We start from the raw sequence: 285,486 nt of genomic DNA on the forward strand, positions 1-285,486 counted from the left end.
AAAACAGGTTTTGAGCTGTTTGAGGATATGTACTGGCATATTCAATTCTACCTGATTATATCCAATTTTTATATAAGTATTGGGAATCATTTTACACCATTATTGCCGAGTTGTCTTCTGGCCTTTTATTTTTTTATAAGTTATTCTAGTCATTTTACACCCTTATTTCTTGATCTCCTCCCGAGAGTATTTTTTTTAAAAGGTGAAGACTTTAATGCAGACCCAAGCAAAGTGACATGTAATACAAACACACTCAAATTTCTCCAGTGTATGATTATGATTCTTCTACCGTGCCTCTATACGTACAGTGTGATTAAATATGGTTCATGAGATTATAACTACACCAATACAAATTGTATCACACTAGCCCTTATTGCTTATAAACTTATAAAATCAATCTGCATAGCTTAATATTGTCTTTAAGCACACCAATGACATTTAATGAAAATACACCACAGTTCCCAAACCTTTGTAACAAGAATTGTTGGAAGTTTGGTCATAGTTTTTTTGTATGTAGGAGTAATCTTGCCACATGTGGTAAATGTGGGGAAAACGAATGTGAAGGAGACTGTGAGAACGATCCAGAGTGTCTTCTTTGTGAAGGGTATCATGCATCATGTGAGGTTAACTGTCCTAAGAGAGGAAGGAAGGCAGAAATAATCAGGGTTAGATCTAATCAAGAGACTTAAGCATGAGGAAGTAGGTAAGAAATATTGTGATGTGAGACAAGAAGCTAAGGAGGACAAATCATCCAGAAAACATGATGAGTTTTGTTTTTGTAAGGATCAGGTGATCCTTTGGGCCTTTTTTGGTAATGAGAAAATTTACATAACTGTAGATGCAGCAAGGAGATTTCTGGGTGTTGTGGGAGTTTTCTGGAGAAGGTGTCCAACAGCTGTTGAGAGAAGATTTTAGTTTCTCTCAAACACCTGAAAAATAGAGAGGTTGTAGCAGAGGGAGAAATAGATGGGAAGGGATTATTATTTTATTTAGTCAGTGGATATTTTAGCATAAATCCAGTAGATGGCGGTAATGCGATATTTTGGACGCCAACCGCCACTAAAAACCAAGAAGAAGAAGAAGTTTTTTTCCTATCAGAGCGACCCCGGAAGTGTTCCCCGCCGGAAGTTGACCCCTGGCCCGACGGACAGCAGAAAGCGATGGCGGGGGACACTTCAACGGAGCTTCTTTTTCTAGATACGTTCAAGCATCAGAGTGCAGAGGTAATAATCCTGACGCCTCAACACACGCTTGTATATTAACTTCAGAGCTACCTGCATCCAAAACTCACATCGATTATATTCAAGAGTTTTGGAGAATGATGCGCAACTTCCGAGCTAACTATGCTAACTTGGTTAACGGTTATAACGATAACGGAGCCTTTTTTCCCACCGCACACTTGCCAAGTTATGCACCAAATCATAGCAAATACACCACTTTAACGTAATTTTGTTAACTTAATCATATAGTTGCATGCTGGCATTTTTTGATGCCTCCCCGTGCAGTTTGTTTGCTAGTTAGCCAGCTGGCTAATGCTAACTTTAAAGTCTGAAGTTGTTTACATCTGACCGAGAAGCAAAAGTGATCGTGCTGGTCTGAAGTGTTAGTTATGATTAAGTTAAAATGTTGTGTTGTCTAAATATCTGGCGTACTCTGCCTCTTGTGTTAATACCTATGTTCAATGCACCAACAGTTAACCAACGTGGATGTAGTGCGTTTTCCCTGCGCGGTGCTGATCACAGAGGTGCGGGTCATTCCTCCAGGAATCAAAGCACACAGCAACTTACCTGACAGCAGAGCATTTGGGTAAGAGCTTTAATGCACTCAAAAATCACTCAGTGACACACAAACACAAAGTGGCCAGTTCATGAAGTGCATTTAAACAAGTTCCTGAGACCTGTAGTAACACTTATGTGCATAAAGGTTAAACTGTTGAAGCTGTTTTATCGACTTGTTGATTCAACTTGATGGTCATTTAATTTGGTGCTGTTGAATTCTATGATGTTTCTTGTCCAACTTATTTATGCTAAGTATAATAACTGTTAGGTAGAGGAAAAAATTATGCTGACGTTTCAGTTCATATGTACCTAATAAACTTCACTAAACTACACATACATTCTTCAAGCTCAAGTTCTAATTAGAGCATTTAATAAAATATTTACAATTATAATATAAAAAAATCACTTACATTCATTCAGTCACTGGGGGCCACGACTCAGTTTTACATTTAAATGATTTCAATAACATGACACAGATGGTATACAGATTTTTAATTTGGAAAACCCGAGTGCTGGCACTGGATTGGTAATCAGCATCAACAGATATCCTGAGTTTTGGGGTACTGGAAACATATTGGGATAGATAAAGTTGGATTGGTGCATCCCTAATTGCAGGAAATCCTTATCTTCATTGCTGGTGATATATAACCTCTGGAAATGTTAGTGTGCTACAGATACCTCTGATGAATGTGCCTTTAGGAAATAGAGAGGCCCACTGTGTGAGTGAGTGCGACACCTGAGCTCCATTGTTGAGCAGGTCCTGATTCCCATTGAACCTGTTGGATAATGTGTGATGTAATTTAACTGACTGGATGTTCTCAGTGGCTACGTTTACATGCAAACTTATATTCCACTATTATTCTGACTATTACAGTATTCCGAATTTGATACAGGTCATGTAAACAGCATTTTCCGTTTGAATATTAGGTCTTATTCCGACAGTAGCATTTTCCAGTCAAGACATGTGGGATATGTCGATATTATTCAGGTTTTAGGAGCATTCTTTGGTCATGCATACAGAGCATTTGGAATGTGCGTCTCAGTTGGGGTTTTTACTGCCATTTGCGACACATGTCCCTCTTGCCTGTTTACCCCTGCGCAGGCAAAATGACACATGCTGTAGCAGGAAGGCAGACAGAGGAGAGGAATGAGAGGAGAGTGGAGAGCTGTTCAGGACAGGCTGGAAAAACAGAGCATGCCTTCTCCACGACACGGACAGAGGGGATTGGTTATTATCCTGACTGACGGTGACGACTTGGTGTGACGCACCAAAAACACACAGCAGTGTTGTGGCCTAAACATAATGGGACAACTAATGTACTGGATGTACCTGTTACTATAAATTTATAATATCAGTCATATCAATATCGTTTATAAATATCAGGCAGCAGCTCACTAATGTTTTTCACCTCGCTGGTTTACTTCACTGCCTGCAGAGGTCTTGTGATTCCCGTTTCCACTAGAGCAGTGGGAAACCCTGAAAACCATCTGCATGTAAACGGGAATACTGGTGGAATATTCATTTTCATTAGCCATGTAAACAGCTTAGTAGGAATAGTCTTGGAATAAGGGCAAAACCTGGAATATTTTATGCATGTAAACGCAGTCAGTGATCAACACTGCACTAACCTGAGCACATCAGGCCTTTGTGTTGTGTTGATTTAGGGGTGGCCAATATGGAGCCATCAGTGGTCAATAACTGTCAGCCATCGGCGATGGATGATGGCATCGCCCATTAGCCCAACCCTAATTGTGATACACTAAACTATATGAAAAATCAATCAAGAAATTGTTAATGAACAAAACAACCAGATAGGTATTTCGTTCTCGGATTATTCTGCAAATTACTTTGACAAATCAAAGTACTTTTGTCAAATTGATGCAGAAAACATGTGAAAATGTCCATAAAACAGTCCTCCTCAGTGATTGTAACATTGTCCACAATGGCCTCACACACCCAGAGATGTTAAAGGGTTAGCTACCACAGTTGACAAATCTATGTGGCTCCTTTATGTTGATGTGAAACTCAATCCCAGTGAAGCCTGTTGCGGAACTGACAGTCAACTGACTCATTATTAAGTGCGTCTTTCTGTTTCTGTTTCCAGGGAGACATCTCCTCATGCTTTCCAGTTGGAGCTGTTCTTCAATAATGTCCCCAAACCCAACAGCCCCACCTTCCACAGACTGGGCAGGTCAGAATGCATTTTTGCTCTTCTCTTCCCCCCTTCTCATTTTTGTTTCTGTATCCCTCTGAGCCTCCCCTCATTCTCCATTTCTGTATTTCCTGCCCACATCTCCAAAGTGTTTAAGATGTAGACATCTGTCTGACCTGTAGAACCAGTCATGGTAGCATCTGAGGCCTTTTCAGAGGCCGGTGGGGTGTGTGAGTGCACCCACCCATATTCAGGTGTCTTTGTTCCTATACCGGCTAACTGGTCTCTCCAGAAACTCAACCTCACCCACACTGTAGCTGAGAGTGACACAAAAACTTATAGGTCCCAGTGAAAAAGATGAGTAGAGGAATGTTTGAGTCAAGCATTTTTATACTTACCTCATAATAACAGAGGTGTGCACAGCAGAACAGTAGCACCAGGGCGTAAACTTGTATTTAGAAGTGTCCATTGTGTAAGAGTGGTTGAAAACTGTAAATATGACACACCCCAGTTATTATCTCTGCTGGGAACGTTGACAGGAGTTTGTTTTACCTTAGTCATTGCTGGCACAATATCTTCCCAATGTTAAACACAAATTTGACCCATTTTCTTTCTTTTTTCAAGGCAGTTTTTCCTTTTTACTAAGGGCCCTGTCTAAATTGGAATCCAGAATATCACAGTTACATGTGTACCTTAGACTGCAAGGCCAGCCAGGATACTAGCATGTTTTTCGAGGGGGGGTTTATGGGTTTATTAGACAGTAGAGAGTGATGGAGAGTGGAGGGAAGAGAGAGATGGGTTATGATAAGACAGTGCTTTTTAGACATAATTACACTGCAATTATGTGCTGGTAGAAAAGAGGGATATCTAGGACTGAAAAGATAACTATTAAACATCATTTACATGCTATGTTTTCAATATAAATCTTGTAAGACTAATTATGAAAAAAAATAGGCTAGTTAGTGGATATTTGCTTTCTAACTGCACCTTCTAGTTAGTGTTCTGGCAGTGTTGTTTTAATCTGCCCTGTCTCGCTTTCTATCCTCAGTCTGGAATATGATGAGAACAAGTCCATCGTCTTCAGACCCAGTGGAAAGGTAAGCAGACGTTTTGTCCTCAAACAAGATGATTTATATATGTTTTGTTGACTTGTTTGTAACTAGAGGGGTTTATATTTGTGCAGGTAAACACAGATGGCCTGGTGCTGCGTGGCTGGTACACCAGTCTGACTGTAGCTGTGTACGGTACAGCAGAGCGCTCACACGGACATGACCAAGACTCGCCCCCTCCTCCACCACCCCCACCCCCCCAACAGCCAAGCGGGCCCAAAAGGATTGTTAAACAAGGTGGCCATTGTTAAACTGAAACTATTCAGTGCTCTCACTTTCACACCCAACTTCCTGAAACTATTTTTCCTAAACAGTTTTTTCTGCTGATTTGTTTGTTGTACCCTAAATCTATTGTGCTGTTTGTCTTTTTAAGAGTGGGAAAAAGACGACCAATACAATGGCAGCCCACCCAGACCAGCACCCAGAGGGCCTCGGACTCCACCTGGGCCTCCACCTCCGGATGATGATGATGAGGAGCAGGTCCAAGTGACAGGTTAGAACTGTATATTAGCTCTGTGCTATCACATTATATCAGCCACTGTTAGATCTTGATTGATCAACAATGACAGAGATGCTGCTTTCGTTAGATTAATATTTCTAATAATTACATGTAGCATCAATTGTTCTTTTCAATTAAATCTGAAAGTTATATTTAGAGAAAATCCCACATGGGTTACCTCACAGTTACTTTGTCAGCGCCATAAAAAAATTAATTGTTTTTACGATCAGTTGCATTTATTCAGTCACATTGTTTGTAGCGCTATATTATATAGTGTCATAGTATTGTTTTTCATGTTTAAAGTTTAACATTGTTGGGGTTGGTACCCATTTGTTTTCATTTATTTCAATACAAAATGAATATAAACCTGCAGATTTAATCTTTGCTTGAATAATGTAGGACATCACAGTGAGCGTCACATTGCAGATTGTTCCGTCAGTTACATTATTTTTGGATGGTAATTTGTTTGAAAGTGAAGATTAACTGTATTTGGACAGTCTGCTGCTGTGTTCTTGCACAGGTAAAAGGCAGCATGATGATGATGATGATGATCATGATAATGATGGGTTATATATATCGAGCATGTTGGTTTTCACAGTTTACTGAAATTAATGGAAACCAGTGGCTGCCTGCCACATACGGAACATATAAAAATACAGAAAAAGCGTTATGCTCTGGAGAACAGTTGACATTAAGGTACATTGTGTTGTAAATTGGTTAATATAAAAGCTGTTTTGGATATGTATACCTTTTCTTTTGTAGATGAGTGCTTGGTTTTTGCATGTGTGTATGTGCCCTGTGTGGATATTTTGGCTAAATGTTGTGCCCCCCGGACTGTGTTGTGACATCTACAGTGGGCGTAGTCAAAGATGAGCCATGCGAGGGTCGTGACGACTACCTGGAGGCCGTGTCACCTGAGAGGTCGCTGCCTGCTGATGAAACGTACTCAGACGCCGAACAAGAGGAAGAAGTCGAGGAGGAGGAGGAAGAAGAGGAGCAGGAGGAGGAAGAAGACGCACGGACCGAGGGCAGTGCTCCGGAGGAAGAGGAGGAGGAAGAAGAGGAGGAAGATGAGGGTGAGGACGAGGAAGAGGAAATGGAGGAAGGTAGGGGAGTTCTTTTGTGAGAGTAGGATAGTCTACAATCCCAAATGGACGTGCAGCCCTAAACCCCTTTGGTACCACAAAGTCAACACTACATGCAGTCATCAGACTTCCCAGCAGGCCACGGGAGCAGGGTCCATTTGGGATTGAGTGACAGTTGGAGAGAGAGTGTGTGCTCTGGCATGCTACCGCCATCTATGATCGCTGGATGCTCCAAACTCTCAGCTAGCCCGCCTGGGCTTCTCTGAAGGCTTATGATCAACGTTCATAAGCTGTTAGGTGCAGGTCTACCTCACACATCCTCACAGCCACGGCTGATGCTTGTGCTGTAATCACATCCTGCATGTCAAACTAACCCTGCATGTGTGGAGTGATGCTGCCATGTGTGAGTAGATTTGTCAGTGTATGCATTTGAATGAATAAGCAAGGGAGTATATAGTAGTCGCTGGCCTCCTCATTCTCGCACATTTTTTTTAATATCTCAAATAATATCTCTAATCATTTTATTTACAGTAGATAAACTTTGTAAAATTTTCCTCTCATTTTTGTCTCTCCCGCCCTGCTAGGTGATGACGGCTATGAGCAGATTTCCAGCGACGAGGATGACCTGGATAATGGCAGCTTCAAGTTGCCCACTTTTGACATGGACTACACTCCTGAGGACCTGGCATCTGTTCCACCAGTCCAGTATGACCCCTATGAGCGAGAACTCAGACCACTTCTCTACTTCACCCCTCCATACAAAACTCGCTTTGATACCCAGTTTGAGAAGGCCAGTGTGGAGGAGCCCAGGGACCCCAGCGGCCCAGAGGGACCAGCAGTCGGAGAGGAAGCTGAGGCCGTTTCCCAGCTGAAAGAGCTGCTCACCAGCATTGGAGAGGACAGAGACGCACGCTGGGTCACGGCTCTGGAAGAAGCACCTGGACTACTAGCCAAAGGGTTGGCTTACATGATTAAACAGGGAGACGGGGAGGTTGAGGATCCTGTTGGAGTACTAGTCCAGTGGGCTCTCCAAGCTCTGAGTATGGAGATTGCTCTCACACAACCAATTGCTCTTAACCTCAGACAATTGAAAGCTGGTGCCAAGCTAGCATCATACCTGGCAGAGTGTCCGCAGGGCCTCACCTTGCTGCTGCGTGATGGGGCTCTGGGTGTCCTGCTGGAACTGCTCCACAGGGACCATGTCTCCTCCACACTAAAGCTGAGTATCCTGAGAGCTCTGGATGCCCTGACTAGTGCTCCTGCTGGGGTGGAGGCCTTCCTACACGCTGGAGAGTCAGACAAGAGTGGCTATCAGGTTAGGGGCACAAAGTATACAGTCTTGTCTTGTTTGTCGCTTTTTTTTTAATGTACGCATTAACAAGCATTTCCTTGATCTGCTATTACTGCGCACACTGTAAAATACAATTGCAAAGTGCACCCAGCTACCACTTGAGATGATGCCTTAAATACAACACATATTGAACTGATTGTGAAGTGTTTTTGCCTCATGAATATCTGTCACTAAACTATTTGTTCTCTACAGCATTTAGTCCAGCTGTACCTGCGTGAAGAAACAGTGAGGGTCATAACAGCTGGCAACGCCATATTACAGAAAAGCCACATGTATGAGGTGCTGGTTGACCTGCAGCGAACAGCAGCAGCGTGGAGTGAACCACAGCAGGTACACACACACACACACACACATACGTCTGTAACTTTAAAGACTAAGAATATTTTTCACAAAGCTCTTGACTGACTATCATCCTCAGGAGGAGATGGAGGATGCTGAGAGCCCCATGGAAGAAGAGCCATCACTAAGTCCCTCCCCTGTGAGCGAGGCAGAGCTTGATAGGCTGGCAGGGGTTTTGGAGGAGTTACATCACCTGCTAGAGACCGCCAGTCACTGCATGGTGCAGCCACCTGGAAAAGCCTTCCCCACTACTGCAAGAATAACAGGACCACAGGAGAGGGATGACCCATACCCAGCGCTGTACAGGTACACATTCAGACACACGTGGCCCTGAAGCTCAAAACTGACACAATGCAGAAACTCAGACAGTTTAGAAAGTCAGTCTAAAAGTTATAAAACTGGTTGTAAATCAATGATTGTATTTATAATGTTGTACTTGCCCTCTTTCAGGTATATGCATGCATGCCATTTCCTGGAGAGCACGACAGTGGTGTTGTCAGCAGCTGCAGCAGCCGGGCACTTAGGTGTCACCCAAGCCATTAAAGAGCTCCTACGCTTCCTGTCGCTCACCCAGTCAGGTCTGCTCTTCCTTCTCGCCCAGCCCACTCCCACCAGCCTGCTGCTGCGTCTCCTCGCATCTGTGGCCGAGGCTGAGGGCGAGGAGACCACCTTTACAGGAGGAGAGGGAAGTCTCACGGGGCCCGGGTTCGGTGAAGAGGGCTTCGGTGTGTGGCTGATGCAGGCGCTGCATGCTCTGCAGGGTGTGTCAGAGCTCATGAGCCATGTAGCCACAGGAGGAGACGGGGGAGCAGGGCTAGAAGAAGGTGACAATGCAGAGGTACTGGGCATGCTCCATGCTCTCTACCTGATGACCTTCACCCAGACTGGCCGCAGCGCCGTGGCCCACGTCCTCAGCCTGGAAAACAACCTGTCCTGTCTGATCACTCTGCTTCAGCACCACAGCAAGGATGGACAGGGGTGAGAACGTCTTCTTCTCCTTGTGTCTCTGTCTGTAGTTTCCTGGTTTTGTTAAAGCACTAAACCAGAAATCTTAAGTTGATTTGTGAGCATATTTTCACTTTTTTGTCTTTTTCTCTTGCAGTGAAGCCAAGGCTCGCAAAGCAGTGACGTATAACTATGCCTGTATGCTGGTGTTACTGGTGGCGCAGAGCTCTAATGAACTGCGGATGATGGAACAGTATGCCGCTCCACTGCTCTCTTTAGCCAAGGCAGATGACACCAATGCCAAGTTACAGGGTAAGTATTACTTATCTACCATTCACATATCATCCCTTATAAGACAGTTTATGATATGAGTGTATGTCTTCTTTTGATGACTGGTGTTTTGATCTTTCTTTGTACTTCAGAGCTCAGTAAATGGCTGGAGCCTTTGGAGAAATTACGCTTTGAGATCGGCAGCATTCCCACCCTCATAGATTACATCAAACAGGTACAGATCTCCCACTCAATATATACTGCTGAAGTAAAGCAACATTCATTCATTTTCCATAACTGTCTGAGCTTTCATCCTCCTCTATTACCTGCAGACAGTCCTAATAACTCCTGAGTGCTAATAATTCAGTTAGAAGTGGGTGGATGCCAATGATTTGTCTATAGCCTTTAATTCAGGGAGTATGGTAACTCTTTCAGTGAAGCAATAAAGGTGTCTCATCCTAACTTTCCCAGAGTAACCTACATAGGCATACAAACAACTTAAACAACACTGACATAAACAAAAACTGTTACTAGTAGGAAGTATTTCTTCAAGTCACAAACTCAGCTGTCTGTATATTATCATCTATTACTGTACCTCAAAGCCACCATATATATCTCTCCTTGGAATGCAGGGCTTCTCTGACAAGTCTAAACGGCTCAAACCTATTCCTGCTCTGTAGCATATTTGAGTCAAGGCTATATGCAAATTAGAGTGCTACATGTCATTTTTAACATTTGTTTCCTCTTGACTTTAGAATGTGGAAAATGTGTTGACTGCTGAGGGAACTGGGCTCGTCACTGCTCTCAGGGTCCTCTGTCATGTCGCCTGCCCCCCACCTGCTGTTGAGGGTAAAAACTAAATGTTTCTTCAGTTGTCAAATTGTCTTATTTTTTTGCAAGGTTTTACATGTAGTTAAAAAATTGTGTAATATCAAGTTATTTAACTGGATTCTGTGTTTACAGAAGAAAAGGCTGTTGTAGTTTTATTATTCTACACATTTTTCATCATCGTTTTCTTTATTTCTGCAGGTCAGCAGAGGGATCTCAAGTGGAGTCTTGCAGGGGTCCAGCTGTTCTCTGGCGAGGGTCTGGATACATGTGTGCGTGTCCTGCAGAAGCTGTGCAGCGTACTGCTGCAGCCGTGGCGCGTGCACGGACACATGGGCCCCACGCCACAGCGCTGCATGATCCTCAGTATATGTATCAGCACACTCCGGTTGTTGCGCACCATGCTGACAGAGCTGCTCCGCGGGGGAGCTTTTCAATTCAGGGACACTCGCGTGGCCAGTGTGTTGGTGACGCTCCACATGATTGTGTGCTCCATCCCTGCGTCTGGACGTCTAGACGGGGAGGAAACCAGAGTGCAGGCGCTTATTGTCGATGTACTGCTCACTTTTACGCAGGGTGTCAATGAAGAGGTGTGTGAACAAGCGAGAATACAGACATGTTTGTTTCAGTAAGAAATATGGTACAGAAAGTGTCATGCTGAGACATTTTATATGTTTGCTGCAGGTCACTCATACAGAGGAGACTCTGGCCAGCAACACGTGGTCTCTGATGCTAAAGGAGGTCTTAGGATCCCTGCTGAAAGCTCCTGAAGGCCTGTTCTCCGGCCTTACGCTGTTGTCTGAGCTCCTGCCTCTTCCACTGCCAATGCAAAGCACTCAGGTACCTTAACTCTTTGTATGTCACCTAGTTATTCTGTACTTCCTTTCTTCTTTGGATGATTATTTTTATTTAAAGAACTTTGAATTGCTTTGTTGTTGAAAAGTGCTATACAAATAAACTTGCTTTGCCTTAGGTGTACATGTTTATATTGATATTCTTGGCTCCATAGGTGATATCAGTCCAAGATGTGGCTGTAGCCTTAAACACGAGGAAGCTGTGGAGCATGCACATACGGGCACAGTGGAAAGTGTTTTCCGAGGCTTTGAGGTGTGTGTGTGCCACCAGCTGCCCTCCCCTCCTGGCCATGCTCAGGAGAGTGTGTGTTCAGCTGGCAGACCTGTCTTCACCCACCGCAACACTCATCATGAAGACCCTACTGGAGCTGCTGCTGGAGGAGCTGCAGCTGTGAGTGAAGGACACATATACACACTCGGATATTGGTGTTTCTGCTGTAAATTGTTATTGTAAGTGTACATAATGTGTGCCAACTGCAGGGCGGAGGGGAAAGGTGTGTGCTGGGGCCAGGTCCTGCGTCTGCTTTCTTTGACTGATGCACTGGTGTCACAGAGAGCTTGTAAGAGCGCTGCGTTACACCTGCTGTCTGGGTCTGTGTCTGGAGACGAACAACTGGCAGATCTGTTCCCCTTGCTGCTGTCTCTGCTGGTTCCTCCCACTGTCCACTCCTTACAACAGCAGCAATGCAGCGAACTAGTGGGGACAATATTACAGTCACTGTGTGACCAGGTAAACAAAGTAATGCACATAGAACCAAACAAAGTGCAAACAAATCTGTACAGGGAAAACAATAAAGAATAAATATTCTTCACTTTCTTCACCAGGACATTTCTCTGGTGGTGTCTCCACCCGGTGAAAGCTGTTTGTCAGAGGCTGAACAGTTGGCCAATGCACTACCAGGACGAGAGATCATGTCATCAGTGTGCAATGCCTTGTTGGAGGTTTTGGGAAATGCAGAGAGCAGTGTCCCACTTCTTCTCACCTGTATCAGGACTTTGACATTCCTCACAGAGCACGACTATGGACTGTACCACCTCAAAGTGTAAGTGGCAATATTCTGTCTCCATTTATTATCCCTTCGCTTTCTACTTGTGACTGTGCCCTTTTCTTGATCTAAGAAGACTGAAGTCAAATGTTTAACCTTGTTTCAGAGCTCTGAAGAAGCACAGTGCAGAGCTGTACTCGCTGTTGAAGAGACTGGTGTCATTTAACAAGGACTCAGCAGACCTGCTCTCAGCTCTGCTGGACTTCCTCAGACAGATCCTCAACACAGAATCAATGGTGAGTGTAGCTTAGATGTGTGTAATTCTTTAACTGTGTTCTAACTATTTAATTAACAACATTCAAGCTGCTTTTAAATCTGGTTTAAGCTTCACGCAGAAGTAAACACAAATGAACATGCTTTAGAAGTAACTGTGTAATAATATTGGTAAAATGCTCAGTAGGGAGCAGTTAGAAACATGTGGGATGTGCAAATAAATCACTAATAAATAAAAAATTGAAAGTTTGTATCTCTTGCAGAGTTGCATACAGTATGTGATAGTTGGATCTATGTCATGAGTCTGTCTGTGTCCTAATCCAGTGTGGTGAGGAGGGTCAGGGGTCCGGTGAGGAATCTGCCTTCGCTCCTCCTCCACGGTTGCTGACCGCCTCTGAGATGAAATCTCTGCTGCAGTGGGAAGAGTCGGAGTCACATCCGCTACCGACTTTGGAGAAACAGATTACGGTACAAATGATGCACTCATAACATTTTTACAAAGTAGGGATTGATGCCGCCTTTGAATGTAACTAACTGTGTGTGTGTGTGTCTGTAGAAACTATGTAAAGAAGATGATTCACTGGAGACGATGTTGGAGAATGTGATTGTTCTGAGGCAGACACTGGAGACAGCCACAGACACGCCTCCTGCAGCTGATACTGAGCCCACTCTGCCAGCACCTGAGACACTTGGGGCCCAGTTTAATCACAGGTACGGCCTCTGATGATACAAAATAACTTTTTTCTATAATTTTTTTCTTTGTCTTTATTTATTTCCTGTCATTAATCACAGGGTGGAAGTTACCATCCTGCACAGGGAACGTCAATTCAAAATGACAGAATATTATATTCAGATATTCATAACAAAGTGGTGTAAACATGACTTTTATGTGCTTCGGTTCTCCCTGAAAATACAACTAAACCAGATACAGATGTTTAAATATACTGATGCATCACCTCTGTACAAAATAAGAAGAATCGCTGGAGGTAGTATTAAGTATTTCCTGTTTGTATAATTTTTTTATTTTTTTTTTAATCTGTAGGACGGTGTTCATTCTGTCAGAAGCTCTGGATGAGCAGCTGAAGGCTCTGTGGTTCTCTCCCTTCCAAACTGACGACATAGAACAGGACCTTGACATGGTAAGGGTGTATCTGGGATCCCTAGGGTCCTTGAAATCCTTGAAAGTTTGTGAATTTGATTTTTTTTTAAAATAAAAAAAAAAATAAAATCAAGGCCTTGAAAGTTCTTTAAAGTAGACATAAAATAGACATGGGTCATTGAAAGTGCTTGAATTTACATATTTTGTTACAAGAGACCTCATAGTCTGTGAGGTTATGGAAAGCCTGCTACCTCTCATTATAAATATTCTGTGTTGTAACAGTAATTAACCTTGATCTGTGCCTATGAACTATGCCGTGTTGGGTCCCTGAATTTGAGGGAATTGGGCCCTCAAAGTCCTTGAAAAGTCCCTGAATTTGATGTTTAAGAATGTGTGGGAACCCTGGTGGATGCAGGAATCACAAAGCTGGATATATTTAGGACTTCACAATTATGGCAAAAAAATCATTAATCATCATCATTAATCTTGGGTTTTTCAGTCTTTTGTAGAACATGTTTATTTTGCGTTTTTGCAAACTTTTACAGTGCATTATTCTTCAAAGTACCAGCTGCAAGAATGTCTCTCATTCTGTGCTACTACTTTCTCATGAAATTCAACCCTAAGGCAAGCGTCGTGTTCTGCTCTTGTGTAAAAAATAAATATATAACAGCTTCAACTTAATTTATGTCCAAATAAAACATTTTCACGTTCAGACTTGGCCTCCCAAGCTCTCAAGATTCCTCTGACATTGATTCAGTTGTGTTTTAAAACTTTGTTCGTTTCTACATTTTTCTCAATAGTTTGCATAGGAGTTTAAGGGGACTTTAACTGAACAGATAAATGATTCAATGTTAATGGGCTCATTTTGGAAACATAAAATATTTATACGTTTGTCATAGGTGAAGGTGGATCTGGTGGGTTTGGCTCAGGAGTGTTGTCCAGAACTGGACCTGAAGGCAGAGCTGGAGCGCTCCTTCCTGTCTGAGCCCTCATCTCCTGGTCACACTAAGGCTACGAAAGGCTTCCGACTCGGCAAACACAAGCACGAGACGTTTATTACATCAAGGTACCAAACTCCCATCCATGCAGTTTCATATCTGCTCTGTGTGCCTTTCACTCAATTAACATTGTCAATAAAGTTTCAGCTTCTTTTAATCAACTTACTGAATAACGACTCCCTTGTTGTCCCTGCAGTGGTAAATCAGACTACGTTGAGCCTGCTAAGAGAGCCCACATCATGGCTGCTCCGCGCGGCCGTGGAGGTCGAGGAGGTTTTGGACAGAATGTCTCTCGACCCCATGATATCTTCCGTCAGCGCAAACAGAACACTTCCCGTCCTCCCAGTATGCATGTGGATGACTTTGTGGCAGCTGAGTTTAAAGATATTACAACACCTCTTGGGCTTTTGCCACCTAAACGGCCACCCAAGAGCTCCCCCAAACCCCCCACCAGAGGACTGTTCACTGGTAACAGAGGCAGAGCCACCTTTCACAGCCAGACTCGCTTTTTCACTCCACCACAACCTAAAGGTGTACTACTATCTGGTAAGTACACACACACACACACACACACACACATATACTGTTTCAGCCACATACAATCCTTCCTGCCATGATCATGTTATAAAAAAATGTTCTTGTGTCAGTAAGACCTGATCTTACAAGTTAGTTCAGCCTCAGCTATGTCCACACATTAGTCACGTGTCACTTACACTTTCATTGTGTTGTTGAAGGACACAGTTCTTGTGTGACAACACCAGGAATGCAACTAACAACTGTTTTTCATTATTGATTAATCTGTCAAGTATTTTCTCAATTAATCAATTTGGTCATTTGGTCCAGAAAATGACAGAAAATGTCGATTATGGTTTCCCAAAGCCCAAGGTGACGTCCTCACGTCTTATTTTGGCCCAATCAAATGGTCCACAACCCAAAGATAATTAGTTTACTGTCATAGAAGACTCAAGAAACCAGAAAATATTCATATTTGAGAAGCTGGAATCAGAGAATTTGGAATTTTTTTTCTTTAAAAAAGTAACTCAAAATTATTCATCGTTTATCAAAATAGTGGGGATAAATTTTCTGTAGATTGACTAATCGCTGCAGCTCTAGACAGTGCAGGTAAGAGCAGAGGAAACAAAAAATGACTTGATAAGTTCTTTGTACAAGCTGTTAGTGAACTTTAAAGATTTATGGTTGTTTTCAGAATTTGCAGTTTTATCACTTTCTGGTAGCACTTGCCTTTCACATTACACATCATTTCACGTTATTACTAAATGTTGCAGTTTAATTCTAGCCAAAATAGTATATTATAAAGATAGTACATAGCGTATACTTAATACTATTAGTATTCTTCAGCATGAAAGGCCCACTCACTATTTTTAAATTCACTAGCAGTGAGAGCTTTCAGCTGCATCTCAAAGTCTTCATCAGCAGATAGAATTTGCTCAGTTGTCATCATGCGACCTTCAAATGGAACAGTCTGGTAATAACAGGTGGTCAGACATACAAAGTGACGACAACTGATCAAACTCCAGACCAAGAAAGCTAGTAAGTGGACCTCGAGTTAAGTCAAAGTAATAGAATACTTTATATCATAGTAGTCTGGGTTTTGGGCACACTGCAGGTCTGAACCACAGGTTGGCCAGCAGAGGGTGATAAAGCCTTTTACGGTCTTGTAGGTAATTACACTCGCAGAGAAGGAGGCCGAGGTTCATCGTGGAGCGGCCAAGTCCCAGCTGTCACTCACAGAGGAACCTACAGTGAACCTCGCGGAGGCCAGAGCAACTTCACACGAGGACCTCTGCCCTCCCGACAACCGCCCGCAAGTAAGCGCGTACACACACACACACACACACACACTTACAGTTTTTACTTGATTTTGTAATATGAACCTCTAATCACTGAACTAAAAATATGGCGTTTTTGCCTCCATTTCCCAGGTGCATATCGTCTGGCTCCACGGGATCGTGCTCCGCGGGGCAGAGGAGGCACCGGGCTGTCGTGGCTCAGCGGGGGAGGAGGCGGCGGCAGTGCTGGAGGAGGAGGTGGGGGAGGTGGAGGAGGAGGCAGAGGATCTCAGGGGAGCAAGTTCAGTGGCGGGGGAGGGAGCGGAGGTGGGAGGGGTAGACACGTTCGCTCCTTCACCAGGTAAAGTCACCTGGGCAATGACTGCAGCCTTTCACGGCAACAAACGGACCAATCAGGATATTCTATGTACTGTCTCCATGGAAACGTGTCCATGGTGGGATGATGTTGTCACAATGACGTACAGACTTTGTGTTGATGTTTTGTTTTGTTATCATGAGTTATATTCAGAGAATAAAATCATAGAAATTGAGTTTACACTCGTGTTTTTAAACAATCAACAGATGGAACAATGAACCACAACAGACGGAGAACATTTTGTCCTTATTGACAGTTTCATTCTTTAAAAAAGTCAAACTTGAACTAACTTTGAGCATTAAAACAACACAGGGAAAAAGATTATTGACTCTTTCTGGGTGCATGAAAAGAATTAATGGTGTGAAAAGACAAAACAAGTCATGGTGAACAACTGACAAAGCTTTAACATTAAAATAATGTGCATTTAGGCTGCAGAGGTTTCAACATGGATGTAGGACGAGATGCATAGTCACCAATAAATGTTTGAGTTTTTTATTTTAAAAATGGATTGTAAAGGATTTGAGCCTTGTGCTCCCCCCTACATTGATAGCTGCCCAAGGTGGCCTTTTTTTCTCAGAGATGCTTTTTTAGATTTTTTTTTTCTTTGTACTTAATGAGTAAAAGTAGTAGTTAGGAGGGATTGTGAAATAGAGAGGTGGATTGTGCACAACAAAGATTGAATCCAGGATGTCACAGTCATGCACATGTTAATCAAGGTAACTGCTCTGATGTAACAGTTTGGATTGTTGGTGTTAAATACGGTAATTTTAATCTAAATGGAAACAAAACACAAAGATTATATATATGGTTTTTCCAGTTCTAATGTCAATTGGCATATATCTTGCATTTCATAACTTACACTGACACAAATACTGTATGATGGAATTCCCAATGTGACTTCAATACTTAAAAAAAATATAGGTCAAGTTCTTGCAGACAATCAGAAATCATTTAAACATTTTCGAAGCAGAAACTACTGCATCAGAGGAACAGTTTTTAATGGATACCTGTTGGATACAAAATCTAAGGGACATTAAATGATTAAGGGGGAGCTCATCATTAACAAACCTCAACAAACCTTTCTATTCACTTTCAAATAAGCCTACAGTCAAATGATCTCTTTCTTAGTAAAGTAGAAGAATTACACAAAAAGTTCTGCCTTCCAAACAACATATGGCTAATTCCATGTATTGAATTTTTTCTTTTGCATATTAATAACAAAGTCATGATGCCAGAAGCTGTAGCTGCACCTTTGCTCTAATCTGATGACTAAATGGCAGAAATACTTTGCCAAATATTAAAAAAATATAGATTTCATCTATTCTGGTTCAGCTAATTTTCCCGTCCAGTCCATTTTACTCATATGACCGTGACCTCCCGGCTCTTCCTCTTGATACAGTCCAGGGTTAGACTCCGGGTTCCACCTTTGCGCGTCCCCTCACTCAGCTGAGGAGACGGAGGTGGACCTGATGCATTTATAGCCTGAGACGAATGAAGCGATATACTGGAGGCATGTAAGGAAGCCTCCCTCTGTTGGTGTCTCGTCGGCTCGGTGTGGAGCTCCCATCCTGGTGTCTGCTGGTCTTCCTGATGCTGGTCTCTGGCTGCCTGCTCGACTGGATGCTGACTCCTGGTGGGCTGCAGGTCTCTGAGGAGCTCCAGCAGTTCCCTCTTCTCCAGCTCTGCTTCTGCCAGCTCCTGTCTCCTCAGACGCTCTGCTCCCAACAGGGCGCGCATGTCACACATCACACGGGACAACTGACCCTGGGTGGAGGAAAAAAATACTTGATGTTGAAGTAAAGAGAGTAAAACAACCTTTTCTGGTCGTTGTTGCTTTTTAAAACATTAGAGCTTTTAACTGGTTACCTTGAGCTCCTCAACCTCGTTCTTCAGCTGTGACTCTTTCTGCACCATGTGTCTCCTCTGTGAATCCAAGCGAGACTCCATCTCCCGTCTCACCTCCTCCACCTTGCACAGCATCTCTGCCCTACAGTAGACATTTAATAAGACCAAATCTATAGTCTAAAAAAAAACAAACAGTAGAAATTAACTTTATATTCAGGATTACATACAGCACATACCTTAGCATCTCCACTTCAGTGCGCAGCTCTGCTACACAGTTATGTTGTGATTGTTCAATGGAGAGAAGAGTGTGGCCGCAGCCGTTTGGACACTCTCTGCTGCGGAAGTTACATTCTGACAGGTGAGCCTCCAAACCTCGCCTCTCTACCTGCACGGGACAACCTGAGAGGACGGAGCCACAGTGATGTATGAAGTAACAAACATGTACTGGCTAAATATGTACTTCACATGTTGATTTTTACAAAAGGAAATTTGATTTGCAGACAGATTTAAAAGTAATTACACAACAGTGTACACACAATACTTAGTATAACTTGAATTCAATATTACTCATAGAGAACAACTATTTTGGAAATGATTTAAGTAAAACTAAAAAATGTCTTTATTCGTGGTTAGACATGGTCACTTTTTATGAAAGTTCTCACAGATTACAAAGAGAAAAAGGTCTAACTTAATTTCAAATGTATATTCACTATAATATGCTGCTGATTTTGTCACATCAGCTACTATGTTATTCTTTCAAGGCTAAATTATCAATCAACTTTCTTTTTTGTGCAAGTGAAAGTGGAATTACTAATTTTACAATGTACTCAGAACAGTAAAAGTACAGTAAAGAGTACTCAGTTGCAGTATAAAGGCAATATTTTTCCAACCCTTAACATATAGACAATTATATAACATTATACCTCATCTTTGACAATTTTAAGACACTCTTTGCAGCACAGCAGTCACAGACAGCAAGAAATATCATCAAAACTTTAAGCAGGATTCAACACTGCAAAAAAGCCAAGCTGCATGCACACACTCTGTCACTATACCTACCACAGCGGTAACATATGTACTCTCCACCTGCCAATGACAGGTCACAATCACACTGTGAGAACAAGAGCACATGCTTGTACATACATACACACTTTTGAGATGCTCATTAAAGAATGATGGAAAGTCGACCCTGAATGCACCCTGTGTGAGGTCTGTGGGAGCTCCAGAACAAGTCCCATAGGTGCACTAGTTTGTGAGGTAGCCATGACAACAAAATAGCCACCTGCTGCTCTCAGGCACAGAGGTGTCTCATTACCTTGGTATCACACACATCCACATGGATAACCATTTATGGTCACAATTAATACCAAAAAAACTTAATCAGAACAAATAAAACATCAATAAATGTGAGGTTTCATGTACCTGTGTTAGAGCAGGATATGAAGGCAAACTCGCACTCATCCTCATGCGTGTGCAGGCTCTCTAGTGAGCAGACCACCTCACATCCCTGCCCTGCATTCACACAACGGATCTGCAGACGGTTCAGGTCATTACGCATGTACCTGTCATCACAAACAGAAATAATATTAGACAGAAATAAAGGTGTGTGTGAAGGATTTTATTAATTTCTATTAGTATAAATTTAGTATAAATTAACTGCTGAAAAAAACTGAACTGATGCAATGAAAAGATCATCAGAAACAAGGAGACACACAGATGTAGACAGACCTGTATAGTGGTTTGAGACTGCCCACGTCCAGTGGCAGTCTGTCCTCAGGACAGGAGTGGTGATGGACCAGCCAGCTGCTGATGCAGGCGCTGCAGTAGGCGTGTTCACAGGGTGCCTGCAGGGGGCGCTCCAATACATCTCGACATACACAGCACAGGAGACCCTCATTAACATAGCCCACAAACCTCTCCAGATCATACCCCATCCTGCAAAAAAACATCAATAATATACATGAGAAGTGGGAAAAAACAAAAAGTCAAAGTGCAAATTTGCTACAGAGCACGCTCATTTGTATTATTTAACTCGCCAGTTGACAGTTCCTACCTGACAAGTTCACTTTCACTTCATCCAACTCTTCTTCTCTCCTTTCTTCTTCTGCTGATTTCCGCTTGTTCTCCACATGCACACAGGTGACCTCCCCTCTTATCACTCTGCTATGCTCTTTCCTTCTTCTTTCTCACTCTTTCTTTGTTGCTCCATCAAGGTGAGGGTCTCCTCTCTCTTAAAGCCCTCCCCTACCTTTGGGAGTGCGTCTCCATGGAGAGGTATCCCTGACAACGAGGGTTCAGGACATAGGCAGGCAGCTGTCAGACGACATCAGATCAGATCAGAGAGACAGACAGTATTACAGGAAAGGAAGAACTGACACTCAAATACAGACAGATTCCTCAGTATTTTGCTCTCACCAGTAAAGCTGGGTTGTGATGTAGCCGTCAGAGATTACTGCTGTCCTTCAACTGTTTCTGTCTCGCTTAATGACCCACCCATTCCTCTCTCTCTCTCTCTCTCTCTCTCTTTCTCTCTCTGGATGTGGGATTAACATGGATTACACTCTCTCCCTGCCTGATTGGATTACAGACTGCACAACATCAGATGACCATGAAAATCAAAGAGCAACCCAAACGCCTGGAATCATCCCAGTCTCTTTATAATATTCTGTTAACTTCTGTTAGGTCAAACTCAGTGATAGATGAGGTATTCAGATCCTTACTTTAGTAAAACTAGGAATACCACAGTATAGAAAACCCTCTATTGCAAGTAAAAGTTATGTATTCAAAATCAGCAAAAGTCTGATCAGCAAAATGTACTTCAAGTATAAAAGTAACATTATACTGTATTACAGTATATACATTATTATATAGGGGAAGCTGTTAGATTATTATATATTATCAGTAACTGTTGTATCAAATTGTTGCAGAAAAAGGTACCAGAGCAAAAAACTCTCTTTTGAAAATAAAAAGGGAGTCAGAGGTCCAAGCAGCAAAGAGTTCTTTAATGCCCGCAAAAAAGGGGAGCAATCAGCACTTTTTCAACGAACCAAATCGCTCCAAAGGTCTTTTCTTTGAGGCATTGTTTTTATGCCCTTGGGTCGGCTTAGTTCACACCTTATCATCCACCCTCCCTAATTTTTGACCAATTATTATGTTACTTTTATCTCCGTCACTCGTTGTTGGTCAAAACTCTTCAAAACAGGTTTTGAGGTGTTTGAGGATATGTACTGGCATATTCAATTCTACCTGATTATATCCAATTTTTATATAAGTATTGGGAATCATTTTACACCATTATTGCCAAGTTGTCTTCTGGCCTTTTATTTTTTATAAGTTATTCTAGTCATTTTACACCCTTATTTCTTGATCTCCTCCAGAGAGTATTTTTTAAAAGGTGAGGACTTTAGCAGACCCAAGCAATGATTGTGATTATGATTCTTCTACCATGCCTCTATACATACAGTGTGATTAAATATGGTTCATGAGATTATAACTACACCAATACAAATTGTATTACACTAGCCCTTATTGCTTATAAACTTATAAAATCAATCTGCATAGCTTAATATTGTCTTTAAGCACACCAATGACTTTTAATGAAAATACACCACATAACACTTTAATGCCTCGTATGTAGCATTCATAAGCAGTATATAAACATTTAATAAATGGTTCATTACACATTTTACATATTAATGTATAGTATTTGTCAGCAATTATAACTTCTATGAAGACATGTTTTATATTATTAAAATTGTGTTTCACTATATTGTGATTCATTATCTGTTTACACACCAGAATGGATGTCCACAAGAAGAGTTATAGTTGTTGACAAACACATTAATAAACACCTAACTCTGCTAATAACTATGTTATAGTGTGTTTTAAACCATTTATTGAATGTCTGTATACTGCTTATAAATGCTACATAAGGAGACTTAAAGTAAACTGTTGCCATATTATCTGAATATGTTTACTGATACATCAGAGCGGAAGCAACATTTTAATGTTGCAATTCATGATGGAGTTCATTTAAACAATTTTATTTTAAAAAAAAGCATCTTCACCCATATACACATATAACTATAGCTACACTTACCAGAACTATTGTACATATTTTGCAAGTCCTTAGTTTTACATCCACAAGTCAGGTCATGTATATAGTAATGTAATGTTTTATGTATGTAGTATTGTAATGTTCATAATGTATAGAGATTGAGTTCTATTTACTTGACTTATTATTTTGTTTGCATTCATTACTCCTAGTTTTTATCTGTTTCCTTGTTTCCTGCACTACTGTGACATGAGAATTTCCCCTCTGGATATCAATAAAGTCTTACCTTATATGGTTGTAATAGGTTTTAAAACATGTTAATCTGCAAAATTAGTAACAATAGCTGTCAAAAATAAATGTAGCATTGTAAAAACAAAACTCGAAATACTAGGAATAATAATAAAAATAAATAATCACAAGTGCTTGAGAACTGTACTAAAGTACAGTATTTTCTACCAAGACTGTTCAATGTGATTCGTTCTAATCAATTGGCATTCAGTCAGTTTACAGTACCAAAACACCAGAACACAATCAACTGTAAAGCGGTGGGTTTGGGGATAAAACAAACTATAGGAGAGTTTAGTACCATATAATAAAGTATAAATGTAGTATTAAAAGTATCAGCAAACAATCATATCAGAAGCCAAAATAACTGCGGATCCCTCCATACATGTACACACAAACCCAGGAGAGAGTTTAGGTGAGCTCGATTTATACCTCAGTGATCGACGGCCTGTAGAAATCCATGAAGGGCGGAACCTGTAATCTGCACTGACGCTATAAACCAAACGCAACTCAGTCAGGTTGACCCCGCCCACTACCGGGATTGCAGCCAATCATGTTGCAGAGATCATCTAGCGGGAGAAACAGAAAATAGAGTTAAAAGAAAGTAAGACAAGACGAGTCTGTTCGTTTGTTGAGTGACATTTTGTGATTTTTTTGATATTTCCATCACGCCTGTAGTTCCTTTGGGTATGTATGACATGTTGTCACAGTTATCAAACATTACAGCCGACTTTAGATCGTGACAATACTGGTTAGCGAAGTTTGTTGCTAGCGAGTTAAGCTAACTTTGTGCTTCATGGTAAACTAACGTCCCATCTTTCCTCCATGGCAAATACTCTCAAATATGTTCAAAAGGGTATTTAATTTAGACGATTGGCCACTGGATCAGAGTTCTGGGAATTAATTGATTGTTTTGGTTTTTCATTAATCATCGTCAGAGCTGCTATTATCATTGTTGTCACAATAAATCATTTTTAAGGATTGAACATGTTGTGTCCGCTACGACGCTGAAGTTAACTTCCTATTTGGGGGTTAAGAGAAACATAAATGATGATATTACGCGACTGAACCCACTTTCAGATTCGTGAAACCTCTATTATGGTTATGAAAACAGAAGAAAGGGCGATTTCACTGCTTTCCCCCATCCACATCACATTAGACCAGGTCCACATCAAAAACCACCATATTTACACCTGTCAAATCTGGACTAGATTAACAAGGAGACTCCAGACACTCAGTAAAACACAGTTTCAGATTTGTGAAACCTTTATTCTATTTGTGAAAACAGAAAAAAGGGCGATTTCACTGCTTTTTTCCCCATGCAGACCACATTAGAGGCTAAATATACAGTGAGCTTAGTATTGGTTTCACTGATTTTGAGCAGTGAAATCGCCCTTTTTTCTTCTTTCACAAAGTGTGCAAGTGTGTTTTAATGAGTCTCTGGAGGCTCCTTGTTAATCTAGTCCAGATTTGACAAGTCTTAAGTATAGTGGTTTTTGATCTGGTGTAATGTGGTCTGGAGTGAGAAATATCAGTGAAATCACCCTTTTTTCTGTTTTCTTAAGCAAAATAAAGGTTTCACAAATCTGAAAGTGGGTTTAAACAGCATTAAGGCTTTTGCTACGATGTCTAACACCTTTTCATAAGTTCATTAGTATCACCTGCTGAATATCATTATTTATGTTTCCCTTAACCCCAAATTGTACTGTATACTGTAGATGTTGATAATAACATGAAACATTGATCACAAGATATAATTCACAGTGAAGAGTTCTGTCCTCAAATACCTTGTATGAAGATATGAAAGAGCAGCTAACAAGTTGTATTTGAGAATTTATAACATGTTTGATATGTGTATTTGATAAGGGGTTAAAATAGTAATTTTTTATCAAATAATAATGAATTAATTCCTGATGGAATATTTAAACTTCTCAACTGTTACACACTAAATCTGAGCATTGTAAGGACTGTAAGCTCTGTGGTCTCTCAGGGGAAAACTAAAAAATCACTAATGTAAGAAACATTAAATTACTAGGGGATGAACATTTTGGTGAAACCCACCAGTCTCCTCAGTACTGATTGATTAGTGAATGGAGATTCTGGCAAAATTGTTTTCTTTTTCATTTTGTCAGGGTGTTTCTGGACTACTGACATGATGATAATTGGGTCCTAATTACCTACTAGTATCAACAGTTGCTGAGTTGATGTTGATTGTAATATTTGTTGCTTTCTGTCTTTAGGAGATACATTATTGTGGTAAAGCCAGTAACAGAATGCGACGCTCAGGAGCTCCCAGTCAGCTCTTGGGTAATGCTGTGAAAAAGCCTCGGTTTGTGCCGCCTGGAGCGTCTACTTCACATCTTGTGGCTGCATCCACACCCCTTACCCCTAAACCTGGTTTAGGCAATGCACTGGATAAGGTAAACACAGGTCCCCATCATCCCTCCTTGTCATCCACTGATGTTCAAACTTTCTCAGATTATAAATTCTCCTCTCACCACTTCTTGTACTTCAGGTTCAGAGAAGTCTAGCAGCACCAGCTCCCAGTAAAACAGGGTGTGATGTCCAACCCAAAGCTGCCCATGCTGCACCAGCCTTGTCCAGAGCTCTGTCTCGAGTCCTCAATGCAACAGACAGTAAAGAAAATGAGGATGAGACAGAATATCCTAACACTGCCACAGAAGACACCAGACCAGCAGGTAAGACATTAAAAGCTGTGGTTGGAGCAATACTCATTGTGGTAATAAGCATGATGTTATAAGGAACTCTGTGTGAGGGATGTTTATATGTAGCCCACATTGGGCATCCAGAAACTGGAAAGTTCACAGATAGAAAAGAGTCTTGCAGATCCCACAGGTGTCGGCAGTGTAAAGATGCCTTATGTTTGTCCGGTTTTCATTCCACAGAGTAACAGTTCATCTATTCTTAGTAAAAAGCTGTTATTTGCCTCCCGTGATAACTGCTGACGGCCCAAATACCTACATGCTCTTGGAGTTAAAGGTTCTCTTAATTAGCTCAATTAAATGCAGGTGGACAAGGAAGATCAACCAATTAAGCCTAGACAGTGAAAGCATCTGCTGTAAGAGATATACAGCAGAAAAAAATCACATTTAAGAGGCTGGAATCAGAGAATTTGGACTTTTTTTTCTTAAAAAAATGACTCAAAATAGTTGGCGATTAATTTAATAGTTGGCAACTAACTGATTAATCAACTAATCATTGCAGCTCTAAAATTAGGTCTAGATAATTTAGTCACTAACATTTTTCAGTTCATGTATGTGTATTTCTTATTTTCTAATTTCACTATTTACAATTTGAGTATTCACAATTAATTTACACTTAAATTTGCTTAGAAAATAACTAAAAATACAGGATGATTGAAAGTGTTTGACAGACACTTTATCTCTTCTCAGTGAGGTTTTTAGTAACTTACATTTATGTATTTCATCCTTCTTCTTCATTGTTGGAGAAAACGTCATAAAGTAGGAATATGTAACAGGATACTTTAAATACATGTTTTCTCTGTTGTGTTAATGCTGATAAACTCCATATAGTACTTACTTAAAAAACACTGACTTAGATGGATAGATAGATAGATAGATAGATAGATAGATAGATAGAGTACTTCATTAACCCCAAAGGGAAATTAAAGTGTTACAGCAGCCACTTGACATAAATCAAAACACAAAAACAATGAGGAAGGTAAAACAAATACAATTAAAGGCTAAATTATATACAATAAATAGATTACTATTGCTAATATGCTATTGTATAGTACACTGTGCATTAGGGCAAGGTGAATATTTCTAAGGTAGTAAAGTACATGATGCACATATGTAACAGAAACATCAGGTTGTTTCACTACAGTACTGTAAGACATCTTTTAAGTTGCATGTATTAAATAACATTAAACCTCCCATGCAGAAGTAAAAACAGTGAGAAGCACACAAGTCTTACTGGAAACCTGCAAGTCACTGCACACATTATTAGGAAAACAGAGCATTCAAAAACATGGCTTCATAATAAATACCGTACTTGTACATTAGCTGATCAATGATGAACAATATCAGATGAATTTAGAAAAATTCACCTGTTCAGCCTCCAATTATTACAACTCATTTATCTGTTACTCCTCCCTGCACAGGTATAATGTTTGATTGAAAAGGATGTTTTCTCAGCCAGAATAGAAGATGCTTAATCTTGTCCTCCCGGCTGTTGATCTAGTTGCCATTTTTAGAGGCAGCAGGGAGTCTGCTCCGTGTAAACATATAAAGCTCCTGCCCTGCTCACTTCACTTCATATTTTACCCGCATATTGCGATTCATTGATAAAAAAAAAAATACGCACACCGCCACAACAACACATGGTCGATGTTGTTTTCACGCAATGAAAATGCACGATCATGATGAAACAGCGTGCAAGTATTTAAACACAAGTATTTCCATCAAATCGTATGTTTATTACCATTTTTGACATGAATAACCGTGTGTGTGTGTGTGTCGCCGGCAAGTCAAACGAAGCGGCAGCGCTCTTTCATTTCAGTGTCTCGTCTCTATGTCTAATAATAACAACACACACACACACACACACTGAAGATGGATGTTAAACCAGGCGGACTGAGGCTGAGTGACAGCAGGTCCAGCATTATGCAAATGAGCGGGGTTGTGCAGCGGCAGCGCCGTGCAGATCAGGACTGTGCTCGGGATCAGTGAGCCATCGCTCCGTCTCCTGCAGGAGCAACTAGTGCCTCTGCTTTTCCTCCCTGAAAACACGCTGCTCAAACACTCTCTGCGTTTGGTTCAGGACGGTCTCCAACCGCACCCTGAACGCCTGTTTTTGGATGATATGAATTAACATTGCTGATGCAGAGTTGTGATTTTAGTGTGTGCGTTCACTACAGGCTGCTGTTCTCACGGGCATGCGCAGCGCGCTCGCAAGCCCCTCCCCCCACTCAGTTAGTTAAGCCAGTGCTATTTCCAAGCGTCACTCACTTTAGGAAACTCTGACCCCTAATAACCTGTAAGACACTGTTTGAATACTGCCCCCCCTCTTCATTTGTGCATGCACACCCCTCCTGCAGCCGTCCTTGTGTTGTATTGTAGAGGCAGGGTGGCTGTGCTCTGCTCTGCTCTGTGCTGTGCTTGGTTTGGGGTTTAGAGAGACCGAGCTGTAAGTAGGTCGGGCTGGGTTTAAGCAGCTTAGCTACGTCAGCCTAAGCTGGGAGGAATTCATCCAAAGCCCTCCGCGGTAGGCGGGGGCCTAAACGAGGCTGGCCTAGTTAAGCCTGATTCTTATTGTGTGCAGCACAGCCTGTTTTTGTTGTGCAACGTAGCTGAGAGGGAACCAAGGAGTAGTGTGAATCCATGCACATGTTAGACATAGCTTATGTTTGATTTAGGGAGGAAGAAGAGAGGAAGAAATGAGAGATGTATGGGAGTTAGACCAGTGTTAGCTTTATCACCGTGGACCAAGAGAAGCCAGCAGCAGGGACACAAACAGACAGATGTGAAGAGTGAGGAGCCACAGTCCTGATTGTGGCTACTGAAGGGTGACAGCTTTAGGCCCGACTTGGTCTGTGAGGGTCCGCTATGCTATAAGATGGCGTCCAGCTCTGTGTTTCTGTCCAGTATGGTGGGTAAAGCTCGCTCCTCCAACTTCACCCTCTCTGAGAAGCTGGACCTGTTGAAGCTGGTCCGTCCTCACATCCGCATCCTGGAGGAGCACACAAACAAACATGCCGTCATCGTGGACAAGAACAAGTGCTGGGACACTGTGGCTGAGCAGTACAACGCATTAGGAGGGGACAGACCCCACCGGACCGCTCAGGGCCTCAGGACCCTCTACAAGAGGCTGAAGGAATCAGCCAAACAGGAAGTGATGCAGCGGAGACACGCCCAGCCAGAGTACAGAGCGAGCATCTCCGAGCCAACCAGGAGAATTATGGAGATGATCCCTCACCTGTTTCACCATGTGCCCATTCACGAAAAGGACCAGGCACTACGCAGGTAAAGTGTGACATACGAGCACAGACACACATTTCACTGCAGAACTGAAGGGATGAGAAAACAGTCAGATGAGAATTTAACAAGCACAGACGACAAGACTGTGTATCCTCAGCTCCAAAACAGCATGTAGTCACAGTACAGTTCAACCCTTAGAGGAGGAGGAGGAGGAGGAGGAGTGAGGGGAGGGGCTGCTCTCAGTTTCCAAACCCAATCAGACTACACACTAACTACGCATGATGATCTGGCTCAACAGGAAAACACTATATGTTCTCCCAGTGTTTGTTGGCTGCTTATTGGTAGTTTGTGTTTTTTTTTGTTTGATATTGTTTAGTCTGTAAGTCAGGTTTCAGGTGAATCACTTAGTGTTTTTGTTGTTGTTTTTTTGACAAATACCTATCACAGATCGGACTCCAAAATAATGTTTTGAACTTGGCTCGAGCTCCACACGCTGCAGAAAGTAAAGAAAATGAGACTGAAGCAGAATATCCTGACATTGGCTCGGGAGAGTATGCAGAAGACAAACCATTGAATAATTTAGTGTAAATTCTTTTTTTGTTTGTTTTTTAAGACAGAAATTAGACCCAAAAATTTGACATAATCTTTGTCATGTATTTATGCCATAATTACGTAAGACAGGGAATGTGATATGACATCTGTGAGGTTGTAACCAGCAAAAGTTTGTTATTTTTATTTTGGTAAATTATTTAATTTCCCTTCAATCTGCTCTAATTACTAAACTAATCCTTTTATTAGTGTGCATTATCACCTACAGGTCTCCACACACTTCAATAAACAAGATGTAGACACTCAATAAGTGCTGTTTAAGCTCTCTATCCTCACTTATTTTTATCCTTCATTCCATCCTCAGATTAATATACAGCAAGCACAATTCTCCCATCGAACCTCCTGGCAGCAGCTCATCTCTGGCTGGACTCCAGGACTACTCAGCAGCTGTCCCAAATATTCCACATGAGGTGGTCCAGCTGGACCCTGAAGATGATGTCAAACCGCCGCCAGATCTTCCCATCCTCTCCACGCATGTAGGGCCAGGGCTGGAGGCGGGCCAGGAGGAGGAGGGGGAGCAGGACTTGGGCAGTGTCCACAATTACGAAGCATCCCTATCGCCCGCCCCTTCCTCTGTTAACATCCCTCTCTCCACCTCGCCGCTGCCGTTACGCCACGACCTCTACCCTAACGACATCTACCCTCACCACCAGCCCGACAGGTATCGCCCTCTGCACCTGGCCAAAGAGGAGCACGAGTTGGTGCTAGCCAATCACAGAAAAGTTGCCATATACTTGGAGGAGAAGAGGGAGGGGCTGAAGAGGAAGCAGGAACTGGAGGAGGAACTTCTGAGAGCCAAGATCAAAGTGGAGAAACTAAAGGCTGCCCGACTCAGACACGGACTGCCAATTCCTCTATAACAAGCGTGAACACGCAGATCTGTGGCCAGCGCTGGAGGGTCTGAAAAGTTTGGAGATATGACTGAAGGGCGACTCACACTCATCAGTTCCATGTTTTTGAGAGATGTTTCAGAGCTTGGATTTCTTTTGACAACATAGTGCCTCATACAGATGCTGATAGCCTGATTGCATATCGCAAAGTCCAGCTGCCATCAGTCTCTGTTTATGCTCATCAGTGTTAAAAATCTGTCATCATTCTCGCACTTATCGACAGAAACGGCAACAAAACTCATAAACACTCACATTGCTAACACTGACAGGCCAAAATAGGTAAAACAAATGTGAAAGTCCAGATTCTTTTCGTAAGGGAATATTTGTTGTAGTGAATGACGTGCATCTCACTGGTGCTTCTTCTGCCTAGATCTGCCACCATTATGTACTACGGGAATGTTAGCATAGTGTTGATGATCTTAATTATCCAAGATTGGTAGAAAATGTATAGTAACAGCATTTAGGAGATACTGGAGTGTCAGGAGTGTAGCAGTCAGCTCAGTTCATATCATTATTTCATGCTCTGTTGATTCTTTGTAAAGAAAAATTCCACTTAATCTGACATCTGTAGAAATCAGATGTGATAAACTAAAGAGGCATTTCCTTTTAGCACTTTTAGGAAGCCAAACAAGGTGCCCTTTTTCAAAATTCTGTAGGTCAGAAAAGACAAAAGATGCACAAAGTTACGCTTCTTTTTTAGAACTGAGAAATGATCAGAGATACCTCAGATTACAGCACAAGTTGAACTGTCGAAGGCCTTAATGCGTGATGCTAATGATGGCAAATCCTGTTAAGCGAGTCGCAGAATTCAACTGAAGAAGAGTCAAAAACATTCAAGTCAAAAATTCTCTCTGGTTGCTGTATTGACGGCCAGTCCAGCGATTGAAAGAAGGGAGGAAATGGTTTTGTGATGTTATTGTTATTTAATGTACGTGACTACATCATTGATTGTATTGTAATGTTGGTATATGATTGTTGTCCATTTCTTCTACAGTTTGTTCATATGTTCACTTATTTCTATTAAAACAGTAAGATTGATATTCTATTGTTTTTGTGTTTATTACATACCAGAAGACAAAGATCTTTTTTTCTTAATTTCATGTATTTTATCATTGTTACAGACATTTAAAATAAGGTTTCTTGCAGTTCATTCTAACAATGCACGATGAACGCTCCGGGTTTCAAATGTGTGAATATGAAGGTGTAGTATGACGTGCAGATTTGGTGCAACAGCGACCTCTGCTGAGGAGTAGTGTGTCCAAGATGTTGGTTTTTCACTGCGTTTTTCAGCCACTGAATTAAATCTCTCCCTTCTACAGGATTGATGAGTTCTCCTCAATTGAGTCCCAGATCTCCTCATACCCCTCAACCACCTGCAGGGTCAGCCTCAGACTCTGGTTGCAGTCAGGACGGAGTGCGTTACTTCAGCGTGATGTGGTGTAAGGCCAGTAAGAAGAAACACAAGCGCTGGGAGGGCGATGCAGTCCTGGTGACAAGAGGACGCACGGCCACACTGAAAGACATGGAGGGCAAGGACATTGGAAAGGGTGAGGCAGAGTGTTGATTTCAGTTTGATTAGTGAAGGAGCAGTGTGGCTGCAGCCTACATTGCTTGTGACAGTTAAGCTTTAACATAAATAACTTTTTAAATTGTGATAATCAAGTCTGTGTCTCCTCTGAGCTCTCTGTTGCACCTCTAACCGCAACCAGCAGTGATGTTGGGGTGTAGTAACCAAGGTGAGCAACGTCAGAAGAACTTCAAACAAGAGTTTTAGTTGATGTTCAGTTGCTTTTTAAGGCCCTGAAAACATATTTTGTCAATCAGCTTCTTACCACGAGCATTAGTGTCCTACATGAACACAGCTTTTATTATTTCACATGAGACATTTCTGTCTCTTGAAGTTGGGGGAGCTCAGATAGAAAAGGGTAATCTCACTATTCAGGATTTAGCAACATTTCAATCCGAATCTGATGACAGTTAGTGATTTGTCAATACATGTTGGCAGCCACTGTCAATCAAATCTGATCGAACCAAAGCGTAGTTGAGTTTTGGAATATTGAACTCGTGATAAATTGTACCTTTGTTTTTTTCTGAATGTTAACATAGATTTTTTGAATATTTAGTGATAAATATTTAACATTTTAGAGAAATACTAAAAGATCCCCCCCAGACATGTATTAAGACATAAAAATACTATGTTTGGAATAGGGATGGGCCTGAGTACTCAAGTACTCGATTTAGACGTCAGTATTCGTTCAACATATAAAGTAATCGCATTTTCTTCCCCCTGTAAAAAACATATGTAATAAATATAAATTGACCCTGTTCTATATTAAAAGTTTACATTTTTTGGACGAGACACAGTGATGTAACTGCTCTCTATGAATATCTGTACAGATCTATATAGCAAAAATGATAGATCTGCGCAGCCGCAAATAACGTTTTTTTAAGTAAAAAGAACATTTTCAGTTGGACATCACTCAATCTAATGTTACAGGCAGAATGGCGACCAGGCATAAGAGTGATGTTTGGAAATATTTGGACAAAATAAATGAAATGAATGTGCAGTGCAAGCTAATGTTAGGGTGTTCATTTTGGACCCTATTCTTATATTAGATTTTTTTTTTGTGAGTACTCAAATATTGAAATGACTTAAAAATCCCATCCCTAGTTAGGAACAATTACATGTGTCATATGTGGTTTTTCCACAAAAAAGGTAGAATTACCATAAATATGCAAATTTATTTAATTTGATCAGTTAAACTGTTGGACACAAGGTGTTCATTGTTAAATCCATTCTCAGTGTTTGTGCACTGGATGCTTCAAGTTTCCACATCACACTTTTGTAAGTTGAATATTGGACCAGAATTGGTTCCAAACTAGTTGTGACGTCACAAATCATGCTCGTAGGCCCACATTTTGACAGAGAAACTTTCCCTCTTCAGCAGATGAAAGTGAAAACAGCCTTCTAGTGTCAAACTCTGCACAGTGAAGCTCAAACATACAACTGTAGGAAGAAGAAGAAAAACATATTTTTGGGTGGAGGGGAACTTAAAAATCCTTCAAAAGTAGCTGATGGATCAAATTCTTTCAAATCTGGCTTGTACTCAATGAATTTATCATAGTTTTATTTTGGTATGCTATTCACAGTATGTGTTTTCTATTATTATTTTATAATGTTAATTAATTTAAATTTGACATTTCCATGTTTTTCATGTGTGTTTTTGTCATATTCATAGAAATACTGCCTCTGCCTAATGATAGCACCACCATAAGAGTGGAAAAATGTTTGGACCCCTTTGTGTCACTTTTGATAACTTAATGGCGCTCTGTTTTTATGAGTTTGCTCTTACGACTCATGCATGAGGAACATTTCAATTATTACCACAATACGAGATCATTTCTCCCAGTACACTGTCATAAACTTAGTGAGTATCATGTTTTTGCATGTTTACATGTAGGTAGTGGCTACAAAGTGTCAGAGCTGGCTTCTCTGTCCGAGGGAGAGACTTTGATGATCGGAGGGAAGGAGGTGGAGGTGATGGGCGTCATTTCTGCCGGGGACTTCGCCAAGGGACGTTGTTTCCAAGAGGTCCAAGTAGAAAAAGAGGAGCCGCATACAAAGACAGCTCCACCTCCTCCTCGTCGCTTTGTGTCCAAACCTTTCTGCCCCCCAACACTGACAGGGAGAGCAGAACATCCAGGATCCACATCGGAGGAGGAACAGACCTGCAGACCTCGTCATGACCCGCTAGCACCAGGTATGTAGACTGAATCAGAACTTTATTTATTGGAAAGGTTGTTACTCTGGACAATCGTGGAATCCTTATCCACAATTTTGCATGACAGTTTCTTTGTGCAAAAGACCATCCCGTCTGGAAATCAGATAAAATAGTTTACAGCAATCAAATACGTGTCACCACTTTTTGCTTATTGTCATATTTTGGTTTGAATCTTTGTTTTCAGGTGCACTGGTGATGCCTCGTCCCTCTCCTAACCATCAGTGGTCTAATAACAAATCAGGGCTTCCTGTTGTAGATGTTGTGGTTGATCCGTACCTGACCACTCACCTGCGACCCCACCAGAGAGATGGCCTGCTTTTTCTCTATGAGTGTGTCATGGGCATGAGGTGATGGAGCTGTTCCTGTAAAATGTGTAGTCAAAAGTTAAAAGACAGTATATCTGAGGAGCTAATTTCCTGCCAAAACTTAACAAACACACAAAACATGTTTTACAAATACCCTAAGATTGACTAACAAACAGTGTGGTTTGCAAATACAAAACATCATTAACAAACTAATGTATGTTGTTTTGCAAATAGAAAACATACCATATGTCTAAAACATCATGCTTGAGAAACAAAGATAGCATGTCTTACAAGTACAAAAAAATATATCCTACGAAGGCAAAAAATATTATGTGACTTCTTCTGCTCTTCTTCTCAACCTCCTGGCTCATTTAAATGGACTCTTCCTGCCACCTGCTGTTACGGGTGGTGAACTACTCAGGACATTTGTGAGGAAATCCTCGGCACAATCACAGCGGAAAGATTGTGCCAAAAGTTATGTGATATTTTTTTGTCTTTGTAGGATATATTTATTATACTCGTAAGACATACTGTCTTTGTTTCTGAAGCATGATATATTAGAAATATGTTGTGTATTTGTTTGATAGGCAAGTTTTGTATTTGCAAACCACACTGTTTGTTAGTCAATCGTAGAGCATTTTTAAAACATGTTTTGGATATTTGTTAAGTTTTGGCAAGAATTAGCTCCATACATATCACAGTGATCACGCCCTATTTAGGATTTATAATGGATCTTATTGATGTGTTCGGTGTGTTTGTGTATGTGTGCTTCAGAGCTGTGGGTCGCTATGGTGCTATCCTAGCTGATGAGATGGGTCTGGGGAAGACCCTCCAGAGTGTGGCTCTGTCCTGGACGTTGCTTAAGCAGGGACCATATGGTGGGAAACCCGTCGCTAAACGTGTCCTTGTGGTCACTCCTGGTAGCCTTGTACAGAACTGGGGTGCAGAGTTTAACAAGTGGCTGGGCCGTGAGAGGATCAATGTTTTCACTGTGGATCAGGTAAGGAGGAAAGGAGGAAGTCTTTCTTTTGCATTTACAAGGTGGCATAAGGAGTAGAGAGATTGCCATTAGATCAAAGGTTGTGCAGGTGAAAACCATCGTGATGCTGCACTGTCCCTGATACTCACACTACAGCGTACATTGAACTCTAAGCTCGCTAGCTGGAACAAGCTAGCTATTTATCTTCAGATAAATGTCACAAAAAACACATTATTTTAAACATGTCTTTTCCCTAAATTGTTTTATATTCAGTTTGTACTTTTGCTGCACTCTCACTCTTAATTTCATGTGATATTTTGTTCATATCTTATTTCACTCAATGTCTTTTTGTACTTCGTAATTTGTTTCTAAAAAGTTCTACAGTATATAAGTAAAGTTAGTGTTGTTACTAAGTGAAAAGATAATTTACCTAATGGGATAAAAATCAGAATCACTCATTTACATTAATTTGCTGTGTATTCACTTATTAATGTGCTGTTTTGTTGACGTGTGTAGGACCACAGGATAGAGCAGTTTGTCTTATCTCCTCTGCACAGTGTTCTTGTGATCAGCTACGAGATGCTGCTGCGCTGCCTGGAGCAGGTACGATCACCTTGAGTCTAGCCTTTTGTGAGTGGGAATGTTACAAATACATCCGCTGATTGACGTCTTGTGTTTTTTAGGTACAGAAAGTGGAGTTTGGTCTTGTAATTTGTGATGAGGGTCACAGATTGAAGAACAGCAGCATCAAAACATCCTCTGCTCTCAGCAGCCTCAGCTGCAATCGCAGGGTCATACTTACAGGTACATACTGATGCTGAGATACAGAGATGCAAAACTTTGACTGAGTCTTTTTAGGAGTCTCTGACTGACAGCCACAATCTCTTACTTCAAAGGCACCCCAGTGCAGAATGACCTGCAGGAGTTCTACGCTATCATAGAGTTTGTTAATCCGGGGATTCTTGGCTCGTCAACTGCTTATAGGAAAGTGTATGAAGAGCCTATTCTTCGCTCCAGACAGCCTTCCTGCTCAGAGGTAATGCTGTCTCTTTTGCTTTCTCTGGTCACCTCATATATACTGTATATACATAACCTAATTTGGCATTAAACCACGCACCATATCTGTCTCTGCCAATAGGAGGAGAGAGATTTGGGAGAGGAGCGAGCAGCTGAGCTCTCTCGTCTGACTGGCATGTTCATCCTGAGGAGGACACAGGAGATAATCAACCGCTACCTGCCGCCACGTCTCGACTGGACATTGTTCTGCGAACCGTCCCCGCTGCAGCAAGAGCTGTACAAGCATCTCCTCTGTCATCGAGTCTTCAGAGCTTGTCTGCAGAGCTCCACGCAAACTCACACACACCTGGCCTGCATCACTGCACTGAAGAAGCTCTGCAACCACCCCGGTCTGCTTCACTCCACTGTCAAGGTTACGCTGTTTTGTTGGTCTGTAGAGGAAGGGACATGGAATATTTCTCAAGCTGTAATCATTGCAGTCATTTATTGAACTCTGAGTGTTGATATTGGCAATCAGTTCTGTAGATTAAATATTGAGTCTGTATTTGTGTGTGTTTGGGGATTTGGCTGAATCATTTTCCTAACTGCGAGTCTTGTTCTGTTTTCAGGAGAGAACCAACTGTGGATCAGTGGAGACCTCTTTATATGATGGTCTGGCAGATCTCTTCCCAGAGTCCTACTCCTCAGGTGGATTGAGCACTGCTGACTCTGGAAAACTACTGGTTCTGTCAGACCTGCTGGCCGCCATCAGACACCTCAGCCCTTCAGACAGGTGAGTGTGAGACTGTCAAGTCGTTGCACTTGCATGAGTGCACTTTGGTCTGTGTGTACTGTATATTTGTAGATATGACAATGTATGTGTTGCCTGCAGGGTGGTCGTAGTGTCCAACTATACTCAGACACTTGACCTTCTCCAGGACCTGTGCGTACACATGAGATACACCTTCTGTCGACTCGACGGACACACACCGACCAACCAGAGACAGCGGCTGGTAGACGGCTTTAACAGCCCCTATTCTCAGAACTTCCTGTTTCTGTTGAGCTCCAAAGCCGGTGGGGTGGGGCTTAATCTGATTGGCGCTTCCCACTTGGTACTATATGACATTGACTGGAACCCTGCCAATGACATTCAGGTAAAATATACACACACTAACAGATATGCCCGCAAAGGTTAAAGTCTGGAACAATGTTTTACAGTTTGGTCTTGCACACACACCCACACATACTCTGACTACACACAATGGCCACTTTATTAGGTACACCTGTGCAATCTAATGCAATCCAGTACAACGGCTCTGCCATACATTTATGAAGCTTACACATTTTCAGTTTTTATTGACATTGTCAGAAAGGTGAAAATTCTACTTTATGTTTATTATTGAGGTTGTAGTAGGTGGTGGTGTACTGGAGTGCATTATATTGAAAAGTGTTCCTAATATTTTGCCCCCTTCACATATGTTAATGGAGTGGACAAAATATTAGGAACACCATTCAATTGCATGAGATTGCGCAGGTGTACCTAATGAAGTGGCCGGTGAGTGTATAACACGTTCATATACATTCATGTCCACCAGATGGTGCTGTGTACATGCTTGTCACTCTCCCCTGCAACACTGCCTTCTTCTCTGTGTTTAGGCCATGGCTCGAGTGTGGAGAGATGGACAGAGGAAGACTGTGCACATCTACCGTCTCCTCACTGCAGGTCAGAATACACAAATACACAGTGAGCCAGAACATTCAGCATACAATGAACTAGACTGATTTGAAGTTTTATGCGTTGTGTGTTATTCCCTCTCAGGGACCATTGAAGAGCGAATATTCCAGCGTCAGGTGTCCAAACAGGGGCTTTCTGGGACGGTTGTCGACCTGGGCAAAGGGGCGGATCACACCAGCTTCTCCACCAACGATCTGCGAGATCTTTTCAGCCTGACGGACACACCTTGCTTGACTCATGACCTGCTGAACTGCAGCTGCAACATGGACGGATCAGTCACTGGTAGGTTCATAGAAATACTCCACATGACTTGACTGAGACTCTCAGATCTCCACATGCATGTGCTCACTTTTTCCTCCATTCTCAGCCGTCGCAGAGGAGGAGGACCAGGTTTCCGATCGGCCGTGCCAACTCGGCCGTCAAGGTGACCGCAGTGGGGCGGCACAGAAGCATCTCAGCATGTCCGAGCTGATGCAGTGGAGACATTTTTCTGGTGACACAAACACCTTCTCAGACCCCTACCTCGACCATGCACGAAACCACATCACCTTTGCCTTCCAGACCACCATCAGTAGCACAGCTCAGTAGACAAACATTACGCACCAGACTCAAATGTCTCCAAAACAGTAGTACCTTCACACACACAAGCGTGTCTGCTAAATGTTTGTCTTGAGCCTCTCTGGGTTTTGTCTGCAGCCTAGCTACAACATACGACTAAACACTCAACAATGGCTGCATGTTTAACCTCAACCTGCAACAGTACAGTCATCAACAGTTCTGTATTCTGTATCTTTTTTTGAGCATTTTTGTATTTTCTTTATTTATTTGGAGAAATTTACTGTAAAATTTCATGAAATAAATGAAACTTAGAAAGAATTTGTGTAATAAACAGGCTTTTAAGCAGTTGGACATTTGTTATTGACTGAAGAATTCTTGCTGGGGAAACAGAGCATAGAAGACGCATGTATGTATGCGACAGATTGGAAGTGTTTGCGTGCCAGGTATATTTTATAATCCACATAGTGTAGATTAGAGCGTGGAAGACGGTTACTTCTGTGTCCATCTAGAGTAATATTTACTGTGTCATGTAGAGGATTTATGTTGTTCTGAGGCATGTTTAGGTGACACTGAACCTGGGTGGTATGGGGAGAATGTGTGTATACAACCACCTATTGAAGAATCTAGTTCATAGGTGGCTCCATAGTGAGTGTACCATCCTGAACTACATCTTTTCATTGGGAGAATGAGAGTTTTTTGCATAGGCAGGTGTTTTGTTTTTTTGTTTTTTTGGTGCTACAGTGTCAGTTTATGTATCTGTTGTAGTGACCTTACACATTACTGTCTAGGGAATCTGCAGGATTTTCGATGTGGGCCATACTCTGATCTGTTCAGTCTGTTGTTTTGGATAACACTAGTCTGTTCACGCTTTTCAACACAAAGCTGCTGCGTGGGAGTTACGTAGTTGTGTCTGTGTGTTTCTCTGTGGTAGTGTGTGTGGGTGTGCGTGCGTGCCCTGAATTCAAATATGATTTGTGTTCGGTTCTGTCAGCTAGACTGAGCTCCAGTAAATTGTGTGTCTTTACATAAAAGGGTAATTATTATTTATTTGATGATCGTCACTCTGCGTGATTGTTAAGCAACTTTGTTGTGTAATAACTGGGTCTCTGGGATGTCAAGCTTCTCCTTTTATATGTATGACAGATCTCGCTCTGCGGCCTGTTTGGCGTGTGGTACTTCAGATGCAGCGATTATGCAGACACCTGCTGTTTCACTGTGGTCGTAGCGTGAATTTAAACTGTCGGTGCCTGTCCTCCGGCACAAGTCTTCAGCCTCATATGAACCTTACATATTTCATGGATTTATTTAATATTTTTCTCACTAGAATCCAGAAGCTCATCAGTCTGGGAGAGTGAGAACTGACTGTATCTTAACCACAATACAAAGTCCATGAGTCAAGACGAGGAAAGACACCATATTGAGCCTCAGAGGGAGACCAGAGCTGTCATAGCAACTGTCACCAAGCAACTTACCGCTACTGCCCTGGCCTGGCTTTGGCCATGTAAAGATACTGTTTGTTGTTTCAGAGCAATCACATTTTGTGTCACAGCGCTTCGGTATTGCTATTGGACACGTGTCCAGCAGACGAGTGTCACTTGTCCAAGTGGGATATTGATCCAAATCACGTCTCTAATAGTCTCAGAGGCCATGTGCTGGTGGCTGCATGAAGTGGAATTTGTCTGTCTTTCTGTGTAAAGCTCTTACTAGCCGCTCACTGGCTGCATTGCCAATCCCTCTTTTTAAGCCCCACATTCCAGCCTGACAGCTCAAAGACCTGGCGTATGGATTGAATGAATGACTTTCCACTGCTGAAGGGGGAGAAAGGGATACAGTTGTTTTGATGGAGAGACTGAATCACTGATTGGATATTTATTCCCTGTGATCCCAGGACTTCTGTGGAAGATCTGAATGAAGACTCTGGTTGGCCAAGCCTCTGGTATTTACCGTCACTGAGGTCACAAGTCTTACATTTCATTCAATGTCAGTCCAAGAATCATTGACATTTAAGCTGCATGCAGTTTTAGTGCAGATAAGACACGTGTATCAGACCTGGCAGTAGATACACTACACACTTTTCAGGCCTTGATCAGGCCTGTTGTTTCTGAAATGTAGGACTCCAAGTTACAGTTCCCAGGTTTAACAGCACCAAATCAGAAGCACTGGAGTTTCAGAGGACTAATCTAACCATTTATTAGAGTGGTAAAGTTGCAAAATTGATTCAGGCTCAGTTTGCTGAACTCTTCTCCCCTCAGGAGAGTTGGAGAGTGACATTGATTACCCTACTTATACTTTGTTGTTCTTTTACTCTCATGGACTGTTCCCCTCATAGATTACTTTTTCCTGATCATATGAGGTTGCAACCTCTGTGGCTCACTGGTGAAGGTCATAGAAGACATACAGAAGGTGCACAGTGAGTCTTTCTTGCCAAATGCAGTTAGAGTGCTGAACGCATGACCTGAATTTCGTGAAAACCTGTCTCCTGTTTTATTTTATTGTACCGTATTTATGTATTTTAAATGATGGCGTCTGTTGATGCGATGTCCTGTATTGTCAGTAGTCTTGTTTTGTGTTGTTTTTCTGTGCTGTGTGATGAAACCAAAGATAATTTTAAACTGTGTGGACAATAAAGTATGGACTAAAATTCTCTGTAAAGCTCTTAAAGTCAATTTGATTTAAAAAAAAAAAAAAAAATCAAAGTTAAGTTCTATGTTCTCATCCAAAATAAGCAAATTGGATTAAAATATAATGTATAAAGTCCTTATGATATTGGCACATCTGTATATGGACAAATACAACCACCCACCTCCTCAATGCGGAAATATTTATATTACAGCGTTCTATAGAAATAAGTTCTAGACCAAGGAAGCATGCTTTGCCCATTCCTTTGGCATTTTTGTGCTCAGTGCATCCTTTATGGTGCAAAGATGGGAGGAGTGATGCAAAGCTCCATGCAGATGGGGCAGCACAACACTACGTTTTGGCATTTTAGTGAAGATCGCATAATTGCACAAAGAAAAGATATCTGAGCTGGTCTGCTTCTGTACACCAACATTTAGTTGGTAAATTGGTCGTCTGTTTGCACAATCCGTTCCCTGAAATATGCAGTAACTATAGAATGATGCAGACTAAAGTAAATTAACATTCATGTATACGCTCTCCAGCCAGCAGGTACATTTAGAGCCACATCAGAAGTACACATGTCACACACCTATAGCAAGAAAAAGCTCATAAAGCCTTAAATACTGAGCCAAACACTGAAGCCAGAAGTAGTATAGATCATATAATATAGGTGTACTGGGATATGTCCTCCTTGACCTTGCTCTCCAGTGGTCTCTGCACTTGTATTGTTAAAATAGACCCCCGAGGCTTTGATTGTGTAATTATCTCCTTGGCCCAAATCTGAGCCAAAAGAAGTGAAAGACATATGAAATGAGGTCAGTGCCGTTAAAACCTCAAGACCAAGACATGACGTTCTTCTGCTTTCTCTCAGCCTACAACGACCTTCACTTTACTTTCCACAAACCTGCAAACATGCTCATGAATTTTACAGTTTCTGAGCAAAATATGAATCTGAGGCAAAGGTACAGACTGTTGGGTATAGTTTATTATCATATATTCATTTACTATTAAAATGTATTTAAGAAAGGACGCACAGTATTGACAAAAAAATATCAAGTAATTTAAGAGTTTGAATGTAGCCTTACATTGTTACTTGCATTACAATCCATCTTAATGGCATTTTAACTATTGGATGGGTCTCACTGGAAGCTATACAGTGACATGAAAGTTGTAGATTTCTGCATTGTGTTCTTAAATACTGGCTGGGCTGTTTAAAGTTGGCGTGTCTGCTGTCCTCATAGTTATTTGGCAGTAATTTGATTTGATTTGTTAGACTGTAAATCGTTGAGCTGTTTGAAGCCACGCAGCTTTCTAGTTAGCCACTACTCTGAAGTTGTATCGGATTCAGAAAACAAGGTTCTTTTTGAATTGATCCAGTGTATCCACTGATTTTTGTGTGCAATCTTATGCAAGTATAAATGTTTGTTTCTCTTGTTTGCTATTCTTTCCACGTCTAAACTGTCTGAGTGACCTTATGAGACAGAGAGACAGAGTATGCTTTACTTTAAGTGGAATGAAGAAGGAAAAACAGACAAAAAGAGGTCACTTTACACTCAGTTACCATCTATAGCCATCATCACTGCCCTGCAGATCTGCAGCCAGCCAGACTCTGTTCCCTCCAACGCCTCCTCCTGACCCTGGTCCCGTTCCAGCACTTAACAAGGATTTAATGTCGCCCAATCATCTGTCAGGCAGATCAGATCAGAGCTGTAATACACAGCAGCAGGTCCCACGGATGAGGCCACAACCCGATACAGAAGTCCTGAAAAACAACAGACGAAAAAGCAGCATAATCCCACAATTACTGTAATAACTCTCCCTGCGTGCTCTCAGTCACTCTTTCAAATGAAAATCTGATATTGACGAGTTGAGAGAGTAAGTATGTGATGCAGGGTCTCTTTGAACAATTGTATACATTGTTAGGTGGGTCATTCACAAAATACCAACTGGTGGTTTCCAACCCATTAACAATATGCTGGTGCTGCTGACAGTAGATATCAGGCTTAAATGCTAAAAGCCTCTTATCAAAGCTTTTATTCAGTAGCTCCTGATGGGAGATGTGAGTTATGTTTAGATGTTCTCTGACACTAAAGAGACACTAACAGGAGGTTATATGAATGTCAAGTATGCTAGATATCACTGTCTTCACTCCCTACTGTTATAGCTAATAAATCTGCAATATAACAATCCCAGAGTACGTCGAGCAGATTGATATAAAGCTCCGTTATCAGTTCTGAGCCACACCTTGTGTGTGTACTTCAGGGCTCTGACGTCTAGTGAGACAGGAACATGTCTGTATAAAGATTACATGAGAAAGAAAACATGAGCATTTGTTTGCCAAATACTACTCTCTAAAATGTAATCTTTATCATCTATGTGTCATTGAAGAGTTCAAGATTGGAGAGAACAATGATTTTAGGATAATTTATTCTGTACTTATTGCCACATGTTGTGATCTAGCATGTCTGTTAATCATCTCTCAGATCAGATAGACAGCGGAGGAGGGCTGGATCAGTTCTTCTCATAAGCTCCTGTGCAGAAGTCTGCCAGCATTTATTAAATTTACAAATAACCTAAGACATAAATTATTGAATAAATCTTATACAAACTAAATCAGCCTGTAATGTAGCCTTTATTGAAGTCTACTACAGATTTAAGGGCATGATAAGTAAATGGAGATTGCTCATCTTGTACTGAAATTGAAATATTAAAGGAAAATTTCACTTTAAAAAATCTTCAACCACAATATCCGCAGCCTGTGGTGTTCAGTACATCCCAAGAGTTTATTGTGATGAAGATTTGTAGTTGTTTTTTTATCCATATATGAAGTTGTTTTATTTTTTTGTGCCTAAAAACAAACCAAACCTAAACCATAGCAGTGCCAGATCAGAAAACAGCTTTGTTTTTGCAACCAGTGACTCCTTACAGTGTTGGAAGGCATGGACAAACAATGTTATCTGTCAATGCAGATGTCAGATTAATAAAACACTTGTATGTTTTTGTCTGAAACCAATTATAAATGGTGTATTTTGTTGTTTTTTGAAGGACATGTTGATCACTTTACTTCAAACGGTTGTTTTTTTCCAGTTTATTGATTCCTCACGTTCAGAGTTTCTCTTGACAGCCGCCTGTTGCATTCAGTGGAAAGAACAATACTTGTGGTGAGACAATAGATAGCCACAAAATATTGAGTCTATGACATTTGCAGCTGCAGTGTCAGACAGCTAAAGATATTTCTGCAAACTAAGCTGCATAAGAAACGTCTCACTTGTAGAGTTCCTGTTGTCCACATTTGGCTAATTGTCTGTAGAAATATATGGAATTGGGAAAGAACCTTTGACACAGTGTCTTGCTGCGGCATGACAGCTTAAAAAAATGTGCAGGAAGAAATTGTTTTACAAGCCAGCCTGTACAGACTTGATGTTTTTCCCGCTGATACGATGAGGCTGCCTTTTCAGTGTATAGAAAAGCAGATACAACATGTCAAGGATCCCACACTCTCTCTCTCTTCTCCCTTTTTCTTTTTCACTCTCTGTAGCTGCCTCTCTTCTACACTTTCTCTTTCAGTTTTCATCCAGAATGCAGTGCAAACATGTTTAGATGTTAAAAAGTCCAAAAATAAAAAATGTATATAATCTTGACCTTCATGTTTACAACAAAATTCATAAATTACTGATGTAATGATGCTGTTATAATCAACATAAAATCTTGATTTTCCAAGCTATTGAGACTTAAACGCATCAAAATTGAACAAATACTCCACTTTTTGATCATCTGTACTCCAGAATATGTCAGGATTTCTTATGAAAAATTGACACTTAAAACATTGAAGTTTGTACAAATCACACGGCTCACACAATCTATTTTCTTTTTGAATAATGTTAAATCTGCCAAACTCAATAAATGGAGGAAGAACAATGGTTTTGCGAAGGGAAGATGATTTTAGTTTCTAGATATAATGTACCAAATAATTCATGGTCTTACTTTTGTTTAATAGACTTAAATGTGCTTAATTTAGATTTTGATATGGTATTTCTTACCATTTTTCCTCAAACATGATGAAAAAAATCTTACTTTTATACTGTTAATATTACACCATAAGTTGATTTACGGCAAATTGATTATATCAGCCTCTTCAAATAGTGAGTAATGCTGTTTAGCCCACTGAGAACTGTGTAAAATGCTCCAAATAACCAACTCTTGGTTTATTCTACCCTCTGTTATTTTAAACAGGCAATCCAACAGTGTAATTATTTCACATTTCTGTTGCACTGACAAGGGTGAGTCAAACGTTTAATAATAATAACTTAATGTGTTTGGCCGCATTCTGAATCTACTGTAATGAGTTGCAGTAATCTAAGCAGCATCATTCATAGTTAAAAATGGTCTAATTTTGGTGATTCTCTAAGATGACCTTAGAGCATCACCATTCCATTCATTTATTGTGGGAATGGGAAAAAGAATAAAATTTAGCTCAGAGTCTAAAATCACTCCCTGATCTGTAACATGTCGTAATTTGTTTGGACAGACCAGTAAACACTGACTGCTTTTGATCCTACAAGTACAATCTCTGTTTTCTGCTCATTTCCTTTTAAAGAATGTTTACTCATCCAAATACTGATATTGGTGAGACATGTAAAAAGACCATTCAAGGAACTGGTGTTGTGTGATGAGAGACAGTTGTGTATCATCTGCATAACATTGATATTTGACATTATGGTGACTAATTATGTTGCCCAGAGGCAGCATGTATAAAGAAGAAGAATAGGACCTAGAATGCTTCCTTGAGGAACACCGTATTTAATATCAAATGTCTGAATGAACGAAACCAATCAAGCACTACACCAGAGACCCACCTATTTCTCAAATGTATTGATTAAAATGCCATGATCAATTGTATCAAACCCAGCGCTCAGATGTAACAGAATGAGCACAGCCACATTGTTTGAATCAGTCATTTACTATCTTTAATAATGCTGACTGCAGACTGGAATTTTTCAAATATATTGTTAGTATTCAGATTATCATGTCAGTCAAATATAATCTTCCAGAAGTAAGACAGTATCAATAAAATATAATTAAAGTATCATAAACCATTTATGCAGCAGAATGTCCCCTGTCAATGTTATATTAATACACATTATTTGATGATTATTACTGATACATCAATATTTAAACAACATGTTAATGTTGCAGCTGTTTTACTTAATTTGCTGTTTATACATCTGGGTAGTTAATCTGTAACAACAGATCACATTTTATAAACCAGTGACATGATTAAAATGTAAAATCTGAATTAGGGCCCATCCCATACTGGATTTTTGGGACCAATACTGATATTAGGAGGTAAAAAAAATCAGCCGATAATCTTATACATACAGAATATATACATAAACACACTTTTTTTTTTTTTGCAGTGATCCCTCAAATGTGGTTATCATACACTTGTGACAAAAATATGTAATGGAGGCAGGATATTTTACAATTTAACAGTAAACTTTATTGTAGCCTATAAAATGACATCAGTGCACTGAAACAGCTAACTTCACAGGGAATTTAATAATTATAAATAACTATAAATAAAACGAACAGAGAGCAAAAAAACATATGAACATATATCTTAAACTTGAATTAAGAAAAATGATCAAAAATACATAAAATGCTGCCTATGTAACTTTAAATTAAAAAAATATATATATCAGCGCAATATCGGACAACATATATGCCAATACCGATATATCTGTCAAAAGTGTAGTTAACTAGAAATTTAAAGCAATTACCTCAAAATTGTAAAATACAATTGTACACAGCTTATATCTCCTTTAATTTACAATATACTATAAAAGCAAATCCATTAATCCCCTGTAAACACCACATAGCTCTATATATTCTGAAAATAATTATTTTAGTCTTTAAAGCCTTATATCCCTGTTGCACAATTCAGTACCTCTTTGGTGTAAATATAATCCGAGTCCATTCCCTGACCGTGTGAGAATGAATAAAAACAGTAAAAAAAAACACCACATCAGGGTAAACATTCATGCTCCACTTGTGTGACCCTCCCCTCCCTTCTCTTTATATAAAGCAGGGAAACTCCATCAGAGCATTTAGAGACTCTCAGCTGGAGATTAGTGAGACAGACGGCAGCACATCAAGAAGATACCGGCCAGGATTTACCAATCAGATGTTTCTGCAATGCCCGAATTAACTTAGTTTTTAATACTGCGGGATCTTTGCATCTCTCTGTCGTAGAAAGACTTTCATCTGGCTTTTATCTGCGTCTCTTACGCATTGATGAGTTGTGATTGCAGCGGGGATGTAGAGCACAAAGTCAGACTTACTTTCCTGACCTTTTTATCATTTCTGGGACAGTTTACGCATCTTTGTTGGGGTGCTTGTGTGATAAAAGAGGTAAAAGCACCACCTTGCAAACCGCTCTAATCCCACCGCTGTCGGTTAATCCAGTTCCTCTTCATTTTGTTATCGACACCATGCTGTCCAGTGTGCGTCGGCACAGCCTCCGCCTGCAGACCGAGCTCCACCGCTGGAGCATCTGCGACCCGGGCAGCCACCTGCTCCCGGACAATTTCCTGGCCCGGGTCCCCGCTTGCATCGCCCGCTCCAAGTCTTGCACCAGTTCCGCCGGGGAGTCGGACGGGAGCCGTGGGAGCTGGTCGTCCTCAGACTCGGTCATCTCCACCGACTCCGCCGGGGAGCCAGCGGGACCCGGGAGTCCATACCGGGTGGTGCTGATAGGAGCCAGTGGAGTCGGTAAGACGGCATTCGCCAGTATCTTCGCTGGTGCAGCGGACAGCATGGACAGTGATGACTGCGAGCTGTGTGGAGGTGAGAAAGAGATAACTCTCATATATAACAACCATACTGAAACTTATTGTGCTGTCATCATCAACCAACACACCTAAAATTATACATAATACTACTATACTGTACTATAAATAATATATCAATACATAGTACAAATGTCAAAAACTGCATATTATTATGACAACATACAGAAAAAATGAGTTAAATACCATAAAGTTTGATCAGATCACAATATAATCAATGTTAAGCACCACACACTTGTTAATTGAATCTAATAAAACCATAATACTGTAATTATTTTAATATGTGCATTACACTGGTGTCAATAACAGGACTGTAAGTCTCTGATTTCATTGATGTAAAGATGTTTTTGTGTTTGTTTGTGTGTAATTTCAGATGAAGTGTGTGAAAAGGAAATTGAAGTTGATGGAGAGCCTGCAGTGATAACTCTGTTGGACAGATGGGATGCAGAGGTGAGATAAAAATAAAAAAAAAACAGACTTGTGTGAATCAGAGGAGCCTGTATGCCAGCATGTGTACCCTACTGAACATCCTTTCTCTAACTCAGTGTTTGTTTTCTTTGCAGACGGACAACGAATGGGCTCAGGAGCGCCACATACAGACAGGTGATGCCTACCTGTTGCTGTACTCTATAACTGACCGGGCCTCGTTCCTACGAGCCTCTGAGCTCCGGATAACCCTGCGGCGCTTTCGTCCTGCCCAGCACACACCGATCATCCTGGTGGGGAACAAGTGTGACCTGGTGCGACGCAGAGAGGTGTCCGTCAGTGGTAAGGGCACACAGTCCCTCTCTGTTTGTGTCATTTTTCTTCTACATGCATATAAAGATCTCTAACTCACTGATATTCTTCCTGTTTCAGAGGGACGTGCCTGTGCTGCCGTGTTTGACTGCAAGTTTATTGAAACCTCAGCCGCCATGCAGCACAACGTGTGGGAGGCCTTCCACGGCATAGTGCGACAACTGCGTCTACGCCGAGACTCGAAGGAAGCCAACAGGCGCCGCAAGCACATAAAATACAGCTCACGCCGTGAGAGCCTTCCTATGAAGGCCAGGCGTTTCCTCGACAAGATGGTGGCTAAGAACAATCCCAGTGTGGCGTTCTGGCTGAAGTCCAAGTCCTGCCATGATCTCTCCGTGCTGTAGGAACCTGACAGACACTCATACGCTAAACTCCTGAGCAGGTGAACAAGTTTCAGCCTGGCAGACAAACTATGTGGACGTTGGCTGGATGGAAGCCTCCTTCTAAAGGGCTCAAAAATCAGCACAGTGTACACGAGAGGTGTTTAAAACATTTCTGCGCTGCTGTTCACATATTTCAGTCGAAACTAGACTGATGGACTGAGCTCAGTCTCTGAGCCTTTGTGATGGACCGGACAGTCAGCCGATGGGGTGACATTCTCCGAGGTTGGAGGTCAGAGGTCAGCTGATGGAAGCTGAGAGAAGAATGTTACGTGTTTGCTCATTTCACATGTTTCTCTCTGATCTTCTCTTTCCTTGTCTGTGTCTCTATTACTGTTTTGCTCTCATTCCTGCCAAATTTTGTCATCTTTTGAGCCCTAAGTGCTAAGATTACCAGTCGTAAGCTACTGATGATGAAGTGTGGTCTTGATTTATTTTGTATAATGATTAATTAGTCTTTATCTTCAGTTAATTTATAAACTGTTGTATTTTGCACTTTCTGTAAATAAATACTAGACTGATAATGTGCCGTATTTTGCTACTTTGAAGTCGTTTCAGTGTTGCTTATTGAAATAAAGTGACATCATCCCCTTTGTGGGGGAAAAAACTGTCTCTTTTGTCTGTCTGAACCTCACTAATGAGATATTACGATGGATGACACAGATTTTACACAAAAGAGACACTCAAACATTAACACAACTGAGCTGATAAAAGATAAGTAAGGTGGTGACATTAAAGCTGAACGTCCAGAAACTAAATCAGTCTCCCGTGTGTGTGTGTGTGTGTTTGTGTGTGTGTGTGTGTGTGTGTGTGTGTGTGTGTGTGTGTTTGTCCATGCCAGCTGATCGGGAACAGTGATTTGACTGCTCAGAGACTGATCAGACATTTGGGTCACAGTGTGACATCGAACGTCCTGCTCAGAAACCCGGCTGCTCAGATCCCAAACTCAGCTTTGTAGGAAAAAAAAGCTGTAAAATTCAAGAGAATATGTTGCCAAGGTAACATTCAGAGGAAGTGTTTGTGTATTTTTTTGTATGTTCAGTCCAGGGAGCGCCAGGCAGATGGTGTTGGAGCTTCTTGGCCTGAATATCTATCAGGTTCCCAGGCTTTACATAATGGAGCAGCTTCCATCTGAATTAATGGCTTCATCCGCTGAACCGTCAACGCTGCAGTCTCAGGTTCTGGTTTAAATACCGGTCTTGTGAAACAGTGACTCACTCGCAGCCTGTTTCCCTGCAGTTGCAAATTCACACAGATCTCTTGCCTTGTTTCCAAGCAGCTCTCTATAGCTCACTGCTCTCAGTCTAGGATGGTGGTAGCATGTGTGTCAGGATGTATGCAAAATAATCCCTGCTTTATGTGAGGTTGGGTCATAAAGATAAGGACAAAACATCTGGCTGACATCCTATCTTTAGAGCATTTTAAGGACATTTTTGATATATACGCATTTTAGTGTTGGGAGAGTTTAAAGAGACAAGGTCATGAACTGGAATCAAACCTGCTGTTTAACAATTTCACGTTATGTTCCTTGACCTGCTGAATCAGCCCAGATGACCACATAGCTTTGCATTCTTTTGAGGCAATGGATTGTCAGTGCAATCTGTTAGTCCCATTGTCTATGCACAGCTGCTTATCAGGTGCTGCTACTAATGGAAAATCTAACAGGAAACAGTCCATAGGTCAAAGTCTGAAGGGAAGTGAGAAACTTCAGCTGAACAGCAGATTTCAGGAGGAATTTTTCAGATTATTCGCGTTGTGTTTCTGTTGTTATTTTTCTCTTTTTATTCACAATTCAAACATGGCCAAAAGATTACAAAATCTGGCAAAATTAAGTTTGTTTTTCCTGACAATAACACACAAACTAAGATCATCTGAGGCTTTATGGAAGATCAGTGAAGCAATATTTAGTGATATTGGCTTTTTGTTGTACAGTACTATACATATCATGGTTCTATTCTTGTCGTCTTCTTCTCTCTTGACAGCTTCTTCTCTATTGGCTAGCGATACATGAGGGCAGGGTGATTAGACAATCATTAGATCCAATAAAACATTGCTGGTTAACACTTGGTTAAAGTTTGACCAGACAGTGTAGGGCTGCTCAGATCACTCCGAAGTCAGAGGAGTGACTCATTCGATCTCTTCAGTAAGGTAAGTCACCTCAATCTCCTGTCTCCTGGTTTTGGAATAGTTGAGTATTTGGAGTGGGTTTTTTTTGGGGTTGTGAGTAGGACAAAAACAAGGCTGCATCTCTTGGTTTTTATAGATTGTGTTTTGAGTTTGTGATACGTTGAGTTTGTTGAAGGAGTGCTGTGATCTTGACTTGACTTTGGCAGGGCCTTAGTGTCAGATGTTGGCATATCTGACAACTAACTGCTCTGTCTTTGTGGGTTCCTGGGTTGTTCTTGGTGCCTCGCTTTGGGGGGAAATTACCTGTATGGGACACTGGATTTGGTATCATAAAAGCTGAAATCTAGGCTGTCAAAGGTCATCTAGTCATTGCGCTGAAAGAAGAGAGAGAAAGAGAGGGCCTGCAACGTCCAAATCACTGTGTCCCACAGCGTTGCCACTTGATTCATACAGTAAATAATTCAATTTATACATATTTCCCTCACTGTAAGTCAATGTAGGTGAGTGTCTGTACATCAGTAATGTCAATATATGGCTTTTTAGTTTAACATTCACCAGTCAGCAGGTTTAAGATGGGACAAGAAATACTAACAAATTACAGAAAAAAAGTTGGAAACTTCAAGTAAAATTTGTGTTCTGTTAAAAAGGAGTGTATCAGGTAAGTGACATTTGAAGTATGCAGTGCTACAAAAAGGTCATTAGTCACCACTCAATGTCACCTTCACTTTTCTGTGGTAGCTAACTTCACCCTTCTTTCTTTCTTTGCAGCGCAGTACAAAAGAACGACTCTCAAAAAGAGTCCAGGAATCATAAACATCAAAACATTAATGGGAAATTGGTTAAAAAACAGTAATTTAATGCATGTTATGTCAGTTTTGTTTGACATTAATGAAAACTAGTCATGTTTTTTTCTGTGGTTATGCAAAATGCTGGAATATGAAATTTTATTTAAAAATACTGTAAATATTCTACAGTCATCTTGAAGATACTGTAAAACTGAGATTATAATTTGTTTGCTGAAGATACTGCTGCTAAGCAACATCAAAGTCAATGACACATAAAATTATGATTTAATCTTCTACAGAGAGAGTTGTTGTTTTTAAACACAAAATCTATATGTGAAGAGACAATGTTATTGTAGACTCTGAGATTCATTGGGGTTACAAACACTATTCATTGACCTTTTGGTACCTGCGTCATTGTGAAAAGAAATCAAGTCTTTCACTGCATTTAAACGCTGACTTTCAGTTTCTCCCTGTGAACTGAGGTGTGTGGTTCACCTGGTTGTGTAGGCGGAGCCACACATATGAGGACTTTAAGTTCCTATTCAGCCCAAAGCATGAGGCAGAGAGCAATGCCGTGTACATGCATGGACTGTCAAGGACAAAGGATGGATTTTCTTTGTGAATCAATAAAACATCGCACTGGGTTTAACTGTTTCTAAAAGGATTATGCAATAATATTTCACTATTTCTACAAGCATGAGATATGAAATTAGCAGCAAATGAAGTGGAAAAAATGAAATTTAAATGTGTAATTTAAATCCTCCTCTTCATGTCACCTCTCTGCCTCCGCAACCACCTATCCCCCATATCTCCTCCTCCTCCTCCTCTTCCTCTTCCTTCCCAGACTGTGATCATGACACCCATGGTGCATCTGTTGTTGCTCCCACTCCTGTTCAGCATTGTGAGTACATAGCACTGCTGCTGCTGTCATGCAATACATATTCATAGTAAACACTTGAACCTGTGAAACAGTCAATGTAGATTAACGCTTAGATTTATTAACATATCATCTCTGGAGCAGTTTTGGTACATAGGAACTGCAAGAGTGCTTATTTATTCTGTACAAATTATAGTCAGTATGTGTGCAAGAAAATCTTTGGTCACTTATTTAAATCGCTGTGTAAAATGTGACTAAACTGAATGTCAGTGCTTTGTGAGTGGCGGTCTGTAGACTTTGCTCTCCTGTCCCCCAGTGGAATATAAGAAATCCCCAACTTGCCCAGTAATTTTGGTTCAATAAATAACTGGGCTGTAAAACCCTGCCCTCAATGTCTGACTACATTTGGTTACTGCACAGAGCTGGAGTGGAAAAAGGGCAAATGTGGGCGTGAGTTTGAGAGGTTTCATTCCACCTGAGCATGTGTACTGTATTTGATGACCCTTGACCTGTGTGTGTGTGCTCTGATAGGCTGGTGGGACGAGTCTGGAGGAGAGGAAGGGCCCATTGGCAGAGTTGGTGCAGTCAGTGCCAGAAGGGACACCCGTGCCCTATGCCATCTATCAGGTATTACACACATGCCAGCCAAGCCAAGTCTTGTCAAAACTCGCTGTCATGTGCAAAACATTTTTCTATATTTTCAGGTTTTAAGCATTTCAAGATGTTTGGTCACTTAACCTCTATTTTTTAATAAAAGGCATGTTTAGTTTCTCTTTTGTGTTCCTCATCAGATCTGTGATCAAATCAAGTCTCAAAATGCTATAAAATAATGATTTTTTTTCTCTTCTGTTGTCATTTTTCATCACTCCATAGTTTCAGGCGACCCATGCAGGTGTGAACAGTTTCAGGCTGACTGGAGACGGCAGTGATGCCATTAAGATCTCAAAAGATGGGTGGCTTTACCTGGAGAAGCCTCTAGAGTGGTCTCATGATGCCAGTTACAAGATGACGGTAACGTGGTCTTCTGTCTTCATATAAACAAACCTAAAACTATACTCTTTGTAGAATTATAGTATAAATATAAACATGTATTTATATACATTTCTGTGTGTTTGTGTGACTTTATGCAGGTGGAGGCATTGGCAGATGATACAGTAGTGGAGGGTCCAGTTTCTGTGACCATTAATGTGCTTGACATCAACAACCACGCTCCACAATTCAACCAGAGTGGCTATTCAGCTTTGGTCAGAGAAAACAATCCAGCAGGTGTGTGTGTGTGTCAGGAGTCCTCAAATAAGAGGAAAAGAAGCACTCCTAATGCAAAAAGCCACTTTTTTTCCTGCTAACAGCAGCCCTAGGCACAATTTATACAGCTGTATTGTATGTGCACATTTAAGGCAACGAGTACACAGTGGCAACAAAAATGGTTGCTCCTCTCGTGAAGCGATTCCTTTCCCCCAACTTTTCTAGTTTGCCTTTTTAGGAACTCCTTTATTTATTTATTTTATTGTGCATGTTTGAGCCCATAACCCTAACTGCAAAACACATACTTACTGGAAAGGATTTTTATATTCATTTCCCTCTCGTTCACTCTCTAGTTTCTGTTCATTTCAGTATATCATAAATATCAACTTGCAGAAAAATTAGTTAGATCACATATAAGATCAGATATCACATCACAGTGAACATTTAGTCTTTATATTTAGTCAAAGTTACAGTTGTGTGATAATTTGGGCTTTGAAAACGGATCCCTGTTGTTACATTCAAAGACTCTCAGCCTGCTGCCAAAATAACATTGCATTTAGAAAGTATGAACGGTGTGAAAAGTAAATCATGACTTTGGCAGGTTCTTGGGTTAAACTCCACCACCTGTAGGTCAGTCTTTACAAATTTCATGCTATGCAGGCAAACTTTGTTCAATCCAACAAAATATCAGGCTGCACTTTGGGGAAATGTGTATAAAATAATGAATAAGACATCTAGAATATCTCCATTTGATGGAAAGGTGCAGCCTGGAAAAATATTTCACTCAGTGTAAACAGCATATAACTTTGATGGACAGTTGATACAACACATTAATACGTTACTGTCAGACAGTGTGAAATGAGATTATTTTTCCAGCCTTAAAGGTACTTAAGGGGAAATAAAATGGGAGGACTGTCTTGTAAGGGGTTAAAAAGTGTCTGTTTGGCAGCAGGCTCTGATTTTTTGGACGTGGGTGCTTTCTTGAATGCACCACTGCAACAGTTTCTCAAACAGTCCCTTGTTCCAGCTGCAATGATGACATATCTTCGGCAAAAAGTCAAGCAGCTCAAGCAAGTTTACAGTCTCTGCAAACCGATTTTCATACTGTACTGTCCAAAAAAACTCAAAACTACTGTTCTTTGGAATATGTTTAGCAGGGAGGCTAGTAGACTGCGGTTCTTTAAGGCTATATTATTAATAGTTTCTGTCTGTTTGGGTCAAACAGTTTTCTATTCCAATCATGTAGCCTCTATATTTCTGTTTGTACTGATGTGAACCAGCCAGCACAGCATCTCACTGTGGTAAGAATTTAACATCCATTTTGTCTGTTGTTCCAGGTGTCCCGTTTACCCGCGTGTTTGCAATGGATCAGGATGACCCCACAACTCCCAACGCTGATCTGAGATATAGCCTGGTCAGCCAGATCCCCAACAAAGGCAACACTGCCCTGTTCCAGATAAACCCCAACACTGGAGAGATCTCCACCACGAAAGAAGGTGATACATACATGCCTGTGCACACACACAGATACACAAATATAAACACAGATGCACAGAACTAGGTGCACTCTCCGTGGGAATGTCTATAATCTGTCCATCTCTGCCTGTAATCTGGCAGTATAGTGCCACTGTAAATCCAGATTACACAGCTCATCTTGTGCGCTCAAGATTAACACTGATTGGAGGCAGATTGCCTAAATGTGTCGCGTGATGTTGATCACTGATTACTTTGAGTCTGTTTGTGGGTCTGAGGGAAAGTTTTTATCACATTTCTCAGACAGCAGACCCTTATGAGAGCAGAGAAATTTTCCTTGTAGGCCACTGGTCTATATGAAAACATGTTTGTAATTTGATGTATGTGTTTTCTTCAACAGGGGAAAAGATGCTGAAGGCCAGAGAGGCTGTCCAGTATGGCAGAGGAGAGGAGCGGAGCATTGATGATCTGAAGACAAAGTTTGAAGAATACTGTCCCGCTCCAACGATCCCCTTTGAGCAAAACCCCTTCTTCTCCTGTGTGGAGAGAGCAGGTTTGTGTGCAGATGGGTCTAGACCAGTGTTTTTCAATACTAGTCCTGGGGCAACCCTGCCCTGCATATTTTAGATGTTTCCCCGCTCCAACACATTTGATTCAACTGAGTGGGTCGATATCAGGCTTCTGAAGAGCTTGATGATGAGATGATTATTTGAATCAGGTGTGTTTGAAGAGGGAAACATGTAAAACATGCAGGGCAGGGCTGGTCTAGAGTAGAGCTACAACATTTAATTGTCAATTAGAATATCGATTGAAAATTAATCAACATCTGTCTTCACATTATATTAATTGTTTGAGTCATTTTTAAAGCAAAAATGTCAAGAAAATCACTGATTCCATCTTCAGTAGTGTAAATATTTCCTGGTTTGCTTAGTTTTCTGTGATAGTAAACTGATTTTTTTTGAAAAGCTGGTTGGACAAAACAAGACGTCACATTGGGTTCTGGGAATCTGTGAAAGGCATTTTTTGAAATAAAATAGAAATAGTCACAACTTGCAGTCTAACGCAGCCTCTTGGATGGTGAAGCCTGAAAACTATGTAGAACTTTACAAGAAAAGTTTAAAGAAGAATTTAAAAAAAAATCATGATAATAAAATGATAAAATCTCACAAAGAGTTGAGAACCACTGATCTAGAGTGTGACGCACAACTGCATACTCACACTTAAATTCATTTTGGTGTGTGTTTCTAAAATCTCCAAAGTCATGAGTGATCCCACTCACAGGTTTTTTGTCTTCCACTTAAAAGCTGGAGCTCATGATGACACAGGGTGATAGATGGTGTCAGTGAAGATAAACAGAAGGAATGATTGTCAGCGATTAGTGCGGGTCGTGTGACTTATTGGGTGTTGAGTCGATGAGTTCAACCAGGGAGAGCGGTTAAGCCATCACTAATTTCTATGATAGGATCAAGAAGAAAAGCCTCAAACACTGCGGCTGAAGTAAACTCAGTGTGAAAATTAGAGATCTACTGAAATGTTCTTGTGGTTTCATCCCTTTCCACTTTCTTTTTGTTGCTTATACAATGTCTCTAATTGCAACCTTCAACTTCCTCTGTGTGTGGTGACAGAGATGAGGAGGCAGAATGTGGACCCCATGGAGGACCCAGACTACACTCTATTTGTGCGCGTGCAGGACCTGGGAGGAGAGGCAGAGACTGCACTGAGTGGAAACACCAGAGTTCAGATCGTTGTACAGCAAAACCTTTGGGTCAATCCTGGACCCATAACTATTAAAGAGAACTTAAAGGAAGCTTACCCTATGGTCATCGCAAAGGTGTGGCAGGGCAGATAAAACAATTCTACACAAATCTCACAAATGCACTTGTTAAAGTACTTTCACTACATAATACATTCACTACAGCTGCTCTAATGTCCATTAACTGACTCACTTCCCCTTTCACTCTGGATCCAGGTCCAGTCTAATGAGCCCAGCGCCATCTACAAGTTAATGCAGAAAGAGCGAGAGCTGAAATTCCCCTTCCAGATCAGAGAAAATGGAGAAATCTTGCTGACAGAGGAGCTGGACAGAGAAGACAAAGACATGGTAAACAACGAAGGAAAAAAAACGTATCTCATGTAGAAATAAAGATTACCTTTTAGAGAGTAATCTTGAACTTCTGTTGGTTCTGTTTCAGTACATCCTGGTGGTGTTTGCAGAGGATGACAATCAGAAAGAGTTGGATCCACCCATGGAGATTCAAGTTATTGTGGAGGATGTGAATGACAACGAACCAGTGTGTGAGGAGAATGTGTTTGAGGTGCAGGAGGATGAGCCTGCAGGTAAGATGTGTGTATGATTATCACTGATAACCTCTTCATGGTGAAGAATGTGCCACATATCCTGGAACATCCAGCCAGTATTTCTCTCACCATTTGCTTTGCGTTCTGTTTCTTGTGTTTCTGGTGCCGTTTTTCAAACTTCCAAGAATTACACTTAAGAATGATTTAAGGAGCCAATTTAGGAATAAAACAGTTCTTTTTTTGAATTCATTCAATATTCATTATATTTTAAATTTATATTCATAATATCTCCAGTAGCAAAAACCATGTGACATTAATAGCAAATAATATGAATTAAATAATAGAAAATTGGCTAAAATGGAAACATAATGAAAGTTAAACTGGAGCATGAAAGACATTCTGCTGCCAGTAGAGTTCATTAAAGAAATTATATAATAAGGAGAAGTTTGTATTACATTGACAAGTGCAATGAGGATGCATAGAAAGTTATTGCAAATGAAATAAATGCCAGCTTTATTCTTATTTGCACCCCTGATAAATACAAAAAAAAACAACAAAAAAGAAAAAGTGGTGTAACATTTCATCAAATGCTCAAATCAAATGCAAATAATAGGCTAAACTCTTCTACTCTTAACCAACTAAGAACATCTTTATAGCTCTCTTAAATTTAAGAAAAGATAAATATTCTTAAGGTCACAAGTAATAAAATGATTGATTCTTAATTTGATCTTTCATATAAGTTTGATAGATACAGGCCCTCATCACTTCCTGGTTCTTGTGTTTCCAGGCAGCCTTGTCAACAAGCTGTTGGCTCATGACGCCGATCAAGAAGGGACACTGAATTCTCTGCTGACTTACACCATCATATCCCAGGAGCCACCCACACCTGCAGCCTTCTCCATCGATGCCGCTTCTGGACAAATTCAGACGTTGCGCATGCTGCGGCGTAAAGAACACCAGATATATAGCCTCAATGTGAAAGTCAACGACAAAGGTAACACACACGCTGTGTGATGAAACACACCTGTGAGTAAAAGTTTTCACTGCAAGCTGAAGTACTCATGACTTATGTCTCGCAGATTACAGCACAAACTGTAAGGTCATCATCAAGGTCATCGACGTCAACAACGAGCTGCCTCTGTTTGAGAAGAATGATGTAAGTATGTTAACAGCATGTGGTGAGCCAGATGTGGCGTGATGCTTGTTTCTGATGCTGTCTGTGTGTGTGTTGGTGTGCAGTATGGCAGCCACACTCTAGAGGAGGACACACCATTGGGACACACAGTGCTGACCATCAGAGCCACAGATGCTGATGACCCAGACAGCGGCAGCTCCCGTATTGAGTTCCACATCTCTGCTGGCAACGATGATGGCGTTTTTGCTGTGCAAACAGATGGCAACGGCGTCGGCCAACTGGTCATAGCTAAGGTATGGTATCTCCATTTTCTAAATCTCCTACACAAACATACACAGATGATTTCATGCAATACACTGATCTTTAACTTTCATAAGCCATCTGAAATATTTGGGGTCCCTTGTACCTTGAAAAAGTTCCCAATAAACCTCATACAGTTTATGTTTTGTATTTGTTTATATACCCTTGTGAAGGGATACAACGAGAGATTATTTGACTACAGATTGATTCATTTCTTGTTTGATTAAGACATTTATTTTATAAAAAAACAGAAAACCTGAGTCTGAGTTTACTTGCTTATGTCTAACCAACAGTCCAAAAGACCCAAAGATATTAGACTTATATTGATAAAACCTGCAAATTTTCACATTTAAGAAGCTGAAACAAGTGAGCATTTGACATGTTTGCTTGATAAATGAGTTAAACAATTAATTGACTATCAAAAAAGCAATTGCAGTTCATGTTTTGTCAATAGAATAATCAATTAATCAACTGTTTCCGCACTACTTTTATATATGTCACTCTTGGGATGGGAGTGTTCACCCAAAAACCTAAGAGCAGCCCAGTAACTTTATGTCCCGATGTTATGGATCAAGATGCATATCACACAGACGTTAGAAATGAAATATTCATCATTTCATACATTACTCGGCAGTACTCGTCGCTATTGTATTACAGCTGTTGGTCCAAGTTCTCTATTATCTGTTATATAAAATGCCTGCTGTGTTGGATAAGTATATGTTACCTAACAAATAAATTCATAAGAAGATAGTACAGAATATTTCATGGCAACATAAACCTCTGAATCACAACTGTTCTGTGATCTTTAGAGGACTCTGCAGTGACCTTCAACGCGCTCTCTGCCTCCCTTATTCCTGGTCCCTCTAACCAGCCCATCTCTCTCCTCACAGCCTTTGGACTTCGAGTCCACTCCCGCCTATAAGCTCCAGATTGATGCTCGCAACCCTGAGCCTCTGATGAAAGGTCTGGAGTACGGCAGAGAGTCCACAGCCTTCGTCTCCGTGTCTGTCAATGATGTGGATGAGGCCCCAGAATTCAGCCTGGACATCCTGCACGTGACTGTGCCTGAAAACACCACCAAGGGAACCGTGCTGCTCACTGTGGAGGCAAAGGACCCAGAGGGCAAAGAGATCGGGTAAAAACACACACCAACGGCCGCTCAGCATCGCAGTTAGAACTGATTCAAGTACAACAGCTATACAGGGGGTTTGACCTGGTAAAAGTGTGTAATACAGTTAATATACACAGTAGAACATACTTTAAGTACTTTAAGTTTTAGCAGCAATGTTCCAACACAGATACCCAGGTGGATCTATATCTGTATGTACTCTGATAAGAGTGTGTATGGTAACAGATACTTTACTCAATTTACCTACACAGAATCTTGAGTGTGTTCATACCATTAGGAATATTTTACACTTAACATGTTTTTAATATCTCTAGTGGTCCAGCTGGCCTCTAGCACTTTATTACATGTCAGAGGAAGACCATCGCTAATAAAACACAACGAAGGGAACTCTGATTCCAGGGTGCAGATACTTTTCTGTTGTATGATTCATGAACCTTCAGGGTTTTTTTCTGAGGTTTTGTGGATGCACACATTATTCTACTAAATATTCTAGGTAAATACCAAGCGGTAACCTCGCAGTGCCTTAAGCTGCACTTCCTCTAACAGCCACTAGCTCCGAGAAAACTTTTATGGAATTGAAGTGACTGAGAAAACTACCAACTTTACTTTTCAAATACAGAACTCAAATTTTTTACGTCCTCTGTTGTGTGCTTCGGAGGCAATTAAAAAAAAGCAAAAAAAGAAATGTAAGGTCTAACTGTAGGTAGGTTTGGGTTTGTCTGAGAGTCTGTTACATTTAACTGTGGTCGCCTCATGTTTCCTCTTCAGCACCCCTCTCCCTCCCCCACACCTTTGTTCAAATTTGGATTTTTTTGGCTATGCAACCAAAAACAAACTTCAAAACACCCTCTTAGAAATCCACAGGAGACAACACTGACACCATGTTCATGTTCGTCTGCAGTTTAGGAGCCAGACCCTTACTAGATGTTCTGCATGATAGTAGCCTGAACATAAACACACCACATGTGTTTATGCTCTCATAGCTTCAAAATAGTTACATTAGATCAGCTTTGATTTACTATCACTGCTTTCCTACTGGCTACTAGTTTGTGGTTTCATTTGTTACGACCATCACATGTGCAAAAAACAGACTATTGATTTGTTTTGGCTACCAGTTCAATGTCTGAAGTGTCACAGGCACTTTCTGATATCGTCTGTGTGGATTTGTGTGTAATTGCTCTACTGTGTTGTGCAGTTTTAAGTTGGACGGTGACGCTAAAGGATGGCTGGTGATCGATTCTGCCACTGGAGAGATCAGGACTAAAGACAAGCTTGACAGAGAAACCCAGGAGGAGTTTGAAGTCACTATCACTGCCTTTGAGAAGGGTAAGATAATACAGTTCAGTCACTTATTATAAATTCCACACAGTTTTAAAGTTAATTCTGGTTTAAAATACTTTTCTGGTTTTATGCTGGTTAATTAAAGAGTAAAAACTGTGTTAACAAGGAAACTAAGAACATTTCTGTCTAAACAAGAGCACCATATGGAAGTTTATCCATTAAAGGATATAGTTCTTATTTGTTGATGTTATAATTTTCACTCTTCGATTCCCCTCTACAGAGCATCCGGAGAAGGCAACTGATCGCGTCATGTCTGTGAGGCTGCTGGATGTGAATGACAACGTTCCCAAACTGACGGAGTCCCAGGCCTTCATCTGCGTGAAGAAGCCCGAACCTGTCATCCTCAAGGCCCAAGACGCAGACAGCGCCCCCTTCTCTCAGCCTTTCACCTTCACCTTGGCCCACGGCAAGAAATCCCCCAACTGGGACCTGCGCACTATTGACGGTAACACATATAACATATAAAAAAAACTCACATATTAGAAGATGTTAGAGAAGTGGATTTTTGTATTTTTAGATGTGATCACAGTCTTGTTTCTCTGTGTGCAGATACAACGGCGAAACTGACTCTGAAGAAAATACCAACTGAGGATAAAACCTTCACACTCCCCATTAACATTAAAGACAATGCAGGCATGGGTGTCACACATGCATTTGAGGGTGAGTCTTTAAATTAAACTTAAAGGGTTAAGCTGGCAATATTTTGCAGTTTTTTTTACATCAAAAAATCCCATGAAAGAATAAAGCCAGCGGTGAATTGATCCTACTAACAAGTATTATCTGATTTAGTTTTTTGCCCTGAGCCATAGAGCTCCATAATTGTGCAAAAACACATCAATCAGCCATGTTGTTACACTGGGTGACATGTTCCTTCAGTATGATGAACATGGGCTCTGTAGTTTATTTTGGGTCAATCCCACAAACATCATAGTGCTGCTGTAAGTACTCACTAGCCCAAACAAACGTGTATCAATCCACCACTGAAAATAGTCCCTAACAAATGCAGTATTTTCTCCTATTTGAGTAACTATTGCGAAAAACTACAGTGCCCAGCTGTTTTAAGAGACTACTGAGCTGTTTTTGAAATGAAAAAAATATTTTTATGAGCAGTTTTTTAAAGTTATATCTTCAGGAGGAAAAAGCGGCTCGTGGTTGAGAGCTACTGAGGGGGTAGGGAAATCAAGAACTATTAAGAGACGAATAATGTGTTGTCAGTTTTGGTATTTTTGTGGGATTTGACGACAACAAGAAAAACATAGAAAAAGCCAGCCATATCCGATCAAATGACACTTTACATCATTGTTTCTGATGATGGTTAAATGCATGTGTGTGTTGCTCTCTACTCTCTATACTCCAGTGAGAGTATGTAACTGCACAGAGCTGGGCTACTGCTACGTCGCACCAGGTGAGCACAGCTTCAAATACGGGATGGGAACCACCATCGGGATCCTGGCTGGCACTCTCGGATTCTGCAGTGAGTTTGACAAACATCCTCTAATGTTTTTTGTTCTGTCCACAGAAGAGCGTCACACTGTACAATAATGTTATTGCCTTGTGTTGCTATAACTCACCGCTGTTTTTCCGTCTTGTTGCAGTTCTTATCTTCATCATAGTGATCAAACGTGTAAATAAAGGAGGCAAGAAAACAGCTCTGACTGAAGAGGGGGATCCCATGATGTAGAGACTACACACACACACACACACACACACACACATATTTGTATTTCTTTACTTGTGAGGACTCTCAATGGCATAACACACTCCCTATTGCCTAACTTGAACATCTAAATGCTTAACCGCAACCCTTTTTCTAAACTTAGCCTAAACCTTATTCTAATCTGAGTCTTTTTTTCTATTTTAAGAGAGTCTTTTCAACATTTGACAAGTGAAAACAGATCATTCTTGTTCATTTATAGTGTTTTTTTCTTTTAATCGATGTGAAAAAAAAAACAATAAATACATGCATAACCCTCAAACAGCCCTTTTAGTACGTGACCTCCACCTCAAGGCCTAAAACTCAAAAAGGTCCCAACAAAGACTTATGTTTTGTGTGCACACACACATTTACTTTAGCTTATTTTATTTTATTTACAAGAGAGAGTTGAGCTTGATTAATAGGTGCTGTGTCTACTTAATTAACTGTTAGTTCCCATCCTAATCGCTCATTTATGCTGCTTGTTGACTTAATTTATTAAAAATGTGACTCCCAGACTCAGATTGTTTCATTAGCAGTTTCATCATCTCAAGTGATTCAGTTTGTCAATGTGCCCCTGAGCTTGTTTTTGTTATTCACTTCTGCTTGAATGTAACAACCAAATGTTGAATATTGTGGATAGCTGGAAACATCTTTAGTGTAATGTTAAGAGACGTCTTACACCCTGAATGTCGCTTAACAGAGTGATGAACAGTAACTAATCTGTTTTGTAATAAGCAGTTGCTGCTCTGTTTTCCAATAAACAAAAAACTGGGAACTCATTATCATTGTTTCTGTCTGTGTGGGTGCGTGAACATGTCAGGCAGACGCGTGGTGCTGCAGGTGATCGGTGACATAAGACATGAATATCTCAGCTTTCTCTTCGCTCTCTTTCATCAGGTAGCCTTCTGTTCAGATTTCTACTCTATTCTTCCAGTCATTACTATTGCTTCTGTCTTTCTCCCCCCCCCCCCCTTTCCTCCTCCTCCTCCTCCTCCTCCTCCTCCTCCTCCTCCTCCTCCTCCCTGCCTGCCGGTCTGTCGCTGAGTAGTCAAGGCCGGGTTACTGCAGAGAGTGGTGATGCTCTGACTCATCTCTTTAGACAGCGGGAGAACAGGCTGCAGATTGTTAGTGGCGCTGAAAGGAGGATGGCATGATTGTGGGCTTTTGTGCCACACAAAGAGGCCGCAACACACAAACAATACACGCAGAGTGGCAACACAAAACACACACATGTGAGAGTTGAATGTGGATGCCACATGTGCTACCACGGCCATGCATCCCCTCCAATCCATGTGCCACGTTTGTGAGTTGCATCATTACGTATGTGTGTGTGTGTGTGTTTGGGATGAGTCATTGAAAGTCCTGCTTCAGCTTCCAAAAGCCAGAGTGGAGTGAGCTATAGCCTTATAATGACAAACTCAACATGGAACATCTCCAGTGTTTATGTCTGTGCTCTCTCTTCACCTGTATCCCAGCAACAAACACACACACACACACACAGTCCTGGGTAGCTGGTGGCAGAAGTTTAAAGATTGAGGGCCAGAAAAGAAGAGGTGGAGGAAAGACATGTAGAGTAAACTGTGATGGATGACCCGACTCTGGATATGAAACCTCACAATCACCACGCAGACACACATGACTTTGTTTTTGGTCTTTACACGTTCACCCTCGCTGTGTTGGGGAACCTTTTTATTCTAATATAGAAATACTAACGGCGTATTTTGGCCTTTCACCATCATCATCAACAGTGATCGCTTGATTTAACACCAGCTAAGATTACAAATTTAAAGGCCAAGTCAAAAATATGTCAGATTTATTACATTTGTTACATGTCTATGTTTTCAGAGTGGGGAATTTGTCAGCCTTTTGATTGTAAATAATATTCACCCAAAAGATGAACACATGATGTGATTCTATTGCTGTTTTCAACCTCTGAAGTATCACCTTTTTTCTTTTCTTTTTCAATTTTTGCAATTTTTTTAAGGCCTGAGCACCCAACTGAGTTCAGTGCAGGAGACATGCACCTGTTCCCTCTTATAGATTAATTACATTCTGCAGATCTATATGTGTTTTCAGCTTCCAATGATACAGTAAACTGATTCTGTACTCTGTAAAATGTAATAATTGACACAAATTTGTCTCTTTTTGAGTGATAGTTGTCAAACTGGGGAAGAAATATCATAGTATCTCTGAATATTGGGAGCCTGACAGATTGTGACTGTCCCAAGTGATGGATAACACTGCCTGAATTAGGTGTTGAGCTCCTCTCTGCTGTAATATTGTATATAAGAAAGTCAGTTTGATTACGTGTTTTATCACACATCACGCATCTTAGTTCCACAGAACTATACAAGTGTGTTAATAAATGCCGTAAGCAAATGTGACTCTTTTATAAACTAGTCATGGAATAACGTCTGTGCTGAAGCGGAAATGAGGCGTGTAACAAAAACCAAATGACTGAAAATGTTTTGTGGAAGTGTTTAATTTCCAGTAAGATGACTAAATGTTATCTGTTACGTAAACACAATATGTGTTTTGTACGCTTACAGTAAATGGTGATGATCAAAAAAACACGTCACAAAGTTTTAAAACGAGAAAAGAGTAAAACTCATTTCTTCTCTTTGTAACAATCTGTCATACAAGAGAATAAATTAGGTCACATATTCAACTACAAATAATCCCTACATACAAATATACAAGTTATTTCATTTAGACTTAAATATTTCCCTGTGAAATGTGTTCGTTTATAACAAATAAATGTGTTCTTTGTTGGATAATATCAATAATTTTATGTCAGTGTTTGATTCCAGGCATTAGTTCCCCCACAATACTATTTAAAGACTACAATATATGGGACTTAGTGAATTGTTACCTGGAACCGTGTGAGGATATTTTTGATCACAGTTACCTAGAAAAAATTCTAGGTCATTGTCTCTGCCAGAATGACTCATTCCATGTTTCATTTCTACCACTATAAAACAGACAAAACTGTCACTACAATAGTTTTTACTCTTTATGGGTGCCTGTAAATATTGTCTATTTTGGAGACGTTGCCATGGTAAACAGCTGTTGACTTGTATTAGTAATGATACTGGCCAATTGGCAAGAAGTTGCACCTTGTTGGAAAACTAGATTTTTTTTGCCACAATTAAGTGCCAAAACAAACAAGTATGTGTCTCATTGAAAGTCCTTGCTTTTCTTTGTCTTTAGAAGTTTGAAACCTTTATTAAAAGAGTGGCAACTCTTTACTTTAAATCCCCTTATTTAACATATATAAGTAGTCTATAAACAGTTATTTAAGGGTTTAGCACGCACTTATGTGGTGGAAAAGCTGTAGACCATGTCGAGGTGTCTTTGAGCAAAACACTGAATAACAAACGGCTGCTGATGAGTGAGACAAGTGTCTCCCAAATGAATGCAGCGCAAAAGTAAAACTAGACCATGTTTCCAGGTTTGGTTATATAACATCTAGCATGCACATAAATAAAATTCATGGAAGATATTTTAATTTTAGGTTTTTGTTTAATTCGCATATAAACTCATTTCATTGCACAATTGCAGAGCACAGCTGTTACACAAAATGTCCATCAGTGGATGGAAGTATTTTACGTCACCTGGTAGCATGTGTCATTTTAAAAGTGACAAAATTAAGTCTACTCATAGTTAGTATGCATACTTAAACAACATGATTTTTGACTGAGCTGTTCAGATAAGATATATTTTATTGTCCTCTTAAACAGAGAATTTATCTCCAGACGTACTTAGATAACATCCTCATAATCACACACTCCCAATAAGATAAATGAAAAACCAGTAAAATAATATTGCACTTGTATTGCTCATTGCACACTCACCATAAAACCATGAAATATTTCATGTCAGTGTAGACTCTACTATAAAGTGCTCTGTGAACATGTAACTTTCCAGTAATAAAACATTTAACTGCTGCTATTTAAAATCTTAATGGAAGATGGAGCAAAAGGAATTGAAGAACTTAACTGCTGCAAAAAATATAATTAATTGAGATTGGTGGTGAAACAGTTCCAGGAGAACAAAAAATACCTGTTATAAAATTTTTAGAAAAACATTTTGCTCTTTGTGAAGCTGTAAAATGACACAAGTCATGTATCATTTTCTGTGTGTAAGTATGTTGATTTCTTGTATACTAATTGCAAAAAGCATATAGTGTAAGGATTAGTATAGTATATACTGTGTGCAGTAGTATGTATACATATGTAGTATGTAATAAGAGCATAGCATAGCAACAGTTTCATCTCATGTATGACACCGTCTGGTACTACAGCATCATCTAGTGGCGATGAACAGACCGCTGTCACAATGTTAGTATGTAACTATCCTGACATCTCATGAAAATAACGTGTCACTGTCATATGTCCTTTTTTTAGCGACTGCCTTGCCAGTCAAGGCTGTGCTGACTGTCACACTTGCAACCCGATACACATTGACCTTCCAGGTGTTTGTAGGTTAGTGGGACGGTCCTGCTGCAGTCCAGGGGTGTTTCAGTCAATGTCAACTAAAACACACAAGACCACCAGGCGGTGTGTATAGTTTTATTAAACCATTCCATATACAAAACTTAACCCACATAAGTTACAATTTATACATACAACTGTAGATTAAGACGTGTAACATAATGCTAAAGCTGAATAAATAATTGTTAATACTCAAAAACAGCTTCTTTCAAATTTACATTCTGCTCATTTGTGTGAGTTAAAATACAGCAAACGCACAGCCGCGACCCTGTGATTAGTGTTTTACTGGAAGAGTCTCAGTAGAGTGGTCTGCTCCTGCTTTCACCATCACAGAAAGTAACAACCTGAACTGCTAACCACACAGCTAATAACCTGCCACAAAGAACAGAAGATGACAAGTTTTAAAATGCGTCCCTTTAAACCCACAAGCCTCTGAAAAGAACCACCAAACTCTAATGTCATGATGGCGACATGCGTTTAGTTAGTGTGTTTGCTTAGAGATTCACTTGCAGACTTTGAATCCACCACCGTCGCTCTAACCAAAGTAGTCTTGTACAGGAAATGGAACAATTCACTTTATCATTACACGAGAGAGAAGCCAGGTATGTGTCATTCAACCTGTAGTGGTGCATAGTAAAAGACCTGTTAAAAATACAGTGCCGTCGTTAAATATTCGGACAGTTTTGTTTTTGCTCTGTCCTCCAGCGCATTGGATTTGAAATGAAAAGCAATTACTGTGACAGTGGTTGCCAACCTTTTTGGCTTGTGATCCTTTTAAAATGGCTTGTTGAATGAGTAGTTGAACCACATTCCTTCTCTGATGGTTTCAGGTGAAGGATTTTTAAAGGCCTGAAGAGACAAAAGTATCCAGAATTGAATTAAAATCAGAAAAATAAATAGAATTTTGTGTAACAGGTGTATCCGTCTTCTTTCTTTATCCCTACAATCATTTCATGACTCCTCAGATTTATCTTGGGGCACGTTGTGGGGGGGGAGGGGTATTCACCCTCTTTGGAATTTCTATCAACAACTTCCACCCCGAGTCCTTCAGCAGACGTGGAGGTTAAATCTTTTGGCACAAAAATCTGTTTGTAACAGCATCTTGTCGGCCACATGGTGAGGTGTGTATGAAACAGTTGCACAAGGATATTGGCAGCATAAATAACATGTTATGAAGGAGACTTTGATCCAGACTTCAACAGAGATTTTTAACTTCATATGAGACCGGATCTTCTCTTGCACTGCATACAAATAGAAATTCTTTACTTAAATAGTGTTAAAACAAATTCATCCCGACCGCTGGACACATGTGGACAGATTTTCTTAATATGGATTGTTTATCCGCAGAGTGTGCTTGTTGGTAGCGTACTCCTCAGTATGACACCGGTGAACAGCTTTCGCACAGCTCAGGACTGCCCTTCCTGTCTCTGTGCTCCTATCACGTGAGGGTTGAATGGAGCGACGATAATGGTGATGTCATCGCGGTACATGCGAGCGAGCTCCTCCGGTAGTGACAGCATTTTAGAAAGCCTCTCGTGGTCCACTGTGCCGAACTCGTTGTTTCCCACCGCATGGCGCATCAGGTGGGTCGCCGAGTTCTGATCCTCGAAAGCCGAAGATGCACGAGCTTTCCTCTCTTGCAGCAGCCCCTGCATCTGTCCCAGGGTAACCCTGTAGCCTCCAACTGTGAGCGGCTGATGCTGGTGCACCCCTGTTAAATATTCCCCAACAATACGAACCACTTCCTGTCTGTGGAGGGTCTCCCAGAGGCCGTCAGAAGCAATCACCTGAGTTGCATTCAGAAAAGACACGACTGTAACAGCAGATACTGTAAAATAGTTGTTTAAGTTATCATGCCTCAAATTAGAAGAGTACAAGAGCAATTACAAAACACTAAACATTCATTTTGTGGAGATACTGCCACTGAAAACTGGTTATGAAAACTAATTCTTTCTTCACAAAAACAATTTTTGTCTGCAAAGGTCACATAGTTCTCATTTCAAACCAGCCAAACAATTTGCAATCTTGAGCCTTGAAGCTAAATAATTCCTTTAAAGAAAGTCAAATCTGTTTTTTGTGATCTTCTTTTTAAAAGACATAGCCCACTCTGTCTTTTTGAACACTGAACAGATCCAGAAAGGAATTTTATTATGCAATTTTAGCAAATCACAAAATGAATTTGCTATACATGATCAAATCTGCTGGTGCGGCAATACAGCTGCTGTATTTACTGTTTCCCATCAAATATTTACTTAACCAGGAAAACCTCATTGAAATTAAACATCTCTTTTTCAAGAGTGTTCTGGCCAATAAGCGGCAACTATGATGAAGTAATACAAAATATCTGTCTCAAGAACAGATCAAAGTAGATCCATTATATCCATATTTTCTCTTAAGAATTTTGTAATAAAAAGTGTAATTTTTGTAAATAATATGCATACAGCACTTTATATTTTGGTAAAAAAAAAAAAACAGAGGATTTGCTCGTCTCACCATGAAGCGATCCTGTGGCCGCAGTTTGTGGTACGTGATCTCAGGCTCAGCCGTCAGGTAGGGGGGAGTGTGGTAGTTTGGGGGTATAAACTTCGTGTGTTCATTTTCATGGAGCTGATCGGGTCCGGACTCCAGCACTCGCTTCTGCAGCTCAATGCTCCACTTGAACTTCACATCCCCAAACGCACGGAACGGCATGAGGAGGCCAAGCAGCCGGTCCTGTTGGGGGGAAAGACGGAAGGAGACGGACACAGCAGATGAGGAGGTTTTAATAAACGATATAACGACAATGAATGAGGCAGATTGGTAGGTACAGTACCTGTCGTATAACTGTTTTCCTCTCTGACGGAGGGTGTTCACCCCGTATCCGAGCAATCTCATCCTCGTTCTGAGCGCTGTGGTCATTAGAGAGTGTGTGACAACTGAATGAACCGTCCTCCTCCTGCACTCCCAAAATAGCCCGAGCATCACCTGAATTGGCTATAAACCTTTAGAAAGAGAGAGGAGGGGCAGAAAAATGCTTAGAAATATTTCATTCACTCAGGTTTATTTGACTTCAGAAGAGAACCATTTCACAACAGGACACATCTGTTTGGTCAAGAGGAAGTTTGTAATTCAAATAAAGAAAACACTAAGATAAGTTTTACAGATGTGTGTGTGTGTCTATAATCCGTACAGGTCTTGTCCATCGATGTGAGCCACACACGCCGTTGCTCCAGAAAAGGCCACTCTCAGAACCCAGTAGTGCAGGAAAGCATTTGGGTCTCCAACCTGCATGGCAAGATAACACGTGAGCCTTCAGACAGGGATTTGTTTTAAATTACACGAGGGAAGCGATGACACCTGAGCTCCTCTTTAAACCATAAAAGTTTAAATTTGGATGCTCACATTTTTTGCACAGCTGCCAAACAGCAAAGGTGATATTCAATACGAATCTTAATGTGTGAAACTGAACTCCTGTCCTGCAGTCGGACCAAATGCAATGACTTGCAATTTGATTCAGACATGAATACTGATGACTTGGGATTTAGCGACAATGACAACTTTGTCTTCTCAAGAACTGTCTTGAATTTGTGCCTAAGCATCTAGATATATAATATAAGCTTAAAGTACATGTGGACATGCGCTTTGCCATGAAAATGTATCTTATGCAACATGTCACTGTGCACCGCCTCAGGGCGAGAATGCTGCGAGTCAAGCTGCAGATCAAGCACTTTAAGCTTCATTTACATAGATTTTACATGAACTTCTGTTACAAGTAGTTTCAAATGCAAAACAAGTAAATATATATTCGCCTCCACATTTCGATTGCAGTTATCCAACATTGACTAAATATCTAGACTGTCAACTTTGATGAGTTGATTTTTCATCCACAGCGTTGCTGCCCTAATGTCTATTTCACAATACGAATTTCTGAGTAAAACTGAGAATTAAGCTCCAAATTTGGAACATGACTAATGTTACGGATTCTGTTCAGCAAAGTTAAGGAGGAAGTCAGACAAATGTTTGCGGGTCTTATGGAGAACGTGGGCAAGATGCTTTTGAGAGAACCAGCAGCTCTGTTTCACATTAAGACAGTAGACAGTTCTCACCTGAGCCTCCAGAGAAATGTCATTGTCCAGCCTTTTGAAGGCATTCATCAACGCCTCCCGCGTGTCTGGAACTTCTCCTGGGCTGAAAACACAGAGAGAAAGAGGGGGGGGGGGGGAGATATGTATGAAGAGAGAGGAAATCAGAGGTTGAGAACAGAGACTAACAACTACACTATTGGCAAAACAACAGATGGGCCTGTGCTGGTGTGGGCGTGTTGCTACAAAATACAGAAGAAAACAAAGTAAGAAACCGGGATGTCCAGTTTGAAATGTTAGCAAAAGCAAACACACTGAACAGCAATTTATTACACCTCAAGACTTTTCTCCTTTGTCTTGATGCTGTTTTCTAGTCCTCACCTGGTGAGATCTATTAACTCCTGCCAGTAGGTTCGGAGGCTGTTGAAGTAGAGAGTCTGAGCCTCCCTGCTGAAGTAGTCATTGGGGTGTTTGTGCCACTGCAGGATGGGACTGAGGGCCCTGCCAGCCTCCACCGCGGCCTCCAGCTCACACAGTGTGTCGTGGGGCAGCAGCGAAACCGCTATGTAGTAAAAAAGCCTCTCACTCAGCGCCTGGCAAAGAGAAGGAGAACCTGAAACTTACACATTTCCCAGGAGAAAACTTCGGCCAGTGTACAGGCTTATTTGTTTACACTGTTAGATACTGTATAATCTGTCCCACAAAAAAGAAGATTAAACAATAAAACAATTGACAGTTACTTAATTCCTGGACACGCTTCGATAACCAAATGGTAGAAGCTTTAGCGTAAAAAAATAAAATTCAAGACAGAAGTAATATTAATATAGTTTGGCGCTTATGTACTGCAATTTCTTGTTACTCATCAGCTGTCATATACTCTGACACCAATATATCAGCCTAGTTTGGAGACTAATTTGACATTTTCAACTTGTCAAAACATCCTCATTTGGTGATGAAAGAGGCATCCTTTTCTATTTACACTGTAGCATCACTCAATGAAAATCACTTGTACAGAACTGTTTGTTTTTAAACGAGGAACAAATCCTCTAAAGAGCAGTAGATTAAACACTAGATTATCATGACAGGTAGCACATGATAACAGAGTCAGCTGTACCTGAGCACAGGCACAGCCAGCATGGCCATCAAACACACCCAGCAGCATTCCTCGTGTCTGCAGGCATGTGGCGGCACTGCGACGGTCTTCTATAGGAGCGTTGGCTGGCAGCTGATTACTCTCAAAACCCATCACCGATGACACATTCTTCCCATCGAACTCTGGCACCTAGAACCACAATGTGTAAAAATAATAAGATGAAAGCTTTCATGTGGAGAACGACTGGAGGTTGACAGGCAGTGTAAGTGTTTTCTGTGTGTGTGAACGACCCCACAAACCTTGAAGCTGTACTCGTTGGCTTTCAGAATGGAGTTGACCTGCGGCGGACTGAGGATGTAGCTGTGGAGCACTGAGGTTGTCTGGTAACATCTTGAGTGTTGGTGACTCTGCCACATATGGGACGGCCACTTTGAGGCAGGTCGGTGAATGATGGGTCCTAAGTGGGACTGGTGTTGTTGGCATGGTAACAAACCGGAGGCCAGGACCTTGGCACGAGGCAAACCCCTGAGCAGCTGTGATGTTACAGGCATGGCTGACGGTGCGCTGCAGACACACACAAAGAAGCATTGATCTTCACACACCGACGGTAGATGCACAGACATACAAAGTTCAAAGGTACAGCAGTCAAAAAGTAACAGCTGGATGTCCTTCACACAAGATGAATTAATTTTCAAAGAACACACTGTTCTCTTTAGCACTATTTAGCAAACAATGTGCAAAAAGTAACAGATCATCTGATTAGATCTTGAAGTTGGGACAGGTAGACAGTTGCAGGATTCCTAAATTCTGATTAACTGAACAACAGTAACCCACCACATTGGCCAGTAACTTTAGAAACCATAACTTTTGTATACTTTAATATGCCGTATAATCTTTGGCATTTGACTTTTTTTTTTCCATTTCATCCCAGCTGGTGACCATTCACATATTTTTCCTGTGAGCAATTCAGATTTAAATCAGATCAATGGTTCAAACAAGTTGCTGATTAACTGCTTGTTGTCTGCAGAAACCTAAAACTTCTGGAAACTTCCATCCCATTTCTCTACTCCCTGGATGGTAATCAAGCCAAACATTAGGAAAATATTAGATATAAGGGCATTAAACAGGAAATTTAACTGTAAGATGAAAAGATCCATGATATTAAATCAGTGTAAATATTAGTGGCTGCAATTAAAATGTGTATCTGAATATTTGTTGGCCATTAAAACTTTGTTTTTGGCAGGTAGAATTTGTTAACCGTCTTTAAAGGTCAGTCTTCAAGGTAACTTTCGGACATTAGATGCGAGGGGTGAAGAATGGAAAAGGAAGAGATCAGGCGTGAAGAGCATGGTGGTCATAGTGGAGAAGGTGTCTGAAGATGATACCTTCATATTGAATTTCAATGTTTTGTCATCATAACATTATAGCTGCATTTCTAAACATTTAAATGAGTGATTAAGAAAGGAAGCAACATTCCTCTGAATAATCTTTATATCTTGCATGCAACATCTTGCTCAACAGGCATTCAGTGCGGGAATGTCAAACCTAGGAGACATTTTTGCATAACTTCAGATTGTGAAATTCCAGAGCCTTATTGCAGAAATGAAACATCATGACTGACAACATTTAATTTTTTTTGGTAGTAGTTTTGAGACAGTAAACTTTGTGTACTAAGGTTTCATTAAAATGTGAATTGGAGATTGCACCACTAGCAAAGCATGTGTTGGCTTCAGTTGCAGCTCAGAATAGGTCAGCAAGACTAAAAATAGCTCTGGCAAGAGTTTCAGCATTGACATTTGAATCTTGAGAAATGTTATTTCAGGTCATGGCCCATTGAACTGGATACTGACTGGTCTCTACATCTGATATGCCCCCCAATTGCATAATTACATCTGCAGCTCCTCAGATCTTTTTTTGTCGGTCTGGCTCTGGACAGAGATGCAGCAGCGGCACATGCGATGACAGCTCAGTTGAAAATCTGCGCTGCTTAAACGTTTAAGTGAAAATGCCCTGAAGGCCTAAATAAAGCATCCAAAATATCCTCCCAAACTCACGGTATGTGTGTGAGAGTGAGTCAGACAGACCACAGAGGGCCCGTCCCAGCTATGCAAGAAAGTTGCCATGTTTGTTATCATCACTAGCTTTCCCTAGCTAGCAACAAGGCAAGTCTATCTAACCTCAGAGCAGTTAGCTGGACCTGCAACACTTAAAAAAAACCGTTTCAGAGCTGTATGACTTACAAGCGGTGCCACAACATGACATTTACAGATAACGTGAGCTCTCCAACGGCTACGACGTGCGTCCGTAAACCGGCTTCATGCTAACGGTAGCTAGTCTGAGGTTCACACCCACTATCTATCGCTCACATTAGATACGACCGCACCCGCAGAAAAAAAAACCCTCTACAGCTAACTGTGTACAAACCAAAACGCGTGAACAAAGAGCAAAACTCAGACTGACCTCAACCGAAGGATGTGGAGAAGTTGTTGAAGTTCATGGTTTCACACCGACCCCTCCGGTCTGCTCTGTATCCTTCTGGAGTGAACGCTGATTGGTGGAGCCCCTGACAGCCGCTGTGACGTCACGGCAGCCCTTGTTATAAAACCTGAGAGGTGCGCTTCAACTTCACAGACTGGTACTGAGGTTAATTTGAGATTTTTGTACCTCTATAATCTGCAACAAACTAAAGGTACGTATTTATTCTGGACCTGTAATTTCATACTTTCTAATTTGCATGTTTTTTCCCCCCATAACTTCTCCATTTAAAGGACAAGACAGCTATGAAAACAGTTTAAAAAAATTATTCCAAACCACAAATAAATTCCTGAACAGACACAAAAGCCTGAATGTTTTATAAATATTCTATGGATTGACTTGACTGTGCAAACAAACTACACATAGGAAACTCTCAAAACCTTACACCTCAGGAAGAACATAAGCAATGAGTAATTATATACTGGTATAATCATATTTATATTTAGAATATCTAAAAAATACATTTTTGGTAGAGATCTTTCTGCAAACTACATTAAGTGTTCATTAAGCTGAAACAGTAAATAGGCAAGCAGAGAAAAGTTGTGGTTCTTTAGCTTGTTCGCACCGAAAAGCCAAGCCCCCTTTTTTTTTGTTTCAGAGTGACTCAACTCTGAACTCTCACAGGTCACAAGGACAACAGCTGTCCTTGTGACCTAGATACACAACAATATTAATATATCATTGGTATATTGTAGCTTTGAGTTTTGTCATTCACATTTTATTGTAGTGCTCTATGTTTTTACTGTCAGTGATGTTGTGGCTGGGTATTATACTGCATGATATTATGGAGCACTATGCTGTTTCAGAAGACTGTATTTAACTGTAACTGTTTAACTGTCCTTAGTTGTTGTTTTGTTTGTTTTGTTTGACAATTATCATGGACACACAAGGAATTTCCAAAACAATAATAAACTACAAACTACAACTACTATATATCATGTTATAAGGATATCAATTAAGAAATTCTTACTGCATAAAATAACCAGATGTTTCTGCCTAATCCAGTGAATTAAATACGTGACATGAAAAAGCTATGAAAAAAAATTGTGTGAAAATTGCGAAAAACAAAACTGAGAAAAGACTGTCTTCATAACAAAACATTTTAATCAATAGAAACATTAAAATTCTTTACAAAAAATGTGATATTTACATCATAAAACAGCAGTGAAAAAAGTTTTTTTCTGTAAAGAAAAGTACAAAAAAGCTGCACAAGCTGTGAACAGTAAACATCTTCAGGAGAAATGCTATTAAACAACACTGACACTATGAATTACAGCAGGGAATTTATATCAGAAATCTCTCATCCACCATAGTCTTGTTGACAAGGTTCTTCCTTCCGAGAGCGATGCGGATCATGCGAAATATCTGGAAGGAATGAAATGTTAATTAATATAACTTTTATAACAAAGTAATTGCATTGAACTGTATACACGCCTATGCTGAAAATACTGACTGTTTGCTGTACGTAAGTAAGCACAGCTGCAAGTATGAAGCTCTGAGATCCAAGGTCAACGACACAGAAGAACAAAGTATCAAACATCAGCAGCGTGGCCTCGTTTCCATAAAACAGCACATCACTGAAAGAGTGGGCGTCGTCTGCAGAGAGAAACGCAAACAGACATTATGTACACATAGATACGTACATAAACAAACAGAAACGTACAGTATGTCTGGGCCAAAGGTCATTACCATTGTAAAAGATGCTCTTGTCACTGGGTTCAAGGAACTCCATCCCTATGACCCTCTCAAACATCAGCTTGTCCTTCACTATATAGTCCATGTCAGGTTGGGCCTAAGATACATAAGGCAACATGAGAGAAAAAACAAGCTTGCCTGCACCAAATATATCAAAAAACAAGGCATGTACTCTGTAATTTGACAAATTCATATACAGTCAAATAAAAACAAACAAACGAGTTAATGCATGTAGTATTTATGTTGAGTTTATATATGTGCATTTGTACTAACATGGTCTATAATAGATCCCAGGAAGTGGTTCATGGTGTGGTAGGCCCTGATGCTTTGATCAAGCGGGTTGGCTGAGGATGCGTCCATCAGCCGTGATGGCCTGTTCCTCTGGAGCACATAAGACAGACAATCAACTACTCAAGTTAAAAAAGGGGATAACTTTTCTCTTTGTTTGAAAGATTATAGCTCAGTTATAACAAACGTAACAGAGACAAGCACAAACCCTGCTGATTGGCTCCCGTATCCGGTCATACTGCACCCGCAGACGGTTGGTAATGGAGACCTGAAATGTCTGGGTTTCTGTGTTGGGAAGTAGACCTCTTTGACTGCATAGTGACTCCTTGAGACAGACAGGAAGAAATAAAGAGGATGCTTATAATGTGAAGTTGATAATGTAATAAATATGTTGTAATATCTAAAACAAGATGCAGTGTGTCGATGTACATACAGATTCTCTCTTCAGATTGTTATTCATTTCCTCCATGTTTGTATCAGCATGGCCATGCACTGATCGCCCATGGATGTAGTAGCCAAAACACCGGTGAGATAACAGCAACACAGAAATCTACATAGAAACATGGACAAAATACACGTGTAAAACACTACAACCAGATAAATTGTTCACAATATGAAATACAGTTCGTGTACTGCTACTTACATTACTGATGGAGCAGAGATCCACAAACTGGCGGATTTTGTCCTCCACAAAGTGCTCATGAAACACAGTGAAGAAAATCACCTGTAGAGATAAATAATTATCTTCTAAGGCGCTCTCTGCACTCGTTCTGTACATTTCCCTCATTTGTTAAGACAGACACAATGAGGTGAGAGACAAAAGCGAAAGGCGGCAGTTTTACCTGCAGAAGTCCGATGCAGAGCCAGAGTGTGGCTGACAGACCGTAGCGCAGCGTCAGGCTGTATGAAGGGGTGTACGCCTGTGGGGAACGCTGTAAAGTTGGCCAGGGGTCCCTCAGAGCTAGGTTTGAGAAACCCAGCACCTGAACAATACAGGGTGTCAGCAGTGAGAAATCAGGAATGAGGAAAAGGGCTGTAACAAAAGCTGCAAAAAAGAACAGAGTGTTATGTGTCAGTGTAAGATGTACTTCAAGGAAGAAGAGCACAGCCATGATCTGAAAGGTGGGACTAATCTTGCGGATGGACTGGATCTCGTTCCACTCATTGGCCACAAAGTAGGTCCTCCAGATGCTGACTGGAGAGGAGTCACGTTTCTCACCGGTCGCTGATAAAAGCAATGAATATGGTGAATATTTACTGAATAATTGCTGTCAGACGTTTCTGAGAACAAAGTAAATATGTCTGTACCTTGCACAGTCCTGCTGGCTTTGCTTCGCGGCCTCTCCCAATCAATAAAGAACACATCGACGGACAACTGCAGGAACAGCTTGTGGAGAAACTGGACCGCCTGGATACAAACACACAGATCGATTTGTTTCCCCAAAGTATTTCTTATAGAAGCACACCACCTAGCTTTCAAAACCAAAAATGCTCATTTTCACATCTGTTCAGTGGGGGTGTCTCACCTTGAGAGCGAAGGCACAGCCGATGTACGTCACAAACTGCTCCTCCTGATCAGGCAGTGGCAACAACACAGATACAAACTGTTGGGCCTAAACACAAACATACACAAATAAGTCACACAAAACAGCCAATAATACTCACATGTGTATGAATTCAAAATTTTGCTCAGGCAAAGAAGGTATAAGAAAAAAACTTGCCTTTAACGTCTAATGAGTGCAGAGAGAAAAATAAAGAGTTAAAAGTTCATGCAACAAAAAAAAACAGTGCTGAAAAGAAGAAGAAAGAAAAAAGGGGCTAAAAGGGAAAAAAAATGCTACAGGAAGGAGACACTGGTAGAAACATTCAAAACTAATCAAGTATGAAAAGTCCTGTTTAAGTGGAATGAGGCTGACCTTGTAAAAGATGAGCCAGTAGAGTCCAGTTCCCACGGTGACAGCGAAGAAAACGTTGGCCAGATCTCCAGCGTAAAACAACAAAAACTTCAACATTGTCTGGAGCATGAGGAGCGAGAAGAAGAGAGAGACTAACATTACTTCCATCTTTTACACGAACATTGATTAAAGGGGTTTAAATGATGACCTGTTAAAGATGCTCTACCTCCACGTCAATGAGCGGCGAGGCGATCCTCCTCTTCCAGCTGACTGTCTTCAGCAGCGAGTACAGCACGGCCACACCGCCCATTACACCCAGAGCAGTCTTTGCACACACAAACATATACTGTATCACTACGTGCTGTGACACTAACACTCAAAAGCACAGACATCCACAACAATTCTCCTTCTCCTGTCCTTGAACCGTTTAACAATCATCATTTTGTTCATACTTCTACTCACATCTGTCTTCATGCGAGCCTCATTCTGATCCATCTCGTACTCCACAGAAAATGTCGTCTGGAAATACATGAATGAGTTAAACACTTTTTAGTGTGTTTATGAGATAAATGAAGACACAGAAACTCATTTAACAGCATTTTTTTCTCTTTATATGAGTCTACTAAGCAAAACAATCTTTTGTCATCAGCTTACTGCAGCTTAACAATTTTTGAGATAAAAAATGTATTGAGAGGTGTGTGCATGTGTGTGCAACCAACTCACAGACACAGTTTGTGTATTGATATCCGTGATGAGAACATCTCTGTAGGTCACAGTCATTAGAGGGGGGTATACCTGTCCTTCCAGGGTTCGTGGAACCAGCTGGAACCTGCCAAACACACACACATTTGAGCAAACAGTTACAAATATTAAATACATTTTTTTCTCATGGCGGTGTGCAAGTTAGGATCCCACCTTATTTTGATGCTGGTGGCCACACGGATGACTTTAGGTTGGGAATTCACGCTTTTCTCTCTTCCACTCAGCGTGTCGACAAGAAACATACGTCGAGACAGGTACCAGTTCTTCATGCTCTCTGTGTGGAGACAAAAGGGAAATTACACATACTACACGTATAATCCAGTTTAAATATCTTTATTGCACATGTTTAAATACAGTTATTGCACATGTTATCATATTTAATTTCCACTATATTTTATTATTCTGAATCTCAGCATATAACCTTAACTGAGAGAACTGCAGCCTGATTATATACTAAAGTACTATCAAGGTAAAAGAAGGGTTCATGGAATGTGTGTGACCAGAGATAACTTAGTCTTTGGGAGTTTGAGAACTCCAAAAGACTGTGTACAAAGGCCAGGGCTCCCAGCAGATATAGAAATGTATCAAAAGCGAAGCTGTGAGATTCGACCTTCAACTTCCAGTTCTCAGCAGATGGAGGTGGAGGCAGAAGCTCCTCCAGGAAAGAAACACCAATAAATAACAAAGGGCTAACTGTTGTACCAATTAACTGCTTCTGTGGGGGACACAATGCTTTGGAGCTTTCATAATAGGTGTGTTATCTGTGTGTTTGACTTTGCCTTTTTGCTCTTTGTCTAACACAGACACTGAGTCTGTGTGCACATGTGATGTATTGTCACAATAAAGCGTGACAATACACTACTCAGTTTTTTGTCTCATTCCTCTTTGTCAGAGTGGAATTGCAAAATTGCCACGACAGCAATGCGCAGCAATGCACCCACCTTGGTTGATGAATCGTCCACTGTATTGCTGGTTATAAACTAGTGTGGGCAGGGGAAGGAGTTTTCTGTTCTCTCCTCCACCAAGGTCCATAAACACATCATAGAACAATGGCTCAGGATAAGTTTGCACCAGCTCTAATACTGAGAGATCACACTGCACACATACACACACAGCTTAGATTACTATTATGCATTGCGAAAGAATGTGCACACTTTATCTGAAGTAAATGAATGAAGAGACACACTTACACTTTCTTGGTAAGCAGTTCCAAAGCTGAAGGCTGCCGCCTGTTTGGTGGTTGTTTCTGGACAAAGCTGAAACAGAGGATGTTTACAATAATTACTAGCCTCCTATACTTTTATATTTTATATGAATCACATATAAATGTAATTAGGCTGTCAATATATTATCTATGATAACTATTATGCTTTTTGTTAACAAGAAGTAAAAAAGTAACAACAGATATATTTGTGGTATTAACATGCAACAGTTTGGTGGGCAATTTTATTATCATTCATTTGACATCTTACCTGGAGATTATCCCCTCCTATGTTTTCCCATCTGAGAAACTCTCCTCTGGCATTATAGACAGCAGCAATCAGCTTAATATCAGTGTTCTGTCAAACAAAGAATGATCACTCAGTGATCAATGATCACTTTCTGTACTATCTCATGTTTACTGCTCAACAGAGCTGTTAAGAAATGAACACAGTACTGTTTTATAGTGTTATTCTTTTCCTTAGGAGTCATTTTAATAATTATTTTTTTCACGTGTATTTGAAGTTCATCACTTACCTTGTTTTTTCCTCTGAAACTGAACCCAATCGGAACTGGATCAGTCTGAAGTACTCGACTGGCCAGTCCTGGTTCGTCCCCGTAGTAAAGCCACGGCAGATTAACTCTCCTGGAAACAGAATAATCAAAGTGCTTACTGTCAACTGTGGCCGTATACTTAAATGAAACAGGAATGAAACTCTGCTTGTTGCATCCATAATGTGTGAAGATAGCACAATATATACATATGTGCCACAATAATGTTGATTACCAGTAGGAAATGTCTTGAGTTGAGCTCAGAGCAGCCCTGGATCTGAAGATGGTGTTAAAAAGGCCGCAGGCATCGGTGCTCACACTGCTGAAGGAGTGCATGTTCATCACACACATGTTCCCGAGAGCCTGACACGCCGTCAGGTTGGAGAAGACCTGCAGACACCTGACTTGTTTACACACAGCAGCTAAAACACACAAACTGGCTCAGAAAAATCCTAATCCAACTGTCATTATGAGCTACAGTCTCACTGCCGTACACCTGTTTAAGTGACAAAATACTTTGCATACTTAAATTACATGTGCCTATTTTTTAGATACATGTTCACATCAATTATAGTTAACATTTCTATGTCTATTATGAATATGTCAACACCAACAACTACCAGGATTACAAATATGACTGAAGGAACAGCTACAACGTAACATCCTATAATCCCAAATATCTTCTTGTGTCATAATGAGCACGTCACTTGTGGCAGTTTGTAGCTGTGACCAGAACTACGACTAGTTCATAGGGTGTAAGATAAAGAATGTTATTATTTTTCAAAGAAAAAACAAACAAACGTGGAATTACAAGGCAGGCTGCTGAAGAGGAGTACAGGTTTTTGACGAACCATGCAGACTGCACACTGAACTTCTGCAAAGGTTAAAGAAGAGAAGACAAATCAGAACACATCAGAGTGAAAAAATCAATAAACAGAGTAAGACAAAGAGGATGAGGAGACTCACCAACTGAGCAAAGTTGACACTGGGATTCACATTGGTGGGGAGGCTGCCTGGAGCGAAACATAATCCTCCGGCCTGAAAAATCACATTGACCCTTCATGACAAAGGTAATCTCTGGGTTTTTTTTACTGAGAGGTGTTTGTATTAAACGTTTAAGAGAGAGTGAAGGGAGAGGGCCAAACTCACCAGGACATTAGGAGGGTTACACACACAGGAGGTGTTAATGAAGGAAGCCTGACATCTCTCACACCTGAAAGACAATTTTGGAGACTGTTCACTCACATGCTGCACAAATCAAACCTGGAATCAAGTCAACCTTTCTCCAAATGCTGACAGCAGTATGTCAGTGGTGCTAAGAGAGCAGGCGGGCGAAGGCCATTTATCAGCATTTGTCAGATCGAACAAAAGGAGAAAATATGTCAAGGAAGGATGAAAAACTGTCCTTGCAATGGCGAGAGTGATGGGCTAATGAGGGGTACGGAGGATTGAAGACAGGAAAGATACACAGCGGATATTGCGAGGTGGAAAAAACAGCTAAAGATTATGAGAAGTGCAATTAATATTTCGCTGTACAGTTTATGTATGTGCAGTTTAATGTTTGAATGTTACACATTTAACAGGACAGTACTGCAACTGGATTTGTGTTGTACATATTCTCATTAGCTTTATGAATTATATCCTTAAGACTGACATTATATCTTCTCTTGAGTCTATCAAGTATTAAATTAATCATTCATTGGTGAGCAGTGCAACTGTGTCAGCCACCAAAATGTTTTTCATGAATTTACTGGTCCGGATTAAATAATTTCTAAAAGAAACTTGATTGTTTCACCGCCACTGAACACACGGTCATATATCTGCATGAAAAAGCTGAGTTGATCTGTGTTTCCGCTGTTTGTTGTTGATACCTGTCTCCACTGCTGTTTGGTACTGAGAAAGCAGGGCCATTTCCAGTACACGTCTCACATGTGGCCTCATCCAAAAGGTTTCCATTGACATCCCTCTCCACTGGAAAAAACAGGTCACATTCAGTTATGTACATAAAATATGTAATTAAATCTATGCAGCAAGCACAATCAACGTTAAGTACTGTGTTTTATAAATGCACTGCATATGCTATTCATATAATTCCCCAATTAGTCTCTCGAGTGACTCACCGAGGACACTGCCTGTTGGGCACCGGCACTTCCCCTCATCATTGAGACTGGCTGGACAGCGAATACACCCAAACCCGTCATTAGTTACTGCCTGTTAAGAAAGTACAGAAAGATATGCAGTATCTGAAATATGATGCAAGATAAACAGCACATGAAGATATGTACGGTTAACTGTACTTACAGGCTTGTCAGTGGGACATTGCTGACAAGTAATGGATGCCTTATCAGTGGTGAGAGCCTTGTACCCAGTTTTGCAAATGCAACTCTGTCCTGGAAAAGAAAGTAAATCAGCTCACAGTTAGCAGGCACACGAGATGTTGTACAATGGTGAGTTCTGAGATGTTAGTTAGTTAAAATAAAATCTCAACTGTATGTTTCTTAATAAACCCAGAATTCATGGGGATTCAGTCCTACTTAAGACAGTAAAGAACTGCAATTTGTGCAGCAGATGAATTTAGACGTCTATCTGGCAACATTACTGCACAAAAAGTAAGACAGAAGATTATCAAAGGATATCAGTATGAGTTTGTTGCAAAAATCACACTTCCTGGGTGTGTATATGCTAGATGTGGATATCAAACATACACAAATGGCCTCTTATCCACCAATGAAAGAACAACTGACCCCTACATTCAAAAATTAATCACCCATAGCAGAGTAAAAAGCAGTGTGAGAGTGAGGATACCAGGCAAGATTACGTGGAGTAAAAGAGATCCTACAAGAGTGATTCATTTGATAAGAGCAATGCTAGCACTGCTAAATGAGTATATACAATTGTTAACAAAGTATAACAAGTATAGAGAGATATTTTACCATAATAAGGTTGAAATTGTTGGGATTATTTTATGATCATCATCCTCTTATTGTGCTGTAAATGTGCTGATAATTAGTTGCTACAATTCACTTTAAAAGTAGGTGACACCAATTAATCAAAGTCTACAAAACATATGTCACTAAGAGCAGAGTGAAATGAAAACACTTTGCCTCCATGCAAAAGACTTCTCCCTTTACCGCTCAACTTCCTTTACCTCTCATGTAATCCATTTGCGCCAAAGACAGGCCGTCTGTAGAGATGTATTAACTTTAATTGGCGTTACTTTGATTCTGCTGTATGACATTTGGATTATTGGTTGATTCTGAGTGATAAGATGTGAAGAAGAAGAAGAAGTGGCGGGACCTGGGCTGACCTTAACCTTTGACACCTGAAGAAGAGGAATCTTTGTTCAAGACTGAAACACTGTGATTGCTTCCGATCTTAATTTGATTTTAATCCTGCTGAAGCCTTACAGGTCAGTTTTGAGTGAGTCAGAAAACATTTCTTGCTCTCTCCACATTATTTTCTTATAATTATTATACTATACATTTTATTTTCTGAATTACTGATTTATTGCTTGAGAAAAGAAGGCAGTTTGATTGACCTAATAAGTAATTAAATTACTAAATTATCATTAGCTATGAATGTCCTTTTTATATGACATTTGACAGCAGTTAGCGACATTTGTGTCTGCTGCCTTTTCACTGCCTTTTAACTGATTTCTGGCTTCACTCATTGAAGGCCATTTCAATGTATGTTACAGCCAAAGTTACCCTCAAAAAGCAGTTAGACAGTATATTGAGTGGGAAACATTTAACGTTTTCTTTAGAGGACATTTTCTCTAGTGTCTGTTGTCTAAGGATAAAGCACCTCTCTTCAGAGATGAAAAATATTCCCTCAGCAATTTATAGAATGAGTGCACTAAAATCACTAGAGTCTTGGTAAGACAGTAGGTGGGATAGATGTTGCTATAGAGGACTAGTCTGGCATTGTAAACAGTCTACTGCCACGAACCATAGAAGTATTATATTTTCCATGGCCATGCTTTGGTGTCAGTATCAGCAGACTGCGCAAGCAATTTAACACATTAAGTTAAATGGAAAAAACACTGTAAAATACAATTGAAATTACATTTAATATTATTTTTGTGAATTTAGGCCCCTGGAGACAAATCTTGCACCTGCCTAAATGGATGATTGAACAGCTTCTAGGATACTGACAGCAGTCATGGTGATTTAAATATTTTCACAGCTGCCAGTATGCCAGTCTCAGATACACTGGTATTAGATGGAGGATACAGCTGTGTAGTCAAATAGACACTGTTTCCGTTTATGTTTCTATTCCTGTTTTATGGGCTACTTTCAAAACCACATCACCCGATAAAAACATACAGTACAATAAAGTTTTGATACTACTTTTAATTTTAGGGAGATTGTTGTCTAGGGCTGATCAATATTTATATTATCATTTTAGTTTATATATTACCTTTTAGTGAAATCACATTGTGATGATATGATCTCATCATATTATTCTACAAATGATAAAGTGATATAATCGTAAATGCTAATACATTTCTTTTTGTGGGCAAGTTGTAATTCAAAAGTAACAAAGTTTGTTGTTGAAGTTTTTGGATCTGAAATGATTAGTCCATTAATTGATTAGTTGATTAACAGAAAAATAATATGCAACTATATAGATAATTGACTAACTGTTTAAGTCATTTTTTTCCAAGAAAAAAAATGCCAAATATTCCCTGGTTCCAGCTTCTGAGCTGTGAGGATTTCCTGCTTTTCTTTTGCTTACATGATAGTAAATTGAATATCTTTGGGTTTTGGACAAAACAGAGATTTTTCACTATTTTCTGACATTTTATAGACCAAAGTGCAGTCCTAGAAATTTTTGTTTTAAACATATTAAGACTCTGGGCTCATGTTGTGGAACTCAGTTCATTACTTTGAAGATTAGTTTGATTAATTTATATGTGATTTTACATACATTCGTCATTTTTGTACTGAACTTAGCCATATTGTACAGCTCAACTATTGTCTAACTTATGCCTGCAGGTAATATGGACCTCAGGGTGGCAAATTAACTTTTTAAAATGTGAACATCTACCAGCCAGTGACAGATAAATGTTCAAATTCATCAGCAACTCAATAGTGAATCATTATTTTGTGTCTGAAATCTACCAGCCACTTTCCTATTTTACCAGCATTTGGCTGGTGGATGGTGCTGATTTCCCGACCTGGTGGGCCTACGAGCATGATTTGTGATATCACAAATAGTTTGAAAGTCAATCCTGGTCCAATATTCAACACAAGTGTGATGTGGAAACTTGAAGCCTCCAGTGCATAAAACACTGAGAATTGAACTTTACAGTGAAGTAGGAGACATCTTAGCAGGAAAACAAAAAACAATATTGACAGATTTATATATTCTGGATTTTTAATGAGGGAGAAGGAGGAGATGTAATTTTAAGGAGTTTTTGTTAAAAAAAACAAAACATATCAGACACACATTATTGTTCCAAGCAGAGTATTTTTATATGTCTTAATACATGTCTGGAGGCGATCTTTAACTAAGTGAAATTATTTTAGCCATTTGCACCTAGCTTAGCTAACTTTTACCCGACTCATAGTGGTTTCTTGTGGCTGACCACCTCACAGTTAAAGTAATTTTTTAAAAAAAGTAAAACTAACGAAATTTTCTGCCGGCACAATAGCATCAGTAAACCGCTAGTTACAGTATGATATAACGCTAAACGCGGGCTGTAACCGACCTGTTGTGCTTCGTCGCTGATTTGGACCGCACCTCACACACGACAGACTCGAGATATCGAAGAATTCTTCCACTCCACAGTCTGAAGGAGCCTTAAACGGGACGATAAACTGCAGGCAGTGAAACAGATCAATGTATATCAAAAGAAACAACGTTAGAGGCACCCTGTATCTGAGAATAACAAACGGTAGCGTCCCCGTCGCCATGGTAAACAGCGGTCTTCCTCTTTACCCACAATCCACATCCTGCGTGATGACGTAACGGCCAATATATGTGTGCGTCGAAAAAAAAAAGTTTAGCGTTGTTGAAACATGGATGTACAATAAGAGCTGAAAAAAGAAGAGAAAGATATATTCTGTTATTCTGTGTCTGACAATACTATTCTTTTATAACTATATGAGAATGTACCTTTGCAGGTTTAGCCTTAGCTTTGCAGCAAAAAAGAGAGGCATTTTATCAATCATACACTTTATCACACTATTTATCTCTCTTCTCTTCCTCCGATAAGCTCTAAAATGCCTTGCCTACTGTGTATGTGTTTAAAATTACTGGATGACCTCTTCAGGACACTATAGAGGTCAACATTTTCTCATAATGTTATCTTTGATTAAAAGTTTTGACTTTGTATTTCATTATTTTTTTTCTTTTTCTGGCAGAAATGGGCTCCCATAGATAGCACTTGTTAAGAATTCCATTATGATACAATTAATGGGTACTTGAAAATAAATATTTAAGTCTGAGGCTCAATGCTGTAACACCCTAAGTAGTCATCTTCGGGAGACAAATAATAGTAATAATAATAATAATAATAAACATTGTTTCCATAGCACCTTTCAAAACCAGAGTTACAAGGTGCTTAATAAAATACAATACCATAAAATATGGGTGCAAAGATAGTGAACATAGAGAAACAAAAAAAAGAAAAAAGAAAAGAATAACATACATTGAACATACAAATGAAAAAACAGGGATTTCAAGGTGGGGTCAAACATTGAGAGATAACAAAATATAAAAGAACAACATAAAAACATTTCAGTAGACATTAAAATATCTGTAAATGTGGGTTTTTAAAAGCTTCTTAAACTGAGGCACTGACTCAGCTGATCTGAAACTGAGGGGGAGTTTGCTCCACAGCGTTGGAGTTATAACAGTAAAAGCATGTCACAGTTGCTGTCTCCTCTGGAAAGTCTGAGGGGTTTTCGACAGAAGGTATCAGAAGATTTATTGAATCTAAGGGTAGGATAGACTGTTGGATTGATAAAATGCCTAACTTTTTGTTACAAAGCTAAGGCAAAAGCTGCAAAGGTTTAATCGCATATTGTTACAAAAGATTACAGATTACAGAATATATAATATTTATTGAGGTGAGTAAATAACCGTTTGGAAGAGGGATAATTTGAAACTATGCTGACTATACATTATTATTTGTGATGAAATCACTGCTTGTTTTCTCTTGGGTTATTTTAAGATTTTTAAGTAATCTTTCATAGAGGACGTTTGGCAGGAAATGTGCAACAGCCTTGCAGCTGCACTTTATTCACTTCCTTGTACAGCGTACAGCGATATGTACAGCAATATTTTTGCATTATCTTCAAGGGAGAAAGAGACACATAACGTTAAGAGATTAAGTAAGTAAAATCTAAAAATTTAAAAGTTTAAGTAAGCTGAGGGAGGAATATGTGGAAGGTGGTCTTGTTTGGCTGTGACAGTGTGGGGAGCTCTTTCTGAATCTGATAAACATAACTCAGAGGACGTTAATGTTGTTTACCAAAGGTTTTGGATATTTAACTTCAAAAGCTGAAGATTGTGGTCTGTCTTTGATAGGAAATTTCAATTTTGCAGATATCATTTTTATAACAAGACTGATTGATTGATTGCATTTCATATTAAGTACATTTTTGACAACATATTCACTTTTCAGTGGTTTCCTGTAAGAAACCACAGAAATGGTTATATGTCCAACCAGTGCAGAACTCTTCAAGTTCCCTCTTCCACATCAATAGAAGCTGTAATGACTACTCTATGATAATAACTTTCATTTCTCCATTGTGAGGAAACCACGTTGCTCTCTTGTACACACATAAGTCACAGGTGGTGTGTAGCCAAGCCTGGTCCACAAGAGAAAACCTTTTTTTTCTTCTTATTTACACTAAAAAGCATCTAGAAATTGGGTAGTATTTGAAGAATTGTATAAAACTTTCAGATATTAAATATACAGTAGGCTTAGTTTGTGTCTAATTCTGTGATATAATATCCAGGCCTTTTCTTTATAGATCTAGGTAATTAATAGTACAAAACGCCACTAACATTTCTTAGATAACATATACCTAATCAATACATGGTAAAGTTTTGAATGTTTTTTCTGTTTAAGTCAGAAAAACAAACAGGAGTTATGTCATTAAGGATTTTCAAGGACCCACATGTGATTGGAAAGATTGTAGGGGAAAAATTTTAAGTTGTGCGATCAGTCAGGATAACTAGAAGTGGGATGTTTATGTCTCAAAGCACCAGAGAGATAGAGCCCTTAAGATTCATGCATTTGAAGATTATGGCAGTGTGACTTGTTCCCCACTTGGATCAGAACCAAAGATGAAGAGAGTGGTAAGTGGTGTACCACTGTCAGTAGAGGCTGAGTCATTTTGGGATGTAGCAGGTGTGTGTTAGGCAAGAAGAACTCTGGGGCTGAGCGGGGATGCAGGGTGGCCAGATCTTTCAGCATGTAATCAAAAGCCCCTCTCAAACATGTAGTTTATCCCTGAAATGTTCAGGAACAACAACATCCATGTGTGAATGGCAGCAAGGATCGATATTCAGGGAAATCTGTACTGCCAATTTCCCACCCCAAGACCTAAGCTGTTTTACCATATGACAGCGGACAATGGAGAATCCGGAGAATCAGGTCTGGACATTGCTGAGAGTTGCCCTTTCACACATGTAGCACACATCAGGAGATTGTCCTTGTCAGACACGTTCTCACCTACTGGAAATACTCTGTTTGGTTTAGGCGAGGGGTGGTGCCTGGGTTTAGCGTGCAGGAGGTAGGGCATGACACAAAAAGTAGGCTGCAGGTGTAATTCAGCATTTTTAAGCGTTTCACCAAGCCCCCAGGAACAGCGTTGGGCTTTGAAGACAATTTGACATAGTGGCCAAACTACATAATTACCATGTCAGGTCACACTATTGGGCTCAAATATACTTTTTTCCATAGACTTACATTGTGAAAGAGATATCTGTAAATCAGTGAATACATTTTTTTGAGCATCACAACCCCCATGAAATGACTCATTTCACTATCAGAATTTGATCCATTTGGTCCGATCACATTTCAAAAGTCTAGTTGATTGAATTGTTTTATTTCCATTCAAGTTAACCAGAGGGCTAAACCGGAAGTTAGCGGTCTCATCCGGTGGAAGTCTCTACTAAGCATGCTCCATGGGCGCATTGGGCCCATAGAACATGCGCAGTATGTTTTCAGGAAGTGTCTTTTTTGGATTCATGTGCCACTGAGCAACTTTCATAGGACTGAATGGGGCCCCGCCTCCGACGCTGTATCCAGTTCTGTTTATACATGTATGCTTTTCACCAGAAATAAAATGGCTTTTATTTTACAAGAAATCACAGTCCTCTCTCCCATTAGCACTACATTCACAGTGGAGTGTTCAGGCCCAGTCAAAACAATGCAGCTTAGCTGGTTTGCTGTGTTTATCCAGCACCAGCCGCATGATAGAAACATCATCAACACTCCCATTCTCTCGATGTGAATTCTCCGGAGAATGACCTGCTGTATTCACACATGGGCTCAATCAGACATTACACAGACTTTGTACTAGGAAGCTGGCTGGGTCCACCTATGATGTATTTGAATCCACGACTTGTTCATGGTTGCCTTGCCAATGCTTTTGCAGTTTGTCTTGCAAACTTGCTGAATATTATATACGTTACAAGAACATTTTCACCGGACAAAAATAGCTCCTTGTCTGCCCTGTTCCAGACAATAATAAGAGACGTCTTCAGCCGTGTACATGACAGACTAAATGCCCTCGTTGGGCCTCTGATTGGCTCTGACCCTGATATTTTTACCCCAACCCTAACTACCTCCCTCCCCATTCCTATACCTAATTAATCGACCCTCGGGTATCTTCATCGGGCCACAAGGGCATTTAATCTCTCGCATCCGAACTTGCCCCATCTTCTTCTTCTGTTGAGTTTTATGGCGGTTGGCATCCATAAGTGTTGCATGACCACCATCTGCTGGACTGTCCCTTGCCCCATCTATTCATGCATTGCCATGGTATGTGTGAAAAGGCACAATATGGAAATGTTCCTGAATGTAGCTGCATGTGTGAATAGTGAAAATCACTAACGGTGCCTGAAAGGTTATCCTAGCAATTTATCAGCAACTATGTGTGAAAGAGACCTCAGCTAGTTTGAGAGAGAACAACAGCAGCAACAACGCTCACAAAACACACCTGATATCAATTACCTATGGTACCCAGCTGAAGGGAGTTTTTGGATTTTATAGACACAGAAGAGGAGATTCTTCTTCAGGTCACCACGTTTTTCTCTTTTCCCTCTCAGTGCTCCTGCAAGACGCATGTTTTTTTTTCTGGCTGAATATCATTTGGTAATAGTGTAATGACTGCTGTTGTCACATTCTTTGTCTTTTTTCATCGCTGTTTTCTTCTTTTTCAGACACCACCTGGCCTGGTACGCAAAAATGACCATAGTCCTGCGTCTGCAAGGTCTAGATGTGAAGGCAGGAATTGAAGATATACGGCAGTTCTTTGAATACCTTCACATACCTGATGGCGGAGTGTACATAGTGGGAGGACATCTCAGAGAGGCATTTATTGCCTTCACCACTGAACAAGATGCTCAGCTTGCCATGCGGCACACTGGGAATTTCCTCAAAGGATCTAAAGTGACTCTACACATAAGCAGCATGGCAGAGCTGGAACACAAGTTGAAGTCCTTGTTAAAGGGGAAGAAACCCTCCCCCACCAGGCTTATTGTCAAGAGACCTCAGCCATCTCTAGAGGCTAATCAGCTACCTTTGAATGGATGGCCTCTTGATCCCAATTCTGCAAATCTACCTTCCTCTACTGCAACTCCACCACCTTCTACTGCAGGGTCACATGGCCCCAGTACTGCAAATCTACAAACTTCAAATGTACAGTCAATTGATTCCAATGCTGCCTTTCTTCTTGGGATTTGTACTGTCCTCAAAAGTCTCCAGTCTTCCCATCAAGTAGAAAACAATGAGGTGGTGCCAAAGGTTGATTTTCTCCAGGCTGACAGCACAGTTGTTGCGCCCAATGAGGTGAGGACACCAGAGCAAACTCAGGTGTCAACGCCAGGCTACGTCAGGCTCTTCGGTCTGCCAGCCTCAACTACAAAAGATGACATCTGTCATTTTTTCAGAGGGTTGAAAGTACAGGAAGCCATAGTGAATGTGATGTTGGGACTGAGCCATGGCTGCCTTGTAAAGTTTGCAAACATGCAGGACGCATGTGATGCTCTTCACTTCAACAAACAATCACTGGGCTCCATCTGTGTGGAGGTACGTGGAGCAACTGAGAGGATGTGGACCAGTGCGCTACAAGAATGTGGAAATGGTTTTGATGTTGAGGAGAGAGTGGGACCCAAGCAAAACCCTCCGAGGAAAACTGCAAAACACAGACATAAATTCATTTCTACATTGCGAATCAAGAGAAGATCTGTCAACCAGTTGCCAACACCATCTAAATCACCAAAAAAGCCAAGAACTGATTGTGACTCATCAACTGCCCAGTCAGCGACTATGGAGTACATTGTCATGGTCAGTAATATACCCAAAAACATGACCAAGACTGAAATAAAAGAATTGTTTGGATGTCCAAACATTGCACACAAAAACGTACTACATCTGCTCAACAAAGAAGGCAACAGAACAGACACAGCATTTCTTATTTTTAACCAGAATGAGGATTATGACTATGCAATGAATCTTAATGGCTGCCATGTGGGCCCTGATGCCATTGAGGTCTCATCAATCACCAGAGAGAAGATGAAGGACATGATGGCTAAAACCCATCCAAGGAATCTTAACGAGTGTCTGAAGATGGACACAAAGAGGAAACCAATTGGAAAGAGGAAATCCAATTCAGTTGATAAACTGGGAGGGACGCCAAGCACAAACCTGGACCCAGCAGCTCAGACATGCCTGTTTGTTCGAAACTTGCCCGCAGATGTACACAAAAGTCATATAAAAATGCTTTTCCACAAATACAAACTGAGGACTGATAATATCATCTTATTGTATGACAGTGATGGCAAAGGTATCGGTGAGGCTGTGGTTCAGTTTAAATCACCAAAAATTGCTGCAATGGCTCAGGAGCTCCACAGTCAGGACTTTCTGGGGGCAAAAGTGCTTTTGACTCGCATAAATGTGAAGCAGAAGGAGGACATCTTGGCAAGAGATGTTTGAAGAAGTTGGCTGGCAGTTGAACATTAAAACTTTTGTTAAGACTCCATGGCCAAAGCTGATTCTGAGATCTTCACATTCCCATCTAGTTTGTCTTCCAACTAATTCTACTTGATACATCAACCTACTGAGTCATTGTTTTATTAAATGTTTATCATGTTCAATAATTTCATTCTCTCTGTGACCCTTTTATACATTTTAAAATGTTTGAGCACTGTTTTATGGCCTGTTTCTTAACTTTCCAGTGAAGAATGAAGGCTTGTTGTTTGTCTCAAAAATGTCTGAGAATACACAAAAACTATCCCCAATTTGTTTCTTGTTTACTTGGCATGGGGACTAAGGAACTAGTTTTAATGTAGTCTTTAGGAGCAAATTCATTGCACATTTAAAAACACACAGACGTTGTTTATTTTAGCACTGAACCCTGGGAAATTAACAAAAGTCATACTCTGACAATAAGTTAAAACTGCTATAACAAGTAATTTTATGTAAAATGTTCCAAGTTATAAATTTTCCCATATTCTAAAGAAATCAAAAACATAAAAAAGCTACTAGTTAGCAACAAAAAACTATGCCTAGAGGCATATAAATTTACACAATAGTGAAGTTTTTGACTCCTGGACAGTCACAAGTGATGCACAGATAGGACAGAGAAGTGAAAAGATCATGGTGTCACATGATCCGATTTTCATTTGTAGTACCTGGGCAGTCCGTTGGAATACCTGGATGGACCTACAGCAAGACAACATGACAGAAAAACATCAAAAAGGGTAGAATAAAGAAGACAGGAATTCCTTTGGTGTTGTGAGGGAAATTACACACACTACATGTATAATCAAGTTTGAATATCTTTATTGCACGTTTGAATAAAGTTATTTCACATGTTTAATTTCAACTATGTTTGATCATTCTGTATCTTACCATGTAACCCTCAACTGAGAGAACTTTAGCATGATTATATACTAAAGTACTATCAATGTAACAGAAGGGTTCATAGAATGTGTATGACTAAAGATATCTTACTCTGTAAGAAAGTTTTGTAGTGTTCCGCTATGTGAGCGTGGAATTGCAAAATTGCCATGGCAGTTTGGGGGTCCAAATTAGTCCATCAATTGATTAGTTGCTTAACAGAAAAACTATTTAGACAATAGACCAACTGTTTACGTCATTTCAAGATCAAATCTGCTATACCATGTTGAGCCATCTCTCTGATGTAGCATCAGAGTCATATTACATTTATATGACAAGATTCGGCAGGAAGGAAAATTACCACAAAGTTGAAAACAAGCAGTTATAGTACCCATCAGGAAACCAGGGAAAGATCCCACCAATCCATCTAACTATACACCACTTGCAATGACATCCCACATGGGTAAAATTATGGAACATATGTTCACAAAAAGACTAAAAGGTGAGGGAGGGACAAGTGAATAAGGAGGTAGTGTTAGCAGTATTCTGGATGTGGAAAAAGCGTATAATTCATTGTGGAAAGAGGGATTATTAATCAAATTCAAAAGATGAGGAATATCAGGTAAAATGCTCAGATGTTCACTTTATAGAGGTGAGAGTGGGAATAACTTTTTCAGCGAGCTATGTTGTGGATAATGGAACACCACAAGGAAGTGTTATAAATCCTTTGTTGTTTTCAATAATGATTGATGATGTGTATGATATAATGGACAAGGTATTGGGAGATCTTTGTTCGCAGATGATGGGGCTCTGTGGAGAAGAGGTAGGAATGTTGAATATGTTGTGAAACAGTTGCAGGAAACAATTAAAAGAGTGGAACAGTGATCTTTGCAATGGGGATTTAAATTTTCAACTGAGAAAACAAATACGCTTTACTTTACAAGGAAGAAAATTGGAGCAGAGTGACTATAATAATAATAATAATAATTTGGGGTTTCTGCGGTTTCCTGTAAGAAACCACCAAAGTGGTTATATGTCCAACCAGTGCAGAACTGTTCAAGTTCCCTCTTCCACATAAATAGATGCTAAAAATACTACTGTGTGGTAATAACTTTCATTCCTCCATTGTGAGGAAACCACATTGTTCTTGTACACACAGAAGTCACAGGTGGTGTGCGGCCAGGCCTGGTCCACAGAGAAAACCTTTTTTTTTTCTTGTTATTTACTAGAAATTGGGTAGAATTTGACGAATTGTATAATACTTGTAGACAACACTAGCATGAGTTTGGAACATTAAATAACTATACAATGGGCTTTATTTGTGTCTAATTTTAGTGATATAATATGCATGTTGTGGATATTTTGAGCAATGGTCAGCAGTGGAGAAAGGCGCACACAAGACTTTGATGTCTTAAAGCTGAAATTGTTTATTGAAAGCACTTGGCCAAGTGGAGAACCATAACAGAAAACACCAGAGTGTTCTGCTCTGATGCTGTCTATTTCCGTTCTGCCCTCTGAACGTCCGAGTCCTAGTCTTTATCAGCCTACAATATGAAAAATTAGTCTGATTGGTTCACTAGTTTCTAAACAAGGAACTGCACTTTACCCGTGACAGTCACGTTGCATTTAATTTCAGCAGTTTTGGTTTGAATGTCTGACTGTGTCATCCACCTATCTGTGTTGTTTAGGAAAACCTCCTCTGACCTTGGTAACCATGGCAATGCTGATATACCCTCTATCAGAGAGGTTTCTGCCTTCCCCAAAACACAGACAGCTGAAGTTTCAAGGAGAAGATATCTTCTTCCTGATTAAGAATTACAGTGTGCCAAGCTTGACCCAATGTAACCCAATTTGTAACCTCTAAAGATGGAAAATTCCATAACAATGCAGGCCTTTTCTGTATAGATCTAGATAACAAAAAGCCACTAACATTTCTTAGATAATGTATACCTAATCAATACATGTTAAAGTTTTGAGTGTTTTTTCTGTTTAAGTCAGAAAAACAAACAGGAGTTAAGTTATAGTGGATATAGTGTGCATTGTCCTGCCGGTAGTTCAGACTCCGGTCCAGTAGGTGGCGGTAAAGCGCCGTCATCACATTTCATAGCCAAAGAGCGCGAAAGGAGGGAAAACAAAGGAGAGAGTCACCGCGTTTTTCTCTTTTCCCTCTTAGTGCTCCTGCGTGACGCACATGTTTTTTTCTTTTTATACAGTCTATGGTTTTTTTGGAAGAACAAACGGCCAATGGGGAAACTTCAACACTTGGCCGGCGAACCACTGGTGCAACTTCATCACTCACTCAGTTACTCACTCAAGGACAACCGTGGTTATAGGGCTGGCCTGTGGCTGATGTTTGCAGAATTTTCCGACTCCCCTTTGCATGAACGCACACACTTCATACTACTAGCCATCTCCACTTCTGTTTAAATATGTTTACTGGAAACAGTCTTATTATCTTATTATCTTATTATTATCTTCAGTTTACTACACACACCACAATGACTCTTGGCATATCTGGACCTCGGCCACTTATGTATACATCATTTGTAACTAGTGGCAACAGAGATTAGAGATTGTTAGATGTGAAATCACCAAAAAAGCCAAGAACTGATTGTGACTCATCAACTGCCTGGTCAGTGACTACAGAGTACATTGTCATGGTCAGTAATGTACCTAAAAACATGACCAAGACTGAAATAAAAGAATTGTTTGGATGTCCAAACATTGCACACAAAAACATACTACATCTGCTCAACAAGAAAGGCAACAGAATGGACACAGTGTTTAACATTTTTAACCAAACTGTGGGTTATGACTATGCAATGAATCTCAATGGCTGCTATTTGGGCTCTGATGCCATAAGGTCTCATCAATCACCAGGGAGAAGATGAGGGACATGATGGCCAAAACCCATAGGAATAGATGTTGCCACAGGGGACTAGTCTGACCATGTAAACGGTCTATTGCCACGAACCATGGAAGAGTTATATTTTCTATAGCCATGCTTTGGTGTCAGTATCAGCAGATTGTGCAAGTCCATTAATTGATTAGTTGATCAATAGAAAAATTATCTGCAACTATTTAGATGATCGACTAATTATTTAAGTCATTTTTTTTCCAGCAAAAAAGCCAAATATTGCCTGGTTCCAGCTTCTGAGCTGTGAGGATGTGAGGACTTTCTGCTTTTCTTTGGCTTACATGATAATAAATGGAATATTTTTGGGTTTTGGACAAAACAAGCAATTTGATCACTTTAAGCTTTAGGAAATTGTGACGGGCATTTTTCACTATTTTCTTACATTTTATAGACCAAATGATTGATTGATTTATCAAGAAAATAATGTGCAAATATGTTGATAATGAAAATAATCATTAAGTGCAGTCCTAGAAGTTTTTGTTTTAAACACATTAAGAGTCTGGGCTGATGTTGTGGAACTCAGTTCATCGCTTTGAAAATTTGTTTGATTATTTTATGTGATTTTCCATACATTCGCCATATCATAATACACACAAATATGAGAACAAAACCAAAACAAACTTTTTTCCCTAATTCACACTGGGACGGTTATTAATTAAATCCAATTAAATCCAAATCAAACACTAAAGGGCAATTACTTCAGGGTGCACATTACAAAATCAATCTTGTTATCAATAATGTCAACGATAAGACATCTTTAAGAAATATTTACAGGTTAAAACTAAATGCATACAGACACACATTCTCCTTTCTCTGTGGTGTTTTTCCTTTTGCTGCTACGCTTTTTGAAGGAAAAGGAATTGTGTAAGACACACAGCACACAATTTTAAAGCCCATAGAGAAATCTGTCTGCACACACAGCCTTTAGAGTCATGTAACACCCATAACACTCACTACTGTCTGGATGTCTTTCTGTCCCAACAGGAGGCTCTGCAGTGTGTGCAGGAGGTGAACAGCACTCAGCTGCTGTTTGTCTTTGTACGAAACAGGCTGGAGTCGACACTGGAGCGCAGTACCATCACCAGAGAGCACATGGGCCTGCTGCTGCACCGGCTCATTAAGACCGGCATCCTCCCAACACAGCAATACTATAAAGGGTCAGTATGGAGCCCCAGTGGTCATCTAGTTCATGGTAACAAAGCAATATGTTGTGTGTAAAATGTCTTTGAACATAAGAGTATACCTAGTAAGTAAATATATGAAGGCAAGAGCAAATGTAGTCGGACCAGATTAATATTGATTAATATTAAGTTTATAACAGCACAATTTAATACAACAGGGGAAATGCTGGCAAATTTCAGTGTTAACTTGTGAATGATTCTGTGTAAAAGTGATCATTTTAAGCAGTTGCTGAAATACAGAAACATATAAACTACTGTGGTTAACCAAAAAAAGTCATTTTCCATATGCTGGTGTGGTGCTGCCATGTTTCCTAGTTTTCACATCTAATTTTGAGTAATTTTGTTCTTTATTCTTTAATTCTTGAATGAACTTTAGTGGAGTTGTGCGTGTGTGTGTGTGTGTGTGTGAATCTGAATCTGACCAGTTATTCTTGGTAAGCTTTCTTTGAACAGGTTTTAAGTTTTTTTAAATTGTCATGAAATATCTTAGAAACCTCTGGTCACCCTTATTGTGTCAGTCTAAAGTGACTTCACACTACAGATGTGAATATTTCCTGTCTCTGTTATCTCCATCAGATCTGCTGCGAATGCTCTTTGATACACTTTACAATGAGGATGTGATCAAAGAAGAGGCCTTCTACAAGTGGGAGTCTAGGAAAGACCCTGCTGAGCAGCAAACGCTAAACACTTGTGGTAACTGACCTGTTGTGCTTCATCGCTGATTTAGACCTCACACACGACAGACTCGAGATATTGAAGAATTCCACAACACAGTCTGCAGAAGCCTTAAACAGGACAATAAAATGCTGGCAGTGAAACAGATCAGAGGTTAGAGACACTCTGTATCTGTGAATAACAAACGGTAGTGTCCCCGTCGCTATGGTAAATAACGGTCTTCCTCTTTACCCCCAATCCACATCCAGTATGATGACGTTGCAGCCTATTCATGCGTGTGTTACAAAACAAAACAAAAAAAAGTTTCAGCATTGTTGACGGGTAAGATAAAAATATATAAGATATATTCTGTTTAATTAAGACAATGTGTATTCTTTTATAACTATATGAGAATGTACTTTTGCAGGTTGAACCTTAGCTTTGCAGCAGAAAAGTGAGGCATTTTATCAATCAAACACTTTATCACACTGTTTATCTATCTTCTCTTCCTCCTATAAGCTCTCAAATGTCTTGCCTACTGTATATGTGTTTAAAACTACTGGATGACCTTTTCAGGACACTATGGAAGCTCATTTCTGCCAGGAAAAAAAAAAGGACATTAAGATGTCAATATTAAAAATGAAAACACTCATGATAAGATGTCAAGAGTCTTCTGTAGCAGAGTAGAAGATCTTTATCTTGTGTCGTGTTGTGTTGTTGGTGTGTGTGTGTAAATATATGTATAAAGGTCATCCAGTAGTTTTAAACAGACACGTTTGAGAGTTTATAGGAGGAAGACAGATAAATAGTGTGATAAAGTGTTAAAATACCTCACTTTTTGCAGAAAAGCTAAGGCTAAACCAAAAGTACATTCAGATAGATAAAAAAGAATACAGTCTTAAATAAACAGAATATATCTTTCCTTTCAAGAATGCTGAAATTTTGTTTAGTTTTTGTTTTTTTGGTTTTTTTGCAATGCACACATGAATTGACTGCAATGTCATCACATTGGATGTGAATTGTGATAGCATAATGACTGCTGTTGTCGCCGCCTTTGTCTTTTTTCACTGCCGTTTTCTTCTTTTTCAGACACCACCTGGCCTTGTGTGAAAAAATGGCCATAGTTCTGTGATTATAATGCCATGGCAGGTATTAAAGATATACAGAAATTCTTTGAATACCTTCACATACCAGATGGTGGGGTGGACATAGTGGGAAGAAGCCTCAGAGGCATTTATTGCCTTCACCACTGAATGAGATGCCCAGCTTGCCATGCGGCACACTGGGAATTTCCTCAAAGGGTCTAAAGTGACTTCACACTTAAACAGCATGGCAGAGCTGGAGCACAAGTTGAAGTCATTGTAAAATAAGAAGAAACCCTCCCCTACCAGGCTTATTGTCAAGAGACCTCAGACATCTCTAGAGGCTAATCTACTATCTTTGAATGGATGGCCTCTTGATCCCAATTCTGCAAATCTACCTTCCTCTACTGCAACTCCACCACCTTCTACTGCAGGGTCACATGGCCCCAGTACTGCAATTCTACAAACTTCAAATGTACACTCACTTGATTCCAACACTGCCTTTCTTCTTGGGGTTTGTACTGTCCCCAAAAGTCTCCAGTCTATCCATGAAGGAGAAAACAATGAGGTGGTGCCAAGGGTTGATTTTACCCAGGCTGACAGCACAGTTGTTGCGTCTAATGAGGTGAGGAAACCAGAGAAAACACAGGCATCAAAGCCAGGCTATGTCAGGCTCTTTGGTCTGCCAGCCTCAGCTACAAAAGAGAGTTGAAAGTACAAGAAACCATAAAGAATGTGATGTTGGGACTGAGCCATGGCTGCCATGTAAAGTTTGCAAACATGCAGGACGCATGTGATGCTCTTCACTTCAACCAACAATCACTTGTCTCCATCTGTGTGGAGGTACATGGAGCAACTGAGGAGATGTAGACCAGTGCGCTACAAGAATGTGAAAATGGTGTGAAACCCAAGCAAAGTCCTCTTAGTGAAACTGCAAAGCACAAATTTAAATTAATTTCTACATTGCAAATCAAGAGATTTGTCAACCAGTTGCCAACGCCATCTAAATCACCAAAAAAAAACAAGTACTGATTGTGACTCATCAACTGCCCAGTCAGTGACTATGGAGTACATTGTCATGGTCAGTAATATACCCAAAAACATGACCAAGACTGAAATAAAAGAATTGTTTGGATGTCCAAACATTGCACACAAAAACATACTACACCTGTTCAACAAGGAAGGCAACACAACATTTCTCATTTTTAACCAGACTGAGGATTATGACTATGCAATAAATCTCAATGGCTGCCATGTGGGCCCTGATGCCATTAAGATCTCATCAATCACCAGGGAGAAGATGCAGGACATGATGGTGAAAACTCATCCCAGGAATCTTAACCAGTGTCTGAAGATGGGTGCAAAGGGGAAACCAATTGGAAAGAGGAAATCCAATTCAGTTGAGAAACCAGGAGGGATGCCAAGCACAAACCTGGACCCAGCAGCTCAGACATGCCTGTTTGTTCGAAACTTGCCCGCAGATGTACACAAAAGTCATATAAAAATGCTTTTCCACAAATACAGACAGGAATGATAATTTCGGCTTATTGCATGACAGTGATGGCAAAGGTATCGGTGAGGCTGTGGTTCAGTGTAAATCACGGAAGCTTGCTGCAATGGCTCAGGAGCTCCACAGTCAGGACTTTCTGGGGGAAAAAGTACTTTTGACTCGCATAAATGTGAAGCAGATGGAGGGCATCTTGACAAGAGATGTTTGAAGAAGTTGGCTGGCAGTTACACATTAACATTTTTGTTAAGTTTCTTTTTCTCTTTCTTTTCTTTTTCTTTTTTTTTGATATTTAATTAAATTTAATATTATTTCTGTGCATTAATGCCACTGAGACACATCTTGCACCTGCCTAAATGAATGATTGAACAGCTTCTAGGATACTGAAAGCAGTCATGGTGATTTAAATATTTTCACAGCTGTATGCCAATCTCAGATACGCTGGTATCAGATGGAGGATACAGTTGTGTAGTCAAATAGACACTGTTTCTGTTTCCGTTTCTATTCCTGTTTCATGGACTACTTTCAAAACCACATCACCTGATAAAAACATACAGTACACTTAAGTCTTGATACTTTGATTTCAGTTTTAGGGAGAGAGTGTCAAGGGCTGATCAACATTTATATTATCATTTATTACCTTTTAGGGAAATCACATTGTGATGATATGATCTCATCATGTTATTCTACAAATGATACAGATGCTCATAAATGCTAATAAATTTCTCTTGTGAGCAAGTTGTAATTCAAGTGATAAAGTTTGTTCTTGAAGTTTTCGGATCTGGAATGATTAGCCCATTAATTGATTAGTTGATTGATAGAGAAATAATCCATAACTATTTAGGGCCCGAGCACTGAGTGCGAAGGCCCTATTGTAACTCAAGGAATTTTCCTCTATTATTTTTCTTCCGAAACAAATGCATTTTTGACCTAAACGTGCATGAAAAGTTGTTAAACTTTGCACAGACATCAGAAGTGGTGAAAAATTTGATATTTTATGGGTCTCGCAAAAAGGCGGGGCAAAATGACTCGACAGCGCCCCCTAGAAAATTAGGAAAATTGAGCCCCTCGATACAGATTGTCGTAGAAGAATGAAATTCGATATGCTTATGTATGATGACCAGACGCACCAAAAAGTCTCTTGGAGACATACCCTAAGTACAACAGGAAGTTGGCCGTTTTGGATCAAAGTTGCGATTTTGACGCTGATTTTGCCATTTCCAGCCCTCATACTTTAACAAACTCCTCCTAGAGATTTGACCCCAGCGACTTCAAATTCAGTCAGTATCATCTACAGACCTTGGAGATGAAAAGTTATCAAAACGGTGAGTTTTCGACATTGCCAAGGGGGCGTGGCCAGATAGTGAATTTTGATCCTTCGCCATGAAAATTGAAACGGCCATAACTCCGGCATACATGGTATGGTATTTCTGGTATTTTAATGAACTCCTCCTACAGAATTCAGCATAACGACTTCAAAATCAGCGTGTGTCATCTAGACTAGTTTGTGATCAAAAGTTATTAACAGTGACGTATGCAAGGGTGCGAGGGCCCGATCATCGCTGCTTGCAGCTTTAATTTGATGATGGAATGTTAAAAATAAAAACATTTATGGTAAGTCAAAATGTTGACTTATTGAGTAATAGTGAGTCAAAAATTTACAAAGAGTTTTTTGAAATTGAAATTTATATCAGTGTGCAATCAATACCAGAGACAATTAGGTCACATATGTGTGTATATATATATAAAATATATCTAAGGGTAGGATAGAGTTTTGGATTGATAAAATATCTCACTTCATGTCGCAAAGCTGGAGCAGAAGATGCAAAGGTTTACCATATTGTTCAAAAAGATTACAGATTACAGAATATATAATTGTTTTTATTTTATGACTTCTAAGTAATCTTCCCAGAATGTGTGAGCCATAGCCTGTGACTCATAGGGGACTTTTGGCAGGAAATGTGCCACCTTGCAGCTGCACTTTATTCACTTCCTTGACAAAGTATAATGATATGTTTGCATGATCATCAAGGGAGAAAGAGACACATAACGTAATGAGATTAAGTAAGTAAAACCTGAAAAAAATCTTTAAGTAAGCTGAGGAAGAAATATGTGGAAGGTGGTCTTGTTCTTTTTTTTATCAATGGGCTGTGACAGTGTGCTCTTTCTGAATCTCATAAACAACAACTCAGAGGACAAGACATTAATGTTGTTTACCAAAAGTTTTTGATATTTAACCTCAAATGCTGAAGATTGTGGTATGTCTCTGACAGGGAATCTAAATTTTACATATATCATTTTTACAACAAGACTGCATGTTTAATTTCATTTCATATGAAGTACATTTTTGACAGCATATTCACTTTCCTGTGGTTTCCTGTAAGAAACCTGGTGTGTGGCCAAGCCTGGTCCACAAGAGAAAACCTTTTTTTTTCCAGTGTACATTGCTCTGCCGGTAGTTCAGACTCCGGTCCAGTACGTGGCGGTAAAGCGCCGTCATCACATTTCATAGCCAATGAGCACGAAGGGAGGGAAAACAGCGCACTCTGGAGCTGAGCGGGGAGGCGGAGCGCGGCCAGATTTTTCAGTATGTAATTACGGCTTGGTAGAGGCAGGATAACAGCTGCAACAACGCTCTCAAAACACACCTGATATCAAAATATCTGTGGTCCACATCTGAGGTAAGTTTTGGGGTTTTGTTGACACAAGACAGTGATTCTTCTTCCTGTAACCGCATTTTTCCTCTTTTCCCTCCCAGTGCTCCTGTGTGACGCACGTGATTTTTTTCTCCTGACTTCTATGTGGGAATGGCGTCATGACTGCTGTTGTTGCATTCTTTCTTTTTTCACCGCTGTTTTCTTCTTTTACAGACATCACCTCCCCTGGTATGAAAAAATGGCCATAGTCCTGCGACTGCAAGGTCTAGATGTGAAGGCAGGTATTGAAGATATACGGAAATTCTTTGAATATCTTTATATACCAGATGGTGGAGTGTACATAGTGGGAGGAAATCTCAGAGAGGCATTTATTGCTTTCACCACTGAACGAGATGCCCAGCTTGCCATGCGGCACACTGGGAATTTCCTCAAAGGGTCTAAAGTGACTTTACACTTAAGCAGCATGGCAGAGCTGGAGGAGAAGTTGAAATCATTGTTGAAGGGGAAGAAACCCTCCCCCACCAGGCTTATTGTCAAAAGACCTCAGCCATCTCCAGAGCACAAGATCAAGGCAAATTTAAATGAGAAGAAACCCTCCCCCACCAGGTGTATTGTCAAGAGACCTCAGCTATCTCCAGATGCTAATCTACTACCTTTGAATGGATGGCCTCGTGATCCCAATTCCGCAAATTTACCTTCCTCCACTGCAACTCCACCACCTTCTACTGTAGGGTCACATGGCCCCAGTATTGTAAATCTACAAACTTCAAATGTACAGTCACTTGATTCCAACACTGCCTTTCTTCTTGGGGTTTGTACTGTCCTCAAAAGTCTCCAGTCTATCCATGAAGGAGAAAACAATGAGGTGGTGCCAAGGGTTGATTTTACCCAGGCTGCCAGCACAGTTGTTGCGTCTAGTGAAGTGAGGAAACCAGAGCAAACACAGGCATCAAGGCCAGGCTACGTCAGACTCTTTGGTCTGCCAGCCTCAGCTACAAAAGATGACATTTGCCAATTTTTCAGAGGGTTGAAAGTACAAGAAGCCATAATGAATGTGATGTTGGGACTGAGCCATGGCTGCCTTGTAAAGTTTGCAAACATGCAGGACGCACGTGATGCTCTTCGCTTCAACAAACAGATACTGGGCTCCATCTGTGTGGAGGTACGTGGAGCAACTGAGAAGATGTGGACCAGTGCGCTACAAGAATGTGAAAATGGTGTGAAACCCAAGCAAAGCCCTCTTAGTGAAACTGCAAAGCACAAACAGAAATTAATTTCTACATTGCAAATCAAGAGAAGATCTGTCAACCGGTTGCCAATGCCATCTAAATCACAGAAAAAGCCAAGAACCGATTGTGACTCATCAACTGCCCAGTCAGTGACCACAGAGTACATTGTCATGGTCAGTAACGTACCTAAAAACATGACCAAGACTGAAATAAAAGAATTGTTTGGATGTCCAAACATTGCACACAAAAACGTACTACATTTGCTCGACAAAGAAGGCAACAGAACGGACACAGCATTTCTCACTTTCAACCAGACTGAGGATTATGACTATGCACTGAATCTCAATGGCTGCCATGTGGGCCCTGATGCCATTAAGGTCTCATCAATCACCAGGGAGAAGATGAAGGACATGATGGTGAAAACCCATCCCAGGAATCTTAACCAGTGTCTGAAGATGGACGCAAAGGGGAAACCAATAGGAAAGAGGAAATCCAATTCAGTCGAGAAACCAGGAGGAACGCCAAGCACAAACCTGGACCCAGCAGCTCAGACATGCCTGTTTGTTCGAAACTTGCCTGCAGATGTACACAAAAGTCATATAAAAATGCTTTTCCACAAATACAAACTGAGGACTGATAATATCATCTTATTGTATGACAGTGATGGCAAAGGTATTGGTGAGGCTGTGGTTCAGTTTAAATCACCAAAAATTGCTGCAATGGCTCAGGAGCTCCACAGTCAGGACTTCCTGGGGGCAAAAGTACTTTTGACTCCTATAAATGTGAAGCAGAAGGAGGACATCTTGGCAAGAGATGTTTGAAGAAGTTGAACATTAACACTTTTATTACAGTTTGTCTCAGTTGCTTTGGCTCAATTCTTGAGTCAAAAGCAAATCTGTCAAAATGTGAAATTCTTCTCAACATTTTATTTGTGCACAACAGAGTATTTCTCCTTTGTTACCATTTGCAAATGTCTTAGCACATTTAGGCAAATTACTTAATACAATTTTATACAAATTGAACAATTATTGGTTACATGTTTTGTTAACAAAATACATTGTTTTCCGTTGAATAGTTTCACTCTTAAATGTTAAATTCTTTCATTTTGTAAGTCATCGCACGCAGAATAGTCCCATCTAATCCAAATCAGCCGAGCCCAGGTTTCATAAATTAAATTGATATGGACTGGTCATAAAGTAACTTTGTTGTCAGGTGAAACTTGAACTTCGCTGACAAATGGGAAGTTTCTCACATCTTAGATCAACCAATGGCATGTGCTGTCTGGATAGCTTACAGGTGTAAGTCTTAAGTATAGGTATTGTACTGTAAAACACAAAGCTTGAGGGTAACAGAGTTATAATTTGGACAGGCATGACAGAGGAGTTAAATATATGATCATCCACCACAAAATCATATGTCTGCTTGTGTCATGGAAAATACAGTACACTCTTAATGACTATGTTAACACCTTAAATGAAAGCTTTCTTCACAGTTATATGTGCCTGGGCTATAATTACTATGTAAGGTGGTTATTATTGTCTTGAGTCTTCTTCCTTTGTCTGAAATCTTGGCTCAGAACCATGTAAGGTGGGAGACGTCAACATAAGAGACATGTTTTCCTGTGTGTTCCTGTGCAGACTGCTGTAGAAAACTAGGCCAAACACGGGCTGTTGCTCTCAGCCTGAGACATACCGTGTTACAGGATGAAGCCTCTTTGCAAGTGTTTCGAATAAAAAACAAAGACATTCTCTCTTTGTGAGTCTCTTATTTAATAGAAATTACCACTACAGCTTGCTGCAATGGATGCTGCCTTGTGATAACATAACAGCAGAAGCGTGCAAAGGATGGTTGCAGCATACAAGAGTATTCTTCCCCTGTTGCATTACAAGGCAAAGCATAAGGTGTGAAGTCAATGAGAATCTGTGGCCAGACAGGAGTGACAGGATGTCTCGTGATTCCCAGCACTGTAACTTTATTTTGTCACTACACTACTACATCTGTTTTTTTTCAATTTTCATTTGTTTTCTGTTTACTGTATTGTACTGTGTGACCATTGCAGGAAAATAAAATTGTCTTTCTGCATGTTACATGCAAATCTGAGTGCTTTTTAGCTTTACAAAGTGGAATGTGAAACCTTGTACTGCTAAAATCAGTTTCTGAGGAGTGTTTTCTTTGATACACAATAGCAGTCATCTTCAGAAAAATAACAGTCTGGTACAGAAGGCATTCAGTGTCTGAAAATATGTGGGACAAGACTGGAATTTAGATGAGGAAAACACTTTGAGAATCCACTGTCATTCTGACAAAAATACTTTGACCCCCCTGGTTTTACACAATATAAAAGGTCATTTTGGAGGCAATGACTTGTTCGCTGAGACAATAACTTAAGTTTGAAACATGAATTAAAGGTTTTGGGTGAGTTACAGCCTTTTGCAGGTTAACTGTAGTGTTTTGCTGCATATATGAGGGAAATGTGTCTTCAGTGCTGAGAACTTGTTTTAAGAAATGTTCCAAAGCAATTGAGAAAAAAAACATTTTCATGAAGACTCAATGGCCAAAGAGTGATTGTCAGGGATCTTCACGTACCCATCAAGTTTGTCTTCCTACTAATTCTATTTGATTACATCAACCTACTGAGTTTTTTACTTGTCATTAAATGTTTATCATGTTCAGGAATTCATTGCCTCTGTCAACCTCCAATAGATTTTAAAATGGTTGAGCACTGTTTTATGGCCTGTTTCTTAACCCAAGGGAACTTTCCAGTGAAGAATCCCACAGATGTTGTGGTTATCGTTGCAGTGTTAGGACAGCACTCTGAAACTGCAAGGACCTTTTATGCTGCATAAATGTAAGATGATTGGAAGTAATGAACCACAACTACACAACCAAGTGGAAATATAAACATATTTCAGAGTAACATCTTGGAATGCCTTAAAGGTCCAGTGTGTAGGATTTAGTGGCATTTAGCAGTGAGGTTGCAGATTGCAATCAACTGAATACCCCTCCCCATCCAAGCATGTAGGAGAAACTACAGTGGCCGCGAAACTCGCGAAAGGCCCTCTCTAGAGCCAGCGTTTGATTTGTCCATTCTACCCATTCTGGATAGAAACATGGCAGCCTCCATGAAAGAGGACCCGCTCCCTATGTAGATACAAAAAAGTCTCATCCTAAGGTAATGAAAACGATTCTTATTGTCAGGTGATTATGTATAAATTAAAACATACTTAGGAATATTATATTCTATTTCTGCCAAGTCTGTTCTGCTAGATGCCACCAAATCCTACACATTGCACCTTCAAGTTTTCAAGTTAAATGCATCCACAGAAGGAAAGGCTTGTTGTTAGTCTCAAACATGTCTGAGAATACAAAAAAGTTACAGGAGCATCCCCAATTGCTTTCTTGTCTATGTGGCACAGGAACTAAGGAACTAGTCAAAATGCAGTCACTTTAGGACCCAATTGACTGCACATTTAAAAATACACGCAATTTCTTTTATTTTAATAGCATAGAACCCTGGGAAATTAACAATAGTCATACACTGACACTCAGTTAAAACTGCTGAAAAGTCATTTTATGTAAAACGTTCCAAGTTATAAATTTTCCCATATTCTAAAGAAATCAAAAACATTAAAAAAAAAAACAACTACTGGGTAGCAACAAAAAACTATGCCTAAAAGCATATAAATTTACACAATATCCAAGTTTTTGACTCATGGACAGTCACAGGTGATGCACAGATAGACCAGAGAAGTGAGAAGATCGAGGTGTCACATGATCTGATTTTCATTTGTAGTACCTGGGTGGTCCATCTGAGTACCTGGATGGACCTGCAGAAAGACAACAGGACAGAAAAACATTAAAAGGGTAGAACAAAGACAGGAACCCCTTTAGTGTGCTCCATTTAACAAATGCATTAAATGGGAAGAGTGAAAGGATGCTTGCGTACCTGAGAGACTATTTAAGGGACTACTGAAGTATCGGTCGCCGCTACTTGGCAATCTTGAGGGTGGAGAGGAAAAGCTTGAGGAGCTCATTGACAAGCTGTTCAGACTAGAGCCCTGAGGAGGAAATGAAGACAGAAATTTAGGGAGAGATGATGCACAAATACACTTGTTTCATTCAATTATAAGATAACTGAAAAATCTGGACAGATGAAAATCTGGTTTTACTCATACTGCTGCCAAATCTTCAAAAGCAGATACTTAAAGGTCCTGCACACTCGTAGTTTTTCTAGTTTATTATACATATAATAGTAATATACTTTATATAGAATGATCAGGTTGAAGTTAGGCTGAGCTATGCTGGATTACGTGAGGTCACCAAACATCACAAACCAATAAAAGTAACAATTTATAGGAGGGTCAGAAAGATGTTAATTATATAATATACATACACACTGTAGGCTAGATAAGATTTAATGGTTTATCTTCGACATTTAGTTTTACATTTTTTAGGATAGGATACATAAGCTCCATACCGATGATACACTCCTCAGTCTGTACTCCATCAGCACATCTGTTAGTTTCTGTGTCACCTTCAGCACCAGCTGTGCATCACTCTCGTTCTCTATCCGGAAGGTATCCTACAAATACATGAAACCATGAACATGAAAAGTATTCGGAAATGTGAGTAATTTAACAACATAGTGTTGACACTTTTTGCTAGGTATATTGTGTGAAATGAGACACCTACCAGGTAAGTGAGCAGTGTACCACGATTGTTGTCATTGTCTGGAGCTGCTCCCATCGAGCCTGGTGTGTCAAGCGGCTTGTTCACTGGTCTGTCCATTAAGCCACTCCCCATTTGGCTGCCCCGATACTCGTCAGGATATCTTCTGCGTGGGCTGTCCTCCATTAGTCCGCTCCTTCCATAGCCATCAATTCCACCACCTGATCCAAAACCATCTCCACCAGCGGCTGGATGATGGCCCATACCATCTGGAAAAGGTCTGCAACTCATATCAGGGTCAGGGAAATCTTGCCTGTTTGAATAGCCTCCAAAGCCAGGCTCCCCATAGTCACCCAGTGAGTAGTCAGAAAAAGGAGGAGGAGGAGGAAACTCCCCTGGAAACCTCGGTTCAGAGAACCTGGGACCTGTGATAGAAACACGTTCAATACAATTCAATACACATACAGTGATTCAATAGAAAACGGGGTGTACAGCCACACTGCTTCAAATAATACAATGACTCACCAAATGGCGGCCCCTTTGGTCCCATCCCTGGTGGTGGTGGAAGCAAAACCTTAGGAGCAGCAGAACCTGTGATAGAGAAGAAGATACACAACTCAGACAAGTAAACCCAACTGGAAATATTTTAATATTGATGCAGTTCATAGCAGCGTAACTTACGGAGTCCTTCGAAAGCAGCTACATCACAGGGCTCTTTCAGGATTACCTAAAAGTTACAACAGGACCAATAAACAGATCTGCATTCATGATGTATAACATAATGCACTTCTCAAATATAAATATGGGACATTTTTTACACAACCCGTTGCTTTAAAAAAAAAAAAAGAAAGTGCTATTTTCTGTCTGGATGTCCGGGACTGACACTTTTTGCTAGGTATATTGTGTGATCCTCTTGGGTCAATCTTTTTTGACCCAAGAGGATCAAAACAAGACACTCACCTTGAGTTGTCCCCTCCCTTCTGTCTTCTCCACCTCAGCTGCAATTTCTTTAATTGTCTTCCTTACAGCAGGGTCTTTGTTGGCCTCTCCCTCATCATAGGTGACCTTGTCAGGGTGAGCCTTTTTCTATGAGCAAGGCAGATAAATATACACATATGGAACATGTTCGAGGTCATAGACAAAAAACATTTCAATTATAACTGTTAAGCTTGTCCAGGTTTTGACTTCCATACAGAACAGCCTTATAAAATGATAAGGTACCCTGACATTTTTAACAGCCATTATAAAATACAAGATAACATTTGAATAAGCCTTTTTCGATTTTTTTTATCTATGTCAAAGCCGTAGAAGTTTGAAGACATTTCCCTGCTCCACAAATTCCCTACTTCATATCAACTAAAAGGGTCAATTCACCCAAGTCACAATTTTCTGCATGTATACTCAGCTTTATCTGGCTATGCAGATAGTCTGTTTTTAAGGATTTAGATGAACCCTTTCAAGACCCCCTCACAAGGGTAATATATTTCCCAACCTTAGAAATGAAAGACCCATATTTTTGCAAAATAATTTGTACTGACAAGTGAAATAAGTTAGGCTCAAAATCCCCTTTTTTGCAATACTTATGTATTTGAGGAACTTTATGGGTAGACTGACATACTCACCAAGTATCTGAAGCTGTGCTTCCAGCCTTTCACATGAGCAAGCATATCATGTTGCAAGCGGGACACAGCACACAGTTTGCACTGGTAGTGTGGTGGGACAGATTTACTGGGGCTGCGGTACTCCCACACATACTGAAGACCTGCAGACAGGTGATGGTCACTGGTTATGCATTTCAACATAGGATGGGAGAGAGTTGTACCAGCATAAGGAGCTAGCCCTTCTGCTTACCGATGACACAGTCAGTGACCCCCTTCAACTGTTTGCTGAGAGAGGGCATGGAGTGGATAGATGTCCCTTTGGTGTACACTGAGAAAACACAACAGTGGTAAGTACAAAGCAAACGCTTTATAGTGATAAACAAGTGAGACAACAAGGTTCAAAGTCTAACAAACTCAAGGTTCCCCCAAAAAGGAAAACTAAAATGAATAAATTTAAACAGCAGAAGTGGAAGCAGTAGATGGCGTTTAGAAATACTGTGCATCTGAACATATTTAAACATCATACAAATCTGTATCTGGTTAACAGCAGTCCTTACAAAAACATCTACTCTATTAATACAGAACAGAATTTCTGGGGAGAGCCCTGTCATCATAACAAAGTAAGAAAGTGTGTTGTGTTCCTGTGCAACCTGCAGTGTCTGGTGGCTGGTTAAGAGTCATAAATAAAAGCCTGTTCTGTCTGTATCAACTGAACAACTATTATTAACCCAAACTCCTCATGCGCTTTTGAAGCCTGGGGGTAGAACGAGAACGGCAGCTCTCGGCTAACCCCCATTTAGGCCTGCACTGAGCTGCAGGACACCAGCTCCTGTGATGCATTGCCTCTCACTGTGTCCAACCACACAAGTATCACTTCTGTGTCGACACCAATGAAGCAGTCCAACTGTGGACGAAAAATAAGAGCCCTGCATCGCCCAATATACTCTGGTAACCAGGTACGGTAAGGTAAGCCAGTGTAGCACAGGCAACTGAACGAAAAAGGAATACTGCATTAAGCAGTGGTAAAAATATTTTTAATGGAGAAAAACTGTTTATACAACCATCAGAGCACAAAAAGTGCATTAAAACTTCATCAGCAACCATCACAGATGCATGGATGGATTACTGTATTTCTCGCTAGTGGTTTAAGGAGCTGGTGGTGCTGGTCTTCAATGTAGCAACATCTTAGGAGAGTGGGTTGAGACTTCTACAATTGTTCAGTTTTGTATAAACCATATAAATGTTGGATTTTCTAAATAAATATTTGGCAACATACTGGAAATGTTTTGCATTTTTACTTCTGTAGTGGAAACTGATCTCCAACGAGCAAAATCATGGATGGCACCACAACAGCCCCCATCTCTGACAGTGTGAGTCTCAAAGAGTGGTGAACAAGCCACCACCAAGGACATGAAGCAGGAAAATCACAGTCTCAAGCTTCAACTCTCAGCACTGACAGTGGCACCATGTATAAAAGGACTTACCTATATCAGCAGAATGCTGCAGCCGCTTTCTCTGTCAGTGGAGGGAATAAACCCACATGAAGAAGAGAGACACATAGAGGCATTAGTGACAGGATGACACTCAGCGGTGGACTGAACTCTTCGTCCATGTCCGCCACACCACATACGTATGCCATAGAGCCAGTATTTTCCTCAGTCTCCATGACGTCTGCATCAGCAGCGGCATGTCACAGAGACAAGTGTATAAACTGTCTAAATCATGTTGTCGGGGTTTAGTCTGAATTCTCATTAAATGAGAATGTGGGATAGCAAAACAAAATTCTCTTTTAAATACCGTAGTAAGAGAAAGAAGCTGGTACACTGAATAAATGCTGAAATATAAACAATATGCACACATGTCTACAGTAGCCAGGGCTGTGACCACAACAAAACACTGAGGTCAAGACCTCAGTTAGTTTCCCATAAGAGTGAAACAGAAATGTTGCAAAAGTGGTCCAAGTTACTGCTCTTCATTCCATTTCTACCATACTGTCACCTCAAAACCTCATGTGGTGTGTTTGGGAGCCCTAAATCTAGTTTTGACAGATGATGGCTGCAAACACATACAAAGTGATGATGACTAAATCTCCTGCTTTTCAGGGAGAACAAATGGGAGGCTGAAAATCAAAATTTGGGCAAAGACAGGGACACCCAAGTGTAGCTGATTAGGAATGATGAAGTGGAAAACTATCAGGCTGAACACACCTGTCAATCAGGCTCCCAAACAGACTCTTTCTTTAAGCCTTGTAAAAGACAAGCAAAGGCAGACAGTAGACAGAAACAAGCAATGATGGGGGATTTTGACTTCAGTACAATTTTTCAAAAATGTTGAGACCTTGTGATGATGGCAACAGTAACCATCTGAATATAAATTAAAACTGCCTTTGGGAAGCATTTAGGAAGTTTCATAGCATGGAATTTCTTACGTTGACTTTCTTGGATAATATGATTTGTAGTAATCACTGCAGTGATAGTCTACAGTAGAGGTTAGCCTAAAGGTTTACATACACTAGGAATTTCAATGATTTCTGTAACTGCATGATTGTGGATACCTGCTTCTTTGTCAAAAAAATAAAAAAGTTTGGTATCATTCATGAATTTGTTGTGGGTTGTCTGCAAATATGAAACACCCACAAAATCTGGTGGGTCAAGAATATACATACAGCAGTTCACAGCATTTTTATAAATTCTGGAGGCGCAGAAAGGAGAGTTTTAAAATGTCATTTGACTTAATGAGATTGCCTCCTAACTTCCTGTTCCTGTTATTGACTACAGCTTCTCTGTGTATCTATAAATCAAGCTTTTTTGACTGCACACATTAGAACGAACCACAAACATCACAATTGGAAAGTCCAGAGAGCTCAGTGCATATTTGAGAAAGTGCATGATAGATTAACACAAGTCAGCCCATTTGGGGCTGCAAAGCAACTTCAGTTCCCAAAATCATAAGTTCAAATAATTGTTTGTAAGTACAAAGTACAACTGGGAAAAGTGGTCTCTTTGCCAAGATCTGAGAGAAAACCCAACCAGAATTATGCCAGAAGCTTGTTTGTGGCTATCAAAAGTGGCTGATTGTAAAGGAGAAAAGGGACATGCATCTAAATACTAGCTGTGCTGTATGCATAGTTTTGACCCATGAGATTGAGTTTTAGTTTCAGGAGATGCACATTTTTACCTACTCCTACTCCCCCCCAGAACCCTGCAGAGCATTAGGCCTCTTTGTCCTCAGTTGAATTTTGGCCTGGCTATGGTCCTGAAAGTGACTGCACTCAGAAGTAAAAAATGAGCAGCCTGCCATGAGATATTGGTTCAGAGAACCCAGTTCACAAAACACATAAAAGTCCAATGTCAAGAGAAGTGGTTAAGCAGTTTCAGAACATGAAATGCTTGCACTTTGAAGACTTGAAGTTTGCAACTCTGGTTCAGAGCTATTCCTTTAAACCACCGAGCGGGGGCCAGAGTGCAAAATAACAAATACAACCAGGCCTGAGAGCACGTCAGCTGGCACCAAGTCCACCTGCAAAGGACTGCTGCAGCACAGCTCCCCATCAGGCATCACAATAACCAGTTAACATCATTAATTAGGAAAAATATCAGGAAGGAAAGTGTGTTTTCCTTCATGCGCAGTTCATAAATATGAGGCGAATCGATACGAGTGTAATTTCTTAAATTGTGATGTTAATGTGTGTATATTTTGTCGAAATGTGTCAGCTTACAGTGCGATACTTACCCTGACATTTTTACCCCTATTTTGGAAGTTCTGCGGCCCATTTCTTGGTTTGTCGTTGGGAATCTGGTTGACTGAAGCCTGAGCCTCAATTTCCTCCATTTCTCCACTGTGGGACAAAAGGGAAATAATTCACATGCCAAGTACTTCAGGTGAAAGATAGATATCCGCTCTCATTAGCTGTTGCCGTATTGTGGTGTATGTGAATCGACAGATTTCCGTTTTACTTTCGTTGTTTCGTTTCATCTCAGGCCTTGCTGAGGCTAACGGCAGACCAGCTATGAACTATATCTAAGCATATCCCAGGGCCAAATATCATATGTATCTGTAGGTGAACAGGAGGACAATATTACTGAGCTTACCCGAGATATTTTAATACAAACTGCAAGTCCCTCAGGGCGTCAGGCAACCATTCAATGTCGAAGAATAGACTAACTAGCTAAAGTGAAAAAGAACAATGCCAACTGACTGAAGAATGGAGACCAGTGCTTTGGCCAGTTTAAAATGAAAAAAAAAAAAAACACCCTAAATTTAACCTTTACAAAAAACCCCAGAATACACTAGCACTATAAAACTGAAATGAAAATATGCTAACTGATACACTCAATCGCACCTGTTCGCATATAAGAAAGAAACAAAGTAATCTTTCTCTTCAGGCACTTGTGCTGACAACTATGCATTACGCTCCTTAGAAACCAGGGCTTGCCGTAATTATTTGCTGGAGCAAAATTGAACAAGGTATAAACATTTTAATATTTTCGAGACACATAGGGACAACATTTGTATTTCATTCACTTTAATTACACATGTGCGCACTATTAAAGTTATTCTAATCATAGGAGGTATTATATCGTAAGCCCGCAGAGCTCGCGGCGTAATAAACATGCACACACAGAGTCAGCGGACCCAATGAACTAACACGAGACTGAATATTTATATATTTTTGTTGTATTGATAATTGTTAGCAGGGCGCCTTTTTCTCTATCTCCAGACACCAATGAATATTTGATGCTGCAAACCTCTCACAGGAGTAGCCAGACTGTTAACTGAAGTAAGTAAAATCCTGAACTGTCGTGCATGATGCTATTAGGTGTTAGCTGCTGTATCAGACGCTAGTATAAGTGCAGCTGTCCTGTAACTGTTACGATGTACACACACATCTGATTATTCAGAGCAAAAGTTGAAAATGTGTATAGTTTGTGTAGTAAGATGATATTTATTTTTAAAATGCGTTAAACCACCACCACCACTATTTGGACATATACTAGCCCTCAGTGTGTTTATTTATTGGGATCAGTGAACTCATTCTATGCCATGTGTGTTTGTTTATTGAAATATATGAAATCATTCAATGCCATAATCCCACCTTCATGTCTGGTAGTACAGATAGCAGCATAGACTGCTTGAGATGAAGGCCAAGAAGAAGAAGAGACAGGATGACTTCCAAAAGGTCAAGTTAAAAGTGGGAAAGAAGAAGCCCAAAGCTGATAATGCCACCAACACCAACTTTCGCACAAAGGGAATCCATCTAACTGAACAGCTGAAGAGAGACACAAGTGGCCCTACCACACACAGACAGCTCGGTATCAATGTAAGCTCTCTATCTCTGTTTCACATGGAAACAAACATACAAGCTTGATTTAATTTAAACTTCATTTTTTGAATGCTAAATTTTCTGTCTTTCCTTCGCCTTCTCTAGGACCTCCTGTCTCAGCTTCACCATTACAATGCTAATGTGAAACATAGTGCCTTGTTGGGTTTGCGAGAGTTGTTGTCCCTCAATCCCTCTCTGTTAGAGCAGCATCTGTCTCGCTTGCTCTCTGAAGTGGCAGCTGTTTTCACTGACAAGGATGGCAACGTCCGTGTGGCAGCCACACGTTTGCTCAGGTTAGAGAAGCAGCAGTAATGCTGAAACACCACAGCGTAATAAAATGATCACTTATCTTTTCTTTCTTTCTCAAATAACATATTGTCTAAAACTACTTCCAGGTTCATTGCACAGTCTGTGCCTGCAGAACGAGTGGCTCCATTTTTCCCCCTCCTTAGTGCCCACCTCTCTTGTGCCATGACTCACATTGAGACAGGCATCCAGGAGGATGCCATGAAGGTCCTCGATGTGTTGCTGGAACACTACCCTGCTCTGCTCGCGGCACGGCCTGCTGTGCTCCTCACCAACTTCCTGGAGTTGATCTCTCACAAACAAAGCAGCGTAGGAGCTAAAAAGGCTCAGGATGCCAAGGGACGGACCTGGGCGCTGTCGGTCAACCCCAGCAGGGCTGTGACAAGCCAGCAGTGGCGGCTTTCTGTGCTCCTCAGGTACATGGACACAGATTATGAGGATATTTGTTAAATCACAATCCTCGCTGCTAACCTTTGTGCCACTTGTGTTTCAGGCTTGGGCGCTTTCTGCAGGCAGTAGTTGAAGAAAGACCAGTGGAGGAAGGTGACATGTCTGTCCCAACTGATGGAGTGTTTGGTTCCAGTGGAGAGGGCCGACTCACACCTCTGAATCTCATCTGGGAAGAGCTCACTTACAGCAAGGTTGGAGTTAAGGTGTATGAACATTCTGGGGTCAAACCAACTCCACATTCCACCTTTAGTCTCAGGTACAATACCACAAACCCCTGTAACCATCAAGTAATAGAAATCACAGACTTACTTATAACTTATATTTCCTGTTAAACACAGTATTTAATTGTTTGTTTCTTTTATTCTCTTACTGTGTAGGCCTGAGGTGGACACTGGGGCTGCAGTGGGTGAGAGTTTGGACTCAGCTGAGGCTGTTCAGAGCTTTGCAGCTACACTGGTGCCTCTTCTGCTGGAGGTGTGGGTAGAGGCCAGTACCAGTGACAGTCCAGGGAACAGCACTGAGGGTGCTCACCTGCTTACCCCGGATGCCATGTCAGTAATGTTCCAGGTCTTGTCTATTCTGCAGCTGCTGAGAAAACTGGCGCCACAGCGGGAGCACCAGGATGCACTGGTGAGATGAAGAATGCACTAATATCTCAGTGTTTTCTTGTACAAGGAAAATGTTTGTTAAAAAATGAGAGACTGCATTGTTTTTTTTGTGTAGGATGCATGGTTCCGTAAAGAATACCTGGGAGACTTTAAGCAGCACTTCATGAAAAACTTTCCCTATGGTACTCGGGACACACCCAAACATAAAAAGAAGGTTAATCTCAAAAGGTAAGGACTAATGCGCTAGGCAAACATTCCTCCTTTCCTCTCTGTTTTGATGTGAAGTTACATTCTGTTATGTGAGAAATGATACAACTAATTTGAAGGTTGTAGATTCAAACTTAGGCTTCTTTAATTTCACAAGAAACTCTTTCTGTATTAGAAAAGGTTTTTATCAAAATGCAATGTGATAAATAATAATAAACAAAACATTAAAAATACAAATTTCAAGCTTTGAATGCATGGATCATCAATACATGCATTAGTTGTGATTACCCTCACCTCACTGTTGTTCCTGCAGGAGTAAGCAGACCGCAGCTGTCCCAGGTCTGACAGTGGAGCCACTGGCCCTAAACATCACACTTTGCCAGGTCATGGTTTCCCTCAGCCAGAAGCAGGGACTCGGCCGAGAGACAGATGGAGACTGGCTGACACCACTGAGGACGTTTGTCCGAGACACACTGAGCAATGAAGTGAAACTGAGCTACAGGCAGCTGCACATGCTGCTTGGAACTGTGTGGAAGATGGTGTTCACGCAGAGGAGTAAAAGTAAGCATGCATGGTGAATGTCCGATTGAGTAAAAACCGAAGCATGAATGCTGTGAGAAGAGTTCAGTGTCCATAAAAATGTATTATGGACTCCAACATACATTCACAAATCCAAGGGATAAAAGTGTTTATGTCAGATGGACTAGATTATGGATGGTATCCAGATTTGTGAACAACTCTGAAGAATTGTTGTAACATTTCTAACATGAATCTCTTATGTGCCTATGTATTTATTATCTGTGCAGCTGTGACAGAGGACCTGTTGGCAGCAGTATATTTCTACTATCAGCAAAGGCACCTGACTCTACAGACAAGATCTCTTCTGCTGTCTTTCTACAGCAAGCTCTACCTGCAGGAGCAAGGACACACACACATTGCTAGGTAACTTCAGTCATTGTTTTTCAACATGTGGGATTTTCATGTACACATCTGCATGATGTGAACATAACGACACCAGTAGCCCATATTTGGCATACTGGAAACCAACATTGCAAGAGAAACCATAATATACATGCACAATAGCATAGTAGCATTGCATAGCCAGACAAACATCTCATGTCAAGTCAAGTCAAGTCAAATTTATTTATATAGCACATTTCATACAGCAAGCGTAAACTCAACGTGCTAAAAAACAAGTAAAGATCATACATAACAAATATATTACATTACATATATAAAACAAATAAGATAAAACATAAAATAAGATGTTACATAAATAAAAACATGTAAAAACATAACACAGTATATAAAAAAAATCATTATCATTGTTAAAAGAAATAACAATAATAATACTGTTTCTAAAAAGAAGGTTTCACCCATCAACCTAACTAAAAGCTTGTGAAAAAAGATCTGTTTTAGTCTGCTTTTAAAGGAAGACACTGTTGTAACAGACCTGAGTTCATGTGGTAGAGAATTCCAAAGAGTAGGACCATAATGGCTGAAGGCACCATGAGCTGATTTAGTATTTATTCTAGGTATGGTGAGGAGACCTTTATTTGATGATCTCAAGGGTCTATCTGGCGTGTATTCAGAGAGCATGTCAACAACGTAGGTGGGAGCTAGGCCATTCATAACTTTAAAAACAATAAGAAGTATTTTAAAATCAATTCTTTGCTTTACTGGGAGCCAGTGAAGAGAGATTAAAACAGGAGTGATGTGTTCACACCTTCTGGTTTTGGTTAATACTCTAGCTGCAGCATTCTGAATAAGCTGGAGTTTATTAATTGTTTGCTTTGCCAGTCCAGCAAAGAGTCCATTACACTAGTCTAGTCGACTGGAAATGAATGCGTGAACCAACTTTTCAGAATCAGACTGTGACAGGAAAGATCTAACTTTGGATATGTTTCTAAGATGATAAAAAGCAGTCTTAGAGATACTGGAAATGTGCTTCTGAAAGTTAAGATCAGCATCCAAGATCACACCCACGTTTATGACATTATCACAGGGTTTTACTGATAGGGGAGTTAACAAAGAGTTAATCTAGTGCCTCAAAGCCTTCGGACCTGCTAAAAAAATCTCCATTTTGTCTTCATTTAACTGCAAGAAATTTTTGGCCATCCAATGTTTAACTTCAGTAATGCACTGGATGAGATCATTCACTGGGTTTAGGTGGTTGGCAGAAACAGATATGTATAACTGTGTGTCGTCAGCATCGGACTGATATGATATGTTGTATTGTTGAATGATGGACCCAAGTGGGAGCATATTCAAATTAAACAGTAGAGGGCCAAGAATTGACCCTTGAGGGACTCCATATGGAACCCTGACTACATCTGATTCAGAGTTATCAACAGCAACAGAAAAAGACCTACCAGTAAGGTAAGAGGAAAGCCAGTTAGGAACAGTGCCTCTAAGGCCTAAACAGTGTTCAAGGTGCTTAAGAAGTATCACATGGTCAACCGTATCAAAGGCTGCACTGAGGTCGAGAAGTACTAAGACAGTAACTTTGTAGTTGTCAGAGCTAATTTTAAGATCATTCACAACTCTGACCAGGGCACTTTCTGTACTGTGGTTAACTCTAAAACCAGACTGGTAAACATCAAAGAAATTGTTATATGACAGATACATGTGTAATTGTTGATATACAACCTTTTCAAGAATTTTCCCCAGGAATGGTAGGTTTGAGATTGGTCTATAGTTCTCTAGGACAAATGGATCAAGATTGCTCTTCTTTAACAGTGGTGTAACAATAGCATGTTTGAGAGCTGTGGGGAAGATTCCAGAGAGAAGAGAGGTATTAACAATTTCAAGTACATCATTTACCAAACAGTTGAGAACACTTTAAAACAATTTGGTGGGCAATGGCTCAAGAGCACATGTAGCAGAGCTTAACTGTTGTACTACTTCTTGCAGCTCATAACTTTGAATAGGAGTGAAGTTGGAGAGGGTGATGGCAGAATGGCACTGAGTGGAAGAAGACAAGTCACTCGCACCAGCAGAAGCCATGATTTTGTTTTCGAATGTTAATAATCTTGGATTTAAAATATGAGGCAAATTTGTTGCATTTTTGTGAAGAGTGGAGTTCAGCAGGTATTTGTCTGAAGGGATTGACCAGTTTATCAATTGTGCTGAAGAGAAACTTAGAGTTATTGAGATTTTCACTAATAATTTGAGAGAAGTAATACTGGCTAGATGTTTTTATTACTTTGTTATATTTACTGAGCAGGTCTCTATAGAGAATATAATCAGCCTGTAATTTGGTTTTACGCCATTTGCGCTCAAATTTATGGCAGGTTCTTTTTTGTGCCTTCACTCTTTCCACATTCCTCCACGGTGCTTTAGATTTACTAGAAATTATCTTGGTTTTTACAGGTGCAATATCATCTAAAATGTGTGTCACTGAAAGATTAAAATTATTAACTTAACTGTCATACAAAGACAATGAGGACAAATTAAAAACAGTAAAATCAGAATTAAAACCAGAATGTGACCAGGTACTCCTAGCAGAGTTAGTATATCTAGTGATAAACTTACCAGATGTATCCGCACAGATGGAGCGCCTTTTAACTGATTTTAGACCAGGTACATGTTTGGCTACCCAAGCAACACTGAAAAAAATACAAAAATGATCTGAAATCCCAACATCTAGAGTGCAGTTTAGGGTTATATCACGGCCTTTGGAAATGACCAGGTCAAGTGTGTGACCCTGATTATGAATAGGTCCGGCAGTGTGCTGTGTGAAATCAAACGTTGATAACATGTCAGCAAACTGGTTGGCGAAAAGGTCTGTGGTGTTATCAGTATGAATGTTGAAATCGCCAGAAATAAGGATTGAGTCAAACTCAATAGTTATTTTGGATGAAAGCTCACCAAATTCAGGTATGAAGCCTTTTTTAAGCCTTGGAGGGCAGTAAACTGTGAGTACTAGACAGGGATTTGCGGATTTCATTACTAGGGCTAAATACTCAAAAGTAGAGTAAGAACCAAATAAGACGCTTTTACATGATAAAATATCTGAAAAAATGGCTGCAACACCACCACCCTTTTTGTTTGACCTGGAAATCAGATTGAGAAGCTTCAATCAGTTCCTTGCTACCAGCCAAATCTCAGTAAGGAGAATACAATGGAGCCTATGTGATGTTATGAGATCATTAATAATGAAGGTTTTATTAGTAAGGGATCTGACATTGAGAAGTGCAAACTTTAAGGTGCTTGCAGAGTAGTTGGAGTTGTCAGCTGTGGCAGAGTCAGGCCTGATCTCATGAGCTCAGTTTTCACTAAACGATTTCAGTCCGTAAAGAATCACTTAAGAAATAAATTGATCTGATCAGATAAATGTTGGATGAATCCGTGAATATTTACATGATAAGTCCCCGCCTCTCTAAACTCCAAAAAACCTAAAACTAGACATTGTAGTTATAAAATGTCAAGTGTGATTCTGTAACTGCCCGCCATATTCGTCACCTATTATTTATTTGTTCCTTTGGGTGGGTAGGTTTGGAGAAATTTGTAGCACAAAGCAGTGACAGTTCAGGGAATGGTTTGTTCATCAAGTCAAGAACAGGTAAAGGTTTATGACGATCGTGTGTTATACTGCCTACATGAAATCACGTCTTGTTCAAGCTAATTCGTCTATGATGATGCCACAACACAATGAGCAAAGTTATGCGATGGCTTTGTCAGCCTGTAACATCTGTGGCCTCCCACAGAAAACTAATAATTCATATTTGTTCTTTTAAGTAATGTGAAGGGCAAAGAAATTATACTTAAATCACCCTCTGGGCTTAAAAGCACTGTGCTGTGTTCCTTTCTTATTTTCATTAAAAGGGCAAAAAACGTCAACACAAATGTCACCCTGCCACCAGCAGGTTGACATTTGTCTCAACAACTATTTGATGAATTGCCATAGAATATGGCACACAAATTCATTCACTCCCTCGGGATGGTTTGTAATAACCTTGGTGATCTCCCAACTTTTCCTCATCAGGTCATACTTGAATTTTGTCCTCTACTTTAGTAGAGTTATTTCTCACAATAACTCTGGTTGCATTCAGCTTATATCCACCTCTGTGTATTATCTCTCTGTCTCTCTGAAGGAGTAAGGTGCTCTGTCGATGGTTGGCATCTCTTCCTGTGCAGTTGTCCCAGCTGGGCCACCGTAACCCAGCTCTGTCTGCACGACTTATCCAATCCATCCAGGCTGCTGCATCTCGAGGCAACAAAGACCTGCTCAACAGTCTACAGACTCAAGCCTGCAGACTCTACGGTACACACACTCAATTAGACAGACAGACAAAGAGACACTGATCATAGAGAGTCAGGCAGCCTGTCACAGAAACATGGCTTTCAGATTTATATCACAACCATGCATGAAGAGCAAATCATCACCAACTCACACAGGATAGAAACCCACACCTACACTGCTTTCTGTGGATTGGAACCTCAAAGCATGTTGCACCTCTGATCACACCCCATACACTGATGGCACATCAGGTGCTTTTAATTTGCTAGCAAATATCTGATGCAGCAGCACTGGTTAGATGTGGTCAGAGGTGGAAGATGTTTTGAAAGTTTCAGCCTACAGAGCAGTGCAGCAACAGTTTTCTCCTTTGTAATTCAGTGTTGACTTGCTCTTTATTTGGCTTATCAAATACAGTTACTGCTCGCTCGGTTGCAACTTCCAGTTAAGGAACCTTTCATTCAGAGGGGGAGACACTAAGAGCAACTACGCTGTTCAGATGTTACCCATTCCCAGTACTGAATGAATGAAATATAAATGTACTTATATGTATGAAAAATAATAATTTTAATATGTAAACAGTACATTGCATTACACAATTTAGGAACAATGGTCAGATTACAAAAGAGAAAAATATTATTAAACCTAGGAAATTATGAACTACAGACCAAAACTGCATCATAGTTTCTCTAGGAGGCAGTATAACTCCACGTTTCCCACCCCAGACAACTTTTCAAAACAGAACTGCAACCAGAGGCAGAAAGCAGTAATAAGACAACGCTGGGAGTCCACATCCACAGTGCTGGGGATGGTCAGATAGTTAGGTTGGTGTGTGACAGAGGGGGGTCAGGAGAACTGGGAGGGGGGGAGGGGGGGGGGGTCCAGCGTTCTGATAGAAACTGCCACAGAGCCAGCAATTCACCATCACAAGACTCCTTTTGTCTGAGGGCTTCTGACATCAGCATGTGCGTCAGAGACAGACAGAACACCACGCACACACACACATTATCTGAGCCCTCACTGTAGAGGCTACGCCTGTCTGTCCCTTTCTTACCAGTCCGCACATAGTCTGGTTTTCCTGGTATCGCTCTAATTTTTCTTGATAGAGCTTCATGTTATATCCCCAGAGGGTGCAGTGCATTGCTGTCTCTACGTAATTACATGTGTATGTGTATGTGTGTGTGTGTGTGTGTGTGTGCGTGTGTGTGTGTGTGTGTGTGTAGATCCACAAGAAGGAGTTGTGGTGCTGTTACCAGCAGAGTCCCAGCAACGAATGGTGCAGCTGCTCTACTTCCTACCCAAGATGTCCAAGTCTCTACTGGCCAATCTGAGCTGCTGCTGCACTGCTGGACGAATCTCTGCTGGCCTCGCTGCCTCTCTGATTCGTATTGTGCACCTTAGGTGAGCTTGAAAACCCCTGTACATCTGTGGAAGGTATATAAACTGTCTTTACCGGCACATATGTGTAAAGGAGACACTTCTGTTTAGAAAGGACATCACAGGAATGCCCCTACTTTTGGAATCAAAACGTTAATTTTAGCAGGCCATAGTGTTGGACCCTTAAAGCACTCTAGCTTGCCACCATCTGATGGCAGTATTGCGCTGTCACAGAGGAATCCTTTACATTTTATCTAGTTGGTAACCTGTCTGTTGACAGGTGCTGATGTGGACACCCTGTATATTTGATATTCAACTTAATGGTGATAACAAAAGCAGTTATTTAAGTCTTATTACACAACAGATTTCCTTGTTTCCCTGTGTGTGTGTGTGTGTGTGTGAGAGACCTGTTGCTTGTGTCAGCAGGGCTCCAAACTAACTTTTCCACCAGTATCACTGGTGCTACCAACTTTCTCAGTTGGTCGCACCCTTTTTTTTTGGTACACATTTTTTAAGAGTGTGGGAGTTGTTATAAAATTTCACATGGTTGCAGCGGGGGAGAACGAGTCACGGTGTGCAGGTGCTTCCTCCTTTACCTCTCCGCCCCACTGGCTGCCTCGGTGTTGCTTGTGCTGCCAGTGTTTTGTCGGTCTGCGTCCAGCTTGCACAGAAGCTGCTACTGCTGCTTCTTTCGCCAAGCCGCGGCCTGCTTCCCTGTTCTCACCAATGTGTTGCTGTGTACAACTGTCTCACTTTCTGTCTCACTCTGTGTGTCTGTCTCATTCTGTCTCTCTCTGTCTCTGTCCGTCTGTTTCTGTCTCTCTCTGTCTGTCTGTTTCTGTCTCTCTCTGTCTGTCTGTCTCTGTCTCTCTCTCTCTATCTGTCTGTCTCTCTCTCTCTGTCTGTCTGTTTCTCTCTGTCTGTCTCTGTCTCTGTCTCTGTCTCTATCTGTCTGTCTCTCTCTGTCTATCTCTCTGTCTCTTTCTCTCTCTGAGGTGACCAGCGGGGCGGAGAGGAGGAGGCACCTGCATCGTGACTTGTTCTCCACTGGTGCCTCCGTTTCTCTCTCTCTGTCTTCGCTTTCCTCACCCCTCGTTCCTATCGGACCACCGCTGCCGCTTCCTCGTTAAGATGCACTCGCACAAATGCAACCACGTGAAATTTTAACTCGCACACTGCCAAAAAACCATTTTGGTCGCAGTCTGGAGCCGTGGTCAGTGGGGCAGTGTTATACAAATTTTGAGCAGAGTGAGCGCTGAGTTCATATGGGATGGGATGTGTGTGTAATGAGTTTAATACAAAGAGCTCTTTGGGAGGCAGGAATGCAGCGTCGTCATGGAGTATTGAGAAGACAGTTCTGTCTGCATGTGCCTCCTGGGCTTCACAAAACATACTGTTATTTACACACATTTCCAACTGTTACAGATCGATCTGCCCCTCGGGCCAAGGAAGAATTTTTCATAACAGTATTTCTGTGCACAACATGCTATTATGCTCTTAGAAAACACAGCATCATGAATAAACCTCAGAGATGTAATAAGGAATACATGAATAGAACATTATTTGGGAAATGAATGTAGGTGTTGTGTCCAAAAACAGATTTTGTGTCAATAATTGTGTAACGTGTTCACTGATTACGTTCTCCAGGTCGTCTCTGAGCGGCTGGTCGGTCGGGAGCCAGGAAGCAGCTCTGCAGGACGTGGACTACATCAGCTTCCTGTTCTCCACCCTGACAGGCTTCTCGTCCGACAAGCTCGCCTCCCTGCAGGAGGCCGGCGACGACAGCGCCCTGCCTCCCTCCCCTCTCTCACCCCTCAGCCTCTACCCCACCCCGCTGGAGCAGTTCACACACCACTGGGACGTTGTCGAGGTGTGTTCACTGCACACTCGCAACTACAAGTACCCGTAACTTCACATTCCTGTTTAAAGAACCGCTGCCACAGAAATACTTAGACGTGACGTAAAAAGTGAATTTAGGGACAGGGACCAGGAGGTGAAGGAAAACATTGTTTTGAAAATTGAAAAGTGTTGATATTCTGGACACAGCTGTGGTCTTTCAGTCCCCCCTGGTCTCTCTATGTCTCTCATATAGAGCTCAGAGGGTGGAAGCTTTATCGTGGCGCTCCGGCTGAGAGGGGAAGCTTTATCGCGCTGCGCAGGTTGGAGATGCGTGGTTATCGGGCATAGCGGATATGCACAAATGCTAATGAGAGCCCATGGCATGATGGGAGTGTGACATTTCTGCACAGAAATTACCGTTAACGTAACTATGCCTTGGGGCAAGTGTGTGTGAGTGTGTGAGCAAGTGGGGGGCTTATAATCACTAATTCAGCTCCTCAATTAAGGCCTCAGATCCTGCCTCTCTCATCTCCCTGTCTGAGTCAATCACAGGCAAGTGGCGGTAAGGAGGAGGGAGGGGACACGTGGTGGCGAGGAGGGGGTGGCATTAAGGGACGGACTGTGTCAACTCTGGTTCGACTAATGAGACGGGATTGTTTTTAATGACGGGGAGAATGCCAACAGGTGCACCGGTCTGACACACGCTGGCTCGCACTCACTCCTGCACTTCGGCACTCACGCACACCTCAATTTGATAAAAGCTAATGAGAAATTTGATTTGGATTTGAAGTTAATGAGGAAAAGCTGAGCCTTATTTTTCATTTGTAAAAAGTTGGTGGCGTGACAGCTTTTTAAGCCGGAAACACATCTCGTCTACATCCCAGCAAAACTTAAATTCAGGCTCAAACTTTTGTTCTTGATAAAGGAAGTGCTTCACAATGAGCAGTGAAGGCCACAATTTCAGAAAGGAACATACCATAGAAACACTCTAGTTTGGTTTCTTGTGTGTACCATGATAATTTAATGTGGTTTGTCTGATAAATGCAGGTTGAAGCAGATTTAGACAGAAAGGTTTTTTTTATTCATTTGGTCCTGAATTCTGCCTCTAACAATATCATGACTGAAACTTTAATAAGATTTTCCAATTTTCATATCTGTCACCTTTCATTACCCAACATGGCTTCGGAAACTTTGACACTGGGGAGTGAAGGTCTTTGGGAAATAGAGAACAATAAGTGTCTATAACTCAGTTATAGTATATGAAGATGAATTTTCACAATTGACATATGTTTATGCTAGTCTTTAAATGAGATTCTGCATGAAGTGATTGTAAAAAAACGTTGAAAGATTTCAACAAAAATTCTGACAAGAAAAACTTTCACATCTTCCAATGGAGCACAAAATTTGTTTCTTTAACATTATGTTGCATTGCTAAAATTCTCTGTCATGCTTCAATGGTAAGCAGTACATCAATGGATAAAGCTTAAACAGAGATAATCTATAATATATCAATTAAGATCTTGGAAATGGCACACATGTTTGATGGCACTATGAGATCATTTTTGTTAATAATTTAACTGTTTCATTCACAGGAAATCTGCCACTGTCTGGAAACTTTGGGTTCAAAGTCCCAGTGCTTTGACATCTTGCAAAATGGCATTTGTAAATACCTGGTAAGAAACTGGTTTCATTGATTTGTACACATGTAATACTGTTTTCTATGTTTTATTCCTTGAACTGCTTTTGAGCCTTTTAAAGGAAAATAAATAAGCATCTATCGTATGTTGTGTGTGTGTGTCTTAGATCAAGTTGGGGGTGGTGCCTGACAGTATGGCGGCCGGACTGCTGAGAGCTGTTTCCAGATTACTGGACCTGTCCGTCCTGCCCATTGAGCCTGTGCTGCGCTTCTTGTCTCAGTGCTGCCTCAGCCTGCTGGCTCTGCTCATCAACCTGCAGCAGGAGGCACCTGCCGATACCAACCACAAAAGGTGTGTACTGAAAGACTGTAGTTCTTAACTGATGATCCCTGTTGATATAAAATCTGGTCCTTTTATAACACCAGTTTAACGATAAAGCACATCAACTGGTCACTGCTGTTGTCAGATGATAAATATGTAAATCACACTTTTTTTGCCACAATGACAGGGAGGCAATTTGGGGAGCTTGTGTGTCAGCGTTGAGCTCCGTCCCCCGCCTGCTGAGGATGGTCTTGCAGTCGTTGCGTGTTGGAGATCTGAGTGAGGAAGAGCTGCCACAGCTGGGACAGATCCTGTCAATGCTGCTGCAGCATACGCCGATCCACAACCAGCTGCTGGCCAACGCTGCTCTGCTGCAAGAAATTATACAACACCTGACGGTAAACACGGCACACGTTTAACTCTCTTGGAAGAAAAAAAAAAACATTTTCAGAAGAGCTTTTCAAAAATTTGAAAAAGCAAACTGCATTACCTCCAGCTGTTGACTTGATCTCACTGTGTCTGTGTGTGTGTGTTTCAGAGGTACTCCCGGGGTGCGACCAGGGAGCAGTGGTTGACAGACTTGCTCTACTGTTACAGCGTCACAGTAGCTCACGGCTCTTCTTCTCATCGTGGAAACCTGGGCCTTCGAGACATGTACTGATCGACTCACCCACCAAAACAAGAACCTGGTGTGTTGCTTAGTCCACCCTCTCCAACATACATCCCACAGTTACTTAAGACAAACAAAATACTCGCAGAGCTCAATAGCGACTCTGTATTGTGCTCACAACAAAACTTTCAGACAGAAATACAGTGGAAATGTGTTTTTTATTGTGAGTGACAATGAATACTCAACATCCTCATTTTAGGAGTTTCACCTTTTTTTCTGGGTCTTAACCTGCCTCTTCTTTTCTTCAGCCTTAGCTGTAAATTGTTTGTCCTCCTTTTACCCCCTTTGAATATTGTTGTTACAAATTGGGGTACCTGGTGTCTTTTAATAAAAAAAAAAAAACTAAACAGAAAAAAACAGAATAAAGGCAAAATAAAGTTAAATCACGTGCACTGCCTTTTGTGTCAATTTATTTTATTTTCTTATAATACAATAAAAAAGCAATAAACATTGAGGTGTAATTCTAAAATTACACAATAATGATTGTTGTGCAAATGCATATTAAAAGTAAAAACAGAGCATAGTTTAGAAATACATTTTTCTCTTGAGAGGGAAAGCACTTAGAGACCAAACTGATGTGTAGAGAGTAACTGTATGTGTGAGTGTGTGTGTGTGTGTGTGTCCGTGGCTGCAGGTGGGCTATCGGTATGACCGGCTGTTGATAGACTGCCTCATTCTCCACAACAGGAGGAAAGGTTATCTCAGTGTGTGTGCGAGAGGCTACGGAGAACGAGGGAGATGGAGTGTGTATGTGTTCCTTCCACAATGGATGAAAGGTTATCTTTTACACACACCATCTCTGTAGACTTAACCCCACCCTGTGAGGTCACGGCTCTGATGTCATATGGCTTAATTTTAGAAAGCTTGGCACATTGAGCGAACAATGTGTATAGTAATTCTATAGAGGTAAGGCTGCCAGCCAGCTGAGAAAACATCAAAGAACATAAGGTGTATGTGTGTGTATGTGTAGCTTCAATGTTTTCCTCGGCCTCTGGTCCCCTGTCCAGCGCTATGTGGTCTCAGGTGGTAAGAGTACTGCTTGGCTTGATTCATGGCTTCAGTCAGGTGCACGCAGTCGATACCGCTCACTGTAAAATAAGCACATACATTTATCCTAAAAATACTTACACACAGTAAAAAGTGTGTGTGTGCATGAACTTACACTGGCTCTGGGTGCGTAAAGGCATGTCCAGGAGCAGCTGAGACTGAGAGCCTCGGAGTGAACGCCCGCGTCTGGCCATAGAGTTGCCTGAATGATGGTAAAAACAAAACGTTATGATGATATCTCTATTTAGATTAACAGTCAATGAGAACACGTAAACAGTTTCTTAAGTCAACCAGCTGGTGCTACGTTACAAAGTGCAGGATGCTCCTTTAACTGGTTGATAGGTTCCACACCCATGATTGTCCAGGGTGTAGTCATCAAATAGCTATCTGATGACAATGTAATCAACAAAGGCCCTATAGCTCAGTGGTTAGAGCACTGGTCTTGTAAACCAGGGGTCGCGAGTTCAATCCTCGCTGGGGCCTACCAATTGTTTCTCATTATTCTAAATATTCAAACTTGAATTATTTTTAAAAAGTTTCTTAAGGAACTACTTTCTGTTGATTAAAGACACTCAGATCTATTCCACAAGAAGTAGTTAAAGATGGTTTTTACTGTTTTGTTTTAAGAGTTTGATGGATCGTCCTACAATGTTCCTGCAAGTTTTAAGTTTATCACATCAGAGTGCAATTTCAAAATGGTTGAAAAGGTGGTTTTGGAATAATTTTCCTGTTTTATGTTATGAAGAGAGACTGGAACATTTAGGTTTCACCCCTCTGCCTTTGCATGTACAGTGTGTGTGATTGTCAGGTGTTACAATGTGAATAAATAATTAGATTTTTTTGTGTTTTTATGAATTATAACTACTCCAGCGCTGTGGGGTTTTTTTAGTCAGCAAATCAAACTTGCATACAACAGTTCTTTGACACTTAGTTTTGTTATCAGTGATGCACAAATAGATTAATCTCTTTCCATGTTGTCGCTGCAGAGATGAAAACAGATATTAGAGATACATTTGAGATAAAATAATTCACAGACATTAAATAAAGGTTTACAATGATTAACAGAGCAGTGCGTGACCCAGTTCAGAGTTGTGTGTCAAATGTGTGTCTACTTCTTGAAAAAAAAAAAAAAAAGGTGAGGGAGTGAAAGAATGAGTCTCGTGAATGTGTGTGTGTGTGTGTGTGTGTGTGTGGGGCACCGTGTGGGGGGTTTGTGTGTGTGTGTGTGTTGAGCAGATAGCTCTACGCAGTTGTCTGACATTCCCCCTGACAGCTCTGAACTTTTCACAGTGCCAGGACTGTCAGAGAGAGAGAAGGAGAGAGAGAGAGGGAGAGGGAGAGAGAGAGAGAGGTGAGATGGGGGAGGGGAATACCACGTCAGAAGGTTGGGTCAGAGCGAAGAGGGCGGGGGGTGTCTATCTGTCTGTTAGCGGAGACGGCGTACACGCTTGTATGTTTTGGCGCGGCAAGGTTTCTGCCCGTTTTCCCATCATCACCTGGTGATGTGTGATGAAGGTCAGGCCTGTCTGTGGGGGTGAAACCCTACCAGAGGGTCCAAACAGGCAACCAGGCTGATACTGTCCTGGTATGTGGATTGAAGCATCACCCGGACATTTACACGGCTTCCTGTTCCCAGCATTAGTCACTTACAGCGTGTTCTACACCAACATGACAAGCATTTTGATTTCCAGCTTCTCGCTTTGATCCTAAAAAATCTCTGTTTCCAATGTCAGGGTTTTCATGTAATTCAAGAGCTACGGTTTCAATTAAAATGGAAAGACGCCCATCTCAAACAGTAAACAACACTGAATCATGCAGGGCAGAAAACTGCCACAGCTACTGATGATGATGCTGCACTGCTCTTAAAGTTCAGCATGCTTTAAAGTTGGTTGCAGCTTTAAAGCATGCTGCACCTCTGGTCATAATCAGAGAGGTCAGCAGCTACTTTCATCTTTGATTTGGGTTTGACCAGACATGCAATATGCGTCAAAGTCTCAGCCTTTGGAGAACAGTGCAGCTGTTTTCAACCATAAGTTATTGATTGGGGTGCCCCGGTGGTGTAGTGGTTTAAAGCGCAGACCATGAACAGCAACATCACTGGTTTGAGTCCGGCTGGGAACCTTTCTGTACGTCATTCCCTATCTCTCTCTCCCCTCATTTCCCGCCATCTCTCTACTGTCAAATCATTAATAAAGGCATGAAAATCACCCTGAAATAAGTGATTTACTGTTGGTTTACCGTTAAAGTGGGTTTCCATTAGCATCGGTATCTACAAATATTTGATCAGTCTCCCTACGCAACTTGTGAATTCAAGAATGTGTTTCCTCTTTTGTTGTGAACTCCAGTCGGCTCTGGTAGACTCATGACCTGTGACTGACCTGTGAATGTGCACGGTCGGCCAGTGGACACAGGGATGTACTGTTTTTCTTTATTCTAGCAGTGTGTCATCTCCCTGATTAGTACGATATTACACTACCATACAACAAACTGCAGCATCGCTCTTAAAAACTGTTTACAGTGTGTGTTATTGCTTAGCTCAATGTTAATTTATGTCCTCATTGCTGTGAAATCATATCCTTTTTTAGTTGCAGGGCAGTTTTTTGGACTGAAATCAAATGTGACCATACCTTTGTTTTCTGGTTTGTCGTTGTTTTATACATAAATATGAAAAAATGTGATCAGGAAAACAAAAAAAAAAGCATGTTTTGGGCAGTATGTGAATTATCTCACCATAGATGCTTTGTAGCACAGAGCTCTTACTCGCTGCTGGTTTGGCGGGGGGCGCTCGTATTTCCATCTTCTTCCTATTAGGGGTGAGGTTTAAATCGCTTGACTCCACCTCTTCGCAGGCCTTGGCTTCTCTCCGTCTGCGTGCGTGGAACCTGCAGACACACGTCCCCATGCAAGCGCATACACACGCATACTGTTCAATAAAAAAAAATCTCAGACAGCGTTCAAAGGTCTAAAAGCTGGCAACTCCTCACACTAATACTCACTAAGCATAAACAAAGTAAACAGACTTTATTCAAGGCAGTTAATAGGCAGCACATTCAGAATATAATTGTGAAGCTGAATGGAAACAGAGGGCCTCCTGCGGCGGACTGGCAGGCTCTAAGAGAAACACAGTGTGTAAGAGGCAGAGGAAAGTAAAGAGAAGCTCCTGGTAGCTATTACAGCAGCACGGCTGAACTTTTAGCCTCTTGTTAAACCAGTATGAAAGCTCTAGATTATAGCCCGTCTATCCCCTGACTCCTTGTCCCACTCATCTCCCACGCTCTCCCCCCCACTGCTAAAGTGTTGATGGCATCCAGACCATAGATTGGGGAGGGGGGGTGGGGTGGTGTTACCGGAGAGATGGCATGTATGTGAGAGAGGGCACATGTGGGCACCACATGGCACTGCTAATGTCCCGTAGACCGAGAAGCTTCGGCTACTGAACACCCCTCCAGGTACAAACACAAGCACAATCAAGAACAAAAACATAAACTCGCCTTCGCCAAGCTCTCTGGATGATCCGTGCAGCCTCGTTTCTTCTCCTGCGCTGCTCTTTGTCCTGTCCTCTGTGTGTGCGCTTTGGGATTGGTGCGTGTGCGGCAGCCTGAGTTTTTCGTGAAGGGCTTCTGCGGTCCGAGGATGAACTCCTTCTTAATGAGGGAGTGTGAGTTTGATCTTTGGTAGCGGCCTTTTCTGAAGTCTGCTCCTTGTGGTTTCTGTGCTTTTGTGCAGAGGTGAGGGCATCAGTCTTGCCGGGGGCAGTCTGCACAGTCGTGTGAGCGTCTCTCTTTTTTAGAGGGATGCATTCTCTGGTAATTGTGTCAGTTTGGTCCATGCTGGAGATGCTTGTGGAAGGTTGTTCCCTGACTTTGGGTGTGGAGGGGGGTCTGGGTTTGAGGGTGGGTGGTTGGTTGCAGCTGGCGGGAGAGAGTAGTTCCTTCAGCCTGGTGGTCTGGGGAGCACAGGGTGTAGTGTCACAGGGCACATGACAGTGGCGGTTTGGAGCATCAGGAACCTCATGTGGTTCAGATGCTTTACTTCTTCTGGAGGATCTGCTCTTGTGGCCTGGTGGCATGAAGTTAAAAGACAATTTAATACATGAGATACTTGATATAGAAAAGACATGATGTTGTCCACTTGGTCTTTTATGATAGTGTTCAAATCTAAATCGACACAATGTCATAACTGTCAACACATTATCAATTCCAGCTGACAGTGGATCATTACATCTTCAAGGGTTTCCCGTCTGTTTGTACCTTTGTGTCTCTCCTCTTTGTTCTTGGTGCGTTCAGGTTTGGATGATTTCTTTGTTTCCACCACTGAGTCATTCATGGATAAGTCCTCTATAATGTTCACTAAGGAGAGTTTCTCCTGCTCTGCTCTCGCCACAGAGACCTTTCGTTTCTCTGCAGTGGCCACAGAGACTCGCTGCACGGCCTCTCTTCTCCGCTGTTCTTCCTCTCGCTTCCTAAACACGAAGAAAAGCAGTAGAACCATAACGTGACAGGTTTGTCTGAAAAACACATGAACAGCCGAGGCCCAGATGGAAAAACTCATGTATGAACACTTGTTTTAGATGTACAGACATGTTTTGAAGGAAATTTGATGGTGGATTACTGCAGAAATGAGCCATCTACTCATAACATCTAATCTGCTTTTAGTATTTAGTATTTATTATAACATTGTTAAACTGGGGTACTATTTTATTCATATCAAGATACTACACTACAGGTATCTGGTGACCCCTGTTGTTTTTAGTTGTGGTGCGTTTAAAAGTGTTGTGCATCTGGGCACAGCTTTGTTATTCAACAGATTAATATTCACATAGGTTACTGTGGAAAAACACAAAACCTTTATCTCAATGAAACCGCCTGCTTGAAATTCAAAGTAAAAACAAAAGTTGAAGTCAATGTGCCCGCTTAAAACAAATTAGCTTCTCAAACTCTTGTCATATAAGAGAGTGAGAGGTGAGACTGGTAAGCAAATGACAAAAGGAGAACAAGCCCAAAGAAAAAGACAGGAAGAAGATGTATATGTGTGCAGGGACGACAGAAAGAAAGATAGATATGGAGCGAGTGTGACTGTTTCTATATGGGCGAGAAGAAGAAGACGACAGAGACTGATAATGAAGACAGAAACAGGAATGAAGGATTGTGTGGCTCTGTGTAAGTCTAGGCACACAAATATGTAAATATGCGTATGTGTCTGAACTGTTTGAGTGTATGAGCTCATCTCTCACTTGGCTGCATCCTTGCGCAATTGCTCGTGTCTCATGAGGAGCTGCTTTCTCTCTCTGAAGGCCTTGCGGACGGTGTAGCCCTTGTAGACAGCCTGGATGGAGGCAGCGGCGATGTCCTGGATGGCTGCTATGGACAGAGCGCCGTGTTCCAGCATGAACTGAGTCACCTCACTGTGCCCCCCTAGCAGAGCATAGTCAAGCGGTGTGTACCTGCACGACAGAAACACAAAGTGTCATTCATAGATTCACTTTACTGTCGATCCCTCAGTCATTACTAGCTCTATCCTCACCTCTCCTCAGTGTGCTCCATGTGGTTAGGAAAGGCGTTGTAGCCGAGAAGCAGCTTCACAGCATCCAGATAGCCATTGTTGCATGACCAGTGGAGAGCAGTCCGCCCCTGTGCACCAATAAAGAAAGAGCACCTAATCACGCTGCAATTGTGTTTGGAAAGCTCAAATAATATGGAGACATGTGTGGACACATGAGAGGATTCTTACCTCCTTGTCCTGTATGTTTGGATCAGCATTGTTCTCCATGAGCACAGCCATGCAGGTGATGTAGCCTCCATAAGCAGCACACTGCAGAGGAGTGCGTCCTGCCTGGTCCTGCACAACAGTAGTCAAATATTATCATGAAGTACACGGGAAGGTTTCATTTCTAAAGTCATCTGTCCTTTGATACATCGTGGACTTGCAGCTCCAGCTTTCCAACTATTTCTTAAGCAATTAATGAGGGACAAAATCTACATTCCTCAATAGTGTAGTCAAAGCTAACATGATACTACAGCAGTCTATCATTACAAATTAGATGTTCTTGTGTTTATTTTTTTAAATGCAGTTGTATTTATTGTCACGATGAATATACAGATGAAGAACTAAGGTTCAACAGCACTTACACTATTGTAAGCGTATTTGGATTGGATCTTCACATAGTATGAACAGGAAGAATGATTACAGTGAGGAAAACCTCTTTCAGTGTTCAAAGGGGCACCTGACTGTAGTTTTAAGACAGACTTGAAAAATGATGAACCTATCCTTTTAGTGCTTTTTGTGTGCTGAATGAAGATTGTGGCTTGACAGCTGTAGTTGCATGTCCAGTAAAATATAAAGGGATAGATGACTCAGAAAAAGAAACCTGGGTATTTGATAGAGGAGTATGACTATACAACAAGCCACTGAAAATTTCTGAACTACTCCTTTAGTGTTGCACCACCATGATGTGTGTTTATGCTGTATGTACCTGTACATTGGGACTAATCCCATTCTCCATTAGTATCTGGCAGACTTCAGCATTCCCTCCCAGAGCTGCCCAGTGCAAAGCAGTGTGACCATCCACGTCTACCAGGTCCACACGTGCAGAACCTTTATTCAATACATTTAGACTTCAGTTGAAGCATTTAAGTTACAAGACTTACAGTGTGCAACAGTCAAATCCTCTCCTACCTAGACCATGGACCATAATGTATATAGTACCACTGACACCCACCTTTGATGAGTGTGAGTATAACATCCCTGTGTCCCATCTCACAGGCACGAAACAGCGGCGTGTGTTTCATCACGTCCAGAGAATCGACCATGGCTCCTCTCTCCAACAGCAGCTTCACTGTGCTCACATGGCCTGACAGGGAGGCCGCATGCAGTGCTGTTTGAACACACACACACACACAAAGAAAATTATCCCAGATAAGAATACAAGATGTCTAACTGGGCAATAAACACCCTCAGGACAATTGCTCCTCCCTCGCCTGCCTTGTCTTTGTTCATTCATCCCCCTCAACTGCTGCTCCTCTCTGGGCTCTGGCTAAAGCCTGGTCAGTGGAGGGTTAAACAGATAGAGAAATTTAATGAGGAGCAACACACTTAAGCCTTGTCGTGGCTACCCCCCCTCCTTGTCTCTCTCCAGTCCCCAGACAGTACAGACTAGAGTCAAGTGCATGGAAGGGATCTGGGCACCAGTCAGCTGCACTGCCCTTCACACCGTCTCATTAGCATGAGTCAACCGTCGCATGTTATGCATGCATAAACAATGGCCACCCAACTGAGCAGAAGGGCTATCGCCATGGAGATCATATGTCCTAACAGCCCTGGGGGGTCAGAGTGTGGCAGTAAGTCATGTGTGTCCGCATGTGTGTGTGTCAGAGGACAGTGCTGGCAGTGGTGGGAGTCTATTCAGCGAGCGCACACTAATTTTGCTGACAGTATCACTTCCCTCTCTCCCTCAGTCTCGCAGTCTCTCTAGCACCTTAGGGGGAATCCCCTGTGACATCATCATCTCTAGCCTAAAACAAGCAGCAGAAAAAACCAACAGAACAAGTGTAAAGGTGTCCAGGGCATTTATGTCATCACAGGTGGGGATGGATATGGGTCGAAGCAGTTTAGAGGAGCCTCGGTTCCTCCTCTTGTTTCACAGGCGCTCACCGGTGCCTCCGTACTTGTCCGCCATGTTGATGTCAATGTGAGGCGTGAGGGCCAGCATCGTGCGGATGACATCATCACTGCCCTTCCCAGCGGCCCACATGAAGGCCGTCCTCCCCTCCAGATCGGGTTCATCCTTCACCGACGGGTGGGACAGAAACACACCCACTGTCTCCTACACACACACACACACACATATACATAGACAAACAATTACTTTAAGTTTTGTTTTGTTTTAGAGATAGAAAGACACTAAAGATGTGCAAGTCTATTTAACAAGGCAACATCGTAATTCCAGCAAACCAATAATCATCAGTAAAACAACTTCAAGTCAAATGATGTAAGTAGAATGATAACATTACAGTCCCAAATTTCTAATTAAACATAATTTAACCTTCTTTCAAGGGCTATTAGAAGCTTTGGATTCCACATACTGAACAATCAAGCTATAAATTCTTAAAATATCTTGCTATTTCCAAGGTCAAGAATGAACTTTGAACTTCAGTTTAAGTATCAAAACATATAGAAACAAACAGCTTTATTTCATTGTCAACGATATTGTATTTTGGGTGGAGTTACATGATGCTGACTCATCAGGTTTTCCAGCTTTATGACTCACAGCATTGTTGCTCTGAGCTCCATAGTGCAGAGGTGTTGCTCCTTGGCTATCGGAGGGAATTGTGCCCGACGTGTTTCTCTCCAACAGCAGGTGGACGATTCTGGCGTGGCCTGAAAAACACACGTAGATGTGTTGGGTGACAGATGAATGAAAAGGATGTAAGCAGCTGGGACAACTGCTCAAACTATACTGTCCATACTGTCCTTCAAAGGCACTTTTATGCTTTTTCAGTTTGCTTTACAAACTGTTAACAGATCAGGAGTCCAGTTCTCCAAGTTGACATAATTCAAGTGTCACTATTTCCTGCTCAATTACTGAGAACTTGTCTTTGTATGGTGTGATAAAAACAACTTGTGAAAGCCATAAACCTAAAGAAAATACATAAAACATCTTCTTATCATGTGGGTAATAACTGATACTATTTGGCTTTAACTTGATTACGACACAGACTATAAACAGCTAGCCAGTGTAAAACATTTTTTCATAAGAATATTGTTTTTGGGGGAAGTGGACATAATTTGCACATGGAAATCTTTTATTTTCAATGTATAGCAGTCAATCAGACAGCAGCAGGTCACATGCGGGAGGTGTGTCCACTCACCGAGCAGAGCAGCCCAGTGTAGCGGCGTCCTGAAGAGGTTATCATAAGCTGTCACATTACAGCCCTCGTAAGACGTCAGCACCTCCACCACTGCCTCGTTACCGTCGGCAACGGCGAAGTGCAGGGGTGTCCGACCCTCATAGTCCTGCCAGTTCAAGAGGGACTCTGTGGGAGCTGCCTCCTACACACACACACACACACACACACACACACACACACACACAAGACAGATTAAAGAAAAAGATGTGGACTGAAGGGTCATGATGGAGGATGATAATGACAGATCACTTGTGTGTGTGAACGCTGGTGTGTACCAGTATACAGCGGACAGTCTGTGTGGCGCTGGGCTCCTGACTGTGTGCGGCCCAGTGCAGAGGGATCTTGCCCTCGCTGTCGGGGATGCCGATGTTGGAATCGTGCTTGATCAGAAGGCGCACATGTTCTGGTCGGTTATAAAACGCTGACCAGTGAAGAGCAGTTTGCTGTAAAAAGAGAAAGCATGCCCGAGAGAGAGAGGGATATGAAAAGAGAGACCAAGATGATGAATGGAGTCGAAAACAGAGGAGGCTGTTGTAGCACCAGATTTGAGGTTTCCATTAACGTTAAAAAAATTACTCCACTATGACATGGCCAGGAAATATGAGGGCTGCGTGCTACACAAAGCTCATATTGAAGATCCAGCGGGAAGCTGTGATTGTAACCCAGATACTGCCTTCATGACGGCTACTGAGCTATTCTGAGATTTGCTGAAACCACTGTCATCTGACACGATGATGCATATTGGATTATTACAAAACTAACTACTGATGTCAGATACACATCAGCTCCAGCAGACAGAGGAGACTGTGTGTTTGTGGTCTTATCAGCAGAACACAGGACAAAGCCGCAGATTGTTAAAATCGTTCACTGCTATGTGAGTGTGTTTATGTGTGTATGACCTCAAATTCCTGCTGCTTGTAACAAACTATCTTCAGTCAGTCAGTTATCTCTTTGCAGGTTATTGGTTAGACGCCCAGACTGGCTGGTTTCTGATTGAGGACAAACTATGAGCAGTTGTAAAGACAAACAAGCTTCTGACTCCTTTTTTGTGTGTCTGTATCTGTACTGTAATACCTTGTTCTTGTCCTGTGTGTCAACCTCTCCGGGTCCGATGTGTTTGAGCAGCAGGGCGAGGGCTTTTGGAGAGGGGTGTCGGGTGGCCAGGTGGAGCGGGGTCATCTCCTCTAAATCTTTCTGCAGCCAGTTAGCCCGCCTGGACAGCAGCAGCTTCAGGAAACGCACGTTCCCCTGCAACACACAGACACAGAGATCCCTGTAAGATAGTATCCTATACAAAGTAGCTCAGAAATCAGCAATTCACCTCAAAATTAGTCATGGACCAGCAGCAGTGACACACACACTCCCACACACACAGACTCCCCAGGCTTTTAGCGGTGTCTGGTTCAATCCGCAGGTCATCCATCTTCGTTCACTCCTCCTGCCTCTCTGCTCAGCGTGTGTGATGAGCTGTTAAACAGTAAACAGCGGCTCTGTGGCCTGGCAGAGCAGCTGCTCTCTGCCTGTCGCCCCCCTCCACATCATCATCATCATCTTCATCATCATCCTCAGTTTTGGTCTAAGCCTCTCACCACCGGGCCTCTAGGTGATGCATTGCGCAACAGCTGTCGCGGGACGGCAGGTTGTATGTCTATGTGAGTGAGACGGCGTACATGTGTGTTTTGTATATTTGCCATCCTGTGACCACAACGCCACAGTCTGACGGATCTATCTCGTGTGTGAGCATGCATCTAGACTGTGAGCATGTGTGTGTGTGTGTGTGTGTGTGTGTGTGTGTGTGTGTGTGTGTGTTCCCATCCTCCCTATTCTCAGTCCAATTAGATCGGTAATCCCTGGCCTCTCTCCCTGTCTCAGCCACTTATTGATCAGATGTCAAAGAGACAGGGCTTCCCATCACTATCATCCCCCAACACACACACATACAAACACACACACACACATACACACGGACCCCAAAAGCCTATTACCTCCCCTCTTTCTTCAATGATATGATGATCCTGCATCAGTATACTCCTGTAAAAAAGCTACCAGTGAGTTGTAAAGAGATATTATTAGCAGCACATCCCACTGTTTTCCTGCTCCATCCCTCTAGAGAGAACAGACCACCCTGTCAAGAAGTGTTCCTATTAACATTGTCTCTTCTGACTGTTCCTGAGTCTGAACTGAAGTGAAAAGAACATCAAGCCTCTAAATGTTGGAACAATTTTCTATCTTCTTTCACAGGTTTCAGTGGCTGTGAAACGGGACTTTCTCCATGCAGAATAATTGATAATGTGTATGTATGTGTGCAAGTAATGCTCATAGCGTCAATGTTTGTGTGGCAGGATTATAACTGAGTTAAGATTCCTCTCCAGAAGCCCTTAGGCCATAACTGCAGCCACTAGGGGGCACTGGCTTCCCACTGGAGCTTATGGACTGTCATAAATTCCCTCTTTTTGCCACCAAACCTTTACTAGATCCATCCTCTTTTTTAAATCCATCCTTTTATGCAGTTTTGTGGATTAACGTGGTCAACTTTATTCAATATATACTCTACCATACCCTTCATCACAAAGAAGGGCTGCCACACATCAGCATTTGTGTGTGCACCTGTGTATGTGTGGAGTCCGTACCTTCTGTGCAGCGAGGTGCAGAGCTGTGCGCTGGCTGTGGTCGGTCTTGTTGACCGAGGCTCCGGCCTTCAGCAGAATCTCTGCGCAATCCAGGCGGTCAGCCAGCACACAGTACATCAAAGGGGTCCGGCCAAACTGGTCTTCACGGTCCCGCAGTGAAGGCTCTGCTACATACACACAGGCACACATGCACAGGCAGACACACAAACACATACAAACCAAGTAGAAGGGGAGGTTGAGGGTTTAAGTCTGAGGATGCGCTTAAACAGAGAACAAGATTTTGGTCGAAATGCATTGATTTTTTTAACAAAGTAGAATTAGGTGGCTTGTGATGTACATTAGAAACAGTTTTTGAAAGGCAACTCCTTATACTTTAAACCTTTCATTGCTTCACTTTTATGGGAATTTCCACTTCCACTTTTATAAATAAATCAATTTATTTGGAGCAGCTGGGAGCCATAAGGAAATACTGTACCACTAATAAACTGAAAGACCCTGTTTCCTCCTTATGAAGAGTAGCTTAATTTGCAAAATTAATTTGATGCTCTTCTATATTTTTCTGCCACATTTCTATTCTACAGCCTGAGTAAGACTCCATTTTCTGCATATTCCTGTTTAAATATCAACATAGTTAATTGTTTAGCTAATGCCAGCGCTTTGGAAGAAGGGTGCCTCTGTGCGTAAGGAGGACTATGCTTTAGCAGCAGGAACAAGGTTCCAGCTTGCATGCTGGCGAGCACCTGCTCTGCTGTAGTTTGCCTATGCAAAACCCTAATATCCTACCAGCTGCATGGGTGCTCTGCTGCAGCTGACCCTGCGCTCTGACCTCTCTGCAGATGGTGAAGATGCAAAGAAAATGTCCTTATAGAAATCAATAAAGCATTACAGTATTACATATTAATGTGAACTGAACGCGCTCCTGTGTGTCTGCTTCACCTGTGTGATGCAGCTGAGGTAGTGGTAGTGAATGAATTTGTAATCATTTTTAGGGTTACTTACCTGTGATGAGTTTGAGAAGGGCGCTCCTATCTCCGTTGACAGCTGCAGCATGAACCTGGGAGCCCAGAGAAGCAGGTCCCTGGCTAGATGTCGCTGAGGCCTACAACACAAACAGATGGAAGGTCACAACTCAATTTGCAGCAACATACATCCATTTTACTTATCAAGTGTTTAATATGGTGACATTAAGCTGAGCCTAGACGGTTTCCTTACGATTTATTTAGCTCTAAGTACACCTCACAAATGGACCCAGTCAAAGAGTTAATGCATAGTATGATTGTTAAAGTGGCTACTGGGAATCTCAAAATTGTTTTCAGAAACCCAAAATTGAAATAAATATTAGGTAACTGCCACTTCCACAGACACCAGTAAAATTTTGTCAATTTAGTTTACATTACACCTCAAGCTGAAGCAGCTAGTTAATGCTTCTGCTGTAGCCTAAGTTGGTGAATATCGATCACCATTGAGGAGTAGACATAAAATGATTATCCTTAAACATCAATCATATTTTGTCCAGATTACAAACACCTGAAGCTCCGTTAGCAGCCAACCACACAATAAAACAGATAGTTTCCAATATCGTAATAAGCAAGCCCATGTTTGCTGGCAGTAGGGAGTGTGTGTGGTTGTATGTGCACACCGTGTGTGTGTGTGTGTCTGCTCCTGCTGAGGGGGTTAAATCTCTTCCTGGCCCCACTTAACCAGAGCCCAGTGAAAGCTGGGTAATCTGCAGACAGGAAGCAGCTGGGGAGGGTGTGAGCGTATAAGAGGGGGGTCTCTCTTCATGTCTTATTCATGTCTCATTAATATTGCAACATGCTTTCCTGTGCGTGTGTGTGTGTGCATGAATGTGCGTGTTTAGAGATGTGGGACAAGCCCTGCGGGGCACAACACAGAAATCAATTATTGCCCCTAAACACATAAACGCTAGAGGCACAAACTAAACCCATGCCACAATCTTGAGATTTCTCCAAGACATTTTCATTAACTGTCACACAAATAGATCCGAGGCATTACTTATGAAAACTGAGATATAAAAAACTGTTAATAGAGAAAATCTGATCGGAATCATCAATAAAATAGAGGCAGATTGATTACACAATCCTTAAAACTTTTAAACTCTTGGTCAGAAAAGTGAGGGGATCTGAAGGGAGGAGGGAATACTCCGGTGTCCTCCATCCTTCCTTCTCATCCTCCTCTCGCTCCCCGCCGTCACCTCATAAAGAGTGCTCCTGTAGACACTGCGTGCAGCATGGCAATTACCCATCATGCTCGCTGCTTTCTCACGCTCTGCCAAGTAGTGGCGGCAACTTAATACAGGTTACTACATTTACTGCAAAGTAGGTAAAGGAGGGTGAGAGGGAGAGATGGTAGATGCAGCACTTAAAGGTGTGTGTGTATGTGTGTGTTTGGCACATGTGCCACGTCATGGGAAGTGATTTTCCATGAGAGAGTTTTTACAGGGACTTTGCCAGAATCAACCACAAGCATCTCTAAACATCTCCAATTTACAGCGATTACTCAGTCAGTAATGCACGTGCATGCACGCATACACACACAGTGTGATAGTAATAATAATAATGATACATTTAATTTGTACCACACTTTTCATTCATAGTGAAACTCAAAATGCTCCAGTATTAATAACACAGAACACACAACATAAAGAAATACTGCCTCGTGGTTGAATGCCTCCACCAACCACTCAAGTGGCATTTTATATCCATGTCTGTCCAGACTCATATAATATTTGTAGTCAAGACTTTGAAGGAATTTAATAAAAGGTATTACATGTGTTTTCCTTTTATGTGTTCACATGCTCGGCTAATAAAGCTGATTCTGATAGAACACAGAGTTGTAGCCATGACAGTTTATGATGCTTCAGATATGGATGTTGCTGCAAAGAAACTACAAATTCTAAAATGTGGATGCTTCACACACATCTTCAACCCGGCAGCACAGAAGATCTATAAAATTACGAGCACAGCACCCAAGATTAGTGTCACCAATTCAGTATCTGACCAAATGTGAAATATAGTCACAATCTCCCCTTCTGTTCCTGAGTTATGGTGTTGAATAATGGGCAGAAAAGTGTTTTTGCAGAACATTATGATGTCACAGTGAAGTTGACCTTTGACCTTTTGGATATAAAATGTCATCAATTCATTGTATTAGACATTTCTGTGAAACTTTGTCATAGTTAGCATATGAATTCTTGAGTTATGGCCAAAGACAAGTTTTGTGAGGTCCAAGTGGACATTTGTGCAAGATGTAATGAAATTCCCTCTATGCGTTCCTGAGATATCGCGTTCATGAGAATGGGATGGGCATGAGGTCACAGTGACCTTGTCCTTTGACCACCAAAATCTAATCAGTTCATCCTTGAGTCCAAGGTGGATGTTTGTACCAAAGTTGAAGAAATTCCCTCAAGGCGTTCCTGAGATATTGTGTTCACGAGAATGGGACGGAGGTACAGGCAGAAGGACAGACGGAGAACCCGAAAACATATTGCCTCCTGCCACAGCTGTCACCAGCGCAGAGGCATAAATAGTGATAATAGTTAAAACTGGAGTGTGGGACTTTTGTCTCCCCCTTCTGGCAGTGAGAGTACAGGGTGGCGCATGGCTGTGATTGCCTGACACAGGCATGCAGCACGCTCTCATGTGCACCCTGAATGACAGGCACACAGAGATGGCCGGTAAAATCTGACATAGTTAGACGGTCCGCAGGCCCAAAAACATATTTTTGACGGCCCACTGGCACACCGGGATTTTTCCCAAAACAGTATGCCCTATAGCCAGTACACCACTGGCCATAATCTACTGTTGCGGCTGTAAAACGGTGGATAAATTGTTTTGAGTGTCACACAACCACTGCAAAATGACTCGTTTCACTATCAGAATTTGGTCCATTTGGTCAGATAACATTTGGAAACTCTAGAAGAGCCACACAATTAACGGCCAAACAGCCAGCACGGGAATGTCGCCCCTGACATGAGATTTAAAAACTCCATATGCTGTGAAATACAGAGAGATTTAACTGGCCGTGATAGGCTTAATCAGCATTGTGTGAACTTGTTTGGCAAGGGCTTCAATGTAATGGACGTTCATTTATATGTAAAAGTCCTGCACTGCAGGTTTAATATGAAAAAACCCTCCTGAATAGAAGGCCTTTTTTTAAAAAAAGAGACTAGGTTCTGTGCTGCCCTCAGATGGTTAGGAGGGCTGTTCCACAAGTGTGGTGCAAATACTAATATCTAACACATGCAGAAATAACTAAGATGCCATTGCTGCACCACAAACAAAGTAAAATCATGATTCTGATGTTAACATCCTGCTACACAGAGAAAAATGAAGCAATATGATATTGACTCTGCTTCTTTTCAATCATGACAGGAGCTCATTAAAAACTTTTCCTTGACTTTTGTTGACTTATTTTGATCTTTTTTTTTTTGCATTTTTGGAGTCAATATGAAAGTCCCCCACCTGCTACAATAAAAAAATATGAATTGATTTATGAATAATCTTAGATGCAGGAAAAAAAAAATCATAATTTTGCCAAACACTGACAAGAGGGACACACGTCAATACATGAATTGATGTGAGGGACATTCAGATTGCAGAGAGCAGGCAATTAGAGTTTCATGAGGGCCTGAGTGTTTTGGAAACACCTACAGTGCATCCAAATTTGGCTAAAAAGGCTTTTGAGATGCAGTGTCTGAACTCAAACAAAGGAGGCTGTAAAAACAACGCCAGGTCCTGTTGAGAGGTTTGGAGTGGTCTCATTTAGCCATTCATACGTATTCCTCAGGGAGCACTCCACTTGTTAATATGAAGACAATAACTCAGAGTAAACTATTGATCATGGGCTGAGGTCCAGACCAAGTGATTGTGCATCTGTATAAGTATTGATTCATGCTGATGCTGACATTATTTAGTCTTTATTCATATTCTGCCTCATATAACCACAGCGAGTTTAACAAAGAATCTAGACACTTCCACGAAACCTTTCAGCAACACTACAGGAGTGCTGTGCACATACACACTGCTGCCACCTGATACACACACACACACCAGACATTTACTGTAACTAACACTTCAATTGATGTTATTGAGACAGACAGGCACAGAAACCAGGGAGTCAAAGTGTGTGTGAACATGTTTGTGCACAAGTGTGTTTGTCTATATGTTTCTCTAGCTGTCTGTCACTGTGATGGTGTCTGGTTTTGATAGAGGACATAGCTAGGGCATGCTGGGTAAGCAGTGGGGAACAGAGCCTGAGCCTGTGGCCTTTATTTCTATTCTGGACGAGCACACACACACACACACACACACACACACTTTTTAGTGTATTTTCAAACAGTTTATACAGTTAGAATAGAGAGCATTCAGGGTCTTAGCCAACATGGGGCTATTACAGGTGCCTATACCACCTACATGTCTCTGTGTGAGAGTGTGTGTGTGTGTGTGTGTGTGTCTGATAGGAGATAGAGGCTTCAGGGATCAGTCCCTGAGTTTTGACTGACAGGTAAAGAGGTGGGAGGATGGATAATATCAGCCCACAGGGATGCCCAATCTGTAAAGCCCTATTTCTGGGGGACTTCCTGGTTCCCCAAGGACCAATGAGCTGGCTCCCTCAGCTGGGGGCCGAGCCCTGGAGCACAGCGGGGCCAATCAGCAGGGGGGGAGAAGGCTGAGTGACACGCAGATCTGCTAATTTACATCATTACCACAATGCATCCCGACAAATGAGCCCCCAGGGTGTGAGCCAATCACCTGGGAGAGTAATGCAATTAGGCGGGACCACAGCTGTCAATCTCACAGCCATGGGGGTCAGGTAGTGACGCCTGTGGCTAAAACACCCCAGCCCGCTGTCTGTCGTTCACACACACACACACCATCTATACATGCACACACACATATACAGACATACAGAGAGGGAAGACAAGAAGCAGCGGTGCAGATATGAAGAGATTTATGAGTGTGTGTGTGTGTGTGTGTGTGTGTGTGTGTGTGTGTGTGTAGTGTGAGGGACACAGTAGAGGCTGGTTCTCTATCTTTCTCCTGAGGGTGGAGGGTAGGAGGGAGTCAGAGAGGGAGGTGGTGTGTGTGAATGCTCGGGGGACACAGAGATTGACTTGTGTCCTCTGAGAACTTACACCTGAGCGTAAGTGAGTGCATATCTGCATACATCTGGGCGTGTGTTCGTGTGTGTTTACATTTACCCATGTGTTTTTCGTCCGCTGGGGCACAGTGTTGTTTATACTCAGAGTTGGTGCTCTGTGTGTGAGGACTATGCCAACAAAAGGGGGAAGAGGGCGTAACCATAGGGGAGCTAAAACTGGTGTAGAACGACCCTGCATTTGACTGGCATGTGAGCGAGCGCTGCTGGTAATGAGGCTTATCTTAGTCTCATTAGGTGTAGTGATATCATACCAGAGCGCTCCACCAAGTCGATAGGGTTCTGCCCAGCATGTTGTTAATGTTTGTGGTGTGTGTGTGTGTATATGTGTGTGTGTGTGTGGGCTGGTCGATGTTGCTGTGACTGGCAGACTGTCAGAAGGTGCTGGATATTAATCAGAGGCACTAATAACACCCCGGCTCTGTCTCAAAACACTTTCGCTTACCCTCTGCATCGCTTCAGTACTAAAAGGGAGGAAGAGCGCAAGACTTTATAAAGTAAAACAAGCACACAATGTCTACAACGGCGAGCTGATACAGCCCTTCTCACCTTGTCTGTGTGGTTAAGGCGCTGTTCGAGACACTCTGAGAGTTAGGGGAGCTGTGTGTTTTGTGTCATCCCATTATATCACTAATGAGCAGCCCTCAGGAGGGAGGGGAGAGAGAGACAGCAAAGCGGACAGAAAAAGACAGACGAAGAAGGGAGACGGAGACCAGCTTAGGGACTTTTTCCTCTTCTGCCCTCCATCCCCCTCTTCCCCACACCTCTGAGTCTAATTGGACTAAAACTGTGATCTAATTAAATGTCCAATTAAAGTGCAGAGAGCAATGTGCCCACCGGCGAATCAGAGTACAGGGACATAATCAGCTGGAAAAACAAACAAAAAAATCAATGGGAGCAATGCGAAATGGAAAAAGATGGAGAAAATCAGAAAAGGGAGGAGAGGGTGAAACGAGGAGAGGATAGAGTGATAGTGTGATAGGACACTGTGCATCCCATCTTTAGACAAGGTTAGCTTACTTCAGAGAATACACCTGTATGACACTGAAGAAAATAACTACTAATACATCACTTGATTTGCCTTGAAGCTGAATACAAGACAACACAGGCTACGGACAAAGTTTCTGAATTTCATGTGACAGAACAAAAGTAACAAAAGGCTGAATCTGACAGCAAGAAGACATTATTATACTGCACTTCAATCTCTCAATCCACAAAGAAAAATATAAACAATTTTGATTATCAGTTAATCAATAAAATCATTATTAGTCAAGCACCAATATATACTGGTTAAGGCTTCTCAAGTGTGGTGAATTGCTATCATATCGTTGTAAATTGAACACCTTTGTGTCTTTTGACTTTCAGATGATGCACACATTTTGATGATATTTGGGTCTTGTAACTATAATAGGCATCTGTCATTATCTTTACGGATATTTCATAAACTAAACAATCAATTAATCAAGAGAAAAAACAGTTATTAATCAGTAATGAAAATAAGTCCAAATAGATTAGATTAGATTAGCTTTTGGCCTCATATATCTCACTCTTGATTTTCAACAATACTGAGCTTCTGTAAAAATTATACAATCCCCATTTGTAGTTTAAGGGCTAAGATGCTGACCATTAACTGCACTGTACCCACTGCAAGTCCAGCTGGGGACCTTTGTTGCATCTCTCTCTCCCTCATTTCCTGTCGATTCTCCACTGTCTTTGATGAAGGCTTTAAAAATGCCCCCAAAAAAAACACTTCAGAAAAGAAAATAACCCCCAAACAATGCCCACTAAGAATGCAGGCGACTACATGAGGATTTTGCAAACAGGAACCAGAACAAACAGACGCTTAGAGCCATATCCATCGATTACTTCTTACTTTACATCCAGTATAGAGAAAAAATACTTCGTCAATAAATATCACACCTGTCTAGTCTATTCACTTTTAACTTATACAGTTTTGAAGTTTTGGTCCTGCTGTCTTTTTAGAGACACATAGCGATGATCACATAAATCAACCATTTCTGTCAGAATAAATTTTAAATCTTAGATCTTGACACCAGTAAACTTATAGTAGTAACATATACTGTAGTGCTGAGTAATATATTAATATTTGTCATCATCAACCATTATAATCATATCATAATTGTTTTTCTTACTTGTGATATACAAGTTTGATGTCCAACGAATAACATAGATTTCTAAAATATTTGAGAATTGTACCAGAAAAAAATTGTTCCAGTTTGAATTCACATTACCAAATGATCTGATGCACTAAACACATAAGACAATTCAACCAGTGATTTTTTATACCTTAGCAGATATAGTGATATATATATATATATTAATACTGGAAGAAGACTTTTTTGGTTATTTATTTTGTTCTATAATGCCAAACACTAAGAACTTTACCACTGATATCAGATGGAGGGAGTGAGAGAAATCTTCCTCTGTCTCCATCTGTGAGTTGCTCTCACACTGTGAACCCCCTATGGACAGCTTTAGCCCATAAAATATTAATGCTGGGATTCAATTCAACATTACACCTTAATCTCCTTAACAATTAGGCACACAATTAGGCTTGTTACATGTAGTCTCAAATGGTTTTGACTCCTCGAAGAGAAATATAAACCGGCAGTAGAGGTCAAACACTAGAGTAACCACTGACTATGACAGCATACTCAGATAAACAGACATTAAATCTGCATAGCTGCTCTTTGTGTGTTGGATTCTTACCATAGCTGCGTTAAGGGGGACACTCCAGCAGATGTTCCCCAGTTTAGTGCATCCTTGATGGGTGAGGGTGCACGTCCAGGTCCCCTACCTGCCCTGATCCTGGCTCCTGCCTGGGAAGAGAAAGAGGATCAATCACATCCTGAGAACAGCCCACCTGTTCACACAATTAACTGCCAGCATAACACTGCTACTGTGCTGTTTATAGACAGTGGGTGGATGCTTCAGAGTGACAGATTCGTCTAATCTGATGAGGTGCAACAATTTTTTGTTTTAAGTTACAATCTTTGGTTTGAAGTTTTGGAGGTAGTGTTCAAATAAGCAGCAGCTACACTACACCATTTCTGTTTTGAGGAACCTATGTGCAGAGATTTTGAGAGAGTTGAGCATCACAGTAGCTGAAGGTTTTAACCTCGACAAGTTTTCTGCCGCAAGATATCTTTCTGCTGATCCACATAGAAATGCACTGCTACATCTGTTGGTGAAAACAGGTCGAACTTAGTATTGCAAAAAGTGAAGCAAAATGATGCAACTCGCCCCTGTAAAAGAGAAATCAGTTATTCATAAGCGTACTAAAGAAGCCCTGGGAACAAATGTGTGACAATGTATAAACGAATAATCAAGTTAATGCTCTTGTATGCTCATTAAGTGTTGTTTCCACTACCTCTTAGTTGGTGTTATATTTACCGTTTTGTTTGCTTTTCTCTCAGATTAAAGTCTTTAGAAAGTTTTCTTCCAAGGCGTCCCGTTGAATCGCCACCGTCTGAGTAACAAAAAAACTACAACTCCCATTGCCTGATTATAACGCAACAATAATAACGCCATGATTGTAGTTTTCCAGATTATCCAGGGTTAGCCGTTTGGCGACGTTGAAAGACTACGTTTCCCATAAAGCCGAGCGAATCCCTCTACGTTTCCGTGGTCACCGTGAGATTGGTTCGCCGTTGGTTTCCTGCTGCAGTGAGGAAAAGACAGACAGGGAAGACTCAACACCACCACCTCCACAAACTACACTGTACAATGAAATTGTTAGCAATATCTCCATCTCTGGATGTCTGCTCCGTCACGGTTTTACTGCTGGTAAGCATTTTATATCTCAGCTTCGGTATATGTACTAAGAGTCAGTTGCTTTTTTTAGCTAACAGTTACCACAGCGGGCTAACGTTAGCTGAGTAAACGTTAGTTAGCCGTTGCATAGTTAGCTGCCAGCTAACCGATGAGACGTGGCTGTAAAAGTGGCTAATTTGACTTTCTCGTTCACTGTTGTGAGTGAAGTTATTTATCAGGTTTATTGAAGAGGCCGTATGAATGTGATTGAACCCTGCGGCTCAAATAACAAACCAGCTGCAATGTCAACTTAGCCGGTAGTGTTGAGTAACGTTAGCTGGAGGGTTATAACTAGCCTTAATCCACTTTATATAAGCGAGATGTTGCCCTTTATCACACATTGTTAATCCAAACTTTTAAGTTAATCAGCTAAAGTTTGACTCCTGTTAACTTTGTTGAGTAGCAGTGAAGCATCTAGCTACCACATCCTGACAGCAGGGAGATAAATGCTGTCTGCTGGCCCGGTCAGTCAATGTTTAAATAATGGGCTGATCTGCTGTGTTTAATCAGGCGAAACACTTGTTATAACACGGATATATAAAGTTATCGTGTGTCTGTAATGTGTCTCTGAATGATGCTCGCCGGTTGGTGAATTCCTCTGTTGTGGCTCATTCTCATTGGCTGACAACCCGGAACTAGTGTGTGCTGTTGTGAGAGTTTGGGGCCTGATATGAAAACTTGTCTTTAGTGTTGCAGGGTGTTATCTTCACATAGCAGTTGAGGTATTTCATATCAGTGTGAAGGATGTGTAATTGTATGTGGTTGAAAAAAAAAAAAAAAAAAAAAGAGCACAGTGACAGTTTGCCTCTTCAAAGTTAAGATGGTTCAACTTGATAAAAGGATCCAGGAAATAATTTATATATTGGTTTAATCCTTCATATAAACAGATAGTCTCATTGGAATTTTTTTTCAAGAGAAATGTGTACAAGAATACAGACATTAGACAAGACTTTAGTTTCACCTTAAGAAAAGTAAATTGTGATTGTAAATACATAAATACAGCCTTTTTAAAGTGTTCAGCTGAAATTAGAGAGTGTAACTTCTCCTTTTTTATGTATACAGCATAGTATTTGAGCCCACTTATGTGTGTTCAGTGTGACAAGAGGTTCAGCTAATGTTAAAATGTCCTGTGACCTGACATTGAAAGTTTTGTATTTAAATCTAAGCAGAGAGCAGAGGTAACTTGGCAGTTTTTACAGTAGAGCCTTATAAGTAAACAACATACAGTGCTGCTCCCTTCTGTTTGTTAAGGAGGACCATCCCACCTTTTTGTATAAGATGCAATAGTAAATGAGGAATGTATCACTCGTGATGAAGCGCAGTGCACAGAGATACAGGTGGATTTGTACAAGATTTTACAATGGTTTTTCAACTAGCAGAAGAGAAACATGATTTGTTTCTATACAAAAATATAGAGCTGAAATGATAAATTGATTGATAGAAAAGTAACCAGTAACTATTTTGATAATTAATAAACCATTTAAGTCATTTTTTAAGCCTAAATGCTTCTAATTCGCTGGTTCCGGCTGCTCTTGCTATTTTTCTTTTCTTTCTATTTGGTGTAAATTGAATATCTTTGGGTCTATTTTGGACTTTTGTTTTCACAAAAAAGAAATTTGAGGATGTCTTCCTGGATTCTGAGAAATTGTAATGGACATTTATTCACTCTTCAGGCAGTTCATAGATTAAATGATTAATCCAAAACCATAGCTGGGAGATTAATGACTAATGAGTAATGAAAGTAATCGTCAATTGCAGCCCTAATTAAACTTTGACTGTTGGTTTGTGCGTGAGTGAAAGTATGCTTGAGTATAGGGCTGCAACTTGCGATTATTGATTAATCTGTAGACTATTTTCTTGATTAATCGATTAGTTGTTTGGTCCATAAAATAGGGAAAAATGTTGATCACTGTTCCCCAAAGCTCAAGCTCATCCCCTCAAATGTCTTGTTTTGTCCCAACCAAAAGTTCACAACCTAAAATATTCAGTTTACAGTCACAGAAGACTAAAGAAACCAGAAAATATTCACATTTGAGAAGCTGGAATCAGAGAATTAGTTGCCAATTAATTTAATAGCTGGCAACTAATCAATTAATTGACTAATTATTGCAGCTCTATTTGAGTAGAAACTTTTGTGGTTTATTGAGTCACATCTTTATGTTGTCTCTGGCTGTTTCACAGTTTCACTGAAAATGTGCAATCTTCTTTAGATAATATATATTGACATTTCTGTATTCACATAGAAAGGGTGCTTCTTGTGTCAGCACAGATCACAGTAGATAAACACTTCCTGCAAGCATAATTTAAAAGTGTTGCAATTTTGTAGAAGTATTGGTTTCAGTGGCTGATATAAAACTTGCGACAGCATTCTTGATGAAATAGTTTAGTAAAGGAGTCAAAGTTTTGATAATGTAGTCTTCTTTGGTCAGCTTGTCATCATATCTGCATTGTCAAACTTAGGCTCTGTTATTAAAAGAGTTAATTTAGGCCATTGCTATCTTTTTTTTTTTAATTGGTGTCTCTATGTTTTGAGTTGGCAGTAAGCACATCTCCAACATGTTCTCTTCCCCATTTCACCCTGCAGTGGATGCCATCGTAGCCCTTAAATTTTCTCTGTGCCGATCCCTCTCATGCAGCATTCTTTTGTGCAGTGCTTCAATCAGAGTTGGAATTCAGAAATCCCCAGTTGGTACATCATAATTACAAGTTTAATCTTGTTTCAGTGGTCCAGAGAGGAAGATTCAGGAAAGAAAAATGGATGCCTGCAAGATTTTTGTTTTCCTAACACTAAATACTGTTCCCCATGCAAAAGCTCATTTAATGTCATTGATATTTGTAATTGAAGGTCTTCTCCACACATGTTTTAAAACATATCAGAATACTCTGATTGGAACAATAATTTGTGTCTGAAATGGTTTTTCCACAAAAAGATTCAGTTAACTAGTTAAAATTGTTCCTTTTCCCTCTTCTCTCTCATTTGTGAATGTATTTTTAGATTCAAAAAATACATTGATAAATGAGGGATTTTTAGATTCAAAAACTAGTATTTTTAGATTCAAAAACTAGTTGTGATGTCACAAATCGTGCTTGAAGGGACGCACCTTGAACTCAGATTTTTTATGAGCACTAAGAAACTACTTCCAGCAGATTAATGTGAAAACGGCTTTCTAGTGTCAAACTGCACATACATCAGTCTGCACAGTGAAGCTCAAACATACGACTGAAAGAACAAGAAGCGAAACACACTTTGAGTGCAAGGAGACTTTAACTAACTATGATGTCGGTACCTGTAATAACCCGTAATGCTCAAAATTAAACCTTAGTGTAATTTTTATGACACGACGGAAAATAATTGTATCTCAGAAAACTCCCCTTGCTCAATGTGCAACTTGGTATTTCTTCGGAATGTAGCATCAGACCGACCATGTCTGCTAACAGATGAGATGTCAGAGAAAACGCCTGACGGAAAGAGGATGTTTGTAAAAAATTGTGCTATATCATCATGTGAAACGGCCACATTATTTGAGTAGAGAGTAACTGATAAAATAAGAGTAAGAATGCAAATACATGAGGATAAGAGTTGAATGATCAGGAGGAGCTCACTGTCAACCCTACTGCTTCACTTAGATTTGACACTTACGTTATACGCCACACGTATAAATGTTTAAAATATGTGTTTGTATATGTTTGTATAATGCTTACATTCTTTACCTTATATAGGAAAATGTCATATATCCTCAGAGGTGGAAGTCACAATCATAAATAATTCTTATCAGTCCATGAATATAACATTTGCTGATTGGTTAAGAGGGGACAAACTCAATAGTTGAAACATTTGCTACTATGGTATGTGAACCCAGACCTGTATGTAACTCCATTCCACCTTTACATGCACACAAGAAACCATATTGATGTGAAAAAGGAAGTTACGCTGGAAATCATGAGAGCGTAATTTGCCTGTCGCTGTGCAGTCATTAACAAGTATAAGGTGACATTGTTTACTGTATATTAAGCTCAACGCCATGAACAACTGACTGGCAGAAGAGCCTGGACCAGATCCAGGAAACACTGCAGGGATTACACCACCACTAGTTTGCCAGGGAGCACAGAAGGGTCTCACAAAGGCATGGATCTAGTACTCTGGTTTATAATTTGCACTGAAAGCTGGTGCTCAGCTGACACAGATAGAGCCAGAAGTATGCTAAACACAATCAGTATGCTGACAGGCTTGTCGGTTCACTCTGTCTTAACTAGTATTATGTTTTGTCCTCCTCCCCAAATAATTTTCTTTACTAGCATTTCTGTGTTTTTATGTTTTAATTGCTAACCTGCCTCTTCCCTGTGTGTCTGTAGGTGATGGGCCTCTCAACTCCTGGACAAGCAGAAATCACCAGTCTGGACTCAGGCAACATTGACGATGTCCTAAGTAAGGCGTCACACTTAACTCTTTGGAAGTAACAATTGCTCATTTCTTCTTTGTCCACCATTCCTGCTTGGTTGTCTTTAAGGCTGCATATTCATTTCTCCATTTTTGTGATCTCTGCCAGAGAGGAAACGTTTTTAGTCTGTCTGACTGTTTGCTTGTGTCTTTATTAAAGGGGCATCTCAAAAACTAATTGACAGATTTCAGTTATTTAGTGGCCAAGGAAGAACTTGGCCCACTGTGTGTGGATAGCATTATACAACCTATTGTTTTTGTAAAAAATACAAAGTTTTCAGTTGTTTTTGATGTTACTTGCTGTTTTCGTATAATTGTTCTCCACGTTGTTGTAGGTGTGGCCTCTTTGCTTTCACCTTTCACCAATTAGACATTTAATGACAGGTGGTTTGATAGATAAATGTATATGGCCATGAGTCACTGGTCATAAATTTCTGTTAATAAAATGCCCTGCAAGTGCTCTCCAGTCTTCCCGGTATTATTTCATTCCTCTATTGACAGAAAACTGAAGGGTTTAAGATTAATGAGCCAAATTAATTAATTTTACTACCAAATATACATTCAAGAGAATATTCAGTAATGTGTAGAGGCTTGTATTTATTTCTTGTTTGTGTGTGTTTTCTTGCAGATAATGCTGGGGTGGCATTAGTGAATTTTTACGCAGACTGGTAAGTGTGTCGCTTCTCTTCCTCATTCATTGAATCTGTATATTATGTCAAGGATGCTGTGAATACCACATGGTGCCATAAATATAATTTGATTACTGTCATCCGCTGTGGAGATTTAATCTCATAGATTTCTGAGCTGTTCTAATTAAAGGATGGAACTGATATATGTGAAATGAGATGACAGCAAAATTTAGTCTAGTGGATTTTTAAAAATCTATTTAATTTACTTACAAATCATGGAAAACCCTTCGACTTTACACCCGCTTCCTCACCCGCCCTACAGGTGTAGGTTCAGCCAGATGCTCCATCCAATTTTTGAGGAGGCATCTAACATAGTGAGAGAGGAGTTCCCTGATACCAAGCAGGTGGTGTTTGCGCGCGTCGACTGTGACCAACATTGTAAGTGTTACTTTTGTTTTCTTTCTAACATTGTCAAGGACAATACCAAACAACATACAGATAGAAGTGATCTCTTTTTGTTTGTTTAACCTGAGAAATTCCCATCACAAGACAGTAGAGCCATTTATTAATTTGTTCAGCAGCCAAAGTATTTATTTCATATTGACACACTAATCTTAATAATATTGAAGCGGAAACCGGAAAATGTTTGGTATTTTAACATTTAGCTGACATAAATTATGAATCTATTAACCAAATGATTGTTGTTGTTAGTATTTAGTTGTGTTATATGTGGTGACTGCTGCTTATGGTTATCTAATGCCCTAAACTGCTATAACACCCTCACCCCTATTCATATACAAGGAGTAAAAAAGGCCCGCACACACTCCCTCACTACATTTGATGCACATACGTATGCACACATAGATGCCCGCCACACCAAAGCACTGAGACACAAACCGCCAGCCTCAGCCTTTTGAGATAAAGCAAATTAAAGAGAATTATTGATGACCTGCAAACTGTTTGAAGACTAATGACAAAACTGCTGCTTCCTGTGAAGACTGGAGGCTTAGAGACACCCCGCAGGGAGATTGACACCTGCCACATGTGCGTGCACACACATACACACACACATACACACACTCATTCACTGTGTGCAGAGAGAATATTTACTCTTGGTGGGGGGCAGCTTTCATGTGGGAGATCAGAGCTCCGAGCTGACTGAAGGCAGTGTTTTCAGACTGAGGTTTAACCGCCGTCTCTGTCACCGCGCTGCTCCTCATCCACCCATCCCCATGTGTTTTTACTCTGCTCCTTCCTCTTCATCAATTGATTTGTCCTTCTTTACTTAACTTCTCCTCCACCTCTGTGCAGCGGATATCGCCCAGCGGTACCGCATCACTAAGTATCCTACGTTGAAGCTGTTCCGCAACGGGATGATGATGAAAAGGGAGTACAGGGGTCAGAGGTCGGTGGCGGCCATCGCTGACTTTATCCGCCAGCAGCAGGTCGACCCCGTGAAAGAGATCCAATCAATGGAGGAAGTTAAAGCTGTGGATGTGAGTGGCAAACACACCCTGTCTGTAAAAACACTAACACACACACAGTTATCATTCTTGTCCCAACACTTTCTGTCTCTTTATTATTCAACAGAGGAGCAAGAGGAACATCATAGGTTACTTTGATAAAAAGGACTCAGACAACTACCACACATATGAAAAAGTTGCCAACATCCTTCGGGACGACTGCATGTTCATGGCTGCTTTCGGGTGAGACGCACTATGTTTTTGATTCTTCTCCTTCAACCATTCAAATGAAGCCCATATGTAGTGGATATATTAGGTGTTTCCCCTCTTGAACTCCTCTTAACCGTTTCCCTCCTCTAGTGCTGTGTCTGAGGCCGAGCGCTTCAGTGGAGACAACGTGATCTACAAACCTGTGGGGGAGAGCGTCCCTGACATGGTCTACCTCGGCTCACTTACCAACTTCGACCTGACCTATGCTTGGGCCCAGGACAAGTGTGTGCCTCTGGTCAGGGAGATCACCTTTGAAAATGGAGAGGTATGTTACCTGATTTTTGCACACATAACATTGTCAGCATGATTATAAACTTTTGCTTTGTGGCTGCTTTCGTCTGAAGATAGATGTATAAAGACGGAAATACACTGAAACCAGCCTTGAGGGTTTTCATTGAGTCTGCGGGTCGTACATCTGCTGAGCCACAAAAAGACCGTGACTCCATCTGTCTCTAATACTGTGTTGGTGTGTGTGTTTCCCAGGAGCTGACTGAAGAAGGGATCCCATTCCTCATCTTGTTCCATATTAAAGAAGACACAGAGAGCTTAGAGAAGTTCCAACATGAAGTGGCTCGCCAGCTCATCAGTGAGAAAGGTAAGTGTGTGTGTGTCTGTGTTTGTGGCAGTGTTGCCAAGTTTATCTATACTTGACTTATTACAGCCCTGTGTAGAGAGCTGGTATGTATGTCATGGGATCGTTTCTTTCTCTTGTTCAGGGTCCATAAACTTCCTGCATGCGGACTGTGATAAGTTCCGCCATCCTCTGCTCCACATCCAGAAAACTCCAGCTGACTGTCCCGTTATCGCTATAGACTCATTCAGGCACATGTATGTGTTTCCTGACTTTAAAGACCTCGCGTAAGTACTGCCTTTCAGTTTCTCTATATAAAATGTAGTTTTTCACAAAGATACACTGTGTATATGTGCAGCAATTTAATCTTTAAAATTAGGGAGCCGCAATATTACCATATATAGGTTATTTCATTTGCAATACCACTATGTGTGTGCACCTCCCTTGAAACATTAATGAAAGTTTTTAGGGATAAAAATATGAGCTGATAATTGTATCTTGCAGAAAGAATTAACCAAATATAAATGAAAACTGACCACAAATGCACCTGTAATTATCAAATGAATCATCCACATGTCAGATCGGTGTGACATATTTGGCATTCTTTTGGACATTTTTGGACAATTAAGCTAAATGATATCATTCACAGCTATGAGAAATTGTTCATTACAAGATCTGATCTTCCTAAATAAAAGTCAATTTTATTACACACACACACACACACACACACGCCATAATCCTCGGTGCACTGAACACCAGAAAAATGTCACACCTCCTAAAATCTGTCCTTTATGAATGGGCCAGGACACCGGAGCTAATGTGACATGATTTGGCACGTGCAATAAGTGCTAAACTAATCCAGTCTAATCTAATTTAATCTTATTTATTCTGCCCCCCACCACTCTGCCTCCCCCGCCCCTCCCATCCCCAATCAGAGTCTGATCAGATAGACAGAAGCCCCGAGGACTGACCAGCCCTCCACAACCTAATTGCATCACATCACCACTGCATGTGGCACACAGCTTGTAATTACATTAGCACAGTGTATGTTATATGTATGTGTGTGTGCGCGTGCGTCTGCGTCTGCCTACATGCTGTTCTGACACACGGGGTTAGCTGTGACATGGGGACCAGCTCCGCCTGTGTGATATGACAAAGAGTTCATGACCTGTCGTTAATAAGCACACTTCACAGGACAGCGTTGATATGGATTAATGCTGCTTCATGACGCGTCTGCAGGAACTAATGTCCTCTGTTGCTGCCCAGAGCTGTTTTGTCTCATATCAGCGGTTAATTCTGACCTTCTCTGTAGTTCGAGCAGGTCTGTCATTATTGTGGAACGTGGTGTGTAGGAATGCCTCGTGGACACATTTGTCAAAGACGCAGTTAATTTACATTTTTGTGTGTGCTTCTTACAGCATCCCTGGCAGGCTGAAACAGTTTGTGTTGGACCTTCACTCTGGAAAGCTACACCGAGAGTTTCACCATGGTCCCGACCCCACAGAGAGCACGCCCGGACAGGTTAGCATCAGCACACGCTATGGAATAGTTTGACATTTTGGGAAATACCTTTTTTGCTTTCTTGCCAAGAGTCAGATGAGAAATTGATACCACTTTTATGTCTGTATGCTACATAGAGAGCTGGAGGCAGCTGCCGCTTAGCTTAGCTTAGCACAAAAACTGGAAATGGGGCGAAACTGCTAGCCTGGCTTTGTCCAGAGGTAACAAAACTCACCTACCAGAACCTCTAAATCTCATTGAGTAACACATTATATCTTGTTTGTTTAGTCCATACAAAAACCAAAGTGTAAAAAGGTGCTAGTGGGCAGATTTTGTTAAATTCAGATAGAATCAAGCCAGCTACACACCTGAGAGTGGTTTTGTTCTTCTCATGTAACTCTCGGTAAGGTCTAATAGTTCCTTTAAAGTTGGATTTTTCTATGTCATGTGACATTTGATTTTCTGAATTTTGACTTTCACTCTCAGGAGGAGATAGTAGGAGAAGCAGCCAGCAGCCCTCCAGAGAGCTCGTTCCAGAAACTGGCACCCAGCGAGACTCGCTACACCATCCTCAGGGACCGTGACGAGCTGTGACCTCAACGGCCTTCCAGTGATCCTGTGACTCAATGCCACGCCCCGGGGTCAGGGAGGGGGTTAGGGTTGGGACAGGCCAGCGGGACAGAACAGCAACACCCAACACCCTTACTGAAGAGAGAAAGATAGATGTTGAGGAGGAGGAGGAGGAAGAAGAGAATGAAGAAGAAGGAGAAAAAGAAGAACGGGAGGAGGAGAGCAGAGGAGCGCAGTCCATGACACAACCATGTTGGAATAACCTATATTTTCATAACTCTTTCACGTACAATTTTTATTTTGGATTAAAAGGAAGAGGGTTAAAGAAGGAAATGTGTGGTAGGGGTTAGGGGCATTAGGACATCATGAGAAGTGTTTTTACTTTGATTTTTTTGGAGCTTGTATATATGTTTGTGCTACATGGGAGTCTCATTGTTGGTCTAAATTAAATGCAGAGTTTTCTTTATTTTATTCCTTTTCTTTTTCATCACCCTGATTTTTTTTTTTTTTTTGTAGAGAAACAAACCAGAACAGTTCCCTCACTCCAGTCGTATGGTTCTTATCTGTGGGTAGTCCAGTTCAGCCTGATAGGAGACGCTTGTTTAGTCTCACTGACCTCATGGCTGCATCTCAATATGACCAACTCTACTCTAACTCATTTGTATAGCACAAGTTGTAACGACATGCCTGTTTGAAGTAGCTTTATCTCCACATCTTCTCCACACACACACATACACACACACACACACACAAAGTTCTGAAGGAATAGAAAAATATTTTGAAATACTGGGTAAGGGCAACATAATTTCAAATCATGACTTGAAACAGAAGATAAAGAGACAGAGCTACTCCAGCCTATTGAGATGCACCCCCTTCTCTCCCTGGTACTAAATGGTTATTAGGTTATGATGTCACTTACAGTGTCTATAAAAAGAAATCTCCCGTCTTGGACCTTTTTTTGTTTTACAACATTGAACACAACTCAACAGAAAATACAGTAATATCAAAATGAATGAGCTTTTTGCCCATCATACTAAACACCATGTAGAACATCACCAAAAACACACCACCCCCACCGTGAAGCCTACTGGTGGCAGCATCCTGCTGTGTGGAGGCTTCTCTGTATTAAGCCCTGGATGGCTTGTGACGGTACAAGGTGGAGCGAATGCAGCAAAATGCAGAGAAATCCTGGAGAAAATATGCAGCTATGATTATGTATTTTACAGCAAGATAAACATTAAGTCAAATGTGTTGGCTAAGGTGTTCAGACTTAAATCCAATCCAGAATTTGTGTCAGGATAATAGTTGTTCACTCAGACTATGAGTGACTGAAAAATGGGAAAGAATCATTGTCCCCATGTGTAAAGCTCTTACAGACCTATTGACGTCAGGCTGTAACTGTTGCCAAAGGTGCCTCCATTAAGTATTGTCTTGACAGACATGAATACTTATGCAATCAGGAATTGTTAATTTTGTACTCAAGACCAATCTGTTGGAATTAGTTTTCTGGTCAGCGTCTAAAAGGCTGATTGATCACTTCCACTGTTGTAAAACATGAAAAGTCTAAGGCGCTGGATGCTCTTTATATAGGTACAATATTTCCTGTAACACCTCTGAGTTGTGTTCCTGGTAATCAAATTGAGGGGGAAAAAAGTTTTGAAATGGTGTACGTTAACACGAATTAACAAAATGGCTGTTGTTGTTTTTTTTTTTTTGGCTGTCACCTGTTGTCAAATGTGTCACCAATGCTGGGGGAGAAAGACTGCGTCCTTCCCAGTGTTTTCAAAAGCTGAGAGACAAGAGGGGAACCCCCCCCATGTGATGAACGGTGGAAATTTACAGTCTGCCACTTTATACGAGTTCTCTTAAAAAATGGTTTTGTCTCTTTATATGTCTTTGAGGTTTTGGTACAAGTCTAGATTCCTGAGATCCGCTGAGTTTGAATGAATCCAAAAGTGGGATTTAAATAAGGGTATGGGGATCCATTGCTAAGTTTGTACTGTCCTGCCCTTCCATAGAGGCCAACAGATGCCTGCATAGTGACATATCAGCTACACATACAGGAGAGCAACAGGAGGGGAGGGGGGGTGTGATGCCATTTCTAAACCAGTCATCTCAGAGGGGAAGAAGAGTAAAAAAATGAAAAAAGTAAATTAAAAACCATTTTACAGGATGTTGTGTTGTCTGATGCTTTGTCTCTGCTGTCATTTAGTGTTCACTCTCTGCACTGAACGGCGTTCCTGTTGACAAGAAACATTTTATTTGGCAGAAAACCAGCAGCAGTGTAAAGAGTACATGGCAGGTTTTTTACACTCCAGTCCCTGAAGTGATCTGGAAAGTGGCACTTTGGGCGGGTTTTGTGCAATTTTGCTTCCATACTTCACAAAAACAAGTCCCTATATACAACATTATTAATATAAACATTGTGTGCCACTTAAATTTACATTAAGTAAACAATCTAACAGCACAGGACATTTTCCATACATTATTCTTATAGTAGTCTCACTACTACAGCTGTTCACAATGGGACAGTAATTCCTGCATAAAAAGACATTGAGAAACTTGCAAAACATGATAAAAAAAAAGGATCTGAAAAAAAGATGGTAGCTTGAGGAACACAAACAATGTTCTTGTTAGTGGTACCATTTGACAGAATGGACGGTGCCATGACTTAATTTCGCAGCCACGTGAGGCTGATCTAACCGCAAACCAAAAGCTGTAGTGTAAATAACTGTTGAGAATTTTTTTAAAAATTGTACAAAATAAGATTAACGTCCCCACAGAAACACCATTCACACCCAAACATCAAAGTATTTGACTCTTGCATTGTTAGGCTGTTGTTACATAATAGTTTTACAGCAGTGCTTGGCGACTAATGTTGAGTCTCTGTGAGGCGGTCTGAGCAGCACTGGAGGTCTAGTTTGTACTGCGTCCAAACACCAGGAGCCTCAGTTAGTGATCAGACCACCTGAGCTCAGCGAGGACTGACCGGAGGTGTTGGGTCATTTGTCCTTGCTTGACTCTGGTTCGGCTGATTCTTCCGACGGCGGTGCTGTCAGTTGTTTCATCTGTAGATCCACTCGGGCACGGCGGTGTTTTTGGACCATGTTGCCCCCCGCAAATCCCAGGGCGCCCCCTCCCAGAGCAGCAGCCACCCCTGCAGCTTTAAACCCAGCCAGCAGGCCCAGCGGACCTCCTAATACTCCACCCAGCAACGCCCCAGCAACCGGCAGCACCGTCAACTTGTAGCCCACCGCCTAGAGAGACAGGAAGAACAGATATGTTGCAGTTTAATTTAACACACACACACACACACACACACACACACACACACCTTTAGAGGCGTGACTACTTTGTGGCTTCAAGACACTCTGTGATAGAGTTCGGATGTGTCTATCCTTTCATGATCACACATCGGCCCACAGAAAAAAAAAAACCCTGACACAAACAAGCCAGCCTGGGTAAATGTAAACCGACACTTCCATAGCAGCATCAAAGCCTTTTCATTATCTTCATTTAGGAGAAATCAGAGAGATGCGGCCTGTGTGTTATTACGGCCGTTATCATCAGAGTGGAAGGTGCGCTTTGCTGATGGCAATTAATGACTGATTCTCTGACCGTCCTCAGAAACACACACGCACAGGGACACACACTTGATTAACACTTCACTATTAAATTAATCTAGTTCAAAAGCTAGCTTTCCTTGTCCCCACCCCTGTGGCAGTTGAGGGAATTTTAATTTCATCTGAGCAGAGTTAAAAGGACTCTGGGTACAGGTTGTAGAGGATGGAGGAAATGTGTGTGTGTGTGTAATGCTGTTTGACCTGATGACAGATTACAAGCTTTCAAAACAAGTTAAAACATCTGACATCCCTCTCATCTGCGTTATCTCTTCACACCCCGCCTCCGTCTAATGTGCAGCCCACTACATCTACTAGCAACCTTACGGGGAGGTCGACCTTTGTTTGTGTTCCCATTTGGGGCGAATTTAATTTAAATGAACAATTTAAAAAGACGATTTCATTATTTGAGGAATTTATTTTATAAATGCAAGGACTTAAAGTTCAAATTGTTATAAGGTTGGTACACGTACGTTACATAATAAAAATGTTCTCACTTACCTTTACTGGTATCTTGCCGTGCAAATAGTTTGTGTTTTATTTGCCGAGATTTTGATATATTAGTGAGATTCTGAGATTCCTGCTGCCATCCCGAGACCATTTTTGTTTGTGGTGCTCACAGCATCAAATAACAGTCAAGATCATTTAATTAAATTACAGACGCTTTAATCCAAATTGAGTTTTTTTTCATGCGTAGACACAAATTGGGAGCAATATGGGCATCAGTGTCTATCTAAACTACAGGAGAAACCTGGGATTGGACTACTAACTCTACAATTATTATATAGTATATATTATTATATATTAATAATAATAAGAATTCATCATATTTTTTGTTGTTTGTTTTTTTTAAGCTTCATATGGGTGATTTTGAGGGGTTGTGTTATGATTTTTCTGTACTTGTCCTCAATTTAAGTTGTGAACTGTGTATGTCTGTATGTTTTACTCAAAACATAGACATACTCAAAGCATCATGTGATTGTTTTATAAAGATACTGGTACAAGGTTGCATCTCAATAAAACATTTCAAAGATTAAAAAAAAAAAAAGATCATAATTGTTAATAATTATTTCAACAGTACTGAAATTAAATGGAGTAAACTCTATTTCCAGAGATGTTCTGAATGCTCTGACTTTCAATGTGGACGGTTTTCATTGGAACTACTTTCTGACAAAAAAAAAAAACAGTCCCTATGAAAACTGTTTACAAGTGTGCAGATTATCCAGAGTAATGGGAACACTGTTTCTACGGTTTTCTACAAAGACATGTTGCTGTTTAATTGGTAAAATGTCTTTTTTTAATGCTTTGAGCATCACAAAAAAAATTTAACTCACCTCCATTGTACTGGACTGGTGGCAGAAATCTCAGTAACCGGGACAAATCAGTATCTGCATGTGTAGATACCACTAGCGGTAAGTGACAAAATATGTTTGTTCGTTTGTTTCTCTGAGGATTAATAGGCCTTGCAGAAAAATAGTTTAAACATAAAAATGCTGTTTTTCATCTCAGCTTATTTACAGACCAGCGTTCGCATTCACAGGTTTTCATCAGCACACAGGAATCACGACTCTGTGTCTTCACCGCCTGAGTGTTTGTAATTACAGTCTAATACAGTCTTCACACTTTCATTATGTTCTTTACAGTGTGAGCAAAACAAAGATCAAAACAGACCTCTTCACCTGAAAGATGAGTATTTTTTTCCTTTAATGTAATCCAAAAGTTAAAAACTGAAATTAAAGTTGTAAAAATGTATTTTTTTTTAAAGGTGGAAAATTGTGTCTGCTGCGATGTGTGCGTGCGTGGGATTAATGGGTGATTCATTCTGCGTATTATAGACAAGAAGTTCAACACTTCAATTGTGTAATATGTGTGAAGGGTACTGAGTTGTCCCTCTGAGTTACACTCGGTGCAGATCAGTGTAAGAGTGTGTTGAATTGATGATGGAAGCCTGAATGCTGCGCCTGAAAAACTATTAAACAGTCATTCAAACCTCTCCTTAATACTACACACACACACACATATACACACATCTTGTTGCCGCTCTCATCCTACCTCTCTATCACTCTTCCACCCCTCCACTCCTCTCTATCCCTCTCCTCTCTCTATTTCCTTAATTGCAGCTTTCCTCCGTATTCGAACGGATCAATAGGAACAAACGCTGTGGAATGGCTGGGAGGCAAAGTGCCATCGATCTCCCCAGCTCCCAAACACCACACACACACACACATACACACATACACAGACACGGATCAGATCGTCAGGGCACACAAGCACATACACACCTTCCCCAGGCTCTTGGTCCCCTCCTCCACGTTGGCAGCGGCTGTGTTGACGTTGTCCTCTATGCTGTCAATCTTCTCCTGCTGGGACTGATGCATAGGGGTTAGACACACACAAACACAAACACACACACACACACACACACACACATTCAAGCAAGAATATTCACAGATGCATACACACATGTGTGAAAGAGCAACCACCTGTCATGTACTACGTCCCCTCCAAATTCTGCTCCATGCCACAAGTTGACATGATAAGGGTGTGCATGAGTGTGTGTGGAGGCTATAGGTATATTCAAAGGGAGATTACACTGGGCGTGGGGTCAGATTGTGTGTGTGTGTGTGTGTGTGTGTGTGTGCGTGTGGCATTGTGTAGATCTCATGAAATATTCAGAGTGGCAGCTGTCTCTCTCCACATGAGGGCTAGATGGACACAGTGACCAAACAACAACCAGAGCACTTTTTTTCTTCTCCCTCTCCTCACCTGTGTTGCCTCTCCCTGTTGTTCCCTCTCACTCTCAGCTATTTCACAGATTCAGCCCTGTTTTTGCACTTCTCTCACACATACCAGTGTAAAAGCTTCCTGTTATTTTGTGATGGTTTCAAAGTTTTTAAAACCTGCTCTGACAGATCACAGATGAATCTCGCCACTCACATTCACGGATCACGTCTTCTTAGATCAGAAAAACATCACCTCTCTTATTTTCTGTGCTGTTTTCTCTCCTGCAAAAGCAAACAGTTTCATCAAGACCCAGACGAACAAAGCTGCACTATTCGGGATCCAATCCTGAAAAACTGGGCAAATTCCATCTGCTGAGGAAGATTGTGTGATACGATTTAAAGCTCCAGAACAGCTGCTAAATGGACATTATAATGAGACTGTTTTGTCAAATTTGTTAAATTGTTTTTTATTGAATATGATCCTCATGACTGTTTGCAACAGCTGGCCAGTGAGAAACTCTAATTTTCTATTATTATTTAATGTGGAAGCTTGCACTAAAATGAAAATCTGTTGAATAGATTAATCAATTAGTGCATCTACAAAGAATTTCACTTTGGGGAAAAAATAAACCGTTTTAGTCATTTATCAAGTAAAAATAAAAGAAAAAAATGCTGAGATACAGAGCAGTTGTAGGGCTGCAAATAATGATTATTTTCATTATCAATTAATCTGACGATTATTTTCTCGATTGATTGATTGGCCGTTTGGTCTATGAAATGTCAGTAATTGTGAAAAATGTTTCCTAAAGCCCAGAGTGACGTCCTCAAATGTCTTCTTTTGTCCAGACCAACAGTCTACATCCTAAAGATATACAGTTTCCTTAAGATGATATCATAGAATTGAGCTTTTCTTTCTTAAGAAATGACTCATACGATTACCCGTTTATCAAAATAGTTGCTGATTAATTGATAAATCGTTGCAGCTCTTGTCTCAAATAATGAAAAACTGAAATTTGTAGCATTTAGTCAAACTGAATAATAGACTAGAGGGAATACTTTTAAACGTGAATGAATCAAGTAATGAATAATGAAAATACTGTCATTGTCAGTGTTAATCACATATATGTTTATATGAATTTGTAGCCCTTGAATAAAGAAAAACACAGATAGGAACACAGACAAACAGCCGGAACAGCCACTAACATGACGCATGTACAGACACAACCACACACTCAGTCAGTATTTCCACTGTGGCTGAGCGCTGGAATATTACTCCTCTAACGGCGTCTCTCACCCTAGAGACACCACAACAACATGTCTATGCTCTTTCTGCACCCCCCACCCCCCTCCTCTTGCCTCAGTCTGTTTTCAACCCTAACTACATCTTCACTCTCTCTTTCTTTCTCTTTCACTGTTAATCTCTCCTTCACTCGTCCTCCCTGCCTCTCTCCCTCCATCCCTGAGGATAGAGTGATAATCTGAGCCGTCTGTTCTCCACCTGCTCCGATTTATCCCTTGTTCCCCCACCTCTCCCCCCCCCCCTGTGGGCACCCTCCCGTCCTTCCACAAATCCTCCCTCGTCTACTCCTCAATCTCTCCTCTTGCCTCGTTGAAGGGCCTCTGGGGCCCCCGCAGTAGTCCTGAACCGATCTGCGTAACCTCCTCTCAGAGGAGCCTTACCCGGCAACACGAGCACACATGGTCAAATACACACCACTTCCTGGAAACACTATAGGCTCTCACGTTGTTTTTGCTCACAGGGGTAGCTGTGCACACATGTAGATAGACAGAGAAATGCATATATTGTGGAAACGTGAATGCAGCCGCCAGGAAGCACAAAGCCAAGTTGAGTGTTCGTACTTACATGGACAAGCAGTGAGAACTCCGTCACCAAACCACTCAGCTCCTTCAGATCCTGAGAAGAAAAAATACTGTATTTACTTAATTGTCTACAGCCACAGTCCATCCATACAGCCAGTGTCTACGACTGACAATCACATGAACTAATGAGAGTGAATATTAATGTGTGTTGTATGTATTACAGTAGAGCAGAGTGAGACAAGTGCGTCTGCAGGAACAGGTAAGAGGAAGGGGGGGGGGGGGGGGGTCAATTGCATTAGATGATCTTGCTATAGCTATGAATAATGCATGTAACCATAGCAACATTTAGTACAGATAAAAGATGGAAAATACTTTCCTATCTATACTTTGTGTTTAGTGCTTTAAGTTTCAGTCAACGTGGGTCTATTTCACAAGAAATTTTGAGATGTCAAGATAGGAAAAGTGCAGGTGTAAATAAGAACACTGATGATGGCTGAATTCCATTCAAATGCTTCACTTTCTGGTTCCTGGTATTGTGCATGCTGGTATTGTGACCACTGTCACACTGCCATGCCTTACTGGGACACTTAACAGAACAGAACAGAGCAGAGCCATCGTTAAAGGTGCAGTGTGTAGAATTTATTGGCATCTAGCAGAACAGACTTGGCAGAAACGGAATATAATATTCATAAAATTAGTGTTTAATCACCTGAAAATAAGAATAGTATTTTCAATACCTCAAAATGAGCCCTTTATATCTACAGAGGGAGCGCATCTTCTTCCACGAAGCCCGCCATGTTGCATCGCCATGCTTCTACAGTAGCCCAGAACGGACAAACCAAACACTTGCTCTAGAGAGGGCTTTTCACATTTTTTGCATGTTTCATGCATACTGTAGTTTCTCCTACAAACTTGGAAGGGGAGGGGTATTCAGTTGGTTGCAATCTGCAACTTCGCCACTAGATGCCACTAAACCCTACACACTGGTCCTTTAAAGGGGAACTATTATGTTTTCCTTCTACATATATATATATATATGATGTCACAATGTCGGATGTTCACATTAATGTGGCCAAAGTGTCAAATAATGGGGTAAAATTATGTAGAAGTAATCGGTGAGCAAAAAGCACCGGCTTCAGACTGCTCCAATTGCTAAGTTTCCAACGTTTTTTTCTACTTTCAGCCCAAGCCAATGTCAACCTGTGATGAATTTCTTTATATGGTCATCTGCTCCGTGCACAGCGCACGAGTTCACTGCTCTGCTTTACTAACATTATGGCATTTTTCCATTGTTTTGGGGGTAGTCAATGCCGAGAAATGACTCGAGTCGAGCTGGCAAGCTGTTTTTCCATTACACACCAGAGCAAAGTAGTTTATCTGTTGGAGGTGTACTGGTTGTCTGCAGCTCTTCATCAAACATCATCTTCACTGTGGCTATTTCTGCTTGTACTATTCCTCCCTGTATTATTTCTAACTGATCCGCTCAACAAATAGCTCCAAATTTCTCCGTATGTTGTTGTGTTGGTCTGTTTTTAAACGCCTCTAATGAAGCTCTGCTAATTCTGTGAGGAACACGTTTAATTTCCTGTAAATTCTTCTCAATAAAAGTCTCCTGTTATTTAGTCATTTAAAAGCTTATTATATGAAGCAGTAAAGCATAAAATGTTGGGTTTGCATTGACGGTAACTTAACGCGACTGATACGGCTGCGCCTTGGCAGGCTTCCAGAAAGCTGGACAATCTGAACAGAGTGGGCTCATTGGAGGGGCCCCTTAAAGAGACAGGAGCTAAGACTGCCTGTTAGAGACAGAGGCTGAACTGAGGGGCTGCATAAAGGGCCAGTATAAGATAAATAAGGAGATTTTTGAACTTTTTCTGAACTTATATAAAAATATAGAGCTGGAAATGAGGTCCCCTTTAATGTCATTGTAATACATGTGCTTTTCCTACTATGACAAGTCAAATGTCTGCTGTGTAAATCTCTCTGTACATTTCTCAGGTTTTAAGAAACCCTTCGTTCTTCTTCTTCATTTTCTTTTTGACTCACCTCTTAACCTGAACACAATTTCCCATGCTGACTACAGAGAAAAATGATAAGGGGCTCACTCATTTCAAATACACTATCACATTGGCAGCTATTAGTTAGAATGGATATGGTTTTAATTTGATAGGGACAACTATGGATAGCAAAAAAACATTATTATAACATTTAACATTATTAAATTTATCTTAACAAAGATAATAAAAGTTGAGATTTATTTATTCAGCACAGATTGAGGTATAGATTTGTTGTTGATTGTGGTTTAAGCAGGTTTAATAGCGGTGCGCTAAAAACAACATATTCACTTCCTTTGTTCATGATCAAATGGATGTTAGATGGAAAGAAAAATCGAAATGTGTAGGATGATGCTACACCACAAGAGCTGAGATCTGAGCAGTGCCTGTCCAAGTTAAATATGAGGTTTGGTCCTGTTTTTGATTACGCAATTTGAAAAAGAAAGGGAAGCTTCATAATACCAAAGCAACTTGTAAACCCTCTAACTAATGTCATGCATATACAGTACACCTTGGACTTAAATACCAAGACGTAGTATTTCTTACAACAATAAAACAATAATATAAAATAAGTATAAAATAGATTCTGATTGCCAGGCTTCATGTTCAAAAGTTTGTGTGGAGGAAACAACGTTCATACCTCTTCCAGGTTGTCCCAGGACTCGGCCGCACTCTGATCAGCAGGGATTTCTGGAAGGTGGAGCTGAATTTGCCTGCCAGACACCAGCTCCTCACCCACATCGTCATCAGCGTGGTAACTGGTGGACACACAGCTGGACGGCTGAGCAGCAGGTGGCGACGATGGCGCAGGCTGAAGGCCGGGGTTAGAGTGCAAATGCAGGAAGCCTTGTGTGGCGGCTGACGCCCGGTCTCTAACTGGCTTGACAAGCGCCTCTAAAGCGTCAGCGTCTTCGGCACGGACCCGGGTGCACAGCTTCTCCATCTCTCTTATGTTAGCTCTCAACTGCTGCAGGGAGATGGACGAGAAGCAGTGAGTTTGAGTGTCATGTATGAAACACTTCGGAGGGCTGAGAGACTAACAATGACTGAGACGCTTGATTAATGTACACAAAGACAGACAGAAGGACAAGCAGACAAACCTGTTGTTAAATCAAACCGTCACAGCAAAAATATACAAGATACAAATGAAGATGAGACAAGACACACAGCATAAAAATTAAATAAATCTGTACTGCTGTTACCTGGTAACATATCAACACAGGGCACAAAATGATCCAGAACTATAATTTTAACAAACAACTCTACAAATAACTCCTTTAAATCCCTTTAAAAGTAATAATTTTTGTTAAGTTTGACTGTTGTGCCAGTGGGAAAGCTGACAGGCTCAGCATCCCAGTGAACTGTTCTGATGATGGAAATGTGTGTGCGTAAGTTGAGCGGGGTGTGTGTGTGTGTGTGTGGAGTGGGGGGGTTGGAGGGCCTTAATAAGGTTCAAATATGAGGCTGGGTAACACGAGCCCCCCTCATCCCACTGTGCCCTGAGGGTGACAGGAGGATTACATCCCAGCCATCAGCCCTCCAGGCCACAGAACGACCGGGGCTCAGAGGGTCAGTGCGCTGCCGATAACACATTTTGCTAATTACACAGCATGAATAAACATATATGCATACGCTTGTCCTCACGCTTGTACATAAAACTGAAAAACACACTGATTAACACCGAGACGGTCAGGTCAGGCACCTGTCAGCCTGCAAATTAACCGTAAGTAGCTCAAACGCACACACACACACACACACACACACACAGACCAACAGATCCACATACTCAATAGCAGATATTCATGATAAAACAGTATTGACTCCGCTCCCCTGTCTCACAGTGTTTACTATGGCTTCTGTGGTAAAGGTGGGGATACAGAGTCTGTCTGTGCCTTTCTCTTGGGGGTAAGCATGGTGCTAGGCTAGTGGGAGTACATGCAAATCACCAAGTAGGAGAGACTGCAGTCTGTTTCTGAAAGAGGGAAATGCAGGACATAGGCCACATCTATCTATACATTAGGGCAAATGATAACACAAAAAAAATCATATTGCTTTTATTTTGACAGATATTTTGAGTCACGATTTTTGTGGAAATGGTAGTTTTTGCATTTAACTTTCACTGAAAAAAATATAAAAATGATGATGATGTGATTTTTGTTGGGGTCTGTACCGAGCAAGCATGTTCCCTCACATCTGGAGAATATGATTTTTGGGTCGGGGCATCACTGTAGCACCACAATGCAGTATGTTGTGACACATTTTACCTTTATCAAAAAAAATTGCAGCTCCTGCGATTTGGATACTGCACTTGGCCATATTGTGATTTCGATAATATTTCGATTAATTGTTAAGCCCTACTATACACACACACACACACACACACACACACACACACACACACACACACACACACACACACACACACACACACACATCTACAGCAGAGTAGCAGACTAACCCCTACTCAGGATTAACACCTTGCAGACATGAGAAAGCACTCTGTGTGTGTCTCTGGGGTTTGTAGGGTAATGGTGAGAGGATAGGTGTGTGCCTGTTTGGAGCTATTTCACCTTTAGAGACATGGTGGCTTCCAGGCAACAACATCCCCCGAGGCATTTCACACCCACCATGTGAACAAGTATGCGAGTGCTTACACACACACACACACACACACACACACACACAGAGGAGATGGACCATTTGAGGTTTGGCAGCAGCTCTTTTCTTGCCCTGATTTTTCGAAGGACAGTGAATATCTATACAGGAAGTGGATACTAACTTAATGGATTAGACACATTTATTCAATTACATCTCGTGGTCTTTCTCAGTGGATGGAGTCGCTTAGTTGTCATGGAGATGGTTTAGTTGCTATCATGTGAAATAAGCATGAAATTATGGATATGTGACAACAGTGTGTGTTCATATTGTAACCCCTTATACCAAGAATGGTCTCTAATGTTGGCCACTAGATGTTGGAACAACAAGTAAGTTGGACCTTGTGTTGAGAATTTCTTTGTCAAGTGGCTGTTTTCCTTTTTGAGAGACATCACAGGTCTTCACTTTTGATTTTCAAACTGGAAACAACTTGGTCACCACATCAAGTTCCTTCTAAACTGAGTTCCTAAGAATCTGGATGAAAAATATGCTACGCAGTTGCAGAGTCATGCTGGTTCAGGAATTTTTAGGGGCTGATGAGTCACATACTCATCTAAACAATCCTCACATTCACATATCCGCCAGGCTCAAACTTGAATAGTATACCAAATGCCTCTGCGATGACATAAAGGCTGATTGTTATGGATGTGAAATTTAGTGTTATGAAGAAACTGGAATTCATCGTATAGCAACATGACATTGTGGCTCACGTCATGTTGTCCAAAATTAGAGGAGAATATCAGTTACTGGCCTGCTATATTGTATTGATATCTCTGTCATACTGACACACACTCATAGTTGAAGTGTATAGAGTATCATGTTATACCTGAACAGTTCGGCTGGCATTGATATGCTCCTGATGAAGGCGGTCCCATTGCTGGTTATGTTGGTACTGCAAACATGAAGGAAAAAGCATCAGATATCTATCTGCGGACTGGAAGTAAGAGCGTGGACGCGAGGGTGTGATCATGTGTTCGGCCAGATTTCAGCCGTCACCTTCAGTATGTTATCGTGGTGTTTCTGCAGTCTCTCCAGGTCCGTGGGTAGAGCCACTTTAATGAACTTGTGGATCGGTGCCTCCAGGCGCCTCAGTGTCAGCTTGTGGCCTTCCTCTGCCATGTGTCCTGCTGACTGCCAACAGCCAACACCTCTGTGTAACTTAGACACCGCACCTGCTCAGCCTTATCTCTCTGCCCCCACAGACACTGTAAATATCAGCAGAGTATGATTTTGTTAAATACATAAATCAAATTAATAAACTCTGTGACACATTGGAGTCTGCCCACACATCTAAAATTGGCATCTCCATAACATGAACAAATATTTTTTCTTGCCAAAATCCTTCCTCTCTGTGAAAAGAGTAGCTTAAGTATTATATACTGACAGTATGCAAGAGTGTAACAAGAAGTTGTTTAGAAAAGTGGGGTTATTTTTATAAAACGAGGGTTGTCTTGTCTAGTATTGTCTGACCAACAGTTTAAAACCCACAGGTATTCCATTAACACTGATATAAAATAGAGAAAAGCTGCAAATTCTCACATTTGAGAGGCGAAAATTAGTGAATACTTTGGTAATTTTGCTTAAAATGAGTAATCAATTATGAAAATAGTTGAGGAATCATTTTTTGTCGGCCAACTACTCAATAAACTGTCTAGAGCTGAAACGATTAGTCGATTAATCTATTAGTTGATCGTCAGAAAAATGCCAAACATTTGATGTTTCCCTCTTCTCAAATGTGAGGATTTAATGTCTTTTCTTTTAATATATGACAGTTAATTTAATATCTTAACATTTCAGACTGTCGAACAAAGCAAGCAATTTGAAGACATCACTGTGGTCTCTGAAAAATTGTGAACACCATTTTTAACATCTTATAGAGAAAGAGAAAGAGAGAACCAAAAGATTAATGGATTAGTCAAGAAAGTAATCAGCAGACTAATCAATGATGGAAAATAATCGTTAGCTGTAGCTCTAAAACCATTACATTTCAGCACAAGTGCGATATGATACATTTAAATGGTTATATGGAGCCAATACAAATATTTACTGAATATAAAATAGGTAAAGCTTTCCAGACAAGCCAAGGGTTTTTTAAAGACCATTATACTTTTATGTTTTCGTGATTTCACAGTTATATAAATGAAAAGGATAACATAATGCCAGTTCAATAATGTGGACAAATACTTGCAGCATATGTAATATTTTACCAATGTTATCCCTTTAAAGCCAATATTACCAGTGAAGTAAACCTGGGCGATATTAGACAGAATGAGGTCCCTTATGAACAGCTCTAACCTATGACAGGAAACAGGTAAACTGATTTTATGTTAACTAAAACTAAAACTAGTTATGAATCCTGAAAGAAAAACTTATATTTGATTTTCGGTCTAGTTTTAGCAGAGTCGTGTTCACAACTCCTGTGCTGCCTTTTGACACTTGAATGTTAAGTGACATACAGCTGCTGGTTATATTAGCCGCTAAATGAATCGACTGGTATGTTTTTAGCCTCGATAGCTAACAGCTTGTTGCTAACTCGTTAGACGACGTCAGCTAACTTGTTCATGGAGCCAGAAAACAGTGAAACAAACAGCAGTCTGTCGATCACCGCTCAAGTAAACCAAACTTAATGGACATTTGGCGACACTTACCAGTTAAAATACAATTCAAGGATTTAATTTACATCCGCTAAAACCTGGTGTGAGCGTCCATACTGTTGAGAAAATCAACCATGACATATATTTGCTAATTTGCAGCAACGCTTTCGGGTTGTTTCTGACAGTTTGTTGTTTGTAAACATTTCTCTTCCGAGTGCGTCCGCGAAAAGTCTCCGACCTCAACCAGCGACTCGAACCACTTTCTGTTCCTCATTATGTGTCCCAAGCATAGTAGCTTACAGGAAAAGTCACTGTGATATTCCTGAAATAATCTTACACGTATTCAAGGTGTTTATTTCCCGTATTGACTCTATTTAATCGTGTGTATTATACCCAGAAAAGTGGATCATACAAAACAAAGCAGACTTACCGCTGGCCACCAGTCTCTGCTATCACAGTTATCAACATTTAATTTTATATCATTAAAAATTATGTTTACATCATATGGAAATTTAATCACACGAGGTGTTGACATTCTATTCATGTTTGTTTAGAGTTGAGAGGGATTTTTTTTCACACCGAAATCTTAAAATCTGACCTTTTTAGGCAAAACAATGAAACCAAACAAAATTGTAATAAGGGGGATTTACCATTCTGCATCATGAAAGGAGATAAAGGTTACAGAAAACATAATTGAACAGTTACACAAATAAACACTGGGAATTGTTGTGTTTTTTTAACACTCAAGAATATACTGTCAAGGATGTTTGGACTTTTAAAACCTCAATATTTCCAAAATCCTGTCTACAGCCCTGCATGGGGTCATAATTTTCCATAACAGGCATGTGTGACTCTTGATGAATACTGTCGGGGTATTTTTTTTATCATTTGTGGTGACATCTCTCAAAATGTATGGCCTTTCAAAATTCTTTGGAGTCATGATTTGTGATAACCACAGTACACAAGTACTTGCTAAATTAAATGCAGTTGCAAAACATCTGAACTTCTTTATCAGATTACAGGATCTGTTACTCACAGTTTTTCACAAGGGGAACTGAAAACTCAGTGTCAATAAATAACACAGAGCAGCTCATTAATGGTTATTATTACCCAATAAAGGTTGCTGCAAAGAGTTGAGTGATTGCAGCAAGTATAAACAGCATCAAACCTGTGGAAAGAAACATTTTGTGTGATATTACATCTTTGCCTGTGTTGAGTTTGGATGTAAGAGGGAGAGAAAATCGGGGTTCCCCCTCCTCTACTCTGAGATCAGTCTGTGTGAGTGGGTCTATTGCATGTTTCCACTTCTCTTCTTTGGCACCTTTTACCTTTGACATTTAGACCAACCCCCCACACACTCTTCCCTCAGCGGATGCTCCAACCGAGGGGCCACAGTGAAACACACAGTCCCCAGCAACAGGGGATTTCCCCTGGTGCTGTACACATGTTGTGCGTGTGAGTGTATGTATGCTTCTGTTTGTGTATGTGTCTGTTTGTCTGTCTGTCCACTTCTAGGGGACTCCCAGAGTTACAGACGGAGGAGGAAGAACAAAGCTGACAGTGAAAGTCTGAACAGCAAATCATCAAAAATGTTTGGGTTTGAGTGTGTGTGTGTGTGTGAGTGTGTGTGTGCGTCAGGCGCATGACTCAGGTGCCATCCGTTTCAGTCTAATCCAGGAAGTTTGTCAGCAGGAGAGGAAGCCAGCAGGGAGCTCCGTTCACTTCTTACCTCCTGCATCTTACTGTTTTTAAAGCAGGTGTGATCAGCACATCCTGATGGCTCAGTGGATAAGACATTTTCATTGCAGACATCTTGACTTGTCAAAGTGGGAACAGGTGTTACTAATAACATGAACAATAGCTCAGTTCTATTTAAGTGTCCCAGTAAGCCAGGGCAGTGTGCACAATAACAGGACTCTGAAAGTGAAGCAGCTAAATGTAAATTAGCTAACATTAATTTACATCTGTGCTTTTCCTACTGTGAAATGTCAAAATGTCTTCTGTAAAAAAGGCCCATTCAAATCATAGCCTTCTGTATGTTGTTGTGAGCCTACTGGTCTCTGTACACATGTTCCAAATTTTGATATCACAACACTTTGTCATGTCACAAGTCAATAATGATGACTATATACTGTCAGCAAGAGTTTATCTCACATTATTTACCATATATTTTGTTTTTAAAGAATATATTTGGAGCCTTAAAGTGGCCATTTTACAATTCTGATTGGATTAGGATAAATTATGAATCCCCAGATAGGAAAATAGCTGCTTTGAATGTGTGTGCGTGCATATATATGAGTGTGTGTGTGTGTGTGTGTTTCTTCTAATGGGACCTCTAATTAAGACTCTGTGGGTATCTATCTGTCAGCACTGATCGATTGGCCGGGAGACTGACAGCTCACTGTGTGTGTGTGTGTGTGTGCGCGTGTGTTTAAGTCTTCAAGCTGAGCTATCTGCGTCGTGGTCATGTTAATTTTCCTGTCACTCAGAAATGTTGCTGTCGTAGAACAAGGATTATCACATATTCATTTGCACACACATGCGCGCGCACGCACACACACATACACTCACAACTGCTACAAAAATGGTTTGAATGCTCTTTTCCTGCATGCTGATCAAACAAAGAGACATCACAATCCCTGACAGGAGCAGAAGAGAAGGTGTTAGACAGATTTTTGTCTGTCATCACATGCACATAATACCCCCCCCCCCCCCGTCATGCACACACAGACTTACATGCAGACGAAAACAGTGTTTTTATGGTGTTCGGTTGGCCAGGTCTCTCGTGAAAGAGATTTTAATTTCAATGAGACTTTTTTTTGTTTCTGTTCCTTCAAATTTCTGTCTCATTAGAAAGGGCCAAATGTAAATATCTTGGGATAGAACATTTGGTGTTTTCACATTAGACCTTTTCCACAGCATTTTGAATTGTCATAGCAGGAAAAGCACAGGTGATACTGATAACATTAATGATTCAATTCCATCCAAGTATCCTAGGAAGCCATACTGCTGAACCATCATGCACTACAACAAAGTCATGAATTTGGAAAAACTAAATGGGACTCTTCCATCATTATTGTTATCAGTTGCACCTGTGCTTTTCCTGCTTTGACGTGTCAGAAAGTCTGTTGTTAAAAAGGTCTATTCAGATCTTTTATGGAGTATATACAGAATTGTGTATTTGAAACTTGTATAAAAACTTTACTGTGGTCCTTCTCAAACAGAAAGAGAGAGCTGTTCACAATTTCACTACCACAGTTACTATCAATCACCTGGCTGTCTGAGAGAGAGAGAAAGAGAGAGAGAGAGAGAGAGAGAGAGAGAGTGTATGTGTGTGTGAGTGTGTGAGTGATGGCAGTGACAGTATAGACGGCATGTGCTGTGAAATGTCACTGCGGCGATCGATGGTGTTTAACGAGGCTGGAGGCTGATCTGGACCTCATGCTAACATGAAGCTCTCCTCTCCTCCCTCTTCCTCCCCTCCTCACTCTCCTAATCCCCCTTTACTCTCTGTGAGAGCCCTAGGGTCCCTCGGGAGGAAGACGAAGCCTTTTACCTGTCAAGAGGCTTATGTGTCTGACTAAACACACACACATGTGTGGACAGAGAGTGCATACATTCTGTATATCAGCTCAAATTTGGTCTGTTTACTTTCAGAAGTCTTGAAAACACTGAGATGTTTTTTTGCATTATGTGTGAAAGAGTAGATTAATTGAAACAGTGTAGGGGAAAGTCCCTGCAAGTTTCGAATGCAGATAGTACAACCCTCAAACAACAGGACCAACTATTTTTTCAACCCCCAGGAATGCTGGCCAATGCGACAGCAGTGAGATTTACAACATCCTGCAAACTGCAGCGATCGAGATAAGAAGACCCCTTCTTTCCAACATAACCACTAAACCAGACCACTGACCCAAACCACCTTTGATCCTTCAAGGTCTGCAAGAACCAGCAAGATGGCAAGACCAATTCACACCTCAATGTGAGGTGTTAGCACAACTTGGATAAACATCCCCCACCACTGGCTATTATAATTCACCTCTAAGAGACAGTCACCCACAGAGACTAACTGGCATCAACTTGAATCCCACAGTGAACTCTGATTTTCAGGACTTGAATAACCAAAGAACTGATCACTGTATTTTGTATAAAGATAATTAATATAGTGTATTAGTATGTGTGTGTATATAACAATAGGTGTTTGCTTTAGTTAGACTTTTATGCCACTGCCTTTAAGCTAAGAAGTGTACCACTAACATTTATTCCATCACCTTTGATAACACTAATAACATGTTTAGTACCACTCTCTCACATGCTAAAGCTACTATCAAAAATGCAAAATTAGAAATCATGCAATAGTTAAATTGTAACAATTTTGATTAAATGATTCAGCATTCAGGAGTTGAACCCGCCTGTCTATGGACAGGAGGGGACTGACTCTGCCCCCCCAGAACTCTGCAACCCCTGTGATTGGCCAGGATGCATCTTCTGGGCGGGCAAACTGAAACTTTGAAATAATTTCTTGTCTGAGAAATCAGTTTTCTTGCCCTTGCTTCTTGCCCTTGCTTTTTGCCATGCCGGTTGAATGCTTGCTTTTTGCTCATCAAAGATGTGATTCAGAGCAATAGGAGGTGAAACCTCAAAATCTAGAGTCATGAGTTAAGAATCTAAACTAGGAGAGCATAAACCAGGAGCTCTCTTTCACTGGGAGCTTTTCAAATCCGGACTGGCTGACTTACTCATCATTACAAGATCCAGACTCCAACTTCTCAACCCAGCACATCAAACTCCATTCTCAAAGAGAAGCCACCCCAGGGAACAAGCAAGTATTTCTACAAAACCTTCATCAACTTGCTTAAACCCTGGTGCTTTCATAATTTGTAGCTTCAATTGGCACTTCAGAGCTAAGCTGTTGTACCGTTGATTTGATTTGTTCCTTCTAAGGTAACAGTCATCTCATCTGTTTATCAGGGCTCTCATACCAGCGACACAATAGATAACTGCATTATGCACTCGAATCATTCACTAACCATACCCTTGTGTACCAGTTTCCTCTTTCACTCTTGTGTCTCGTTGGTTATATGTTGTAGTGTTCAGTAATTGCAGTTGTCATAATAATAATAAATGTGTACTAAAACTGAACTTGGTGTTTTCTTGTGTTGCATCTCAGTCACTTAACCTTAAAAGAACTTATACCCTTTCAAAATCATGATTAAGATGAATAACAATCATAATTCTAATTGACCTCTATTGTGTGGCCAACAAAGAGGACTATTTCCCTATTATTATACCTACTCTCATATGGGTTATGTCACCGGACAAATAATTTCATATTTGAGTCATGTACAATAATAATTCATAATTCCCCCATAAAATCATAAAACTATTTGAGTGCACAAATTCCTACAACAATTAAAACACAGGACACAGTCAGTCAGAATAATCAGAACTAGTTTATGATTTCAAAGTGCTGAACAGAAAAATCCAGTGAACCAAAGAGGAAGAAAAAAAATAATCGAACAGGAAACTCAAACCAAAGAAGAACATTGAAAAAACAGCAACTTTTTTTCTTTTTTGTTTCTCTTCTTCAAAAAACAATGCACAACTTGTACCACAATATTTGAAAAAGCTAAAAACACTTCAAAATATTAGTTTTGTATATATATATATATATATATATATTTATATTTATATTTATATCTATATAATTTGCTTTTTTCATATTTCAAACTGCTGCCATGAGTGTGTGAGTGGGTGGTGGAGGCCCAGGGAGATCCCCGTAGAGCCGCAGTCTGAGACACAAACACAGGTCGAGCTGTTTTGACAGGCTATGGCAGCTCTTGACAGCTTATAACACACCATGCATATGATCCTGGCTTCTCTAAGCGTACACACAAAAACAGTATGCAACCGTTATCCGTCACACTCTCACCAGCCCAGTATCACGCAGCCTCCATAAAAGAAACAAATAGAAAAAAGAGCATGACTGCGGAATGTTTCACCCCTGGACGTACAGCTATCTGTCGAGCACCCTCCTCTCCCCTGACTCCCCGCCATCCCCCGGGGGGGAGCAGGTAGGGTGTGTGTCTGTGCTTCTAGCCCTTCTCAGGGTGTAAGTGCTTCAAAAGCCAAATTCTGCCCAATGTTCATTCCTCCATACTCCTACTCGACCTATAATTTCAAAAGGAGTTACTAAAAAAACAAACATTCTAGAGAAAAGTTCAAGTCTGGGTGACTCAGTCATCAATCGTTAGTGCACAGTATCTCCTCTGCTGTCTAAAACCAGACGGAGACTGCCTCTTTCTCTCTTTTAACTACTGACAGTACAGATCAAGTCTTTGTATTAAAATAATTTAGAGTTTGAAATTAAACTGTTCCTTCTCCGTCTCGTCCTTTTGTGATGAGATAGCACTTAAGAAATTGCACTTGGAATCAAGAGCCCAACTCAACAGCCACTTCCATGTGTTTATGAAATATCTGCTTTGTGACGTTTCTGCGCATCAATGCTTACATGTGCGCAAGCTGTCTGACCTCTGACATTTCAGTATGAAAATGCCCCCTTCCTCCTTTCGGTAGGAGGAACTAGAATACACAGCCACTTGTGTTTCAGTGGGACATCATCGGGTTTTTTGAAAACATTCGCCTACACTGACACCTCCCCTTCCCTCTTACTAAAAAGAAGTCCTCACACTGGATGAGTCAGGCCAAAACACAGATAAACAGTATCATAAATCTTTTTTTTGCTGGATGAGATGCCACCCAGACGGAGAGAGGACAGTAAAAAAGTCATTTTTTTCCCCGTCGTCCATCTCAGCCTCATCATCCTCCCCCTACAGGAGAAAAACAGGAGGATCAAATAAAAAGTGGTAAAGCGTTTGAGTAATTGTCTTTTATACTGGTGAAAAGCGTTTAGTTGGTTGTCCGTTTGAGTGAAAGGCGTTTTTCAATTGGTTGTCCCATTGAGTGAAAAGCATTTGATTGGCTCTCTCTGCTCTGCATCAGTCAGAAGGGAGTGAGTCTCTCTTCTGAATGTGTGTGCATGCTCCTGGGATGGGGGGGGGAGGCCTGAACAGGACGTGACGCGGGTTTCTCTCAGTGCGGTCAGCCCGGGCCATCAGTAGGGCAGAGTGTCCAGGAACCTATCAATCAACGGTGGGGGTGGTACCAGGTCCTCCAGCTTCAGGTAGAAGATTCGTTGAAGGCCCTGGGTCCTCTGGGAACGGAGTTCTGCCCTTAAACCCAGAATACGACTCAGAGGGGGCGCAGCCTTGGACGAGGAGGAAGAAGGGCCGCAGCCCAGGTGGTCTCTGAGACAACAAATCACTTTATTCTGCAGCTCTTCCACCCGCTTTGAGTCCTTCAGACCTGGGACTTGCTCTGTAGATAGACAGACAGACAGAGACGTTAGGAGAATAATTCATTAAACGGCAAAAATTAAGTCAGTGGAAAAAAAGAAATACACACACACACATACATCAGAGCTCATTCAGCTGAAAGAGCATTAGCTACATCTTCTTTTATATTGAATTCCACCTCATTAGCCTGTATGGCTCATGTTCTTAACAGGCCTTAACCTGTCTCACTCACTACAGATCAATACACAGTCTAACCTAATAAGCCTGCTGCACACTGTGTACAAACACACACACACACACAATGTATACATATAAACATTTGAGAGCACACACACACACGGACACACACACTCCCTACAATTTAAGACATTGACAGAAACAAAAGTGCTCAACAATTAGCTGATTATTCGGCCCTGTGAGCAGCCAAATGAAATTAGAAACACACACGCACATGCACACACACACACACTGCTGCCCATAGCAACTCCAGTGGCACCCGTACTAGGCTTAATGTGACACTAACTCATTCTGCAGAGAACAGGGTGTCCACCCCCCCCCCCCCCCACCCCCCTCAAACACACACACACACACACACACACACACACAAGCCAGTCCGTGCTGCAGGGAAGCTGTCACAAAGACCAGTCTCACTTTGAGGTATCCATTATCTGAAGCTTATTTATTGTTTGTTTATGTGACTCTTTTGTTTGTTCTGTGTTTGCTGCTGCAGACTGCTGCAGTCACTCCAGCCCTCCTTTCACCGCGGCTTTCAGACCTCTTACACACTCTTGCCTCCCTCTCTCCCCGCTCTCCCTGTCCCTACTTTCTCTATGTGCGCGAGCTCCTGGGGAGGGATCGATGGCTGCCTTTCTACACAGGCCACTCTGAAGCGGTCGATCGCCTGGTGGCTCTGGCAGCTCTGTCGTGGCAGTGTGCTGTGTGCTTTGCCGAGGTGGCAGAGCGCCACTGAGAACAGCGCAGACGCCATTCCAGAGCTGTGCTCCATGGTGGGTTGGTCGATCAGGCACAGAGTTAAGTGCTCCCCCAGAGAGTGAGGATGGGGTTGGAGGGCTTAGACAGAGGAAGAGGAGGTGGAGGAAGAGGAGGAGGAGTTGGTGGCGGGGGCAGGGTGAGGTAAGGAAGCTAAGTGTAGGGGGAGGGGTGTTTTATCCGCTACACATTTATGTACAGATTCAGACTCTGACGTGAAGGTATTAATAAAATGAAATGTGAACACTTAATTGCACAGACGTCCTCTGTTAGCTTAGGCCACATTTGTAATTTACTACTTCTAATGCATTTCCAATGTACTTGACAATGTACAGACAGCTAATTCCCTGTCTCTTCTGATGTGTCTTGGACGTGTGCGCACAGAGAAAGCTGTGACTCTCCTCCATTTTTCACACATACACACTGATTAGAGGGCCAGGTGTGTGGCAGGTGCAGCAGGTGCTTCTGGGTATTGGGTTCTTCTTTCAGGCAGAGATGTGTGAGAGCAGGCGTGCACATGTGTGTGTCTTTGAGCGTATATGTGACGTTAGTGGATGTATCCACCTGATCACTGTCACACTGAATTACCAGCAGGCAAATCTCTGGACAAAGGGGAGGAGGTGGTGAAAGGAGGATTTGTATTCTTATATTTACGTAAAAGCCGCTTGCATGATAGACAATGTTTGTGTGTAGCAGAGAGGGGCAGCTGTGTGTCGAAAGACAGTATGAAGACTATGAAAACCAGCTGCTAGTTTTGTTCATAAAATACATTAACATCTTCTAAGTTTATTTTCTCATTACAGTAATTTTGATATCTTAAATCTGATGTTATTTGCTTGTGTTTTTACCTGTGAGCAACACCAGGGCAGCCAGGCAGGCGAAAGCAGAGGCGTCCAGGTTTAGGCTCTGGAGGTGGGTGGAGAAGTCCCGAATGGAGTCCAGCCACTCTCCAAACCCACGAAGGCACTGGAACCTGTGCAGCACCAAACCGTTGCAGAACACTAGTTTATCCTCTGACAGCATCGACCTGAGAGAGACAGCGAGAGAGACAGAGAGAGGGGGGAAAGAGAAGGGTTAGTTTTATGAATCTCTTTGAAATCTCTATTTTCATTTAGATCTCTCTTGCAATGAAATGCTGCATTTTCCCTCATGTATTGTAAATATGGCTTGGGATACTGGGGTAAGGAAACAATTACAATAAAAACAATGAGAAAACCTGGCAGTACTGTATGCGCGCTCACACACAAACAGGACACACATCAAACACAGGCATGCAGCTGATTAAGGTTGTGTTTTCCAAATTATAGCATTTTAAAACATTCCTGCATTTCCTTTTGGCAGGGTGGGGTGAAGGGTTAGGGCAGAGGGCTGCTGTGTGTTGTGTGCATTTGCAGATGGGTAAACTGTTATAGCTTTAATGTGCCCAGGCTGCGGTGTGCAGTGGAAACACAAAGCCTTAATGAGGAAATGAAAAGGCTTCTCAGATGTATTTAACCATCAGTTACTCACGACACATAAACCATCCCACTCCTTTACCATCAAGCAGAGTGGGAGAGACAGAGCAGTGAATGAGGGAGAGCTATGACTGGTCTTTATTAGTGCCTGACAGAAGAGCATGGCTTCCTTCATATTAAGTCCCTTTGTAAGTAAATCCTGAAACAGAGAGCTGGTTCAGTGCTGGTGGGAAGATCTCAAGAAGACAACAAAGGAAGCCAAGACAAAGATGGGCAAAGCAGGACAAGAGCAGTAAGTGCTGGGAAAACAGCTGATGGTGAGTAGCCTATAGAAACAGAGAGGGGGGGTTGAGGGTGGGGGATGAGGGAAAAAATGGGAAGCCTCAAATTACACCCTGCACAAACATTGGTTTAGCAGTTATGAGGAGAAGATGAAATACCATTTGTGTCTAATTATCCTCGCTGCAGTTTAAAAGAAGTGCTCCACCCACTCTCAGCAGAACACATGCACACAGATGCTTGCACATCATCAATCATACATAAAAAACACCTTCCACCTCTCCAGAACGGTCAACCATGAGCTGGAGAGAAGGGACAAAGATGCAGGAGTAGGGGCGGGAAGAGACGCAGGTGTTGGGGGAGGGTGGAGGGGGTCATCACCTGTTGGTGAGGAAGGAGACTGAATTTCTTGCTCACTTCGGACACCTTTAGAAACCTGATTCCTTGACTTCTCATATAGTTTTTTACAGTAATGATTTAAACCCTGAAACTCTTAAATGTTGTATACTACTACATATATTCTTGATCTGCCTGTTACTTTAGTGCCATTGTTTTTATGGCTGCATTAGTCTTTATCAGTGTAAAAAGCCTTAATGTCTCTTGCATCTTTTATAAATTTCTATGAAATCTAGTATTAAATATTCAGTATATTTGGAATTTCTAAAAAAACAAACAAAGTTTTGCTTGGTAAGATGATGTGACAGGTTAATGCAGGAAGGTAGAATAGATTTAATCTTCTAAACAAAATTCTGGAGTTGTCAAAAAAGTAGAATATATTAAGTACCGCAAACCTTGTTGTAGAATAAAAAATTAAACCATGAGTGTAATGTAATGTCTGTGATTCTTAGCTGACAGGGTCTGCGTCGTCCAGATTAGGTTAATCATATCCATCTGGTACAATAAGCAGGTTAAAATCAATGCTAAGAGTTATTTCAAAATACTATTTGATCTATGTTGGATAGTAAGACATGAGCGAAACTACACAGACAGGCTGGCAGACAAGCAGCCAGGCAGATCCACACACACATACACACAGTTATACACAGCTGGATGTCTGCCACACATTCCACTCACCCCTGACTACACTGTCACCACGGTAATCAACCAATAACCACAGAAACTGTTTGGTAACGCGGGTGCTTACAGCAATGCCGGCCCAGAAGAGCAGAGCAAATTTACTCTACACACACTGAGCACACACAAACACAACACACACACACACACACACTCATAAGCATACAGACGTACGCTTGCACAGGGGTCTGCAAGGCATCTGAGTTCAACACCGGGTCAATGCAGGGCCGCGTCGACAATGAGATGGAAGCGTGGACCGCATCCCTCGCTCTCACGGAAGAGAAGAGAAAGTAAGACAGTGCTGTGTTTGTGTGTGTTTTCCTCTGTGCCGTGGGAGTTTGGCTGATGGGAGGATGAGCAGTGTGCGTGAGCATGTGTGTGTGTTTGATAGAGGGCCCTATGAGTCCACTGTTTAGCGTGAGTCAGAGTCCCATCCTGATCCCTCTCCTGCTGGGACTGTGATGCCACCACCCATCCTCTACCCACCCTGCACCTGGACTTACATTGGGCGGAGGAGAGAAAGTTGGGATTCTACATCATCAGTGTGTGTGTGTGTTTGGGTGAGTAAGTGCGCTTGTGTGTGTGTGTGTGTGACTGTGTTGGTTTTCTGCCCTAGACGACAGCCCAGACAAAAGGATGAGCTTGTAGCCCTCCCTCCCCCCCCTTTCCCCATAAATTTAACCAGCCACATGCCTTACAAGAGCAGGCCGGTAACCCAGGGCAATTCTGAGGCAAAGATGGGCCGGGGCAGTCATAATGGCACCACAGGTATCCACGAGCGAGGCACACACACACACACACATGCTCACACACACACACATACACTGGGCGTGGGCGCATGAGAGGTAAATAAAGTCAATTCCCTTTTTATTTCAGTCGACTGAATTAAATATGTATTCCTTTCCCTAACAGCCCTTTTTTCAGTTTCTCAGCTGAGCTTTCAGATGGAATTGATCCTGTCAAATCACACAGTTCACAATGTTAGCACAGTTTTAGCCCCGCAGAACACACACAGAGCTCTCTGTGCGTCAGATATCAGGCGAACGGAGCGGAACTCTGTGGGTGTAGCTGCTGTCATAGCTACAGACTCCATTCATAATTTGGTTCGTATGGCGATTACTCAGCTCCACTCCTCCTACTCTGGAGATACACCAACACAGCAGCACACAGCTTTGCCAGCACAGTTACACGCTGTACTGTACTGTTGCTATGATGCCAAATTAAGTTACGCTGCTGATAAAGTCAAAGGTGTGGAAGAAGAAATCCATACATTTTAGAGGTGGAGACTTTTTAAGTTAAAAGTGTTGAAGTTCTTATCCTGCATGCCAATTATTAATCAAACTTTTCCTTCGCTATTAGTTTGATCTGCATCTCCTTCTCACCTGTGAGCCAATCGCAAGACAAACAGCTCCAGGAAGGCAGAGTCTATGAGCAGGTTCTGATCATCGCGCTGGAGCTCGGAGAACCCAGGCAGCCGGTCAGCCCAGCACCGCGTGGTCTCCATCGAGACAGTGAGCAGCCTGTAGAAGAGCTGGATGTGCTCGGCATCCGAAGAGGAGGTGGGAGGGTCGGCAGCGCTGAACTGTGGCGTCAGAGAGAAAGGCGCAGAAAGAGAGATTAAACTCATGTTTCTCACTGGACTAAAATACAATTAGTTGGGGTGTGTGTGTGGGGAGGGGGCGTGGGGGGGTTTACCTGGCTGTAGTCGAGGTCACGGGGCGTGCAGTGGGAATAAGCCCTGAGCAGAGCAGAGAGCAGGCTGAGGGGTGGAGAAGGAGGAGACGCCTCTGTCTGCAGGGGGCTCTTTGGTTTGGAAGGCAGACGTCCTCGGCGCCCCTTCAAGCTATCAGTACGCACCACTGTAAACCAGAGAAAGAGACAATAATGAAGAGGTTGTTCAGCCGAATCTGGTAGTATTTACGCAGCATGCATAAAGAACTTCTATTCTCTAACTGATAAGCTTGTTATCAGTATTTTACAGCGGTGGGAATAAGACTGAAAGGAGGCATTTTGCACAGGAACAATCCCACAATCCCTTACACAGGAGGCCACTAGCCAGCAGATGGCAGTGGAGTTGTTCTAGGAGCTGTAGAAGTGTTAACGGGGATATTGAAGCGTAATTGTGTGTGTGTGTGGTGTGGGGGGTTCTTTGCATTTAGTGTGGGTGGGGATATTACATGACACTAGTGAGACAGGTGAGAAACCACAAGGAAATTAGGGCAGTATGAGTACCACGCTTGATTCTACACATCAGCAAAACGTCATTGCTGTCACACCTGATGACACAAACGGAGAGATGCAAAGTGTGAGAAAATGAGAAGAGGACGATTACCTTTGAGTCTCTTTCAAACCATCCCAGTTTTAGAGGTTTAAAAGCTGAAGGCTACTAACTGGTGAGCTGTACTTTCTACATTTCTTCCTCCACCTGAGAGAAGAGTCACTGTTTTGTAGATGTGTGTGATGCTGCCACAGGCCAGGTCATTACCGGCCAATTAAACCCCTGATTGCGGAGACAAACTTTACCATTATGGGCTGTAGGTCAGATGTGTGACCGTGTGTATGTTCTTGGGTGCTTTAGTCTTACCTTCCTTTACCATCCCGACGCTCAGACACTTCTGGAAGCGGCAGTACTGGCAGCGGTTGCGTCTCCTCTTGTCCACAGGACAGTTCTTACTGGCCAGACACACATACTTGGCGTTTTTCTGCACGGTGCGCTGCAGAGAGAAGAAACAAGCATACCGATAATCAGCCTCCAAACACAATCAACCACCTAATATTTGATTTGTTTAATTCAATTTTTTTCTTCCCCATCAAAGAATGAAAGCAGAAGCTCGCCGGTCAGATTTTAATTACGCGCTGAAAGGCGGCGGTGACATCAGTATAATTAGATAAAATTAATTTTCCAACAAGCCTCGCCTGCAGGAGGGACAATTTTATTAGCGCCGGAGCTGACAATGGAGACCGAGCGCGTGGCGTGCTGAGGAGGGTCCCGCGAGACAGCTGGGGACAGCGGCCGCAAGAGCTGCGTGATCAGATTGTTTGTGAAGCTCGCGGGTCAGCTCGTGGCACCTCCGGGGCCTCGCGCATCGCGCCTCTCTCAATGGGCCCCGCGGGAGCTGTTTTCTCCTCGGCTGGCTCGCGCGATTATTACTGACCTTATTAAAATGAAATCAGGAACGGGCCACGTGGGGGCCGGGTGCGCTCCCCGCGCGGATGAAAGACAATAATAACAGAAATGGTAGCAAATGCCTATCCCCCTTCGCGTGCGCGCGCGCGCGCAACAAAGGGCCAATCTTGCACGTTTGGATCTATGTAAAGTTGTGTATAAAGTCAATTGCTCTCTAGGTGGAAAAGTGATCCAATGATTCAATGAAAGCAGAATTAGAGAAATTCCCACAGTTAGACATTAGCTGCAGTTTCTTCATTCAATATAGTGCAGTCTTTGTGAGAATGCAGATATGTCTACTTAAAGTAAGCAGTTATTATTCTCAAAATAAACAAACCACAGATCTATATTATTACTTTTGTGTAACTGAGTGGGGCCTGTTGCCAATCTTTCCAGGCGTCATTAAAACTCTTGGGAAAGCCCTTGCCTGGGGTGCAAATCTGGTACACCAAAACTATTACATTTGCAAAAAATTACAGCGACGCTATAATAAATGTCAAGCGTTTTATAAGCTGTCAAGCCGTGACTCCAGTAAGACAGCACAAGAACAAACTGTAAATTAAAACAAACGGAACACAGAGAAAGTGTCGCGGCTTCCCCTCTTCTTTAACGCCTCTAAAACACATCAAAACAAATAACTCCAATTAGGAACCCCTCGCGCCACACATGCCCGTGCCCCCGGGAGACCAATAACACACCAATTATTCCATATGCTCCGGCGCGAGTGCGGAACTGGCGCGTAATGGGTGCCAGCGCAGGATGAGAGTCGTTGCCATGGCACCGCAGATCGCTGTGAATGTCTCCCTCTCATCCTTTCAATGGTCAGTGACCCGTGCGCGCGGGGATAAGTTAGTTATGGTCATTAATGTAGTTGAGGGAAAATAGCATCCGTTTAGTGGGAGTCCGACCTGAACATAAAACTGCACGAGAGGCTGAAACGACGCTCAAATCAAACCTCTACATGTCAACATTTAGACTCAACAACACTGCAGCAAGACCAGCATAAAGTTTACACACATGTTAACCATGTTTTAATAAGCACGTCTATGTTGTACAACAGGTCTGTCAGCTTTGGAAAATTGATTTGTTGATGCTTTATTATGGAGTTAAGGATATCTGTGATTCATTTTCTTCAAACTAAATCGTTTGCAGGATGAGTTCATGTTTTCCTGCAGTATATTGGAAGTGGAGGTTAAACGGGTGTAAGCTGAGCTGACCCTGGTGGTTGGCTGAGGGGGAAGTTCTTCCCTTCAGTGACCTCAGGGTCTAATTTATAAGATAGCGGCTTCCAAGAAAAGCCTGAGTTTGAAATCAGTTAAAGGTCTGATAAATTAAGCTCTCATGAGTGAGTGCCGCTGTCTCCTACTGTCTCCTGTTTCTCCTACTCCTGCTCTGTGTGTGTGTGTGTGTGTGTGTGTGTGTGTGAGAGAGAGAGAGAGAGAGATTGGGACTCTTGTGACTTTGCGTCTCAGCAGAGACACTACATATCAGAGCTAATACTGTGTAACTAACTAGTCTCTGATACTCATCAATGGGATACCTCCATATGTATGCAGGTGGACACACATACATACACACACACACACACACACACACACACACACACAGAGATCAAATTATCTCAATGTGATTATCAAATCTGTAGATCCCTCTTGTGCTCTGTGCATTGCCTGCCTATTTGAGGCCAGGCTAAGTGTGTGTGTCAGTATATAAAAAGACAAGTTTTAAATTTGTTCTGAATCTGATAACTATTATTAACTGAAATTTTTGGGTGACAGTTTTTATGGGAAAAGACTTGATTTAAGTGGAAAAAAGTCGCTATAAATGTTAAGGAATGAGTTATAGGCACTAAAAGAGCATTCACAAATGAAGAGCATACTGAAGCCCACGCGCTGTAGGTGTTGTGGGGGCTTGATGGAGGCATGCAGAGGCAGATTCCTGACATGTAACATGTGCTAATAGCCTTGGCTTAAATTAAAACCCTTTAGGGACTTTGTTCCCCCTCCTCCTCCCTCTGTCTCCTCTATCCCCTCCTCTCCTCTGCTTCTTAATCAGGGGCAATCAGACCTCTCTTCTCTCTGCCTGTCAAGTTTATATGACTGCCTCTGCGCTGGTATTTCTCTGCATGAATGTGCAAGAAAGGTTTTATAATAAAAGTGGACTTATGTTGGTATCTGTGAGCTGAGGTTATTGTTTCTAATACAGAAATAACTTTTGTCATGTGAAGTCCTCATGGAGCTTTAACATATGTTTGTGTACAGTATGTGCATGAGTGTATTGATCTAGTTGTCTTTTTTTCCCTCAAATGGGCTAAATTAATTAACTTATATGTATCATGTTTGCATTTAAGTGATAAGGACATCTTTATGCTGCCAACCTGCCTTTTTTTCCAGTCTTCTTTCACCACTGAAATGCCACCTCAATCTCTTTATGACTGACATGGAATGCAAGCATGGAAAATAAAAAACGCGTGCATTAAACTGAGCTGAACGTGTATCTTCGCTGATAAAATCACAGCTAAAGTAACACACTGGTTAGGACTCTGGCTCCATAAAAACAGATAAATTTTAAATATTTGTTTTTGTTTCTCGCATAATGCTTGTATTATACTAACAGCTGAGATCTAGTATTTAATTTTAAAATTCTGAATAGATTCACTGAATTAATGGAAACCAGTGAATGGACCACATTATTCTGCCAAAATAATAAACACAGGGGAAAATAACAACTTGCTTAAGAGCTAAAATTAATTAATAGTGAAAATGTGTTTCAAATTGCACTAATGAAATAACAATAATTTACAGCAAGCCTCTGCTGTGGTTTAATGTGTAATAACTATTCAGGTATAATTAAATATAATCAGGAAAGTATTTTTAGGGGACAATAAAACCATCAGGATAATGGAGGGAAGTGTGCCTGATAATATGAATATGAAAAAGAGCAGCTGTGTGAAATGCATGTTTTAGTTTTTGCGGTTGCATCCTGGATTCCTGCGTGTAGCAGACTGAAAAATATGTACATGCTACTGTCTGAAAAATATGTTTTTCTGTGTGTGTCTTTGTGTGCACATTTGTATATGTGTGTGTGTGTGTGTGTGTGTGCATATGGTTGGTTGCATCTGCATGTTTGTGCAAAGGAAACATAGTGAGGTTTGACAAGCTGTGTAGCTGCAGCAGGCAGACAGCCCGCGGCCTCCTGCCACCAGACGCTGCTTTCATTAATTACTAAATAAAAACAAATCGTGAAACTAATTGAAAAGAAGGATAATTCATTTCCACCTACCAGAGGCATTATTCAATTACCTCTGTGTTTGCACCCTCCTTCTTGCTCTGTCTCTTAATTTCTCTCTCTTGTCTCGTGCAACCAATAGAATGCTTAACAAGTATACAAGGAAATGTTGTAATCCAAAAAAACTTTGCACAAAAACTACTCCGATGTCACCGAATGTAAAAAAAAAAGAAAGAAAAAAAGCTTCAAATAGCTCACATATTTCAGAGAAATTGGTTTGATATAACCACTATATATTATGTTTTGACTTATACAAGGAAAATGAAAATCTGTCTGACTAAAAACTGGCTTTTGGTGATATTTAACTATGAATTAGTGTGTGTGAGCACGTGTGTGGTAACATGGGATGTGAGACAATGGGTTGAGAAGTGATAGATTGAATCATCTGACGGACCAAATCTCAAACTGACTCATATCGTCCCAAGTATTATGTCAGAGAATTGTGGTCAATTTCGTGGCCGCTGATTCACAAGAAACACGCTCAAAGGAAACTTTGATTTCAAGGTGGATTCCTTTTCCACTGCTCTCTCATGGCACTTTATTTCTGAGTGGCTGAGCATCAAGCGTGGAGGGCAATTTTCCCTGGATGTTTCAGAGAAAGTATGTTTTTTTTTTATCATCCTGTGTTCTCACGTAACACAAGCAGTCTACACACATACACACAGACCGTTCATACGCACACTTTGGCCACTTGGTTGCTGGGAGAGACGACCCCTGTGGGTGTGTTGTGCTTTCATAATGACTCTAAAGACGATTTAGAGCATGGAGAGTGGGGTGCAGAGTGGGAGCGAGACAAATGCAAGAAAATTGTTTCAAATGAAATACGTCAGTCAGTTTTCTGCTTGTTCACAGCTAATGGAGTGATATGTTAAGGTGGAATATCAGTTATGAACGTGACTGAGTGCGTCTGTTGGTGGGATTTAGTTCAGAAACAACAGGAGACATTAAAAGACTTTTAGGAATATAAAGAAGAGGAGGTTGAGGGGTTGAATGTCACTTATTGGTTTAAGGGTTTTTTACCTTGAAGAAGCCCTTGCAGCCCTCACAAGTGCGTACGCCGTAGTGCTGGCAGGCCGCGTTGTCCCCACACACTGCGCAGGTGCCCTCTCCTTGGGGGCCACGAGGGGGAGGCGAGGGCAGGCTGTCTCCTAGTAGGGGGCCACAGGGCCTGAGAGCCAGGGAGCGGAAGGCGAGGCTGCTGCTGCCGGCCCCGCAGTGCAGCTGGTACATTGGCTGCTCCAGAGGTGGACCATGAGGATGGGAGACAGTGGAGGATGAGGATGAGGAAGAGGATGAGGTGCGAACCAGTCCTCCTCCCAGACTCTCATAGCCACCGCCGCTGCCGCCGCTGTGGGGCGGTGAGTGCTGGTAGAAGTGCGGAAAGCGGGGCGACTTGAGGCCCGTCTCCAGGCTGGAGCCCAGAGAGTGGGGGTGTGACGGAGGGGCCAGGGAGTGCTCCTCCCACAGGAAGGAGGTGCCAGGCTGGGGCGGCAGGGATGGGGTTGTGGGGGTGGAGGGGGGAGACTGTTTAAAGTACATAGTGGAGGAGGACATGGCCTCCAGCGGCGGAGCAGTCGGGTAGCTCTCCTCCTCTTTTTTGATGGTGGGCCTGTGTGCGGGCATCTGGTAGAGGCAGGAGGACTTGGGCTCGTAGCTCCCCTCCACAAAGACGTTGAAACTGGGTAGGGAGGTGGTGGCGGCAGCGGAGATCTCACCGCCGCCCAGGTCCAACTTGGTGTAGTCAGGGGTCATGAGATCAGAGCTGTAGCTGTCGCCCTGGTAACTGAAGGACTGGCCGGAGTAGGCTGAGCCTGGTGGGGCGGGCCCGTACTGAGCCTGCACACAGGGCATGTCTGCCAGGGAAACAGAGCACACACGTAGGTTAGAGCCGCGTGGCACATCAGACCACATCTGTTCCAAAAACCTTTCACTCAAAAAGCATTTTTAATGTTAGTAGAGTACAGCTGTACACCAGCAATCATTAGTCAGTAAAGGAAACTTGACATAGAAGTTAATCCCTGATTTGAACAGAGAAGCAGGACTTCAAGAAGGAGATTGGCCACAGAAGCACAGTACAGGTCCGACCCTACGATGAATCTATGGGATAAAGGGACTAATGGAGGCGCATGCACACAAGGGCAGTGCTGAACAGGCTCAACAATTAAACAGTGATGAATTAAAAAAAACTCTGCACAGCTCTATTGGAACAGGCAGTTGATTCAGCTCTTGAGGTGTCAGAGATTTTTGCGATGTTCTGAAACTTGTCTGAACGCACCTTTCTGTTTTCATTGAGTAAGAAATGTGAAGATTTGAATAAATCTTTTTCACTTCTTGCGCTTCATCAAGGAGGCGTAGTAGAGATATTTGGAGCCTACACACACAGCCTCAAACACTGCTGATTCTCCCACAGTTAGTTCAGTTAAAGAAGGTGCACAATTTGGAGGCAAAGCAGTCAAAGCAACAACCAAGTATGTGTGACTAGTGTGTGTGTGTGTGTGTGTGTGCATGTATGTATGCGTGTGTGTGTGTGTGTGTGTGTGTGTGTATGTGTGCGTGTGTGTGTGTGTGTGTGTGTGTATGTATGTGTGTGTGTGCACTCTGGTTAGTCAGATGGCAAAGCAGATGAGATAGCATTAAATAATAATGGAACCCCATGGTGGTGCTAGATGTTTACTGAACAAACCACACACACACACACATACACACACACACAAACACACTGACAAATGCAACACACACGCACACACAGACACAGATATTTCCTTTAAGTGCTGCAGACGCCAGTCGGATGTCTTGAGTTTTCTCCCTGATTTGATTCTGACAGTCAAAGCAGCAGGCCACCTCATCATCATATGTGTGTGTGTGTGTGTGTGTGTGTGTGTGTGTGTGTGTGTGTGGACTATATGGTCTTGCCTTATCAAACTCCTGACGTAATATACTCCACCTGCGTTTGAGCGTGCACGTGTATGCGTGTGTGTGCACGATGTGTGTGTGTGTGTGTGTGTGTGTGTGTGTGTGTGCGCGCGCGCGCACAATGAGTGTGTGCGGGCTTAATCAGTCGTGAGTGTCAGCACAGCCAGGGTTTGTGGTGTTTGCTCGCCGCTCCCGAGCAGGGAACTGTCAACACAGCGCTGCTCCCATTGACGCCCAGCATGCGCGCTCTCTGCCGTAATCGCCCCCGTTCCCCGCGCGTCATGTTTGTCTAGTCAAATACGAGACATATCGGTCCTGCTCTTGGTAAAACACACAAATACCTCCATCCAAACTGACTCGCTCAAGCTCAGCCATGGAATCAAAGGCTCTTATTTGTTATTTAAAAAAAAAACATTCAGAAATAGCGGCACCAATCGTTTTTCAGCAAAAGAAAAATCTTATAACTTCATAACGTCACCTTTTTTCGTTTTTTTAAAATATTAACTTCAGCTAATAGGCAAATAACAATACATTTTGAAAATAGCCTGCACATTTTAGTTTGCGGTCAAATATGTTTAATACTACATGAATGTCAGTCATGGCGGAAGCAGGCGGAGTGACACATTAATTTATGTTGCTCTAACACAATTAAATTCTACCTGAGGCGCAGCACGCGGCGTGGCCGCGAGGACTCGAAAAAAACAAAAGGGTGACTCAAAGCGTTAATTAAGTGAAAAAGAAAATCAAAATGACGGACACTCATCTGGCTACATCATTTATTTATTTATAATATTCCTGTAGCTGTTTGGTGAGAGACAAAAGATCAGAAGAGAGCTGACCTCTGGACCTGGTAGGAAAAAAAAAACTAAAAAAATAATCCTACAATTAATTTTTAGAAGAATCCCATCTTAAAACTAAAATTTCCATGAGTAAATTTAAAATACTTTTATGTTTGATCTTTTTTTTCCCCTCAAAATTCTCCACTAAGAATATCAGACACAGATTTATGTCTCAGTTGTAATATTGTGCTGCTTTTTTTTTTTTTTTTTTAAATTGAGGATGTGAGTCAAGCTGTAGGACTACGTGGGCTTGACGTCATCAAGGTTTTTTTTCTTCTTCTGCAAGTGACCAGCTACTTCAGCCCACGTGGAAAAACACACATGCAGCATTATGGGCGTCATGGGGCCTTTCTGGGCTATACCAGGACTTTTGTGTGTGTGTGTGTGTGTGTGTGTGTGTGTGTGTGTGTGTGAGTGTGTGCGCGCGCGCGCGCGCGCGTGTGTACTACTGATTAGGCATCAGAAGAAAAAGAGAGAGAGACACGAGAGAAAAAATGAACTGTGAAAGGAGGAGAGCACAGTGGTGAACTTTGTGGCTTTCTGTGTTGTGTCAGTAGGTCAAGCTTTAGGTAAGCGTTGAGCATGAGTGTGTGTGTGTGTGTGTGTGTGTGTATATATATATATGTATGTTTAGGACTTATTGCACCTGTCATATACAGTGTCTTACCGCAGCTGTATGCACAGAAAGCTTACTACATACAATAGGTTTTGAGATGATTCATATGTCTGAGAAGAGCTGAAAGAATTAAAGGGGCAAAGAAATGTTGGAAAAAAAAATACCCCTGACAGCTGAGAATTACATGTAGGATTATTATTTTTGTCTGTGTGTCAGATGAGGAAAGAAGCTTTTGATCAGTTGTTTTTTCATACACACATATAAGTAACCACACACACACACACACACACACACACACACATTTCCCACACTAATGATGTTCAAGATGTAAACATGAACCTGTGTACGCTCATTCTGCCAATAACATGTGCCCGTATCCTGAGAAGAACCTGTAAAACCACTTGTGTTTGCAAACACCTCATCCTCTTCGGTGCTTTACATTTGGCGGTGTGTCTTGTCTTCACTCACACAACACTAATACACACACACACACACGCCCATGCTCACAAGCGTGCAACCTCACTCACCACCACAAATATTGTTGTATTAGCTGAATCTTTTTTATGTCACTGAAGCAAATCTGTAGGAAAACCTTCTACACTCCAACACCACCATCAGATTGCTTTTAAACACTTGCATGCAAGCAGGTGTGTGTGTGTATGTGAGTGTGTGTGTGTGTCTGTAATTGTATGTGTGTGTTTATGTGTGCAAGCAAGAGGACAGACAACCCAAGCAGAGTCAGACACAGGTGGTGCAGCATAGTGAGGTGAAGGGAAACAGTCTCTAACCTCGAGGTGTGCATTTCAACTGGACAAACTGCAGCTGTTCCAATAATTGAGCGCGCTTGTTCATTGTCAGAATGCCATAGATCTAACAAATAAAAACATGAAGTTGCAGACATAAATACAAAAACACATTCTGGTATTTTCTGTTAGTGAATTATGAGATAAATATGTTTGAATTCAATGGCCTTTTACACAATGGGTATAAGCTGATTTTCACACATATGAACACACACACACACATACACACACACACACACACACAAAGCACATACACATAATTACACTACTAGTGACAATGTTTAAAAATCTTCTTAAGCCTGTTATTTGAAGAATTTATAATCTGCTTAATTTAATAAAGAGAAATTAAATTAAGTGGATCCTTCATTTGAGATCAAGCTAAAATAACAAATATTTAAAAAAAAAAAAAAAAAAAAACACAGGGAAAATACAAAATTACTGCGATAATTTGGTCTATTTTAGTCATAAAAGCTTTTGAAGAGCTTGTTGAGTCATAGGAGGATCGATCTCTATGACCTATTCGCCCCCAGCTTCTGGATTTAGGTGTGCCTGGTCTCAGAAGTCTCTTATTTCTGCCAGTTTGTCTAATGATTGAAATGTCAACTCAGTCCGCAGTCACCAGCCGACACAAACACACAGACACATGAGCTGAAATTCACGCGCACAGTAAAAGCTCACCAGGATCTTCATGAAACTTAATCATAGAAATTTTTATTGGAATAAACAGGAGAAATGAGACAAAATATATTATAAGTTAAATTGTGTTTTTAATCTTAATAGCTGGCAAATTATTTTAGGTAAGCCACCCTGCCCATTTCACACAAACTTGTCTTATATATAATATATATTATGCGTGTTTTTCCTGCAAGAAAACATGACCAACACCTATCACACCACAGTAAATGCACAAAAAGAGGCCTGCGCCACAACAGTCGCTCCTAAGCATCAGCTGAGAAAGGAGATTAAAGTGTAGAAAGAAAGAAAGAAAGAGAGCATGATGGAAAGTACAGAATTGAAAGTAAAAGAAAGTATGAAAGTGAGCACTCGGGTCTCGGTCTGTACCTGGTGAAAGAGCTTCGCGCTGAATGGTGCTGGGTGTCCGGGATTGAGGGGTGGCGTGGCTGCGGCCGGGACAGGGCTCTTGGAGCGGGGAGGATTCGGCGGGCGTCACGGAGGAAGTGTCCAATCGCCGGGGCTCCGAGCTCGGCTGGGCGCGCTCTTCCGAACCTGTGTCTGGAGGAGAGGTGTCTGGGTTAGAGCCAGTGATGGACCGGCAGGCTGAATAAAAGAGATGGTTCTGGGTACCGTCGCTTCCAGTCAGCGAGCATTTTAATCCAGCAATATAAAACTCAGAGACTTACAGATAAGCATGTATTCATGTTTTACTATTTTTCCGATATGAAACCACATCTTTACATTGCTTTCCCAAACTTTACTTAGCAAATTCTAGGTGAGGTTCGACTACTACACCCTTTTTTACAACCTAAACATTTTTGCCCGCAGAAATGATGATGCCACAATTTCAAGGTAACGAGCAACGATCAAATTTTACACCAAAAACAGATATTCATTTGCAGAAAGTCTAATCTGACCGATAAAGTCAGTAAATCGGATTGAAAGAAGCAGCAAGAGGCATGCAAACTACTGTGCGCAAATCAGAGCAATGTGCCAGTGGCCGAAACAGTATATAAATCATTGCAACTATCAATGCAAATCCACAGAAGTCACACATTTAAATCAAACATAGCCCAATTTTTGCAATAAATATGTCACTGAATTCATGCTACAAAGAGAAAAATAAGAACCACAACTGAGCTCATTTCAAGACACTTACGTGGGCGACAAGTTTCATTCTAACACTTAAGCTTTGCTCCGTAATTACAATTTTAATTTTGCGCTGCAAATGTCGATTTCGATCGGGCTAAAAACTATAGAAACTTCCACAAATACAGACCTAGAAAAGTGACAACTTTTATAAAAGCAGTCTGTGCCAGTGCCTCCAGGCCATCCCTTTGCTTGCCTCTAATCACCACCGTATTTGTCTGCTCAGGGTTCATCCAGAGGGAGAAAGAAATCTTGAAATGTGGAGAGTCGGACCCGAAACCAAACCAGCGGACTCCTGTGCGCCGTGCGCCTCCAACTCTCTCTTACTGCAGCAAGGCGCACGGTGGACGGCAGATTTCAAGGCCCAGAGCGCCCCCTTTCTGTCACACACTCCCTTATATAGACTCTCTCTCTCTCTCTCTCTCTCTCTCTCTCTCTCTCTCTCGCTCTGTCTCTCTCTCTCTCTCTCTCTCTCTCTCTCTCTCTCTCTCTCTCTCTCTCTCTCTCTCCCTACGGAGAGATACGGTCAAGTTGAGAGAGACCACTCGATCTCCCAATATGCATCTCAATACTGTCTGCTGACAAGCCACAACCCTCATAACCGACTCTCCAGGCACCATGGCACCTGCAGCCGGCTGTCTTTGTGTCAACAGATGAAACTCGTCCACCACTTAGTGTTTGACAGACTGGCCACTTTTCTCCAAATGCTCAACTTGCAGACCAATCACGAGAGAAAACTGAGCCTCTTTGAACTCCCTTGATGGTTATTCGGTCAATATATGGCGTTAACTCACATTTAATCTCTCACAGAAACTTAAAATATGCTGAATAAAGAAAAAAAAAGACAAACCAGCGTAAACAAACAAGTGAGTCTGTAAAACATTTATTTGATTAGGGCTGATTTGGAACAGTAAAGACATTCTTCTATTCTGTGTGGAGCCATTGGAGTGCAGAAAAAAAAACTTTGGTGCCTAAAAAAACAGTTGGTTATTGCACCAGAAGAAATAAGTTATTCTTTGGAGTCAAAATAGCCAAATTCTTACGCAAAACTATGAAGTTAAGAGCGTAACTGTGCGTAAATGCGCTCTTGTTACAACTTCTGTTTAGGGTTAAGAGTGGAAATAAAGTGCCTTGTTGTAAACACAAAAAAACAAACATACTATATCTGCAAAGTGAGACATTCAGTCTGTTTTTTAATGAGTAAACGAGTCCCCCCCACACCCCACCCCCCCTTTGCTTTCTTCCCAGGCCGAGCCGGTCGGTGGGGCTCTGGCCCTGGGCACACCGGTAACCAAGAGAACGACATAAGAGCTGCAAAGCACGCGCCCCGGAGCGCCGGTAGCCCCCGGTAGCCCCTCGCACCAATAACCCCGGACAGCGCGAGGCTTCCAGCAAACAGAGACAGAGAAAAGAGAAGACATAAAGGAGAGACCAGAGAAATATGTGAGTACTGTAAATCAGCCCTGAGGGGGAGTCTGTCAGTAGTGCCTGTGTGCGCGGCTGCGTGCGTAAACCTGAGTGTGTGGAAGAAAGAAAAGGTAAAATCAGCGAAATGCCTTGAGTCAGCAGTGATAGTTTAATATCGTGGTTAATCTATAGCCTACAGCCTTGGCAGCTGCTATAGAATACAGGGCCTGTGTTGTTATCAGATGTCTCTAGGAAACATTTCACAGAGGGCTTCTCAAATTTGATGTGGCTTTATGGTGAATGGCTAAGGGTGTTTTCCAGCAATCAATGGGAGGAGAGGCCGTGTCCTCACGGAGACAGTAGACAGTGTAACTGCTGACATTTGTGATTTGACTACCAGTCGGGTGACAGTCTATGAATTAAAACTGTTCGGAAACAACTATCACCTTTTGTGTGTGTGTGTGTGTGTGTGTGTGTGTGTGTGTGTGTGTGTGTGTGTGTGTGTGTGTGTGTGTGTGTGTGGATTTAAACTTATAGGGGAAACAATCCTGGCTATTGTTGCATGGGGTGGACTTGTCAAACAATATAGTTTACTGTCATAGACTTATACAAATACACACACACACACACACACACACACACACACACACACACACACACACACACACACACACACACACACACATACATACACACACACACACACACCGTGTCTCACTTATAAATCACTCAATAGCAGGACAACCTCCTCATAACATGAAGCATTAAAAGAAAAAAAACCCACATGGCATGAAATCAAAGAGCTTTAACTCTCTTCTCTCAGCTCCTGCCTGAATGTAGGTTAGACTATTCTCCACTCAGACCATTAGTGCGTCTAACTCCACTATACATTGTGTGAGTGAGAGGCATCCAATTTCCATGACAACCACAGAAAGGACATGATACCTTTCCCGGCGCAAATTAAAGCCGAATTCAGCTTCATTTGTTCCTGGAGACACCACAGACACACAGAGACAATATGACCAACTGTAAGCGTAGAGGAAGCTTGATATATCAACAGGTTACCCGCACAAAGTTCGACGGACTAGACACGGATGATGGTGTTAGAGTATGAAATCAACATGACATTGGATTTTAGGTAATATACGATAAAGTATGCATACAGCTGTGCGTTACTAGTCTGTGTTTGGTCTTAGTCCGTCAATCTAACAAGCGCGGTATATGACCGAATGGCAGACTCATTCATTCACAATTTACTTACTGGTTTGCTGTAGCGGTTCCGTCTTTACATGTGATAATAACCTCGTATGAAGTATCCTAGTTCCATCCAGAATAATCACCAATAGTCGAGGTAATGAAAAGAAAAAATATATATATATAAAAAACAACCTCTTAGTATTATTGTAGAGGCAGAGGCAAAGAAAAAAAGTTTCTTGCTTCCTTCTTACTTTTTATCTAAAGTACACAAAGTATAAAAAAATGAAATAGAAAATTAAAAAAAAAATTGAAAAACTCCCAAGGAGTGCGTCTGCGTCCGTTCCCGTGAGCTGACTTGTGTCAGTGGTGATGGGTGCTTTGCAAAGTGTGGAGTTGTAATGCGGGTTTGTTTATGTGCGCCGTCTGAGGGGAGAAAGTCAAATAGTGCATTTATGTGGGCTCTGCCTCCACATAGAGCGGCTGGTATGCGCTACGTCAATGTGACGCCATGGGAGAGGTGACGTCACTCAAAGTAGAGCTCTCTCGCTCTCTCTCTCTCTCTTTCTCTCTCTCCGTCTTTCTCTCTCTCTCTCTCTCTCTCTCTCTCTCTCTCCGTACAGTACTACCAGACACATAAGCTCCGAGCGCCGTGCCAGAGACAGAGAGAGAGACAGAGGGAACCAGAGAGAGCGAGAAAGAGAACGGATTGGTCTGATGTTTGTGGGTGAGGAAGCGGGGGGGGATCCGGCGGGCGAGCTTGCACATAGTGTGGCAGATTGGCCTACATTTATGTGCATTTGTCAGGCTTCAAGTTTGAGTCTAATAATTGGTGGTAAATTAAAAAAAAAAGAAAAAAAAGAAAAATTTAAAATTAAACCAAACAGATAAATAAATGGCCAATCAATAAGTGTCAGTGATGGAATGTAGGTACATCTACCCAAGAACTGCACATAGTTTCAGAGAAAACTATTCCACAACTGGACACTATAGTCACTACTTTACAGATTCAATAATATCACATTATATTATTCATATAACTCAGAGTGAAAGAGCAGAGACTGCTGACTCTTCTCTGACCTACCGACCTGTCCATGTGACTCAATATTTTGTCCTGCCTTGTGTGCTTTCTGAGGGGTCAACAGGGGAGAATATAATCGTCTGCATGATGTCAGTCGGTGTCCTGAACAGACTGCTACCCTCAATCAACTCTGGCTTCCTGGAAGACACAAGTCTGCCGTTGTGATGTATGATAATGTTCCATATATGCTCTCTGCCTTAAGGCCACAATAAGTCTGTGTCGTATTATCTTGTCATGACACAAACCATTGAGCAGCATCGACCATGTAACTTAGAAGGCTGAACTGTTAACTTTTAAGTTAAAAGTTAAACTCAAACCATTAAAAAGATCACCATCATTCAAGTCATCCAGTCTATAATCAATAATAAAAACAGAATTTTGTTAAGTGAAATGATCCAACTGGATTATTTCACCGTTTTTCCAATACAAATCAAATTATTGAAATAATGTAGAATCAGATTACAGTGACCAGACTTGTTGTGTGTCAAGACATTGACACTTATGTGGAGTCCTGAAACAAAGCTAATTGCAGTGAACAAATGAGATGATCTCGTCCAATTAGCAGAATTATTTTTAATCTATGAAAATACATCTTGAAGGCTGATAATGAAACTACCACACTTGTTCAAATGAGTGCTTTTGTAAAATATATATATATATATATATATATACAGGCGTGTCTGTAGCAAATGTTCTACAACATAAAGTTAATTTGACCTACTTGGCGACATTATAACTCGCTTAAAATTGTGGTTAATCTTTTACGACGGTAAATAAATTTGGTTAAGGGTGAGGCAGACTTTGACAGTTGACAGGATATGAGGAGGAGCTGCTTCTCTGGAGCGCTCGGCAACCACAGAATTAAAAATTGCCTCCGGAGCCACTGAGAACAATAATTCACGGCAGCCAATCACGAGGCGCGTATTTTTCAGTCAACGTCCTAATTCTGACCAATGATGAGCTCCGGTGGGCGGGGAAAGCCTTGACGCACTGAGGCTCGTGATTGACGCAAGCTTTGTTACTAATTTTAGCAACTGGCCGACGGAGGGTGAGTGAGATAGCAGTGAGCCCATTCATTGCACCGGGGCGGGCCCGACTATTTTAGCGTTGCAATTGTGATCCAGCCAAGCCAAATATAGTCGTAGACAGGTATTTTTAGCCGTAAAGCGTGTTCCCGTTTTCATTTCGGCAAAGGCGACCTGGGCGATACAGGATACAGTTTGAAGTGAGCTCCAAAATCAGCGTTTCCCTGTTTTTTAGTAGAGTGGGGGATAGTTTTACAGTCAGACCCGTATAGACCTGAAGATAAGTAGGCTTTTCGGTGCGACAGACAGACACAGGTTTGTGAATATGGTCGCTTGCAGCTCCGCACGGTAGCTCTTCTTCCACACCAGCTGCGCACAGGACGGGTCTGGAAAAAAAGCACCGTAGTCAGGCTTCACCGCTGCTGCAGGGAAAGTTTTGTCAGGGCAAAAAGTTGTGGGCTAAAGGGATTTTAATAAGATGAGTGTGCACACTTGGTAGGCTAATAATGGATGTGAGGGAAATCCCTCCTCCTGTGTTGCACCTTGAAACAGACACACTCTGAATTGGAAGATAAGGGAACCACACATGTGCTTATTTGTGTGCGCCTGTAGACACACAATGCCCCCAGTTCACTCAGTTTAAATCTGGAGTGTTCAAGTATGCAGTAAAATGTGCAGGAAATCCCAGATTGCCAGTCATTTGCCAAGTTTGTTTGTAACATGCTTGATGTGTGAATGGTGATTAATACTAGGGTGGGAGGGGGGCACTGCGGTCTGTCCCACAAGTGCCAGGATCAGCTGCAAGGCATGCAGATCACATGCCACCAGGCCTCAGACTACCAGGGCTCAGTAAACTCCAGGATTTACAGTGCATACATTTGTAGCTGAATTAAAAAAAAATCCCTCTTTTTAAAAAAAACTTCACACAAATTTGTTTGTTTCAACAGTTGCACAATAATCACAGCCTCACAGTCTTCCATCTTCTGGGGACGATCAAGTGTCTTGACAATGCAGGTGCACAAACTGCAGAGCATCATGGATCATCATATCTTTTTTTTTTTATATCTTTCTCATCAGTTTCTCATGTGCCATCTTATCAAGAGAAAATATGACTTGACCTAATTTCATTCCTGTGTTTTTAGAACAAAATATATCCTATAGGCATAGATCACAAGTTCTTCTGCGCGTCCTGTGCTGTTCTCCCCCCTGTCAGAATTGTAAAGCAACTTCTGGGTCGTCCAGGGTAAACTCTTATAAATGAATCATTTATTTTTTTTTATAAAAGGGTCTTTCATCATCGCATTATTATTGTGAAATATTGCTTATCAGCATACGTCCCACTGCACGTCAATACTTCTGTTGTTCATGTTCTCTGTCAGCATCTACAGGCATGTCTAGGTCATGTAGGGTGAGCTTTGGTAAGTGGGTCATTTATCTTTAAAATGAGCCATTTATAATTGTCTTCATTGCTTATCATCATCATCATCATCGTTTGTCTCCTTTCTGCTCCCTGTCTTTGTGTTTCACCTGGTCTCGCTCTCTCCCGCTCTCCCTGACCGGTCAGGGTATCGGCTGCCTCGGCTGTGACCTCACTGCGGTGACGTGTAATCCAGATTAACCTGCTCTCTTATTCCGCCAGACGTGGAAGTGATTAGAGATTATGACCGTGTCCTTTTAATAGAATTGTACGTGTGGTTAATCAACTACGTCCACTGGTGTCGCGTGACAGGTGACTCACTCACATACTCGTAGTGTTACACACATATGCACACAGAAAAACCCTTGTTTTTGTCACTTATGATGACATTGCGTTTATATGCATAAATATTCTTGGAAACTCACCCTCACAAAAACCATGACCTTTACATGCTTAAAGGACAAGTTCCCAAATTTCCAAGTCTGTCATAAAACAATAGTATATTATAGTATAGTTCATTAGAACATGGAACCAGGTTTAGCTCGCTGTAATCATTTCTCCTGTTCATACTGACCATTAGAAGATCCATTCCTGATGTGCTTTTAATGTCAGTAATGGGGGACAAAATCTACAGTCCTCGTTTTGAGTAAAAGTGTATTTAACAGTTTATTTGAAGCTAATATGGGGCTTCAGCAGTCTGAATTAGTCAAATAAAGAGGATATCTTCCACAGTTACAGTCTTTTTTGTATAAATTCCCTCTTTGTGTCTCGACAGACAGTGTTCCTGTTCAACTGGTGGAAGTAAAGTAACAAAAAGAGGGAACTTGGCACTACAACGACAGTAACTTTGAAAGATATTGAATTGATTTGACTAATTTGCACAGCTGAAGCCTAATATTTGCTTCAGATAAACTTTTAAATACATTTTGGCACGGAACAAGGACTGTGGATTTTGTCACCCATCAGTTACATTGAAAGTGCATCATGAAAGGATCTCTTAATGGCCAGTGTGAACAGGAGGAATGATTACACCAAGAAAAACATTTGTCAAAACATGTTTGTGACCAGCTTTTTATCTCCAAATGGGAGTTCAGGTCTTCAGGTTGTGGATAACTCTGCATCACAAACTGCCTTACTTCATTGTGCCTCATGCTACAGTCAGACCAGAGTTTGAAAGTCCATATTTTCATTATATGCTGTGGCAGAAAGCAGGTGGAGCAGGACATCAGATGTGCAGTTTTGCTAGCTAAAAAAAAAAAAGACACATCTATTTATCACTTTGTTGTCTTTACCATCTGTGTCTGTCCTTGCACTCACTGCCTCTCATGTCATACTTTTTGTAATCCGCTGCTTGTGTGTCCACCATGTAGTCATACAAAAAAAGAGAAGACAGCAATCATAACTTTTTGAAGGCGTGGTCAGTACCATCTTCTGTCTGAAATTTGATGGACATTGGTTGAAGTTCATTCAGATGGAGCTCTGCACGAAGTGAACATTGCAGGATTGATTTGTGACAAACAGCAAAAACAAGTGAATGAATTTTAACACCACTGGGGCAGTATATTTTTTAATTTTGTGAATCGAATCAATTCTTCTTGCTCTTCTTTTTCCTGCATCTGAAACTAATCTGGCAGTAAAGACAGATTGAATGTCTGCTGCCATTGTATAGAACTGTTCAATCTGTGCACGCTTGCCAGTGTTGTCTGATTTACGACAGAAGAAGTTAGGTACTTTGCATAAAGAGTGCTTTGGAGGCGCCGCCTGCCACAGTTGTGAGTGCACAGTTGTAGTATATATACAGTGGTTCAGCATCTTCAGGCTTCTGCACAAAGCTGTCGACTATATGGTGGACATATTGCACCGAGATGCACTGAACTCTGGCTTATCACAGAGCAGAAGTGAAAAGTGATTGTGTCAGTTTGAATGAGCTCTCTATGTCTACGGCCAAGGCACCGGCACTCAGCGCTCTGGTGACACTGGAGAGAGAGGAAAGCAGAGAAAGAGAGAAACAGAGGAAGGCTTTTATCTCAGTGTCACCAAATCTGCTCCAACTGTACGTCAGAGTGCAAGCAAGGACGGGAAGGGGTGGCAGTGCGGGGGCAGAGGATTGCTGGCGCAATGGCAGGGTGCTCAATGGTGGCATTCTTCCCTTTTCTGTGGGGACACACAAACACAGACAACACACACAAACACACACACACACATACACACACACACATACACCAGGGGGATTCCCCCGGGAGTACCCAAGTGAAGTAATACAACCCATCACTGCCTTATCACACCAGTGCTCAAAGACAGGAGAGAGGAGTGTAGAGAAGTGTTTCCATGAACAGCGGCACAGGAGGTATTCTGTGCATCACTCAGGGATTCTGGGCCGTTATACGATGTTATCATGATGTGTTTTTACACTTTATTTTTTTTTTTTTGGTGTTTGTGTGTCTCTATAGAGGGCGGGAAGCGTAATGTGGAGCAGCTTGTGCGTAATGTTCTGTAGTTTCCCTCGCTGCCTTGGTAGCAGATTTATCACCTCTTTCATTATTACCCTACAATGAAATTTAACAGTGTGATTCACCACTTTGTGTACATTTTTGGTGGGTGTATGACAGCGAGAGTACAAGCCAGTCATGTGTTTGTTTCCTTTGTTTGTCTGTTGGTCTGCAGTTATCTGCTTTCATTTTGCATGGGTTTATATATGTGAACATATTTATGTATGTGCACAGGTCAAGAAGTTTCAAGTTTAAGGCTGTATTGATTTTCTGTATTTTTCTTATTGTCGACAAATCAGGTGCAGAGGCAAACCAACAATGAACTGATACTTCAAACAAGAAGGCCAGACACTCCAAATATAAGATGTAACAGCAAGGAAGGAAGTATTAAAAAAAACACCTAAATCATTAAAAAAAACCAACGTGTTTTGACCACTGTAGAGCTTCTTCAGTTCACTGTCACTCTCAAGAATGTTAAAAGGAAACATTAAAACTGGGTCATTCTTGAGAGTGACTCCCTCTTGAGTGAAGTTTCCCTGACCCCCCTCGCCCCCCTTTTATTTGTTTTAGCCCCCTCTCTTAGTGACAGGCTCATTCGTTCACATCTTCCAGTAGGTAAAAAAAGTACTTTACTGTTTGGCATTTTCAAATGTATGCATTGCCCTCGCTGTGATAATGATGTGCAAACTAAATGTTTTGTTGATGTTAACACAAACAGATCTTATAAACAAAGCAATTTCATCAACTGTAACACTACTTTTGTTACATACCATCTGTCTTGTCCATGTGTGAAAGGCTTTTTCTTGCTGAGCATAAATATGTCATTAGAATTAGGAATCGCGATAACATTATTCCACATTAAACATTAAACATTAAACCTTTGTTCAGGGGGGATTGGGGGCTGGATCTATCGACTGGATGCGTTAAAGTATCCTGGTCTCAATGAGGATATAGACGTCACATGTTTTCTGTAAAGAAATGTTTCTGTATAGGCTCTCATTTTTTCCTCACAGCCTACGTAAAACCTATATATGGCTTCCTATTTTCCATTTATGATGTACATGTATATATTTCTATGTAATCTCATCTCTTTTTTTTTTTTTTTTCGTTTTGTCATTATTTTCAATTTCTTTCATCTGTCATGTTATTCTCTGGGTCATGTGACTGCCTCTCATTGGTTGTTTTGACTATATAGGTGAGGCTACACCTGTATTGTCTGTTTTAAAGCCCTGACGAAGAACTATGGTGGTCGAAACATGTTTTATAATGATTTAGCCACAACAATAAATTTTTAACACTTCCTTCCTCACTGTTACATTTTCTAATATTTGGACTGCCTGGCTTGCCTACTTGTTTGAAGCATCCCGTTTTCCCCCATTTTCCAAGAGTACCCCACACATTTTTGATCTATGTTTGATTATATAGAGCAACCAGTCATCTCTTTTCCTAATGAACTGATCCTACTTATAAGTATCGTGTGGAGCCGTTTCCAAAAAAACTTCAGTTCATTGACGTGTTTTTAACAGTTTTTGGACAATAATGGAGGTCTACGGCACAGAGAAATAACACACATCAGACTTTGGACACACAGACAATATTTTTAAGTAGGAAGAGTTCATTGTTGGTTTGGCTCTGCACATGAGATTTGTTGACAATAAGAAAAATATAAAAAATCACTAGCCTTATCCTTTAACAAGACATCTAATGTACATTACTTGCACCATCCGTACATTTTTCATCAAGCAGTGGGTTCATTTGCATTCGTAAAAGATGAGATATCTGTTAAAGGTCATGCATTCTTGTTGTCAAGTGCACATCATTTTATATGTGCACACGTAGCATTGGTTAATATAGCTTGTTCTGACTGTAGTGGAAGGTCAAAGGGTGCAGTGTCCTTATGTAGTGCGACTAGAATGATCTCTTCACATCAGTTCACAAATCTTTCCTGAAGCACTTAGACAGAAACCTCTTTATGAAAAGAACAGTGTATAAAGCCCTGTCTCTCTTACACACACACATGCACACACAGTTGTGAGCAGCAGGTGTGCATCAGGCAGGATCCAGCATGCCACAACACATGGCATTGCGCACCATTTCATAGCTTCTTAAATGGCAGATTTTCACTGAGGTCCACCCCGTGGAAGAATATCTTGTGTTTTTTGCCTTGAGCCACACATGCATGTGTAGGTGTAATGACACACTGCCGCAGATGTAAATCAGTAATAAAATGTACCATTGGTATGTTGATGTATTCGGGCCGTTAATGGGGGTGGTTTAATGGTCATATCAGTCACACGAAGATGCGGCAGGCTCTGAACAAACAAGGGTTCCCTGTGGGTGACTGTTGACTTTAGAAAAACTCAAATAGCTTGAGCACCAGTGCATGATGCAAATCGAAAGGATGCTTATTCACATCCGGATGTCACTGGTAGACCACATTTACAGGGGAGATTTGTGTCATTAACTTAAACTCACTAATGCTTAAGGTTTCAGTGCTCTGAACTTAACTTAGCATGCCACATATTTCCCCCGTCTGCAGAATAGACAAAAGAAAACAAAACAAAACATGAAGTCATTGAACCCAGTGGCATTTGACATTAAGCAGTCTTGTTATTGAACAATGGCATCAGATCAAACATTTTTGAACACACGCCAAATCTGTCTGGTTTTCAACATGGGTAGACCCAAACGGTGTCACTCCTGCCGTCTTGAAAGAGAAAAACCTTGTCAATACCTGCGCACCTACCAGTCAGAGGTCTGGCCGCTGACCCCTGTAAGGTCACTCCAAACAACAAATTGTGTCACAACTGTAGGTATTAAGTTTACAACTCAATTGCCAGTGGTGATTTTAAGTGTGCGTGGGTGTAATTTGTAAGTTAGTGTGTGGAAATATGTGAGCAGTGGGTGTATGAGTCACCATGGTGTGGGCAGTTGTTTAAAGGCCATTTTCTAGGAGATTTCAGAAACAGGAACATGTATTAGTGCATGTGTATGTGTCTGTGTCTATGTCAAGAGTGTGTGATGTGGTTTCATCACTCGAGTCGAAACGTCGCAGGACTCTCCCTCTAAGCGCGTTGAGATCAAGATATCAGACAACAGTTAGTATCTCCTCACAGCTGAGAATAAATGTCCACTTGAAAACACACAGTGTGCAGTGGCAGCAAGTGGCGTTAGAATGATACGGTGGGATTTCAGCTGCATTCAAATACGTGTATGTGCATTTGTGTATTTGTGCTTGTGTGGGAAACAGTTGCCCTTTAGTTGTTCACGTCTACTTTGGGGAGACACTCTGGCTGATTGCCCTGCACACCTCAATTAGTTTCACCTCCGCTCATTCCACTCCCACAATTTCAGCCCAGGTATCTGCCTGACAACTTGTAATTGTAGCTCAGGCTTATTTCATATAAAGGAGTGATGACATTTCAGTAGCTGAGTCAGTGTCTTTGTCACCCTTCAGATATTCAACATTTGAGCAGAACGTGTGTGTTTATTCTGTCATTTTTACTCAGTGTTTGGGGTCTAATTGGCTGAGAGTAATGTCATCCCAGGTCACACACACACACACACACACACACATACACACATACACGCTGACCACATGGGCATGTACATAGAGAAACACACACAGATTCAAAGAAATAAACAAGTGGTTGCATTTCTGTATTGAGTCACACTCGTGGGCTGGGGTGGAAAGTTTCCTTGTTTGGGCTATCCCCTCCACTGACACTTTTGATACTTTATGAAGTATCTGATGTGTTTTCTTGTCTCAAGTCAACTTATAGTGGACAGCAGCTTCAGCTCATATCCGCTGAGACATCACACATCTTACCTACTCTTCCTCTCTGTTCTCACTGACGCAGACACACATATCATACTCTAAATACAGTACTTATTGTATAATCACACTAGCAGAGACCTAAACACACGCTGATACGTTTTTCTTTCTGGGCAGTGAAGTGTGACTGCTAGAGGATCTTTCTTAACAACTATTCATTTTATACTACTACTGCTACCGTTACTACTATTACTATTTTATAATCATATTGTTGCTGACATATGTCATGTCCTGTTGTGTATGATTTTGTATTGTGTCCTTTCCTGTTTGTTTAATGTTGTCACAGCAGACATTTCAACTTGTTGTAGTAGTGGAAAAAAAGGCCTATTGTGTATATATTTGAATTACAATCTGATTAAAAATTTTTTAAAGCTTTTTCTGGTATAATACATTAAAATTACATTTATGTTTGATATTTTACATGAATATTTAATACTGATACAAATACTACCAATAATAATAATAATAATAATAACATTCTTTGTTTCACATGAGTTAGTCTAGAAAGCTAGTTGCTTTTTAATTATTGAGAAAATAAAACTAACTGATCTGCAGGAGAAAACTGCACTTCCCTATTCTTTATTAACACTGCTGAGGTGCCCTTGAGCAAGGCTCTTAATCCCCAACTGCTCCGGTAGAGCTGCTCAGCAGGCAACAGATTAGACGGAGCAGTTTCCAGGTGTGAATGTGTGTAATTGTGTGACAAAGGTTTGGGCGTTCCCGAAAAAGATCATTGCTCTCAGTGAAATGACCCCAAATAGTAATAATAAAAACAAACCTTTGGAATTATTATACCAAGTTCATAGTAAAGGCACGAATTCCCTCCAACTTTTCGGTGTGTAACATCAACATGTTCATGTTTGCATATATGAATTGTCAGCTGGTGCCTGTTGAAAATCTTATCACTGATTGACTTTGCTGCTCAGAAAATGAGACATTTAAACAAGTATTTAGTTTTATCCAGGCAAGTATTTGTATTTCAAGGTTTATGCAGGGTTTTCCAAGCATTAACAAATATTAGCAGCCAAGCTTCCATTCACTTTCTTCCTCACAGTGAATGAAATGCTTGTGTCGGGTGCCTATTGTTATTGGGACATAATAAGTTTATACGTTATAAATGTCAGGTATGGGCGGCTTAGCTTAGAGAATGAGAACAGCAAATGTCAGCTTTTAGGGAGGAACTTGTCTTATCATGTCTGCGCCTGGGGATGTTGTGCGCACATGTGTGTGTTTCTTCGCTGGTGCTTGCATGCACGTAATATATAGTGTATTATTTTTGTAAGTTGACTCATCAGGTGTGATCATTTGTCACTATACTTTGATATTTGTGTGATGGGGGTGGATGGGATTAAAATTGTTTATTGATGTTGTATCAGTTTTAACTTTTAGCACACAAGGCTTTGTGATCTTTCAAGTATGGTTGACTCACAAAATTGGCCTTTGGGTTTAAAGGTTGATTTTTTTTCTCTAGCTGTTATTGTTAAATGCATTTTTTCTCGAAAAGGGACATCTAAGTAATAAAATTAAATGAACATTTTCTGCTTTGTAGATGATTTAAGATTTGTAGGGAGTCTTCATACCTGCCTATTTTGGTTCATATAAATCAAATCCTGAGAACTCCTCACACCATGATGTTCCAGTGAAACCTAATTTTGTCTAAATGAGGTTGCAGTGGGTGTAAAAAGGAGAACAGAAAGTCAAACTTTTCATGGAGCTTATGAATGGACATTTGTTAGTATCCCTCCTGTTTGACACAAAATTTCCGTGAGATGATTACTGTTAAAATTAAACCCACAAAAAAATTTGCACATCCTCGGACAGTCTATTGTCTATTCTTAATGGTACCCAATAAAATAACTTTACTTAATATGTATGTTTCATCGTCTATGAAGATTCTCAGCCATCCAGGTCATGGTTATCCAAGGAGGGTTGAATTGAGAGCAGCTGGACTTCGTTGTAGATACTTGAAGACATTTCACCTCTCATCCATGGGGCTTCATCAGTTCTAACTGACTGGTGGGGAGTTCCAGGTATTTCACCTCTGTGGGGTCATTATCAAAGGTCATTGGTACCACTTGCTCCTGGCGTTGGAGTCGCCTGAGGACAGTCACAAAATTGTCACATGAAGCCAGATGTCAATGGTTGTTAAGTCTCCTGGGAAGGGATGAAAGGACAGAATTGTAGGTGGGGGATAAGAGATGGTTTCTCTACTTTGACATAGATCATCTCTTTCACTCCTCTTTCAAACCGCCTCTGTTCCAGGCGGTTCACCAACTTTGAAATTTGTTTTGCATATGTCTATTTGTGTATAGTATACAATGACCTGAGGCAATGTGCTTGACCAGGGGCAAATAATGCATGTGTGCTCAGTATGCAGACACACTCAATAATTGCCAATGGTTTTCATGGCTTCAATATGAATGTTTTGAAAGGCAAGAGAAGTATGACTTTTATGAGATTGCCTGTTCAAGCTGAGGTAAGTGTTTATTTGTTTGCACAATTAAAAAAATCACAATAAAAGACATACAATAATAAAACCAAAAGAATATGTGCAAGGGAGGAGGGATGCCTAGACGGTAATATAAAGTCCTGCAAATAAAATGAATAAATCAGTAAATAAAATAGAATAAATGTAATCATAAACATCAAACAAACAAGAGAAAAGGGGACATACAATGAAAAACAAAGCATCATCCCTGCCAGCCTCCTCATTATCAACATCAGTATACAAGACTCTTCTTATAAGCTTAAAATGAGCTACAAGCTTAAATTTTATTACTTGTTCTCTTTTTGGTTATCTGTCACTCTCACGTTTCTTTTGCGAAAACTGAAAGTCATCATGATGCCACGTGTCTTGTTTGTGCACAACAGCAGAGGATTCATTCTGTTGCTTAAGTTGGCTTCCCTACGGTCTTGACCTTTTCTTTTTAAAGGTTCACCTCATGTGAATCACTTCAGCTCAACTCTGACATTTAATGATCATCTCCTTCTCACAACAGAAACCTGGTTCCTGACAGTTACCTGGGTACGGGAATTTTATCTATTCATCATGGAAATGTATCATACCATATCTTTTATATCTACGCATTATCCCAAAGCACCCGAAAATGCCATTGTGATCTTCCCAGAAGCCCTCACTACGCAGTGAGAGGCACTCCCAAAAATGTCAAAAGGAGCCAATGCCAAATAATTATTTCCTCTGGTGAGAGAGGAGCATCAGGACTTTCCTCCTGATTCTGGGCCAGCTGCATACCTGCAGAACAAGTATTTACGCATGCCGCTCCCCATGACTGGAAGTGCTGACTTGTTGTGTGGGAGTGCAGTGCCCAAATATGTTGTCATAATTTGTTGCTGATGTAAGATGTAATTTATTCATTTTAAGAGGATATTAATTGCCACCCACCTGTGCAATGACAACGTAGTGAAATTATATTACATAATATATACACAGTGATTTTCCACTCCTTGCATCCTCACCCACACACACTGAAATGACCACATAACAGAAAATCAGACTAGAGGTTATTGAGGCTCAGGATTCTGCCAAGGACCTCCAAGGTCCTGTTCTCTCTATTCAAGGTGGTGATACTTACATAATGCTCTGCTGCAATTTGCCCTCACTGAGCTCTAGACAGACCAGATAGGGGGTTTCCTGTATTAGAAATTTAAAAAAGGGCAAATAACCTCAAATATCTATCAGATAAGTTGCAGTTTCTCGCTAAGGTAGAGAAATACAGTACTGTGCAAAGGTTTAAGGCATTAAAAGTAAAGTGAGGATGCTTTCAAAAATAACGCCATGAATAGTTTTTATTAATCAATTAACTTCTTACAAAGTTCAGTAAACAGAAGAAACCTAAATTAAATCACTATTTGGTGTGATGATGCTTTGCCTTTAAAACAGCAGCAGTTCTCCTCGGTACACTTTCAGTTTTGCAAGGTACTTGGCAGGTAAGTAGTTGCTGCATCATGGAGAACTTGCCAAAGCTCCTCTGTGGATTTAGGTGTCTCAGTTGCTTCTGTCTCTTTACGTAATCTCAGACTGACTCCATGATGTTGAGATCAGGGCTCTGTGGGGGCCATAACATCTGTTGCAGGAATCCTTTCTCTTCTTGTCGATGAAGAGTTTTTTATGACTGGCTGTATGCTGCAGGATAAATTTGGGATTGATCAGATGCCTCCCTGAAGGTATTGCATTATGTACAGTACTGTACCTTCTCTAAACAGGCAATGTTTTGGCCCTCCTGGGTCCTCCAGGGCAAGGTGATACTGTATATCCCTTCCTTTTGTCATCACAGCTGTTTGTCTGATGACTCATATATGATCAAAAGTGGTGTTTTTAGTTCAATTAAGTTTTGGTAGATAAAATCCAGGGTGCTTTTTTTCTTTTCCTCCCAAAATTAACAATTTTTATAACCTTTTCACACTTACATTCAGTATCTACTCTATTATGTGGAAACACTATGACTGTGTACATTTATTTACAAGATGCAAACTAAACATTTAAAGGAGACATATGCACATTTTCTAGGTTTATATTTTTATTTCAGGGCTCAAACTGAATATTTTTGCATAATTTACAGTTCAAAAAGCTCCTTATTTATCTTATACTGACCCTCAGTTCAGCCTCTGTGTGAAACAGGCCATTTTAGCTCCTGTCTCTTTAAGATAATCTCATATCTTTGTTAATAGTGAAAGAAGCATCTTTTTTTTGCCATCAATTTTTGGAAATGCTTTAAATTGTATTTCTGACAATTTGAGTAGAACTGCTGCTGATTACATAGACAAAATTTAGCTTACCATTTTTAGATTGCTTGCAGAAACAAAAAAAAGACCTCTGCCAGTTTTGAACCAAATTCCTCCCAAAAACAAACCGTCCTTTTAAGGGCTATTACAGCAACAGGCTAAGAGTAATGCCAATGTGAGCTGTACCTTGCAGCTCACCAGTGCATCCATGTGTGTCTGTGAAATATCTATGATTTTGATTGTGAGTTATTGATCCTCTGGTGATGGTAGGAGTGACCATCAGAGCAGCTTTAGCTCTGTCACCATGATGAGGAAGATGGCACTCTTCCTCTCCCTCTCAGTTGAATAATCTGCTTACTCACCGGATGTGATTCACCTACATAACTGTTAGAAAGAGTGTTCTGATGTATAAATGTTTGGTCAGTCATGTTGTGTAATGTTTAGAAAGTTGTATGCTTGTGAGATAAATAACTTCATTCGAGCCTCAGCCTGTCCAGCTGCTGTCCTGCTTCGAAACGCTCATTTAATAACTGGCTTTATTAGAAAAGCACAGATACTTTTGCATCAATGGAATAAAGTTCATACCGTTTTAGATTATACCACAGAGAGAGTGTTAGTTAATCTGAACTGTACATAGTAGCTGTCATCACTTTAATCTGCATAGCTTGAAGGCTGTTATCACATACTGGAATAATAAAGTAAATTTATTCCAAGTTTGTCAATATAGCACCAATGTTTCTATTGAGAAAACATATTACCCCAGAATATGATATAATATACCAAATATAATAACTATACTATAATATATTTATAGTACATTTTGATTGCTGGCTGTGTTGTTTGTTGGATAATTTATTTCAACCCATTGTTATGAAAAATAATCTACTCTTTGTCACGCTGTATTTTTTATTAACTGCACAGCTCGTCTTGTGTTGTATTATCTCCTACTTAAAGGTACTCTTGTTGAGTTTGCTACACTTTAATGATAATATTAATAATAATAACAATAACAATAATAAAAATAATATAACATTTTATTTATAGAGCGCTTTTCAAGGTTCAAACATTTTAAATAAGTTAAAAAGATCATAAAAAATTTAAAAAAACAACACACCAAAAGCACAAAGTAATACACAACATTAATCACACATAAAAAGCAGTTTGAGTGTATCTTTGAGGTATAAAAACTTTGTGAATGCATTTTCTTCCTTATAAAACATGAAACAATTTTTTTTGCATGCTTTTTCTTTCTGAAACCTGTATTGTTGACATTGGCTAGCATTCTTCTTCTTTCTGCCATTTGTTGTCTCATTGCTGTTTCTTAGCACTTTACATCCAACTCAGCATTGCTTTCAGGCTTATGTTTCTGCACACAGCCCCCTTATTGATTTGAACCAGGCCACTTTGTTAACGTAGCGGGGAGCCAATGGAGAAAGTGCCTTCAAAAAAACCCTCAGAGTCATCCAGTAAAAAAGTTGATCTTGGCTCAGCTGTTTGCTGGAACGCAGTGGGACGTCAAGACGCTTCATTGTCCAATACGTGCAAATTCACATTCCTCTTAGCTCACTTTATAACATGAATGCTAAACATTGTTTCACTTGTTTACTTCATCATCGTAACAACAAAAGATAAAGTTTTTGCCACCGTGATAACTTTTCAGAATTGTAAAATTCTATCTTTATTACTTTATTATTATTATTGTCTGTCTAGTATTACAAACTGATGGGCAGTGTTTTGGTGTCTGATAAGCCCAAAAACTAACAGATCTATTACCCCTGAACACCCCGTAACATTTTAGAGTTGAAACTGCCCTTCTCAGGATCACATGTCATCAGTTCATTGTCTTGTGGTATGGTTTGCATGCACTACACACTGACATTTTCGCCCTCTGCAGTCAACAGGAATGTGTATGCGACCACCTGCGACCTTTTGTGCATGCCAGTAGAGCAATAGATACAAGCAAAACATGGACCTGCTTATCAAAACGTTGCTCTGTAGCACCTCTAGTGGTTAAAAACTCCACAGGGTACCTTTAACTCACTTTTTATATTTGCTCATATACATATTTTGTCTGAAAACATTACACATAGGTTGCTCTTATAATCTTCCAGACAGCTGCCAGACTAGACTCAGGTCAATGGCAGGTCATGACCTTGGACTCACCCACTCAGCCAATTTCAATATCCCCCTCCTCCACCCAAACACCTTCAACCATCACTGTCTGTGCTCTACTTTCCTCCTCTCTAACTCTTTTTCCTCCCTTGCTGTCTCCGTGGGTACGCTCTTTTCTCTCCATTGCCCTCTCTTTAAACTCCCCACTCACTCCTTCCTCTGCTCTCTCTTTCCTTTTTCACTGTCTTCTTTCCCTCCTTGTGTTCCTTCGCTCCATGAGGGGGAACTTCCACTGGAGCTCCTATCCAGGAACAGGCTTCCACTGTGGAAACAGAGCTACATAACACTGCTCAGGTTCGCTTTCCACAGCAAGCAGGGGAAGGGGAGCACACACACACACACACACACACACACACATTTCCACAAACACATATGAACACAAGTATTCATAGTGTACATCTGTGTACATGCACAGTCTTTTATCTTCATTCCCAACTCGCACTAAGCTGTAATGACATTCCTTCAGTTGCATACTTTTCTCCTTCTTTTACCGCACAAATGATTTCAAATAGCCTGGCAGCACATGATTTAATAGACATAAGAGAAAGTGTTTTATCTCACCATCCATCATTAGTGGCACTCTCATTCAAATTACAGAGTTTAACATCCAGTGAACATCCGAAATGACTGCAACATGCAAAGCAGAGGTCTATATCTGTCACTGTGTGCGTGTTATTTTTGAAGTGCTCCTGAAAGACTGTTGCTATAATTGGCCACTTATCAGCATTAATGGATAGACAAGACACGTAGGTAGGAGCATTGGGAGAACACACACACACACACACGTATGCATACACATTCCCAGGAAACACAGAAAGAGTCATCATATTCAAAGCAGACAGGAATAGAAATGGACTACATGAAGTAACCACAGTGGCGTAAGCAGTAGCCATTACCTCAACAATGACCATGACCAGTAGCCTTCATTGTGTGTGTGTGTGCTTGTATGCAGGCATACAGTGTGTCAAAGATGCCGTTTCCATAGTCAAGATATTCCTTTTCTCCATTAACATATCTGGTCTTTATATAAGGTGTGCCTGGGACTTATATAATTCCTGGCACTTTAAGTTTCTGTGTGTGTATCTGGAAAGCTTGTTGAACTGCAATTGTGTGATTGTGTGTATGTGTGTGTGTCCGTGACGCCTTGGAAGCTCTCCTGGCCACAGCTGTGGAAATGCTCCACTGCCCCACTCTGCTCAGTGGGGACAGTGGTGGAGAGGATGGATGAATGGATGAATGGGGGAGTGGGAGGGTTGTTTAAAGGCTCTGATGGTTGGATGGAGAAGAGAAACTGCTGAATTGTGGCACTGCCAGAAAGACAGTGGCAGAATGAGAAGGAAAAGTTGCGCTTACTTCCATCTTATATAAACCAGACCTCTTCTGTTTTCACTTGGCTGCAGGATTGGACTTAATGTGACGGGCTTATGTCATGTCACTGTCACAGTTCATTTTCTTTCTTGTTTCTAACAGTTTTTCAACTTTTGCTGCATCAAAATGTTGTTTGCTATTGTGCAACTAGCCAAAACAAAGAGGTAAAACCTAAAGGAAAAGTGCAACATTTCGGGGAAAGCGCTAATTCGCTTTCTCGCTGAGAGTTAGACGAGAAGATCGATACCACTCTCATGTATGGTGTATGAAGTATGAAGATCGTTAGCTTAGCTTAGCATAAAGACTGGAGAACACTTTACACTGCAGTATTTGCACATTTTAAATTTGATTATCAAGAATTGTTAAACTAATCCAATAAACAATCCCTGCAATAAATTCCCACTTTGTGAAGGCTAAAAAGCAAAGTTGTGACTAAATAATCTTCTAATAATCTACTGTAAGACCACTTACTAATCTTTTCAGGAACTTTCAACCACATCTCACCATCGTGGAGTTGTTTCTGTTATCAACAGCATGACTTAGGTGTTGGAACTTCAGATGTTAAAGTCCCCTTCCACTGAAAAATGTGTTTTTCTTCTTGTTCCTTCATTTGCATGTTTGAGCTTGTGCAGACACTAGAAGGCTGATTTCACATTAATCTCCTGAAGGAGGAAAGTTTTTCTGTCCTCACCAAATAAGGCGTATACCTACGAGCATGATTTGTGACATCACAACTAGTTTGAAGCCAATCATGGTCCAGTATTCAACTTAGTGTGATGTGGAAACTTGAAGCCTCCGGTGCACAAACATGGAGAACAGACTTTTCAATGAGGTAGGAGGCATCAGCAGTTAAATTTCTGAAATTACAAATATTTGCATATTCATTGAATCTAGAATTTTTAGTGAGGGAGAAAGAGCAGATGTTTTTTTTTTTAAGGATTTTAATGAGAAAATAAAAAACTTTTGCGGAGGACATATATTAGACACTAAGAGTATTTTATATACATTTTAAACCATGTCTGGAGGAGATCTTTACTTTTTTATATTATTTGATTTATATTATTGTGCCCACCCCCTATGTACAGCATACAGTACCATGTATATGTATATGTATCTGCATGTATTTTGACTTCCTCTTTTACTTTTTCGATGTACATTATCTGCCTTGCACAACACCCACTTAATGTCAAAGGAGTTTACTCTGCTAGGGGGTAAACAAAATATTTAGTGGGCTATTTTCAATTCTCTTTCTTGTGTTTGATGAAGTGTGATGACCTTGAAACTCACAACAAAAGGTGTTAATATATTCATATAATACAGTGTATATCAGTGTGCAGAAGCAAGTTTTTCTTCTGTATCGGAGGGACTGCCCTTACTTTGCATTATGGGAAGCCCCATTTGGAGCTGTGTCTTGGTAGGAATTTGCATGCTGGGTGCAGGCTTGTTTGGTGTAACAGCCTCCCCAATTGAGTGCCTACCTGTGACTCTTTGTGACACTAATATACTATACACTGTCAGAGTGTCTGTGCTGCCTGTCTGTGCCTCTCTTAAGTCCTTGTCCTCTGTTTTTTTTTCTTCTGTTTCCCATCGTACATTAGACAGGAATTCATCTTGAGAGGCTGCATGTGTGTGTGAGTGTGTTTGTCTTACTTGTAGTGGAAACTCTTTGGGAATCTGTGCCATGGAATGTCTGGGCAGGATTCCCTCTTTTCCCCAGCGGAGCGGACCATTCACACACGACTATCTGTACGCAACATGAACACGTAGCACAGAAAAGCACGGAAACACACGTCCATTTGTGCGGACTTAAACTTGTCGCATGGTTAATGAGAATCAAAGTCTCATTTATGAGAATCAGATTCCCATTAACTGTGATTGGAAAATCTGATTTCTAGGTTATGAGGATTTGTTACCAAATCACTAAAACATAAATTGTTTCTGTCTGACTGTCTGTCTGTCAAGTCTGCGTTTTCCTCCTCTCTGTCTGACTTGTGACTTATTTGCTCTCACCTTCTCTTACTTTTCTCTTTTCTTCTCGCTTCCTCTTCCCCCCCCCCCTTCACTGGAATTTAACTCCAGTTTGACCTTGTGACTCATCTCTCCCACACTGACCACACCAGTGCTGTCTATCCTATGCAGACGCAGTGCTGACCTAGTCTCTCATACACTACATGCACGCCAACACACACACATACTCCTACGCTCACACACACACACACACACACACAGATACTGTTGCGTCACTCTCCTGTGGTATGGCCTGTAACTTACTAGACAGCTGTTCCTGCTTAGCTGTCATGTCAGCCATGATGTCAGAGCTTTGTTGTGTGTGATTGGCTGACGTCTGAGTACGTCCTGTCTATGTGGGAGATACTATGTGGGATCTTGTTGCTCTCTGTGCCACAGAGAGTCGTGGTCACGGATGAAATGGTCAACAGATCTGCGACCTCTCACCCCGCAGTAGAACAGTTGCGTCTTTCTTGTCCCCGCTGTGTAAAAATGTGCTACGCTCTTGTCGTGGAGGCAAGTTACACTGCTACAGAAAACTCAGTTGACCTCATGTGGGCACGTATGTGATAAAATGTAAACATTGTGCTTTAAAGTTTAACCCAGTGACATCTGGAGCTGCAAAGATGAAAGATCAGAACACCAGACTGTAAGTTTAACCCACCATACTACGTTTAAAGATAATGTTTAAAAGGATAAGTCCACTTGATTACAAGGATCATATTTTTGTTGTTTTGTCCAATGTTTCTTTGGTTATGATGACATTGTACTTCCCAAAGTAATTGCTGAGATCTGGGAACTCAGCACTACAACAAAGTCTTTTGGTTAGACAATCAGACTGGTTGCAAAAAATGTCTTTATCCTGACATAAAACAGAAAGTGAGTGATAATAATAAATAATTGTGTTAATCATTTCAATTTCAATAAATCATTAAAATTTGTAATAAACAGTACATGCACAGCATCAATAAGAATAGAAGCTCAAAGCTGAATCTGGAGGTTAACTATGACAGATTTTCACAACAGACAGGATGAGTAATCATTTTCCTGTTCTTCTTCATTTTATCCTACAAATACGTTTTGCTGATGTTGGGTTTTGTGAAACCATGAATAATCATCTGACTGCTCATTTTTTTCCCCCCTGTGCAGCATCTTTTAATAAACTTCGTGAGTATAATCTTATTAATACCAATGATGAAGTCATGGCCTACTGATGTGAACTACAAAAATAAGTTATAAACTGGAATTATCCTGTTTGTATCACTATCAGGATAACAGAACATCAGAGTAGAGTGTTTGGACTGTAACCTGACAATTGATTAGAAAAGAAAAAGAGACTTCATCCAAAAGGGAGCCGAGGAAAGTCTGGCACGGTCCGAGTGGATCTGAGGATGATTTGATCTCATCCCAATGTCAGAAGACTTCAACAAACCTCAATCGAAAACACTGGCAGCAGCATGATGTGCCACCACTTAAAGAGCTACTACGGTCGAAAAGAGCAGCAATACGTGTCATTTTCCTTGCACTTCACCGTTCACACTCTCTCCTATGATCACATGATCGAGAGTAATAGCCAGTCCAATTGGATCCACTCAGGTACCAGACATATTGACACACAGAGACCTACAGCAATACAATTGTACAATGCCCATCCCAATTCGATTAGCCTCTCGATTACAGAATATAATTTGGACCTGGCCTGACTCTGGTCCCGTGTCAGGTCTCTGGATCCATGAAGACAACTACGTCAGAGTAATTCATGTCCAAATGTTTAAATGAAATGTGATTTTGATCTGGGTTTACTAAATTATCAGTAGTAGACAGAGTGATAGAAGGAGCTCTTTTGACAAAAAGCCTGTTTTCGTCTCTATAAAACTGGGTCAGGCAGAATTGCATTTGTGTAAAAAAACAAAAAACAAAAAAAAGACAAAAGTGTGTCATTCATTCATTGTATTTAAAAAATATTCCATTGCTCTGGTTTAAATGTGTTTGAGTGTGCACTTGTTTTTGTGTGTGTCCAGTCATAGTCACCATGGTGAAGTTCTACTAAAAATCGTCATGACAACTCAAGCCATCGACAGCCATGTTGTAAGCCAAAACACGTAACTGTCTCCTACGCATCAACACCATTCACACATGCGCTCATGCACACGCGTTCACATGCACACACACACACACACACACACACACACACACAAACACACACAACAAAGACGCCCACTTGCACAACGACGTATTCGACAAAACATGTTTATGAGATAAAATTAGTGTGTTGTTGCTCAGTGATGTAAGAAAAGAGAGGCCCTAAAATATGACTGTTTTGGCTCATATTTTAAGTTATTTAGCCTTACCTTTGGTGTACATTTATATAAATGTATACCAAAAAGGGGGATAGTTAGGCTGATTTTTCAAAAATTAAATTGAATTTAATGTAATTACATTTGCTAATTTTATTTAAGGTAGAACTGATAACAGACTGTTTCAATCTGTTAACATCAAAGTGTGTCTTTGAGAGAGAAGCACTAGCAGCATGCGCCTGAAGGTGATGCCGCCTTGGAGGCTCACCCCACTCACCTCTAAACACACACACACACACACACACACGCCCTGCCCCCAGCACATACAGTACACTGCTCAATGCTTGGGATAGAAGCCCCCCTCCTCTCATCCGTTCCTGTATCTGACCCATTTTCCTGCATGCTCTGTAGACACTAGTGAGCGGCCCTGCCACCCGCTCTGCCACCCACCCCTCCTTGTTTCCATTGGGGTGGAAAACACTGGTGGAGTGGGAAAAAGAGAGGAGTGGGAGGGCAGGAGCAGTGGAAGATGAGCTGAAAGGGGGAGGAAAGTATCAGGGTGAGTGAGTCCGTCCATTAACCCCCCTAGAGGTAAACCCCAGGGGGGTGAGGGGATTGGCCCTTGCACTAAGTGTGTGTGTGAGTTTGTGAGTGTGTGTTTATGTGTGTTTACTTGTGTGTTATTGGAAGGATGGAGTTGGATGAAAAAAAATGCATCAACAACATCCCCTCTTGCTCTCCTGTGCTATGATGTTGCTCGCCCAGAACATCAGAAAACATTTCAGTTTTATCTCTTTCTTACTGCTGCCGGTTGGTAATGTTTGAAGGACATACTTGATGTTTTTTATGTTTTAGCCCATTTAAAGTGGACACATATAGTGCACATTTCCAGGTCTATATTTTTATTCTGGTGCTCTACTGGAATATCGTTGCATGATTTACAGTTAAACAAAACTCCTTATTTGTATTATACTGGCCCTTTCTAAAGCCCTTCAATTCAGCCTCTGTGTGAAACAGACCGTTTCAGCTCCTGTTAGACTATTAGACTATGAAAACAAACAATAGTTGTTTAGGAGTAGCTTTTTTCTCATTCTTTACTCAAAATATAAACTCAAATACATGTGTACATGTTTGAGCCTGAATCTGATCTGAAATATTAGAGTGGACAACGCCAACAGTCCGTGGAGTGTTAGCTACAAAGGCAGGTAGCAGCAGGTTGAAGCGCTGGCTTTTGACTTGAAGGGAGCATTTTACATATGTTGACCTCAAGTTTTGGAACTTTGACCATGTTTAACATCTGACATAACAGTATATAAATGACAGAAATTCACAAAAGCATGATATGTCCCATTTAAGAGCCACTCTAGCGATTTAGTGTTGCACCTTCATGAAGTTGGGGGAATGGACAAAATTGATGCAGCAGAGGCCGAGACATCCTGACTTTTAATCTCTTGTACCGGTATAGGTCAAGCGGCAAAAACACTGGATCCTACAGTCTGGATGTCTTTATTATACCCTCCATTGCTGGGAAACACTTACATCTATCCTGTTTGTTTTGCAGGTTTTCTATTAAAAGCTGATACTTGGGACATTCCCCATGAAGAGAAAATTGACTTATTTAACATGTAAAATAAGTGGAATACTCCTTTATTGCCATGCCTTTGGATTTATTCCGACCTTTCAAGCTGCCATTGGTTTCCATTCATAATCAAAATGCAACAAAAATCACCTCATAGAAACTTGAGACAGGTGATGTATCATGGAGAACATTTAACCTTTTTTATCATAGCCCAATCACTGTATCATCATCATCATCATCATCATATTGTAATGTGGCTCCGAAATGGAACCAAGTCCTTGTTTGTTGATGCATTCAAGTGCTACAGGGGAACTCCAACATCCAAGTTGAGAAGCCAAACAACCTGTTTAATGTAAATACAGTACAGTATCACAGTTACATCCTGTTTTACACGACGGCCATGTTTCCTTATTGATACCTGATTCCTCTGGTTTTGATTTTTCAACAACATTCAGACATTTCTCATAAATATAGTATTTCTCAGCAGCCAACTGTGAAATCCCGAGTGTCAGAGTCTCCTTGAATGCAGTATAGAAAGCATTTAAAATTGTACCTGCTTGTCCAGTCAGACTTACATTTTTATTCCAAGGGATTTCATTTTGATCAATTTGATTTGATTGGTCTAAAAATGTATGGCATGCTTTGAAAAATGGCCTTCAATAATATAAAAATATGTCATTAATGCAGCAGATAAAGACCTAAAACCATACAAGTCATTTGGTATAACTGTATCCTTTCTTCTAACACAAGCCTAAATTTTGAGTGTCAGTGAAAAATGAACAGTGAACAGACTGGGTAACACCTACGTATCTCTAATCACGTTGCATGAGAACGAGGCCAACTCTGCTGATACTCTCACAGTCCTGTGGGGATTGAGGTTTAAACTGTAAGACTGGGATGGCCCAGACAATCTGCCATCTTTTTTCTCTGAATCCTTTGGTCACACAGTGAGCAGATTTGTGGTCCAGTGATCAAGGTAGTGACAACGTCGCCCACTTGAGTCTCACTTGCTGGTTTCATCCTGTTACCATGTGATGTAAATGGAAGTGAAAACACCCACTCTCTCCTCAGTGCCATGACAATCATATGACATCAGTATTGCAATGACACAGCTTCATTATCACCTGAGTTGTCCTAGTGGTGTACTTTAGAAAGTAGGCTTAGATTGGTTGCTGATTGGTTGGTTGTTGGTTTGAACAGTGTGTACCTTAAAACTATGTGACCTGTGGATGTTTTCATACGTCTCTGAATGGAAATGAGTGGAAGCTTGTTGGTTGCAGTTCTCTTAAGTGTTATGATTACGTGCAGGTGACGATTGTGTTTTTTTTAAATTTAAAACTTGTACACATAGCATCAGATCCACCACCGTTCACTGCTGGAAGACTGTGTAGGTGTTTGTGGCAAGGAAGTATGCACTTTCACTGGTTGCTTTTGTGTGTGCGTGCGTGTGTATGTGTGCACATGTCTGTATTTTGTGTATGTGCTAATCCTGGAAAGAGAAGTGAGATGGACACTTCCGCTCTTTTCTAAAAATAGACCTTCCACTGCAGCTTGCATCACTTCCTCTTTCTGATACGCCATGCGTGCGCTCACACACACACACACACATACACACACACACACACACATGCACACACACTCATATACACGTATGTAACCTAACAACGCTTAACAATTTCCTTATCTGGCATTGCGTGGTAACCATGTTGTGCGCGCGTTTGATTGTGTGTCTGTCTGAGTGTGTGTGTAAGTGGAAAGTGGTTTGGTGTAATGGCACAGTGTGTGGGCTGGGAAACAGCTGGTGTCTCCAGTTAACGTGCATGGAAGCACACAGTGCTGTGTTACAAAGGGTTACTATGTATGTACATCTGTGATAGTACATATGTATATACATTAAAGTGTGTGTGCGCATGTGTGTGCGTGCGAAAGTGTGCGTGACTTACTGAGACAGGGTGAGAATTGGAAAGTGGTGTCTCACCACGTGACGTAGGTTTCTGGTGTTTTCCAAACCAAAGAACTGGAACCAACAGTGACGAGGATGTGATGTCATCATCAGGCTTTCTTTCTCACCCTAACTGCGGCCCCACATCTCACACTACTCTTTTGTCACTTTCTTTTTGTCTGTGTCTATATTTCCATCTCTCTTTGTGTCTCTGTACAGTATCTGTCTGTCTGTCTGTCTGTTTCCCTCCTTGTCTTTATCTCTTGCTTCCCCTCTTGTTGCACTGTAGGGGAGTAGGCGGTTGCTGGCTGTTTTTTTTTTTTTTAATTTTTTTTTTTTTTTATGAATGGGATGTGTTGTTTACTCTCTGACAGAGCTATTTCTGTCAGCGCTGATGATGAACACATACAGTGTGACCACACTAACTTCCTCCTCTATCGCCTTCCTTCTTCTGATTGGCTAAGGCTTCCTTCTCAATGGCAAAGGCTGTGCGCACTTGAGGTAGTAGTGAATGTGTACTTTTTTGTGGGAGTACTCGTGTGTGTGTGTGTGTGTGTGTGTATATATATGCACGTGGGTCAGAGTGTTGAGGGGTCTCAGCAGGCTTCCTTTCAGATATAATTGATAAAAACATCCTGTTTCCAAGGGAGAGAAACAGTTATTTTTTTTCCAAATGATGTCAACCAACCCACGCCAAAATGAACATATTTATTTTTCTAAGTATGACTGAGGCAGTCTGACAGCTGTCAAGTAATTTGCAAATAACTTGATGTTAGGAAGCAGGTAGATTCACCTAAATGACAAATCTTCCATTACTCAACCACAAATCAAAAGTTGAAGCATTGAGTACTGTTGTTTTAAACCTTTTAAAGCAGACACTTTCGCCTGTTGCAATTTTTAAGGTCGGGTGTCTTCAATTTGCCCGGCTTTCACAGAAAATTGAAAAAGATTTAAACTGATTTTCACCAGGATTTTATGTTCCCAAGCACCAAAAACATGTGTGTTTCCTGCAGAAATAAGATGCTGATCGTCACGGTTTTTAGTAAAAAAGGTCCTTAGCCACAATTCCCTCTATGTATTTAAATAATAACATTTAACCACAATATTTGTGCTGCAAAATTCATTTTTATAATCTTATTTTCACCCATTTCTAATTATCAAAATAAACACAGATGAAAATCGAAAATGAAACAAAGTAGTTCTTTCCTGTTTTAAGCAGACTTTTATCCTTTAATTTATCATTCAGCCTTAAGACACTGTTGGAATAATGTAATATGAATCCAATGATTTGCATGTTAGTTTTTCAGCTGGTCGCTTCACTCAACCAGAGCAGTTTTTTTTTGTTTTTGTGTTACCTCCTCGAGGCCTGCAAATATAAATTGTACATACAAGCACATGCTTGTATGTAAGGACTGACACACAGACAGTGTCTGGAAGGCATTTACGTTCACATACTTACAGTTTGGATAATGAATACATCGAAAGTATTTTTTTTGGATGAGAATATCAGAGGACAGGTACAGTCCTGTACTTAATTACCCATGTACTGTAAATACACTCAAGCACGGTGTGTTTGTGTGCTTACATATGTGTGTATGGGCGTGCGTGGTAGTGTTCTGTGTGGAAGACGATGTGTGATTGATGTGTGTATATGTTGGGCTTGTGCAGTCGCGGTTTAAAATGACACAGGTTGTGTCAAAGGTTGTGGAGGTCATGGTGGCCTTGACTTGATCCTTTTGTAATGTGACTTTAATGAAATGTAACATGTATAAAGTCTTGGCCTTGTGTTTAAATTCCCCACAGTGGGATGTGGCTTCATGGACGGTTCAGATGAGGAGCTGAATGTTTAATTAGCATGCCATGAAAGATCTGTGAGAACAAGCTACATGCAACGTTTAAAAACACACACATGTGCGTGCTCACACAATGAAGCTCTCAATATTGATATATCAGGTATCCTTTTCTGTACACTGTTCTGTGACTCATTCAATCACAATGCATTTACTGTGAACATACACTCTTCCATTTTTATTTAGTATGTTCGTAAAATGTAATTTTAAGGTACCAGTTAATGAATGTCCCGGAACAGGATCTGGGACCTTTTGGTTTTTGACTGCGTGTATTCCGCTACCTATTTGTGCAGATCTGGTACCTGTCGTGGTATGAAAACAAAAATAACATAAAATAAAATAAAAAATATATGTATTAATTTACAGACGAATTTTCAAGCAGTTTCACGTTCCATATTAGTTGAGATTTATTCTTAAAAAGTCAGGAGATCTTACTGTTGGTGCAAGCGAGTGCACTGAGCGAAAAGCTCGCTGGGTAAGTAGGCCTATGCAACTGCAAAGTAAAAATGTCAAATTTGCTTTTCAAAAGAAGAGTCAAGATGGCGACAACGATACATGAGGGCGGTTGGCAGGAGCAGCCAGAGAGGAATTGAGAAGTCTTTCCAGGGCGTCACACTGAACGGAGGAAAACCCAGCGATGAAACACTTAACCAGAGGCAGTTTGACCATGAACTTGGAGGACGGTATGTTATCTCAAGGGGGTTGCCGGATAAAACTGGATATAACAAGTTTATTAAAGAGGTTGAAGGTGCTTTATGTACAGCACTGGCCTGAAGTATGGGGCTTTTTTCCTTTCTTTATTCAAGAGCGTGGTCTTTCAATTTGAGGGCATGATTTATTGATTTAACGTTCAGATTTGTAATGCTTTCCCTCAAACCCCTGCCCTCACACTCAAATAGCCTCTGCTTGCGCTTAGATTTGCTCTGCTTCTGCTCAAACTGTATGTTTGCACTCAGATATATTGTTGCTTGCACAGATTTCTTGCTCCAGCTTCAGCTCTTCTCCTCACACTCAGGCTGCTTCTATGCACTCGTGAAACGTCTGCTCTCAGATTTCTGCTCTGCTCTCGGATGTTTTGTCCCTGTCAAAATTCCACAACCAATAGAAAGCCAAATGTAGTGTTGACCAATGAAATGATCCCTGCCTCCTTGCAGGCACGATCGCTTTACTTCTTAGGGAGTCCCGTACGGGCGGTTACTCTTACACCGGGTTCATCCCCTCTCGCCCTCTCGGGCTTTATTAAATGTACTTTCCTTGCTTTCTTTACGACTTCTGGAATAAAAGGACAGTTAATATATATACCAGTGCCCATTATTTTTACTATAATAGCTACATATAATAGTAGCTGTATAGCACACCGGCCTCCCATGGGTGTGCTAGAGGAGAAAATGACATCACCTTCATGATTCAGGAGCGGGAGTCTAGTGGATTGCCAAGGTCAAGGACCTCAAGTAAGTTTTTTATTTTAATGGTGCTATTATTTCCTTCAAATTGAGTTGGTTAAGTCATATTTGCGGCTCAAGAATACATCCATTGATAATAGGCTTGGCTTTCAAGTATTGTACGTGCGTTATTTTTTTCCCACCCGCATTCTGTGAAGACCCACCCCTACTCTGCCTCTGATTGGCTCTGGCCCTGATATTCTTAAACTGGAAATACATCAGGCACGGACGCGGTGCGTCATGTAGGCAGGGTGGAGTGGGTCTACACCAACTGCGTCTTTGTTGCGTGTGGTTGTGTGCCAGCTGTGTTTTTTGAGGAGATTTCAAGTAGGATGCTTTGGAAAATGGGTAAGTTAAAGCATTTGCCACTTAAACTATTACAATAAGACGTGTCTACATGTGTACTGTAAATTTATTTACTGGCTGATGGCTACATTGCCAGTACATTGGCAAGAGCTACATTGCTACATTGCCAGAGTTTTGCCAAGTGATAATGCATTTGGTTATACAGGGTTTGGAAGTGTAGGCTATATTAACTAGTAATGAACTGATAAACTATATCGTTTTAACTATAGGATCATGGATACACATTGATTTGATTGATTGATTTTAATGTGCAATGAAAAAACCCACAAAGTTCGGTTGCACTGCTGCGTCGCATTGTCTCTGATACAATGAGGTATTTATTGTAATAATTTTTAAACAGATTGTACTCATTTTTTACATAGTTCTATGTAGTTTTTACCTGTTGGAGGGCCGCGTTGCTGCGTGAGACAAAGAAAAATAGACCAGCTGTGTAAAAAAAGAGATGAGCAGCGTGATGCCTGCGCGGGTGCACACAGCTTCCTTGGTCAGTTTAGCAGCTTCCGTTGATTATAATGGACGTGTTCTGCTGCAGAAGACATGTTGCGCCGTGTCCGTGCTTGGTATATTTAGGCGGTATCCCTAACCAAAACCATCTCACTCCTCGTGCCTAAACCTAACCATCCTAACCAATGAAGGCAATGAGCACTAGCCAATCAGAGGCAGAGTAGGGCAGGTCTTCACAGAATGTGGGTGGGAAAAAAAAATAACGCCACCCATAAGGAGGCAGTGATCATTTCATTGGTCAACACTACACCTGACTTTCTATTGGCTGGAGAATTTTGCTTTCATGATAAGAAACTTGCTCTTCGCTCACTGCAAAGTAGTTTGCAGAGCAGAGCGCAGGTCTTGAATCAACTTGCCAAGTTGCCAAGCTTGATAATGAGGGAAATATCTGCAGCTCCATTTGATCAACTATCAGTTGTATTTCCTCATATCATTCATCTTGATCATTTTCAGCTTAAGTTTTGACTATTGGATGTTAAAGCTCAATCGTGTGTCATAATGTTTGATAATAATCAGCTAGAAGAAATGAGTGAAAACATCATGCAAAGAAGTTTTATAATTTTAGAAGTTCTTTTGCTCCGTCTTCCACTCAGTGCACTGTTAGATGTTTCATTTGCCAAAATTCAGTATTGACATCTTCGCCTGCCTGCTGTGAGTGTCTGTTTGTGTGTGTGCATGTGTATGTGTGTTTGAACTGCTCTGAGGACATCCAGTTTGAGTGTTTCTCCTCCAGTGCTCTTTCCGGTTGAGGAACAGTAGTTTTTCTGTCGATGGGGCTTATGGATTGGCACATTCAGCATCCCTGCCCCCACTCACTCACCCACACATGCAAACACAGGAACAAACTAGATTCAGACTTTATTGCATCGGTCAGGTGACAGAGGGGGACTTTGAGTCAGAGCATACGTAAATAACACCATAAAAACTGGACAATGTTGCTGTCATATAAATCACACAGTTGTTTTGTTCATCGTTTGTACATTATAGAGATCTTAAGGATAGACACAGAGGGCCCTTTCACATTAGCCACGATGGATCATGCGTTTTCTAAATGGTACTATAAACAAAATCCACACATTAACTCACTTTCATAAGCTTGATTTACTGGGAATTTATCCTTTTAGTATTGTCCTTGTTGATGATATTTAATGTCATCTCACAATGATTGAAGGATTAAATGTTCCTCTTTGGGTTGAGAAGCATCTACAACATCCACGCTTGTGAAACCCCTTTTTATTTTAGTGACACATATTGAACAAAAAAGGAGGTTAAGAATGGGAGATGACTTAAATTAATGTAATACATCCAATCTCTTAACCCTTAAAATGAGACTATACAGTATACAGAAAGTTATAGATAAAGAGAAACACAATATTCCACTTAAAAGTGAAAAGTTAATTCATATGCAATAAAACACACCCTTGATAAAGTGGAGTTTTCCACTTTAGCCTCACCTGGCCTGTAGTAGTTTTTCATGGCTAATTTTAGCTAATGTCATCAAACTCTAAATAGATGTTGGTGTATAATGGACACTAATGAGTCAATTTACTGATTTATGACTTTTCTCTGCTTGTGCCACTGTTACACTACGTTTCAGCATTCAACATAATCCCTTAATTGTTACTTTTGGCCACAGCGGCTGCTGTTAAGCAAAAGTTATGTAAGTTTGCTTTATCCTGTTAAGGGTTGCAGGGGGATGGAGCCTGTCCAAGCATGCACTGGGTGAGAAGCGAAGGGGTTCATCCTGGACAGGGGCAGCTGTAGCTCAGGAGGTAGAGCAGGTCGTCCACTAATCAGAAGATTGGTGGTTTGATCCCTGCCTTCTCCAGTCCGCATGCTAAAGTATGAATGTGTGTGTGAATGGATGAATGTGGCATGTAATGTAAAGTGCTTTGAGTGGTCGAAGACTAGAAAAGTGCTATATAAATGCAGTCCATTTACCATCCATTTAAATAAGGCTACATTCATGTCATGTAAGAGTTGTCGTTTACGATTACTGGTTTTCTGACTTGTAAAATAAATGGCATTCACTTCAACATCCTAGTCATAATTACAACAAGGAAACTTTTGTACAAAACAAAAAATACACTGTCAACATATATGGTAGATTTATTAAATAGACTGAATAGTTTTGATCAAGTGACCTTCATCAGGCATTTCACTATAAGTGTGTGCAGGAGTCTGTTTTTGGTTTTGTACCATTACTTTCTCTCCTATGCACTTGTCAGTTTACAGGTGTGCAGAGACTTCTCCTTATTTTATAACAGGGAAACTTTGACTTTTCTGAAAGCTCCATTTCTAACATGGTGCTTAATAATATGGAATATATGGAATAATATGTGTGCCTCACATCAACCAAAGTCTGTTGTTCAAAGAAATTAAACCCAAATTCATTGGATATAGTTTTATATTACCAATGCACAGCACTTTTAACCCTAGAAAACAACATTTTAATCATTCAACAGTTTTGAGTTGCCTGACATCTTCAACACTTGCAAGTTGAATAGGAGTCTCTCCTATTTCTACCATCCATCCCATATGATGCATTATAAAGGTCAATACACTTATATAGCCATATAGACCTACATATTTCCACCTATAGGCAATTATGAGATTCCAGCCAGTACTTGCATGTCTTCCTGCACAATACTGCTCTCTTATCCCAAGTTGAATATATCTGAGTTATGTAATCCTGGTAATGAGAACGCTTTTGTTAAATTTCAGGGCTGTCCTTCACAGCAGGCTCCAGCTCCACCTGTCAAGACTCGGACTTGATGCAGCAGCAGAGTTAGCTTGCCCGGCTGGATCCTGTCAGGTAAATTAATCTTTTCCTCCCTCTGTCTTTCCCCTTCTCCTTCAGTGACGTCACTCTTGTGTTGCTGATGGAATCTCTGTTTGGGGTTGCCGTGGCAGCAGGAAAAAGCCAGTCATCGGGTCACAACAGCGACAGGACACAACTGTCTTAAAGAGTGACGTCGCATGCACGTCTTACTCCAGCGGCTTTACTGCACACACCAGAGACACGGTAAGCCGGGGAAACCCTCACATACACACACACATAGCCACACTCACTAATCCAATTAGAACATTAGTTAGTGACAGCCTGGCCCGGGCCTCCTCGGACACAGGCTGATCTAATTATTAGTGGATGGATAGGCTGGGCAATACCCAGTGTTTCCCAGCTCTAAGGTGCTTAAGTGGCACTGTGCCACTGCATCAGAAGGACACCTCATACGCACAAAGGATCCCCCTGCTATTTTTGTGGACATACATGCAGCCTGCCCGGTGAGTCAACAAAGACGAGTAAGAAGCCAAGAGTGACTTCCACTCTGTCAGCAGAGTTGCAGAGAGTGAACCAGAAACCCAGAGCTTAGCCAGGGTAAGAGACTTTCCCCTACGCACGGCCCTGTCTACACAAAACTCCTAATCACATGCCAGGAATAGTCACAGACATATACACTCTGGAAATTATTAACAGGAATGCAGAACAATCAACGGATGGAAGACCTTGGGATGCTGCTTTCACCCACAAAACATGCACTCATTTTCCATGTGCTAAAAACTATTGATACCATTTGTAGAGAGAGTGTGTGTGTGTGTGGATGTGTGTATTTTCTGAGAGGCTCTTCATTAAACAACACACCAGAATGAGGCTCACTCCAAACAAGGCCACAAGTCCATACAGAGGCTCTTATCTAACACTCACTGTGTAGTGAGGCTCTGCAGGGCTGTTATATTCTCTTTTATTCTCTTCTACACACACACATACACAGCCTACATACCGTATCAACGGTTAGCTCAGGCAGCGTGATTGACTACAATGGCCTGTCCTCTTTTCATGTGATGAACTGCGCTGTGGATGTTGAAGTCACGCGCTCCCGTGCGTACTCCGCACACACAAACAAAAAGCAAACGCACGCTGCAGGCAGGAAAGAGAGAAAGCCCCTAAAAAGGTGACAGAGCGAAAGAGAGTTAGCTGTGTCTGTCATGTGTCATGTCAGGCCCTCCCTTATGCTAATGTACCATTCATCTGTGTCATAGAACGATAATGACTCTCAGCGTAGAGAGCGGTGCTGAAGCACTCAGACACAGAGTAAAGCTAAGCTGTCCACTCCACAGTCAGCCTCTCTGTCTGTACACCTCCATGTTTCTATTTGTCTCTTTCCCTGTCTCTATTTGTCTGTCTCTTATTCCACACTTCCCTGTCTCTGTCTGTTCGTCTTTATTTTTTTGTGCGTCTGCCCCTTTGTCTGCCTGCTCGTCTCCTTTTGTCTGTTTCCCTGTTTTTGTCTCTCAGTCTGTTTCCCTGTTTACCTTTGTCTCTTGTGTCTGTGTCATTTGCCGTTGCTCAATTTTTTCTCCCAGAAGTCGAATTTGTTTTTTATTATCCCCACCAGTCAGATTTTACTGACTGGCAAAGGATTTTTCATTTATACCATATACACAACATTTTTTCTTATACTTTATACTGAACTTTATCATTGTTACTTTATCATCGTTACTTCCTGGAAAACAGTACATCAAGTTTTCCCAGTATGTGTCAGTAAATGAAAACCCAAACCACAGTATATACAAATTTGTAATTGTGCTTTTACTCATTCAAAATACTAATCATTTTTGCTTTTTATCAAAACAAATCTGGGAATTTATCTGCACTCATTTGATTATCTTTTTTAAAACTGTTAAAGTTGGATTATAAAAATCAATAATACAAAAACTGTGTCAGTCAGATGATAAAGATGCAGTTTATAAGAGAGTTGCTCATTTGATGTTTGATCATTTATTCTTAAAGGGAGACTGGTGCATACTCAGCAGCTCCTTTGTGTTTTCTCTCAATTTTTCTCTTTAATTTCCATAACTGGAAGATTTTCAAAGTTGTGCTTGTCACAAGGTGATATTGTTTACTGCAAACTGTGGGGACCAGCATCTTCTGGCAGCAGGCAACACAACAAATTGAGGCCATAAAATCTGAATGAAAATTAGTTTAAACTAATCTGAGCTTTTTTTATTTCATTGAAAGAGTAACAAACAAAAACTGAGAGAGTTTTATGCATACTGTAGTTTGTCTGTGGTGAAAATGTGTGTGTGTGTGTGTGAAGCTTCTCATCCAGACTCGGATGGCTCCCCGTGTTTCCCAGGCAAGCAGCATATGCTAGCAGTTGTCCAGCGCGAGTGAACGGCCTGTCTGACATAGAAAGTGAAGGGAGGAGAGAAACGGAGGTTTCAGCTTGAGGGGACGTGGGGGGATAGCACATAGCCCTGGGGAGGTTTGACGATGTACAATGCAAGTGTGTGTGTGTGTCTGCCTGAGGTAAACTAGGGGATATTGACGCTGATGTGTTCTGATGGACTCACACATAGACACAGACCCTGCCTGTGACTCACAGACGAGACGCATGTATCCCCTCTGGGACGGCCTGAGGAACACTCACGCACATGCAAACACACACTCACACACACACACACACACACACACACACACACACACACACAGGCATACATATGCTTGCCAGGTTAGATATCCTCCTCAGCCAGTCATGGATCTTGTTCTAGCAGGAGAGAGGGATTTGAGCGGGGAGGGGAGTGTTGGATCGTCAGGACGTTTGACTGCAATTCCTCTGAGACTGAAGCTGCATTTGAAGCATCTCATTGTGTCTGTGTGAATTTTTTTTTTTTCTGCAGCCAGCTTCTCAGTGCAATCGGATTGGGACTTCTTGGGGGTTTGTTGCTCACCTCTGGCTCACCCTTCCATTGGCATAAATGTGTGTAAGCACAATGTTCGGTTCTGTTACTGCCTATAGTGTCAGCCATGAATAGTCCTTATTGAGCAGTTGTGGGAGTGTGAGGGAGTTTTCTGGGTACATGGCTGACTTCTCTCAGGGCACTGACCGCTGAAGTTTAGGACAGCGACTGAAGGGTGCGGGGCTTTATAAAGATGAATGATGAGGCTAGATGAGGAGAGCGAGTCGGCTCTCAAGTCGTAGCTCTGAGCCAAAGACTTTGCCTCATTCTCTCCCTGACTCACTGCACATAATCAGACATTAAGACACGAATGAAACACTTACATTAGCCATCGCTTCGCCATGGATGAGGACGCTCCCACGCGTACATAAACACACACGTGCACGCACATTCGCAAAGATTGAGACAAAGATGCAGACACACAATGTTTCCAGAGCCAACGGGTTAATATGAGCTGTGTGTGACGTCAACCGTATGCTCGTTATAATAGTGCTGGGAGCCTCCAAGTGACTGATATCACATATACACACACACACACACACACACACACAATGAATGATCAGTAGGTCATTTTGAGATCAAAGTATTCATCACAATTGACTGCCCATTTATTAGGAAAAACAGAAAATGACCTCAATATCAGTGCAGTTCTGTCAGTCAGCTGCTAAACGTTGATTTCGCTTCTCTGTGGATTTAAATCCATTGAGCTCTTTGAGTCTCTGAAGTTTTCAGTGCTGAAGATGAAGATGCTTAGTGAAATGAAGTAGCATCACCGTGAGAACTTCCTGGGTAGAGAGATAGCTGGGGGATGAAGTTGGACAGTTATTTGCTGTGTGCACAGTTTGGGGCCGGGTCAAAAATGACCTTGATAGTTCTGGATGTGGTTTTGAAATTATAGCAGAGTGATTTAGGAGTATCCTTTCACCCTGTTCACAAGTTTTGCCAGCTATTCATACGTGAATGCATCTATTGTCCCTCACGGGCCGTTGTAGGTGAGCTGTGGGAACTGGTGATGAGGGGGGATTCTTTCCAGTGCATTCTTGGTGTGAAACATTTATTGGACAGTGTTTTTTTCTGAAACAACTGAGTATGCAGCCTGAAGGAGAACAGCAGAATATGTTGGCACCACAGAGCCGGCAGTAGGAGAAAGAAGCTAAGAAGTGCGTCAAAAAACAAAACTATTCTTTTCTGCTGCAAGTTTCCAGTAGTGGGAAACAACTGCTGGATGTGTGTTAAAACAAATCAGAGTGCCAACACGCAGTGCATATGTATTATGTCTTTATTCTGACTCCAACATTGTTCAGAGATGTGTGTGTTTATGTCTGAATATGTGTGTGTGTGGTGGAGCAGCCGTCCCTCGGCCACAACGAGATGAGGAATGCCCACAACTGCACATCTTGGTTGATCTCCCATGAGCCCTATGCGTGTGTGTAAGAGAGAGGTGTGAGATATGTGTGTCATGTTCTTTCTTTCTTAACCTCTCTGACGTGCCACAAGGTGTGCCTCTGCTATGTGCCGTTTCTGGCATCATTTTAATATCAGTCCCTGCCTGCCCTGGTGAACTTGATCCCTGCCCATTGTCTCAGCTGCTCAGAAGGACAGATATGCACTGATGAACATGAACAGATAATAAAACAAGAGTAAAGCTGATCCACACCATGTGTTAAAGGATATTAAAGCTATGGCTATCATTTCTTCATCTACGCAATATTTCTTTATTCCGCTGAGTGTTGTCAAGACAGTCGGCCAATAAATCCAAGGTGCCAACCATTTAATTGTGTGAGAAAGCAGCACTATTCAACAAGACACAATACAACAGGAAAATCCATCTGATGGCAGCCAAACACAGACATCCAGACACATGTAGAAGCATGCACAAGTTAAATTAGTTGGTCATTATTCTTGCCCGTTGTAATAAAATTATACTCACTCAAGTTAATAGCTGAGATCAGGGAACAGGATGACATCACTATAAATAAGTCAGGCAGGTAGAGAAACAGAAGTAGTCACATAATTATACAAGTTTTAAACAAAACTGGAGGTTGCTTTAACTTTGGAAGAGAAAATGAAGATGAACAATAAAATCATCAAAACATTTCATTGTAAACAACCATCACAGTTTACAGACCAACTTCCTGACTCAACTTTGAACAATCAAACCTGTCATTGTAGTTTGTGATTCAGATCATCTGGCCAATCTGTTGGATTGTTTGTAACCTGCCTCAGTGTTTGACAACTAATTTCTTGCACCATTGAACTTATTTACTTGGTTATAATGATGTTGCCATGTTTGCAGACCTCAGCGAATAGTAAAACGTTGTCATAATTGATAGAAATGGTGACTCACCATTGCAAAAATAAGAGGTTTTAAAAAACAGGAATCATCCTTTAAAGCAGAGTTTCCTGTGTTAGCATTTCTCTCTAATGTCAGCATTCTATAAATGGATTTTGAGCTAATAGTTATGATGCTACAGTAACAGGGACGAAGACAGCCTGAGAGTTTTGCTAATGTGTCACTAGTCTGACAAATCCAGCCTCTGTCCCTCGCTACACTTTTCCTCCGCATTCCTTTCATCTATGAATCTGTTTCTTTTTTCCCCTGCATGACTTCATGAGTGTAATGGCGGATCATAGATTTTGTTTTATTGCACTCTCGACTGCTATTAGGTAATTGTCTGCAGCACTCATCTATAGTGAGGAGTAAACCTGACCACTTAGGTATCTGAGGAATCTACTGCATGATCACATTCTGGCCTGATAACACTGGAACAGCCTGATTTCTATCACCTGGGATGGTGTAACTGTCTCTGTGGATGTGTGTGTGTATGTGTGTGTTTGTGTGTGTGTTAGGGAGTGTGGGAGTGAGATGTGTTGTGTCCTCATACCATATTAGGCTTCTCCAAATAACTGTCCCATAATTCTAGTCTCGTGAGTAGATACAGCCGGTGCTGGCCTCAAAAGGAAGCGAGACAAGGGCATATATTTGCTGTAACTCTCACTTTCACTCTGATTCAAACACACACACACGGACTGGACTCTAATTCACCCTCGATGTCAGACAGCAAGGTTTCCGGAAGGAATTCCAAGCATCCCGGGAACTATCTTCCTGATTCCTAAAGGCTTAGTATTATGCTCATCCTGTCTAGATCCTCGGCCAAGAAACACACTAGCGCACTCACAATCCAACAAGCCCAGAAATCCACTTGGACAAGCTGAATTTATGCTGTGACTGAGCAGCGGGGAATGCTGCTGTAATCCTGGCCATGCCGAACAGCAAGTGATGAATTCCAGCGATGATGCTGCGTTGGCACACATATACACACCACACGCGGGAATACCACAGAGGCAACAGAATATGCACAATATGTTAAGAAGGGATGAGAGGAAGAAAGACACAAGGAGAGAAAGAGAGATAAAGATAGATAACCTGTTGAAAGATGGCGTCTCACTTAAACTCAAATACGTGGGCTTTCACCACAGCTCGTCTTACACTCACGCTACTCTCATGCCGGCCCGGGTTGGACCCACGGGATCTCAGGTTCATTTTTCCATTGTAAGGGTAAAGTGAGGGTCCGCACTCCACCATGTTTAGACAACACAGAGTAAGCTGGTGAGGACTCAAGGAACTCCAGTTTCTCTTTCAATAGGGGTGGCAGGTACACATGGCCAAAAGTTTGTGTATTCATGTGATTGTTGAACATATTCATTCTAAAACCATAAGCAGTAATATGCTGCAATAACAGCTTCCACTCTGCTGGGAAGGCTTTCTATAAGATTTTGGAGCCTGGCTGCATTAGGCCCCATTTACACCAGGTATTAACATGTGATCTGTATCTGGATATGTTATCTGGATAATGAGATCCAATCGCTGGATCTTTGCATTTACACCTGGTATTAAAATTCATTTCTTGTTTTCTCAGTTGTGCCCCCATTGTGATCAGATCTCAATATGCAAATGAGCTAGGCAGAGCTGGCTGACTTGTCAGTAGACATGGTCAAGGAGACTGCTGCCACAGACAGACGTCATTCATTTCTAAATCACTTTTTGCGAGGGAAGACCTCTAGCTTTGCTACTACTTGTAGATTTTGCTTTAGCCAGCAGGAAAGGTGGAGCTGGGTGACCTTTAAACTTACTGGGATGATTTTTTTCTTTTGAATGTGGTCAGACTGTATGGATGGCATTTACACCTGGCTGAGGTCCCATCACGTGAGCCTGACCACCTTCAAGCTTTGTCTGATTGCACTCCGATAACAATGTGTTCTGAGAAACAAACAAACAACAACAACAACAAAAACAATGAATGTCACTCTTCAACAGACAGACTCCATACCAAACCATCTGGGAGTGGTCCAAGGCAGGACAAGGCACAAGACCTGCAATGGGCCAGCGCCCTCCTCTGGGCCTGGGTATGGCTCAAAGCAAGGGGGGTGGGGGGGGTGGGGGTTCAGCGCTGACCCGCCTCGCCTGTCTCCTGCTGGGGCTTCTGGTTGTGTTGCTGGGAGGGTGGGGTGCTCTTGCTTGCCTCTCCGGTGCACCGGTCTGGCCTCATTCCTCATTGCTGTAAAAATATAATGCTAATTATTATAATGGTTATTATTATATTATACTATATTATATTGTATATAATGATGATAATGATGTATTATTATATTATTATCATATTATTTTATTATTATTATTATAGTGACATTGCTGTTATATCATATATTTATTATTGCTATAACATTAACACTATGTCTTTTTTTTTTCTCTCCACCATACTCATTACTCCACACACTAACCCGTCCAGGATCACTAAACACAGATACACATCACTGCCTCTTATATAAACATCCAGATATGCACACATACAAACATTACTCACACATACCCTACTTGATCTAATCTCTACTCCTGGACTCTAATCATATCGTCACAAACATCACTGTAACTGTTTTATGTTATTGTCTGCATGTCTGTCTGTCTGTCTTATTTATCTTCTATGTCACTCTTTTTTGTCACACTATTTCACCAATTAAAAAAAAAGTGTTATGAGTGCATTTACACCTACATTAACATGTTTTTCTTTACCCAGATAACATATCCAGATTGCATTTTAACGTCAGGTGTAAATGGGGTATTAGTGAGGTGTCGGGCACTGATGAGGCCTGGCTTGTAGTCTGTGTTCCACTTCATCCCAAAGGTGTTTAATGGTGTTGAGGTCAAGTCTCTGTGCAGGCCAGTCAAGCTCTTCAAGCCCAGAAAACCTCTTCTTTATCGACTTCTGCTTTGTGCACTTGTTCATAATCATATTGAAACAGTAAAAGGCCTTCCTCAAACTGTTGCTACAAACTTGGAAGTACAGACAATACTATATAGAAAAACATGTAAAATATTTATACTTTTGGCCATTTAGTGTAGATTTGTGCACTCATGTCAGAGACTGCTGATAAAAAATAGGAAAATCCTGAAATAGTCAGTGGAGAAACATAGCGTGTGGTCCCTGAATGGCTTGATGAGTATGAAAGTTATGTGAATTATATGATATGGCCTTCACAGTCAACAGATCTGAAGCCAACTGAACACCTTTTGGAGATTTTGGGCCAGTGTGATAACAGGCGTTCAGACTGAAAACAGTACTGCATTAAATACATAGTGACACATTGTTGGGGGACAGCTATTATAGGTGTTGGTTAGACAATGAAATATTTTTCGGGACAGCTGGTTTGAGTTATAGATCCATTAGACTGAAGGCTTTTCAGATGCTGAACCACTATACAGCGGTTTATAATACTATGAGACACAATTTTCCAATTCTGGAAAGTTATTACGGTGACAATAATTTCTCTGTCTTACCAATCGCAAGGTAAACATAAGATGTTCATGTTACAAAATAATCCACCAGAAAAGTGGCTTGTACATATTTAATTTACCGCTTTAACGCTCTTCATTGCCAGATGATGTCACGTTGTGTTGCAGCAAAAGGTTCAACTTTATTGCCGGAGCATGATGTGCCAACGCAGTGGTCTCATTGAAATGAATGAGGGGGCTACATTTTTAAACACTGTTCCAATGTCTGTTTGAACACGGCTTTAGACAGCGCTCTCCACCACCATCATCAAAACACCAAATGTGGGAATATCTATTGAAAAAACAGTGTTTATCCCTCCAGTAGAGTTCAGGAGACTTAGTGAATCTACGCATTGGAGCTGTTCTGGAGGCTCGTGGTAGCTAGACACCTTAATAAGAGACTCTATGTTGGTTTTTCCATTCATTTGTTACCCATCTGTATGTGTACACTGAGTATATTTTGTGTACTTGTCCTGTTGTGGCAGCTGAGTTTTAGCATTTTGAGTGCGAACCATCTGAATATAATCCGAAATATTTCACACTCATCGCCAATTTCCACTTGCTCGTTCACTCAAATTAGAGATCTCGCACTCCATAGTGGACGACGGGTGAGTGAGTGCTTTGGAGTGTGTGTGAGTGTGCAGCCGCTGGAGTGCTGTGTCCATGAAAGACTCTTCTTCCTCCACTCAGCGGGAAGAGAAGAGTGGCGCTGCCGTGGAATTGAGAACCCTCATCCCCTTCACTACAGTGGGAGAGAGCCACCGGGTCCGCACTAAGTGCTGCTGGGCACTATTACTGTGAAAAGGACTCCTCTCTAGGGTGTCCTTTCAAGTGTCTGCTGAACGGGACACTACTGAGAGCCACGGCCAACTAGTGTGTGTGTGTCTGCATGTGTGGGCCAGTGTACTCGCTTGCCTGTATAATGTGTTGCTGGGAAGGTTTGTGGAGCTGAAACCAGATCAGGTATGTGTGACAGCCACCGCGTGAGTGTGCATTTATAGAGCAGTACGTGTGTGTGCCAGGTTACAGTATTAATAGACAGCTGTGTGTTTGTACAGGCCACTAATAGCCACATGGCTGATATTAGTGGATCAGTTTCCATCACACTCTGTGGCGTAGAAGCGCCTGATTCAGCAGGTGTCCCCCCTGAATGTCCTAGCTGTTCTCTGGCTCGCTGGAAAGTGTCGAAGTGTCCTGAGGAGGGTTTGCCTTGTGATGTGGCCTGACCACTGACCTGCCAGGGGTCACACACCAGCATAACAAGTCAATGCGACGCAAGGGAGTAATAGCAACAGTCAAAGGGATGACACCAAGGGCTTGAGAATAACTAGGGAGCCTCAGAAATGCTTATGAAGCAACTTATTAATTGATATTTCCTCTGATTATTATATCAATATGTGGATAGAATAGAAAAGGGATGCAAACAATCAATAAATGGATAAATAAAAATGTGTACTCTCTCAATATAGAAGTTTTTAAAATTGAATTACATACCTATATTTGCATATTATTTTAAAAGGATATTTTCCTTATTATTCTTTATTGTTTCCATGAAAGGCACGAAAAAGCACACCTAATCAGGTCAACAAGAAATAAGAACAGAAAATAAAGAAGTAAAAATACATACACAAGGATTGTTTTCACTGTTTTCATTTTTACACATTCGTTCCCTGTTTAATTTTCCATTTGCCACCTCTATTATCATTTACGTAGAACTCAGGGGCCTTGTTGTGGCAAACCTTTGCTAATACGCTTTAGGATGTAACAAGAACTCTCACTGGGTATCATCTGTGCTTGTTGGCACCCTTGAAACCTTCAGAATGGCAGTGATTCATTTGTGGCTGGGGTGTTTTTGGAGTAGAAGCTAATGGAGAAGCAAAGGTACTTGGGGTTAGTAGACAAAGCTAATTAAGTGTGTCTTGAATTATGCGTACAGTGTTTCTCAATTGGTAAAACGTGGCACATGAATCCCAGTGTGGGCATCCATGATGAAAATATAAGTCCTTGAGGTACTTCAAGGATAATTTGAATGGTTTGGTTAAAAAATTGCCAGAAAGGGGAATCAGTGCTGTCGAGTGAACACCTGCTGTTTATCTCTCAAATCAAAAACTTGTCTCTCAACTATTCTAGGATCTTAAGCACCTTGATGTATTTTGATGATGATTATTCCATCAGAATTCTTTATAGCTCGAGGGGGAGAGCATGTTTTACCTTGTTAGGCCTTTATTAGCATCAATGTGGACCTCTTAGTGGTACATTAGTGCTGCTTGGTTGACATCCAAATTTCTGTGTGCAGTAGATTTAGAACTTAAGAGCCCTGCCTTGTGTTTCAGTTTGACCTTCATGTGTTTTTGAGTTAATCTAATTGGATTTGTAATAAAAAAAAGTATAAAGGATAGGTTCACAATTTGTCAACCCTGTATTAAAAAAATATTCAGGTGCCCAAATAAACATTGAAACACATTAAGCTTGCTGTAGTTGTTCCTCCCTTTGACTGTTCCCTTCCTGAAGCGCTTTCAATGTAAGTAACGGGGGACAAAATCCACAGTCCCTGCTCTGTGAAAAAATGTATTTAGATGTTAATCAGAAGTTATTATGAAGCTTCATTAGTCTGAATTAGTCAAATCAAGTAGATATCTTCCAGAGTTGTACGAATTTTCCTCTTTTTGTTACTATCGTCCACTGCAGCTCAACAGGGAAACTCTGAGAGGAAGTTTTATACTAAAAAAACTGCAGCTTTGGAGGAAATCCACTTCAATTGACTAACTCAGACCATTAAAGCATCATATAAGCTTCAGATAAATGTTTAAATACAGTTCTGCAATAGTTAGTATGAACAGGTGGAATGATTACAGCAAGCAAAGCCTATTTCGGTGTTCATACATGTACGGGCACCTGACAAATCTGTTTTTCAGACAGACTCGAAAAACTGTGAATCTATCCTTTAAAGGTTGTAAAATTTTATCGCACCTCATTCAGAAGCATGTGTTTGAAGTTTTAATAAAATACAACATGTTATAATGTCAAATCTAGAAGTTGTTATTATAATCATAATATCGCTGACAGTAATGACATGTTAGTGATTGACGTTATGGTCAAACTGGAAACTCTTGATCCTGTATTTCCAGATACTGATCCGGGAAGGTGGGGGGGGGATCAGTAAGTAACACTGTAAGAACATTAGGTCTTCGCAACTTATGAGGAGTTATGAAGAGTAGGACGAGTTTAATCTGGGTCCTGTAATTTGTCGCGGATCAAGTTTCTGTGCACAACAGTAAAATGGCAGGTGGTGTGATCATGTTCGTGTGTGTGTGCTCATATAGACATGGGTGTTACACAAGCCCATAATTACACTGGCAGGAGGAGACTGAGTGGAATAATAGACACATGCATTGGAGTACACATACTGTATGTGAACACACACACACACACACACACACACACACACACACACACACAGACATACACACACTTTACTTAAACAGCATCATGAGTTGGCAGTGGGCTCCTTTTCCACCTCGGGTCAGGCTTAGTTCACGCACAAAGAGTGAGTGAGGATGTGCGTGTGTGTGTGAGAAAGTATGTGTGTGTACATGTGTGTGTATGTGTATGCGTGCGTGTGTGTGTGTATGTGTGTGTGTGTGTGTGTGTGTGGTAACCCTGCTCTCGTTTTATTTTTAAAGTGAGCTCAGACAAAGGACTCCAGTCAGACTGCTATGAGAACAGGACCTTGGGAACATGACCAGTGGCTGTTGCGTCACATAGTGTGTGTGCGTATGTGTGTGTGTGTGTGTGTGTGTGTGAGTGTGTCAGAAGGAGCGAGAGAGAGAGAGAGAGTGTATCTGTCTTTTTTCTTGCAAAGAAGTCGCTTGTTCAAGCTGAAAAGGAACAAAGAGGAAAAAGCTCTTGAAAATCCTTGCCAGATGTGCAAGAGCGCAACCGCACACACACACTCGCACACACACACACACACACTTACACTTACACTGTGCCCTTGATGTCCGCTAAACTGGCTTAGCGGACATCTGAATGTCAGTGGACGTCATTGTATGATGTCATAGGAAGGATTTTATATGCCATAGGATCAAGTCAAACACACACATTCACACACACTCACACACACACACACACACACACAGTGCCTACACAGAGACCACACCAAGCAAATTACTTTCTGAGCAGGTTTCTAGAGAGGAAAAGAAGGGAAGGAGAGGAGCAAGGAGATGGGAGGAAGGGGAAAAGAGGATAGGGGAGAAAGGAGATGGAAGGAGGATAAAAAAGGAGAAGAAAATAGAAAAGGTGAGATGAGAAGAGAGAGAGGAGAGGGGAGGAGAGAAGCTAGAAGATGGAAGGGAGGAGAGAGGAGGATAGGGGAGAAAGGAGATGAGAGGAAAATAAAAAAGGAGAGGCCAACAGAAAAGATGAGAGAAGAGAGGAGAGAAAGATGAGAGAAGAAGAGAGGAGAGGTTAATCACCTCCCTCTCAGTACTTCTCCTCTGTTCAGTTGTACTTTGGAGGCTTCCCAATCCTGCAGACACTGGAGGACTGGGGGAAGCCTGGCCTCAGTTACATTACATCACACACACACACACACACACATACACACACACACAGACACAACTTGAGCGTAATCTGTCCCATAACTACACTGCTGCCAGCCCCCGTCTTTCCTTTCTTTCTTTCTTTCTTTCTCCCTTTCTTCCTGTGTTTTTCAAGTCTTTTCCTTTCCAGCACTCATGACGCACTCTGGCATAATGAAACCGTTAAGAGGAGTCCGGTAGAAGCTGGGGCCGAGACCAAGAGGGGGCGGTGGAGGGCGGGGGTGGTGGGGCTGTAAAGTGACACCACACCAGGGCACTATATTTACAATGCGCCTCTTTAACACACGGCCTATTTATAGCTGCCAGATCTTTTCTCAGCGTCTGCCGCACACTGTTGCACCGTCACAAACACAGGCATCAGATGGCACCGGTGGATTTACACCACGCTGCGCTGCCAAAGGGAACACGCCTTATCCTCTAGCATGTTCCTGTGCAAACCCAGCCTCACCTCGCTCCATTTGCCCTACACCCTTCACACAAGCACATTCAGGACATTCCCTTCCTCGCTGCTCTGTGCTTTTTTCTTTCATCGTCTTCTGCAGATGTAGCTTTACTTAAGATGAAATTAGAGAAGAGGGACTTAACCCTGTCTGTCATGGCTTGACTCTGACGGAACGACAGAAAAAAACAGGCAAGATTGGGGTTTAAATGTGATGAAGGATTACACAAATTCATTGTGCAGCATTTTTGTACTCGCGCACACAAACGTGCACACCTGAGGTAGTATGTGGATTAAGTATTTGGATGATTTACTTAAGTAAAAGTAGAAATAATGCAATATAAAAAATACTCCAGCATTGTCAAGTAAAGGTATGTACGCATTATCAGCAAAATACACTTAAAATATCAAAAGTATTTATGATTCAGAAAAACAGCCCAAGTGTTGTTGAATTATTACTAATGATGCATTAATATGTAAGCAACATTTTTATGCTGTAGTTGGTCAAGGTGAAGCTAATTTAAGCTATTATTTGTACTATTCGCTAATTCAATCTGTATTAGTGCATTATACCATAATTGTAGTGGAGTAGAAGTAAAAAGTAGGATTAACCCTGTTCCTGTCATGGCTTGACCTGCTATTAGACAAGACAGGATAAACAGATGAGATAAGTGGAAGGGTTTAAATGTAGTTAGAGATTTTTGTACACACACACACACAAGCATGCACACCTGACTCTCAGGTTTCTGCTACTAGGGAGGAATTCATTCATAGTATCTTGACTGCCCCCTCTGGACTGTCTCAACATGTCTCTATTTCTGTCTATTATTGAACCCAGTTGCACAAACATCACCAACACACACGCAGATTTTTTTCGGAACACACGCAATACACTTCGAATTCTCCGAGGCTCCTCGAAGGATGACGTCCCTGAACTGTTTTGATCGGCTGGCGGCCTTAGGGGGAATAGTTAGTCTCCTTCACACCATTACAAAATCTCATGCTGCCCTTCATGTGAGAATATTTAACATTTTTTCCCTCAAAATAACATCTTTTTTTTCCTCAATAAGCTGTTTTTTTTATTAAGCCCTTTGTATCTTCCTGCCTACGGCTCACAGCGGTTCACTTTTTGTGACTGAGACTCCGGCTCTGTTTTGTGAGTTTGTTGTGCGTTTGTGTGGTTGTCAGAGAGAACGAACATGGTGAATATATGCTTTGTATATTGGGTTGGATAGATTATTTTTGCTCAAAGGCCCTTTCTAGTCTAGAGTGATAAGCATAAAGATAACCAGAGCTGTAACAATATTTAAATTGTTAAAGGTGAATAGAAAGTCTGTGTTCTTATTAGACTAGTGATAGCTATAAGATCACTGTATGTTAATTGATTTTGGTATGTTTAATGAATCACTTTATTTGTCCTCAAAGGGATGTTGTGCAGCAGTGAATCAGAAAAACAAGATAAAAACAATATATATAATGTAAAATCATAAAATATTCATAATTTGGGTCCTACATGAGTATATGGGCTCATGCCACCTATTCAGAAAGGGCCCCAAATGTTAATTTTGCCATGGCTTTCATTGTTGTCTTAACATAATTATATAATTAACATTATAGACATGAAAAAAAAAAGAGAGGCAGTGATATTTTTTTTGTGTGACCTGTATCTCTCTGTGTCTTTCCCTGCGGGGCATGACACCGAGCCGTGTTGACAATTGGAGTCTGGTAAACCATAATACAGGTATGTGCTGTTGTGTTTAGTGGTTGTATGTGTGGGAGAGCTGTAGCAAAGCACCTCTGAACCCTGAACTGGCGCTGTTTGTTGGGCCTGTCGCTGTCAAACCAGACAGCTGTAGGCGCAGTCGGGGCGCTTTTAGGCATCCGAGTGTGCAGGGCCTGCTGTATGTCACCGCTGTGGTGTGAGTTAAGGTGTGTGTTTACTCAACAGGGTGTTAACGTCAGTCAAGGAAATCGATGTTTATCCTCACACGTGTCAAGAGAGAAGCATGTGAGTGTGCGCACCCCCCTTTGCTTTGCCATCATCTCTCTATTGTCCCCAAACACACTCAGACACACACACATACAGAGACTAATGTGTCCTGACTCAGCCTTTATTGAGCCAGTGTTGGTGAATATATACCACCAGCTGGCCAGTACAACCATAAGAGAGCTCTATGGTAGTTTTCCGTGTGTGTTGGAGAGCAGAAGGAAGGGGTGGAGGGTGGGGTGGTGGGGACCTGGGTGCAGTTGCTCAGTAGCTTGGGCTTTTCATTGTAATACGGTGGGCGGTATAAGAGCGTCACCACTGCTTCCTGTGTACAATCCTACTGGCACAAGATGATTTTAGTGACTACGTACAACAATGTGGCACAGAGAGAGAGAAAGAGAACAGCATCACAATACATCTACTAATAACATGCTGCCGCGAGGGGCGTCCCCTATCTCTTGCTGACTCCTCAGGGGCAGCTTTGTGGCCACTTTCCCAGCGCTCCCTCGGGAGTCGGTTCCAGCTGCTGCAGTTCCATGCGGTCCCAAAACCTCAACTGGCCACGGCCACAGCCTGTGTGCTGACATCACTGCCCAGGCGTCCACGCACAGGCGTACGCGCTGCAGCTCAGACCAGCACATACGCACTGCTCCTGAGACGTCACAGCCAAGACGACTGACACGCAGACACGTTGATGTCTCTCTGTTGTAGAAGTTGTAGTTCCCAGGGTCTTTAAGTTGTAGTTCTCAGGAGTGAGACATTGTAGATACTGGGCTTGAAAATATTTCTGAGTTGCTATGAAACACTGACATGCTTGGTGTGACACACAGGAAGAGAAAAGTCCTCTGGATAAGTCTGCTAAAACTTTCATTTTGGAGTGAAAAAGTAGAACGTGATGTGGTGAGATCAGAATGTATCATTAGTAGACCATATTACACACATATGGCACACACTCAAAAAACACTCAAAAAAAGACTGGATATTTAACCTCAATACTTTATGAATACTGACTAAAATGTATGTGTAGCACAGTGTCGAGCATCAAGTGCTTGGTCAGCTTTTTTTTCTTGTGGGCTTATTTAAAAAAAAATCTAAATCAGAAAACCAGGAGACTTAACATATTATTCGGGCATTAAGTTTTTATAATACTGCTTCTTACAAAGGCCCTACTCATCCATGGTCCAACCAGACAGGTGTTTTCACATACTTTGCCTAATTATACCCTCTTCTTTTGACTGTCTGGGCATGCACACACTATGTTCGATCAACATCTCCCTCCTATTAATTTTGTGGCACTTTTATCATTCTTATAAAGCCTTTTTCACAGAAGATACTTTGACATGTCACAGGTGTAAATAATAAAATCAATGATGGCTGGATTCCATTTAGGTGCTTCAGTTTCAGGGCCATGGTACTGTGCATGTTGGCACACTGTCAAGGCTTACTGGGACTCTTGAATAGAATAGAGTAATTGTTAATTTTATTAATAACATCTTTGCTTTTCCTGCTATGACAAGTCAAAATGTGAATAAAAGCCTTTTACTACTGAGTCTTAGTTTGTGATTCCAGCATTTGTGTGTGGTCCTGTATGTATAATGGTTATGGTTGTTGTGCTGTAAAGAGTGCATATTTGATGCACCTGGAGGCATCAAGCAGCATGCATGGATAGTCCCTCCTTCCTTGATGCTCCAGCTCCCAGCATACCAGTCATGTTTTCCACATGGAAGAATACAAATGTGTATATTTGCGTGTTGGTGTGGGTGGAAATGTTGCACGTTGAGCTGGTGTGGAAAAAATTATCAGGATTGACTCATATTTCTCACTGTTCTTTCTTCAACAGTTGAGTGATTTTACTCTTTTTTAAGCTCTTGTTGGACATTTCACTTGCCTGTTGTTCTGGCACAATGCAAAGATTTTAATTAACATCAACCCTGTAAAAAATCGCTTCCCAACTATTATCTAGTGCACTTTACTTACTTTTGCCATTTTAATCTGTGAATTTTCATTAGGTGTAATATTTATGCACTGGTGCAATCATAAACTCTCACAGTAGGATGAAAAATAAAGTTATTGTATGCTACAAAATGCCACAAAGCATCGGTTTGCAGTTACAGTTATGTAACACCTCACCTGTCAGTGGAGAAGCAAAAATAGGATAATTATAAGTGTCCAAAGTCTTGATTTACTGCTCACTGTTGAGTACTACTAAGGGAATTGTGAATGAGTGACAGAGAGAGTTATTTTAGACACTGTTTAAGGAATTGTGGGACATTGCAGCACAAGTTCACACTTCCCTGGTCATTGTTGGGCGTCTGACACCCACCCGCCTCTACACTCCTACATTCTATCACCTTGTTTGCTCCTTTTCTTGCACCTTTTCCCCTCTCTCCTCTCCTATTTCGCCTCAGGCTTTACAACCCTATCAGTCAAGGTGTCCGCCTCACTGTCTCTCACTGGCTGTCATCCCTTGAGGTGAACACTCTCAGCTTTCATGTTCACAACTCTCACAACTGAATCTCAGCAGAAAAGAGTAAGGTGAAGGGAAATAATCTTCTGTGAAATATCGAGGAGGAACGATGGGAGGATGGACGGAAAGAGCCTAAGGGGGGCAGGTTGTCCTGTATCAGGCCTGGCTGAATCTAAGCATTGATCTCATGAATAATAGAGCGCCAGTGGCCATGGGACGATATTAAACATGACATGTGACGACAAGCTGGATCCACCACTCCTCAGAGCCACGCACACACATACAAACACATATACGTGCACATATTTGCCTTGTAAATCTGTGACTAATCCATTCTAAAGTGTCTAACTGTGAAAACATTTTAATTGAAAGTAATCCAAAAGGTCAGTGTTTCATTCCCAAAACATGAAGTTGAATCAAACTTATTTGTTTGGCTATAAATCAGTGACTCACAAAAGAGTCATCAATATGAAACACCCTCATAAAAGAATTACAAGTTGCCTGTTAAACAGGCAAGCCCCTGTGTTTCCTTGTATTTCTCAGCTTCTTAATAATACATAGAGAAACAGCTTAAGTCCAATGCTCAAAATCTACAACACACACACATACTCCAACTTTCATATTTACTCGTGTTGACTGTCTGTCCCCTCTCATCAGTCATTCACCGTGACAAATCTGTGTGAGAAAAAATCTGCAAGTCTGCATTTTTCTCTCCCAGCAGATTGTGTCTATGGGTTTCTTTTACCTGTTTGTCCTGTCATCCATTTATTCATGGGAGCAACTGGTGAGCGTTTGGGGGGAAGTGATTCTACCGCTGCTGCACAGGTACTTGTGCTGTACTTTGCTGAGTATTTGTTTATTTAATTATACTTTAACTCACTTCAGAGGGAAATATCGTGAATTTTACTGTGCTGTGTTTACTGTATGTGACAGCTGTAGTTGCTAGTTACTTTTCTGTTTAAAATTTTACCTTAAAGAACATATGATACACTTATAAAATACAATGCATTGGTTAAAGGGGACACCTTTTGCGCATTTCCAGGTCTATATTTTTAATCTGGGGCTCTACTGGAATATCTTTGCATGATTTACAGTTCAAAAATCTCCTTATTTAACTCATACTGGCTCTTCATGCAGCCCCTCAGTTCAGCCTCTGTTTAAAACAGGCCGTTTTAGCTCCTGTCTCTTTAAGGCCCCCCTCCTGATGGGCCCACTCTGTTCTGATTGGTCAGCTCTTGGAAGCTGCCACTCGGCAGACAACCGCTGGCTCCCTAGGCTACATCAACAAACCATGAAACAAACTACAGTAGTAGGATTTCACAACGTTTTATGGTTCTTTACTTGAAATGTCAAGTTCAGTACATGACGTCAAACAGTCATTGTCTCAAAGCTGTAAATCCAGTATCCAGTATTCCACAAAAATTTAAGATTAGCCCTAAAAATGAATACACATTTGTGTTGCAGAACTTTCTTACTTTTCTCAAACTTAATCTTCCTCTCTGCTTTTCCATTAATCATCTCAACACCCTTCAGATTTTTCTGGTGACCCCTACAGTAGGTTGGGAACCACAGACTAAAGTACCTAACAGTATATAAAATAATTAAAACTAGCTCCAACCAGTTACCGGCATCAGTAACAATCTAATAATGTCACATATGATAATATATCAGTTACAGGGGCCATATTTCTCCATAAAGAGTACTCTTACTTTTGATACTTTTACACTTGTTGGAAATACTTCTGGACTAATACTAAAGTACTTAGAGTATTTTACAAATCTGTCTATATCTGAATAGTGAATATGGAAGAAAGGGAGGGAGGGGAAGATGTGGAGAAAGCGAGGAAGAAGGGAAGGGAGAGGGTTAAGATAGGTCAAGATAACATGGAAGAAAGAACCCCCCCCCCACCCCGGGCCAAACACACATACACACACCTCACCCTGAGGCTACTGGAGAATTATGACTGGAGGACCAGCCTGTCACTGTGTTATTATTCTATCGCCTTGGGCTTTGACATGTGTATGATCACACACACTCCCACACACATGCACAAAGTCACATGGGCCCCACAAAAACATGTCCTGATTTACAATTCAGGGGGAATCCCTTCGCTCAGACCTGCAGCAGGTAGGCAGCTGAGAGAGAAAGAGAGGCAGACATCTCAGGAGTATAGTACAGTATGTGCCCATTCATAAGAGCAAACTGCACCAATATGCAAATTCTCGCATTTTGTAAGCAGGGAGACGAGCTTACGTAATAGTTTTGGAGGATTTGTAAGTCAGGGCAGTGTGTCAAGACTGCAGCTGCTGCCTGCTGGGTCACAGCAATACACTGGGTTAGAGGTTAGAGGAGTGCTGACATCAGCTGCAGGAGAGTATGACTATAAGTATGGTTTGCACAAACAATCCTCACATCCACATACATTACTCTGACCCCAGGCTCACAGAAAAATGTAAGATGCACTTGTAAAAGAACAACTATGATATATAATATGATGCAAGCACAGCAGCTGTAGAATCATGAGACTCATCCACAAACAGCTCTGTCAGCTGTTTGTATCTGAAGCTGGGGGTACACACTGTATAAGCAACCGGTTCACATAACGTCCCCACTCCTTGAACACTTCCATTCCCAGAACACAAGATTGCGTAATACACCTTCACCTGAGTCAACTACACACACGCATGCACATGCAACAACCTGCCCCGGCAAGACCTGTTGAGAAGGAATGAACATGCAGAAACATACTAAATGCAAATCAGGCAGACACTATATGCAAATCAAGTGACCTGAAAGAAATTAAGGAGGCTGTACAGCATGTTTCAATATGTTTGGAATATCGTCACTGAAATTTTTTTGTTTGCGTAGTATATGGAATGTGTAGGTGAGGACATGAGGTTCATAGGATGATTACTGTTGGCATGAGAGAAGATTCAAATTAACCTGACTTGGCCTGACTCTTTTAACTTTGAGGCCTCTCTTATCAGTATTGTCACCTTGATTATCCAGTTTCTACAAAGCTTTAAGGGACTGTTTTCAGCGAAAGAGCTCTGATAAAGATATTGTGCACTACTTGCAAGCACCAAACCAAAAAAGAAAAAAAACCTTACAAAGTTAGCTACTAGCTGGTGAACATAGAGAAAAGGAAATTGACTGTGTCCCATAGACGTCACCTATTGGTTTGTAATGGAGCTGGTTTGAAGTCCAGAGTTGCTGATCATGGTCGGCGCCATTTTTTCCATTTGGACGCCCACACGGAAGACATCAAAGCCTACTGTAAGACTTCAAATCTTCTTAACAGAGCAATAACTTCCCAAATGATCACTGGCACACTTATTAGAGGGCCTGAATGTAGCGATTGAGACCATAATGACTTGAAAAAAATTATTAACTTAGTATTTCTAGAGAGACACTTTTTGAATCAGCATCAATTGGAGCCAGGGATTTTTTTGGAGGCAGCATCTGGTGGCTGTCGGTTGCATTGTACTTTAAGGTACTTCTACATTAGCTTCAGTCTCAAGCCTTGGTAGTGGAGCATTTAGGTGCTAATGAGCCACATATTTCCCTCAGGAGTTGGTGGAAACCAAAAACAGAGCTAAAAAGAGAGTGAATTTTGTCGAGTGGACAGAACTCCAAATGAATGACAGTGTTGCTCTGTTTGCTGTATGTGTGAACTGTTTGCTAACAACTTGGCTCTATCAGCCTTATAAAGTGATAATATGTCAATGTTGTGTTCACAGCTTGTTGGTTCCAAGTGGCCAAGAAATTGTTATTTTAAGTTTAAATAAAGTCAACTCACTGACTGACTCACTGTTCAATTACAACCCTTCAGGAAAGTGTGAAGCTGAATGGTAAGCAGAGCAGCTGAGGTAGAAGACTTTAAATCATTCATAACTTTATTCAGTAGCCAGCAGTGAGTGATGTTATTTATCAGTTCATGTGAAAAGCATCATGTTCCAGGTCCGTCCAGCAGACATGTGACTGAAAGCTGCTCTCATTGTACTGTATGTATGTGACGGCCTTCTTCATTCATCGGCACTGCAGCTTTGCAGCTCATCATGTGGAAGGCTTATGAAATCATAAACCACAAAACCACCACCTCTGTAGTCTACAAGCCGATTGGCTCGGTGCCGAAAGAGAGAGACACACACACACACACACACACACACGCATACACACACACAAACAGCAATAACATACAGTATAACATTTGCAGTGCCACCAGGTAAACTAAACATTTAGGTTGAAACAATCAAACCTTTTTCTCACTACACAAAATACATCCTGCAGCTATTAAGCTATTAAGTAGTCAAATCTGGCTTTCAATATGTCTTTTTTTTTTTTTTTTTTACATTTCATCTTATTCAGCTTCCCATAAAGCACTGCCACAGGAAGTCAGGATGAGCAGCGCCTGAGTTTGACCAGTAATTACAGCTCATTTTGCTCTTTCACATCCAGAATATTAATCTCAGAATATTGTTTTATCTCATTTTTATGTATTGCAGGAAGTTTTAGGAGCGCGGCACACATGCATAAGTAAAAGTAAAACCTTTATCTTTAATAAAAACCTATATAGGGTACACCATTATTTGGACTGTTTCTGCTGTTTATGTGGGCTTAGATGTACAATAATCTTGACCCAGTGAAATAAAGAAAGGTCAGCTCTAATGCCAAAGGAACGTAATAAATGTTGCAACTATTTTCAGAGAATTACATAATGAAGTATGATACTGAGAGTAAATTCCATTCTTATATTTTAATCAGGAACAAAATGAAGTAAGAGCCAGGTGATTCCCAGATTCCCTGTACAAACCCTCCCTCCTCCCTCTGTCTGCCTCACCTCTCTCCTCTGTCACTGCCCTGGAGCGCTGCACAAGGAGTGGAAAATACAGTCACCTAAAAATACACTACACATAAACAACACACACTTACAAACACATGGGCACACTCGCACACACACCCAGGCCAAGTGTCTTTAATATTAGAAAGCACAAGGCTGACACCTGAGACACTCAGCACAGCGGTGTCACCCTACACAACCCCCTCCTCCCTAAATTAATCCAGCCCTGTCCGGTGTGTCCCTGATGGTCCAGTCTGATCCGCTCGCTGCAGGCTGGCAAGTGGGGGGGTTAGCTGGTGCAGTGGGGGGACACACATGGTTATGACATCACAGCCCAGTTGGCCCTGCATGCCAGCGGCAGTCACACGGGGCATCACCAGGCCTGACGTGGCCTCGACCCACATGGGAGGGGAGACGTATGTGTGTGAAAAGGTTACAGAGGCTAATGTGGCCTCCATACCGGGATTCTCCTTATCGTAGCCCCCCTGCCCCACCACACGTTCACACACACAAAGCTCATTCAGGTTAGACATGCACAGTGTATTTATCTACATAATCTGTGACATATTGTGATTTTTGCTTCTTTTCTAGCTGATCCTCTGCCGCGTGCGAGCTGTCTTTTCATCAACAAGGTAAATTGTGTGTCTTGTGTACTTCGGTTTCCTTTTCTGCTCATTTAAGTTTTGTTCAGCTCTCCTTTTTGTCTTTAGTCGAGCCTCCACATTGTTCCATTCTGTTAAATTCTGTGCACGTGTCACTACCAGACCTGTTCAATTTCTTCTGGTTTTCTCCCACCATCGACTGTCTCCACTTGTTTCCATCTTCCTGTAGTTATTCATAGCTTTCTCTCTCCAGCGTCTTGTGTTCTTTTTAGTTTCTACTCTTTTATTTCCCTTTTGATCTGAACACTTTCAACTCCTCTCTTTTTGTGTTTTCTTTCTTCTGTCTTTTTAACTTAAACCGTTGCACCTTTACCCTTCTTTAAGATTTCAATTTCCATTTCTATTTTTAACAGCTCTCATCTGTTGTCTTTTTTTACACTTTATTCTTTTGCTTCCTGTCTGTTCGGATATCTTTATTTTTCTTTATGCGTCTATTCTGTCTCATCTGAACCTATCTATTATCAATTATTGATAATAGATTTTGTTAATTGAATAATCATTTTCATTTTGAAGCAAATATGCTAAAACATTTGGTGGTTTTAGCTTCTCAAATGTTAACAAATGTTATGATTTAATGTTTTTTTTGTCATACATCACTGTGAACTGAATATCTTTGGGTTTTGGATTGTTGTTCACACAAAATAAGGCATTTAAGCAGACATTTTCAGTATTTTATTTTTATTTTCCGCAGATTAATCAAAAATGAAAATAATTCAGCCCTCTTTTTTGTATTCATTGAGGCATATGTAACTTCACTGTAATCCTTTAATCTTTTTTCTAAATGATTAATGCTTTTCTTAGTTGCACATCTTTTTCCAGCAATGAATCAGCAGACAGTTTATGTGTAAACTGATTCTGGTTGTGAGTGTGAGTGACTGGTGCCTGACAGTGTCCGACAGTAACAGGTTGACTAGGTGACTGGTTTGACTGTCAAACACAGTGTTTCTGAAGAAATTTTGAATTAGTTTGATGGGGAAGTCATGGTCGTCAGATAATGTATTCGTTACTTTTGTTTGGGAAGAGAGTATAGATCTTGATATACTGCACTGTTTATTCATTTAAGATGTGGATTTGGTTGGATTTGATCATTATCATTTATGGAAATTCTGTGTTATGGTCCATTAAAATACTTGAAAAATATTTATTTAATCTGTTTTGTTGCTGTGCATGTTCTGTTAGTGAATTATCAACATACAGTAGGTGATCATTATATCTGAAGATTAATAAACAACATGTATTTCTAATTTACAACAGACACGTGCAATAGAGCTTAATAGACATGTAAACAACTATTACCCCTTTTTCTTATTTTATCTTATTACCTCTTTGCATGCTGCTCATCTTTCATACATTAAGCACGAGGTGAGTGAGAGTCACACAGAGGATTAGAGATATGATGTACTGATATATGCAGACTCAGCCTTGGCTCTGACACTGACTCTTATTTCTGTCTGAGGGAGGATCCAAGCCCAGAAAGACCAGTAAAGCTACACCAACACCCCCCCCCCACGCCCCCCCTCCACCACACACACACACATTCACAAAGTCCCTGTCTCCGGCCCTCCTGCTGGCCCACATACGGTACACATGTCTGGTACCATGTTGCCTGGATGGCAGAAAATGGAGTCATATTATTTTACAGTGAACAAGCTCTCACCTCTCAGCAGACCAGGCGCTGCTACTGATCACTGGACACTAACAGAGTGTTGCACCAATTGGCTGCTATGTTACTGACTAATCACTACCTGATCACTGGTCTTATGATCGCAGAGACCAAAACAACACAAGCATACATTCACGGAGAACATAAAACATTTCAACATGAATAATAATCAATGTTCTGATACTTAGATGTGGGAAGTAACAGTACATCTATGCAGACTTAATTATTAGTGTGCTTTGGTAGAATTTTGACCTACTGGTATAAATAATAATATAAGATTAATTACAGGGCGCTTCTTAAGCAAATGGTACAAAGTGCTTTCCAGAATTAGGAAGCTAAACACAGTGACAGGACTTAAGCAGCATAAAAGCAGATACAACATAGTAAATAATATAAAATAAAAGTCACAATAAAAGAAATACAACATACCTAAATACAGAAATTATTAATGTAAAAGCTGTCGCATAATAGAAGCTAAAATATTAGTTGTTATGAAAAGTAATTCTGTATCAACATAGGTGATCGTTATGTTTGAAGATTAATAAAAGATGTATTTCTATTAATAACAGATGATGCAATAGACCTTAATGGAAATGTAAACAACAATTACATCATTTTCCTATTATAATTACAGCTCATTGCAGGATCAGTGGGCTTCAAGCTGCTTATCTTTCATGCATTAAGCACGAGGTGAGTGAGAGTCACACAGAGGATTAGAGATATGATGTACTGATATATTGATATATGCAGACTCAGCTTTGGCTCTGACTCTGACTCTTATTTCTGTCTGAGAGAGGATCCAAGCCCAGAAAGACCAGTAAAGCTACCCCCCCCCCCCCCCCCTCCCCCACCTCCACCACACACACACACACACACACACACACACACACACACATACACACAATTTCACAAATTCCCCGTCTCTGTCTCTGGCTCACCTCTCTCTACCTCCCGCTGACCCACATACAGTACACATGACTGTGACCATGTTGCCTGGATGGCAGAAAATGGAGTCATATTATTTTACAGTGAACATGCTCTCACCTCTCAGCAGACCAGGCGCTGCTACTGATCACTGGCCATTAACAAAGTGTTGCACCAATTGGCTGCGATATTACTGACTAATCACTGCCTGATCACTGGTCTCATGATCGCAGAGACCAAAACAACACGAGCACACATTCACGGAGAACGTAAAGCATTTAATGATACTTAGAGGTGGGAAGTAACAGCACATCTATGTAGACTTTATTATTAGTGTACTTTGGTAGAATTTTGAGCCACTGGTATAAATAATAAGGGTTGGGGTTATTTATAGAGCACTTCCTAAGGAAGTGGTACAAAGTGCCACTTGCTCTACTAATGATGATAATAATAATAATAATTCTATTTGTATAGCACTTTTTAAGCAAGGAGCACAAAGGGCTTTCTGTCACAGGGAAACTGCATAAAAAGACAATCGCACATATTAAAAAACAACAGCATCACCAATCAAACATAAAATGTAAATGTATTATGCAAACACATAAGTCTAGTGGTCAGACTAGAAGACGAGTCTATAAAAATGTGTTGTAAGTCATGATTTAAAACCTGAGGCAGTGCCAGCACAACAAATACTAACTGGATGACTCTTCTAAAGCTGAGGTTACATGACCTTAAACTGGACTCATGGAAGAACAAAAAAGCAGATCTAAGGCCTTTTGTGACAGTAAGGAGTTAAAAATTCACTGATAATTCTTAAATCATGTCACAGTGTTGATGATAAAATTCAAGCGAAACTAACTAAATGATGATCTCTGGTGTCTTGTTGTGAGTCATAACATTTCACAATGTAGTTGCTGTCACAAGTGTCCCTACATCCCCTCTAGCAGCTCTCAGTTTTTGAGACATCCCTCAGGATTCACTCGCTCAACGAGTGTGGATCGATTCCACCTGCCTGTCTAGTCCATTCCACGCTTTGCCAACCTTGTGATCTGCTCAAAAATACAAGCACACACACTTGACATATGTGCATGAATGACTGGCCGCTCAGCTGACTTTTGATGACGATATAAGACATCCATGCAAAACCATCTCTTTTCTACCATCTCAAAAACATCTCTAAACTCTGCCCCTCTCTAACTCTGTCAGATGCAGAGAAACTTGTCCATGCCTTTATTTCCTCAAGACTGGACTACTACAAAATCCAGAAGCTCCAATACATTCATAACAGCACTGCCAGGATCCTGATGAGAGTGTGAAAACACGAGCATTTAACAGCTATTCAGTTTTCATTGCAGTGGCTCCCTGTCTCCTTCAGGATTGACTACAAAGTCCTGTTGCTCACATACAAATCCATCAACGGACATGCACCTCCTTACCTACAGTAACTGATCACACCACAAACCTCCACCTGCACCATCAGATCTGCCAGCAGCTTGCTCCTCCGGGCCCCCAGTACTGAACTTGTGTGCCCTATCTTATTAATACTGTAGTGCTTTGAGTTTCACTATGAATAAAAAGTGCAGTACAAATTAAATGTATTTATTATTACTTATCTAAAGAAGGAATATTCTGCATAGTGTCTAAAAGGAAGGACAAGCCCTCTGCTGCCCCTGATATCCTGATGTTTGCCTGCAGAGTGGAACATCTCTGGGCATTAACGTGTGTGATGGATGAGGGAGAGAGTGACATAGTAATAGAAAGACTTAAACAGTCTCTTCTATGTCTCTAATGTTAAACCACAGGCCAGTGTGTGTCATATAGAACAGAAAATACATGTGACCTATTTACATGTATCCTCCAGTGTGTGTGTGTGTGTGTGTGTGTGTGTGAGCGCGTGCATGCTTATGTCTCTCTATGTAAGGGACCATCCCTTGTTAAAGCATGTGGTTTCATCACAGGATATGGGTTTCTGGTGAAAAAGACACAGAGAGGAAGTGCTCTAAAGAAAGCTTCTCTTCCTTTCTTTCTCTCTCGTCCTATCTTTCACTCCTCTCTTTCTTTCCACAAGACACACTTCACCTCACACGTGCGTGTTCAGGATGATTTATATGCTTTAGGCTCGACATGCACGCTGATGAAATCTCTTTTGAAACAAATATGTGTCCAGACGCCTTCTATTTAATGTCATATGCAGAACGAATAAATCACTCTCATGTCAATTCAAGTTTAAACAAAGACAAACTGTTCATGAACCGGCTTCAAAATTAAGTTGCAGTCTTAATGGAATTGACCTCCTCCTGCTTTTTTAAATGTCTTATTTGATCTAAAAAAAATGTTATTTAAAGTTAGAGACCTTTTGACTATGAATGACAGCTATGCTTTCTCTATATCACCTTGTATGAAAGATATTAAAACAGTGATTGCTGAGGAACTGAAGGAATACACACACATACATGTATTTTAGTGAGGTGCTGGCTCGCATCAAAGAAAGAATAGAAAAACTACACACTCATAACTCCGATGGAGTCGTTCATTTCACCTTATAAAGATCAACTTTTCTGCAATCTGCCTTCTTCACAATTAAACCTATCAGTCACATGACTCACGTTTAAACTAACTTTGACAGGAGCTCTCAGGACTTGAAGGACTTGGAGGCCTGTAACAAAAACATTTCCACATATCTAAAAACTAACAAGCACAAACTAGAGTATAAATCCAAATAGAAATCATTTTGTGTTTATATACTTAACCGTTTAGAGCGTTGTTGATGTGTCTCTCAGTCCAAAACACAAGAACAGAGGAGTCTGACCTCAGAATTAAGGAAATAAAAAATAATTCCACTTCTTTTTTACCCCTTGATTAAACATTGAGCTGACTTGTATAGACGGTGTCAAGAGGAGTTTAGAACTACAGGTTGCAGCAGTGTGGAGGGTCACAGCGCTCCACATGCTGCCTGGGCCTGTTTGAGTTCTGAGCACTGAGGGACGGCTTCGCCACGGCTCCTTCATATTTAATTGTTATGTTGAATTATTCTGGCTCACTGCCGTGTTGTGCCACCGTGAATTGGGCCGTGAGTGTATCTGAGTGTGTGTGTGTGTGTGTGTGTAGGACAGGGACGAGAGGGAGAGTGATGTGGCAGTAGTGCCTGAGTTTGCCACGAACACTGGAAGCCTTTGGGAAAGCAGAGCCATAGCAACAGAATGAATTAATGATCAGGACCCGAATGCTACGTTTATCACAACCAACACACACACACACACACACACACACACACACACAAACACACACACACACACACACACACACACACACACAGAAGCACAAGCCATGACAGCTGGTGGTTTCATATTCAACACTGATAACCTGGTGATGCAGGTTCGGCCTGAACTACTTTTACAACTACAAAACATGCAGCTCACAACAGCAGTCAGTATACTGAACATTCTTCTAAAGTTTCCTGTTTACTGAAGGTTTCTCATCATTTATCATCATCATATTTCTTCTAACAGAAAATTAGTACAACATCATGAAGTATGGTTACAAACACGTGATTATTAACCGGTTTATCATATGATTAAGTTGTGATAGCTGAGAGTGATTATATAAACATGTTACACCACATAACAATATAATTATTAGGTAAAAAAAAAAAAAAAACTCACCACACATAACACATGCTCATACTTGTTCCTTTGAGTTGAGGGTAGCTTCATATCTTAGGATCTTCTGAGCCAGTGATATTCAGAAAATAGTCTGCAGCGCCTCCCTCAGGAGAAGAAAGAAAAACACCTGAGCAAAATTCACATGAGGCACATTTGAGAGTGATCGTAGAAGAAAACCTAAAAATTCACACTATTCATTTCATTATGCAAATTAAAAGCCATTTTTCTGGCACATTTGATTCTGATTTAAACAAAAACTACTAGTGTGCTGCTTTGGATATATTTTTGTCTTTCTTGAAACCTGCTGATAGTTTGTTAAACACAGATTCAGTATTTGGGTCATTACAAGACATAAGCAAAATGCTTTCTGATGTTCTGTGTGTTGTATGCCCCCTGGCACTAGTCTTTACTCGTTACTTTTCAAAAACTAATTTTATCTGCCGTGCAGCAGAAAAAAGCGTCAGTGATGACAAAACCCTGAGGCAGTCCGGTGCCTCTGAAGGTCTACAAAGGTACTCACTGCGTACTCACTTTCATCCAGTCAAACTAGCTTGCATATGTACTGTATGTTTAGACAAGTCTGGGCTTTCCTGCACATGTAGATAAGTTACTGTTTATGTGTGTGTGTGCTGTGTAATTCTGTTGGTGCCAACATGCAGAGACACAGGATGGCCTGATGATATTAGACAATTATAGCCAACTTCTAGGTGTCATTCCAGGTCCTTGAACAAATTTAAAAAGTTTAGACGATTAATGTGTGATTTACATCCAGAATCTTGGTCAAATAAGTTGCTAATAGTTGCCATTTGTTTTTACCCTTATGGACAGCTCAGACAGCTTGAGGTGAGCTGTCAATCACGCTGAAACCTCACACTACACTGAAAGCACAAACATCAAGAATGCACTTTTTAATCGAAAGTTAACTAAGGTTTGTAAATTGCTTTCAGTAGTCTGGTGGCGGTTACAGAAGGTTAAAAATGATAACACTACCTCACTTGTACTGAAAATGTGGCCGAGGAATATTTGAACGCTTGCTCTAAGCCATAAAATCTAATCAGGACAACGCTTTGATACTTTCTTTGACCTGACGAGGATCTGAGTAGGATCAAAACGTCATGGTTAAATTTTGCGGCTTGCAGTAAGTACACAGGTATTACCGCACCTACATAATGTGCGTATAATTACTCCTATTCAACTGAGAAACATTTGAACACACGAAAAGACTGGTTCAACTTGAAATGTCTACAAAACAAAACACGGTCATTATTTCACTAAATGAAATCAGGTACATTTCACACACACACACACACACACACATTGGTTTTTACTCTTTTTATTGTACAATATTACAATTATATTTTGTACAAATGTTGTTAACAAAAAAAAAAATGCAATTCAGGCTATAAGGAGAAATGTATGCTGGGGGCCTGAAAACAACAATGTCCTTGAGCACTGCACTCAACCTTCAGGCAGCAGTGAGGTGAACACATGCTGCTTCTGCTTGTAGGGAGGGCCACAGATGTGCGCACGCACACACACACACCCCCACAAACACACACACACAGACATCACATCTGAGGTGGGCTAGCATGGCATCCTCCCCCTTCAACCCATGAGATCTTAAAAAGACGGGATGGGCAAAAGCAACAACATGGATAACTAATGTCAGTGCGGATGAAGATCATGTACGGAATCGGTCTCATAAAAAATCCAGTTTGTCTGTGTTGTAGTGATGTAGGAGTGGTGGGAATAAGGGGGTAAGGTTGTTGTTCATTTGTTGTTTGGTCCAGGTCCAATGTGTTAAGAAGCCGAGGCGCAGGGTCAGAGGTCATCAGGTGGGGGTTTAAGAGCGGGTGTACTTCCCCCAGATGTGCAGCATGAAGACTGAAGCAATGAAGAGCAGACTCATCACCAGCACTGGCACCGGGCCGCTGTCACAAAAGAGACACAGATTAACACCCAGATACACACACACACACACAAAATCCCATCATTTGCTGTAACCCCAACCAGAGCGAGAGTCTTAGTGGAGTGGCTGATTTTATTGATGAGCTTCGGAAACGAGGAGGGGCTCTCGTCTCTCAAAGAGGGACTGAGTAGGGTGGGGTGGGGTGGGGTGGGGTGGAGGGACGCATTGCTAAGTAGCAGCATTGCCATGCCAACCATCTCCTCAGCAGCCCCCCAACCTCCTCCTCCTCCTCCTGTCAGAAGGCTGTAATTGAGTTGACCTTTCAGAGTGGATCCTTTAATGAAGCTTTGAGGCTGGCATCTAACACAGGAACAAACACGCACTCGATATACAGCACTGTATGGCGAGTCTGCCCTCCTTCGACTGGAGAGACACACTCAATAACCACCACAGCACCATCGATCAACCGCGGCCGACCACGGCCGACCACGGCCAGGAGACAGGACGCTTTCTCTAATATTGGGGGCGAGGTTGTAGCAGAATAGAAGTTTATAAGATTGAAAGTTTTCTAAACGCGTGTTCACGTAATGTGTGCGTGGGCACATAAAGACACACACTCTAATCAAGCAGAGATTATTTGTTGGATCAGAAAAGCACGTCTGCCTAATTTCCTGCCTTTAAACATTCCCCCTATTCTACCTCATAAACAACACTAACGATGTGATAAAGTGTCGGAAATCCTGAGAATTAGTGTTTATTTGTGAGAGGATGAGAGTTTAAATGTCAAAGGCTAAATGTGTGCACTTTCATAGGTTCAGGAGTGTGTGTCTGTGTGTGTAAAACAGCTTGACAGTGGCTGCTTTTATAAACTACACTTACACTTTGAGGCCCGGCGAGTCTTCGGTGTAGAAGCGCCACATGCCCCCTGTACCCGCCGATCCCGTGGTCCTGCCACCGCTGCGTGTACCGCTGCTGGTGGCTTTCCTGTGTAACACACACACACACATACATACAGCAAGTCAAGAATATGTGGACACTGTCAAGTGACATCAATTACACCAATATAATATTTGTGTTGAGAAATGTCTCATTATCAATGACTTTTTTAGCCTCATACTGTCAAAATTCCACTTTCTGAAATACAAACTTTTTTTTTTTTTTTTTTTTAAAGAGCAATACAATATACTTTGTGGGGGAAATAAAACAAGTTAATGAACCTATGACAATAGACACAATTTAAAGAGGCACAACCCAATTTTGTGAAAAATGAATATTTTTATTCAATTACAAATTCAAGCATCTAAACCAATTTAATAGAAGCTTGAAATCATTAAAGTTAAATTTGAGCGAGACATTTAGAACACATCACAGTAAGAGAAAAGAAATCTGTTCTATTATACACTATATTCACACTGTAACTCAAACTACAGTATCCAGTGATGAAAGAGTGTTTCATGGCTGCTTCACTCATGTGATGAGATTAAACAGAGGTTAATGAGGTAATGAAGAGGGTGATAGTAATGGGTAATAATGAGTAATAATGAGAGAGGTAACAGCGAGCCTCTGATTACACACTGATTAAGCCCAGAGCACAACATCTATCTGCTGCTCTAATCTACGGAGGGTACGCAAAAATGCAGGGCAGGGCTATCTGAAAATCGTCAATCACTCTTCACAGTGTGATGACATGAGGGGGTGGGGTCAGTATCGGGGGTATCTGAAAAAATAATTATGGGGTGTGTGCAGGCCAAGGGAGCTGCAGAGATTTTCTTTCATGTTTAATGTAAAGTTTGAATCAATAGCTACCTTTTTATAGTAGTGGCCAACATACATATGTGAAAAATTAAAGTTTCTTTGCAAGGTGTTGCTTCTTGGGAAAGAGTCTCTGAACTCTGGTGAAGGGATTCTTACAGAATATATTCCCTTATTTAGTTTTTTGATGTTTGTGGTGGACAGCACCATCTAGACCTGCTAAACCAAAATCTCAAGTTGATGTTTTTTTGTTAGTCTTCTTGTGCTTGGTCTTTCTTGTCTTATCTTGTGTTTCTTTATTAGTTGATTACTTTCTGGTAAGAATTCTCAGTATGAATTGTTAATGTGCTGTAATTTCTATTTGTTACCAGTAGTTTGTATTGTTTTACCTGGAAGAGTCTGAGGGGATGGTTGGTGTTGTTGGGGTTAAGGGGATAATGTGATATGATTTGGGCTGTACTGCATTTGTTTTACTTTTATAATTCCTTCTTTTCTTTGTCCCATGTCTATTTATGTTTAAGAAAGTAGGTGTACGTCTGGGTTGAGTGTATGACTATTGAATGTGAAGGCCATAACATGTGATTTTCATCATTTTCACTCATTCCAAATCACTCAGTGCCATGTTTGGAAGCATCTGTGTTACATTCCTCCTCTCTTTTATTCAGGGTTTTCCTTTTATTTGCCACAAATCTGTGAGCAGTGTTCACTTGTGGAAAGTTTAAAGAAGTTAAAGTTTAGTGGTTAGATTGTGAGTGTGTGTACCTCTGTCTGACTGTGGAGCCTGCTGCGCGGGGAGCCACTGTCTTGCTGGGGGAACGGCTAGATGCCCCAACATTGGTTGCACTTGCTGCTGGTCCAGGCTGAAAAAAGAAAGAAAGAGACCAGATTTTAAACATACATACAGTGTTCAGATCCATTACTCCTCTTTTTGTTTGTCTGTCTACCTGTCTCTCTCAAACACACACACACAAACATTTTTACAACTGAAACTAAGTCAACCTAGAGCACTTAGAAAAAGAGCTTTTTATAATTATTCTTGAACAGCAAACTTACATTTGAAGCTGAACTATACAGTGTGTGTAAGACACTGAAGGCCTTCACTGTCTGTTCATTGCTTTCAACTTCCAATGGTAACTAGCATGCAGAATCTCAACCAAATGTCACATGCATATATATTTAAGTCGTTACTTGAGTTCTGGAGCAGCTTAAAATATTTATTTTGGATGATTTGAGCTGTTAAAAAACAGCCACGTCCACAAATGATGAGCTAACGTTAGCACACTTGCTAACAGATAGCCAAACGTTATCTAGCTGATGTCTCCTTAAATCCAACACAGCTGGTTTCAGCTTAAACAGGGCAATTTTAGACGGAGCTAATGAATCTTACCATTTTGTTTTTCTTTGTCCCGATGCGAGCTGAGTCCCTGAGCCTCTCTTCTAGCTGATGTCCACGTCAAATGGGCAGCAGTCGGCGTGTGAATTGGTCAACACTTGAGAAGAGCTGACGCTTGTCTGAAAAGGACACGACTGCATAGCACAAGACCTGCGTAGGAGACCAAGCAGAAGCCTGACCGGTTTATCGCATTCAACACAAAAATAATGATATAAAAACATATTTTAGGAGTGTATTTTCATACCACATCAATGAAGCTTATTTTTTTAAACAATTAGCTGTTTAATGTATTATATTGGTATATTATCATGTACTTTATTTCAAAGGCAAATTAAAGATCCGCCTTGGCTCTCAAGGAGACGTGTCTGTTCTACAGCTGGGAAACTGGCGCCATTGTGGCGCAAACAAGAAGCGCGAGCTGCATAAATCCACAACGGAGAAGTTGAACCAACATGGCGTCTCAACGATAGAGTTTCATGATAGTAGTTCAGCCGTTACATGCAGCTAGACGATCATAATCACAGGTTTCCAAACTTGGACAAGGTGGGCAAGACGTGCAAAGGTAAACACAAGTGTAGTTAATTAAATTGTACAGCGATGCTGTTGTAGTCTTCAGTCACAGCTGTCCACTAAATTAATCTAAAACGGGTTGTAATTTTTAGTAGCCATGGTATCTATACTCTCACTACTGTAGCTAAAGAAATTTAACAGTTACCTTTTGTAAAGCAAACAGGCATCTAACGTTAGCTAAAATGCTTCTAATGTGTTTTTTTGCTATCACTTTGACTTCTCACTTAAAACCCAACGCTATTTGAGTATTCTGAGACACAGTGACAGCCATGGTGGGTTGCAGTAGATGTAGGCACATGTTCTGTCAAACAAACATGATATTAAGCGCTTAATGAGGTAAAAATGATATATTAAAACTATTTCACAAATCCCGCATGGACAGATTCTTTAAGTTTGTCAACAATGCATCTCTGAAAAGTTTCTCTTTGTAGCATCAAGAGTATATAGAGTCTTTGGCTCTTTCTGTTGGAGGGTGTTGTGTCTTTTCACCAACATGATGGAATAGTTTGAATGAATTATCTCTGATGTATCTCATACAGGTTAAAGCAATCATTCCTATAAATGTTAACACTGTTATGAATATAAGTTTAAGTTTATTCATTTGTATCGCACATTTCATACAGTAGTTGTAACTCAAGATGCTGTACATATAATAAAAACATTAAAAAATAAGAGACATTTAAAAAAGACTTAAAATACATTACAAATTAAAGAACAAAAATAAGAGAATAAAACATGAAAATACATAAAATATAAATAAAAAATAAGACTTGTATGTCTGATTTTGGAATTATTTACCCTGTCTACTGTCTGTTATCAGTTTACTGTATGTCATTCTACTATGGCTGCAACTAAGATTATTTTCATTATTGATTAATCTGTTGATTATTTTCTTGATTAATCGATTAGTTGTTTGGCCTATAAAATGTCAAAAATGGTGAATGACGACCTCAAATGTTTAGTTTGGCCCACAACACAAAGATATTCAGTTTACTGTCGATAATGTGTCCTGAGTTGTTGTTGTTGTTTTTCAAATCCTATCGCCTATTCTCTTATTGTGAAATATATTGCAGATACAATTTGAACTTATTTCATTCCTAACATTTCAGCTCTGTTGGTGTGTGTCCAGAATGGCGCGGGTGGTGTTTCTCCATCCAGATTTGGGTATAGGCGGAGCGGAGCGTCTGGTGGTTGATGCTGCTGTCGCTCTGAAGTCTCAGGGCTGTAGTGTCCAGATCTGGACGGCCCATTACGACCCAACACACTGCTTCTCTGAGACACTGGACCCAGACCTGCCTGTGGTACATGAACACACACACATACATACGCTATCCTACATAACATTGTCCCTCAAAGATACACAACAGAATCGGACAACAGTACGTGTAAAATGCAGAGTCTATTAGGAACACATGCATGATTTGAATTTGTCTTGCTCTTCTAACAGGTATGTGTGGGTGACTGGCTACCCACCAGTGTGTTTGGTTACCTGCATGCCCTGTGTGCTTACCTGAGGATGATCTACGTGGCCCTCTACCTGGTCTTTCTCAGTGGGGAGGAGTATGACGTCATCTTCTGTGACCAGGTTAGTTGTATTGTACAGTAACTGTCTATCTTTCTGTTTGGTCATCACTCAGTTGAGTTTGTCTGAGCTTTCTGTTTGGTGTAACTGACTCTGACTCTCAGAGAATAGCTTCATTGTTAACAGTGGTCTATCTCTTCGTGTCTCCTGTTTTCTGTCACACCCCTTTTCTTTACCATGTCGTAAAGTGGACACACCTTTGCTTATTTTTCACTCTTTTGTCTTTCATGCAAATACACATAGGTACCAGTGTTCTCTTTCACACATTATTGAAGTGAAAATGTATGACACTAGAATAAGCTTCATTTGTCCTAAATGAATAAGATGAGAAGTCACATCAAGTTTTTGTAATAATTTTCTTAGGCTATGTGTTTAGTGGTTAAACACATAGCCTAAGATTATGTTTGTTTGTTTGTTTGTTTTATATTTAGTGTGCATTTCTATTGTTTTACTTGGTCTCCATATGTGTAAATGATGCTTGATATTAAAGGAAAGCTTAAGTATTTTTCAATCTGGACCCTATTTTCCCATCTTTTTTTGTCTAAGTGACTAATGGGGACAACAATTTTTGAAATTGGTGCAGTATCGAGAGAGAGCGCTTCAGCTGGCAGCCGCGAAACGGGCTGCAATGTAATCCAACAGGGCAATAGCTCCCCGTCAATGTACGTCCACTACAAGTGCTTGTTTTTGCCACTGACAGGCTCAGATTGTTATTATGAGTGTCTGACAACATTATGGAAAGGACCATACATAGAAATAAAATTTTTTTCTCTACCTTTCGCTTGATCAGGTCTGTTTGTTATTGTGTCTGTTGTTGTCAAAATCGGCTTAATATTCAGCCATGAAAATCTTTTAGATAACACTCAGCTATGCTTTCTGTACTCCAACATGACAAAATCCTCCCAGCTCTCCTCTCTCCAACTCTATCATGGCTGAATATTTAGCTGATTTCGACAACAATTCAACCCTCGTGATATTTCACAATGAGACTTCTCCTTGAGCGAGACTTGGTGAGAAACAATGAAAAACAGACTGGATCAAGCAAAAGGTAGAGAAAAACATTTTATTTCTCTATATGGTCCTTTCTATAATGTTGTCAGACACTTATAATAACAATCTGAGCCTTTCAGTGGCTAAAACGAGCACTTTTAGTGAATATACATTGACGGGACACAATTGCCCCAAAGGATTATGTTGCAGCCTGTTATGTGGTTGCCAGCAGAAGAACTGTCGCTAAATACTGGATCAATTGTCAAAAATTGTTGTCCCCATTAGTTACTTAAAGATGGGAAAATAGAGTCCAGGTTGAAAAATACCTAAGTTTGCCTTTAATGTGGCATCTTCAAATGGCCAAAACAAGCTGCCATATTTGTTACTGATTAGTCAGAAGGGAGGAACATTTTTTGGGAATGACATGAATACTTTTGTTTTTGCTTGGCAGTTACAGCTGGGATTTTTGTTATGTTTTTTTTTTGTGTGTATTTATTTGCTTTTTGGGTTTTTTTTTCTCTCTGCAGCCTTAACATATATAGCATATAAGGTGTAAGGGTTAGGGGGGTATGGGCTGTTTTTGTTTGTTGTGTCATTTTTGTAAAAAAAAAACCTTGTCTGTGATTTTGATGCATGCAGAGTCTATGTTCTTTGTATGAGTGCATTTAATCCCTTTTGTGTTATGTGCCCTATACCTTTACCACACTACATGGAAAAAAGAAATTAAAAAAAAAAGAAAGTTTGTCACAAAAAATGAATACTTTTGTTTTTACATCTTGCATTCCTCCCCAGGTATCAGTGTGTATCCCGGTGCTGAGACTGTCTCGTCACAGGAAGAAGGTTTTGTTCTACTGTCACTTCCCCGACCAGCTGCTGACCCAGAGGAAATCAGCCCTGAAGAAGCTTTACCGCGCTCCCATCGACTTGCTGGAGGAACGCACAACTGGCATGGCTGATATGGTACATAACTGCTGAGGGTTATAGCTTGATTACACAGGTTATGATGATCTGATTACAGAATAGGAATGTGTCACTGGGCTTATTTTATTTCATTCATATTGGAAAAAAAGTTTTATACCATGGTGGCAAAGAATGATCTGGAAGCAATAAAGAAAAGGCACATAAGTACAAATACAAAAATGCCAGACATTAATTTAAGTCAAATTTAAAACAAATTAAAATAGTTGTAAGTGATTTTTAAAACATGCTTTTGATGTGATCGGAGTTCCTCAGGTGGAGCTTTTTGAGGGCCCTGATAGAAAATGTGGAGTGGTCTTAGGCAGAGATTTGGGAATAGCCAGAGGGTCCTACCTGAGGATGTCAGGCTGAGTCTACAGGAGAGCAAGTGGCTAAAACCATCTAAGAATGTCTTCCAAGAAATTAGTAAAATATTAACCTGAATTTCTAAACTGATAATATGATTTAGTTCCTCCATTTTAAAGTTTCTCAATTTTCTTTGCACAGCCTGCAGACAGGAGAGTGATTTGTGGTTTAAATAGTAATAACACAAGCAAGAATATTGAATTTTCTGAATATATGTTAATTCTTGTATATATAATAGGCTTATAGCCGAAGACAAAATCCCAGCGGTATATACTTTTGGAACATACATATAATAAACTTTTTAAATATGCTAATTTTAGTTCTTTACAGGAGACAAACAGTAAATCACCCATTGAAAGTGATCCCAAGTGAGAATAACAGTGACTACATAGTCGCACAGCACACCTCATATAATGCCTTGCAATCGTGAAAATATTCAGCTTTGCACCTAACATACAAATAAACAATGTCAGCATGCTAACATGCTCACAATGATAATGCTAACATAGCGTTTACAATCTTAGTTTAGTATGTTAGTGTGGTAACATTTGATAATTATCATGAAACACAAAGTACAGCTGAGGCTGATGGGAATGTCTCTAGTTATGCAGATATTTTGGGCGTAAATTAATGTATTGGACAAACAGAAATGTTCACCTGAGTGAACATGTCACAAGAGGAAAGGGCAGGGGATTTATTTTCAACTAATCAATCAGATCAGATGATCACCTTTTTGTTTATTTTTTTCACTGCCCCGGGGGTTGAGACTTTGACATTCTTTATGCAAGTTATGCACCTGACATCAGATACAAGCAGTTTCCCCAAATGATGTCAGTGTTTTTCGCCAGTCTGTTGCAGCAGTTCATGGAAACCAGTAATTATTAAACTGTTGTCATCTGAAATTATTTGCCTACAAACAAATTAGATATTAGATAGTGTTCCTTTAAAAACAGTAGATTCACTCAGAATTATTTTTATCCCACCCAGATGTTGAATATTAAGTCTAGACAGGTGAAATCACTTTTTGACTTGAATGTGGCTCTTGACGACTGTGAAGCTGTGGTTTAAAACTATATTGAAATGGAATAAATCAACTTAAACTGCCGTCATAAACCAAAGTGATTATTTAAAATGTGATACAGCCTGATTTCTACGGGCAAGCTGTTGTAAAAGCTCAGGGCCCTGATAGAAATGAAATGACATTTGGATTTCAGTCTAGACTTTAGGAAAACCTCAGGCTGCCATCCAACTCATAGGGAATTCAAACTGTGATATATGTGAGATCCTTATGAACTAATCTCTCTGTACTTCCTCTTAGATTCTGGTAAACAGCCAGTTCACCGCGGGCATCTTCAGGGAGACCTTTCATAGTCTAAGAGGAGTCCAGACAGATGTCCTCTATCCTTCCCTCAACACGCGTACCTTTGACCAGCCATCTACTGAAGCACAGGGCCTGGAAGGGCTGCTCCCTGAGGGAACCTCCTGCCTGTTTCTCTCTCTGAACCGATATGAGCGAAAGAAGAATCTGGGCCTGGCTCTGGAGGCCCTGGCGGCCTTGAGGAGCAGCCTCCCTCCAGGCCAGAGAGCAGGCATTCACCTGGTGGTGGCGGGGGGCTACGATGACCGCGTTACTGAGAACGTTCAACATTATGCTGAACTGAAAGAGCTAGCAGCGCAGCTCCACTTGGACGATTGTGTCACTTTTCTGCGTTCCCCTTCTGATTCACTGAAGGTGGCGCTGCTGCGGGAAAGCGCCGCGGTGCTGTACACCCCGAGCAGAGAGCATTTTGGGATAGTTCCCGTAGAGGCCATGTACTGCTGCTGCCCTGTTATTGCGGTGAACTCCGGGGGGCCCCTGGAGAGCGTGGCAGACGGGGAGACGGGGTTTCTGTGCGAGCCCACGGCAGAGGCCTTTTCTAAGGCCATGGAGAGGCTTGTCAGGGAGCCGCAGCTCCGCAGGGACATGGGACAAGCTGGGAGGAGGAGGGTACAAGATAAGTTCTCTCTTCAGGCCTTCTCAGACCAGCTGTATGGGTACATTGTCAAGCTGAGCAAGTGATGTGAAAACTGAGTAAAAGCAAGAGACAGCCAGAGGAATGGCAACATTTTCTTACTGAACTATGAAACTGACAGTGGATGACGGGGGTCTGCAGAGTGGAAGTCTTCTAACAGAGAATGTATGTGTATATGTGCAGGGAGGTGGGTGAGGGGTGGGGGACTTAAGAGGACAATTAATCAGCATTCCCCTGGAGGGGTTGCTGAGAGGAAAAACAGGACGGAATTTCTATACCAATTAAGAAAAGAGTAACGAGTTTACCTACCCTATCTCTGAAAAAATACCACCCCTGCAAGTGTGTACGTGCGCGCATGTAAGTGTGTGTGCGTAGCAGCACGGCAACCAAGAGCCTAGCAAATGAGCGTACCAAAAGGATTGATTGTTAGAGTGAAATGTTTTGCACTGTGTATTTTTTTTTTTTTGTCTGTCCTCTCTACAGTAGTCTTTGTCTTTGTGTGTTTGGGGCTGAAGAAGAAGAATGTAGTTACCACCGTGCGCCATCAGGCAGTGCACAGTCCAAGATCGATAAACAGGATGCTTTCCACTACTTCCTGTCCGCCCAGAGCTTTGTTCCCCTCCTAGCATTCAGAAGATGCTGGCCTGTCCATGACTCTTGCCGCCGTGTGGAGGTTATTAGCAGATGATAGAGAGTGTTTGGCTTCATTAGAAGGTCTGGCTGATGGGCAGTGTGCCTGTGTCTGGGTCATTATCAATGAGGAGAATAGCAGAAGGTCATTGTGTCTGCGCACCGGCCTCCTCAGCCCTCCTACTGTATAGAAATGCTCTTATTGACATTCCTGAAGTCATAATAAACAAGAGAACACATAGTTTCCTGACTCTTATAGGGTTTGCTTTGTCGTTAAGTTTTTTTTGGCCTTTAATAGAGTTTGCTAAGAACTTTGAGGGGAAGCATGGAGGCACTGAAACGTTGTTAATGTTGTTCCATGATTTATTTTTTTCTTTGCATTGAACAGATGTGATGTGTTGAGATGTTAAATGAAACATTCTCGGGACAATTTTGCAGTGAAAGATTTTTATTTCTCTCATTAACAAAGTTGGTGTGACAGATGTGCACAAGGGACACCACAGAAGATCTCATGTTTGTGTCTCGATCCGTTGCTCAATTATCATTTGGAGAGTTTGAGTTGTGTCCACATGGGCTTCGTTTTTTTTCTTAAAGGGAATCTAAAAAAGTAAAGAAATAATAATCGGAACATTAAATTACAAGCTGATTGGTTTCAGACCTAATATTTACCAAACCACAAATAAGTCATTCACCTATGTGTTGTTGAACCCACCTGGTTGCACACGGCGTGGCCATATCGAACGAACGTGGCGAAATGCTCGCTGTTGAAGTTCATCAGGTCGTATTTGAATTCCTGGTGCAGAAAAGTCTCCCAGCGATGCCTCATCGTCTCCTGTGGAGATGGAACCAGATTGTGCTCGTCGTTGTTGACCCTGATGCGGGTTCCTGGAGGCACTTTGATGTCCGTGATGAGCTGCTCGTTGATCCTGGTCTTCTTCAGAACATGATCACTTTTTGACTTTGGAGCCATTTGTTGAAGGAAGCTGCGGCATGCTTTCTGTGTCATGTTCTCATCTTGAGGGGAAATATGAAGATGATGAGCTCTTAGTAGAATAAACCTGGTATATTTTTGTTTTCAGTCGCCTTTTTTAAAGGGAAATTCTACTGCGTACTAAAATAAACCTCTACTTCTTTACTTAACACTAAAGAAATTATTTGTTCAAATAAAGTAACATTTCAGTTTCTCACCTCCCACTCCAAAATGGATAACAAGGCCTTCTCCAACATAAACTCCCCAAAGAGACAATCCCGACCACGGGGTCACAAATTCAATCAAGTCTCCACTCTCTGCTGTGGACACACTCTGATCAATCTAAACAGAAAAAAAAGCACAGCGCATCCTATTTCTCTCTTCTTTTTTTTCTTTGCTCTTGATCTTCTCACTGAATTCAAATGAGAAGTTGATATTTATGGTGGAAATCTGGGAAATTAAAAGATGCTGGACATAAAATCAAATAATTTGACTGTTTTTTTTTTTCTTTTTTTGAGAGGAACATATAACAAGGAAGGACATTATAAGGGAGGATATGAGTATGACAGTATTCAGGAAACAAAAGTCAAGCAGCAGCATTAATGAAGATCTTACAATGACAAGTGTACTCTTACTGTAGGATGTGAAATTCCTCACGTTGAGAATAACACATAATTAAGAGTTTTCTTAGCTCCAAAATTACTATTAGTGAATGTTTATACTTATTCTTAAAAGTTGGTCAGTAAACACATATATGCACAAACCCCAGCAGACAGGTACTGCTGCATCAAGATAAACATTTCTCAATATATTTATAAAAGCTCACCTGTCGGGATGTCGTCTGGGAGAGAATACTGTTCAAATTCCCCAAAAGGGCCATTGTTCCCGTCAGTAGAAGTCAACAGAAACTAAAGTGTAGACGGACGCTGGTTGTGTAATAGCTATTACGTCCTCTTTAGCGGCCTTGACTGTAACTGCTTCAAGATGATAGGCAGCCTAATATGTTACCTATTAATCTAACACATGCTGTATTATTTTATCAGGTTCAGTAAGACACTGTGAGCCACAGCTTTTCAAAAACAAATCATTCTGTTATTTGTTTGATTTTGTTTAAAATGTGTAGTCCACCTACATCGAGTTTTCAATTCCCACGCCTCGTATCGATTCGCACATTTCTTCAGAGTCAATTTCAAACGTTGAAACGCAAAGAAACCAACAGCGATACCACTTGTTTTTCAGAACTGCAAATTATTTGTCCCAATAGGTCCAATTAGTGCCTGTAGCCTTGGTTTAATTTAAAATAGATCTAGCAGTATGTCTCAGTCAATTAATGTATGTGATCTTGTGAGTTAAATTTTTGTCTTTAATCTTGGTCCTGCATATTAAAACATTTGGATAGAAACAGTTGAAAAATGTTAGAAAATACAAACAATAAAATAAAACAATAATATTATCGTTTAATATTCATCGGACTAGAAAATCTCTCAGAGCTGCGGTCATTAAATAAAAGATTAATTGTTAACATTCGATCACATATTCAGATAATATTCAAAATGAGATACTACTCATATAAAATCAAACCTCAGGACATAACATGACAACGCTAAAGACATAAAACATACAGTAAAAAAAATTGACATTTTGAAACAGTAAAATACTTTTGCCAAAAACATATTTTGATCTTTATATATGAGGGTAACATTAGTGGTTTAGTTGTTATGACTGAGCTCTGAGGTCATGCAGTTAATAAAAAACAGCAAAAGCACCAAATTCGGTGTTTCCTTCATTCTCTAAGGGAACCAACTATTTTATTGTGTGAAACTCATACCATCAATTTGGGTAATTTTTGCATTCGAACTTGGTTTTAAATGTTTTACAGGACTTTTTATGGTTGAGAAATCCGACTGAGCTTTTGGCATCGGATTAATTAAAAAATACACGGTGCTCGGATAAAAACAATCTGTTTCCACTGTACACAATACAAACACACAAAATGTTTATAGACAGTTTTAAGGATGTGAAATGCTAGAAGAAATCAAGAAAAGAAGCAAGAATCAAAGAGCAGATGTGTGTTCGTGTATGTGTGTGTGTGTTCACGCAGAGATCTTAAGAGTAAGATGATGAGGAGGGTGTTGCGGCGGTGATTTAGGGGCCCTGCTAGGCCAGATGATAAAAAGGTCCCGTGGAGCCTGTAAGGGAGGCAAAGACACATAAACAAAAACACGCAGCAGTAAACACTCATCACGCTCTGCTGTATAGGCTCAGCGTAAAGGCGTCCCACTTTACTCCCTGCACAGAAACATGAAGTCTCTTTTCTATCTTTTCCTGTTTAAAGAAACTGTCTTTACCTCAAAGTTGTGAAAGAAGAATCAATGTCCCTTCCCTTCCTTTCCCTCCACCTCCGCCTCCCCTCTCTTTGCCCTGTGGTGGGGTGGTTATTGAGATCACGGTGTGTCTGAGTGGCAGTGATAACCGGTACCCAGGTGCCACTGGCACATGGTGTTTAATTAATTAATGAGACCGCGGGGTTGGTTTTCTAATTCCACCTAGCCAGCACCGGGGTGAGGGGGAGATAGCCGCGAAATGTTTAGGTGTGTGTTTTCAGGCGAGGAAAGGAGAGATGTATGTGGGAGTGTGTGTGGGTTAAGGGTGTATATCTATTTTGTTGGCAGTTTGGGAGCTGGATTCCTTGTTAGTGGAATATTAAATATGTATGGAATATTTTTACTCCGACTTTTAATCACGCATTACGATTGGGTGTTAATCATGGGCTAAATGAAGCTGATGATGAGAGAATCGCAGCGTTAATACATCAATCTGAACTCTCTCCTCCTGCACACTAACCAGGTCACCGACTCATTGCCCTGAAAACAAAGAATTGTACCAAAGATGTAAACATAATGCAAGTACTGGATGGTGTATAGAGCAGCACATGGTGTGTGTTATTATTAAGGTTTAAGTATAATGAATTAGGTGATGTAGGGTTAAGATTGTTAGAAGTCATATCAACAAAGAGTTTGTGTTTTTTCTTTGATTGTTAGTAATTTTTAGCAGATCTTATATAAACCAAATGGGAACAAAATAATCTCTAAAAAATTCCATCCTGTGCTAGAAGTTGAAGCACAATTGTTAAATCAAAAATAAATTAAGTTCTATAATAAAAAAAAGAAGTTTGAGCACAAGAATAGAAATAAACTTATGAAATACAAAAGACTTTAATCAGAAATTGATTAGTTTACCTTTAAATCCCTCTAATGTACCATCAGATTACTGACAATTCATCAAAAACAAGCATCAGAGTCAAGCAAACATGTTCGGTGACCTTACATCCATCAGCTCGGTGTCTGAGGTTGTTTCTGGATTCTTTATGTCCATCAAATAGTCATGTGACTTAAACCACCATGAATACTAAGCTTTCATATCTTCTAACAACTTTTTTTTAATACCAAATACAGAATTTACTGTATAGTTTAAAAGGTTTGAAGACACAAAAAATGAAAATAAAAAACAAGACATTCAGCATTACGACCGTCTTTACTCTGCATGTTTTACACAATATAATTTTTCATTTAAGAATCAAGATTATTTTCTGTCACTGCACAATGAAATTCTGTGGAATCCATCTTCTCTGATTCTCTTTTCTACTTTAAGGCTAAAAACAGGAAGTTCAAGAAAATCCCTACACATAAAAATAGACAATACAGAAGTGATACAACTGTACAATAAGAGTCTGTTGTGCAGTCTGACACGTAACACTGTACCAAAAGACTGAGTATGTGTAGCAGTATGAGATATTATGGT

At 41.0% G+C, this 285,486-nt stretch overlaps 18 protein-coding genes and 1 non-coding gene across 36 annotated transcripts; 10 read left to right on the forward strand and 9 right to left on the reverse strand.

Annotated features, from left to right (window-relative positions):
* The first annotated feature begins 1,108 nt into the window (after positions 1-1,108).
* On the forward strand, positions 1,109-16,908 carry virma (vir like m6A methyltransferase associated). Of its 2 annotated transcripts, none has more exons than XM_067601564.1 (27): positions 1,109-1,223; positions 1,694-1,806; positions 3,884-3,970; positions 4,980-5,028; positions 5,115-5,277; positions 5,414-5,533; positions 6,394-6,645; positions 7,209-7,939; positions 8,168-8,305; positions 8,394-8,620; positions 8,765-9,292; positions 9,417-9,571; positions 9,682-9,764; positions 10,285-10,378; positions 10,559-10,947; positions 11,042-11,197; positions 11,367-11,602; positions 11,692-11,941; positions 12,037-12,254; positions 12,364-12,493; positions 12,795-12,938; positions 13,027-13,181; positions 13,513-13,609; positions 14,469-14,635; positions 14,764-15,113; positions 16,250-16,396; positions 16,511-16,908. In XM_067601564.1, exons 1-27 carry the CDS (start codon positions 1,161-1,163, stop codon positions 16,720-16,722), a joined length of 5,454 nt encoding a protein of 1,817 aa, XP_067457665.1. In that variant the 5' UTR covers positions 1,109-1,160; the 3' UTR covers positions 16,723-16,908. The 2 variants fall into 2 exon arrangements, with proteins under 2 accessions (XP_067457665.1, XP_067457666.1); XM_067601565.1 differs by having other exon boundaries at positions 6,394-6,615.
* A 301-nt stretch (positions 16,909-17,209) lies between these two features.
* Positions 17,210-25,555, reverse strand: rnf41l (ring finger protein 41, like). Of its 2 annotated transcripts, XM_067601571.1 has the most exons (8): positions 25,416-25,555; positions 23,350-23,486; positions 20,632-20,891; positions 20,307-20,513; positions 20,001-20,140; positions 18,815-18,977; positions 18,600-18,720; positions 17,210-18,497 (listed from the first exon to the last, which is right to left on the reverse strand). In XM_067601571.1, the coding sequence occupies exons 4-8, from the start codon at positions 20,510-20,512 to the stop codon at positions 18,093-18,095; spliced, it is 1,035 nt and encodes a 344-aa protein (XP_067457672.1). In that variant the 5' UTR covers position 20,513; positions 20,632-20,891; positions 23,350-23,486; positions 25,416-25,555; the 3' UTR covers positions 17,210-18,092. The 2 variants fall into 2 exon arrangements, with proteins under 2 accessions (XP_067457672.1, XP_067457673.1); XM_067601572.1 differs by lacking the exons at positions 23,350-23,486; positions 25,416-25,555 and adding an exon at positions 20,994-21,090.
* Positions 23,479-39,082, forward strand: rad54b (RAD54 homolog B). 3 transcript variants are annotated; one of them, XM_067601566.1, is made up of 16 exons: positions 23,479-23,604; positions 25,158-25,337; positions 25,433-25,616; positions 31,696-31,923; positions 33,838-34,137; positions 34,343-34,505; positions 35,238-35,463; positions 35,959-36,045; positions 36,126-36,246; positions 36,339-36,478; positions 36,581-36,871; positions 37,068-37,231; positions 37,331-37,592; positions 38,095-38,161; positions 38,258-38,455; positions 38,541-39,082. In XM_067601566.1, the coding sequence occupies exons 2-16, from the start codon at positions 25,191-25,193 to the stop codon at positions 38,759-38,761; spliced, it is 2,799 nt and encodes a 932-aa protein (XP_067457667.1). In that variant the 5' UTR covers positions 23,479-23,604; positions 25,158-25,190; the 3' UTR covers positions 38,762-39,082. The 3 variants fall into 3 exon arrangements, with proteins under 3 accessions (XP_067457667.1, XP_067457671.1, XP_067457670.1); XM_067601570.1 differs by lacking the exons at positions 23,479-23,604; positions 25,158-25,337; positions 31,696-31,923; ... (10 more) ...; positions 38,258-38,455; positions 38,541-39,082 and adding exons at positions 28,545-28,922; positions 29,791-31,414 and having other exon boundaries at positions 25,528-25,616; XM_067601569.1 differs by lacking the exons at positions 23,479-23,604; positions 25,158-25,337; positions 25,433-25,616; ... (11 more) ...; positions 38,258-38,455; positions 38,541-39,082 and adding exons at positions 28,476-28,922; positions 29,791-31,414.
* Positions 39,083-46,710: 7,628 nt separating this feature from the next.
* On the forward strand, positions 46,711-49,985 carry gem (GTP binding protein overexpressed in skeletal muscle). The gene is made up of 4 exons (XM_067601573.1): positions 46,711-48,196; positions 48,572-48,648; positions 48,762-48,966; positions 49,057-49,985. The coding sequence occupies exons 1-4, from the start codon at positions 47,842-47,844 to the stop codon at positions 49,338-49,340; spliced, it is 921 nt and encodes a 306-aa protein (XP_067457674.1). The 5' UTR covers positions 46,711-47,841; the 3' UTR covers positions 49,341-49,985.
* A 1,460-nt stretch (positions 49,986-51,445) lies between these two features.
* cdh17 (cadherin 17, LI cadherin (liver-intestine)) lies at positions 51,446-64,561 on the forward strand. Its single transcript, XM_067601574.1, has 19 exons — positions 51,446-51,524; positions 53,133-53,189; positions 53,697-53,792; positions 54,039-54,176; positions 54,296-54,431; positions 55,748-55,906; positions 56,284-56,436; positions 57,509-57,714; positions 57,853-57,984; positions 58,076-58,220; positions 58,969-59,175; positions 59,261-59,337; positions 59,421-59,609; positions 60,507-60,751; positions 61,941-62,071; positions 62,307-62,531; positions 62,636-62,746; positions 63,444-63,560; positions 63,682-64,561. The coding sequence occupies exons 2-19, from the start codon at positions 53,142-53,144 to the stop codon at positions 63,765-63,767; spliced, it is 2,601 nt and encodes an 866-aa protein (XP_067457675.1). The 5' UTR covers positions 51,446-51,524; positions 53,133-53,141; the 3' UTR covers positions 63,768-64,561.
* A 3,778-nt stretch (positions 64,562-68,339) lies between these two features.
* pdp1 (pyruvate dehydrogenase phosphatase catalytic subunit 1) lies at positions 68,340-76,000 on the reverse strand. 2 transcript variants are annotated; one of them, XM_067601576.1, is made up of 9 exons: positions 75,890-76,000; positions 73,729-73,993; positions 73,451-73,618; positions 72,718-72,929; positions 72,361-72,442; positions 71,445-71,539; positions 71,088-71,256; positions 70,769-70,987; positions 68,340-70,062 (listed from the first exon to the last, which is right to left on the reverse strand). In XM_067601576.1, the coding sequence occupies exons 2-9, from the start codon at positions 73,978-73,980 to the stop codon at positions 69,682-69,684; spliced, it is 1,578 nt and encodes a 525-aa protein (XP_067457677.1). In that variant the 5' UTR covers positions 73,981-73,993; positions 75,890-76,000; the 3' UTR covers positions 68,340-69,681. The 2 variants fall into 2 exon arrangements, with proteins under 2 accessions (XP_067457677.1, XP_067457676.1); XM_067601575.1 differs by lacking the exon at positions 75,890-76,000 and adding an exon at positions 75,670-75,701.
* A 1,050-nt stretch (positions 76,001-77,050) lies between these two features.
* On the reverse strand, positions 77,051-88,318 carry tmem67 (transmembrane protein 67). Its single transcript, XM_067601577.1, has 28 exons — positions 88,070-88,318; positions 84,658-84,746; positions 84,477-84,567; positions 84,228-84,327; positions 83,506-83,569; positions 83,323-83,394; positions 83,168-83,230; positions 82,592-82,746; positions 82,342-82,450; positions 82,077-82,163; positions 81,795-81,860; positions 81,546-81,699; positions 80,758-80,878; positions 80,566-80,671; positions 80,305-80,361; positions 80,069-80,167; positions 79,864-79,962; positions 79,474-79,560; positions 79,256-79,355; positions 79,036-79,172; positions 78,790-78,930; positions 78,591-78,671; positions 78,381-78,497; positions 78,156-78,272; positions 77,933-78,040; positions 77,654-77,756; positions 77,418-77,560; positions 77,051-77,329 (listed from the first exon to the last, which is right to left on the reverse strand). The coding sequence occupies exons 1-28, from the start codon at positions 88,272-88,274 to the stop codon at positions 77,249-77,251; spliced, it is 2,952 nt and encodes a 983-aa protein (XP_067457678.1). The 5' UTR covers positions 88,275-88,318; the 3' UTR covers positions 77,051-77,248.
* rbm12ba (RNA binding motif protein 12Ba) lies at positions 85,489-95,426 on the forward strand. 3 transcript variants are annotated; one of them, XM_067601578.1, is made up of 2 exons: positions 85,489-85,765; positions 92,761-95,426. In XM_067601578.1, exon 2 carries the CDS (start codon positions 92,786-92,788, stop codon positions 94,532-94,534), a length of 1,749 nt encoding a protein of 582 aa, XP_067457679.1. In that variant the 5' UTR covers positions 85,489-85,765; positions 92,761-92,785; the 3' UTR covers positions 94,535-95,426. The 3 variants fall into 3 exon arrangements, with proteins under 3 accessions (XP_067457679.1, XP_067457681.1, XP_067457680.1); XM_067601580.1 differs by lacking the exon at positions 85,489-85,765 and adding an exon at positions 88,964-89,277; XM_067601579.1 differs by lacking the exon at positions 85,489-85,765 and adding an exon at positions 89,304-89,696.
* Positions 95,427-105,234: 9,808 nt separating this feature from the next.
* Positions 105,235-108,415, forward strand: LOC137191477 (RNA-binding protein 12B-like). The gene is made up of 2 exons (XM_067601589.1): positions 105,235-105,462; positions 105,652-108,415. Exon 2 carries the CDS (start codon positions 105,677-105,679, stop codon positions 107,486-107,488), a length of 1,812 nt encoding a protein of 603 aa, XP_067457690.1. The 5' UTR covers positions 105,235-105,462; positions 105,652-105,676; the 3' UTR covers positions 107,489-108,415.
* A 1,801-nt stretch (positions 108,416-110,216) lies between these two features.
* On the reverse strand, positions 110,217-117,165 carry si:ch211-197h24.6 (uncharacterized). 2 transcript variants are annotated; one of them, XM_067601590.1, is made up of 12 exons: positions 117,028-117,165; positions 116,669-116,774; positions 114,421-114,451; positions 113,187-113,264; positions 112,958-113,097; positions 112,296-112,421; positions 112,017-112,062; positions 111,861-111,926; positions 111,360-111,760; positions 111,145-111,249; positions 110,614-110,725; positions 110,217-110,494 (listed from the first exon to the last, which is right to left on the reverse strand). In XM_067601590.1, exons 2-12 carry the CDS (start codon positions 116,765-116,767, stop codon positions 110,451-110,453), a joined length of 1,248 nt encoding a protein of 415 aa, XP_067457691.1. In that variant the 5' UTR covers positions 116,768-116,774; positions 117,028-117,165; the 3' UTR covers positions 110,217-110,450. The 2 variants fall into 2 exon arrangements, with proteins under 2 accessions (XP_067457691.1, XP_067457692.1); XM_067601591.1 differs by lacking the exons at positions 114,421-114,451; positions 117,028-117,165.
* A 119-nt stretch (positions 117,166-117,284) lies between these two features.
* Positions 117,285-131,299, forward strand: tex10 (testis expressed 10). Of its 5 annotated transcripts, none has more exons than XM_067601585.1 (17): positions 117,285-117,403; positions 117,657-117,716; positions 118,047-118,256; positions 118,365-118,552; positions 118,655-118,981; positions 119,059-119,271; positions 119,393-119,645; positions 119,739-119,851; positions 120,144-120,391; positions 120,637-120,772; positions 124,927-125,096; positions 126,293-126,470; positions 128,094-128,316; positions 129,878-129,958; positions 130,089-130,273; positions 130,431-130,641; positions 130,782-131,299. In XM_067601585.1, exons 3-17 carry the CDS (start codon positions 118,074-118,076, stop codon positions 130,902-130,904), a joined length of 2,832 nt encoding a protein of 943 aa, XP_067457686.1. In that variant the 5' UTR covers positions 117,285-117,403; positions 117,657-117,716; positions 118,047-118,073; the 3' UTR covers positions 130,905-131,299. The 5 variants fall into 5 exon arrangements, with proteins under 5 accessions (XP_067457686.1, XP_067457689.1, XP_067457685.1 ...); XM_067601588.1 differs by having other exon boundaries at positions 118,052-118,256; XM_067601584.1 differs by having other exon boundaries at positions 117,312-117,403; positions 117,634-117,716.
* Positions 131,137-153,242, reverse strand: invs (inversin). 2 transcript variants are annotated; one of them, XM_067601583.1, is made up of 19 exons: positions 153,091-153,242; positions 152,407-152,516; positions 144,496-144,595; positions 143,497-143,660; positions 141,941-142,114; positions 141,142-141,309; positions 140,828-141,008; positions 140,227-140,336; positions 139,611-139,782; positions 138,679-138,834; positions 138,433-138,554; positions 137,691-137,798; positions 137,484-137,590; positions 137,194-137,403; positions 136,211-136,422; positions 135,452-136,019; positions 134,691-134,842; positions 132,076-132,162; positions 131,137-132,001 (listed from the first exon to the last, which is right to left on the reverse strand). In XM_067601583.1, exons 2-19 carry the CDS (start codon positions 152,407-152,409, stop codon positions 131,886-131,888), a joined length of 2,910 nt encoding a protein of 969 aa, XP_067457684.1. In that variant the 5' UTR covers positions 152,410-152,516; positions 153,091-153,242; the 3' UTR covers positions 131,137-131,885. The 2 variants fall into 2 exon arrangements, with proteins under 2 accessions (XP_067457684.1, XP_067457683.1); XM_067601582.1 differs by having other exon boundaries at positions 143,497-143,663.
* trnat-ugu (transfer RNA threonine (anticodon UGU)) lies at positions 132,371-132,443 on the forward strand. The gene has a single exon. It is a non-coding gene; the product is annotated as a tRNA-Thr (tRNA).
* A 92-nt stretch (positions 153,243-153,334) lies between the features above and the next one.
* erp44 (endoplasmic reticulum protein 44) lies at positions 153,335-165,124 on the forward strand. The gene is made up of 11 exons (XM_067601592.1): positions 153,335-153,483; positions 157,864-157,936; positions 158,577-158,616; positions 158,900-159,015; positions 159,889-160,073; positions 160,168-160,283; positions 160,401-160,575; positions 160,794-160,905; positions 161,027-161,168; positions 162,300-162,402; positions 162,868-165,124. Exons 1-11 carry the CDS (start codon positions 153,424-153,426, stop codon positions 162,973-162,975), a joined length of 1,230 nt encoding a protein of 409 aa, XP_067457693.1. The 5' UTR covers positions 153,335-153,423; the 3' UTR covers positions 162,976-165,124.
* A 64-nt stretch (positions 165,125-165,188) lies between these two features.
* On the reverse strand, positions 165,189-178,653 carry stx17 (syntaxin 17). The gene is made up of 7 exons (XM_067601593.1): positions 178,473-178,653; positions 176,821-177,029; positions 176,651-176,716; positions 173,810-174,136; positions 171,159-171,209; positions 168,854-168,940; positions 165,189-166,208 (listed from the first exon to the last, which is right to left on the reverse strand). Exons 2-7 carry the CDS (start codon positions 176,941-176,943, stop codon positions 165,954-165,956), a joined length of 909 nt encoding a protein of 302 aa, XP_067457694.1. The 5' UTR covers positions 176,944-177,029; positions 178,473-178,653; the 3' UTR covers positions 165,189-165,953.
* Positions 178,654-183,852: 5,199 nt separating this feature from the next.
* On the reverse strand, positions 183,853-206,179 carry nr4a3 (nuclear receptor subfamily 4, group A, member 3). 3 transcript variants are annotated; one of them, XM_067601596.1, is made up of 9 exons: positions 205,688-206,179; positions 202,258-202,428; positions 201,181-201,262; positions 197,045-197,877; positions 192,155-192,284; positions 191,266-191,429; positions 190,953-191,152; positions 187,612-187,790; positions 183,853-185,795 (listed from the first exon to the last, which is right to left on the reverse strand). In XM_067601596.1, exons 3-9 carry the CDS (start codon positions 201,242-201,244, stop codon positions 185,533-185,535), a joined length of 1,833 nt encoding a protein of 610 aa, XP_067457697.1. In that variant the 5' UTR covers positions 201,245-201,262; positions 202,258-202,428; positions 205,688-206,179; the 3' UTR covers positions 183,853-185,532. The 3 variants fall into 3 exon arrangements, with proteins under 3 accessions (XP_067457697.1, XP_067457698.1, XP_067457696.1); XM_067601597.1 differs by lacking the exon at positions 201,181-201,262 and having other exon boundaries at positions 205,688-205,874; XM_067601595.1 differs by lacking the exons at positions 201,181-201,262; positions 205,688-206,179 and adding an exon at positions 203,150-204,216.
* Positions 206,180-269,871: 63,692 nt separating this feature from the next.
* sec61b (SEC61 translocon subunit beta) lies at positions 269,872-273,762 on the reverse strand. The gene is made up of 4 exons (XM_067601602.1): positions 273,603-273,762; positions 272,978-273,075; positions 271,343-271,447; positions 269,872-270,485 (listed from the first exon to the last, which is right to left on the reverse strand). The coding sequence occupies exons 1-4, from the start codon at positions 273,603-273,605 to the stop codon at positions 270,398-270,400; spliced, it is 294 nt and encodes a 97-aa protein (XP_067457703.1). The 5' UTR covers positions 273,606-273,762; the 3' UTR covers positions 269,872-270,397.
* A 200-nt stretch (positions 273,763-273,962) lies between these two features.
* On the forward strand, positions 273,963-280,956 carry alg2 (ALG2 alpha-1,3/1,6-mannosyltransferase). 3 transcript variants are annotated; one of them, XM_067601598.1, is made up of 5 exons: positions 273,963-274,151; positions 275,288-275,479; positions 275,626-275,763; positions 277,543-277,710; positions 279,392-280,956. In XM_067601598.1, the coding sequence occupies exons 1-5, from the start codon at positions 274,107-274,109 to the stop codon at positions 280,130-280,132; spliced, it is 1,284 nt and encodes a 427-aa protein (XP_067457699.1). In that variant the 5' UTR covers positions 273,963-274,106; the 3' UTR covers positions 280,133-280,956. The 3 variants fall into 3 exon arrangements, with proteins under 3 accessions (XP_067457699.1, XP_067457701.1, XP_067457700.1); XM_067601600.1 differs by having other exon boundaries at positions 273,966-274,170; positions 275,308-275,479; XM_067601599.1 differs by having other exon boundaries at positions 273,967-274,170.
* A 154-nt stretch (positions 280,957-281,110) lies between these two features.
* LOC137191484 (phospholipase A and acyltransferase 1-like) lies at positions 281,111-282,647 on the reverse strand. The gene is made up of 4 exons (XM_067601601.1): positions 282,512-282,647; positions 281,904-282,027; positions 281,428-281,729; positions 281,111-281,314 (listed from the first exon to the last, which is right to left on the reverse strand). Exons 1-4 carry the CDS (start codon positions 282,563-282,565, stop codon positions 281,225-281,227), a joined length of 570 nt encoding a protein of 189 aa, XP_067457702.1. The 5' UTR covers positions 282,566-282,647; the 3' UTR covers positions 281,111-281,224.
* Positions 282,648-285,486: the final 2,839 nt, after the last annotated feature.

Source organism: Thunnus thynnus, chromosome 10 (assembly GCF_963924715.1).
Source record: "Thunnus thynnus chromosome 10, fThuThy2.1, whole genome shotgun sequence".
In the NCBI taxonomy this organism is placed as follows: Eukaryota; Metazoa; Chordata; class Actinopteri; order Scombriformes; family Scombridae; genus Thunnus; species Thunnus thynnus.

Coding starts and splice junctions, on each gene's coding strand:
- rbm12ba (XM_067601578.1), top strand. CDS start 92,786: ATGACCATAGTCCTGCGTCTGCAAGGTCTAGATGTGAAGGCAGGAATT.
- gem (XM_067601573.1), top strand. CDS start 47,842: ATGCTGTCCAGTGTGCGTCGGCACAGCCTCCGCCTGCAGACCGAGCTC. Junction 48,197..48,571: donor TGACTGCGAGCTGTGTGGAG/GTGAGAAAGAGA, acceptor GTGTAATTTCAG/ATGAAGTGTGTGAAAAGGAA. Junction 48,967..49,056: donor CAGAGAGGTGTCCGTCAGTG/GTAAGGGCACAC, acceptor TTCCTGTTTCAG/AGGGACGTGCCTGTGCTGCC.
- erp44 (XM_067601592.1), top strand. CDS start 153,424: ATGAAATTGTTAGCAATATCTCCATCTCTGGATGTCTGCTCCGTCACG. Junction 159,016..159,888: donor CGTCGACTGTGACCAACATT/GTAAGTGTTACT, acceptor ACCTCTGTGCAG/CGGATATCGCCCAGCGGTAC. Junction 160,906..161,026: donor CCAGCTCATCAGTGAGAAAG/GTAAGTGTGTGT, acceptor TCTCTTGTTCAG/GGTCCATAAACTTCCTGCAT.
- virma (XM_067601564.1), top strand. CDS start 1,161: ATGGCGGGGGACACTTCAACGGAGCTTCTTTTTCTAGATACGTTCAAG. Junction 1,807..3,883: donor CCTGACAGCAGAGCATTTGG/GTAAGAGCTTTA, acceptor TTCTGTTTCCAG/GGAGACATCTCCTCATGCTT. Junction 14,636..14,763: donor GAGACGTTTATTACATCAAG/GTACCAAACTCC, acceptor TTGTCCCTGCAG/TGGTAAATCAGACTACGTTG.
- pdp1 (XM_067601575.1), bottom strand. Junction 71,540..72,360: donor ACATTTCTCTGGAGGCTCAG/GTGAGAACTGTC, acceptor CTTGCCATGCAG/GTTGGAGACCCAAATGCTTT. Junction 71,257..71,444: donor CACATCGATGGACAAGACCT/GTACGGATTATA, acceptor CTCTTTCTAAAG/GTTTATAGCCAATTCAGGTG.
- tex10 (XM_067601585.1), top strand. CDS start 118,074: ATGAAGGCCAAGAAGAAGAAGAGACAGGATGACTTCCAAAAGGTCAAG. Junction 118,553..118,654: donor GCAGCCACACGTTTGCTCAG/GTTAGAGAAGCA, acceptor AACTACTTCCAG/GTTCATTGCACAGTCTGTGC. Junction 119,852..120,143: donor AAGAAGGTTAATCTCAAAAG/GTAAGGACTAAT, acceptor TTGTTCCTGCAG/GAGTAAGCAGACCGCAGCTG.
- tmem67 (XM_067601577.1), bottom strand. CDS start 88,274: ATGGCGACGGGGACGCTACCGTTTGTTATTCTCAGATACAGGGTGCCT. Junction 82,451..82,591: donor ACTCAAGACATTTCCTACTG/GTAATCAACATT, acceptor TTCTGTTTCCAG/GAGAGTTAATCTGCCGTGGC. Junction 81,861..82,076: donor TAGGAGGGGATAATCTCCAG/GTAAGATGTCAA, acceptor CCTCTGTTTCAG/CTTTGTCCAGAAACAACCAC.
- LOC137191477 (XM_067601589.1), top strand. CDS start 105,677: ATGGCCATAGTCCTGCGACTGCAAGGTCTAGATGTGAAGGCAGGTATT.
- rad54b (XM_067601566.1), top strand. CDS start 25,191: ATGCGACGCTCAGGAGCTCCCAGTCAGCTCTTGGGTAATGCTGTGAAA. Junction 36,479..36,580: donor GACAGCCTTCCTGCTCAGAG/GTAATGCTGTCT, acceptor CTCTGCCAATAG/GAGGAGAGAGATTTGGGAGA. Junction 38,162..38,257: donor CTACCGTCTCCTCACTGCAG/GTCAGAATACAC, acceptor ATTCCCTCTCAG/GGACCATTGAAGAGCGAATA.
- LOC137191484 (XM_067601601.1), bottom strand. CDS start 282,565: ATGGCCCTTTTGGGGAATTTGAACAGTATTCTCTCCCAGACGACATCC. Junction 282,028..282,511: donor CCCAGACGACATCCCGACAG/GTGAGCTTTTAT, acceptor TTTTCTGTTTAG/ATTGATCAGAGTGTGTCCAC. Junction 281,730..281,903: donor TATCCATTTTGGAGTGGGAG/GTGAGAAACTGA, acceptor TTTCCCCTCAAG/ATGAGAACATGACACAGAAA.
- invs (XM_067601582.1), bottom strand. Junction 140,337..140,827: donor ACACTGGGCTGCTCTGCTCG/GTGAGTGGACAC, acceptor TGTGTTTTTCAG/GCCACGCCAGAATCGTCCAC. Junction 137,404..137,483: donor ATGGAGCACACTGAGGAGAG/GTGAGGATAGAG, acceptor TCTGTCGTGCAG/GTACACACCGCTTGACTATG.
- rnf41l (XM_067601571.1), bottom strand. CDS start 20,512: ATGGGGTATGATCTGGAGAGGTTTGTGGGCTATGTTAATGAGGGTCTC. Junction 20,141..20,306: donor AGTCTCAAACCACTATACAG/GTCTGTCTACAT, acceptor TTGTGATGACAG/GTACATGCGTAATGACCTGA. Junction 18,721..18,814: donor ACTGAAGTGGAGATGCTAAG/GTATGTGCTGTA, acceptor TGTCTACTGTAG/GGCAGAGATGCTGTGCAAGG.
- alg2 (XM_067601598.1), top strand. CDS start 274,107: ATGCAGCTAGACGATCATAATCACAGGTTTCCAAACTTGGACAAG. Junction 274,152..275,287: donor GGTTTCCAAACTTGGACAAG/GTGGGCAAGACG, acceptor CTAACATTTCAG/CTCTGTTGGTGTGTGTCCAG. Junction 277,711..279,391: donor CAACTGGCATGGCTGATATG/GTACATAACTGC, acceptor ACTTCCTCTTAG/ATTCTGGTAAACAGCCAGTT.
- si:ch211-197h24.6 (XM_067601590.1), bottom strand. CDS start 116,767: ATGGAGGAAATTGAGGCTCAGGCTTCAGTCAACCAGATTCCCAACGAC. Junction 113,265..114,420: donor GCAGCATTCTGCTGATATAG/GTAAGTCCTTTT, acceptor GTGTTTTCTCAG/TGTACACCAAAGGGACATCT. Junction 110,726..111,144: donor GACTGAGGAGTGTATCATCG/GTATGGAGCTTA, acceptor TTTCCTCCTCAG/GGCTCTAGTCTGAACAGCTT.
- cdh17 (XM_067601574.1), top strand. CDS start 53,142: ATGACACCCATGGTGCATCTGTTGTTGCTCCCACTCCTGTTCAGCATT. Junction 54,177..54,295: donor ATGCCAGTTACAAGATGACG/GTAACGTGGTCT, acceptor GACTTTATGCAG/GTGGAGGCATTGGCAGATGA. Junction 59,176..59,260: donor TGTGAAAGTCAACGACAAAG/GTAACACACACG, acceptor TATGTCTCGCAG/ATTACAGCACAAACTGTAAG.
- nr4a3 (XM_067601595.1), bottom strand. CDS start 203,252: ATGAACCCTGAGCAGACAAATACGGTGGTGATTAGAGGCAAGCAAAGG. Junction 191,430..192,154: donor CGTCGGGATGGTAAAGGAAG/GTAAGACTAAAG, acceptor TCTGGTTTACAG/TGGTGCGTACTGATAGCTTG. Junction 187,791..190,952: donor GTCTTGCGATTGGCTCACAG/GTGAGAAGGAGA, acceptor TGTCTCTCTCAG/GTCGATGCTGTCAGAGGATA.
- stx17 (XM_067601593.1), bottom strand. CDS start 176,943: ATGGCAGAGGAAGGCCACAAGCTGACACTGAGGCGCCTGGAGGCACCG. Junction 176,717..176,820: donor ACCACGATAACATACTGAAG/GTGACGGCTGAA, acceptor TCATGTTTGCAG/TACCAACATAACCAGCAATG. Junction 168,941..171,158: donor AGTTCTCACTGCTTGTCCAT/GTAAGTACGAAC, acceptor CCTATGCATCAG/TCCCAGCAGGAGAAGATTGA.
- sec61b (XM_067601602.1), bottom strand. Junction 271,448..272,977: donor GGCTCCACAGTCAGACAGAG/GTACACACACTC, acceptor TGTGTTACACAG/GAAAGCCACCAGCAGCGGTA. Junction 270,486..271,342: donor GACTCGCCGGGCCTCAAAGT/GTAAGTGTAGTT, acceptor CTTTTGTGACAG/CGGCCCGGTGCCAGTGCTGG.